Genomic DNA, 237,035 nt, shown 5'->3' on the forward strand with positions numbered 1-237,035 from the left:
ATTAGGAGGTGTCTAATGAAGACCATCAGCTGCCCAAGCTGGACTGCCAGCGGCTCAGCGAGCAGCTGTGCCCCGCACGGCTACAAGCTCTTCTGTGGGGCTAAACACTACAGTTTGGGGTCACAGTCGTCAGGAAAATGCTGCTCTGGGCAGCAGTTTTGCAGAGGAGCAAAACCAGCTTCGTTTAGGCTCAGGAGCGAGCCTGGGGATGTCCTTTCCGCAGCTGCTTTGATGCCTTAAGCGATCTGACTCCTTCCTCCCGGCCCAGCACCCACACAATAGCCAGCCCGGGCCGGGGCAGGCTTGCCGAGGAGAGGCTGCCCACGGAGAAAGCAAGAAGGGCACAGTCCTTGCCCCCGGGTGCAGAGGGCCCTGGCCGAGCTCTGCCGGGAAGGGGCTGGCTGGCAAGGCAGGGTTTGCAGGTTTTTATTAGTACAAGGGCGGGCGGCGCAGGGTCGGCCCCGGGGCGCAGGCAGCTGCGGGCCCCCGCCCGGGGCTGCTCCTCGCCGCCTCCCTCCAGAGCAGCCCCACGCTGCCGGGGGGAGCCCCACGGGGCCCCTGCCTGAGGCTGTGCCTCGGCTCTGCCGAGACCAACACGCTCCCGGCGTGCCCCAAAGCCTCCTTCCTCCCTCCGGGCCCCTCGGCTCGGGGCGGCTCGCTGGGGGCAGGTCAGAACTCCTTATACCTGCGGGGAGAGAAGCGAGGGGGGGCTGAGCGGGGAGGGGGCTGAGCGTGCAGGGTGCTGAGCGTGGAGGGTGCCCTTTGGGATCAACGAGTGCCACGGTGCTGCTGGAGAGACGGAAAGGCTCTGCCAGGATACCCCAGCCCCATCTGCACCACAAGCCAGGAGGAGAAGCAGGCAGGAGGAGGAGGTGCAGCCACCATCTGCTGGCCAAAGCTGAAAGGACCCCAAAAACCCCCAGAGCATCTGAGCCTCCTCTCTGCCAGCTCCTCCACAGCTCCCCAGAGCCCTCTGAGGCATCAGAGACTCTCCACAAACGGAGCCAGCTGCTTCCCTCGGCTGGAATTTGGTGCAAACAGGGATGGTGCCAGCCCGGCCAGAACAGTCCTTGGCCCAACCAGCCCTGGCACAAGAGCAGAGCCCAGCAGCCCTCCACCGGCAGCCCGAGAAGCTTGGGCTGCACTTACCACAGCAGAGCCCAGACCATGGCTGTCACCTGCAAACAAGACACAAAGGACCAAACGTTTTCAGGGAGGGGAGTCTGGCACCCCCGTGACTGGACCAGCTGTAGCCCCTTGCCCCTTGTGCTCGTGGTGCAGCGTTGGTGGCAATCAGAGCGGGGCCAGGGCTGCACCCTGGATGCCATGCTGGGGGTTTGATCAGCCAGCCCTGGCGCTGTGCAATCGAAGCTCATTAGTGTGGGTGGGAGCCAGCCTGTGACTGTGGCATTTGGAGGGCACTAATTGACGCCAATCAATCTGGGCTAACGACGTGCTGCCCACCCGGCCTGGCTGCACTCCCGTCCCTGGCCACCGTGATTTGATCCTTCTGATTCCCACATCTTGATTTGAAGTGATCCTAGGCTGAGCCTGCCAAGTGAAACTCAGAATCAGGGCGAATCAGGCCTGGGGTGTGTTTAATCCTGAGGGGTACTCACACCGAGCTACTTCCCATCCAGCACTGACTCTGTTAGCTGCACGCTAGAGCTACAAGACACGAGGGCAGCCTCTCAGCACCGAGAGCCTGGGGAGGCAGCAGGGCCTCAAATGCCCTCATGGGGACACGTCTCCCTGTGCCCACAGCAGCCAGACACGGGGCAGAGGGCCTCCTGGAGCCTGCTGTGGTCAGCAGGGGATGACAAAGGTCCCTGCACAGGGGCAGCCGCACCGGGCCCTGGCGCAGGCTGGCACGGGGGGCGGTACATACCCTCTCTGCCGTGCCATGGGGCCGCACCACCCACGGAACTCTTTGACCACCACACGAGTGAGGAGCTGCAGGAGGAAAGATGGAGGATTGCCACGAGGCCAAGGGCTCTGCAGCCACCAGCCCCGGCCTGAGAGCTGTCACAAGAGAGGGATTTTCAGGCTCTTCCTCAGGAAGGTCACACAAAGTCCTCCTTGGGAGGAGGGAGGCCGTGGGGAGAGCCAAGTGGATGGAGGCAATGGTTTGGTGGAGTCAGCACAGGGCTTGGCACCCACCCTGTGCCCTCTGCCGGCCAGCAGGAAGCTAAAAAGGAGCCCTTGGATATCCAGGGTGGCAAAATGAGCCCCACCTGGGAGGCACCTACCAGGCAGGCCAAGACATCAGCTGCTATCAGCATGTAGAAGACATTGTTCCAGCCCGTGGGGGAGATGAGCCCTGCCAGCAGCGGCCCCAGCGCGGCACCTGCGGGGCACAGGAGCCACAGTAGCACAGAAGGCCGAGGGAGAGGGCACCAGGACCCACCCAACACCATGGCAGCAAGGGGAAATCGATGCTTGGCATCCCCAGCTGTACCTACCTATGGACCCTGTGCCATCAATGATGGCTGTGACAGTGGAGAGGGCCTTGGCGTTTCCTTTGAGAGACTCATGGGTTCCCTGGGGAAAGGAGGAGCAGGACATAAGCAGCACAACCAGCACTGGGCCTGAGCTGGCAAGCCCTGGGGCAGGCTGCTCACACGCTGGGCAGCAATTCCATGTGTTGGACCCAGGTGTGGATGGGAAAACCAAAGCTGGACACTGCCTGCAGCCAAAGCCCAGCACAACAGCAGGCAGCAACCCCAGGTGATTGCCCAGTGGATTTTGCCACCCTGTGCTTCGAGGGAGATGCAGTGGGGCCAGGGCAGAGCATGCAGCCAAGGTGGTAGAGCAGGAGAAAGCAGCAGGTGTGAGGCAGGTGATGGTCACAGCAGGAGGTGTGGCAGCCCTGCCCTCCTCTGCTGGGCTTCCAGGGGCTGAGGTGCCTGGGTGCCTGGCAAGGTCCCTTCCAACCCAAACCATTCTATGCACCCAGGAACTCCACCAGGCCTCAGGGACCAGGCAGCTCCCTGCTGTTGGCATCAGTGGGACCATGGGCCTGATCCAGCCACTCTGGGTGCTGGGTGTCAGAGCTCAGCAGCCACGAGCTGGGCAGGTTGGTTTTCATCAAGACAAAACCTTGTCTGAAATCTTTCTGATGCAAGAAGGAGGACAGGGAGAGCAAATCCCAGGTCAATCCCTGTTCTTCAGCACTGCCCCCTCCTCAGCACCATCCCTGGCTAGCATGGGGGGGTGTTCCCACGTTTGCTTGGGCTCTAGTGCAGGGCAAGGTGGGCAGGCTTGGGAAGAGGGATGCAATAAGGAGAGATTCTCTGGAAATATGGAGATTGTCTGGAAGTGTGAAGCCTGGCACAGGCTGCCCAGGGTGGTGACCGAGTTCCCATCCCTGGAGGTGCTTCAAAAGGGCAGAGCTGTGGTGCTGGTTTAGCCCCGGCCTTGGCAGAGTTAGAGAAGGGTTGGACTGGATGAGCTTCAAGGTCTTTTCCAAGGGAAAGGATTCCAGGATTCCAAAACCCCTCTGAGAAAGACAGAGCAGCCCGGGGGCACGGCAGGGCTGCCAGGCGTCTTACCAGGTCTGCCGACACGGCCGTGGTGATGAGAGCGTAGGGGCCGTTCACCAGCGCGCCGCAGACCACCAGCATCGCTGCCAGGAGCGGGGCAGAGGAAGCTCTCAGTGCCGGCAGCAGCAGGGCACCGATGCCATCGTCCCCAGCCAGCAGGAGGCAGAGCTGTGCCCCTGCCTGCCCAGCTCTGCCCGCTCCAGATCCACCCAGCACCACCCTCCCGCCCGGCCCCGAGGAGAGCCCAAAGCAGCTGAGGGCACAGCGCCCCCCACTGCCCCTGCAGCTGCCCGAGCCGAGGGGCTCCTCACCTATGGAGGTGCCGATGCCGTTCTGGCCGATGTGGTTGTACAGGAACAGCTGCAAAAGAGGCACAGAACAGCCCAGCTGTGGCCAGCCCGGCTGTGGCCAGCCCAGCTCCTTCCCCACCTGTGCACCCCGCAGCGGCACGGACAGGACCGAGGAGGTGAGGACCTGAGTTATGGCTGGCACCAAGCAGAGATTAGAGGAGAGGAGCAGCCAGGGTGGGGAGCTGAGCATGTCCTTGGCTCCCTGTCCTGCCAGCTGAGATCCCTGGTAGCTGGCACAGAGGTGCTGGCACACAGAGGTGCTGCCACGACTCACAGCCCCATGGGGCTTGCCCACCTCCTGCCAGCCAAGGCCAGCTGGTGATTTGCCCTCTCAGTGCTTGGGGGGGACCTGGACATGGCCTCCCTGTACCTCAGTGCACGCTGGCTTCGTCAGAGGGAAGAGGCTCACGACCCAGAGCTGGATCACAGCTAATTGGCCACACCAGGAGCCAGAGGAGCTCCGGGCAGGTGCTGGGAAGTGCCAGCAGAGCACAACATCTTTGGGGGTGCAAGGCAAGGAGACCAAAGTTGGACCTGCTCAGTGGGACCCTCAAGGCTTTGAGGCAGAGCAGATCACGGCAGGATGGAGGAAAACAAAACACCCAAGGGAGGTTTGGATCTGTCAGAGACTCTCCGATGCTCTCCCAGCCCCCACAGCTGGATGCCCTCCGCGTGACCGTCCCGGGCGCGGGGAGGGGAAGGAGGCAGTGACTCAGAGGAGCAGGAGCGGAGCACAGCCTTGTGAGCAGCCCTCCCCCCCCCGCGTGACGACTCACCATGGGAGCAGCGACCACCAGCATCAGGCAGCACGTGGTGGCCCTGCCGCCGGTGTAGTCGGAGATGAGGCCGGCGAAGATGCCTCCTGCAGGGGGCAGCCACAGGTATGGGTCACAGCGCCCCAGCAGCAAAGCCTGGCCCCCCCCGGGATGCGGCACCAGGATGCCTTCCGTCCCCCAGCCCCTCGCCAGCTAAGTGACAAACCTAAAATGCCCCCAGCGTCAAAGAGGGTCGACAGGTCCCCGGCTTCCTTGGCCCCAAAGTGAGCTGCAGGGGAGAGAAGAGTGGTGAGGAGATGCTCCCCGGGCCCAGCCCCCTCCTGGCTCCCCGGCCCCAAAACCTCACCAACGTTGACAATGTAGAGGGGCAGCCAGTAGAGGAAGGTGTAGCTCACCAGCTTGGCAAAGAGCAGGCACAGGGAGAACTCCACCACGCCCTGGGAGCAGAGAACACATCAGAGGAGCCTCCTTCTCCTACCCGGATGGAGGGATTCCCCCAGTCTCCAGCCCTGGGGAGCGAGCTCTGCCCCTGGGCTTTGCTCCCCACCACGGTGGAAGGGACATGCCATGACTCACAGGTATCCGGAGTGCCCCCAGGAAGCTGATGGCCTCAGGCTCCTCAGCTGGCTCCTTGGGGCTGTTGAGGTGATCTCTGCTGCTCTGGCCTGAGATGCTCAGCGGCCCCTCATTGGAGGTGATCCCTTCAGGATCCTTCTCGCTGCAGGTCACCCCTCCAGGATCCTCATCAGAGGCCATCTAAGAGCAAGCCAAAGGCAGGAGGTGAGGCTCTTGTTGCTGAAAGGGCTGAGACAGAGCTGGTGCTGCAGCATGAGCTGGTGCAGGCTGACAGCAGAGCAGCAGCCAGCGGCCCCCACCATGACTGAGCAGGGACTTACATGATGCAGAGGTGGACTGCAGCCAACGTCCTCAGGATCTGCCAGGAGAAAAGAGATTCCATGAGCCTGGAGCAGCCCTGCCCCAGCATCTCACACCACAGGGGAGAAACGTGGGACTGGGAAGCCCCTGGTGGGGCTGGGCTTCATCTCCAGGCTGAGAGGAGAGAGTGGCACATCCTGCCTGGATAATCCCAAAGGATGCTGACCAGTGGTGATCAGGTCCCCACCCCTGCTTGCCACAAGCTGGGAACAGGTATGTGGGGTTGCCAGAAACACTTAGGGATGGGTAAGGAGGAAAACTGTGTCCCTGCTGGTTTCAGTGTGGTGCCAGACACCTGCTGTGCCCCAGATGACAGCACTCACACTCCACGAGGAAGAAGAAGCAGATGATGCCCATAGCGGCGATGATGATGCCAGGCACGATGAAGGACAGGCCCCAGGCAGAGGACACCCAGACCCCAGCGATCAGAGACCCCAGGATGTTGCCCACAGAGGTGTGTGAGTTCCAGATGCCCATGATGAACCCTCTCCTGTGGGGACAGAGGGAGGGCAGGCACCGCTGGGGGGCTGCTGGGGCCAACAGGCAGCAGGACCGGGCTGGGACATGTCAGAGGATCACTCACTTGCCCTTCCCGAACCAGTTCCCAACGCAGGTCACGACAGAGGGCCAGCCAGTCGTCTGCACCAGCCCATTGCACACCTGGCAGGAGGTAAGCAGCACCACTGGGCAGCCAGCAAGCACCAGCTCAATCCAGGGAGCACCATTCCACCAAATCCCAGAACCCCAGCATGTACACTCCACAACCTCTCTGGGCAGCCTGCTCCAGGCCTCCAGCACCCTCCCAACAAACAACTTTCTCCTCCTCTTCCCCTCCAACCTCCTGGCCTCCACTCTCTGCCCACTGCCCCTTGGCCTGGCCCTGGCCACCACTCAGCAGAGCCTGGCCCCAGCCTCTTGCCCCCCAGGGGCCCTTCAGCTCTTGCTGAGCATTGCTGAGCATTGCTCTGGGGCTGCTCTTCTGCAGGCTCTCAGCCCCAGGCCTCTCAGCCTTTGCTCCTGCCACAGCTGCTCCAGGCCCCTCAGCAGCTTCCCAGCCTCCCCTGCACTCTCTCCAGCACTTCTCTGGCCCTCTGCAGCTGGGCAGCACACAACTGCCCCCAGGGCTCCAGAGGTGGCCTCAGCAGGGCAGGCCAGAGGGGCAGCACAACCTCCCTTGCCCTGCTGCTGCCCACACTCTTCTCCATGCCCCCAGCACAGCCTTGGCCTTCTTGGCCCCCAGGCCACCTTGCTGCTGCTGGCCAACTCCTTGTCCCCCAGCACTCCCAGCTGCTTCGGCTTGGAGCTGCTTGCCAGCAGCTTCCCCCTGCCCTGTGCTGCTGCAGGAGGTTGTTCCTCCCCAGGGCCAGGCCCCTGCCCTTGCCCTGCTTCACCTTCAGGAGCTTCCTCTGCAGCTGCACTCAGACATAGCCTCTCCCACCCCAAAGCTGTTGACAAAACTCTCGGTTTGGGTTTATTTTTTGCCTGCTGGGGCAGCCCTGGAGCCCTCTGCACCATTCCTGTGGCTCAACCGGGAGCAGCCGGAGCTGCCAAACCTGCCTCCCGCCCTGCCGCCTGCGCCAGGCCTGCCCTGGGGTTTCGGTGCCCACGCGTGGCCGAGTTCTGCGGGGAGTGGCTGTGCCTGGTGACCTCCTGCCCAGCCCCTGAGCCGCCCCCGGCAAGCACTGAGCTCAGGTGGGAGCAGGAGGGCGCGGGGCGGGGCCGCACCTGCACGACGATGAAGTACCAGAGGACGTGGATGCGCCAGAAGTAGCCGAGGCCGAAGAGCAGAGTGAAGAGGCCGCTCAGCACCATGCCCCCCGACAGGTAGTAGCGCAGGGGCAGGCGCTCCCCGAAGATGCCACTGTGGAGAGAGGGAAGAGCGGGCACAGAGCTGGCACAGAGCTGGCACAGCTCTGCCACCCGCGGCTGCTCTCTCCCCCAGCTGCTGCCTGAGCGCCAGGCAGTTCCCAGCACCCCGCTGCCCTCCCTTAGCACGACCCCAGCCTGCTGGGAACCAGCCCCCCGGCAGCCTGGTGCCGGCGCTGCGCGGCGGCCTGGGTACCTGATGAACATGCCGATGGCGTAGGCCACCAGGAAGGCATTGTCCAGCGCCCCGAAAAGCTCATTGTAGTTGTCCCCATCTGGAAAAGGAAAGGTGAGGGCCATGTCAGCCTGGCCCCATCTTGTCTGCCCTCCCTGTGGCCACCCTTGCCCCTTTGTCCCATCTCTAAATCCCTCCTCCTCATCTCAGGGACTCTTGGAGCGTGGCCAGTGCCACTGGCTGGGCCCTGCTCCCGTCCTGGCCCCAGCCACTTGGGTGCCCTTCGGTCTGGGGGCACTGGGCAGGCTCAAGCTGCTTAATTACCTCCGGCTGCGCCCTGCTCCCCTCCTGGCCCCCGCTCTGCCACTTGGGTGCCCTTCGGTCTGAGGGCACTGGGCAGGCTCAAGCTGCTTAATTACCTCTGGCTGCCTAGCAAATCACAGCCTGGCTCAGGGCAGGGGGGAGCCTGGCTTGGCTGCCGTGAGGGCAGCTTGTGGGGTGTCTGAGCCTTACCAAAGGGTGCCCAGCTGCACCACGTGCTGCTGTTGGAGTCATTGTAGGGGTTCGGGCCCAAGGCTGAGCAATTGGGGTGCAGTTGGCTCTGTGGGGTGAGAGAAAGGGTGAGATTTGGGTGCTCCAGCACATAGGGGTCCCCATGTCCCCTCTGGTTGTGGTTGGAGCTAACCTTGACAATGCTGATTGGCTTTCTGGAGAGGTGGTAGCTGGTGTAGGAGAGGAAGGTCAGCACCAGCGTCAGCCCTCGGTACCTGTGGGATCAAGCCAGGACAGGGCTGGTGGGACAAGGATGGAAACAGGGATAGGTGGTTTGTCACCATCCCAGCTGGCACACCCCAGCCCAGTGGGGATCACAATATCCTAGAATGGGTTGGGTTGGAAGGCATCATCCAGTTCCAACCCCCTGCCATGGGCAGGGACACCTCCCACCAGCCCAGGTTGCTCAAAGTCTCATCCAGCCTGGCCTTGGACACCTCCAGGGATAAGGTCCACAGCTTCCCTGGGCAACCTGTGCCAGAGTCTCAGCACCCTCACAGCAAAGAGCTTCTTCCTAATGTGCCACCTAAACCTCCCCTGATGCCCTGGGCATCTCCAGCCTTGCTGTTAGCTGTGCTCTTCCCCACCCCCCAAAATTCCTGCTTCTTGGAGGAAAATATCCAGAATGGGAGGATAAAAGGCAGCACCCAGCCAGGCTGAATCCACTTGGGATGCACACAGGCAGCTCTGGTGCCGTTTGACCTGCAGGGTCTTAGAGGGGAAAGAATCAAACCCGGGGTCACTGCTCCCACCGAATAGGACTCTTCTGCCACAGGGCTGAGCTGGACCTGCCCCCCCAGACAGGCACTGCTGTGGCTCAGAAAGTGCAGCTGAGGTCGGGGGGGTGGGCAGACAAATCAGTTTTTCCCCTCCTTGAAGCACCATCCCAGCAGACCGCGGTGTGAGCAAGAGCCCTCCCGGCGTCACGGGTGCCAAGGGGCAGGAGGCGGCGGCTGAGTCACCATTCCTGGGGTTAATTTGGGACAAGCTGGAAGAAAAGGGGCGGGGGGAGATGCCCTGAGCAGGACCTGCCCCGAGTGCACCACCAAACCCTGGTTTCACCCCTTCTGCTTGAACCAAATGAGGGGGGGAAAAGCGGTCTGGGCTCTGGGATGAGGATGCTGCTCCCAGCACAGGCGGTGGATGAAGCCTGGAATCCCAGCTAGGGTCCAGCACCCTGTGGAGCAGGGTGAGCACCACCAAGGGGCTCCGTCCCGCGTTCGGGGAGGGGTTTAGGGCAGCAGCAGAAGCTGCGAGCAGTGAGGGGCGGCCGCGGCAGGGAGGGGTCACAGGGCCGCTCCGAGCGCCGCAAGCCCCAAAGCAAAGCCTTTTTTTGGCAGTCTCAGTCCTCTTCCCAGTTTCACTTCCTCATGGAACAGCAGCGATTAGACACCCTGCAAATCCAGGGCAGCTCCCAGCCGCAGGCTCTGAGACACAGCAGCTGAGAAATTCTTGGTTCTCACCCCCAAAACACAACAACCCCAAAAAAAATCACTGCGGGGCTGAGCGGAGAGGAGAGACTGCAGCAGGGAAGGGGAAGAGAAATTTCCCGTGCAGTTATTTGGGTTTGGTGTTACCCAACAGGATGTGGCAGGGAAAAATGTCAGCACGAGGGTCGGCCTGGCCACAGGCTGCCGAAAAAACAACTCCGTTAGACCCGCTGGAGCCGGGGGCGAGCTCAGCACCCTGCCAGCAGGGAGGACAACCGACAGCATCCCTGTGCTTGCCACATCCCACCGCACTCTGAGGGTGAGGTTGGCCACATCCCATCAGATTTCGCGGGCGAGGGCCTTGCACATCTCGGGGTCTCCCTGCACCCTCCCTGCCCGACCCTACAGTGCCAAGAGTGTCTTGGTGCCCTCTGGCCCCGGGATGGGTCGTGGCCAAACCCCTGGCCGCGGGACCCGTGCTGTGCTGGAGCCATGCTGACTGCGGACCCAGTGCCCCAGGAGCGATGCTGGTCCCCAGGCCAGTGACCTTTGGCGGGTGCTAGTCCCCAGGCAAGTGACCACAGGTCCGGGGCTGGTCCCCAGGCAAGCGATCCCCAGTTTGAGGCTGATCCCTGTCCTGATGCCAGTCCCTATCCTGGTGCTGGTCCTCTGGCCAGTGACCACCATTCCACGGCCAGTCCCCAGCTCAGGGTCGGTTCCCGGGCAAGCGACCCCCGGCCCAGGCCCATTCCGCCGTTGTCGGCCCCTGTGCGGGTGTCGCCTGATCCCGAGCCTGTCCCAGTCCCAGGGCCGGTCCCGATCCCGGTGCCAGTCCCAGGCAAGTGACGCCCGGTGCAGGGTCGGTCCCTGTCCCGCTGCCGGGTCGGTCCCTGTCCCGCTGCCGGTCCCTGGGCAAGTGACCTCCGGTCCGGGGCCGTTCCCTCTCCCCTCTGCCGATCCCCCCAGCCCGTCTCCCCGCGGTGCCCCGTTCGGCGCTCACCGGCTGTCCCGGGGCAGGGCACGGAGCAGGCGGACACCGGGGGCGAGCGGTGCCCTCATGGCGGGCGGCGGCGGAGCTGCCGGGGCCCCCCCGCGGCCCCTTATCACCGCCCCGCGGGGCCGCCGCTCCCCGCCCCGCCCGGGCCCGGCCCCGCCCCGGCGCCCCGCCGAGCCCCGCGCCCCGCTCCCGGCTCCGCACCGCGACCCAGCGCCCAAGGGAGGAGCGGGGAGCAGCCCCAGGGGTGGGCGCCCACACCGCCGCCCCCTCCGCGGCTCCGGGAGCTGCTCCGCGGCTCCGCGCTCTTCCCCAGCTGCTGTTCCCTTTGCCGGTGCCGGTTCCGCTTCGCCATCAGCAGCCACCGCTCCCGAAGGGGAAAAGCCTTGGGGCCCCGGTTTTGGCTGACCTGACCCAGCCACGCTCCGGGGGCAATTGGTGGGGATTTGGGCTTATTTGCAGGGATTTGTGGCTATGTGTCAGGATTTGGGGCTATTTATAGGGATTTGGAATTACTCACAAGGATTTGGGGTTATTTGCAGGGATTTTGGGTTATCTGTAGGGATTTAGGGTTATTTGTAGGGATCTGGGTTATTCACAGGGAGCTGGGGAGTGAGGGGGTGAGGGAGCAGCCGTGACTCCACTTAGCCATCATCATTCCTTTGGAATGCTCCTTCCTTAAACGTTCCTTGATCAGCATTCCCCAACCAGCCGCCGGGAGCTGCCGCGGCCCGTCCGGAGAGCTGGAAATGGGGAGCCCGGGGCCGGAGCACGGCCTTGGGGACCTGCCAAGGAATCACTTGTCCCCAGCTGCCCCAGCCCAGAAACCAGTTAGGAAACACGTTTGGCCCTTTGCTTCCCTGTAAAAACCTCGCGGGTCGGATCCTGCCCATCCCCGCAGCAAGGCTGGGTGCGGGGCGCCTGCCCCTGACGCAAGCGGCGGTTAATGAACAGCGGCCGGCAGCGGCTGGCGACCAGCGGCGGCACTGCGCCGCTGCCGGTGAATGATTGCCCAGCGGCAGCCGCGGAGCATCCCCCGGCCCCGGGGTCGCGGCTGTGCTCAGTGCCCAGCGGGATGCGAAGGGAGGGAGCGGGGATCATCGGGCACGCTCGGCCGCCCGCCCTTCCTGCCGCGGTTAATATTGGTGGTGGGAGGGTGAGAGAGGTGAGCAGGGGGCAGCCACCGCCCAGGCGCAGCGACCGGGGCTGCTGGAGCTCCTGGGCCAGGCAGCCCTGCGGAGCGGGGGAGGGAACTCGCCCCGAGATTACCATCCAGGGTTTTCCCAATAAAAAAAGCTCCCTCCCAGAGCAGAGGAAGGCTGCGGGAGCAGGGGCCAGGGGCAGAGCTGGGTGGATGCTACTGGAGGAGAAGTCCTCACCCAGGAGAAAGTGAAGGAGTAATAAAAACCTGGCTCCGGGTCGTGACTCGAAAGAAGGGAGGGGGAAGGAAGAGGTTCAAACCCTCTAACTATTGACCCTGAGCACCTCATCCCTCCTCCTCTCACACTCCAGATGACACAAACAGCCCTGGAAAAGTTTATTCCTCAGCTCAGCACCCAAAGCCCAGCTGCCTGCCTGCCACCAGCCCCGCAGAGCAAAGGGCTCCTCCCCCCCGAGCACAGGCACGGAGCAGGAGCAGGAGCGGTGCAGCTCGGAGCTGAGCAGCAAGGGGATGATCCTGCAGGATGGAGGGAGGCCAGGCAGGAGCAGACAGGACACGGCCCGGCCCTGCTCCCCCCTTACACCAACGGCTGAGGTAGAGGAGGGGAGGAGGGCAGGCGGCCAGCCCCTCCCGGACGCTTCCCGCAGGCAGCAGCCAGGTCCCGCAGCAGCAGCTGGGCACAGGAGCTCCTCCCCTGGGGCTCGCAGGAGGAGAGGAGGGAGCGCAGGGCACGGCGGTAGGCTGGGCAGGAGGGGACACGGATGGGGCATTAGGGGCATGAGTGTCACTGAGGGCCCCGAACTGGGGCTGGGTTCAATGGTTTAGTGTAAAGCAGGGAGAGAGGAGGGAGGCTTCAGGGCACAGAGAGGTGCTGGTGGACTCCCACCTGCTTGTCCAAAGGTCTGCTATAAAGCCCCCCACGAGCTGTTGTCTTCCCCTGAAAGCTGACTCGCAGGAGTTGAGCCAAGCTGTGCTCAGGACAGAGCACTCCACCACCCAACAAGGACCATTCCCACCCCCCTCATGGGGCCTGCCAGCAGCATGATGGAATCACTCAGGCTGGAAAAGACCAGACCTGAGAGAAGATTCAGTATTTCTGTGCCCCTAAGGAGCCTGTTTCAGACTCCTGGGATAATTTGGGCTGGGAAAGACCTTTAAGATGCATCAAGCCCAACCCTCTCCTCAGGGCTCTCCACCACTGCCTTAAGACACTCTCCAGGCTGCTGCTTTGCCACGAAGCCACCAGAAGGGCCAGAGGGAGAGGCTGGGCGAGCAACAAGCAGAGGAGCTCCTGACTTGTTGTTGGAATGTCTCAGCACAGTGGTCCAGGGCCATGGGGACATCTCCTCAGGTTTGCTTCCTCCCTGTCCAAGCAGGGACCCAGCCCCAGGTGCCTCCCCTGCAGCAGCTCCTACCTTTGTGGTTCCTGTAGAAGATGCAGTTGTTGGCACAGGAGTCTGGGTGGGAGTCCCAGAAGCTGGAGCCACAGGAGCACAGGGGGGGCAGGTCAATGTGACACAGTTTGATCTTCTCCCTCAGCTGGGCTCTCAGAGCTTCAAGGTACCTGGGAGGGAGAAGCTGTTCAGCTCTGCCACCAAGGGCTGGCCCTGCAGAGGGGGAGGGGGCGAGGCTGTACCTCAGGCGCTCTTTGTGCCGCTGCTCCTTCCCCTCAGCCTTCTCCACTCTCCTCTCCTCCAGTTCAAGCTGGGCCAAGCTTTCAGAGGCCTCACCTGGGGACAGCTCTCTCTGCTCAGCCATCTCCATCAGCCTCTGCTCCTCCATCCAGCGCTGCTTCTCCCTCTTGCTCTTAATCCTGTGGGCACAGAGATGCTTGGAGGAGCTTCACCACCCCAGGCTGTAGGCTGAGGCCAAGGGGATCCAGATGCTGCTGCTTCACCCAAAGGCTGCCACCAGCTGCTCACCACAGCATCAATTTTCTTGCAGACTGAAGCATGAAATGGACAAAAATGCTTCCCAAACCTCCTTCCTTTCCCCTGTATGCAGCCACCAGCCTGTGAAGGTTCTCCTGCCCTCAGCCTCCACTCTCCTCACTCCTGTGGCCCTCACCATCCACTTCCCTCCCACATCACAGTCAGACACGCTCCTGGTAGGAAGTGCACCCACAGGAGCTGCTCCTCTGCCCTTCCAAGACCAAGGGTGGTCCCTGAGCTCTTTCAGATCCAACAGCAAAGCTCAGCAGCTCAGCTTCCCCACTCCTGACTTCTGGTTATGGCAGCTGCAGGATGGGGAGAGGAACCTGGCTGGAGCACGGCAGAAAAGCTCCAAGGATCCCACAGCTACTTCACAATAAACTTTGAGAGGCATCTGGAACCAAATCTCCCTTGGCTGCATAGAACTGTAAAGGTCTTCTCCAACTGAAATTATTCTGAGATCAAGTCCAACCCTTCTGTAACCTCCCAAGGCTGAGGCTGAGCCATGGCCTCAGCACCACAGCTCTGCCCCTTGGCAACACCTCCAGGGATGGAGACTCCACCTCTGCCCTGGGCAGCCTGGGCCAGGCCTGGACAACTCTCAAGGGGAAAAAAGTTCTTCCTCATGTCCAACCTGAACCTCCCCTGGGGCAGCCTGAGGCCATTGCCTCTTCTCCTGTCCCTTGGTACCTGGCAGCAGAGCCCAACCCCACCTGGCTCCAGCCTCCTTGCAGGGAGCTGCAGAGAGCAAGGAGGTCTCCCTCAGCCTCCTCTCCTCCAGCCTCACCACCCCCAGCTCCCTCAGCTGCTCCTCCCCAGCCCTCTTCTCCACACCCTTCCCCAGCTTCCTTGCCCTTCCCTGGCCCTGCTGCAGCCTCTCCAGCTCCTGCTGGCAGCCAGGAGCCCAGAGCTGAAGGCAGCACTCCAGGGCTGGCCTCAGCAGTGCCCAGCCCAGGGGCACAATCCCTGCCCTGCTCCTGCTGCCCACACCATTGCTGCTCCAGCCCAGGCTGCTGGTGGCCTTCTTGCCCAGCTGGGCACCCCCTGGCTCCTCTCCAGCTGCTGCCACCCAGCCCCCCCAGGGCCTTTCCTGCTGGGCACTTTGCAGCCCCTCTGCCCCAGCCTGGAGCCTTGCTGGGGTGGTTGTGAGCCAAGGGCAGGACCCAGCCCTTGGCCTTGTTGAACCTCATCCCCTTGGCCTTGGCTCACCCCTGCAGCCTGCCCAGGTCCCTCTGCAGAGCCTCCAACCCTCCAGCAGCTCAACACAGCCACCCAGCTTGGTGCCACCTTTCCTCAAGGTTCCCAGGTGTCCCTTCAGTGGTGTCTGGGCTGTGTCACACCCCAGGCCCCTTGTGTCCCCTTGGCCAACAGCTGCTGACTCGCAGTGGGCTGATGGCTGCCAAGAGGCACTTGGAAACCACAACATCAAACCAAGGCTGGGTGGAAACCAGGAGGAGAAAGCATCCTCAAAGAGGACATTTTGGATGTGGCTCCTTTGAGGAGATCAAACCCCAGAGGGAGCCAAGCTGCTCCCCTCAGCTTCTGCCCTCCAGAGGTATTTTCAGTGGAGTGGCCCAGGAGCCTTTAACAACCCCACCATAAACCCTGGGCTATAGAAACCAGGACAAGGCTTTTACACCAAGTAATTACCAACCAGCCCTTCTCCTGCCTCTGCTCCCAGGCACCAGCAGCTCCAGCAGCACCCTGGCAGCTGGGGATAACATAAACATGCAATAAAGGGATGGTGCAGCAGCTCAGCAGTCCCTGGGGCCTCGCCAGCGCTGGCAGGGCAGGGAAAGGTCTCCAGGGCTCCTGAGTGCCAAGTTAAATGTCAGGACTGGGGCTTGGAGCAGCTCCCCTTCAGTCTGGGCAACTTCTCTCCCCACAGCAGCCATGAAAATCCTGCCTGAGCTGTTCCCACCAGGATGGTGCTGGAGCTCCATCACTTTGTCTCCAAGCAGGGCAGAGAGGAAAATAATCCAAAGCCTCTTTCCCATCTTGGGGAGAAGTGGCAGAGCTCCTCCAGAACCCCCTGACAGGCAGGAGGTGAGAACAGCAAGAACTCATTTTACACATTTATACATTTACAGCTTCCAGGGTGAAGGGTTTGATATCAAAAAGCCCAGAGATAAGATCAGTTTAGTGACAAGGACAATGTGACCTCTCACCCAAGTTTCCAAACCAGTAGCACAGGAGCTTGGATGGCTTCCAGGAGCCACTTCGCTCCCAGGGCTCCGGCTCCCAGCTCCTGCCCAGGCTGCACAAGGGCTCAAGGTAGGGCAGGGAAGCAGCTCTGAAGGCTGTGACGTGTCCCAAGGGTTCCTCCTGGGGGGTTGGTTGAACAAATCCCCCCCCAGGGTGAGCAGACTGGGCACTGAGCCCCACAGGTACTCACTGAGTGACTCTCCTCTGCCTCTGCTGCTGCCTCTGCTGCTGCCTCACCTGCTGCCGCTCGATGCTCATCAGGAGGCTGCGGTGCCGCAGCTGCTGGCGCCGGCACTGCGGGCAAGAGGAGGCAGCCCTCAGAGGCAGCTGGGACTGGCACCCTGGCTGATCTCTACAGACATCCCTCCTTCCCCAGGAGATGCTCAAACACCTCCTGCTCACATCCCCCAGGGCTGGGAAGCTGGAGATGGTTTGCCAGGAGAGGAGGACCAAGACACCTCAAAGCTGAAGAGCAGCACTCCTCAGCTGGACTGAGTCACAGCTTGGGCTGGGCTGGAGAGGACCTCCACAGCTCACCCAGCCCAGCCCCTGCAGGCAGCAGGGACATCCCCCCTGCAGCAGGCTGCCCAGAGCCCTCTCCAGCCTCACCTGCAATAGCTCCAGGCCTGGAGCCTCAACCACCTCCCTGGGCAGCCTGCTGCAGCCTTCCAGCAGCCTCCTGCTGCAGAACTTGTTCCTCACCTCCAATCTCAATCTGCTCTGCTCTCAGCCCAAACCATTGCCTCTGCTCCTGTCCCTGCAGGCCTTTGGGGACAGCCTTCCCCATGGATGGAAGCTCTGCCCCCTGGCAAACTCCTGACTCCTGCTTTCCTGGTGGTAAAAAAGCTGCTTCCTACCTCAGCCCACAGTGCCCTACAAGTTCCACCTAGGGACTGGTGCTTCACTGGACCCTGGATCTGCCAAAGCAAATGGAGCTACAAGACCAAGCTGGCCCCAGCAACATGCAGGACAACCACAGAGGTGGGAAAACCATGGCTGGGGCAAACCCCAGAGCCCTGCAGGGAACAAGTCCCACACCTGAAGAGGCTGAGTGTCTGGGCTTGGGCTCAACTCCACCACTGCAGCAAGAGTGAGGAAACCTCCTGAGCCAAGCTGCCCCCCGAAGCTGCCATCTGTGTGGCACCAGTCTGCACACAGCCAGGCAGAGGGCTGCAGGTGTAGCTCTGTCCTCACCAACACCAAGAGCTCTGGGGCTGAGTTTGGCCACCTTGGCCAGAGCAGCTACAGGAGCAGGAGAGATCACCCAGGCTGAAAGCAGGGTGGAAAAAACCCATGAGGAAGAAGGAGCTGTAAAGTGTTATCTGGGGTGGATCAGAGCCAAGGAGATAAAACCTGAGGGACACAGGGGAAGTGCCAAGGGAAAGAGCAGGCTGAGGAGCCCCAGCTGCCTGTCACACTGTCCAGGAACTGCTCTGATCAGCCTGATGGAAAAGTGCACAGCAGCAATTCCCTGCAAACCCTGGGGCTCAGCACTGGGAGCTGCAGGAAAGCTGAGCACAAGGGAGGTGCTCACCTGCCCAGCATCCCCCTGGATCAGCCTGAGCCTGGGGAATCAGGCACTCAGCAGCAGGCCTGGAAGGCACCCTCCTGGGAGCTGCTGCCAGGGTGGGACCTTTACATCCCCAGCCTCACATGCAGTAGGTTTTGCTCCTCTGTCTGAAGCATTCCTGGCAGCCTCTCCCTGCACTGCAGCAGTCAGGGCCTTGTTGTGCCAGGCAAAGGGGAGCCTGCTCCTCCTCCAGCCCTCACTCACACCCCAGGGCTTGAGGAAGGAGCCCAGGATGGTTGCACTTACAGTCATGATGGACTTCCAAAGAGCCTGAGACACCACCAAACAGCTCACTTCACAGCTGCTTCGTGCATGAGAGCTGCTAGTGAGGCTCCTTAGCAGCAGCATCCCCTCCTGCAGGAGGGGGAGCAGTGAGGGCTTGGCTCCAGTGGACAAACCTGCTTCTTGGATTCCTCTTGGTCTACACCAGCCCAGAGCACAAGAGGAGTGTGGCAATGGGTGTGGGGCTTCTGGGGGGGTTCAGGTGAGCTGGAGTCCCTCACTGAGCCATCACACAACTGGAAGAGAAGGCCAGAGGGTGGCATCAGCATCGTCGTGGGCAGGGTTCTAACCTCCCCTCATCTAAAGACTCCTTGCTGCAGGAGAGGCCTCTGCACAGGATCCCTGGGGTCCTCCACATGGGATCCTCCACATTCTGGCTGCAGACAGCACAGACACAAGTGACATCTCCACTCATGAACCTGGGCACCAGAGCTTTGCCAAACCACTTCTAAAGACCCCCCTGGAGGAGCTTTGGGGCTGCTTTGAGCAGGGATTCCTACCCCCCCCTCCCCAGAGCTCCCACCAGGAAGGTCCTGAAGCAGGAGAACACCAAACAATGATGCAAACAGCAATGCAAACGCCAAGAGCATCCAGGGAGCTCCCAGCCAAAGCCTCAGAGCAGACCTCTCCACCTCCCTGCCCCTGCTGCGGGGCTGCCGAGCAGGTTTGCTGCTCCGGGCTGGGCTCAGCCGAGGCTGGGCAGAGGCTGCCGCCGCGGCCAAGTGTTTGCTAACTGCAGGCAATCAGGGACGGTCCCACCCCCCGAGGCGGCCTGCAAACAAAAGCGGGATCGATAAACTCATCAGCTGGGTGCTGCCAGGCTCTGGGACCCGTGAGCCATCAGCTGGGTGCTGCCAGGCAGAAGGATCCCCCTGCCTCCAAGGGAGGTGTTCCAGCAGCCTGAGCCTTGGGAGTGCCACAGCCAGAGGCAGCAGAGTTTGGAGGAGGTCTGCAGCTGATTTGATCAAAGAATCAAACAACTGTTTGGGTGGAAGCCCTCTCAGATCACCCAGGCCAGCCCTTCTCCAACTCTGCCAAGACTGCCCCTCAGCACCACAGCTCCAGGGCTCTGGAACCCCTCCAGGGCTGGGGACTGCACCTCTGCCCTGGGCAGCCTGGGCCAGGCCAAGACAACTCTTCAAGAGAAGAAATTGTTCCTCATGGCCAACCTAAACCTCCCCTGGGGCAACCTGAGGCCATTTCCTCCTGTCACAGGATCATAGAATCAACAAGGTTAGAAAAGACCTCAAAGATCATCAAGTCCAAGCTGTCACCCAACACCTCCTGACAGCCAAACCATGCTCCAAGGGCCACATCCAATCCCCTCCTGAACCCCTCCAGGGACAGGGACTCCACCACCTCCCTGGGCAGCACATCCCAAAGGCCAATTCCTCTTCTCCTGTCCCTTGTTCCCTGGGAGCAGAGCCCAAGCCCCACCTGGCTCCAGCCTCCTTGCAGGGAGCTGCAGAGGGCAAGGAGGTCTCCCTCAGCCTCCTCTCCTCCAGCCTCACCACCCCCAGCTCCCTCAGCTGCTCCTCCCCAGCCCTCTTCTCCACACCCTTCCCCAGCTTCCTTGCCCTTCCCTGGCCCTGCTCAGCCTCTCCAGCTCCTGCTGGCAGCCAGGAGCCCAGAGCTGAAGGCAGCACTCCAGGGCTGGCCTCAGCAGTGCCCAGCCCAGGGATCAATCACCTCCCTACAGCTCTGTCCCCTGGCTGCAGGCAGGGCAGTGGGCACAGGCTGTGGAGCTGCCCAGCTCTCAGGTTTCAGCCAGGGGGTCACAAGGCAGGCACAAATAAATCCTCTCCTGCAGCCCCAGCTGCAAGGGCAGAGCAGCAGAGGGGGAGCTGCCAATCTGCTCTGGGATGCTGCTCTCCAGCCGCTCACAGCAGTGACCAAGGCTGGGGGCAGCTGCCCTGCACCACCAGCAGCCCAGAGCCCAACCTCCTGCAGCCCTGGGCAGCAGCTGCCCAGCCCTGTGCCAAGCTCACCTTTAGAAACTCGACTTTGATGTAGAAGTCATCCTCTGGCTCGGCCCCAGGCAGGGCTGGGCCCTGCTCCTGCAGCTCAGCTGGGGGATCCTGGTGGCCTGCCAGAAGCAGCTCCTTGCCCTCACCTTCTGCAGGGGTCTCACAAGGCTCTGGGCTCTGCAGAAGGGTGGAGAAGTGGAACTCAAACAGGGCTGCTCAGGTGCCAAGGGCAAATCCAGGCTCCTTGGACCCCAGGGGGCTTCCTCCATCAAGCCAGCTGAGATCTGCTGAGCAGCACCACAGTGACAGGGGTTGGAAGAGACCTCTGGGGATCATCCAGGTGGGTTTTGACTGACAGCACAGAAGGACACTCCACAACCTCTCTGGGCAGCCTGCTCCAGGCCTCCAGCACCCTCCCAACAAACAACTTTCTCCTCCTCTTCCCCTCCAACCTCCTGGCCTCCACTCTCTGCCCACTGCCCGTGGGCCTGGCCCTGGCCACCACTCAGCAGAGCCTGGCCCCAGCCTCTTGCCCCCCAGGGGCCCTTCAGCTCTTGCTGAGCATTGCTGAGCATTGCTCTGGGGCTGCTCTTCTGCAGCCTCTCAGCCCCAGGCCTCTCAGCCTTTGCTCCTGCCAGAGCTGCTCCAGGCCCCTCAGCAGCTTCCCAGCCTCCCCTGCACTCTCTCCAGCACTTCTCTGGCCCTCTGCAGCTGGGCAGCACACAACTGCCCCCAGGGCTCCAGAGGTGGCCTCAGCAGGGCAGGCCAGAGGGGCAGCACAACCTCCCTTGCCCTGCTGCTGCCCACACTCTTCTCCATGCCCCCAGCACAGCCTTGGCCTTCTTGGCCCCCAGGCCACCTTGCTGCTGCTGGGCAACTCCTTGGCCCCCAGCACTGCCAGCTGCTTCTGCTTGGAGCTGCTTGCCAGCAGCTTCCCCCTGCCCTGTGCTGCTGCATGTGGCACAGGAATCAGGACACCCAAATTCAGGTCACTCCTGAGCACATCCTGGCAGTGGGACAGAGGTGGTGGAGGGGGGGAAGGGAAGGGAAGGAGAAGACCTCTCCAGGAGCTGCTTTGCAGGGAGGGGGAGCTGGGGGTGGTGGATCCCTGGCAGGCTCCCCAGAGCCAGTGAGCAATGTTGTGAGAGGCAGCAGATTGTTTCCTACAAACTGGAAGCTCCAAGTGCCAGAAGCAAGCCCAGAGCCAGGAGTTTTTCCCCTTGCTGTCCCCTGAGCAGGCTGGGAAGGGAAAAGGAGCACTGCTGGCAGAGGATGGATCAGCAGGAGGACAGAGGGGTAGGCCAGGGATCCCTCAAGGGGCTGGAAGGATGGAGGGTAGCAGAGCTGGTCTGAACATGGACTTGTTTGAGAAGCACTGGAATGATTCCATCTGCCTGCTGTGGCAGCTACCCAGCAAGGGAGAGCTGCTGTGGTGCCCCAAGGGATGCTGGGCAGAGCTGCTGCTGCTCTCCAGGGTTGCTCTGAAGGCCTGGAGGGAGAAGGAAAAGAAGCTGCAGAATAAACCCCAGCAGCTCTGGGGAGAAGATTGTGGGTGCTGCCCTCCTGGGGCCATGCTGCTGGGTGAGGAAGGTCACCTGGCAGAGCAGGGAGGTGATGGAGAGACATTGGTTGGTTGGAAAAGATCTTGGAGATCATGGAGCCCAACCATGAGCCCAGCACCACCATGGCACAGCCCTCAGCACCAGCTTTGAGACCCCTCCAGGATGGGGACTCCACCTCTGCCCTGGGCAGCCTGGGCCAGGCCTTGAGAACCCTCCAGGGGAAGAAATTGTTCCTCCTGGCCAAGCTGAACCTCCCCTGGGGCAACCTGAGGCCATTGCCTCTTCTCCTGTCCCTTGTTCCCTGGGAGCAGAGCCCAAGCCCCACCTGGCTCCAGCCTCCTTGCAGGGAGCTGCAGAGAGCAAGGAGGTCTCCCTCAGCCTCCTCTCCTCCAGCCTCACCACCCCCAGCTCCCTCAGCTGCTCCTCCCCAGCCCTCTTCTCCACACCCTTCCCCAGCTTCCTTGCCCTTCCCTGGCCCTGCTGCAGCCTCTCCAGCTCCTGCTGGCAGCCAGGAGCCCAGAGCTGAAGGCAGCACTCCAGGGCTGGCCTCAGCAGTGCCCAGCCCAGGGGCACAATCCCTGCCCTGCTCCTGCTGCCCACACCATTGCTGCTCCAGGCCAGGCTGCTGGTGGCCTTCCTGCCCAGCTGGGCACCCCCTGGCTCCTCTCCAGCCACCTATCAACTCTCATTCCCATGTGATACCATCTCAGTATCTGCTTGGAGAGAAACTCTTTGGATGTTTCTGACCTGAAAAGCAGTGCCTGGGAGAGAGGAGGAGCAGGGACCATGGATCCCTGCTCAGGGAATGCAGCTCCAGAGGAGGAGGGGAAAAAGAAGCAAACTGCAGACAAGAGGCCTGAGTTAGCAGCTTGGAGTGGGGCAGCCCCAGCCAGGCCCCAAGCTCTCCCTGTGCCCACAGCCCTGCCTGGGGGAGGTGGAGCAGGGTCAGATTGCAAAGGAGCTCTGCAGGAGACAAGAGGAGCACAAGGGACAGAAAAAAGCCAGCACCCAAGTGCCAGGAGGACCACAGGAGGTCAGGGTCAGGCTTTAGCACCAGGGGCAGACCCCAAGAAGGGCTCTTTGCTTCTGGGCATCAATGCTCAGGATGCTGTGAGCCAACAGAAGCAGAACCTTGGGAAGGAGTAGGAGTAGTGCCAGGAGCTGAGGGCTTTCAGCAGGCAGGACCTGCCTTAGGCTCCTGCCAGGAGCTGGAGCTGCTAGCAGCCATCTCCAGGAACGTGGGGGGGTTGAGACTGTCAGGAAAGGGCCCAAAGGAGGGAGAAAGGAGATCCTGAAGACTCAGCCCCAAGAGCTGCTTAACTGTCTGACTTGGGGCAAAGAAGAGGAAATCAGCTTGCAAAGTGCCCTTCAGCTGATAAACAGCAACCAGCAGCAACCTGCCAAGAGCAAGTCCTGTTTGGCTGGGCTGAGTGCCTCCTGCAACAGAAGAGAGAGGCCTCAGGCCAAGTGCAGCAGCAGACACCTTGGTTCCACAGGGCCTCATCCAGGCTTGGGCAAGCAAAGAGCTGCTAGAGGACAGCTGGGACCCAACCCAGGCTGAGGAGCTCCCCACACAGAAGCAGAAGCAGAAGCAGGTGGGCTCTGCTTGCCAGCTCACTACCAACCTGCTGCTGGAAGAAGGAAGGGTCTGGATTACCTCTGCCCACCCAGCAGGCTGTGGAGAGCAGGGGCCAGGCCTGAGGCAACAGAGAGAGCAGAGCACCCCAGCAAGATGTTCCTCCTGGAATCAAGTGCCAGGGGAAGCTGTGAAATCCTGCATCCCACAGAGCTGCTGCAAAGCTCAGGTGGGAGCATGGCTCTGATCCTTCCCAGCTCCCTGCCAGCCTTGTTTCTCACTGCTCCCACGCAGCCCTGGCTGTTTCCTGTGGCCCCCTGGCTCGCAGGGGCAGTGGCTGCATCAATCATGCCCAGGCCTTTGTGCTGCTAGGAGCCATGGGGTGAACCACTCCACCTTGCTCTGAGCACTGGAGGACTCCCACGAAGGTGCTGGAGCACAGGAGAGGGACAAAGAGGAGGCTGAGGCTGTGAGTGCAGCCTCTCTGCAAGCCCTGCTGGCTGAGCTGACTTCCTGGAGCATAAATCAGGCGGCAGGCGCAGGAGGAAGCGCAGGAGCAGCCCCTCTGAGAAAGGTATGCTCCAGGGAGCAGCCAGACCTGCCTCACCCTTCAGGAACCCCAGAGAGAGATGGGAATGAAGAGCTGCAAGACAGGCAGGAACCTGGCTCTGGGAGAGGAAAATCAAACCACCAGGCTGGGCTGCTGCTGGTGCTCTCCAGCATGGCCCCAGCACCTCAGCTGAAGCAGGGTGCTGGCAAAGCAAGCAGCAGGGAGCTGCCACACAAACTGCTCCTGAAAGCCAGGGTGACAACAGCAGCACAGAATGCAGCAGCACCAGAGGGGGCACCGGGGCTGACCTCCTGAGGGGGCTCCTTCCAGACAGAGTGCCAACAATTCTCCGCCAGAAGCCAGCCTTGGGGGAGGGAAACTCTCCAGATCTTTGCCACCCACCCAAGCCCAGGGCTGCTGGAAGGGAAGGAGCTGCTGAAGGCACCTGAGGGGAGGGCTGCTCTTTGTGCTCCTCCCCAGCACCCAGATACCAACCTCAGCCTTGAAGTCTTTGGTCAATCCTCGTCCCCTGCTCTGGGTCTGAACACAGAGCTCTCTGCACCCACTGAATCCTGCTGCCTGCTCCAAAAGGCAGCAAGAACAGAGGGGCAGAGCCCTTGGGCCACCAAAATCATTGTGCACTGCCAGGTCAGCACTGAACCATGGCCCTCAGCTCCCCTGGCACACTGCCAGCCTCCTTCCTGGCACCATGGAATCGTCTGCTTGGAAAAGACCTTGGTGGTTGGACTCAATGACCCTCATCTACCTCTGCCAGTCTGGTGCTAAACCATGGCCTCAGCACCACAGCCCCAGGGCTTCCACACCCCTCCAGGGATGGGCACTGCACCTCTGCCCTGGGCAGCCTGGGCCAGGCCTGGACAACCCTCAAGGGAAAGGAATTGTTCCTCATGGCCAACCTGAACCTCCCCTGGGGCAGCTTGGGGCCATCTCTTGTCCTATCACTGTCCAACCATTTTGGGTCATGAGAGCCCAGGTTTGTTTCTCTTTGGGTTTGCTAACTGGAAGCAGAAGTTGAAGAGTGTGCAGGTCACTGCTACGACCCTCCCCCAGGCACCCCCAGCTCACCTCTTGCCTCCAGACACCACCAGGCAGCCTGGGGGGACGCAGTCCTGGGGGCATGGCTCTGCAGGAGGCCAGCCTGAGCCGGGCTTGCTTCATGGTTCTGCTGAGCTGCCACAGAGGGAGGACAAAGCCAAGGCAGGAGGTCAGTGGCTGCTCTCCTGAGGGCTATGCACAGAGGGTGAGCTGCACAGATGCCATCTCCTAATGTGGCTTCCTCTCAGGAGTGTGACTCAACACCAAGAGCTATAAAGCCACCTGCACCCCGGGAGCCTTTCCAAACTGCCCCCAGGCACTCAAATCCCAGCCCAGGCACAGCGAAGGGCTCGGCTGCAGCTTGCTCCCAGACCACAAGCCCCACGCCCTGCCTGCCCTGCCCAGGCTCCGGCCAGCAAGGACTCTCCAGCCCGAGGCAGACTCCAGCTGGGTCCCTGCAGCCCCGGGTGGAGAGCCCTGCTTTGGAGCAGGCCAAAGGCGGAGCAGCACCGCCCTGGAGAGCAGCTCCAGGCAGTCCCTAAGGCTGCGGCGCCCCTGCGCGGCAGGACACCAGCTGCGAGGAGCCAGCGCCACCTAGCGGCCCCTCGCCAGCGCCACCTAGCGGCCCCTCGCCAGCGCCACCCAGCGGCCCCTCACCAGCGGCACCCAGCGGTCCCTCACCACCGCCACCTAGCGGTCCCAGCGCCACCCAGCGGTCCCTCACCAGCGCCACCCAGCGGCCCATCACCAGCGCCACCTAGCGGCCCCGAGCCAGCGCCACCTAGCGGACCCTCACCAGCGCCACCTAGCGGCCCCTCACCAGCGCCACCCAGCGGCCCCTCACCAGCGCCACCTAGCGGACCCTCACCAGCGCCACCTAGCGGCCCATCACCAGCGCCACCTAGCGGTCCATCACCAGCGCCACCCAGCGGCCCCTCACCAGCGCCACCTAGCGGCCCCGAGCCAGCGCCACCTAGCGGTCCATCACCAGCGGCACCCAGCGGCCCCTCGCCAGCGCCACCCAGCGGCCCCTCACCAGCGCCACCTAGCGGTCCATCACCAGCGCCACCCAGCGGCCCCTCGCCAGCGCCACCTAGCGGCCCCTCGCCAGCGCCACCCAGCGGCCCCTCACCAGCGCCACCTAGCGGTCCATCACCAGCGCCACCCAGCGGCCCCTCGCCAGCGCCACCCAGCGGCCCCTCACCAGCGCCACCTAGCGGTCCATCACCAGCGCCACCCAGCGGCCCCTCGCCAGCGTCACCTAGCGGTCCCTCACCAGCGGTACCCAGCGGTCCCTCACCAGCGGTACCCAGCGGCCCCTCGCCAGCGCCACCTAGCGGTCCCTCACCAGCGGTACCCAGCGGCCCCATCACCAGCGCCACCCAGCGGCCCCTCACCAGCGCCACCCAGCGGCCCATCACCAGCGCCACCTAGCGGTCCCAGCGCCACCCAGCGGCCCCTGCTCTGTAATTCCAAGCGTGGGGCAAGCCCGACCCCAGGGGCACAGAATGGTCGGGGTTGGAAGAGACCTGAAAGATCATCCAGGACCAACCCCCTGCACGGGCAGGGTTAGCTCAGGCTATTTCCTGCTCCCTGTGAGGGTCTGATGAGAGCTGGGGAGGAGTGGGAATATAGGGAATGATAGAGACAGGTTTGAGTGGGAAGGGACCCCCAAAGCTCATCCAGTGCAGCCCCCTGCAACCCCCAGGGACATCCCCAGCCACAGCAGGCTGCTCCCAGCCCCAACCAACCTGCCCTGCCCTGCTGCCAGCCATGGGGCAGCTCCACCTCTCTGGGCAGCCTGGGCCAGGCTCTCCCCAGCCTCAGCACCAACCATTTCTCCTTCTCTCCACTCTCAAGCTCCCTCTTGGCCTTCCAAACCATCCCCCCTTGGCCTGGCCCAACAGGCCCTGCTCCAAGCTCTGGCCCCAGCTTGCTTCAGGTGCTGGGAGGCCAGCAGAAGGTGTCCCTGGAGCCTTCTCCTCTGCAGGCTGCCCAAGGCCAACTCTCTCAGCCTGGCTCCCAGCAGAGGGCTTCCAGCCCTGCCAGCACTGCTGTGGCCTCCTCTGGCCCTGCTGCCCCAGCTCCCTGCCTGTGCTGTGCTGAGGGCTCCAGAGCTGCCCCAGCCCTGCAGGGGGGGTGAGCAGAGCAGAGCAGAGGGGCAGAATCCCCTCCCTGCCCCTGCTGCCCACCCTGCTGGAGCTCAGCCCAGGCCAGGCTGGGGCTGGGCTGGCAGCGCTGGGTGCCGGCTCCTGGCCAGCTCTGCACCCCCAGCACCCCCAAGGCCTTCTCCTCAGCCCCAGCCTGGGCTGGCACTGGGGTTGTCCTGAGCCAGCTGCAGGACCTTGCCCTTGGCCTTGTTGAAGCTCAGGAGGGTCACACAGCTCCACCTCTCCAGGTGGATGGATGGATCCTGTCCCTCAGGTACCTCAGCCATGCTACACAACTTGGTGTCGCCTGAACACTGGGGGTCACTCAATCCCAGTGGCCATGTTAATGAAGACATTAACCAGCACTGGTCTCAGTGTGGGCCCCTGAGGGACACCTTAGGGTTGTGTTTGAGTCAGCACTAAAGAAATCATCAGGGATGTGTGGTGGAAGACAAACCTTGGCTCTCCTCCACTGCAGACCATGGCTGAACAAGCAGGGATGGGAACTTCTCACCTCAGCAGCTTGCTGTTGGAAAGGCTCACTCTGCATCTTCTCCTGATGCTGTGCCTGGGTGGTGCAGGCACCAGGACCACAGATGAGGGCTGCAGGATGGCTCTGGCACAGGCAGGGTCCCCTCCTGGCAGCCAGGCACAGTGTGGAGCCTGGGTACTGCATGGCCACAGTGCTCTCCCTCTCTGCCTGCCAGACACAGGGTGAAAAAGCCATGGATCCCTGAACCCCAGCATGGAGGGGGTGGGAAGGGACCCCCAGAGCTCCCCCAGGCCAGGCCCTGCCCCAGCAGGGCACCCCCAGCAGCTTGCCCAGGGGCACAGTGCCCAGGGGGGGTTGGAAGCTCTCCACACCAGGACACTCCACAACCTCTCTGGGCAGCCTGCTCCAGGCCTCCAGCAGCCTCCCAACAAACAACTTTCTCCTCCTCTTCCCCTCCAACCTCCTGGCCTCCACTCTCTGCCCACTGCCCCTTGGCCTGGCCCTGGCCACCACTCAGCAGAGCCTGGCCCCAGCCTCTTGCCCCCCAGGGGCCCTTCAGCTCTTGCTGAGCATTGCTGAGCATTGCTCTGGGGCTGCTCTTCTGCAGGCTCTCAGCCCCAGGCCTCTCAGCCTTTGCTCCTGCCACAGCTGCTCCAGGCCCCTCAGCAGCTTCCCAGCCTCCCCTGCACTCTCTCCAGCACTTCTCTGGCCCTCTGCAGCTGGGCAGCACACAACTGCCCCCAGGGCTCCAGAGGTGGCCTCAGCAGGGCAGGCCAGAGGGGCAGCACAACCTCCCTTGCCCTGCTGCTGCCCACACTCTTCTCCATGCCCCCAGCACAGCCTTGGCCTTCTTGGCCCCCAGGCCACCTTGCTGCTGCTGGGCAACTCCTTGTCCCCCAGCACTCCCAGCTCCTGCTGCTTGCACTGCTCCCTAACCATCACTCAGTGCTGCTCTGGCTCAGCTTGGTGGCAATTCCTTGGGCTGAGAGGGGCACAAGGAGCTGATGGCATCCATGGAGTGATGTTGTCAGAGTTCTGTGAGGGCATCCCCAGTTCCCACCCTTCCAAGCTCTGGAACCAGCCCAGCACCTTCCCTTCTGACCTCCCCAGATGCTGTTTGATCTGTTCAGTGTTTGCAGGACAAAGGGGAAGGAGCACACAGGGTGAGGTGAGTGTGGAGACAACCTGGCTTGGGACTGTGCTGGACAGGGGACAGCAGACCTGAGCAGCTTTGCTTCCCCATGGGGACACCAACATCACTCTCAGCTGCTCTTCAACTCCAGGCAGCCCTCCAGAAGCCACCAGGACTCTGCTCTGTTGCTGCCCAGGGACCTCTCCATAAGGAGGCAAAGGGCTGGAAACGCCTTCAGCAGCAGAGTGAGCCAGGGGCACACAGGGGACACCTGCAGCCAGGGGTCTGCTGGGACCAGGAGCTTCCCTTTTCCCTTCTCAACCTTCCCCTCAGCTCAGCTGGGTGTGGAGGAGCTCCTCCCACAGGGCTCCTGATGCAGCAGGGACTTACTGCCTCACAGAACTCCTGCAGCTGCTGCTTCCTTCTCTCCCAGAGCTGCTGCCTCACCCTCTGCTGCACCTGGCCCTGGAAGCGTCTCAGCCTGGCTGCCCTCTGCTGCTGCTGCTCCTTCAGCTCCTGCTCCACACGGGAGGCTGCAGCCTGCAGAGAGGGAAGCAGATTTCACAGGGCTTCTGTTCTTGTTCCATCCTCCCTTCCCACACCTGCACCTAAGAGCCAGGCAAGCAGCACCCACAGAGAGTTGGGAGTGAGCATTGATCTGCAGAGGGACCTGGGCAGGCTGCAGGGGTGAGCCAAGGCCAAGGGGATGAGGTTCAACAAGGCCAAGGGCTGGGTCCTGCCCTTGGCTCACAACCACCCCAGCAAGGCTCCAGGCTGGGGCAGAGGGGCTGCAAAGTGCCCTGCAGGAAAGGCCCTGGGGGTGCTGGGTGGCAGCAGCTGGAGAGGAGCCAGGGGGTGCCCAGCTGGGCAAGAAGGCCACCAGCAGCCTGGCCTGGAGCAGCAATGGTGTGGGCAGCAGGAGCAGGGCAGGGATTGTGCCCCTGGGCTGGGCACTGCTGAGGCCAGCCCTGGAGTGCTGCCTTCAGCTCTGGGCTCCTGGCTGCCAGCAGGAGCTGGAGAGGCTGCAGCAGGGCCAGGGAAGGGCAAGGGAGCTGGGGAAGGGTGTGGAGAAGAGGGCTGGGGAGGAGCAGCTGAGGGAGCTGGGGGTGGTGAGGCTGGAGGAGAGGAGGCTGAGGGAGACCTCCTTGCTCTCTGCAGCTCCCTGCAAGGAGGCTGGAGCCAGGTGGGGCTTGGGCTCTGCTGCCAGGGAACAAGGGACAGGAGAAGAGGCAATGGCCTCAGGCTGCCCCTGGGGAGGTTCAGCTTGGCCATGAAGAATTTCTTCCCCTGGAGGGTTCTCCAGGCCTGGCCCAGGCTGCCCAGGGCAGTGGTGGAGTCTCCATCTGTGGAGGGATTTCAAAGCTGTGAGGATGTGGTGCTGAGGGACCTGGCTGAGCAGCAGCCAGAGGCAGATGATGATTGGACTGAGTGAGCCTCCAGGTCTTTCCCAAGCAAACAGCTCCACGGCTCCAGGCTGGCTGCCTGGCAGGGGGCAGCCTGCAGAGCAGGGCTCCAGCCCTGGGCATGTTTTTACCATCTGAGGTAAAAGATTCAGAGCAGTGACCTAAAAATAACCAGAGGGTGTTTGGCTCTGAAGGGCAGCACAAGGCAGCAGGGCAGAGCTGGGGAGAAAGCTGCATGGGGGAGGATGAAACCGAGCCAGAGCCCCAGGGAACAGCAGCAGCCAGAGCCTGGCACACTCCCCTCCAGCTCCTCATCAGCAATTCTGGGGCAGGATGCACTCAGATGTTGATTCAGTGCCAGACCCTGGCATGGCCAAGCAGATTCAAGCAGCTCTGCTGGCTTCACACCCCTCCAGCCACACCTGAGAGCTCCTCTGCCAGTGAAGGAGGACCCAGAGCAGCCAGGCTGCCCCCCAAGAGCTCAGCTCCCACAGGCTCAGAGGAGGTCAGGGGCTGGAAGGGACCTCTGGAGATCTTTGAGTCCCCCCTGCTGCCACAGCAGGAGCACAGAACCCAGCCCAGGGCACACAGAACACATCCAGGCAGGGCTGGGAAGGCTCCAGGGAAGGAGACTCCACAACCTCTCTGGGCAGCCTGCTCCAGGCCTCTGGGAGCCTCCCAGGGCAGAAGTTCCTCCTCCTGCTGAGCTGCAACCTCCTGGGCTGCACTTTTCATCCCTTGCTCCTTGGCCTAGCCCAGGGTGCAGCTGAGCAGAGCCTGGCCCTGTCCCCTCCCTCCTGACCCCCAGCCCTCAGCTCTTGAGAGACATTGCTCAGATCCCTCTCAGCCTTCTCCTCTGCAGCCTGCACAGCCCCAGGGCTCTCAGCCTCTCCTCCCCAGGCAGTGCTGCAGTCCCTTCAGCAGCCTTGCAGCCCTGCCTTGGCCTCTCTGCAGCAGATCCCTGTCCCTCCTGAGCTGGGCAGCCCAGAGCTGGATGCAACCTTGCAGGGGAGATCTCAGCAGGGCAGAGCAGAGGGGGAGGAGAAGCTCCCTGGGTCCTCTGAATGCTCCCCAGGACCCCCTTGGCCTTCCTGGCCCCCAGGGCACATTGCTGCCCCAGGCAGACCTTGCTGCCCCCCAGCACTCCCAGGGTCACTCTCCAGCCCCCAGCTGTGTGGATATGGAGATTCACTCCCATGGATTATCCCAGGGTTCAACTGACAACATGGAATGAGACAGCTCAGGAGGCCAGGAGCTCCTGCTGCCCTCAAGGAGTTCACTGGGGCCTGAACTCATCCCCCAGTATCTGAGGTCCTCCCAGCACAGCCCTCAAAGCAGAGATCCCTGAGATAAAGCAGCAGCAAAGATCTGCTCCGGGCACCTAACAAAGTGCAGCAGAGTCAGGCTCTGGACCAGTCCTGGAGCTCCAAACCTGCTGTGGAGAAAACCAAGGAGAGGCCTGGAACAGGAGGGAAAGCTCAGGTGGGGGCAGGAGGCTGCTCACCTCCCCTGCCTGCTGGCTTCCTCCCAGGCAGCCTGAGGGGAATCAGTTCAGGGCTTTGCCAAGGGGACATCAGGGTCTGAGGCCACCATGGTGGCTTCTGACCATACTAAACCCCATCAAAATCCTGAAGAGGCTGTGGGTGGGAAGGGACCTCTTAAACTCCTCCAGTGCAGCCCCCTGCAGCCCCCAGGGACATCCCCAGCCACAGCAGGCTGCTCCCAGCCCCAAGCAACCTGCCCTGCCCTGCTGCCAGCCATGGGGCAGCTCCACCTCTCTGGGCAGCCTGGGCCAGGCTCTCCCCAGCCTCAGCACCAACCATTTCTCCTTCTCTCCACTCTCAAGCTCCCTCTTGGCCTTCCAAACCATCCCCCCTTGGCCTGGCCCAACAGGCCCTGCTCCAAGCTCTGGCCCCAGCTTTCTGATCAGCCCTTTAAGTGGGGTCCTCACTCCCAGGACACTGAGAGGCTGGGGAAGGGTGTGGAGAAGAGGGCTGGGGAGGAGCAGCTGAGGGAGCTGGGGGTGGTGAGGCTGGAGGAGAGGAGGCTGAGGGAGACCTCCTTGCTCTCTGCAGCTCCCTGCAAGGAGCCAGGGGGGGCTTGGGCTCTGCTGCCAGGTACCAAGGGACAGGAGCAGAGGAAACAGCTTCAAGTTGCACCAGGCTGGAAATGAGAAGAAACTTCTTACTGAAAGAGGTCTCAAGGCCTGGCCCAGGCTGCCCTGGGAGGGGGCTGAGTCCCCAGCCCCGGAGGTGATTGCAAGAGGCAGAGCTGTGGTGCTGAGACATGGTTTAGCTTCCAGCCCTGCCAGCACTGCTGTGGCCTCCTCTGGCCCTGCTGCCCCAGCTCCCTGCCTGTGCTGTGCTGAGGGCTCCAGAGCTGCCCCAGCCCTGCAGGGGGGGTGAGCAGAGCAGAGCAGAGGGGCAGAATCCCCTCCCTGCCCCTGCTGCCCACCCTGCTGGGGCTCAGCCCAGGCCAGGGCCCCACAGGCTCTCCCAAAGCTGCCATCCTCACCAGCTCAACCTCACTGCAGTGCTGGCTGCTGTGCCCCAAGCTCCCCTCCTGCACCCCCCAGCAGCTGAGCTGTGCTGGCTTGGGCTGGGAGTGTGGAACCAGAGAAATTCTTCTCAGCAGCAGTGCCCCTGGCTGCCTGTGGCCCAGCAGCTCATTCCCAGCTCCCCTGGGCTTTGCTGGCACAGCTGGGGGCTAAGGCCACCCTGGCACGACCCTCGAGCCCAGCAGGCCCCCAGGACCCCCCAGCAGCACTCACAAAGGCCAAGCTCTGCTCCAGCTCCCCTGAGCCTCTCTCCACCCAGACACCCACTGGGGCCATGCTCAGGCTCCTCTCAGCCAGCTCCTGGCAGCTGTGCCGCGGGGCCCTGCCCCCATGGCCCCCGGGGAGCTCCTTGGGAGGGGGCAGCACCCAGTGCACCATGGCAGAGCCCTAGGCATGGGGCAGAGGTGAGTGTCACCCCCCTACCCCCTGACCAGCACTCCTCCCCCAGTCACCCCCCAGGCACCCTGACCAGCACCCCCCCAGGCACTCCCCAGGCACCCTGACCAGCACCCCCCCAGACACCCCCCAGGCACCCTGACCAGCACCCCCCCAGACACCCCCCAGGCACCCTGACCAGCACCCCCCCAGACACCCCCCAGGCACCCTGACCAGCACCCCCCAGGCACCCTGACCAGCACCCCCCCAGACACCCCCCAGGCACCCTGACCAGCACCCCCCCAGGCACCCCCCAGGCGCCCTGACCAGCACCCCCCCAGGCACCCTGACCAGCACCCCCCCAGACACCCTCCCCAGGCACCCTGACCAGCACCTCCCCAGGCACCCTGACCAGCCCCCACACCCCTGCTGTCCCAGGCCCAGCTCTCCTCCCAGTTGCAGTTAGCCCAACCCAGGGGTGCCCAGGGCAGGCCTGCAGGCAGGCCCCACGCTGGTGGACTCCCCATATGCATGGCAGACTACCCCCCAGACCCCCTCTGCACCCCCATTTCACCTTCCCTACCAGCAGCCCCCCGCTGCCTCCCCTGCTCAGAGCCCCCCAGCTCACTGCTCACACTCTGCTCACCCTCTGCAGCCCCAGGAGGCCTCTGACCCCAAACCCCTCCAACCCCTCCCCCCTCGCTGAAGCCCAAAGGCCCCCCCTCACCCCACCCCCATCCCCCCCACACCCCATCCCCCCTGCACCCCCGTCCCCCCCCTGTACCCCCGACTCCCTGCACCCTCATCCTCCCTGCACCCCCATCCCCCTGCACCCCCATCCCCCCTGCACCCCCATCCCCCCGCACCCCTATCCCCCCTGCACCCCATCCTTCCCCTGCACCCCGTCCTCCCGTGCACCCCATCCCCCCGCACCCCCACCCCCCCCTGCACCCCCATCCCACTGCACCCCCATCCCCCTGCACCCCATCCCCCCCTGCACCCCAGCCCCCTGCACCCCCATCCCCTGCACCCCAATCCTCCCCTGCACCCCATCCCCCCTGCAGCCCCACCCCCTGCACCACCGTCCCCCTGCACCCCCACCCCCCCTGCACCCCCGTCCCCCCCCTGCACCCCATCCCCCCGCACCCCCACCCCCCCCTGCACCCCCATCCCCCTGCACCCCAATCCTCCCCTGCACCCCCATCCCCCCTGCACCCCCATCCCCCTTGCACCCCTATCCCCCCCTGCAGCCCCATCCCCCCCGCACCCCATCCCTCCCCTGCACCCCCGTACCCCCGACCCCCTGCACTCTCATACCCCTGCACCCCAATCCTCCCCTGCACCCCCATACCCCTTGCACCCCATCCCCCCTGCAGCCCCACCCCTGCACCCCCATCCCCCCGCACCCCTATCCCCCCTGCACCCCATCCTTCCCCTGCACCCCGTCCTCCCGTGCACCCCATCCCCCCGCACCCCCACTCCCCCTGCACCCCCATCCCACTGCACCCCCATCCCCCCGCACCCCCATCCCCCCCTGCACCCCCATCCCACTGCACCCCCATCCCCCCGCACCCCCATCCCCCTGCACCCCCACCCCCCCTGCACCCCATCCCCCTGCACCCCCATCCCCCTGCACCCCCACCCCCCCTGCACCCCAGCCCCCTGCACCCCCATCCCCTGCACCCCAATCCTCCCCTGCACCCCATCCCCCCTGCAGCCCCACCCCCTGCACCACCGTCCCCCTGCACCCCCACCCCCCCTGCACCCCCGTCCCCCCCTGCACCCCATCCCCCCGCACCCCCACCCCCCCTGCACCCCCATCCCCCTGCACCCCAATCCTCCCCTGCACCCCCATCCCCCCTGCACCCCCATCCCCCTTGCACCCCTATCCCCCCCTGCAGCCCCATCCCCCCCGCACCCCATCCCTCCCCTGCACCCCCGTACCCCCGACCCCCTGCACTCTCATACCCCTGCACCCCAATCCTCCCCTGCACCCCCATACCCCTTGCACCCCATCCCCCCTGCAGCCCCACCCCTGCACCCCCATCCCCCCGCACCCCTATCCCCCCTGCACCCCATCCTTCCTCTGCACCCCGTCCTCCCGTGCACCCCATCCCCCCGCACCCCCACCCCCCCTGCACCCTTGTCCCCCCCGCACTCCCATACCCCCCTGCACCCCCATCCCCGCCCCGCACCCCCTCCCCTCGCCCCTGGGCCCCCCCTGCCCTTCCCCCCGCCCCCGGCCCCACCAACCGCCGCTCCCGCCCGCAGCCGCCGCCTTCAACCCCGGCGCCACTTCCGGCGCATGCCCCGCCCCCGCCCCACCGCCCGCCCCCACGAGGCTCTGAGATCGAGGGTTCGAGTCCCAAGGTGGGCAGGTGGGGGGAGGGGGGGTGTGACTGCCCCATGTTCCCACCTAAACATCCCAAATGTAGCCCCCCGAGCACCCTTGAGTCACCCCCCGAGCACCCCTGAATCAACCCCCTGAGAATCCCTAGAATTCCCTCGAGTATCCCCAAAACACTGAGAACCCCTGAATTATCCCGACAGCCCCCCCAAATGCCTCTGTAGTGTCCCCCAAAACATCCCTGACCCCCTAAAGTATCTTCTCTAACATCTCCCCACAGCGTCCCCCCATAACACCTCCCCTATAGCACCCCCCAACCCCCCCCTCAACATCCCCCTTATATCATCTCCCTACAACATCCTCCCAAAACACCCTCCAGCAGCACCCCCCCCGTAACACCCCACCCCAAAAGCCACCCCCAAACCATCTCCACCATGCTGGGTTCAGATATTTGGGGTCCTCAGTCCCCTTTGGGGGGCTTTGGAGCCTCCCTGGTGGGGGGCTTGGGGGTGGCTCACTGGGGTGATGAGTTTGGAGGAGCTCAGAGGGGGGTTGGAAGCCGCCCCGGGCATCCTGCCCCGCACCCTGCTGCCCTATTCAGCGGTGCCCGGGGAACCGGCACTAATTGGCACCGGAGCTGGAATGAAGCCTGGATGCGATCACAGCCTCGCATTAAAGCCGGGGAAGCAAACAGAAAAAGGGGGAAAGCTCCACCTGGGGGGGTGGGAGGGGGTGTCCAGCTTCCCGGATCCCCCCTCCGCAAGATACCCTCAACTTCATGTGATGCTCAGAGCCCTAAATCCCACGGGACTGTGCACAGAGAGGGTGGAAAACCTCACCCAGGCTTGATGGGGTGATGCCCCCGACCTCTAGCATCACCCTAGGGTGGGGAAAACATGGGAAAGGTGGCTGCGAAGAGGGGAGGGAAATAGCAAATTTAGTGTTTTTGCCCCAAATAAATGTCAGCTCGAGGCCGCTGGGAAGGCGAAAGCCGCCGGGACACAGAGTTCTATTGAGAGAGGACAAAAAAAAGAGGGAATAAACTCAATGGGCCGGGCGGAACGCCAAGCCGGGAGCGCCGAGGGACGTGCCCGGAGTAGGGAAGCGAAGGGATTCGGGGGGCGAGCCTGCCCGAAATGTGGGGAGCGCTGGGCGCCCCGCGGGGCCACCCCGTTCCCCCCTGCTTGCTGCCGGTGACCTGGCTCCTGGCGCTGCACGCAGGTAGGGCGAGTTCCCAGCTTTCCGCCGGCTTTCCCTTTCCCCGTGGGCTTCCCCATTTCCCTCTGGGGTTCTCCCATTTTCTCCTGGGGTCTCAGGGCGGGGGGGATCCGGATGGAGGATGGTGGGAGGGGGCCGAGCAGGGTGGTGGGACCCGGCGATGGGAGGGTTTGGGAGGGGGGTTGCTGCGCCGTCGAGCATCCCCCTCCGCCTGGGAGAGGGGGAAATAGGGGGAAATCGGGAATCAATCCAGGCAAAAGCAGCTGCCTCCCGGAGCCGAGCGGCTGCTGCCCGAGGGTGAATCCATCACTCCCCTCTCCAGCTTTCTGCCTTTCCCCAAACCCCCTTGTTGCTCATTTTTCAGCTCCCCCAAAACTCCTTACTCATCCTTCAGCTTTCCCAAAGCCCCTGGGTTTCATCCCATTCCTTGGTTCGCTTCTGTCTGTCGCACCCTGCTGCACCCCCCCCCCACACGTTCCTCTCCTGCACCCCCACACTCCGGGGGTTCAACAGGCCCCAGACTGCCTGAGCCCAGACCCAGCCACGCCGGACAACCACCTGCAGCCTTTTGGCACCGGTTTCTCCACCTTGGCACCCCCCAAACCCAGCCCCACAGAGGCCCTGATTGCCTCAGGATGCAAACCAAAGCTGATGGACTTGCACAATGCCCCCCGACCACACCTGGGGCACCCCAAACCCTCTGCTCTGCTTTTGCCTAAAGAAAACAGCACTTCCCCCCCTCCCCAATGGCTGAAAGATGAGGATTTTGGTAGGGGATTTTTAACCAAAAGCAAGCAGGAGGGGTGGGAGATCTCCAGCCCTACACCTGGAACGCTGCCCCAGGCATTTAACTGACCTCAGCTTTCTCATGGAGTGGAGGAGAAAAATGCACAGTTGGGTTAAAAAAAGCAAAGAAACGGTTGAGCAGCAATTCGGGGGCGCACAGGTGGCCCTTAAAGCTGCACCGGGGCTGCCTCCCCCATGGGGATCACCTCAGTTTTGGGGCTGGGGGGCTCTGGGGGCTGAGCTGGGAGGGCAGACGGCCGGAGCCGGCACGGCCGCTGCATACCAATAGGTCTCATGACTCCTCTGGGCTTGTTTGGAGCCTTTCTTGTGCCCTCCCCAGCTGCTTTTCCCACTCTCCTCCCCCCGTCAATATGTGGTTTGTTCACCACCCGATGACGGCACCCAGCGGGGGGGCACGGCTGAGACCCCCAGGGCAGTGAGGGGGGGGGGGTGTAAGACGATGGCATTTTGGTGGTTTGGGCTGTACCCCCCAAAAAATATCTCCCCCCCCCCCCCCCCCCATTTTTAAAGTTCTTTTGGGGGCTCAAAAGCAGCAGTGGTTGTGTGCCCACCCTCCAGATGCAGCTTTGCATCAGGGCAGGGGGCATCTGGCTGCATCAGGGCATCCAATGGGGTTGGGGAGGGGGTGCAATAATCCCCCTCCCCCGCAATTTTTGGGGTGTTTCATGCATCTTTGCTAAAGGTTGCACTGAGCTGGCTGCAGGAGGGCTCCCAAGCCCTCCTTGGGGGCGATGCACAGAATGAGTCATGGAACAGCTTGGGTAGGAAGGGACCTCAAAGATCACTGCCAGGAGTGCAGAGGGCTGCAGCAGCCTGGCTGCAGGAGACCACACACAGCCTGCAGCTGTTGGGGGGAAGGTAGGGGTCTTTGCACAGGGTTGGTTGCATCGACCCAGCAACAGGAGGTCTCCCATCTTCCATGCAGCTTTTGGGGGTGATGCAAAGGGCTGCACTGACACCCCCCCCCCCCTTCATCCTAGGCCTGATGCACTTGTTGACCCCGGGGGAGGGTCTCCCATGCACACCTGGGGGCATGGTTCAAGCATTTTTGCAGGGCATTGCATCATGCCCCTGCTCCTCCGCTGATGCGAGTCTTGGGCTGATGCATGCACCTTGCATCAACATGGCTGCAGGAGTGCTCCTACGCCCCACCCCCCCTGCAGTTTTGGGGTGATGCAGGCATCTCTGCAGAGAGTTGGTTGCACCAGACCAGGAAGAGGAGGTATCCCACCTCTCATGATTTTGGGGGTCATGCATCTTTGCAAAGGGTGGCATTGACACCCCCTCACCCCGGGCTCCAAGTGCTTTTGGGGGTGAGGCAGGCATTTAGCTTTTGTTGCAGCAGCCTGGCTGCAGGACAGCTCCCAGCCCCATGCAGGTCTGGGGATGATGGATGCATCATGGCAGAGGGTCACATCAGCTCAGCTGCAAGACACTTCCTGTCCCACTCCCCCACCATTTTTAGGGCTAGATGCAAAAGGGTTGGTTGCCTCAGCCTGGACACAGGAGTGCCCCCACCCCGATGCGGTTTTGGGGCTGATTCCTGCTTCTGTGCAAAGGGCTGCATTGAGCTGGCTGCCTGCAGCCAGGGTTCCCACAGCCCAGTGCAGTTTTGGGGGTGATGCAGAGAGTGAGTCAGAGAATGTCTTGGGGTGGGAGGAACCTTAAAGATCATCAGATTCCAGCCCACTCTGCCATGGGCAGGGACCCCTCCCACCAGCCCAGGTTGCTCAAGGCCTCATCCAGCCTGGCCTTGAACACCTCCAGGGAGGAGGCAGCCACAGCTTCCCTGGGCAACCTGTGCCAGTGTCTCCCCACCCTCACGCTCAAGAATTTCTTCCTGATCTCCAGTTTCAACCTCCCCTGCTCCAGTTTCAAACCATTGCCCCTCATCCTGTCACCCCAGGCCCTTCTAAACAGCCCCTTCCCAGCTCTCCCGCAGCCCCCTTCCACTCCTGGAAGGCCACAAAGAGTTGCACAGATCCCCTCCATGCCCGGTGCCCTTTCTGGGGTGACGTGGACATCTTCACAAGGAGCTGGCACTGCAGTCAGTACCCCACTGCCAGGATACATTTTGGGGGTGCTCAGCACTTCCCATTGCTGCTTACCCTCTGGCCCATGGGAGGGGGCAGCCCAGCCGGCATCCACGCCCCACTGTCTGTCCCTCTCTCCCGCACCCCACGCCCAGGTCTGCTGGCAGGGGTGAACATCACCAGCCCCACGCCGCTGGTGCGGGGCACGGCGGGCAAGGCGGCGCTGCTCTCGGTGCGCTACGCCAGCGCCAGCGCCGACAAGCCGGTGGTGAAGTGGCAGCTGAAGAGGGACAAGCCTGTGACCGTCGTGCAGTCCATCGGCACCGAGATCATCGGCAACCTGCGGCCCGACTACCGCGACCGCATCCGGGTGCTGGAGAACGGCTCCCTGCTGATCAGCCCCCTGCAGCTGGCCGACGAGGGCGCCTACGAGGTGGAGGTCTCCATCACCGACGACACCTTCACGGGCGAGAAGACCATCAACCTCACTGTGGACAGTAAGGGCCAGAGGCTGGCTGGTGGAGGTTGGGTTCTCCAAGGGATGCCTTCCCTCACCACTCTTCGGGAGGGGTTTCTCCAGACGGGAGATGGGTTTGGGGGTTCAACCACCCCACGCGGTCAAATTCCACTCCCGGCGCCGTGTCCCTTCTCACCCCCGCTGGGTTCACCTACCCCCTGGCACTAAACATCACCGAGACTCTCCTGCTTGCCCACAGTCCCCATCTCGAAGCCACAGGTGCTGGTGGCCTCCTCAACAGTGCTGGAGCTCAGCGAGTTCTTCACGCTCAACTGCTCGCACGAGAACGGCACCAAGCCCACCTACACCTGGCTGAAGGACGGGCGGCCGCTGAGCAACGACTCGCGCCTGCTCCTCTCGCCCGACCAGAAGATCCTCACCATCACCCGTGTCCTCATGGCCGACGACGACGTCTACAGCTGCCTGGTGGAGAACCCCATCAGCCACGGCCGCAGCGTCCCCGTCAAGCTCACCGTCTACCGTAAGCCACTCGCCGTCCCCTCCGCGCCTGCGGGGCTTGGCTGTCCCTGGCAGATGCTCCCAGATACAGTTCTGGGGGGGTTGTCCCTCCTCGTTCTTTTCCTCCAGGTCGGAGCTCCCTCTACATCATCCTCTCCACTGGGGGCATCTTTCTCCTTGTCACCCTGGTGACTGTTTGTGCCTGCTGGAAACCCTCCAAGAAGTATGTCTGGGGAGGATGCTGGAGCTAGATAGAGTTCCTCATGTCCCATCTTGTCCTATCCTGTCCCATCCCATCTCTTCCTATTCTGTCTTGTCCTGTCACATCACATCGCACCTCAGCCATCCAACCTCAACAATTCTGTCAGTGGTGGGCTTGGCAGTGTCAGGTTTATGGTTGGACTTGATGACCTTAAAGGTCTTTTCCAACCTATATGATTGAGTGATTCTACAATCCCATTCCATCCCATCTTGTCCTTTCTTATCTCCTTTATTTCCATCCCATTTCATCTTGACCTAATCCATCCCATCCCATCCCATCTTGACCCACCATGATCCATCCCATCTCATCTCATCCATCCCACCTCTCCCTCACCGCATCCCTGTACCCTTAGCTGAGCCATGGGCAGTCCCCCTGCCACTCCACTGCATTGCCTCCCCATGTCCCCTCCCTCCCCCAGGGACAAGCGGCAGGCAGAGACCCAACCAGCCTCGGAGTACACGGAGCAGGACGAGGAGCGCCTGAAGCATGAGAGTGAGTCCCAGCCCCATGGCGGTGGCAGGTTGGCCAAGGCCAAGGATACCAACATGGTGACCATGCCCTTGCCTCCTCCCCACAGCTGAGGGCATCCCACGGAGCGGAGAGCACGAGCGCAAGAACCCAGTAGCCTTGTACATCCTGAAGGACAAGGTGAGAGGCCAGCAGCAGGCAGCAGCAGGCCAGCAGGCAGCAGCGGCCAGCAGGCAGCGCCAGGCCAGCAGCAGCAGGCACCAGCAGCCAGCAGCAGGCAGCAGTGGCAGCCAGAAGGTAGCAGCAGCAGGCGGTACCAGCAGCAGGCAGTAGCAGGCCAGCAGGCAGCGGCAGCGGCAGTAGTAGCAGCAGGCAGCAGCGGCAGGCAGCAGCGGGCCCCGCACGCTTCCCACGCTCTGCTCTCTTGCAGGACTCGCCGGAGGCAGAGGAGGACTCCCCGCCGGAGCCCCGCGGCACCGTGGAACCGGCTTACAGCAGCACGCCGGTACCGGCGGCCGGTCGCTCGCCGGGGCCGGTCGGGCGCTCGACTCGGCGCTACCATCGCTCCCCGGCTCGCTCCCCGGCCTCGGCGCGGCCGCACAGGTCCCCGCCAGGCTCCCCGGCGCGGGCGCGTGGGGCCCCGCGGCTGCTGCGGACTGCCGGCGTCCACATCATCCGGGAGCAGGAGGAGGCCAACGCCGTGGAGATCAGCGCCTGAGCAGGGCGGACGTGTGCGCCCCGGCGGCGAGCGAGAGCGGGCGGGCGGGAGGGACACCGGCGCGGCTCCGCTCCCGCCCCCGGGCATCGCGCGGCTCGGCGTAAAGTCACTAATTTGCTATTGATCCCACCCGGAGCTCCCCTCTTCCGTCCCTGTCTTCCCGGGGTGCCACTTCCATGGTTTGCTCGCCGGGACGAGCGTGCGGGGAGCGCGCGTGGGCTGCGAGCGAGCGAGTGTGCCATGCACAGAGAGCCTGCAGAGAGGGCACCGAGCGTGCAGAGTGTGCACAGAGAGCCTGCAGAGCGGGCACCGAGCGTGCAGAGTGTGCACAGGGCATGCAGAGAGGGCACCGAGCGTGCAGAGTGTGCACAGAGAGCCTGCAGAGAGGGCACCGAGCGTGCAGAGTGTGCGCAGGGCATGCAGAGAGGGCACCGAGTGTGCAGTGTGCACAGAGAGCCTGCAGAGAGGGCACCGAGCGTGCAGAGTGTGCACAGAGAGCCTGCAGAGAGGGCACCGAGCGTGCAAAGTGTGCACAGAGAGCCTGCAGAGCGGGCACCGAGCGTGCAGAGTGTGCACAGAGAGCCTGCAGAGAGGGCACCGAGCGGGCAGAGTGTGCACAGAGAGCCTGCAGAGAGGGCACCGAGCGTGCACAGAGAGCCTGCAGAGAGGGCACCGAGCGTGCAGTGTGCACACAGGGCATGCAGAGAGGGCACCGAGCGTGCAGAGTGTGCACAGGGCATGCAGAGAGGGCACCGAGCGTGCAGAGTGTGCACAGGGCATGCAGAGAGGGCACCAAGCGTGCAGAGTGTGCACAGGGCATGCAGAGAGGGCACCGAGCGTGCAGAGTGTGCGCGGCATGCAGAGAGGGCACAGGGCATGCAGAGAGGGCACAGGGTGTGCAGAGTGTGCATGGAGCATGCAGAGTGTGCACGGAGCATGCAGAGGGCACACACAGTGTGAAGGAGGGAGCACAGGGCATGCAGAGTCTGCCTGCAGCATACAGAGAGTGAGCTCATGCACCGTGCAGAGCGAGCAGGCACTGAGAGTGCAGAAAGAGTATGCAAGCAGCATGAGGAGAAAGCATGCATGGAGCGTGCAAGGCAGAATACACGGAGCATGCAAAGAGAAAGTGTGTAGAGGGAGCATGCAGAGAGAACATGCACACCCTGAGCAGAGAGAGCAGTCACGGAGCACGCAGCAAGCGTGTGTGCACTGCACGAGAGAGAGTGTGCATGGAGTGTGCAGGAGGGAATGCACAGAGTGAGTGGAGAGAGCATGCAGGCACTGAGCAGAGAGGAAACAGAGCATGCCAGAAGGCATGTGTGAGGTGTGCAGAGGGAGCATGCATGGAGCATGCAAGAAGGTGTGCAGAGTGTTAAGCGTGTGCATGGAGTGTGCAAAAGGGCATGTGGAGAAAATGTCCACACAGCAGGCAGAGAGCATGCACAGAGCATACAGATGGATGTGTAGAGCATGCAGAAAGACTGCATGGAACATGCAAGAGGGTGTGTACAAGGCATGCAGAGAGAGCATGCTCACACAGAGAGCCCATCTCAGAGCCTGTGGAAGGACATGCATGGAGTGTGCAGAGAAAGCACACAGAGCATGCAAAGGGACATGTATGAAGTGTGGACATGTATGAAGTGTGCAGAATGCAGGCAGAGAGAGCAGACGTGCACAGGGATCAGTCAGAGCATGCAGCAAGAGCATGCAGAGAGAGCAGGCACAGTGCACAGAGAGCAATCATGGAGCATGCAGAGTGCATGTGGAGAACGTGGAGAGAGTGTGCAGCTGAGGCTGCATGGATTGTGTGGAGAGTGTGGAGAAAGCATGCACAGAGTGTGCAGAGCTTGCCTGGAGACTGCAGGAGTGAAAGCATGCAGAAAGCCTGCAGAGCATACACAGAGCATGCAGGGAGGAGCATGAGAGCATAGCACAGAGGAAGCTTGCAGCAGAACATTCAGAGTGTGCAGCATTGGCTTAGGGCATGCATGGGTGGTGCAGTGAGCATGTGTGGAGCACACAGTGAGCGTGCAGGGTGCAGGCACAGAGCTTGCATGCAGCGCACAGAAGGGAAGCACACAACGAGCATGCAGCTGCGACTGCACACAGCATGCAGAGGTGCGCAGGGAGCACACACAGCACACCCAGTGCCTCACACACGTGTGCCAGGGCGCCAAGCCCCCCGGCACAGCACCCGGTGCTGGGGGAGCGCTCCGCCTGCCGGCTCACCCCAGCACACAGGCAACCTGCCTGGGGGGACTCCCTTCCTCCCCGCAGCCCTGCCCTGGCTGCACCGTCCCCTGCACAGAGGCCTGAAGCCCAGGTGAACCAGAGAGCACCGGCCAAGCGAGCTGAGCCCCACAGCTTGTTCACTCAGGTCCCCACTGATGGCATCCCCAGCCCAGAGCTTGTTCGCTCTGGTCCCCACTGATGGCGTCCCCAGCCCAGAGCTTGTTCACTCTGGTCCCTGCTGGTGGTGTCCCCAGCCCAGAGCTTGTTCACTCTGGTCCCTGCTGGTGGTGTCCCCAGCCCAGAGCTCATTCACTCTGGTCCCTGCTGGTGGTGTCCCCAGCCCAGAGCTCGTTCACTCTGGTCCCTGCTGGTGGTGTCCCCAGCCCAGAGCTTGTGGTGTCCCCAGCCCAGAGCTTGTGGTGTCCCCAGCCCAGAGCTTGTTCACTCTGGTGCCTGCTGGTGGTGTCCCCAGCCCAGAGCTTGTTCACTCTGGTCCCTGCTGGTGGTGTCCCCAGCCCAGAGCTTGTTCACTCTGGTCCCTGCTGGTGGTGTCCCCAGCCCAGAGCTCATTCACTCTGGTCCCTGCTGGTGGTGTCCCCAGCCCAGAGCTCGTTCACTCTGGTCCCTGCTGGTGGTGCCCCCAGCCCAGAGCTTGTTCACTCTGGTCCCTGCTGGTGGTGTCCCCAGCCCAGAGCTCGTTCACTCTGGTCCCTGCTGGTGGTGTCCCCAGCCCAGAGCTCATTCACTCTGGTGCCTGCTGGTGGTGTCCCCAGCCCAGAGCTTGTTCACTCTGGTCCCTGCTGGTGGTGTCCCCAGCCCAGAGCTCATTCACTCTGGTCCCTGCTGGTGGTGTCCCCAGCCCAGAGCTCGTTCACTCTGGTCCCTGCTGGTGGTGTCCCCAGCCCAGAGCTCATTCACTCTGGTCCCTGCTGGTGGGGGGGAATTAATTTCTTTGGATTAATTAAAGTCATTAACCACTGGTGTCCCCAACCCCACCTCCTCTGGGTGCCGCTCACCGCTGTGGCTGGCCCCAGCTCTTTGTGTGTCCATCGCGGTCCATCCCCCCCCATCACTTCCCGGCTCCCGTGTCCGGCTATTGTCCCCCCCCATCCGGAGCTGGATCCGGCTCCGGTGCTGGTGCAGGGCAGGAAGGCTCCCAGGGCCGGCATGGCAGGCGGCTGGGCCGCGGCGCTGGCCTTGGGGCTCTGCCTCACTGCAACGCGCCGGGGAGGTGAGTACGGCCCCCGAGGCTGAGGGGGAACCCCCAACCCCAAAACTTCCTCCACCCACCCCAAAACCCCACCAGGGTTGTGCCTGCTTGGTGCACCCACCACTGCCATGTCACCACCCCACAGGCTGCCACCCCCCTGGCACAGCCACGGCCCCCCAGAGCACAGCTGGTAAGGACACCTCGGGGGGTGGGGGGACCCCAAAAATCCTGTGTTGTCCCCACCCCACGTCCCTTCCCATCCTGTGGTGTGTGCATGTCCCCCATGGCATCCCCTCCTCACCCATATCCTGTGGTCCTCTACTGTGGTGTCCCCTCTCCACTCTTGGTGTCACCCCCTCCACCTATGGTGTTTCCCCCACCCATGATGTTCCCCTCCACATCCACGGTGTCTCCATACCCATGGTGTCCTCCCACCCAGGGCATCCTCTCCCCACTTACGCTGTCCCCATCCCCACGGCATATTTGCCTCACCAGTTATGTCCCCTCCCCGCCCGTGGTCTGTATCCCCCACCATGGTGTCCCCTCCCTACCCATGGTTTCCCTACCCCACCCCAGCTGTCCCTACCTCTTCATGGTGTCCCCTTCCTAACCACGGTGTGCCTCCCCACACCCATTACCCTCCCCTCACCATGTATGGTGTCCCCTCACCCACTGTGTCCCCTCCTCACCCATCGTGTCCCCTCCTCACCCATCGTGTCCCCTCCTCACCCATCATGTCCCCTCCTCACCCATCGTGTCCCCTCCTCACCCACTGTGTCCCCTCCTCACCCATCGTGTCCCCACCCATTCTGTTTGTGCTGCTTCCAAGATGTCTCCTCCCCACCCATGGTGTCACCCTACAATCCGTGGTGTTTCCCGACCCATGGTGCCCCCTCCCCACCCCTGATGCCCCCAGTCATGATGTGCCCTCCCCACGCCAGTGCTGCGGGACAACTTCCGCCTGCAGCCGGGTGATTTGGTGGCCACGGCCGGCCAAGTGCTGGAGCTGGACTGTGTGCCCCCCTCGGGCCACCCCGAGCCCCGGGTCACCTGGAAGAAGGATGGGGTGAGCTTGGACCTGGCGGGTGGCCGCTACGTGGTCACCAAGGGGAAGCTGAAGGTGGCCCCGGCGCGACGCAGCGACTCGGGGCTCTACGTCTGCGTGGCAGCCAACGCAGCGGGCGAGAGGCAGAGCCGTGGTGCCCGTGTCTCTGTCCTGGGTAAGCCAAGGGTCCTCTGTGGGTGGTGGATGTCAGGCCCGACCTTGGTGCCATGTTCCTGATGTCACCCAACAGAGAAGCCGACCATTGTACGGCGCCCGAGTGACACCGTGGTGGCGGCTGGCAGCACCGTGGAGCTGGGCTGCGGCGCCCAAGGTGATCCGATGCCGCGGGTACAGTGGCACAAGGAGCGTGGGGACCTCCCCTGGGGCAGGTAGGTGGTGGTAGGGTGGAGGTGGCCCATCCCCAGGGGTGAAGAGGGTGCTGATGGACAGCTGGTGACCCACAGGCACGAGGTGGACCAGGAGAACACGCTGCGCCTGCACGCCGTGGTGCCCGCCGACGCCGGCACCTACGTGTGCACGGCCCAGAGCCAGCTGGGCACCGCCGCCGCCACCGCTCGCCTCCGTGTCGAGGGTCAGTCCTGGCACCTCCAGGGCCTTCACCGCCTTCTGGGAGTCTATGTGGGGGGAGCTGTCTGACAGCGTCCATCTCATGGGGTTCATCCAAGCGTAGTCTATCCAAAGAGGGGTCCAGCCGAGAAGGTCAGCCAAGGGGTACCCCAGAGGGGACCATCCAAGGAGGTCTAACTATGGGGAGTCCATCCAGAGGCATCCATCCAAAGGGGTCCATCAAGAAGGAGTCCACCCAGCTGAGTCATCTAAGGGGGTCCGTTCCAGGAAGGTCCATTGCAGGGAGCACTTCTGAAAGGGGATTGGGACCCACCTCAGGAGGTCCATCTGAAAGCATCCATCCAACCAGACCCATCTAAGGGCTCCACCCAAACATGGAAGGGGGTCCATCCAAGGCAGTCCAGTCAGCTGGGGGTACATCCAAGAGGATCTGTTCAGGACGGTCCTTCTAAAGGGGATTCATCCAAGGGGGTTCCCCCAAGAGGATGCATTTAGGGCATCTGAGTGAGTGAGGGATCTGTTAAAGGGGAATCCAGCAACAGGTACCTGTCCAAGGGGTCCATCTGAGAGGGATGCATCAGTGAAAGTCTATCATGGGGTCCATCAAAGGAGGCCCATCCAAGAGGGGTCCATCAAGGTTGTCTGTCCAAGGGTGTCCATCCAAGAGGAGACCATCCAAAGGGTCCATTTGAGCAGGTCCAGCTGGGCAGACATCAGGGTCTGCATGCATGGGGAGACATCAGGGTCTGCATGCATGGGGAGACATCAGGGTCTGCATGCATGGCTCTCAGGAGTGGGTGCATGGGCAGGCACTGCAGGACCTTGCTCTGGCCCGGTGCTGCTGGTAGCCTCCCTCTGCCTCACAGGCCGGCGGGAGGCAGCACCGAGAGACCTTCTGGCCATGAGGCCTCACCTGGACAACGTCACCATGCTGCCCCCTGCTGCCGTCCAGCTGCGCTGGCAGGTTGGTGTGGTGCTGGCATGGCCACTCCAGAGCGCTGCAGTGGGGCACAGGGATGAGGCTGAGGCTCCATCCCCAAGTCCCACCTGGTCCCACCACGCCTCGTAACCCCTCCCATCTTCTCCAGATGTTGCCACCAGTGCCAGCACTGGTGAGCTTCATGGTGCTGTACCGCTCCCTGCTCCCCACCAGCACCTCCTGGGTCCAACATGATGCTGGCAAGTTGCTCAGCACCATCATCCCCCAGCTCCGCAGGGGCCACCAGTACGAGTTCAAGGTCCGACCCTACGCCGGTGGGACCCAAGGCTTGGACAGCAACAGTAGGCACCTCTGGATACCTGAGGAAGGTGGGTTGGGGGCCTCAGGGATGCCCAGGTGGAGGATGGGAGTTCACCTGGAGGGTCCCAGCGGTCTCAGCACCCTGTCCCGGCAGTGCCGAGCGCCGCGCCCCAGCGTGTCACCGTGGGCCGGGCTGAGGCGGGGAACGGCACCGTGGTCGTCAGCTGGGAGCCTCCTCCTCCTGAGGCCCACAATGGCATCATCCAGGGCTACAAGGTTTGGGGTGACGTGGGGGGCAGGTGGGGCAGTGGGACCCCTAGCCTAGGAAGGTCCATCCAAGGGGTCTGTTGAAGGAGGGCCATGAAAGGAGGGAGCCCATCAAAGGTGGGGATCTACCCAGGGGTGGCTCCCCAGGGAGTGCCTGTCCAAGGGGGATGCATCCAAGAGGGATCTTGACAAAAAGGTTCACCCAAAGGGGCTAACCAAGGGGAGGGTCCATCCCAGGAGATCCATCCAAGGGGTCAGTGTAAAGAAGGGGTTCATCCAAGTGGATCTAACCCAAGGAGGTCCTTTCACGAGGGTTCAGCCAAGGGAATCCATCCGGAGAGGTCATCCAAGGCATCTGTCCATCTGTTGATGGAGGTCATCTAAGGGACCCATCCAAGAGACATTCATCCTAGGGGGTCCATCTCAGGGGCTTCATCCAAGAAGGCCATGCAAGGGGGCCAGTCCTGTTGGGATCCATCAATGGGGGCCCATCAAGGGGATTCATCTAAGGGGGTCCATCCAGGGGGGTCTGTGCAAGGGATGTTGACCTGAGGGGGTCTATGCAAAGGGATCTATCTCCGGGGGATCCATCGATGGGGGTCCACCAAGAGGATTCACCTGAGGGCCACCATGCAGAGAGCTCAGCCCTGTTGGGGCCCATCAAGGGGATCCACCCGAGGGCACTCATCCTCTCGGTGCCTGCCAGGTGTGGTCAATGGGCGAGGGCTGGCAGCGCCCCACCAACAGGACGGTGGACGGAGGCACATGCCGGGTGGAGGCTCTGCTCCCCAGCCCTGCCGCCGAGTTCTGCGTCCAGGTGGCAGCCTTCAACAGCGCGGGGCTGGGGGTGCCCAGCAATGCCACCTGCAGCGTCCTGGGTAGGGGACGGGGAGGGAGCAGGGTGGAGGGGGGCAAAGTGGTGGCACTGTGTGACTCTGGTGGGACCCTGGCAGGGCTGCCGGCTGGGAGCGGCGGCGTGGGGGGGCTGCTGCGGCAGCCTGCGGTCATCGCGGCCGCCGGCTCGCTGCTCTGGTTGGCCCTGCTCGCCCTCCTCCTCCTCCTCTGCCAGCGTCGAGCCAGCCAGGACGCCGCAGCTCGTCACAGGTGAGCAGTGATGGGTCGGGGGAGACATGGCAGGAGGTTCCCCGACGTGGTGGGGATGGGACAACCTGATGGCACCTCTTGGCCGGCAGGCTGGTGGCTGGTGACTCACCGTGGCTTGGTGGCCCCTGGAAGCCTGGTTGTGCCCCCGGGAACCTCAGCAGCAGCAGCAGCCTCAGCAGCCGGCTGCTGGGCAGCGATGGACGGGACCCCCACCCCTCCAGTGAGCTCCGGGTCTTGGACCCGCTCCTAGTGCCATGGGACCCCCTCCTAGTGCCATGGGACCCCCACCCCTCCAGTGAGCTCTGGGTCTTGGACCCCCTCCTAGTGCCATGGGACCCCCTCCCAGTGCCATGGGACCCCCACCCCTCCAGTGAGCTCTGGGTCTTGGACCCCCTCCTAGTGCCATGGGACCCCCACCCAGTGCCATGGGACCCCCACCCCTCCTGTGAGCTCCGGGGCTCAGACCCTCTCCCACTGCCGTGGGACCCTCATCCCTTCAGTGAGCCTTGTGGAGGCTGGGACCCACACTCCTCCCAGTGACCACCCCCGGGACTCCCACTCACTCCCTAGGATCCTCACAAGGTGCTATGGGACCAATGCAGGCTGCCCAGTATCCCTCACCCCATGCCTGGGACGCCCCCACCATGGGACCCCCACCTGGGTGTTGCATCTCTGCAGTTGACAGGGACGTGGGGACAGACAGAGCCGAGGGCAAAAGGGACGAGGGACAGCACCCATGGGTGCCCTGACCTTTCTTGTCCTTCCAGCCCTGTCCTTGGAGCCAAGCCTGGGTCCTCCAACACCCTCCACCCGCAGCAGCCTCCGCGGGGGCCACCCCGGGCCCCTCGGGGACACAGGGCACCCCGGGGTGCGTGCCTCACCCAGCACCCCCGGCCCGGCACCCTGGGAGCGCCTCCGCAAGCGAGGTGGGTATGGGGGACAGCGGCCGTGAGGGGACAGGGGGCCGTGAGGGGACAGGGGGCCGCGAGGGGACAGGGGGCCGCGGGGAGGTGGCTCACGGCTCCGTGTCCCCCACCCCGCAGAGCTGCAGCAGGTACACAGCACCCCCCTGCCCACGGGCGGCCCCGGCCGTGGCCCCGGCACAGGCAGCGCAGCAGGTGAGTGGGGGCCGGATCTGGGGCTGGCAGCTGGGTGGCCCCCGCGAAGGGGCCCCGAGGGTGACAGCGGCACCGCCGTGGCGGCTGGAGAGGACCCGTGGCGGCTGCCGGCCTTCAGCTCCCCCAAGCCGCGGCGAGGCAGCGTGTCCCTGGCCACCAGTGTCACCGCGTCACCGGCGACACCCCCGAGACCCCCCCACGCGCGGCACCCGCCGGTGACACGGTGAGTCTGAGTGTCCCCACCCTGGGGGTGCAGAGGGGCACCCCATGCTGCAAAAGCCACCCTGTCCCTTGTGCCTGCAGGTCCCCGGCCACCGGCTGCCCCAGGGACACATCCCCAGTCACCAGGTGCCCCAAGGACAGGTCCCCAGTCCCCAGGGTCCCCAGGGACAGGTCTCCAGCCACCCAGCGCCCCAAGGACACATCCCTGGTCACTGAGAGCCCCGGGGATGTGTCCCTGGTCACCAGGAACCCTGGGGAGGTGTCCCTGGCCAGCAGGCACCCCAAGGATGCATCACCGGTAACCAGGCTCCTCAGGGACATGTCACCAGCCACCAGCCACCAGAGGGACACAACCCCAGCCACCAGGCAGCCTGAGCACACGTCCCTGGTGACCAGGCACCCCAGGGACACACCACCAGTGACCAAGCACCAGAGGGACATGTCACCAGTCAGCAGGCACCCCGAAAACAAGTCCCCAGACAGTGGCCACCCAAGGGACACATCCCCAGCCACCAGGCTCCCCAAGGAGAAGTCCCCAGCCACTGGGCACTGCAGGGACAAGTTCTTGGCCACCAGGTACTGCAAGGACAAGTCTCTGGCCACCAGGCTTGCCAGGGCCCCATCACCAGTGGCCAGGCACCCGAGAGACACCTTCCTGTCCAGCAGGTACCCTGAGGACGTGTCACCAGCCACTGGCCATGCCAAGGACACATCTCCAGCCATGGGACGCCCAAGGGACATGTCCTCAGTCACCAAGAACCCTGAGAAGATGTCCCCAGGCCCTGGGCACCACAGGGACAAGTTCTTGGGCAGGAGGTACCCCAAGGACATGTCCCCAGGCAGCAGCCACCACAGGAGCCCAGCCCCAGCCAGCAGTCACCAAAGAGAGACACCACCAGCGATCAGGCAGCCTAAGGGGATGTCTCCAGTGCCTGCTCACCTCAAGGACACATCCTCGGGCAGGTACCCCAGGGACTTGTCCTTAGCTAGCAGGTGCCCCAGGAGCCCATGACCAGGCACCCAAGGGACACCTTCCTGTCCAGCAGGTACCCTGAGAACATGTCACCGCCCATGAGGCTCCCCAAGGACACATCCCCAGGCTCCAGGCACCCCGAAGAGACATCTCCAGTTGCTGGTCACCGGAGGGACACGCTCTTGGGCACCAACTACCCCCAGGACGTGTCCCTGGCCAGCAGGCACCCGAGGGACAGGTCCCTGGTCACTGGGCGCATCTCACCGGCTTCCAGCGATGGAGTCCTCACACCACAGCAGGTGGCTGAGGACCTAGAGATGGAGCAGGACACCACCTACCCCAGGTACCCCTCGTCCCCCTGGGCCACCACCACGGTGGCAGCGTCTCCTGGTGCCAGCTGTGTCCCCACCCTGTCCCTCACAGCCCTCCAGCACCCCCCACCCCACGCTCCTTCTCGCCGCTGCACACCTACGGCTACATCTACGGCCCCCCAGCCTCCGAGCTGGGCGAGGACGAGGAGGAGGAGGAAGAGGAGGAGGAAGAGCAGCCAGCAACAAGAGGCTCTCCGGAGGGGTCGCTGCTGAACGGCTGGGGGTCTGTCTCAGAGGACAACTGGGCCAGCGCCCGCTGCAGCCTGGTGAGCTCCTGCGACGGCTCCTTCCTGCTGGACGCCAGCTTCGCGCGGGCGCTGGCCGTGGCTGTCGACAGCCTCTGCCTCGGCCTCGACGACGCCGACGGAGGCTGCGGGGGTGAGCCGAGGGACCCTGCACCCCCTCTGCACCCAAGCACTACCACCCCCCCCCGGGAGGTGGCCCCATCGTGACACCATGGTGGCGACAGCATCTCCTGCCTTGTCCCCGACAGGCCTCTCGCTGCCGCCATCACCCCTGGAGAGGATCTTCTCGCCTGGGGTCCCCACCTGGGACTGGGGGGCAGCACTGGGGGTCCCCCAAAGAGCTGGGACAGAGGCAGCCATGGGCAGCCCACAGCATGGTGAGCAGTGCCCTGACGGCAGAGAGATGGGCACCAGGGGCTGGGGGGGGGTCGCCTGTTGGGGGGGTGCTGGAAGATGTCCCCTTTGCTTTGCAGGTGGCCAGGGGACAGGGAGTGGCAGCCCCTGCTCCAGGGCAGGCGGGGAGCTGGGGACAGAAGGGACAGGAGCATGGCGGTCCCCAGGGCGTCAGACATGGCGAGGCCAGGGTCCCCTTGGCTCAGCTAAATTCCAGCTTTATTAAGTGGTTCCCCCAAAAGGGGCTCTGCTAGCAAAAGTCACCCACAAAGGGTAGGTGGCACCAACGTGGGTGGCTGTCCTCCCGGTGTCCCTGTCCTCCCAGGTGCCCTCTTCCTTCCCATGCCCTCCTTCCCAAGTATCCTCATGCCCCCAGTCACCCTCATCCAGCCCAAGTGCCATTGCCCATCCCAAGTGTCCTCATCCTTCCCCAGTGTCCCCATCCTTGTCCTCCCCAAGTGGCACCATCCCTCCCCATGGGCCTCATCCCTCCCCAACATCCTCACTCTCCCCTGGTGTCCTTTTCCTCCAGGATCCTCATCCCCAACCACCCTCATCCAGCCCAGGTACCACTGACCATCACAGCTGTCCCCACCCTTGTCCTCCCCAGTGTCTTCCACCTTCCCCAGTATCCTCATCCCCCCAGCCATCCTCATCCAATGTCCCAAGTGTCCTTGTCCTTCCCCAGGGTCACTTCCTCCTGACCATCCTCCAATGACGACTCTGTCCTTGTCCTTCCTGTCTTCATCCTTCCTCAGCATCCTTGTCCCATCTTGATCATCCTTGGCCCTTTCAGCTGTGCTCATTCCTCCCAAGCCACCTTGTCCTTCACGAATGTCCTGAACACTCCTCCAAGTGTCCTCATCCCTCCCTTGTCACTCCCCAGGGTCCTCAACCCCTTGTGCCTGCTCTTGGCTTCCTCAGGCATCTTCATGCTCTCAGGGTCCTTGCCTGTCCTGAGCATCCTCCTCCCTCCCTGGTGTCCTTATCACTAGTGACAGTCCTTGGCCTCCCCAAGCATCCTCAACCATCCTTGTCCCTCCTAACTGTCCTTGTCTCCAGCATCCTCATCCCTCACAACTTTCCTTATCCCCAGGGTCCTCATCCCACCCAAGGATCCTTGTCCCTCCCCAGTGTCTTTGTCTCTCTCCAGTGTCCTTGTCCCAGGGTCTTCATCCTTTCTGAGCATCCTCATCCCTCCCCATTGACCTCATCCCTAGTGACTGTCCTTGGCCTTCCCAAGCATCCTCAGTCATCCTTGTCCATCTTTGTGCCCAGGGTCCTCATCCTTCCTGAGCATCCTCACCCCTCCCCAACATTCTCTTCCCTCTCAACTTTCCTTGTCCCTAGAGTCATCATCCTTCTCAAGCATCCCTGTCTGTCCCACTATCCTCATCCCTCCCAACTGCCCTTGTGCCCAGGGTCACCCTTCCCAAGCATCCTTGTCCCTCCCCAGCATCTTTGTCCCTCCCAACTGCCTTTGTCTCCAGAGCCCTCAACCCTCCCTGCGCATCCTGGTCCCTCCCAGCTGTCCCTGTCCCACCCTGAGCCTGTCCCTCCTCGCTCTGCCGCTGGCTCTGTGCAGCCTTATTTCCGTTGTGCCACTCCAAAATTAAAGACCATCCCACTCGTCCCCTCCACGTCCCCATCCCCGTGTCCCCGACCCTGCCACCACGTCGCCCTCCTCCTCATCGCTCCTCCTGCGTCGGACAGGGAAATGAGGGCCCCGGGCGGCGGCGATGTCCGGTCCCTTGGCCGCGGTCCGCCGGCGTCCGACTGCGCCCCGAGCCGTGCCCGCGGGAGCTGCCGGAGCCGCGGGAGGAGACGCTGCCCGTGGTGGAGCAGCTGCCGGACACCTGCCCTCGGGGCAGGCCGGAGGGTTTGACGTAGGGGATGACGTCATCTGCGAGGGAAGGGGACAAGGATGGGGTCCGGAGGTGACACCCCAGAAGGGTGCCCGGCGGTCGGTAGCTTCGGCCTTACCGCCGCGGGGGGGCTGCTGCGGGGGCACCTTGCGCTCGGCCCCGCTCGGCTCCGGCTCCGGCACCGGAGTCTGGCCCGGCGGTGGCAGCGGTGGCGGCGGCAGGTCTGCGGTTGGAGGGGGGAGGAGAAGGTTGAGCCCCACCATGCGCCACCCCCTGGACCCCCATGGTGACTCCACCTCACCTCCTTGCGGCTTTTCCCGGCGGTAGCGGCTTCGGGGCTTCGGGCGGCTCCGGGGCGGCTCCCGACGGCTTTTCCCTGCGGGGTGGCGGCGGCGTCAGGACCTCCCCGGGGCCGGTGTCCCCACCGAAAAAACCTGACCCCACCGGGGCTCACCTGTGCCAGGGGCGCGGCGGGATCGGGGCGGGTGGCCCTCGCTGGCATCAGGACTCGACGGGGGGCTGGGTGCTCGCGGGGGGGTGGCGGTGCCCGGGGGGAGTCTCCTGGCAAAGAGGGGCAGGGGGTGAGGCTGGGGCGGGGTGCCAGGAGCGGGGGTTGGTGGGCACCAAACCAGTGCCAGGGAAAGCCAGAGCGACACAGCTGGAGGGGAATGGTACAGATGGGCTGGAGAGCCACAGCTGGATGGCAGCTGCATGGCAGGGTTTGTGACGGGCAGCTGGGTGAGGGCGGTGGCACAGCGGGGTGGCAAGACCACAACTGGATCACAACTACAGGGAGCAGGGGTGTGATGGCACAGCTGGATCTCGATTGCACATCTGGAGGCCAGCTGGATTGCAGCAGCACAGCTGCACTGCAACCACAGAACTGGATTACAGGTGTTGAGCTGGCTCGCAGCACAGCTGGACTGCAGTCACACAGCTGGATTGCATGGCTGAGTCCCAGCAGAGCTGGACTGCAGCTGCACAGCCTGATTGCAAACACACATCTGGATCACAGCACAGCTGGACTGCAGCAGCACAGCTGCATTGTAATAGAGTTGGACCAAAATGCAGCTGGATTTCAGTGCACATCTGGATTGTAACCACACAGCTGGATCTCGGTGGCATGCCAGCAGTGTGATGGCACAGCTGGATCATGGCAGAGCCAGGTGGTGACTGCACAGCTGGATGACACCGTCCCAGCCAGCTTGTGACAGTGCATCTGCAGCATGGCGGCACAGCTGGATTGTCACACCATGAGCATGACAGCACAGCTGGAGCACAGCCAGCCAGCAGGGCTGGATGGTGACAGTGAGGACAGATCACAAAGGGCTATCTGGACAGTGGTGACACATCCAGATCCCACTGGCACCATCCAGACTGCAATGGCACCCTGATGGCACAGCTGGGCCAGGGCAGCACAGCTGGGTTGTGACGGGACATGCAGCCCCCAGTGGGACATCTGGACTCCAGTGACACAGCCAGATCATGGGGGCAGGGCAAGACTGGGTGCTGACACCATGGATGGATCACAGCAGGACACCCAGGGTGTGGGGGGACATCCGGACCCCACTGGGGCATCTGGAGCTCAGGGATGGGTGGTGACAACATGGCTGCATTGCAATGGGACAGCAGGACCCCGGGGACATTTGGACTCCAATGGCACAGCTGGACCATGATGATCCTGTAGGGCCCAGTTATGACAACATGAGTGGATCATGATGGGACACCCAGACCCCAGGGGGACATCTGGGCCCTAATGGGGCACCCGGACCCCAGTGGCACAGCTGGAGCAAGATGCTACGGCAGGGCTGGTGGTGACAACATGGATGGATCGCGGTGGGACACCTGGACCGCGGTGGGACATCTGGATGCCAATAGCACATCCAGAGCCTGGTGGGACATCAGACCCTCGACATGGCCAGCCCCAGCAGGGCACATCTCCTACCAGGGCAGGCGGGGGCTCTCGGGGCCGCGCGGGCGGGGGGCGTCCTCGGGGGCGCGGGGGGACGGCGTCAGCGTGGCCGTGGAGCGGCAGCCGGAGGAGGCAGTGGGAGACGACGCAGCGGTGGCACAGGGAACATCCTCACCAGGGTACCACTGCCCTGTGCCCAACCTGTGAGGCGGGGGTCGCAGGGTGGATGCTGGGGCCAGCATGTCCTGGGCACCCCAGGCTGCCACACTTACCCTTGGGCTGCCTCTTCCTCTTCCTCCTCCTCCTCCTCCTGAGTGCACTGGCTGAGCTCGCTGGCCGAGGGCGGGGGGGGCAGCAGCTCTGTCCAGCTCACCACTGGGGGTTTCACTGCCTGCCCCAACCTCTTCCCCTTGGGCCCTGTGGAAGGATTATGGAACATTAGAATCATGGAGTTGTCTGGGTTGGAAAAGACCTTTCAGATCATGGAGTCCAATCCTTAACTGCCCCTGCCCACAGCCAGGGCACCACCAAACCAGGTCCCTCAGCACCACAGCTCCAGGGCTCTGAAAAACCTCCAGGGATGGGGAATCTACCACTGGGCAGCCTGGGCCAGGCCTGGACAACCCTCAAGGAGAAGAAATTGTTCCTCATGGCCAACCTGAACCTCCCCTGGGGCAGCCTGAGGCCATTGCCTCTTCTCCTGTCCCTTGTTCCCTGGGAGCAGAGCCCAAGCCCCACCTGGCTCCAGCCTCCTTGCAGGGAGCTGCAGAGAGCAAGGAGGTCTCCCTCAGCCTCCTCTCCTCCAGCCTCCCCACCCCCAGCTCCCTCAGCTGCTCCTCCCCAGCCCTCTTCTCCACACCCTTCCCCAGCTTCCTTGCCCTTCCCTGGCCCTGCTGCAGCCTCTCCAGCTCCTGCTGGCAGCCAGCAGCCCAGAGCTGAAGGCAGCACTCCAGGGCTGGCCTCAGCAGTGCCCAGCCCAGGGGCACAATCCCTGCCCTGCTCCTGCTGCCCACACCATTGCTGCTCCAGCCCAGGCTGCTGGTGGCCTTCCTGCCCAGCTGGGCACCCCCTGGTTCAGTGAATCCCAGGGCAGGGGGCTGCATGGAAGAGACAGTGCCGAGAGAGTGCCACCAGCACCTGCATGTCCCTCCCACCTGTCCTACCTTGCTCAGTCCAGCCTCGGGGTGCCTGTGGGGTTGGGACATCCATCGGCTGGGGACCCCCCCCGGGGTAGGGTGTCCCATGGTGTGAGAAGGGCCGGGGGAAGCTGTGGAGCTCCTCAGCACCCACCTCGATGGTGCTGTACACCGGCCCCTCGGCGGCCCCTGCCCCAAACTGCTCGGTCTGGGCGATGTATCTGCTGATGCCAGCATCTGCACCAGGCAACCGCAACAGTCAGCGCTGACCACGGCCCCCCCCAAGCCACCCACCCCGTGACGACCTCTCACCATTGTAGTATCTTTCGGTGGCGCCCAAGCAAGCGGTGGCTGCAACACCACTGCCAGCACCACTGCCAGCACCACTGCCAGCACCACGCCAGGTGTCCGCCAGCCATGGGTAACCAGCACTGGCAGCCGCCCTGCAAGGAGACAGGGTGAAGGGGTGCTGGTGGTCGGCACCGGGGGTCTTGGGGAGGTTGAGGGATACTGGGAGGGGGTACCTGGGGCTGCCGCGCGCCGGAGCCGGGAAGGCAACTGTGGAAAGAGGTGAGGGTGAGGGTGAGGAAGGGCCGCGCCGCGTCCCCGCGGCACCTAGGGGCTTACCGGTGGGCGTATAGGCGAAGGACGCTGCAAAGAGAGGGGCGGTGGGCAGATGGAGGGGTGAAGGGTGCCAGGGGTACGGGGGAGGTCCCACGGGTAGCGCCCCCCAGTACCGGTGAAGTGGCTGAGCTCCTTCTTCCTCCGGCGTCGGCCGTAGAGCCAGGCGGCGAAGGCGGCGAGCAGCAGCCAGCAGGCGCCGCCGACGCCGGCGATGAAGGCTGGGCGCGTGGCCAGCTCCGCCCAGCGCTCCGCCAGCCGGCGGCCGCGCCCCGGGCCCGCGTCCCGCTCCGACGGCGCCGCTGCGGGGACAGTGCGCACGGGCACGCGCCGGTGGGGGTGCCCGGCGGCCGACCCCCAGCACCGGGGCGGCCTCTGTCGGCCCCGGCCCGCGGCGGCGGTTGTGCTGAGGGACTCACCGATGCGGATGGGGACGGGAGCGCTGCGGATGCCCACGCCGGCACCGGTGGCGGCAGCGACTTCGGCACGGTAAGGGACGCCGGGGACCAGGCCCCGCAGCACTGTCGCCAGCACCGTCCCCTCCACGCTCTGGTTGATGTGGAAGCGACTCTCGTTGCCCAGGCACCAAATCTGGGGAGCAGGAAGAGTGATGGGAGACACCCATGGGGGCACCACGGCATGGTGTCATAGGGGGCACTCATGTGGGCACCACGGCATGGTGTCATAGGAGGCACTCATGGGGACATGGCATCACAGAATGGCTCACACTGGACCTCAGAGCTCATCTCCTACAACCTCCCGCCATGCCCAGGGGCACTTCTCAGCCAGACTCAGCTGCTCAAGGCTTCATCCAGCCTGGCCTTGAACACCAGGCTGACACAGGGGACACGTGATGGAGGTGGGACCCACAGAGACACCGTAACATGGCATCACGGAGGGATCATCCCTGAGGACATCATCACAGGGTGCCATGGGGCACAGCTTGACATGGGGTCATGGTGGGGCACCCACGGAACGTCACCCCGAGGTGTCACATGGAGGACACCCATGAGGACACCATGACCTGGTGTCATGGGGAGGACAATGCCACACGTGGCAGTACTGCGGCACAGTCTGAAGGAGGGCAGAGGAGCCCTGCCAGGTGCCCACCGCCGCTGCCCTTACCCGGTAGTCCCGGATGACGCCGTTCTGCTCGGCCGGCGGCGGCGGCTGCCAGGAGATGCGGACGCTGGTGCCGTTCCCGGCCACGCTGACAGCCCTCGGGGGGGCGCTGGGAGCTGCCCGGGGACACAGGTGGGATGTGCTGCAGGGGGAGTCCCCACAGACCCCAACACTCCTCACCCCCCACCCACTCCCCACAGGGGAAAGCAGGGCACGCACGGTGCTGTCAGGGCTGTGCACACAGCTCCATGTGTGCACACACACAACACACACAGCTCCATACACAACACAGACAGCTCCATGTGTGCACACACAACACACACAGCTCCAGGCAGACACACAACACACACAGTTCCGTGTGTGCACACACAACACACACAGCTCCATGTGTGCACACACATGGAGCTCCATGTTCACACACATTCACCACACACAGCTCCATGTGTGCACACAAAACACACACAGCTCCATGCACACACACAGCTCCATGTATGCACACACAACACATACACAGCTCCGTGTGTGCACACACACAACACACACAGCTCCATGTGTGTGCACACATGCATACGTGCACACCCATGCACACCTATGACATTCATGCACACACATGCACTCCCATGCACACCCAGCTCCATGTGTGCACACACATGCACTCCCATGCACACCCCGCTCCATGTGTGCACACACATGCACACAGCTCTATGCACACATGCACACACATGCACTCCCATGCACACCCAGCTCCATGTGTGCACACACATGCACACAGCTCTATGCACACACATGCACACCCAGCTCCATGTGTGCACACATGCACACAGCTCTATGCACACACGCACACACATGCACACCCAGCTCTGTGCACACCTCCCCTCGCCCACACTCACCCGCCTCGGGGGTGCGCAGGGCGCGCACGGCGCTGTCGGGCCCCTGGAGGTGCCTGAAGTAGGCTCTGACCTTCACCTCGTAGTCCTGGCCGCGGCGCAGCTCGGTGAGCAGCACTCCGCGCTCCGCCGGCTCCCGCCCCGCCCGCGCCTCCTCCCAGCGCCCGCCGCGCCGCCGGCACAGCACCCGGAAGCCCTGGAGGAAGGCTGCTTGGTGCTCCACCTGAGGACCCGAGAGGAGGGTGGGTGGGGTGGCAGCAGATGGGCACCGGGGGACCTGCACCGGTGGCGGGGTGGAGCACTCACGGTCCAGGAGAGGCGGACGGTGCCCAGTGGCAGCACCACGGGCTCCTGGAGGTGCACGGTCACTTGTGCCAGCTCCTGTTGGATCTGATCGAGGTCCAGCTCTTGCTGTGTGGGGCTTGCTTCTGCCCAAAATATGAGAGGGTGGTGGGTCCGTGGGCACCTCCACTGATGTCAGCAAGTGGGAATGCCGCGGGGACACCATATTCCTGTGGTGGATCCGTGGACGTATGCATCGGCATCATTGGGTGGAGATGCCCCCAAGGGTGCTGTGTGCACTGGCACCTCCGGCAGCATCAGCAGGAGACAGAGCCAAAGGCGGCTGGTGCTGCACACCTCCACTCATGTCACCAGCTGAGGATGCACCCAAAGTGATGGATGCAAAAGCATCCCTGCCTCGGTGTCAGCAAGGGGAGCTGGACCCGAGGGTGGTGGGTGCGTGGGCACCTCCATCAGCACCACCAGGCAGGGCTGCACACAAGCATGGTGGCTCCACGGCACCTCCACTGCTGTCACCAAGCAGGGGTGCACTCAGGGGCAGTGGCTCCATGGCACCTCCACTGCTGTCACCAAGCAGGGGTGCACTCAGGAGCAGTGGCTCCATGGCACCTCCACTGCTGTCGCCAAGCAGGGGTGCACTCAGGGGCAGTGGCTCCATGGCACCTCCACCGCTGTCACCAAGCAGGGGTGCACTCAGGGGCAGTGGTTCCAATTCACCTCCACTGCTGTCACCAAGCAGGGGTGCACTCAGGGGCAGTGGTTCCATGGCACCTCCACTGCTGTCGCCAAGCAGGGGTGCACTCAGGAGCAGTGGCTCCATGGCACCTCCACTGCTGTCGCCAAGCAGGGGTGCACTCAGGGGCAGTGGCTCCATGGCACCTCCACTGCTGTCACCAAGCAGGGGTGCACTCAGGGGCAGTGGCTCCATGGCACCTTCACTGCTGTCCCCAAGCAGGGGTGCACTCAGGAGCAGTGGCTCCATGGCACCTCCACTGCTGTCGCCAAGCAGGGGTGCACTCAGGGGCAGTGGCTCCATGGCACCTCCACTGCTGTCGCCAAGCAGGGGTGCACTCAGGGGCAGTGGCTCCATGGCACCTCCACTGCTGTCACCAAGCAGGGGTGCACTCAGGAGCAGTGGGTCCATGGCACCTCCACCGCTGTCACCAAGCAGGGGTGCACTCAGGGGCAGTGGCTCCATGGGCACTCACCAGTGCCACCTGGGGTCTCACCTCGGGTCTGCACAGGCTCCGAGGCATCGCTGGGGTCGCTGAGCCCATAGGCATTGGCTGCCCTCACCATGAAGAGGTAGACAGTGCCAGGGGCCAGGCCGCTCACCGTGTAGGTCTCACCCTCTATGCCAGCTGCCACCGTCTGCCATGGGCCACCCACTGCCTGGCTGTTGGAGCACAGAGGTGACCCATGGCGGGGTGGCACCAGGCCACCACGTCACACGCCTGGAGCCAGGCTTGTGTGGTACCTGAAAGCCTCCACTACGTAGGAGGTGACCGCAGCGCCGCCGCTGTCCTCATTCCCTTTCCAGCTCAGGGTGACGCTGCTTTGGGTGACGTTGGTGACCACAGGGGGGGAGGGTGGCCCCGGGAGGACACTGGGCTTAGGAGAAGGTGGGAAGAGCTCGGGTCTGTCACCTGTGGGGTGATACATGGAGACCTGGGGTGGCTTTGTCCCCAGAGCCATGGTGTCCCCTGTCCTGTGATGTCCCTGTCACCTGTCACCCACCTTGCACCTCCAGGGTGCTGCCCCAGCGTGTCTCACCCACAGAGCTGGAGGCCACGCACTCGTAGTGCCCGGAGTCTGTCACCTGCAAGGGGAACAGCTCCTGCCCCATCACCCTGGCACCTTGGCACCCACCACACCTTGGCCCCACCACCCCTTGCACCCCCTCTTAGAGTACACACCACCCTGAGTATCCCCACCCTTAGTCCCCAACTTCCTTTGTGCCCACTACCCCTTGCACCCACCATCCCTTGCACCCATCACCCCTTGCACCCACCATCCCTTGTACCCACCACCCTTTGCACCCACCACCCTTTGCACCCACCACCCTTTGCACCCATCACCCCTTGCACCCACCATCCCTTGCACCCACCACCCTTTGCACCCACCACCCTTTGCACCCATCACCCCTTGCACCCATCACCCTTTGCACCCACCACCCCTTGCACCCACCACCCTTTGCACCCACCACCCTTTGCACCCATCACCCCTTGCACCCACCATCCCTTGCACCCATCACCCCTTGCACCCACCACCCTTTGCACCCACCACCCCTTGCACCCATCACCCCTTGCACCCACCATCCCTTGCACCCATCACCCCTTGCACCCACCACCCTTTGCACCCACCACCCTTTGCACCCATCACCCCTTGCACCCACCACCCTTTGCACCCATCACCCCTTGCACCCACCACCCTTTGCACCCATCACGCCTTGCACCCACCATCCCTTGTACCCACCACCCTTTGCACCCACCACCCCTTGCACCCACCATCCCTTGCACCCACCATCCCTTGCACCCTCCACCCCTTGCACCCACCATCCCTTGTACCCATCACCCCTTGCACCCATCGCCCCTTGCACCCATTGCCCCTTGCACCCATTGCCCCTTGTACCTATCATCCCTTGCCCTCACCATCCCTTGCACCCATCACGCCTTGCACCCACCACCCTTTGCACCCACCACCCTTTGCACCCATCACCCCTTGTACCCACCACCCTTTGCACCCACCATCCCTCACACCCACCACCCTTTGCACCCACCACCCTTTGCACCCACCACCCCTTGCACCCATCACCCCTTCTACCCACCACCCCTTGCACCCATCACCCCTTGCACCCACCATCCCTTGTACCCACCACCCTTTGCACCCATCATCCCTTGCACCCATCACCCCTTGCACCCACCACCCCTTGTACCCACCACCCTGTGCACCTACTCCCTTGAGCACCCAGCCCACTTTGCACCCACATCCCTGAACCCTGCACTCCTGCCCCCCAGGTGCCCGCGGTGGGTGGGTGCCCTGAGCCCCTGCTCCGGGCCGGCTCACCCGGAGCTCGCTGATCTCCAGAGTGCCATTCTCCAGCAGGTTGATGCGGGGTTCAGCACCCACCAGGACGCTTCCATCCTTCAGCCACCCCACGCTGCCCGGGGGGTCCCCGTCACCCACCCGACACGGCAGCCACGCCGTCGTCCCCACAGGCAGCACCGTCCGGTTGGCGAGATCACGGTGGTCCGGCGGCGGGAAGTGCTCGGCCGAAGCTGCGGTGAAGAGGAGCTGCGTGGGACGCAGCGTTCGGTGCCGAGCTGTGCCCGTTCGCTGCCGAGCTGTGCCCGTTCGCTGCCGAGCTGTGCCCGTTCGCTGCCGAGCTGTGCCCGTTCGCTGCCGGCACCGGCACTCACCAGCTGCCACCCGCAGCCGAGCCTTGGCCAGGACGCTGCCGGCCACGCTGATGGCCTGGCACTGGTACGAGCCGGCGTCGGAGGGCTGTACCTCGGTGATGGTGATGGCACCCCCCGGGCTGACCGAAACCCGGCTCGGGGCGGGCGAGGGCTGGCCCGGGAACAGCAGCGTCTGGGGAGGGACCGGGATGAGTGAGGAAGGTCGTCTGGGAACAGGAATGGGATGAGGATGGGCACTGGAATGAGGATATGGATGGGGATAGAAAGGGGAATGGAGATGTGAACAGGGACAAAGATAGGGATGTGAACAAACATAGGGACAGGAACAGGGATGAAGACACAGGGATGGGGATAGAGACAGGAATGGGGACAAGGATGGGATGAGAGTGGGATTGGACAGGGACAGGAATAGGAATGAAGATACAGACAGGGATGGGGATGGAGATGGGAACTGGGCTGGACACAGAGACAGGAGCAGGGATGGGACAGAGATGAGATGGGGATGAGGATGGGATGGAGACAGGGATGGAGTTTGAGATGGGGACAGGGATCAGGAGGGGATGGAAATGGGGATGGGATGAAGATGAGAAAAGCATGGAGACAGAGCTGGGATGGGGATGGGGACAAGAATAGGGTTGGAGATAAGGATGTGAACAGGGAAAGTGACAGAAATGAGGGTGATGATGATGCAGGCAGGGGTGGGGACAGTGGCAGGGACAGACCTGGCTGCCCTCCTTCTGCCAGAAGACGGCGGGTGGTGGGTTGCCCTTGCTCTGGCACTGGAAGGTGACGCTCTGGCCGGGGCTGACTGTCTGGTCGCGGGGCCCTGTGATGAGCTGGGGGGGCACTGGGGCAGCGTTGGGGAGAGAAGGCTCACCTGGCTGTCACCAGCACCCAGGGGTGCTCCCCACAGGGATCACCTCCTTACCGTGTACGGTGAGGGTGCCCGACGCCTCCGACCTGCCCACGCTGTTGTCGGCCACGCAGGTGTAGGTGCCCTCATCCTCCGGGCGCAGGCGGCGCAGCCGCAGGGTGTTGTCCGGCAGCACCTCCCACCTGCAACGCCGGGGGGCAGGGGGCGGATGTGGGACGGGGGTGTGGCGGGGATGCGGGATGGGATGGGCCTGTGGAATGGGATGGGGAATCGGGATGTGACCGGGATATGGGGTGAGGGCATGGGGTGTGCTGGAGCATGGCGTGGGGAATTGGGTTGTGGTGGGGATGGGAAGCGGGAATGTGGGATGGGGATGTGGGATGTGGTTGGGATGTGGGATGTGATGGGGGTGTTGGTGTGATGGGGGGGCGGGGGGGGATGGGGGGGGTTATGAGGAGGACACAAGATGTGATGGAGGTGTGGGATGAAGATGGGACGTGGGACATGATAGGGATGTGGGATGTGAAGATGATGTGGGATGTGATGAGGTTGGAGAATCCCACGGGGATGTGGGGTGCAGTGCAGATACCTGATGGCACGGGGATGCAGGGGGGGCTGCAAGACACTCTGAGCACTCCAGCCTGGCTCTGGCACCCACCACACCAGCCCCAGCACCCACCACTCACCTTCCTGGTGGCATCTCGCCGTCCTCCTTGCGCCAGCGAGCCGCCGGCCGGGGGTCCCCCAGCACCTCGCAGGGAAACTCTGCCGTCCCCTCCACCAGCACTGCCTGGTTGAGTGGCCTCTTGCCAAATGCTGGGCGCTCTGCGGGGCGGCCGTCAGTCCTACTGGGGTGGCACCCAGCTCCCTGTGACACCCCCGAAGTGACATCCCCCACTCACCAAAGACCACCAGCTCAGCCGGCTCGCTGTCCCTCTCGCCCACCACGTTGGTGGCTACGCAGACGTAGACCCCAGCGTCGCTCTTGCGGGTGCTGGCCAGCATCAGCTTCCCACCACGGATCTACCGAGCAGCTCGGGTGAGCCAGGGCAAGGGGGAGAGACCTTCCCCAACCCCTACCCGTGGGGTCACCCCCGTGCCCCTCACCGTCAGGCGCTCGTCCTTGTCGCTGAGGCGGGCACCATCCTTCTTCCAGGAGACACTGGGCTCGGGGTGGCCCCGCGGAGGGACGCACTCCAGGACTGCGGGCTCCCCTGCCGCCACCACCACGTCCCCTGGGGGCTGTCGGAAGTCGTCGCGGAGCACTGGGGACAGGGTGGGTGACACCATCAGCCCCGCTGCAGGCTCCCCACCCCTGGTGCAGGGCATCTCCCAGCTCCCAGCATGGAGGGGGCTCAGGGATGGTGGCCCAGGGCTGTGCCCTCCCCAATCCAGCCCCAGTCCCCCTGAAAACACCCAACGGTGACAGCAGGGGAGGCCGGAGGGGGACACCTGGCACACAAATTTCAGGGGATGTGACTTGGGTTAGATAAATTTTAACTGATTTTCAACGATTTTTCACCCATTTTCCTGTGTTTTCAGTCGATTTTCCTTGACTTTCATCTCTTTCTCACTGTTTTCATTGCTCTCTGGTCACTTCCATTCCCCCCCTGGGTTTCATTCTTTCCGTTTATTTTCACTTCACTTCAGTTATTCCCTTTTGCTTTCCCCGATTTCCACTTATTTTCCAATTCTTTTCACCGATTTCTGCTTCTCTTCTATTTACTTCCTTTTCCTTCCACTTCTTTCGAATTATTTTGACTCATTTTCCTTTCCATCATTTCCAAGCATTCTCTCTCTCTCTTTTTAATTCATTTCCGCTTATTTTCACTACTTCCCTTTGAGTTTCAATCAATTTTCACATCATTTACGTTCAAATATTTTAACTTATTGCCACTTATTTTCATTTCTTTCCCCTTCTATTTATTTTTTCACTTCTTTTGCCTCATTTCCCGTTATTTTCACTCCTTTTCGGTTTTCTTTCCTTGCCACGACATAGTGGCTGTTACTGAAACTTGGTGGGATGAATCCCATGACTGGGATGTAGGCATAGATGGGTATAAACTCTTTAGGAAGGATAGGCAGGGAAGGAGAGGAGGAGGTGTTGCCCTCTATGTCAATAGCCAGTTGGAATCAGTGGAGCTCCAACTGGGGAGGGATGATAAGCTAGTTGAGAGTGTATGGGTCAAAATTAAAGGCAGGACAGGGGAAGAAGATATTACTGTGGGAGTCTCCTACAGGCCACCTGACCAGCAGATCCAAGCAGATGAGGCCCTCCATAGGCAAATAGAAGCAGCTTCCAGGTCACAAGCCCTGGTCCTCATGGGTGATTTCAACCACCCGGACATCTGCTGGAGGGACAACACAGCAAGGCACCAGCAATCCAGGATGTTCCTGGACTGCATAGAAGACAACTTCCTCCTCCAAATGGTGGAGGAACCAACAAGAAATGGTGCTATGCTGGACCTTGTTCTCACCAACAGGGAAGGGCTGGTAAGCAATGTGAGGCTCATAGACGGCCTAGGCTGCAGTGACCATGAAGCAGTTGAATTTAACATCCTCAGGGCAATCAGGAGGAAGTATTCCAAGCTCACGACCCTAGACTTTAGGCATGCAGATTTTGATCGCTTCAGGGATCTGCTAGCCAAAGTGTCATGGGACAAAGCCCTGGAGGGAAGAGGGACCCAGGACAGCTGGTCAGTATTCAAGGACCACCTCCTCTGTGTCCAGGAGCTCTGTGTACCAACAAAGAGAAAAGCAGGTAAGAATGCTAGGAGGCCTGCCTGGATGGGCAAGGAGCTACTGGACACACTATTACTTAAAAGGAAACTCTACAGGAAGTGGAGGGAAGGACAGGTAGAACAGGGGGAATACAAGGAAGCTGCCCGAGCAGCAAGAGTCCTGGTCAGGAAAGCCAAAGCAGAGTTTGAGTTGAATCTAGCCAGGGAGATTAAAGGGAATACTAAGAACTTTTACAGGTATATTAATGGGAAGAAGAAGACTAGGGAAGGTGTGGGCCCCCTCAGAAAAGAAAATGGTGACATGGTCACCTGTGATGAGGAAAAGGCTGAGGTACTTAATAACTTCTTTACCTCAGTCTTCACTGCAAGGGCCTCTAGCCACACTCCTGATGTTATGGAAGTCAAAGCCAGGGACAGGGAGGAAGAACTGCCCATTGTAAGTGCAGATCAGGTTCGTGATCATCTGAAGAACCTGAAAGTGTTCAAGTCCATGGGACCCGACGGGTTACACCCACGGGTGCTGAGAGAACTGGCAGATGAGGTTGCTAAACCCCTCTCTATTATATTTCAAAAGTCCTGGCAGTCTGGTGAAGTCCCCACAGACTGGAAAAGGGGAAACATTGCCCCCATCTTCAAAAAGGGCAAGAAGGAGGAACCAGGGAACTACAGGCCAGTCAGTCTCACCTCTGTGCCTGGAAAGATCATGGAACAGATCCTCCTGGAGTCACTACTCGCTCAAAAGAATAGTGAAGAGGTGATTGGGAACAGTCAGCATGGCTTTGCCAAGGGCAAATCCTGCCTGACCAACCTGGTGGCCTTCTATGAGCAGGTGACAAAATTAATAGATGAGGGGCGAGCAACTGATGTCGTTTACCTGGACCTGAGCAAAGCCTTCGACACTGTCCCGCACCACATCCTGGTCTCCAAACTGGTGACACATGGGTGTGATGGGTGGACCACTAGATGGATAAGGAACTGGCTTGATGGTCGCACCCAAAGAGTGGCTGTCAATGGCTCCATGTCCCAGTGGAGGCCAGTGACAAGTGGAGTCCCTCAGGGATCAGTCCTGGGACCTATCTTATTCAACATCTTTGTGGGGGACATGGACAGTGGCATTGAGTGCACCCTCAGCAAGTTTGCTGATGACACCAAGCTGTGTGGTGCAGCAGACACGCTGGAGGGAAGGGATCCATCCAGAGGGACCTTGACAGGCTGGAGAGGTGGGCACAGGCCAACCTCATGAAGTTCAATAAGAGCAAGTGCAGGGTCCTGCATCTGGGTCGAGGCAATCCCAGGCACAAATACAGGCTGGGCAGTGACTGGCTGGAAAGCAGCCCTGAGGAGAGAGACTTGGGGGTGCTGGTGGACAAAAAGCTCAACATGAGCTCTCAGTGTGCACTTGCAGCCCGCAAAGCCAATCAGATCCTGGGCTGCATCAGGAGAAGTGTGGCCAGCAGGTCGAGGGAGGTGATCCTCCCCCTCTACTCAGCCCTGGTGAGACCCCACCTGGAGTACTGTGTCCAGTTCTGGAGCCCCTATTACAAGAGGGATGTGGAGGTGCTGGAACGTGTCCAGAGAAGGGCCACGAGGATGATCAGAGGGCTGGAGCACCTCTCCTATGAGGACAGACTGAAGGAGTTGGGGCTGTACAGTCTGCAGAAGAGAAGGCTCCGAGGTGACCTAATTGTCGCCTTCCAGTATCTGAAGGGGGCCTACAGGAAGGCTGGGGAAGGACTGCTCAGGATCTCAGGTAGTGATAGGACTAGGGGGAATGGAATGAAGCTGGAGGTGGGGAGATTCAGGCTGGATGTGAGGAGGAGGTTCTTCACCATGAGAGTGGTGAAGCCCTGGAATGGGTTGTCCAGGGAGGTGGTCGAGGCCCCGTCCCTGGGGGTGTTTAAGAGCAGGCTGGATGAGGCTCTGTCCAGCCTGATCTAGTGTGGGGTGTCCCTGCCCGTGGCAGGGGGGTTGGAACTAGATGATCCTTGTGGTCCCTTCCAACCCTGAATGAAACTATGAAACTATGAAACTATTTCTAAGCTTTTATCTTCGTTTCTTTGCATTTCTTTTCACTGCTTTGCATTTCTTTGTTTCGCTTATTTCCAGTTGTTTTCACTTATTTTTAGATATTTTCCCTTATTTTCACGTCTTTTGCCATATTTTCTCTTATTTTCAGCCCTTTTTACTTTTCTTTCCACTTCTTTTAATTTCCTTTCCCTTATTGTCCAGCGGGTTTACTTGTGTTCATTTATTTTCATTTATCTTCATTTATTTTCCCGCGTTTTCGCTTATTTTCAGTTATATTGACTATTTTCATTTTATTTTCACTTCTTTTCGCTTTCCTGTTCTTTCTTTCCACTCTATTTTACCCGTTTCCCACCCCACGGAGCCGCTGTCAGCCCCTGCACCGCCCCCAGCCCCTCACCGGCCACCTCCAGCGACGCGTTCCTGCTGGTGGCCTCCCCCAGGTAGTTCCTGGCCACGCAGACGTAGACCCCCTCGTCGGGTTTGCCTCGCCGCCCGTGGAGGATGCGGAGGAAGAAGAGCGACCCCCCCGGCAGGAGGGTGCGGTGGGAGCGGGGGTCCTCCCGGTCCGTCTCCACCCGCTCGCCGTCCTTGTACCACTCCACGGCGGGTGAGGGGCGACCTTCGGCCTTGCAGCTCAGCGTGGCCGGTTCCCCCTTGGAGACCAGGAGATCCGTGGGGTGCTCCACGATGCGGGGCGCTGTGTCCTCCAGCGGCGGGTAGGACTCTGCCGAGAAGAGAAGGGGAGGTGGTCCTGAAAGCCCTCCTAGGGAGGTGCTTGTGGGGGGAGTCTGAGCATCCTCCACCAGCTCCTACAGCTCTCTCCTGGATCCAGAGGCTGCTTGGCTCGGTGAGGAGGAGGTGAGATGAGGTGAGGCCAGGTCTCAGACCACTTTATTCTCCTCCGGGAAATGAGATGACCACTGGGTGAGAAGTGGTGCAGCCAGATCTCAGCCCAGTGGATTCCCCACACCCAGGAGATGAGATGAAGTGGGGCCAGGTCTTGGCCCAGTGTTTCCCCCACCATGGTGAGTCCTGGTGTGGTGGGAGCAGGACCAGGAGGAGCCTGTTAGACCTCAGACATATCGGAACAAGGACGGGGGACAGAGCAGCTGCCCTCCCAGAGACATCCCTTTTCCTCCCAGATTCCAGATGGGTGTCCTTGGGGGAAAAGTGAGGCTAAGGGGCATGAGGCTAAAGGGGGATGAGGCTAAAGGGGGATGAGACTAAAGGGGGATGAGGCTAAAGGGGGTGAGGCTAAAGGGGGTGAGGCTCAGGGGATTGAGGCTAAAGGGATTGAGGCTCAGGGGGTTGAGGCTAAAGGGGTTGAGGCTAAAGGGGGTTGAGGCTTAGGGGGTTGAGGCTCAGGGGGATGAGGCTAAAGGGATTGAGGCTCGGGGGGATGAGGCTAAAGGGATTGAGGTTCAGGGGGTTGAGGCTAAAGGGATTGAAGCTCAGGGGGTTGAGGATCAGGGGTTCAGGCACAGGTGTTCAGGTTCAGGGGGTTCAGGCTCAGGGGGTTCAGGTTCAGGGGGTTCAGGCCAGGGGTTCAGGCTCAGGGGTTCAGGATCAGGGGTTCAGGGTCAGGGGGTTCAGGCTCAGGGGGTTCAGGCCAGGGGTCCAGGTTCAGGGGTTCAGGCTCAGGGGATTCAGGTTCAGGGGTTCCAGATCAGGGGGTTGAGGCTCAGGGGTTCAGGCTCAGGGGTGCAGGTTCAGGGGGTTCAGGTTCAGGGGGTTTAGGTTCAGGGGGTTCAGGCTCAGGGGTGCAGGCTCAGGGGTCCAGGTTCAGGGGGTTCAGGTTCAGGGGGTTTAGGTTCAGGGGGTTCAGGCTCAGGGGTGCAGGTTCAGGGGGTTCAGGCTCAGCGGTTCAGGCTCAGGGTGTTCAGGCTCAGGGGGCTCAGGTTCAGGGGTTCAGGCTCAGGGGGTTCAGGCTCAGGCTTTGGGGCTAAATTCCTGCAGATTTTTCCCCCTGCTCAGCTGCTGATTTTCTGTAGCTGTGACACCAGGTTGCAGAAAACTCTTACTTTGGGGTTAAAGTGCCCCAGACTGGGGCTGTGTGGCTGCCACACGCAAGTGGGAATTAACAAACGCTCATTAATTAAGGCTGGGGTAATTAATTAGTGCTCGTTACTGCTGGGGTCCGGCTGGCTGGGCCCAGCTGTGCCCCCAGCGCCACCGCGGCTGGCCCTGCAGCTCAGGCTGCGCTCCCTGCGTGTCACTGCAGGCACACGGCAGGCGTGTGCACGGGCACGGGGCGCACGCAGCAGCCCGCTGACACACACAGGGACGTGCACACACCCCCAGGCGTGCATCTGCACACATCTGCACACATCTGCACACACACATCCTGGTGGGGTGCAGCAGCCAGTGCCTAACCACGTCCCTGAGCAGCCACACACAGGCACTTGTGCACACACAGCTTCACACATGTGCACACTGCTCCATGCACACACATGCACACAGGGCATGCATGCTCACACACGTGCACACTGCTCCATGCACACACAGGCACAAAGCACCATGCATGCTCACACACGTGCACACTGCTCCATGCACACTGCTCCATGCACACACAGACACTTGTGCACACACAACTTCACACACGTGCACACAGCTCCATGCACACACATGCACACAGCTCCATGCATGCTCACACACGTGCACACTGCTCCATGCACACACATGCACACAGCTCCATGCATGCTCACACACGTGCACACTGCTCCATGCACACTGCTCCATGCACACACAGACACTTGTGCACACACTTCACACACGTGCACACAGCTCCATGCACACACATGCACACAGCTCCATGCATGCTCACACACGTGCACACTGCTCCATGCACACTGCTCCATGCACACTGCTCCATGCACACACATGCACACAGCACCATGCATGCTCACACACATGCACACTGCTCCATGCACACACATGCACACAGCTCCATGCATGCTCACACACATGCACACAGCACCATGCATGCTCACACACATGCACACTGCTCCACGCACACACATGCACACAGCTCCATGCATGCTCACACACATGCACACTGCTCCATGCACACACATGCACACAGCTCCATGCATGCTCACACACATGCACACTGCTCCATGCACACACATGCACACAGCTCCATGCATGCTCACACACGTGCACACTGCTCCATGCACACACATGCACACAGCTCCATGCATGCTCACACACATGCACACTGCTCCATGCACACACATGCACACAGCTCCATGCATGCTCACACACATGCACACGGTGCCATGCATGCTCACACACATGCACACTGCTCCATGCACACACATGCACACGGTGCCATGCATGCTCACACACGTGCACACTGCTCCATGCACACACATGCATACAGCTCCATGCATGCTCACACACATGCACACTGCTCCATGCACACACATGCACACAGCTCCATGCATGCTCACACACATGCACACTGCTCCATGCACACACATGCACACAGCTCCATGCATGCTCACACACGTGCACACTGCTCCATGCACACACATGCACACTGCTCCATGCATGCTCACACACATGCACACAGCTCCATGCATGCTCACACACGTGCACACTGCTCCATGCACACACATGCACACAGCTCCATGCATGCTCACACACATGCACACTGCTCCATGCACACACATGCACACAGCTCCATGCATGCTCACACACATGCACACTGCTCCATGCACACACATGCACACAGTGCCATGCATGCTCACACACGTGCACACTGCTCCATGCACACACATGCACACGGTGCCATGCATGCTCACACACATGCACACTGCTCCATGCACACACATGCACACAGTGCCATGCATGCTCACACACATGCACACTGCTCCATGCACACACATGCACACAGTGCCATGCATGCTCACACACGTGCACACTGCTCCATGCACACACATGCACACGGTGCCATGCATGCTCACACACATGCACACTGCTCCATGCACACACATGCACACAGTGCCATGCATGCTCACACACGTGCACACTGCTCCATGCACACACATGCACACAGTGCCATGCATGCTCACACACGTGCACACTGCTCCATGCACACACATGCACACAGCTCCATGCATGCTCACACACATGCACATGGTGCCATGCATGCTCATACATGCCCCACTCCCATGTTTCCACACCTGCCCACAGCTCCCCACACACGTGTGTCCCACCCCTTGCCCCCCTTTTGCTCCAGGGGGGTTCAGGCCGCGTTTGGCCCCCCCCCCGGGCGCGGGGCTGCGTTGCCATGGGGATGGGATGCGGCTGCCATGGGGACCGGGCAGGATACTGCGGGGCACCGGGCACCCCGTGGCGTGACAGCAGGGTGGGGGGGGCACAGCGGGGGCCGAGGGGGCCGCAGCTGGCCCGGTGGCTAATTGGGCTGAGGAGGGGGTTGAGGCCAGGTCCCCTCCTGCGCTCTGCCAGCTGTGCCAGGACAATGGGGGTCCCGCAGGCGTTTGGGGACACCTCTCCCACTGCCATCGGCCACCCAGAGCCAGCTGGAGGGGGTCATGGGATCAAAATCAGGGAGGAAGCTCCAAAAGGGCTTAAAATTCAGGTGGACACCTCCCCCATCACCCACCCCCCATCACCCACCCCCCATCACCCACCCCCCATCACCCACCCCCCATCACCTACCCCCCATCACCCACCCCCCCGCCGCAGTATCCACAGCTGGCTCGGGGATGCGGCATCGGTTTGGGGGCATGGAGATGGTTTGGGGACACAGTGTCTCAATCAGCTCAGGGGCTGAGGCTTGGTTTGGGACACAGGGACACTTTGGGTGCACTCAAGTTCCTCCTGCCCCAGGGACATGAGGCTGCTTTGGAGATATGGGACTGGTCCCAGCTCAGGGTCTGGGGGTGGCCTGGGGACAGGAGGGCAGTCTGGGGATGTTGGGGTCCCTGCTGGCTCAGGGCCCCAGGGATCTTTTGGAGTCACAGGACTGGGCTGGGAACACAGGGACGGTCTGGGGACACGTGGCTGGCTTGGAAACCTGGGGTCTCTCCTGGCTCAGGGTCTGGGAGTTGATTTGTAGACAGTTCGACAATTTAAGGACAGCTGGGTCCTTCTGGCTCAGGGACACAGAGCTGCTCTGGGGACAGGAGGATGATCCCCAGCTCGGGGGCTGAGGGGTGGGCACATGGGGCTGTTGTGGGGACACTGAGTTACTCCTGTCTCGGTGTCTAGGGATTGGTTTGGGCACTGGGGGTTGAGTTCCATTCCAGGGTGTGGGAATCAGTTTAGGGACACAGAAGTGGTGAGGGGGCACGGGGGATGGTCTGGCGACACAGAGCTTCTCCCAGCTCCAAGTCAGGGGAAGGGTGTGAGGACACGGGGACAGTTTGGGTACGTGGGGCTGCCCTTAGTTCGGGGTCTGTGGGCAGATCACGGACTTGAAGTCAGTCCCAGTGCACAGTCTGGGGGTCGGTGTGCGAGCATGGGGCTAGTTTGGGAAGAGGGGGCGGCTCCTGCTTTGGGATTTGGGGACACGAGGCTGGTTTGGGGACATTGGGTCTGTCTCATTTTGAGGTCTAGAGGTCGATTTGGGAACATAGAGTTGTTCCCGATCTGGGGACCCGGGGTTGGTCCTGTCTTGAGTCACAGGGACTGCCCGGGGACGCAGAATCACTCCCGGTTCTCAGCCCAGGGACACCAAGCCGGTGACACTGATTTGGGGCTGGTTTGGGGACACTGGGGCAGTCTCAGTTTGGGGACGTAGAGCTGGTCCTGGTGTGGGGCACTGGGTCACTCACTGACTGAGAACAGGGGACAGCCTGTGTGGGAACACGGGGCTGATCCGGGGACAGCGAGTCAATCCCGATTTGGGACACGGAGCAGCTCTCAGAGTGGGGCCAGGGGGCAGTTTGGCGACCAGGGACCGGTTCCAGTGTGGTCCCGGCCGGGGCTGGGGTGCTACAGGCTAGTTCCAGCATCACCAGTGGGAACGGGGACCCTGGGACAGCAGGACAGGGGGACAGGGGGACAGGGGGACATGGGGACACGGGGATAGCAGAACAGAGGGATACGGAGGCACAGGGATAGCGGGACAGAGGGAGCGGGGGACAGCAGGGCAGGGGCACAGGGGGCTGCAGGGACAGGTGACGTACCGTTGCCGGAGGGCAGCCCGAGCGCGGCGATGGAGCGGTTGATGCCGAGCAGGAGCTGGGAGGAGTTGGAGCCCTCGGTCCCCAGCGAGTCGGCGAAAAGGTTCATCTGCAGCAACGTCTTCAGCAGGTACCGCAGCATCCCGGCTCGGCTCGGCTCGGCTCAGTCCGCTCCGACCCGGCACAGCCCAGCTGAGCTCGGCTCTGCACGATCCGGCTCGGCTCAGTCCGACCCAGCCCGACTGAACTCGGCTCTGCTGAGCTCGTTCCGATCCAGCGAAGCTCAGTTCAGCTCGGCTTGGTTCGGCTCGGCTCGGTTGAGCTCAGCACGGCTCGAATTGGCTCGGCTTGGTTCAGCTCGTCTGAGCTCAACTCGGCTCAGCTTGGCTCTGTCCGGCTCGGGTCGACTGAGCTCGTTTAGGCTCGTCTCGGTCCGGCTAAGGTCGGCCGAACTTGTTTAGTCTCGGGTCGGCTGAACTCGGTTAGACTGAGCTTGTTTAGCCTCGGCTCATCCGAGCTTGCTAAAGCTTGGCTCCGTTTGGGTCGGCTCTGCACGACCCTGCTCGGCACGGTCCTACCCGGCTCGGCTGAGCTCGGCTCGGCTGAGCTCAGCTCGGCTCCGCACGACTGGGCTCGGCCCAGCCCCAGCACCGCCCCCGGGTCCGGCGGGAGAGCGGGGGCGCGGCCAGCGCGCTGGGGGGTGGTGGGGCGGAGATGGGGGTGTCCCTGTGGCCCCCGTTTTGGGGAGGGGGGGACAGAAGGGACCCATATGGGGGGGAAGCTCCATGAGGGAGGGCAGAGGGGAACTGGGGTGACCTTCGGGGAGGGGAGCGGGGAGGGGAGCTCGAACTTGGGGGGTTGGCAAACGTTGGCGGCTGGTGCCTTTGAATTGCTAATTAGCAATTAGGCACTTAATTAATGAGTGTGTGAAGCAATGTGCGGCCCCCCAGCCAGGCGCACAGTGTGGGGGAGAGAGTGGGGGGGGCGTTATCTGGGGTCATTATGGAGGGGTTGGTTGTGGGGGGGTTGTTGAGGGAGGCTCATTGAGGTGCCGCTAACGACTGCTAAGGAGCAGGGCAGGTGGGCGCCAAAAGGGGGTTCCGGGGTGGGGGCAGGGCATGGCGGGGGGGGATGGGGAAGGGCGATGGGGCAGGGGTTTTGGGGGGGGAACATGCTCGTGAACAGCTGGATTGGGTGAGCAGAAGGGGGCTCGAGAGGGGGGTTCTTTCCACATCTGCATTGCATCCCAAGATGGGGGGGATGACACATCTGGAGGGCCTTTGTGGCACAGCTGGGCAGAGGGAGAAGGGTTTCATGCACATCTGGGGCGCCAAGATCCTCACATCCCAGGGAGGTTGGCTGGCCTGGAGGGTGAGGTGGGGATAAACATCTGGAGGGCTTGGGTCACTGCCCGCTGACACAGCTGGGTACGCACCTGTAGGCAGGTGAGTGCACATCTGCTTCCACAGCTGGGGAGAGAATGTGGTTGAGTGCACATCTGGGGGTAGGCAAGCACACATCTGGGCACATGCTTGAAGGTGCAAGCTAGGTGAGATCACGTCTGAGTGCACATCTGGAGGCAGGAGTTGGGGCGTTGTGCGCATCTGGAGATAGCTGAGCGCACATCTGCCGGCAGGAGGTGGATGAGTGTACACCCGGGTACACATCTGGAGGTAGGAGACATTGAGTACACATCTGGCAAGATTAAAAGGGCATGCTCCCCCACTCTGAGCTGCCCTGAGGTCACAGCCAGGTGCGCATCTGGCCCTGCGGCACACATCTGGCCTCGCTCAGTCTCTCCAGCACCCCCCCGGGCTCCCCGAGTCCTGTCAGAGGTGCCGGCTCCCGGTGCGGGGGGGGGGGTCTCGGGGGCGATGCATTATTCATCACCCCCCCCTTCTTCCAGCGCCCGCAGCCTGGAAATGAATATTCATCTCATCGTCCCACAAAAGCTTTCCCGGGAATGCGCCAGCCCGGCGGAATTCCCGGTAGGATCCACACAAACCCAAGGAGAAATGAATTATCTGTTGAGTAGGAGACTGAGCCAACTCTTGCCCAAATCATTCCCCGGGATGGGAATTTAGGCCGATGTTGGAATACGAAACGCTGCAGGATTGCCTCCTGTTTGTGTGTCCCTGGAATGCCAAACCGGCGGCGTGAGGCAGCTCCGGCCGGGGAATATGGGAAGCCGATCCCTGGCTTGCTTTGGGACTAGGTTTGGGAGTTGCTTTGGGAGCACCAAGGGTTCAGGGGCTCTGCTAATCCCAGTGCCAGGCCGGAGGCCGCGGCGTTGGGCTCGGGATGGGGAAAGGAGACAAAGGATCCGCATCCTGACGGATAATCCATCTCGCCCCCTCCCCTTCCAAGCTTCATCCCAGCTAATCAGCTGGGCAAACAGGGAGCGCGGGGGCATCGCCTGCTCGTTAGCGGCTTTATTCCCGCTGCCGGCGCCGTTAATTGCGCTTTGATTCGGCGATTAGCAGCTGTTTGCGCAGGATTTGCCCAAATCTTGCTTCGCTGCCGCCTCAAATCGCTGCCCCCCCCCCCCCCCCCCCGCCCCGAAAGTTTAGGGTGGGGTGAGCCTCCCCTCCCAAAAATCCTGCTCTGTCCTCCCGCTTATTCCTCCTCGTTTTCATTAAATCCTCGTTTTCCCCATCGGGTTGGGGAAACTGAGGCAGGAGGGGTGCGGAGCGACAGGATATTTGTACAGGCAAATGAGCGGCGCTGCCGGGGGCGGGATTATTAACATCCCCCCTGGGACCCCCAACTCCGAGGGGCCGGAAAATGCTGCTCTTGAATATTGATAGAGGTTGAGGCAGCGCACATGGGGCTGGGGGGGCTGTAAGTGACGGCACTGGGATGCTGTAGGGACGGCACTGGGATGCTGTAGGGATGGCACTGGGGTGTTGTAGGGATGGCACTGGGATGTTGTAGGGATGGCACTGGGATGTTGTAGGGATGGCACTGGGATGCTGTGGGGAAGGCACTGGGATGCTGTAGGGATGGCACTGGGATGCTGTGGGGAAGGCACTGGGATGCTGTAGGGAAGGCACTGGGATGCTGTAGGGACGGCACTGGGATGTTGTAGGGATGGCACTGGGATGCTGCGGGGAAGGCACTGGGATGCTGTAGGGAAGGCACTGGGATGCTGTAGGGACTACACTGGGATGTTGTAGGGATGGCACTGGGATGCTGCGGGGAAGGCACTGGGATGCTGTAGGGACGGCAGTGGGATGTTGTAGGGACTACACTGGGATGTTGTAGGGATGGCACTGGGATGCTGTAAGGATGGCACTGGGATGCTGTAGGGATGGCACTGGGGTGTTGTAGGGATGGCACTGGGATGCTGTAGGGATGGCACTGGGATGTTGTAAGGATGGCACTGGGATGCTGTGGGGATGGCATTAGGATGCTGTAGGGACTACACTGGGATGCTGTAGGGATGGCACTGGGATGCTGTGGGGACTACACTGGGATGCTGTGGGGACGGCACTGGGATGTTGTAGGGATGGTCTTGGGATGCTGTAGGGATGGCACTGGGATGCTGTGGGGATGGCACTGGGACGCTGTCGGGACTGCACTGGGATGCTGTGGGGACTACACTGGGATGCTGTGGGGACTACACTGGGATGCCGTAGGGACTGGGATGCTGTGGGGAAGGCACTGGGATGTTGTAGGGACTACACTGGGATGCTGTAGGATATTGTACTGGGATGCTGTGGGGCTGATGCAGCAGAGCTTTAGAGGATGATACTGGGGTGCTGTAGGGGATGATACTGAGATGTTGTAGGGGATGGTACTGAGATCCTTTAAGGGATAACACTAGGATGCTTTAGGGGATGACACTGGAATGCTGTAGAGAATGACGCTGGGATGTATTAGAGGATAATGCTGGGAAGATCATGCTGGCATAATGTAGGGGATGAGAGCAAAATCCTTATGGGATGGTTCTTGGGTGTGCTAAAGGATAATTCTGGGATGTTTAATGGGAGCACATGGATGTGTTGGGGAAGCTTTAAGGACTGATGCTGGGATGCACCAAGGGATAACGCCGAGATGCTTTAGGGGAGCACACACTGGTATGCTTTAGGGGAGCACACTGGTATGCTGTAGGGGCTGACAGGAGATGCTTTGGAGGCTGATATGAAATGCAAATGCTTTAGGAGAGCAGATTGCGATGCTGTCGGGGCAGCCTGGGGCAGCTCCGCGGGGCGGTGTGTTGGGGTGCCCCAAAGGAGGGGTGTCAGCCTGTCTGTCCTCCGTGCCTGGCAGACGCAGGAGGCCGGTGGCTCAAAGTCTGCTCGCGGGGTGTCCCAGCCCGCCTCATTACCACCGGCCTCGGGAAGCGGGAGCCCATGTGTTCTGGAGGCGAGCGACTCCGGGGTGTATTAACATCCCATTTCCACCTCTTTAATATCGAGTTTGTGGAGCTCATTTATCAGCCGAGCCGGGGGGGGACACGCCGGGCAGGGCTTGGCAGCTGGGTCACGGCGAGAGGCGAGGGCCGCTCGTCCCCGAAGGAAGGCGGCCGCGGGTCTAACAGGTAGTGGCTCATGTGCGAATCGCCAGTCTGGGACCGTCACATCATTGGGAAAGGCTCTATCAAAGCTGGGCTTAATTGGGTGGAAGGCTTGTTTGCCTGGCCCTTAATGGGGGATCAGAGGGCCGGGGACCCAGCGCTGACGGCCCTACAAAGGCAGGCAATTACTTGCTTGTCTGCATTATGTATTAACCCATCTGGGGCCGGGATATTGGCTTTGAAAGGGAGACAAAGGCGGAGGCGGGACGCGCCTCCCCGCGCCGAATTAGCCCGCCTGGGTCCCCTTTGTGCGCCTGGAAGCGGGATGCAGGCTCCGAGGATGATCCGTGGGTACCAGGGCGTGGCGGCTCAGCACCCTGCATCCTCCAAGATGAGCTGCTCCTCACCCTGCAGCGGGCACCACGGGTTCCTGCCCGTGGCCCTGGCTAGGAGTAACGATGAAATTCGGGTTTAATTAGCTGCCGCAGCCCTTGCTAAGTGTGTGTCTGGTTTTGACCGCGTGTTTTGGGTCAGTACATTGCAGTGAACACAGGGCCTGGCTGGTCCGAGTGGCTTTTGGGCTAACGGCTCGTTGTTAGTGGGGAGGGTGGCTCAAGTGAGGAGAGCAGGGCACACACACGCAGAGGATGCTGCCTGAAGAGGCTTGTCCTGCTGCCCACACGCTCACGGGGAGCTGAGGACGGCCACAATTCAAGTGCAGGGGTGAGCCCTGGCTGAGAGCAGGCACAGCTCATGGCTTGGGTGAGCCCTGGCTGAGAGCAGGCACAGCTCATGGCTTGGGTGAGCCCTGGCTGAGAGCAGGCACAGCTCATGGCTTGGGTGAGCCCTGGCTGAGAGCAGGCACAGCTCGTTGCTTGGGTGAGCCCTGGCTGAGAGCAGGCACAGCTCATTGTATGGGTGAGCCCTGGCTGAGAGCAGGCACAGCTCGTTGCTTGGGTGAGCCCTGGCTGAGAGCAGGCACAACTCATTGTATGGGTGAGCCCTGGCTGAGAGCAGGCACAACTCATTGCACAAGTGAGTCCCACTGAGAACAGCTACAATTCAGTGCATGTATGGGCCCTGGCTGAGAACAGCTACAACTCATCGTGCAGAGTGATCCTGGAGGAGAAAAGCCTCAGCTCATAGCACAGGTCAGCCCCGACCAGGAATCCGCTGCATAGTGAGCTCCCACTGAGCACAGGCACAGCTCATCACAGAGATGAGCCCTGGCTGAGAACAGCCCCAACGCAGTGCCTGAGTGAGTCTTGGCTGAGAACAGGCACAAGTCATTGTCTGGGTGAAGCTCACTGAGCACAGCCCCAGCTCACGGCACAGATGAGCCCCACTGCAGGCACCCAGCTCTGCTCAGGAATGACCTGGGCAGCATTTAGTGGGTTGGGGGCCCCCAGCGCCCCCCCTTCTCGGCCGGGACATTAGCAAGGGGTCGAAGGGCCCTGCAGGGAGTGGGGCTGCATCGCAATCAGCTGCTCAAGCCCTAATTAACCTCATTTGCATCCCTCCACCAGCCCCCTCCAATTTGGATCTGATTAGATCGAGGGCAGCGGGGAAGGGGAGGGGGGCGGCGCACGGTGGGTAAGGGCACAGCGAGGGTGGGGCTTGGGGACGTGGGGACAGTCGGCAGGGGTGGCAGTGGATGCATCCCGTAGGCAGCTCGCGTTGGGAAAAACACCACGGGGATGGGACAGCAGCGGGGACAAACCTCTGGGGGCGTGGCACAGAGGTGGCAGCAGGGACATCCCTCTGGGCACAGGGTGGCACTGGGTGCATCGCTTTAGGGACGCAACGCAGGGCTGGCAGCAGGGACATCCCTCTGGGCACAGGGTGGCACTGGGTGCATCGCTTTAGGGACGCAACGCAGGGCTGGCAGCAGGGACATCGCTTTGGGGACACATCAGCAGAGGGGACATCCCTTTGGGCCCCCTGTTTTGGGGACACATGGTGAGGCTGGTGGTGGATGCAGCCCTCTAGGGACACGACATAGAGGTGGCAGTGGGGACATCTCCTTGGGGCCATGGTGGCAGTGGGTACGTTCCTTTGGGGACACACTGCAAGGCTGTCAGAGGGGACCTCCCTCTGCAGACACATCAGGAGGGAGCCCAGGTTGGGGACGCGGTGGCAGGGAAGACATCCTCACGGGTAAATGACACAGGGGGGGCAGCAGGAACAACGCAGCGAGGGTGGGTTTCGAGGACACGGGGACAGTCGGCAGGGGTGGCAGCGGGTACGTCCCTGCAGGCACCTGGGGTTGGGGACAGCACCACGGCGATGGGCCAGCAGCGGGGACTGCCCTTTGGGGCCGTGGCACAGCCGGGACAGCCCTCTGGGGGACACGGTGACCGCGGAGGCATCCCTTTGGGGACATTCGCAGGGCCGGCACTGGGGACACACCTCGGGGACAGGCAGCCGGTGACAAAGACCCTGCTGCCCCCCGGCTCGGGAAGGAGGAGTTAATGTCCTCAAGTCCCCCAGCCCCGCGCCGCTGCCAGCCCCTGATCCCCGCAATTAGCGGGGGATAGTTAACGCACCCTGACCCTCGCCAGCGGCTCTGCCGGATGTGCTGGAGCGGGCAGGGGACAGGCAGGGGACAGGCAGGGGACAGGCAGGGGAGGACAGGCACAGGCAGGCGGCGCTGGGGCGCAGCTGGGGTGCGGGTCCGTCCGTCTGTGTGTCCCCGCTGTTCGCCGCCCCCCGGCTCATGAATCAGAGCGGGAACACACTGGGGGCGGGCCCGGGGTCAGAGACGTGTCTCTGGATCCCCCAAAGAGGGACTCCTGATATGGGGGTGCCAAGCCCCAGTCTTTGAGGGTGCTTGGCCCCAGTATATAAGGGACACTCGTCCCTAATGTTTGGGGTGCTCAGCTCCGATGTTTGGGGGTGCTGAGCCTCAGTACGTGGGGACGCTCAGCCCGGGGCCGGGCATTCTGAGTCTCACATCTGGGGGTACTCAGCCCCAGTGTTTGGGGTGCTCAGCCTCAAAAATTGGGCTCGCTCTGCTCCAGGGTTGGGGGGTGCTCAGCCTTGGTATTTGGAGGTGCTCAGCCCCAGGGCAGGGCGTTCTCAGCCTCGCATTTGGGGATGCTCAACCCCACATTCAGGAGACACTTGGCCCCCACGCTTGAGGCATGCTCGGAACTGATGTTTGGGGTGCTCAGGCCAAGTGAAGGGGGGGTGCTCAGCTCAGTATTTGGGAGTGCTCAGCCCCAGTGCTTGGAGGCGCTCAGCCTCGGTGTTTGGAGATGCTCAGTACAAAAATGGGGGGGGAGGGGAGTTCGGTTCCGGGGGCAGGGGCGCTCAGCCCAACCTCTGGGGGGTGCTCGACGCTGGGGTGGGAAGTGCTAAGCCCCGAGGTTGGCCCCTTCGTGCCTGTGGGGTGGGGTGGGAGTCCCGGTGGGGATCCGTGGGGTGTTTGCCCAGGCTGGTCTATGGGGGGCTGATCCTACGGGGACGCTGCCTGGGAGGGGCCTGGAGCCCCCCCGAGCCCGCAGCCCGGCCCGCGGTGCCCACCCCCAGCCAGCGCCGGAGCCCCGGCCCCGCGCCCCGACCACGCCCCCCGTGCCACGCCCTGCCATTAACCCCGCCCACCCCAGCGAGGCCCCCGCCTCTTCTGACCCCGCACCGGTGACCCCGCCCCCTCCGCGCCTAACCACGCCCCCCCGCCCCCGCCCCCCCCCGCGGCGGGCGCGCGGCGCCGCCTGGCGGCTGCCGGAAGTCCCTCCCGCCGGGGCGGGCTGGCGTCACTTCCGCCCGCTCGGTCCGGCAGCTCCAATATGGCGGCGTCCTGCGGCTCCTCGCAGCTCCCGGCCGCCGAGCCGCCGCTGAAGATCCCCAAGATGGAGGTGCTGTCGCCGGGCTCGCCGGGGGCGCTGAGCGACGGCAACCCCAGCCTCTCCGACCCCTCCACGCCCAGCGGCGCCTCCCCGCTCGGCTCGGGGCCGGGGCCGGCGGCCGGCGGGGCCGGGCTGGGGGGCGGCGGCGGCGGCGGGGCCGGGGGCCGCGGCGGGGCTTCGCCTTCCGTCTCCTTCTCGCCGGGCGGTGCCGCCGCCGCCGCCGCCGCCGCCGCTTGCCGAGGCATGTCCTGGACGCCGGCGGAGACCAACGCGCTGATCGCCGTCTGGGGCAACGAGCGGCTGGTGGAGGCGCGGGTACCAGCAGCTGGAGGGCGCCGGGACCGTCTTCGGCAGCAAAGCGCCCGGGCCCGCCATGTACGAGCGAGTCTCCCGCGCCCTGGCGGAGCTGGGCTACGAGCGCACCCCCTCGCAGTGCCGGGAGCGCATCAAGGTACCCCGCGGGGCGCGGGCGGGCGGCGGGGGGGCGGCCCCGGGCGCCTGCCGCGGGTGGCTCCTGGCCCGGGGGGGGGTCGTGGGGTCGCCTCCGGAGCATCCTGCGGCGCTGGAGGCAGAGGCGCCGCCTCCGCTGGGCTCTGGCTCTGGTCCTGCCCTCCCGAGCAGCCTCTGCCCGCGGCTGCGGCTCCCCGGGGCTCGGCGCTGCCCCCGCGGGTGCTGCCCCCGGCGCCTGCTCTCGGCGCCCTCTGCTCGCCTTGGCTCTGGCCCCCGGGGTGCTGTGTGCCCGGTCGCAGCCCCTCAGCAGCGCAGCCTCTCAGCTCAGTCCCTGCGGGGTCCCCCCTGGAGCTTGCTCTGCCCTGGCTGTGGCACCCCCGGGCTCAGCCCAGCCTCTGGTCCCGGCTTTGGCAGCACCCCGGGGCTCAGCCCAGCCTCTGGCCCCGGCTTTGGCAGCACCCCGGGGCTCAGCCCAGCCTCTGGCCCCGGCTTTGGCAGCACCCTGGGGCTCAGCCCAGCCTCTGGCCCCGGCTTTGGCAGCACCCTGGGGCTCAGCCCAGCCTCTGGCCCCGGCTTTGGCAGCACCCTGGGGCTCAGCCCAGCCTCTGGCCCCGGCTTTGGCAGCACCCTGGGGCTCAGCCCAGCCTCTGGCCCCGGCTTTGGCAGCACCCTGGGGCTCAGCCCAGCCTCTGGCCCCGGCTTTGGCAGCACCCTGGGGCTCAGCCCAGCCTCTGGCCCCGGCTTTGGCAGCACCCTGGGGCTCAGCCCAGCCTCTGGCCCCGGCTTTGGCAGCACCCTGGGGCTCAGCCCAGCCTCTGGCCCTGGCTTTGGCAGCACCCTGGCCCCTGGGCTCAGCCCCTTGGAGTCTCTCCCTGCTGGCAGTTTCCTCAAGCACCCTTTGCATCCCCCGGGGTCCCTCCCAGGGTCTCCCCATGCAGGCAGCTTCCCAGAGCATCCTTTGGCCCTGGCTGTGGCACCCCCTGGGCTCAGCCCAGCCTTTGGCCCTGGGGGGGGCACCCTGCCCCCTGAGCTCAGCCCTTTTGCTTTCTCTGGGTGCTGGCAGCTTCCCAGAGCATCCCTTGGTGCTGGCTGGGGAGCCCTGGGCTCGCTCTGGAGGGATGGCCTCACACAGTCACTTCCAGAGCCTCCTTTGGCCCTGGCTGTCCCTGTCCCCTGGGGCCCCCCCAGCACCCAGGAGGCATCTCCTGGCCTGGAGCAGGCTGAGCTCCATGGCCAGCAGCAGCTCCCTGGACCTCCCCTTGAGGTTCAGCCAGGCTGGGCTGGGGGGCTCTGAGTGCTGGGGGGGCCCTGGCCCTGCAGGTGGAGTCCACAGCATCCTCCTCCCTGCTGGGCTCTGGGGCACCACCTTCCTCCCCTGGCCCCAGCTGTGGGGGCATCGTGGCCCTGCCTGGCTCCCTCTGCCCCTGGGGGTGGCCCTGGCTGCCCTCTGAAGCCCTCCTGGGAAGAGGAGGCTCCCAGGGGCTGCAGGGGCTGTGGTCACCTCCTTGCCCCTGTGGTTCTCTCTCACCCTGGGCTTGCTTTGGCTCCCCCAGGGCATGCTGCAGGCCCAGAACCCTCTGTCACACCTGGAGGGTCTTTGCTGCCTCGTTCCTGGGGCCCAGGGCTGGGCTGGGTGGGTGTCCAGCCAGGGAGCTGCAGCCCAGGGGCCTGGGTGGGAGCTGCTGTGGGCTTGCAGTTTGTGAACTGCCTGAAGCTCAGGAGGCAGAATGAGGCCCTGGGGGAGGCCTCCTGGTGCCCCTCTCCAGGGCTGCTGCTCAGGGCTGCTGTGCTGTGGGGGCAGCAGTGGGGCTCTGCCTCAGGACCTCTCTCAGACCTCTGTTTCCCCCTGCTGGAGTTCTGCTTCCACCAAACCTTGGCCTGGAGCCTGCTGGGGAAGCCTCTCCAGGGGGGTTGGCTGTGCCCCCAAGGCTCTGCCCTGGGCTGTGGGGACCCTGCCTGGGGCTGCCCCCTGGCTGCTGTGGGGCTGCTGAGCTGTGCCAGGGCAGCCCAGAGCCAGCAGCTTGGCTGAGCTGCTGTGGGAGCTGGAGCTGGTTGTGGCTGCTGGCAGCTCCCATCCTGCTGGCAGACTCTGCTGCTTGCAGGGGAAGTTTCTCCTTCTCTCCTCAAGAGGTGAACCTTCTCTGCCCCCAGGGGACTGCAGCTTGGGAGGGCTCCCTGTGGCAGCAGCCCCCTGCCCAGCACTGCCTGCAGCCCTCCCTGCAGGCTTTCTGCTGCCTCCAACCCCTGCAGGGCAGAGCTGGTTGTGTCCTACCCCAGGGGCTGCTCCATGGCCTGGAGCCCTCCCTCAGGGTCTCCCTCACCTGGGGGCACAGAAATGAAGCTGCTGAGGCCCTGGGGCTGGGCACTGAGGGCACTGAGGGGAGCTGGAGCTTGGCTCAGGAGCCAGGGAGGGAATTAGCAGAGGGATTGTGGAGGTCATTGTGGAGGCTGCTGCTGAGCAGAGCTGCAGGGCTCCAGGAGGGGCTGCTGGTGCCTGCCTTGTGCCCTGGGGCTGCAGGGAGCTGAGCTGTGCAGGTGACATGGAGAGAGTGTGGGCAGCATCAGGGCAAGGGAGGTTGTGCTGCCCCTCTGGCCTGCCCTGCTGAGGCCACCTCTGGAGCCCTGGGGGCAGTTGTGTGCTGCCCAGCTGCAGAGGGCCAGAGAAGTGCTGGAGAGAGTGCAGGGGAGGCTGGGAAGCTGCTGAGGGGCCTGGAGCAGCTCTGGCAGGAGCAAAGGCTGAGAGGCCTGGGGCTGAGAGGCTGCAGAAGAGCAGCCCCAGAGCAATGCTCAGCAATGCTCAGCAAGAGCTGAAGGGCCCCTGGGGGGCAAGAGGCTGGGGCCAGGCTCTGCTGAGTGGTGGCCAGGGCCAGGCCAAGGGGCAGTGGGCAGAGAGTGGAGGCCAGGAGGTTGGAGGGGAAGAGGAGGAGCAAGTTGTTTGTTGGGAGGGTGCTGGAGGCCTGGAGCAGGCTGCCCAGAGAGGTTGTGGAGTGTCCTGGTGTGGAGAGCTTCCAACCCCCCCTGGGCACTGTGCCCCTGGGCAAGCTGCTGGGGGTGCCCTGCTGGGGCAGGGCCTGGGCTGGGGGAGCTCTGGGGGTCCCTTCCCACTCCCATGCTGGGCTCTGGGGTTCTGTGGCCTGAAGGCACTGCTGGAGCAAGGGAAGGCTGCAGGCCCTTAGCAGTCCTGAGAGCAGACCTGGTCTGGAGGTGAAGGAGCTGCAGCCCCCCAGGGCTCTCTGCCTTCCTCCCTTCCTTTCTGGGCTGCTTTCACTCAGGGCTCACAGGGGAGGGTTTGCCTCTGTGCTGTGAGTTGTGCTTCAGACACAGCAGATCCAACTTCTCTCCTGCCTGCAGCTTGGAGCAGCCCTGGGTGCTGCCAGACCCTGCCCTGGGCTGGGCCAGAACACAGAACCCAGCAAGGCTCAGGCTGGAAGGGAGCTCAGAGCTCAGCTCCAACCTCCTGCCATGCCCAGGGACACCTCTCAGCTGCTCTCAGCTGCTCAGGGCCTCATCCAGCCTGGCCCTGAACACCCCCAGGCAGGAGGCAGCCACAGCCTCCCTGGGCAGCCTGGGCCAGAGTCTCAGCTCCCTCCTGCTGAACAACTTCTGCCTCAGCTCCACTCTAACCCTGCTCTGCCTCAGCTCAAACCATTCCTCCTTGGCCTGTCTCAGACCCCCTCATGAATTCCCTCTGCAGGATCCCTTCAGGTCCTGGCAGCAGCTCTGAGGTGCCCCTGGAGCCTTCTCCTCTGCAGGCTGCACAGCCCCAGCTCCTCATGGCAGAGCTCCTGCAGCCCTGAGGGGTTGGAATGAGCTGGGAGGCAGAACCCAGCTGCCTGGGAGGGAGCTTTCCACCTGTGCTGCTGTGGTGCACTCTGCCCTGGCTCCAGCAGGCTGCTGCTGAGGCTCCTGCTGCCCACAGGGGCTGAGCTGTGCTGCCACTGCCAGCACTGGGCCTGGGCAGGGGCTCAGCCAGAGCCCTCCCAGCAGCTTCCTGCCCTGGAAGGAGGCCTGGGGTCCCCTGAGTGCCTCTCAGCTTGGTGGTTTGGGGCTGCTGGGAGCTTGGAGCACCTCAGATGTCTGCCACAGCATCCTGGAAGCTGAAGTGAGGCAGTGTGGGCTGGGGGCAGGGAGTGAGGTGGATGGGAGCTGGTTGGAGGCCTGGGTCCAGTGGAGGCCCTCAGAGGTTGGTGCTGGGAGCAGAGCTGTGCAGGATCTTCATCAGAGACCTGGCTGAGGGCACAGAGGGCACTGCCAGGCAGCTTGCTGGTGACACCAAACTGGGAGCAGTGGTGACAGCCCTCAGGCTGTGCTGCCATTCAGCCAGGCCTGGACAGGCTGCAGAGCTGGGGGGGAGAAAGGGAATGGAATCCAACAAGGGCAGGGCAGAGTCTGGCAGCTGGGGAAGGACAACCACATGGAGCAGGAGAGGTTGGGGACTGAGCTGCTGGAGAGCAGGGCAGGGCAAAGGTGGCCAGAGGGATGCCCCTGAGCCAGCAGTGTGCCCTGCTGGGCAAGAATTGGCCTTCCTGGCAGCCTGGGCTGCATGAGAAGGGCTGTGGGGAGTGGGGCAGAGAGGTTCTCCTGCCCCTCTGCTCTGCCCTGCTGAGGCCACAGCTGGAGTCTTGTGTCCAGCTCTGGGCCCCTCAGCTCCAGCAGGACCTCAGGGAAGTGCCTGAGAGAGGCCAGGCCAGAGGCACAGAGCTGCTGCAGGCAGTGGAACATCTCCTGTGAGCACAGCTGAGGCAGCTGGGGCTGGGAGCTGGGAGCAGAGCAGCCTGAGGGCTGCCCTCAGTGCTGGGGGTAAAGCTGTGCAGGGCTGGAGCCAGGCTCTGCTCAGGGGTGGCCAAGCCCAGCACAAGGGGCACTGGGGGCAAGCTGGAGCTGAGGAGGTGCCAGGGGAGCAGGAGGGGAAACTTTGTCCCTGTGAGGCTGCCAGAGCCTGGGGCAGGCTGCCCAGAGAGGTTGTGGAGTCTGCTCTGGAGCCTTTCCAACCCCCTGGATGTGTTCTGGGTGCCCTGCCCTGGGTGCCCTGCTCTGGCAGGGCTTGGGCTGGGGGAGCTCCAGAGGTCCCTTCCAGCCTCTCCCATTCTGTGACTCTGATTTCTGCCTGGGGGGCTCCAGGAGAAGCTCTTTGGTGCTCCACAGTTCCCTCACCCTGCAGTGTCCCTGCTCCAGGCTGGCTCAGTGATGTCTTTGGGGTGTCCTAGCTGTGGAGCTCTCTGCCCACTGAAGCCTTTCACCCAACCCTCATTGCCTCAGGGTCTCCATGGGGGACTGAGCCTGCTTTGGAATGCTCTGGGCTGGAGGGGACCCCCAGAGCTCACCCAGCCCAACCCCTGCAGGCAGCAGGGACATCCCCCCTGCAGCAGGCTGCCCAGAGCCCTCTCCAGCCTCACCTGCAATAGCTCCAGGCCTGGAGCCTCAGCCACCTCCCTGGGCAGCCTGCTGCAGCCTCCCAGCAGCCTCCTGCTGCAGAACTTGTTCCTCACCTCCAATCTCAATCTGCTCTGCTCTCAGCCCAAACCATTGCCTCTGCTCCTGTCCCTGCAGGCCTTTGGGGGCAGTCCCTCTGCAGCCTCCTTGCAGCCCTTCAGGCACTGGGAGGTTGCACTGAGCTCTCCCTGGAGCCTTCTCCTCTCCAGGCTGCACAGCCCCAGCTCCCTCAGCCTGTCCCCACAGCAGAGCTGCTCCAAGCCCTGAGCATTCTCCTGGCCTCCTCTGGAGCCTCTCCCTCAGCTCCAGGCCCTTTCTGTGCTGAGGGCTCCAGAGCTGCACACAGTGCTCCAGCTGAGGACTCCCCAGAGCAGAGCACAGAGGCAGAATCTCCTCCCTGGGTCTCTGGCAGTGCTGCTTTGGCTGCAGCCCAGGCTGGGGTTTGCCTCCTGTGCTGCAGTCTCACCCTGCCTGCTCCTGGCCAGCTGCTCCCCCCCAGCACCCCCAAGTCCCTCTCCTCAGGGCTGCTTTCTCTGCCCTGCTCCCCCAGCCTGTGCTGGCAGTGAGGATTGGTCCAGCCCAGGGGCAGGACCTGCCCTGGCTCTGGCTGAGCCTCAGGAGGTTCCCCTGGGGCCATCTCTGCAGCCTGCCCAGGTCCCTCTAGATGCCCTCCTGGCCCTCTGGGGTCTCAGCACCACTCAGCCTGGTGCCCCCTGCACACTGCTGCTGCTTCTGCAGCCTCACTCCGTGTCAGTGATGCAAACATGACCCAGCACAGAGCCCTGGGGGACACCACTGCCCCTGCTCTCCAGCTGCACGTTGAGCCCCTGAGCAGCAGCCTCTGGCTGTGAGCACCCAGCCAGCTCCTCACCCACTGCACAGCCACCCAGCAAGCTCTCCAGCCTGGCCAGCAGGGTGCTGTGGGCACTGCCAGCAGGGTGCTGTGGGCACTGCCAGCAGCCTTGCAGCAGCCCAGGGGATCCCCTCCAGGGGGGGTCCCTTATCCACTGTCACAGGAGGCCACAAGGGTGCTGGGGCAGAACCTGCCCCTGGCACAGCCCTGCTGGCTCCCTGAGTGCCCTCCCTGCCCCTTGGCCCCAGCTTGCAGCCAGGAGGATCTGCTCCAGGCCTGCCCAGCACAGAGCTGGGGCTGGCAGCTTGGCAGCTCCCAGAGGCCTCCTTCCTGCCCCTGGCACCACTGGCTCTGATGCTTCCTTGCTTCAGTCCCTGGGTTGCTCAGCTGGCTGCCAGCTTCCTGTGCCCCCAGCTCATCCCAGCCCCACAGCAGAGCCTCCAGGGCTTGGTGAGGCAGGGAGGGAGCATCTGGCACAGCCCTGGGGGCTCTGTGCCCTCCCCCTGCTGACACTTCAGCCAGAGCAGGAGAAGGAGCCACAGGTTCATGCTCTGAAGGCTGAGGATCTGACCCAGAGAGTGCTGGGGATGGAGCTAAATCCAGCTGGGGGCTGCCCACAGGGCTCAGGGCTGGGTCCAGGGCTCCCCAAGGTCTCCATCAATAGCCTGGGGGAGGGCATGGAGGCTGCCTCAGGCAGGCTGCAGGGGCACCAAGCTGGGTGGCTGTGTTGAGCTGCTGGAGGTTTGGAGGCTCTGCAGAGGGACCTGGGCAGGCTGCAGGGGTGAGCCAAGGCCAAGGGGATGAGGTTCAACAAGGCCAAGGGCTGGGTCCTGCCCTTGGCTCACAACCACCCCAGCAAGGCTCCAGGCTGGGGCAGAGGGGCTGCAAAGTGCCCAGCAGGAAAGGCCCTGGGGGTGCTGGGTGGCAGCAGCTGGAGAGGAGCCAGGGGGTGCCCAGCTGGGCAAGAAGGCCACCAGCAGCCTGGGCTGGAGCAGCAATGGTGTGGGCAGCAGGAGCAGGGCAGGGATTGTGCCCCTGGGCTGGGCACTGCTGAGGCCAGCCCTGGAGTGCTGCCTTCAGCTCTGGGCTCCTGGCTGCCAGCAGGAGCTGGAGAGGCTGCAGCAGGGCCAGGGAAGGGCAAGGAAGCTGGGGAAGGGTGTGGAGAAGAGGGCTGGGGAGGAGCAGCTGAGGGAGCTGGGGGTGGTGAGGCTGGAGGAGAGGAGGCTGAGGGAGACCTCCTTGCTCTCTGCAGCTCCCTGCAAGGAGGCTGGAGCCAGGTGGGGCTTGGGCTCTGCTCCCAGGGAACAAGGGACAGGAGAAGAGGCAATGGCCTCAGGCTGCCCCAGGGGAGGTTTAGGTTGGCCAGGGGAAGAAACTTTTTGCCTTAAAGGGTTCTCCAGGCCTGGCCCAGGCTGCCCAGGGCAGAGATTGAATCCCCACCCCTGGAGGTATTGCCAAGGGGCAGAACTGTGGTGCTGAGGGCCATGGCTCAGCCCCAGCCTTGGGAGGGTTAGGGAAGGGTTGGACTGGATGAGCTTCAAGGTCTCCATCATGTTTCCACCAGTGGAAGAGTTTCTGCCCTCCTGCCCTTTGCCCACAGGAGCTGGAGCCCAGGCTGGCTCTGCTGGCAGCTCCTGGCTCTGCTGGCAGCTCCTGGCTCTGCCTGCAGGAGCTCCCAGGGGCAATCCTGTGCTGGGTTCTGTGTCCCCAGCCTGGGGAGGGCTGCAGGGGGCTGCAGGCTGTGCTTGGCCACCTGGGGGAGGCTTCAGAGGGAGACTGAGCTTGAAGGCAGCTGGGGAAGGTGGCCCCCAGGGGGAGAAGCAAACCCACCTCAGAGAGGGAAGGACTGAGGAATGGCTTCCAGCCCTCAGCTGCTGCTGGCCCCTGCTGCAGGCAGGGCTGTGCTGGGCACTCACTTGGGAGCCCCCTGGGCACAACCTGGTTGGACCTCCTGTGGGAGCCAGGAGGGTGGATTGCAGCTGAGTGCTGCTGCTGGGTGCAAGCAGGCTGAGCAGAGCAGTTGGCTTCTGGTGTGAGGCCCTCAGGGGGCAGGGAGGGCACAGCTTGGAGCAGCTACCCTCTGCCCTCCTGCCTCTGCCTCCTCCTTCCTCTCTGCCTTTGGTCTTTGCTTTGTTACCTCAGGCCCAGCTCCTCTCCCAGGAGCTGCTCCTGCTCTGCTGTGGCCAGCTGGTGTTGAGGCTGCTCCTGATCTTCCTTTGGCTTTCATAGCTTCAGGGATGGAGAGGAACATCCTGGAGCTGCAGCAGGGCAAGGGCAGGGGCCTGGCCCCGGGGAGGAAGAACCTCCTGCAGCAGCACAGGGCAGGGGGAAGCTGCTGGCAAGCAGCTCCAAGCAGAAGCAGCTGGGAGTGCTGGGGGCCAAGGAGTTGCCCAGCAGCAGCAAGGTGGCCTGGGGGCCAAGAAGGCCAAGGCTGTGCTGGGGGCATGGAGCAGAGTGTGGGCAGCAGCAGGGCAAGGGAGGTTGTGCTGCCCCTCTGGCCTGCCCTGCTGAGGCCACCTCTGGAGCCCTGGGGGCAGTTGTGTGCTGCCCAGCTGCAGAGGGCCAGAGAAGTGCTGGAGAGAGTGCAGGGGAGGCTGGGAAGCTGCTGAGGGGCCTGGAGCAGCTCTGGCAGGAGCAGAGGCTGAGAGGCCTGGGGCTGAGAGCCTGCAGAAGAGCAGCCCCAGAGCAATGCTCAGCAATGCTCAGCAAGAGCTGAAGGGCCCCTGGGGGGCAAGAGGCTGGGGCCAGGCTCTGCTGAGTGGTGGCCAGGGCCAGGCCAAGGGGCAGCAAAGGGCAGAGAGTGGAGGCCAGGAGGTTGGAGGGGAAGAGGAGGAGCAAGTTGTTTGTTGGGAGGGTGCTGGAGGCCTGGAGCAGGCTGCCCAGAGAGGTTGTGGAGTGTCCTGGTGTGGAGAGCTTCCAACCCCCCCTGGGCACTGTGCCCCTGGGCAAGCTGCTGGGGGTGCCCTGCTGGGGCAGGGCCTGGCCTGGGGGAGCTCCAGAGCTCCATGTTTGGGTTCAGAGTCTTCCAGGGTGGATAATCTCTTTCCCTTTGAACCCCCTCCAGAGGTTGGTGGATCTCAGGTCCCCTGTAGGTGACAGCAGCTTTCTGTTGGCATTTAAGGGATGGGAAAGCAAAGTGCCCAGTGCCAGGGAGCAGCTTGGTTTGCTTTCCTCCTTGGGTGTCCTGGGAGGCTGCAGCAGAGGAACCTCTCCCATGGAGCAAACCCTTCCTCCTGCTCTGCTCAGCTGCAGCTCCTCTGCCTGCAGCAGTCTGGCAGCCAGCTCCTGTGTCTAGGAGGCTCTGCTGTGGTCGTTTGGGCATCTCTGGCTCATCCTTGGGTGCAGAACCATTCCAGAGGGAGCTGGGAGGTTATGGGGAGCCAGAGACAGGGCCTGGCCAGGAGCTCACTGCAGAGAGACAGACTCACAGTCCCACAGCATCACCAAGGCTGGAAGAGACCTCAAGGATCATCAAGTCCAAGCTGGCACCACAGACCTCCTGACCAAACCATGGCTCCAAGTGCCACATCCAATCCCCTCTGGAACACCTCCAGGCTCAGGGACTCCACCACCTCCCTGGGCAGCACATCCCAAGGGCCAATCTCTCTTGCTGGGAAGAACTTTCTCCTCACCTCCAGCCTAAACCTCCCCTGGCACAGCTTGAGACTGTGTCCTCTTGTTCTGCTGCTGGGAGAAGAGCCCAACCCCCAGCTGGCTCCAACCTCCCTGCAGGGAGTTGCAGAGAGCAAGAAGGTCTCCCCTGAGCCTCCTCTTCTCCAGGCTAAGCAACCCCAGCTCCCTCAGCCTCTCCTCACAGGGCTGTGCTCCAGACCCCTCCCCAGCCTCCTTGCCCTTCTCTGGACACCTTCAAGTCTCTCAATCTCCTTCTTGACCTCAGGAGCCCAGAGCTGGACACAGGACTCCAGGGGTGGCCTCAGCAGTGCTGAGCACAGGGCACAAGGACTTCCCTGCTCCTGCTGGCCACACTCTGCCTGCTGCAGGCCAGGATGCCCTTGGCCTTCTTGGCCCCCTGGGCACACTGCTGGCTCCTGTTCAGCTGCTCTCCACCACTCCCCCCAGGTCCCTCTCTGCCTGGCTGCTCTCAGCCACTCTGCCCCCAGCCTGTAGCTCTGCCTGGGGTTGCTGTGGCCAAAGTGCAGCCCCTGGCACTTGGACTTGTTCAATGCCATCCTGTTGGCCTCTGCCCATCTGTGCAGCCTGGCCAGGTCCCTCTGCAGAGCTCTGCTGCCCTCTAACAGCTCAACTCCTGCCCCCAGCTTGGTGTCCTCTGCACATTCACTGCTGATGGACTCCATCCCCTCCTCCAGATCATCAATGAAGATATTGATCAGGCTTGGGGCCCAGCACTGCTCCCTGGGGCACAGCACTGGTGCCTGGCTGCCAGCTGGCTGTGGCACCATTCACCACCACTCTCTGGGCTCAGCCTCCAGCCAGCTCCTAACCCAGCTCAGAGAGCTGCTGTCCCAGCCAGGGGCTGACAGCTTGGCCAGGAGTTGGCTGTGGGGGATGGTGTCAAAGGCCTTGCTGCAGTCCAGGCAGAGTTCATCCACAGCCTGCCCCACACCCACCAGGCAGTCACCTGATCATAGAAGGAGATCAGGTTGGAGAGGCAGGACCTGCCCTTCCTAACTCCATGCTGGCTGGGCCTGAGCCCTTGGCCATCCTTCAGGTGCAGTTATTGCCCCCAGGATAATCTGCTCCATCACTTTCCCTGGCACTGAGCTCAGGCTGCCAGGCCTGGAGCTTCCAGGTTCCTCCATCCGACCCTTCCTGTGGCTGGGGACCACCTTGGCCAGTTTCAGTCACCTGGGACCTCTCCAGTGAGCCAGGACTGGAGGAAGATGATGGAGAGCACTTGGCAGCTCATCTGCCAGCTCTCTCAGCACCCTAGGATGGATCCCATCCGGTCCCATGGACTTGTGAGTGTCCAAGTGGCTCAGCAGGTCCCAAACCAATTGCCCATGGATTGCCAGGGCATTGCACTGCTCCCTGACCCTGTCACCCAGCTCTGGAGGCCACTCCTCCTGAGCTCCTCCTGCCTGGCTGTTAAACACTGAGGCAAAGAAGGTGTTCAGGACCTCAGCCTTTGCCTCCTCTTCAGTCACAGTGCTCCCCTCCAGCTCCCATAAGCAGTGCAGGTTCCTCTGGCCCTCTTTGTAGTGGTGATGTATTTGTAGCAGTGCTGTTTGGTGCCTTTCACAGAGGTGTTCAGCTCCAGTTCCAGCTGGGCCTTTGCCTCTCTGGTTTTTCTCCTACATAATCTCACAGCTTCCTTAAACATCCCTGGAGAAGCCTTCCCCTCCTCCCCAAGGTGATACAGCCTCTTGTTTCCCCTTCCACCCTCCAGGAGCTGCTTGCTCATCCAGGCCCAGAGCCTCCCCCTGGGCTCATCTTTCAGCCCATGGGAACTGCCAGTCCCTCTGCCTTCCAGAGCTCCTCTCTGAAGCAGCTCCAACCCCCCTGGACCCCTTGGTTCCTGAGGGCTGCTGCCCAGGAGACTTTGCAAATAGGCTTCTTAAACAGGCTGCAGGTTGCAGCCCCTGGGACAGCAGGGCTCAGCCTGGTGGAGACCTCAGCTCAGCTTGGGAGCAGAGATTGTCCCTGTCCTGCTCTTTGGCCGTGGGAAGGTGCTGGAACCCTCTCAGGCAGCACCCATGGCCTGCTGGACATCTTGGGCATCCCCCAGCTCTGCTCTGGGGTCAGGAGGGAGCTGCAGCAGGAGGTGTTGGGTGGTGTGGGGCTGCCTTTGCTCTCCTTGCTCTTCCCAGTTGCTCTGCATCCCCCTGAGAGTGTGAACCTCTGCAGAGGTCTCCCCAGGCTGAGCCTTGCTCCTGGGGGCAGCTGGAGTGGGAGACACCTTTGGCATTGCCTTTGTCCCCTGAGGGAGAGCCAGCAGGGATCTGTCCTGGCTGGCTGAGAGCACAGAGCTGACCCTCTGGCTGCACCTGGTCCTGGCTGCTGCAGTTTGGGCTTTCCTTGGAGGCTCCTGGCTGGCATGGAGGCGTTGCTCCTGATCACAGGGGGGCCAGGAGCCCTCAAGCTTGCTCTGCAAGGCAAGATCAGCTCACCCTGGTGGCCTCGGGCAGGGGGAGCAGCAGCCTGAGCTCTGCAGCAGAGGCCTGAGCTGTGGTGGGCACAGGCACAGCAGAGCTCCCTGCTTGGCCTTCTCAAGCTCTGCTCCTCACTCTTCCTCCAAAGCAGGAGCTGGAGGTGCCCAGCCCCTTCTGCAGCTGGCTCTGCAGAGCTGCTTGGTGTTCAGGAGGGGATTGGAAGTGGCCCTTGGAGCCATGGCTTGGTTGTCAGGAGGTGCTGGGTGACAGCTTGGACTTGCTGAGCTCTGAGGTCTCTTCCAACCTTACTGATTGTGTGATTCTCTCTTGGTGTCCAGCCCCAGCAGCATCAAATCCCTGAGGAGGAGCTTTATCCTCAGCTCTCAAACAGCAGCAGCTGATGGAGATCTCCACAGCTGAGAGACCTGAGGTGTAGCTCCCACTGCTGCAGGGAGGTTCAGCATGGGCTGGTCCCTGCCTGGCCCTGAGCCTCTGCTCCCTGCTGCCCAGCCCTGAGCCTCTGCTCCCTGCCCAGCCCTGAGCCTCTGCTCCCTGCTGCCCAGCCCTGAGCCTCTGCTCCCTGCTGCCCAGCCCTGAGCCTCTGCTCCCTGCTCCTGCCCGGCCCTGAGCCTCTGCTCCCTGCTGCGCAGCCCTGAGCCTCTGCTCCCTGCTGCCCAGCCCTGAGCCTCTGCTCCCTGCTGCCCAGCCCTGAGCCTCTGCTCCCTGCTGCCCAGCCCTGAGCCTCTGCTCCCTGCTGCCCAGCCCTGAGCCTCTGCTCCCTGCTGCCCAGCCCTGAGCCTCTGCTCCCTGCCCAGCCCTGAGCCTCTGCTCCCTGCTGCCCAGCCCTGAGCCTCTGCTCCCTGCCCAGCCCTGAGCCTCTGCTCCCTGCTGCCCAGCCCTGAGCCTCTGCTCCCTGCCCAGCCCTGAGCCTCTGCTCCCTGCTGCCCAGCCCTGAGCCTCTGCTCCCTGCCCAGCCCTGAGCCTCTGCTCCCTGCCCAGCCCTGAGCCTCTGCTCCCTGCTGCCCAGCCCTGAGCCTCTGCTCCCTGCTGCCCAGCCCTGAGCCTCTGCTCCCTGCCCCCCAGCCCTGAGCCTCTGCTCCCTGCCCGGCCCTGAGCCTCTGCTCCCTGCTGCCCAGCCCTGAGCCTCTGCTCCCTGCCCAGCCCTGAGCCTCTGCTCCCTGCCCAGCCCTGAGCCTCTGCTCCCTGCTGCCCAGCCCTGAGCCTCTGCTCCCTGCTGCCCAGCCCTGAGCCTCTGCTCCCTGCTGCCCAGCCCTGAGCCTCTGCTCCCTGCCCAGCCCTGAGCCTCTGCTCCCTGCCCAGCCCTGAGCCTCTGCTCCCTGCTGCCCAGCCCTGAGCCTCTGCTCCCTGCTGCCCAGCCCTGAGCCTCTGCTCCCTGCTGCCCAGCCCTGAGCCTCTGCTCCCTGCTGCCCAGCCCTGAGCCTCTGCTCCCTGCTGCCCAGCCCTGAGCCTCTGCTCCCTGCTGCCCAGCCCTGAGCCTCTGCTCCCTGCTGCCCAGCCCTGAGCCTCTGCTCCCTGCCCAGCCCTGAGCCTCTGCTCCCTGCCCAGCCCTGAGCCTCTGCTCCCTGCTGCCCAGCCCTGAGCCTCTGCTCCCTGCCCAGCCCTGAGCCTCTGCTCCCTGCCCAGCCCTGAGCCTCTGCTCCCTGCCCAGCCCTGAGCCTCTGCTCCCTGCCCAGCCCTGAGCCTCTGCTCCCTGCTGCCCAGCCCTGAGCCTCTGCTCCCTGCCCGGCCCTGAGCCTCTGCTCCCTGCTGCCCAGCCCTGAGCCTCTGCTCCCTGCTGCCCAGCCCTGAGCCTCTGCTCCCTGCCTGGCTCTGAGCCTCTGCTCCCTGCTGCCCAGCCCTGAGCCTCTGCTCCCTGCTGCCCAGCCCTGAGCCTCTGCTCCCTGCTGCCCAGCCCTGAGCCTCTGCTCCCTGCCCAGCCCTGAGCCTCTGCTCCCTGCCCAGCCCTGAGCCTCTGCTCCCTGCTGCCCAGCCCTGAGCCTCTGCTCCCTGCAGCCCAGCCCTGAGCCTCTGCTCCCTGCCTGGCCCTGAGCCTCTGCTCCCTGCCCAGCCCTGAGCCTCTGCTCCCTGCCCAGCCCTGAGCCTCTGCTCCCTGCCCGGCCCTGAGCCTCTGCTCCCTGCCCGGCCCTGAGCCTCTGCTCCCTGCTGCCCAGCCCTGAGCCTCTGCTCCCTGTCCAGCCCTGAGCCTCTGCTCCCTGCTGCCCAGCCCTGAGCCTCTGCTCCCTGCTGCCCAGCCCTGAGCCTCTGCTCCCTGCCTGGCCCTGAGCCTCTGCTCCCTGCCTGGCCCTGAGCCTCTGCTCCCTGCTCCTGCCTGGCCCTGAGCCTCTGCTCCCTGCCCTGAGCCTCTGCTCCCTGCCCAGCCCTGAGCCTCTGCTCCCTGCCCAGCCCTGAGCCTCTGCTCCCTGCTGCCCAGCCCTGAGCCTCTGCTCCCTGCTGCCCAGCCCTGAGCCTCTGCTCCCTGCTGCCCAGCCCTGAGCCTCTGCTCCCTGCCTGGCCCTGAGCCTCTGCTCCCTGCCCAGCCCTGAGCCTCTGCTCCCTGCCCAGCCCTGAGCCTCTGCTCCCTGCTGCCCAGCCCTGAGCCTCTGCTCCCTGCCCGGCCCTGAGCCTCTGCTCCCTGCTGCCCAGCCCTGAGCCTCTGCTCCCTGCTGCCCAGCCCTGAGCCTCTGCTCCCTGCCTGGCCCTGAGCCTCTGCTCCCTGCCCGGCCCTGAGCCTCTGCTCCCTGCCCGGCCCTGAGCCTCTGCTCCCTGCTGTCCAGCCCTGAGCCTCTGCTCCCTGCTGTCCAGCCCTGAGCCTCTGCTCCCTGCTGCCCGGCCCTGAGCCTCTGCTCCCTGCTGCCCAGCCCTGAGCCTCTGCTCCCTGCTGCCCAGCCCTGAGCCTCTGCTCCCTGCCCAGCCCTGAGCCTCTGCTCCCTGCCCGGCCCTGAGCCTCTGCTCCCTGCCTGGCCCTGAGCCTCTGCTGCCTGCTGCCCAGCCCCAAGCTGCTGCTCCCTGCCCTGGGCTCTGGGGGCTGCTTGTAGCTGCCTGTGCAAGGCCTCACTGACTGCTTCCTGCATCAGCTGCCCAGAGCAGCATCCCCCAGCAGCCTTCCCCTGTGTTCTGCAGCTGCTTCTTCACCCCCCTGGGGAGAGCTCCCCCCTGTCCAGCTGCTGTCACAGGAGGAGCAGCTCCAGCAGCTTGCCCTGCTGGGCTCCTCTGAAGCAGTCCTGAGCTCTGGTCATGAGAGTCCTGTGCTGAAACTTCTTCACCTCCATTGCTTTGTGCTCCCACCACAGGATCCCAAACTGCTCTGGGTGGGAAGGGACTCCCAAAGCTCATTCCTGCAGCCCCCAGGGACATCCCCAGCCACAGCAGGCTGCTCCCAGCCCCAAGCAACCTGCCCTGCCCTGCTGCCAGCCATGGGGCAGCTCCACCTCTCTGGGCAGCCTGGGCCAGGCTCTCCCCAGCCTCAGCACCAACCATTTCTCCTTCTCTCCCCTCTCAAGCTCCCTCTTGGCCTTCCAAACCATCCCCCCTTGGCCTGGCCCAACAGGCCCTGCTCCAAGCTCTGGCCCCAGCTTGCTTCAGGTGCTGGGAGGCCAGCAGAAGGTGTCCCTGGAGCCTTCTCCTCTGCAGGCTGCCCAAGGCCAACTCTCTCAGCCTGGCTCCCAGCAGAGGGCTTCCAGCCCTGCCAGCACTGCTGTGGCCTCCTCTGGCCCTGCTGCCCCAGCTCCCTGCCTGTGCTGTGCTGAGGGCTCCAGAGCTGCCCCAGCCCTGCAGGGGGGGTGAGCAGAGCAGAGCAGAGGGGCAGAATCCCCTCCCTCCATCTCCATCCACCCTGGCAGTGAGGATCTCAGGACCTCTCCCTGGGCCTTCCCTGCCTGCCCTACAGCCACTCCAGGCCCCAGCAGCAGCTTAGCTTCTCTTCTCTTCTCCTTCTCTTCTCTTCTCTTCTCTTCTCTTCTCTTCTCTTCTCTTCTCTTCTCTTCTCTTCTCTTCTCTTCTCTTCTCTTCTCTTCTCTTCTCTTCTCTTCTCTTCTCTTCTCTTCTCTTCTCTTCTCTTCTCTTCTCTTCTCTTCTCTTCTCTTCTCTTCTCTTCTCTTCTCTTCTCTTCCTCTTCTCTTCCTCTTCTCTTCCTCTTCTCTTCCTCTTCTCTTCCTCTTCTCTTCCTCTTCTCTTCCTCTTCTCTTCCTCTTCTCTTCCTCTTCTCTTCCTCTTCTCTTCCTCTTCTCTTCCTCTTCTCTTCCTCTTCTCTTCCTCTTCTCTTCCTCTTCTCTTCCTCTTCTCTTCCTCTTCTCTTCCTCTTCTCTTCCTCTTCTCTTCCTCTTCTCTTCCTCTTCTCTTCCTCTTCTCTTCCTCTTCTCTTCCTCTTCTCTTCCTCTTCTCTTCCTCTTCTCTTCCTCTTCTCTTCCTCTTCTCTTCCTCTTCTCTTCCTCTTCTCTTCCTCTTCTCTTCCTCTTCTCTTCCTCTTCTCTTCCTCTTCTCTTCCTCTTCTCTTCCTCTTCTCTTCCTCTTCTCTTCCTCTTCTCTTCCTCTTCTCTTCCTCTTCTCTTCCTCTTCTCTTCCTCTTCTCTTCCTCTTCTCTTCCTCTTCTCTTCCTCTTCTCTTCTCCCCCTGGTGTTTCATCTCATGTTGGCTGTGAGCGCCTTGGCAGGCTGAGGGTAGGAGCTGTTGGCTGCTGCTGATCCAGAGGTGAAGCCAAGAGCTCCTCTCTGCTGAGCAGCTCAAGAGCATCCTCAGAGCTGCCTGTGGTGCTAAGTGGTGCTCTGGGCCACGGGGACCTCGCATTTAATCAACCTAAAGAGCTTGCTGTGGAGATGTCTGCAGCCTCCACCTGCCCTGTGGAGCCCCTAGCATCAGGCCTGGAGGTTCTTGTGGTGGGCCCCTGGGGGCCCTGCTGTGGTTCTCCTTACCTGATCTTGGGCTGTGCCTGCAGCAGTCACCTCCTGAAGCTGCAGCTCCTGCAGAGGGAGTGGTTCTGTGGGGAGCTCAGAGGGGAGATGAGGAGCTGGGAGGTGGAGAGGCTGAGGAGCTCCACGCTGAGCCCTCGGACTTGTGCCCTGTGGTTGGAGTGGGGATGTTGTGCCCTGGGCTTGCAGGCAGGGCAGTGGGCAGAGGGCCTCAGTCTCTCCCAGCCTGGGCCATTGCCAGGTCTCTTTCCAGGTGCTTGTCCTAAGCTGATGGTTTCTTGCCTGCCAAGCTGAGCAGCTGGGGAGCCATGGAGCAGGAGGTGAGCTGGAGCCCAGCAGGAGTAGAGGAGGTGCAGGAGAGCAGAGTAGGCCTTCAGGCTGGGCCCTCAGAGTCACCTGGGGGAGAGAGATATCTGAAGCCTTTGGCTGCTCACCATGGCCAGGGGAGCTTTGTGAAGTCCAAGGCCATGGCCACTCCTTCAGGCCTTTCCCAAGCCTCTGGCAGTGCCTCCAAGAGGGAGGAGCTGGCAGGGAGCTCAGTCCTCCAGGGGGTGAGACCAGAGAGCCACCAGCTGCCTGGCCATGGCCTGCTGCTGCCTTTGGAAGCACCAGGCTGGAGCTGCTGCTGGAGCTTGAGGTGCTCCCACCCACATGTGAGGTGCTCAGGGTGCTCCCACCCACATGTGAGGTGCTCAGGGTGCTCCCACCCACATGTGAGGTGCTCAGGGTGCTCCCACCCACATGTGAGGTGCTCAGGGTGCTCCCACCCACATGTGAGGTGCTCAGGGTGCTGTTACCCACATGTGAGGTGCTCAGGGTGCTGTCACCCACATGTGAGGTGCTCAGGGTGCCCTCACCCACATGTGAGGTGCTCAGGGTGCTGTCACTCACATGTGAGGTGCTCAGGGTGCTCCCACCCACATGTGAGGTGCTCAAGGTGCTGTCACCCACATGTGAGGTGCTCAGGGTGCTCCCACCCACATGTGAGGTGCTCAAGGTGCTCCCACCCACATGTGAGGTGCTCAGGGTGCCCTCACCCACATGTGAGGTGCTCAGGGTGCTCCCACCCACATGTGAGGTGCTCAGGGTGCTGTCACCCACATGTGAGGTGCTCAGGGTGCTCCCACCCACATGTGAGGTGCTCAGGGTGCTGTCACCCACGTGTGAGGTGCTCAGGGTGCTGTCACCCACATGTGAGGTGCTCAGGGTGCTGTCACCCACGTGTGAGGTGCTCAGGGTGCTCCCACCCACGTGTGAGGTGCTCAGGGTGCTGTCACCCACATGTGAGGTGCTCAGGGTGCTGTCACCCACATGTGAGGTGCTCAAGGTGCCCTCACCCACATGTGAGGTGCTCAGGGTGCCCTCACCCACATGTGAGGTGCTCAGGGTGCTGTCACTCACATGTGAGGTGCTCAGGGTTCTGTCACTCACATGTGAGGTGCTCAGGGTGCTGTCACCCACATGTGAGGTGCTCAGGGTGCTCCCACCCACATGTGAGGTGCTCAGGGTGCTGTCACCCACATGTGAGGTGCTCAGGGTGCTGTCACCCACATGTGAGGTGCTCAAGGTGCCCTCACCCACATGTGAGGTGCTCAAGGTGCCCTCACCCACATGTGAGGTGCTCAGGGTGCTGTCACTCACATGTGAGGTGCTCAGGGTTCTGTCACTCACATGTGAGGTGCTCAGGGTGCTGTCACCCACATGTGAGGTGCTCAGGGTGCTCCCACCCACATGTGAGGTGCTCAGGGTGCTGTCACCCACATGTGAGGTGCTCAGGGTGCTGTCACCCACATGTGAGGTGCTCAAGGTGCCCCCACCCACATGTGAGGTGCTCAAGCTGAAGTTTGAGCTGCCCTCACCCACATGTGAGGTGCTCAGGGTGCTCCCACCCACATGTGAGGTGCTCAGGGTGCTGTCACCCACATGTGAGGTGCTCAGGGTGCTGTCACCCACATGTGAGGTGCTCAAGCTCAAGTTTGAGCTGCCCTCACCCACATGTGAGGTGCTCAAGCTGAAGTTTGAGGTGCTCTCACCCACATGTGAGGTGCTCAAGCTGAAGTTTGAGGTGCCCTCACCCACATGTGAGGTGCTCAAGCTGAAGTTTGAGGTGCTCTCACCCACATGTGAGGTGCTCAAGCTGAAGTTTGAGGTGCCCTCACCCACATGTGAGGTGCTCAAGCTGAAGTTTGAGGTGCCCTCACCCACATGTGAGGTGCTCAAGCTGAAGTTTGAGGTGCTCTCACCCACCTGAGGTGCTCAAGCTGAAGTTTGAGGTGCTCTCAGCCAAGACTGAGGTTCTCCTGCTGGAGTCTGAGCTGCTTCCACCCAAGTCAGAGGCTCTCCTGCTGGCATTTGACCTGCTCTCACCCAAGAGTGAGGCTCTCCTGCTGGGGCTGGAAGTGCTCTCACCCAGACTCCAAGGTGCTCTCAGTGCCATGTGAGGCTGGCCAGCAGCAGAGGCTGATGCCAGCAGCAGAGGCTGATGCCAGCAGGTCCAGCTGGGCAGCAAGCTCCAAAGTGCTCTTGGCTCTCAGGAGTAACAAGCAAGGAGCTCACTGCTTTTCCCCTCCTCTAATCCTTCTCCTGTCCTCCTCTGGCGTGGTGCTGAGCTCTTGGCATGGGAGAACGAGGTGCTCTGCAGCCTGAGTGAAGCCTTGGGTCACTCCCAGGCCACAGCCTGCTGTGGAGCCCAAGAGTAGGGAGAGAAGGTGAAGCACAGAGCCAAAGGCTGCAGGTGTTGAACATTGCCAGGGGGGCTTGGCTAGCAGGGCTGCAGGGTTTGGTGTGGCTGGCTGCAGAGCTGCTGGGAGGTGGAGCTGGAGGCTCTCAGTCTGTGGCTAAAGCAGGGCAGGTGTCACAGGTGGGATCTGGGCTCTGCTTTCTGGGGAGTCTGGGGGGGAAACAAGAGTTTGCCCATGTGGATGTGGGCTGAAAGGAGAGAAAGGGGAGTGGAAGGCTGAGGTTGAGCCCCCAGGTGGATCTGTGCCCCCAGGTGGATCTGAGCCCCCAGATGGATCTCTGAGCCCCCAGGTGGATCTGAGCCCCCAGATGGAACTGAGCCCCCAGGTGTATCTCTGAGCCCCCAGGTGGATCTGAGCCCCCAGGTGTATCTCTGAGCCCCCAGATGGATCTCTGAGCCCCCAGATGGATCTGAGCCCCCAGATGGAACTGAGCCCCCAGGTGGATCTCTGAGCCCCCAGATGGAACTGAGCCCCCAGATGGATCTCTGAGCCCCCAGATGGATCTCTGAGCCCCCAGGTGGATCTGTGCCCCCAGGTGGATCTCTGAGCCCCCAGGTGGATCTCAGCCCCCAGGTGGATCTGAGCCCCCAGCTGTATCTCTGAGCCCCCAGATGGATCTGAGCCCCCAGGTGTATCTCTGAGCCCCCAGATAGATCTGAGCCCCCAGGTGGATCTGAGCCCCCAGATAGTTCTGAGCCCCCAGGTGGATCTCAGCCCCCAGATGGATCTCTGAGCCCCCAGGTGGATCTCTGAGCCCCCAGGTGTATCTCTGAGCCCCCAGATGGATCTGAGCCCCCAGGTGTATCTCTGAGCCCCCAGATGGATCTGAGCCCCCAGGTGTATCTCTGAGCCCCCAGATGGATCTCTGAGCCCCCAGATGGATCTGAGCCCCCAGATGGATCTCTGAGCCCCCAGGTGGATCTGAGCCCCCAGGTGGATCTCTGAGCCCCCAGATGGATCTGAGCCCCCAGCTGTATCTCTGAGCCCCCAGATGGATCTGAGCCCCCAGGTGTATCTCTGAGCCCCCAGATAGATCTGAGCCCCCAGGTGGATCTGAGCCCCCAGATAGTTCTGAGCCCCCAGGTGGATCTCAGCCCCCAGATGGATCTCTGAGCCCCCAGGTGGATCTCTGAGCCCCCAGGTGTATCTCTGAGCCCCCAGATGGATCTGAGCCCCCAGGTGTATCTCTGAGCCCCCAGATGGATCTGAGCCCCCAGGTGTATCTCTGAGCCCCCAGATGGATCTCTGAGCCCCCAGATGGATCTGAGCCCCCAGATGGATCTCTGAGCCCCCAGGTGGATCTGAGCCCCCAGGTGGATCTCTGAGCCCCCAGATGGATCTGAGCCCCCAGGTGTATCTCTGAGCCCCCAGGTGGATCTGAGCCCCCAGGTGGATCTCTGAGCCCCCAGATGGATCTGAGCCCCCAGATGGATCTGAGCCCCCAGATGGATCTCTGTGTCCCCAGGTGGATCTGAGCCCCCAGGTGTCTCTCTGAGCCCCCAGATGGATCTGAGCCCCCAGGTGGATCTCTGAGCCCCCAGGTGTATCTCTGAGCCCCCAGATGGATCTCTGAGCCCCCAGATGGATCTGAGCCCCCAGATGGATCTCTGAGCCCCCAGGTGGATCTCTGAGCCCCCAGGTGGATCTGAGCCCCCAGATGTATCTCTGAGCCCCCAGGTGTATCTCTGAGCCCTCAGGTGGATCTCTGAGCCCCCAGATGGATCTCAGCCCCAGGTGGATCTCAGCCCCCAGGTGGATCTCTGAGCCCCCAGATGGATCTCAGCCCCCAGATAGATCTGAGCCCCCAGATGTCTCTCTGAGCCCCCAGATGGATCTGAGCCCCCAGATGGATCTCTGTGTCCCCAGGTGGATCTGAGCCCCCAGGTGGATCTCTGAGCCCCCAGATGGATCTGAGCCCCCAGGTGTCTCTCTGAGCCCCCAGATGGATCTGAGCCCCCAGATGGATCTCAGCCCCCAGATGGATCTCAGCCCCCAGATAGATCTGAGTCCCCAGATGGCTCTCTGAGCCCCCAGATGGATCTGAGCCCCCAGGTGTATCTCTGAGCCCCCAGATGGATCTCAGCCCCCAGGTGTCTCTCTGAGCCCCCAGGTGGATCTCAGCCCCCAGGTGGATCTCAGCCCCCAGGTGGATCTCTGTGTCCCCAGCCTGCAGCCAGGGAGTGCTGGGAGGTTTCTTGGCCAGGTCTTTGGTGCCAGCTTGAGGCAGCTGGTTGGTTTCCACCTCCTCTCCCGTTTCCTGGAGTCTCAGAGTGGCCTGGGTTGGAAGGGAGCTCTGGAGGCCCCCTGGCTGTGCCCCCCCCAGAGGCTGCAGTCCGGAAGGGGCTCTCCGGCCGCCTGGGAGCCGCTCCGGGGCTGCCTGCTGCCTGGAGGCTTTTCTGGGGGTTCTCATTCTTCTGTTCTTTTTGTGTGTGTTTTCTTGACACAGCAGGGTAAAAACTGAGCTGCTGCTGCTTGGCAGTTTTGCTTCTTGCCCCCCACCAGGGCTCTGAGTGCCCCGAGGAGACTGGTGAGGAGGTAACTGCTCTGCCGCCGCCGCTGTTAAACCAGGGTGTGAGGAGCATTAGGTAGGTCTGAGCCATCTGGAGGTGGCAAAGTTGTTCTTTTGGGGGGAAAAAAGACCCCAAGCCCAAGCAGTTGTGGCATTGTGTGCTTCCAAGAATCCTGCTGCAGAGAGCAAAGTGCTGGGGCTGGGCAGATGCCTGCCCCGGAGGGGCTGTGCAGCCTCGGCAGCGGCGCTGAGGGCAGGGTGCAGGCCCCAGCCCCGCAGGGGAGGCTCAGGGGTGACCTGGCAGTGCTGGCTGAATGCTTGGGTGATCTGAAAGGTCTCCTCCAACCCAAGCAATTCCAACTTAATTCCCAGCTTAAGGCCTCTTTGGAGCTTCACCATTCAAGCCACAGCCTGAGCAGTCTGATCCAGATCAGGTGGGTGGGAGGGGGAGAGAGAGAGAGAGTGAGAGCTGTTCCTAGCCCTCCACCAACCCAAACCCCACCCAGATGCAGCCAGCCTGGGGCACAGCAGCTTGTGGCTGAGGGATGCCCACGGAGATTGCTCCCCCTGGGCACTAAGGAGGAAGCCTGGATGGCAATCCTGGGCTGGTGGCTTTGCCTCACTGCCACCCTCAGCACAGGCACCACGAGCAGGCCAGGCTGGTGGAGCTCTGTGCGGGAGGCTGCCCCCAAGGCTGCTCTGAGCATGCAGAGCCATGGCAGTGCTGGCACCCTGGGCAGTGCTGGCATCCTGGGCAGTGCTGCCACCCTGTGCAGTGCTGGCATCCTGTGCAGTGCTGCCACCCTGTGCAGTGCTGCTCCAGAGGGCTGGAGCTCCTCTCCTATGGGGGCAGCCTGAGAGAGTTGGGGTTGTGCAGGCTGGAGAGGAGAAGGCTCCCAGGGGACCTCATTGTGGCCTTCCAGGATCTGCAGGGGGCTCCAAGCAAGCTGGGGAGGGACTTTTGGGGGTGTCAGGGAGGAATAGGACTGGGGGGGATGGATCCAAGCTAGAGGAGGGGAGATTGAGATTGGCTGTGAGGAAGAAGTTGTTGCCCAGGAGGGTGGTGAGAGCCTGGCCCAGGCTGCCCAGGGAGGTGGTGGAAGCCTCCTGCCTGGAGGTGTTTGCAGCCAGGCTGGAGGTGGCTGTGAGCAAGCTGCTGTGGTGTGAGGTGTCCCTGCCCATGGCTGAGCCTTGAGGTCCCTTCCAAGCCAGCCCATCCTGTGATGCTCTGTGCAGTGCAGCCCCAGAGCCTTTGCAGTGTTATTGATTTGACCTCTTTTAAATTTCAGCAGCTTCTCAAGAGGCAGAGTTAGGAATGCAGACTGTGTAAGTAACACCCTCCCCAGCCCAGGCACACACACTGTGCCTCCTGTCTCCTGAGCAGAGAAGGAAGGTTGGACCATCTGTGCTTTGGGGGAGCTCTCCTTTCTCTTCTCCTTCCTCTCTCCTCCCTCTTTCTCCTCCTCCATGCTGTGGGCACCACACCAGCTCTGCTTCCCCTCCCCCTCCTTGGAGGTGTGCATTCTTGCCTGGTTGGGGGCTCTCCCTGGGGGGCTCTTGGGATGTGTGTGCTCTTTGTTGGTGTTACCCTGCCCCTGGCTTCCACTGAGCTGGTGCTGGGGGCTGAGGCTGGCTCTGGTGGAGCTGAGGCTGCTGCCCTCTGTGCTGTCGGTGTCTGCTTCGTGCTGCAGGGCTGGGGACAGCCAATGCTTCCTGCCAGGGATAGCTTCGTTCAGGAGGATGTAGCTCGTGAGTGTGGGGCAGAAATCCCTCAGCAGAAGTCAAACCAAGCCTCTAGAGCCAGCAGAGCAGCCAAGCAGGAGCCTGCAGGTGGCTGAGCCCTGCTGCTGGCAGTAACCTGCTGCTGCCTCTCTCTCAGACCCTCCGCAGGTGCTACAGCCGGGTGAAGGAGCACGGCGTGGGCAAGAGGAAAAGCAGCTACACCTTTGAGCAGCTGGAGCAGGTGTTTGGGCAGGGGGGATGGGACTCACAGCCCTGCCAGCCTGTCCTCATCAACAGCAGTGGCCTCTACCAGGAGCTGGAGTCGGATGGCAGCACCATGGAGGAGTACTCCCAGGAGGACTGGGGGAACCACAGCCAGGAGCTCCACTGCTACCAGACTGGAGAGCAGGAGCTGGGTAAGAAACCCTGACTGCACCATCCTGAGCCACACACCCTGCCAGGCTGAGAGCTGGGCACAGCAACCTCCTGGAGCTGCAGCAGGGCAAGGGCAGGGGCCTGGCCCCGGGGAGGAACAACCTCCTGCAGCAGCACAGGGCAGGGGGAAGCTGCTGGCAAGCAGCTCCAAGCAGAAGCAGCTGGGAGTGCTGGGGGCCAAGGAGTTGGCCAGCAGCAGCAAGGTGGCCTGGGGGCCAAGAAGGCCAAGGCTGTGCTGGGGGCATGGAGCAGAGTGTGGGCAGCAGCAGGGCAAGGGAGGTTGTGCTGCCCCTCTGGCCTGCCCTGCTGAGGCCACCTCTGGAGCCCTGGGGGCAGTTGTGTGCTGCCCAGCTGCAGAGGGCCAGAGAAGTGCTGGAGAGAGTGCAGGGGAGGCTGGGAAGCTGCTGAGGGGCCTGGAGCAGCTGTGGCAGGAGCAAAGGCTGAGAGGCCTGGGGCTGAGAGCCTGCAGAAGAGCAGCCCCAGAGCAATGCTCAGCAATGCTCAGCAAGAGCTGAAGGGCCCCTGGGGGGCAAGAGGCTGGGGCCAGGCTCTGCTGAGTGGTGGCCAGGGCCAGGCCAAGGGGCAGCAAAGGGCAGAGAGTGGAGGCCAGGAGGTTGGAGGGGAAGAGGAGGAGAAAGTTGTTTGTTGGGAGGGTGCTGGAGGCCTGGAGCAGGCTGCCCAGAGAGGTTGTGGAGTGTCCTGGTGTGGAGAGCTTCCAACCCCCCCTGGGCACTGTGCCCCTGGGCAAGCTGCTGGGGGTGCCCTGCTGGGGCAGGGCTTGGGCTGGGGCAGCTCTGGGGGTCCCTTCCACCCCCACCACACTGTCTTTCCTGTTCTCAAGGTGCAGCCACTTGCTGTTCTGGGAGAGCAGAGGAAGCAATTCCTCAGCTCCTCAGCAGAAGCAGAAATTAGTTCCCAAAGTGGTTTAGGAGCAGGAGCTGAGCTGAGGGCCTGGCAGGGGGAGGGCAGTGCTGCCTGGCCAGCAGTGCCTGGGGAGGGGGTGGCACATGCTCTGGGCTCCCCCTGCTCAGTCTCACTCCTCCCTGCAGCACTGGGATGGTGTTTGCCCTTTCTGCTCCCTTGGGGTCCTTGGGCACCCCCTGAGCCTGAGCAGAGCTGCAGACTGCTGCTGGGACCTGTGCCTCCTGCCTGCAGCCCCTGGGCTCTGCTGCACATCTGGAAATGTGCACAGGCCAGATGTGTGGCCTGCTCTAAGTGATAAAGGGAGCAGGCAAGTGGAGGCTGAGGGCTGGAGAGAGCTCCTCCTGCTTGCCTGAGGGAGGGAAGCCTGCAGCAGAAGGGGTGAATGAGCTCGGCTGGGCCCTGCTCACTGCTTGTGGCTCCCTGAGCTGGGAGCAAGGCAGCAAAGCTTCACAGCTCCTGAGCTGAGCAGGCTGCTGAAGCAGGAGGGTTCTGTAAGCTTAGAGCCATAGAATTGGTTTGGGTGGAAGAGAGCTTTAAGATCACAGAATCCAACCAGGAGCCAGCACTGCCCCAGGGCACCTCCAGAGCATGGCCTCAGCCCCACAGCTCTGAAACCCCTCCAGGGATGGAGACTGCACCACTGCCCTGGGCAGCCTGGGCCAGGCCTGGAGAACCCTTTCAGGCACAAAGTTTCTTCTCCTGGCCAACCTGAATCTGAACCTGGGGCAGCCTGAGGCCATTGCCTCTTCTCCTGTCCCTTGGGAGCAGAGCCCAAGCCCCACCTGGCTGCAGCCTCCTTGCAGGGAGCTGCAGAGAGCAAGGAGGTCTCCCTCAGCCTCCTCTCCTCCAGCCTCACCACCCCCAGCTCCCTCAGCTGCTCCTCCCCAGCCCTCTTCTCCACACCCTTCCCCAGCTTCCTTGCCCTTCCCTGGCCCTGCTGCAGCCTCTCCAGCTCCTGCTGGCAGCCAGGAGCCCAGAGCTGAAGGCAGCACTCCAGGGCTGGCCTCAGCAGCGCCCAGCCCAGGGGCACAATCCCTGCCCTGCTCCTGCTGCCCACACCATTGCTGCTCCAGGCCAGGCTGCTGGTGGCCTTCTTGCCCAGCTGGGCACCCCCTGGCTCCTCTCCAGCTGCTGCCACCCAGCCCCCCAGGGCCTTTCCTGCTGGGCACTTTGCAGCCCCTCTGCCCCAGCCTGGAGCCTTGCTGGGGTGGTTGTGAGCCAAGGGCAGGACCCAGCCCTTGGCCTTGTTGAACCTCATCCCCTTGGCCTTGGCTCATCCCTGCAGCCTGCCCAGGTCCCTCTGCAGAGCCTCCAACCCTCCAGCAGCTCAGCACAGCCACCCAGCTTGGTGCCCCTGCAGCCTGCCTGAGGCAGCCTCCATGCCCTCCCCCAGGCCATTGATGGAGACCTTGGGGAGCCCTGGGCCCAGCCCTGAGCCCTGTGGGCAGCCCCCAGCTGGATTTAGCTCCATCCCCAGCACTCCTGGGCCCAGTTGTTACCCAGGGCAGCACCCAGCTCTCCCAGCCCTCAGCAGCAGCTTCTCCAGGGGGATGCTGTGGGACACAAGGCCAAAGCTTTGCTGCAGTGCAGCTGGACACACCCAGAGCCTGCCTGACCCGCTGGGCACACTGCTGGCTCCTGAGGAGCAACCTCAGAGCTGCCTCTTCCTCCTTGCCATGGGAGTCACTGTCCCAGTGGTGAGCTGGGCCCAGCTCTTGGTGCAAGGAGGAGTTTTCTCCCCTCAGGGTTTACAGTGAAGAAGGAAAAGGAGACAGAGTCCCCAGGCTGTGCAGAGCCCTGTGGGGAGCCAGGGCCTTGGGGAGAGCTTTGGTCCCAGTTTAACCTTTGTGCTGTGGTTGGTAACTGCATCCCAGTCCTTCCCCAGGGGGGTTAAGAGTCAGGGACAGGAGGCTGAGGAGCAGTGAGGAGAAGCTGGTCTGATGCTGGCAAACAGCTGGATGGGGCTGATCCTGCCCAGGCTGGCTCCTGGGGAGTCAGACCCTGCTGCCTGCTTTGGCACCATCTCTGTGGCTGCATGGCTGCAGGAGCTGTGCCCAGCAGCTCCATGCCCAGCTGCAGGGCAGTGCCCACTGCAGCTCCTCAGGGCTCTGTCCTGGGCCCAGTGCTCTTCAGCATCTTTGGGCACTGAGTGCACCCTCAGCAGGGCTGCAGCTGGCACCAGGCTGGGTGGTGCTGGACTCACTGGAGGGCAGGGATGGCAGCCAGAAGGCTCCTGACAGGCTGCAGAAGTGTCCCAGTGCCAGCTGCAAGAGGTTCACCAAGTGCCAGGGCAAGGTCCTGCAGCTGGCATGGGCCAGCCCCAGGCACAATCCAGGCTGGGGGCAGTGGGATGAGAGCAGCCCTGAAGGAGCCTTGGGGGTGCTGGGTGCTGAGCAGCTCCCCAGGAGCCAGCAGTGCCTCCTGCAGCCCTCAGGCAGCTGTGTGCTGGCTGCAGCCAGAGCAGGGTGGGCAGAGGGCAGGAGAGGAGATTCTGCCCCTGGGCTCTGCTCTGCTCAGCCCTCAGCTCCAATCCTGCCTCCAGCTCTGCTGTCCCCAGCAGCAGAAGGACTCAGAGCTGCTGGAGAGAGGCCAGAGGAGGCCACAAAGATGCTCCCAGGGCTGGAGCAGCTCTGCTGTGAGCACAGGCTGAGGGAGCTGGGGCTGTGCAGCCTGCAGAGGAGAAGGCTCCAGGGGCACCTCAGAGCTGCTGCCAGGAGCTGAAGGGATCCTGCAGGAAGGCTGCAGAGGAACTGCTCCTGAGGGTGTCTGAGACAGGCCAAGGAGGAATGGTTTGAGCTGAGGCAGAGCAGGGTTAGAGTGGAGCTGAGGCAGAAGTTGTTCAGCAGGAGGGAGCTGAGACTCTGGCCCAGGCTGCCCAGGGAGGCTGTGGCTGCCTCCTGCCTGGGGGTGTTCAGGGCCAGGCTGGCTGAGGCCCTGAGCAGCTGAGAGCAGCTGAGAGGTGTCCCTGGGCCTGGCAGGAGGTTGGAGCTGAGCTCTGAGCTCCCTTCCAGCCTGAGCCTTGCTGGGTTCTGTGTTCTGGCCCAGCCCAGGGCAGGGTCTGGCAGCACCCAGGGCTGCTCCAAGCTGCAGGCAGGAGAGAGGTTGGATCTGCTGTGTCTGAAGCACAACTCACAGCACAGAGGCAAACCCTCCCCTGTGAGCCCTGAGTGGCTGGGCAGGGCAGGGCAGGGCAGGGCAGGGCAGGGCAGGGCAGGGCAGGGCAGAGCAGGGCAGAGCAGGGCAGGGCAGGGCAGGGCAGAGCAGGGCAGGGCAGGGCAGAGCAGGGCAGGGCAGGGCTGAGCAGGGCAGGGCAGGGCAGAGCAGGGCAGGGCTGAGCAGGGCAGGGCTGAGCAGGGCAGGGCAGAGCAGGGCAGGGCAGGGCAGAGCAGGGCAGGGCAGGGCTGAGCAGGGCAGGGCAGGGCAGAGCAGGGCAGGGCAGGGCTGAGCAGGGCAGGGCAGGGCAGAGCAGGGCAGGGCTGAGCAGGGCAGGGCTGAGCAGGGCAGGGCAGAGCAGGGCAGGGCAGGGCAGAGCAGGGCAGGGCAGGGCAGGGCTGAGCAGGGCAGGGCAGGGCAGGGCAGGGCAGGGCAGGGCAGGGTAGGGCAGAGCAGGGCAGGGCAGGGCAGAGCAGGGCAGGGCAGGGCAGGGAAGGGCAGGGCAGAGCAGGGCAGGGCAGAGCAGGGCAGGGCAGGGCTGAGCAGGGCAGGGCAGGGCAGAGCAGGGCAGGGCTGAGCAGGGCAGGGCTGAGCAGGGCAGGGCAGAGCAGGGCAGGGCAGGGCAGAGCAGGGCAGGGCAGGGCAGGGCTGAGCAGGGCAGGGCAGGGCAGGGCAGGGCAGGGCAGAGCAGGGCAGGGCAGGGCAGAGCAGGGCAGGGCAGGGCAGGGCAGGGCTGAGCAGGGCAGGGCAGGGCAGGGCAGGGCAGAGCAGGGCAGGGCTGAGCAGGGCAGGGCAGGGCAGGGCAGGGCAGGGCAGGGCAGGGCAGGGCAGAGCAGGGCAGGGCAGGGCAGAGCAGGGCAGGGCAGGGCAGGGCAGGGCAGGGCAGGGCAGGGCAGGGAAGGGCAGGGCAGAGCAGGGCAGGGCAGAGCAGGGCAGGGCAGGGCTGAGCAGGGCAGGGCAGGGCAGAGCAGGGCAGGGCTGAGCAGGGCAGGGCAGAGCAGGGCAGGGCAGGGCAGAGCAGGGCAGGGCAGGGCAGGGCTGAGCAGGGCAGGGCAGGGCAGGGCAGGGCAGGGCAGAGCAGGGCAGGGCAGGGCAGGGCAGGGCAGGGCAGGGCAGAGCAGGGCAGGGCTGAGCAGGGCAGGGCAGGGCAGGGCAGAGCAGGGCAGGGCAGGGCAGAGCAGGGCAGGGCAGGGCAGAGCTGGGCAGGGCAGGGCAGAGCTGGGCAAGGCAGGGCAGAGCTGGGCAGGGCAGAGCAGGGCAGGGCAGGGCAGAGCAGGGCAGGGCAGAGCAGGGCAGGGCAGGGCAGAGCTGGGCAAGGCAGGGCAGAGCTGGGCAGGGCAGAGCAGGGCAGGGCAGAGCAGGGCAGGGCAGGGCAGGGCTGAGCAGAGCAGGGCAGGACAGGGCAGAGCAGGGCAGAGCAGGGCAGGGCAGAGTAGGGCAGGGCAGAGCAGGGCAGGGCTGAGCAGAGCAGGGCAGGGCAGAGCAGGGCAGGGCAGAGTAGGACAGGGCAGGGCAGAGCAGGGCAGGGCAGAGCTGGGCAGGGCAGAGCAGGGCAGGGCAGGGCAGAGCAGGGCAGAGCAGGGCAGGGCAGAGTAGGGCAGGGCAGAGCAGGGCAGGGCAGGGCAGAGCTGGGCAAGGCAGGGCAGGGCAGGGCTGGGCAGGGCAGGGCAGAGCAGGGCAGGGCAGGGCAGAGCTGGGCAGGGCAGAGCAGGGCAGGGCAGGGCAGAGCAGGGCAGAGCAGGGCAGAGTAGGGCAGGGCAGGGCAGGGCTGAGCAGAGCAGGGCAGGACAGGGCAGAGCAGGGCAGGGCAGAGTAGGGCAGGGCAGGGCTGAGCAGGGCAGGGCAGAGCAGAGCAGGGCAGAGCAGGGCAGGGCAGGGCAGAGTAGGACAGGGTAGGGCAGGGCAGGGCAGAGCAGGGCAGGGCAGAGCAGGGCAGGGCTGAGCAGGGCAGGGCAGGGCAGGGCAGGGCAGGGCAGGGCAGAGCAGGGCAGGGCTGAGCAGGGCAGGGCAGGGCAGGGCAGGGCAGGGCAGGGCAGAGCAGGGCAGGGCTGAGCAGGGCTGGGCAGAGCAGGGCAGATGGCTTTGTGCTGCTGCTTGCTTTCCAAATGCCCTCCCCAAAGCCTTCTCTCCTCCCTCCCTCCCTCCCTCCCTCCCTCAGTGCAGGTACATTGATTTGTGACTGCACAGCCAGCAGGCCTCTCTTGTCCTCATGTCCTGGAGGGGTTTGTCCTCCCAGAGCTGGTTCAGATCTGAACTGCCCACAGCTCTGTGGAAGTCCCACTCACTTGTGGAGGGCTGAGGAGCTGTGAGGACCTGCAGGCTCAGGAAGCAGCTCTGGGTTGATTTTACTTTCTGGTGCCAGCCTCGAGTCAAGCAGGGCCTGGGGAGGTCGCTTCCTCTCTGACACTCTGCTGCCTTCTCTCCCTTGCAGATGAGATGCCCACCCCGAAAAGAACACTAAAGATCAAACAGGAGTCTTCAGAAGACAGCCAGTAAGTCACTCCTGGGTGTTTCACCCTGCTCCCTCCCCCAGGGGGTGCAGGGGGAGGGTGGTTGGAGCTCCTGAGTGTGGTTAGAGCAAGATGCCTGCAGCTGGGGCTGCCCCCAGCTCCCTCCCAGCAGCTGCACAGCTCCACAGCTCTGCTCCAGGGGCTCACTGCAGGCTGAAGCAGGGACAGAGCACACCTGGGCTGTGTGTGGGGAGGCTGCAGGCCCTTGGACCTCTTGGGCTGCATTCTCCATCTGTCTGAAGTCTGTCCCTGTGGAGGTGAGGAGTGTGAGGGAGGTTGGTGCCTGCCCCTCCTGGGTGGGCAGCCAGGCTGTCGTGGTTTGGGATGAAGGCTCAGCCTTCTCCCCCCATAAAGTGAAGGGAGAAATGACCACAGCCAACCACAGCTGGATCTTGGTCCCCCTGGGACCTTGGTCATCTGGCTAGCTTTCCAGGGCTGAGCTGTAGCCTTGTGAGCAGTTGAAGCAGTGGCAAATAGCCCTCAGAATGCTCTGAGCACACAAACCACCAGCACCAAGCAGGCAGAGGAATGAACCCCAGCAAGGCTCAGGCTGGAAGGGAGCTCAGAGCTCAGCTCCAACCTCCTGCCATGCCCAGGGACACCTCTCAGCTGCACTCAGCTGCTCAGGGCCTCATCCAGCCTGGCCCTGAACACCCCCAGGCAGGAGGCAGCCACAGCCTCCCTGGGCAGCCTGGGCCAGAGTCTCAGCTCCCTCCTGCTGAACAACTTCTGCCTCAGCTCCACTCTAACCCTGCTCTGCCTCAGCTCAAACCATTCCTCCTTGGCCTGTCTCCAGGAGAAGTCTCTCTGCAGCTTCCTGCAGGATCCCTTCAGCTCCTGGCAGCAGCTCTGAGGTGCCCCTGGAGCCTTACAGACTTAACCAAGTTGGAAAAGACTTTTGAGATCATCAGGTGGAGAGGAGGAGGCTCAGGGGAGACCTCACTGCTGTCTACAGCTCCCTGCAGGGAGGTTGGAGCCAGCTGGGGGTTGGGCTCTGCTCCCAGGCAGGCAGCCAGCACCAGAACAAGAGGACACAGTCTCAGGCTGTGCCAGGGGAGGTTCAGGCTGGAGGTGAGGAGAAAGTTCTTCCCAGCAAGAGGAATTTGCCATTGGGCTGTGCTGCCCAGGGAGGTGGTGGAGTCCCTGTGCCTGGAGGTGTTCCAGAGGGGATTGGATGTGGCACTTGGAGCCAGGGTTTGGTTGCCAGGAGGTGTTGGGGATTAGGTCATAGCTTGCACTTGCTGAGCTCTGAGGTCTTTCCCAACCTGATTGATTCTCTGATTCAAAGCCATTGTTCCTCTCCTGTCCCTCCCAGCCCTTGCCCAGAGTCCCTCCCCAGCTCTCCTGGAGCCCTTCAGGCACTGCAAGGCTGCTCTGAGGTCTCCCTGGAGCCTTCTGCAGGCTACACAGCCCCAGCTCCCCCAGCCTGGCCCCACAGGGGAGCTTCTCAGCCCTCTGCTCATCTCTGTGGCCTCCTCTGGAGCCTCTCCAGCAGCTCCAGGTCCCTGTGCTGGGGCCCCAGAGCTGGAGGCAGTGCTGCAGGTGGGGGCTGAGCAGAGCAGAGCAGAGGGGGCCATCCCCTCTCTCCATCCTGCTGCTCTCCTCTCAGGCTGTTTCACCCTCCAAGGAGTGTTCTGGGGAGCTGCACTGGGAATGATGCTGACTTCCCTGAGGCAGAAGCTGGGAGTGCCTGGCTCCTGCAGGCCTTGCTGTGCAGGATGCTTGGGGCAGGTCTGCTGGATTCAGACCTCTCAGAACTCTCTGGCCGTGTTTTTTCCCCTTGAATTCCTCTCTCAGTGCACAGAGCCCTCTGCAGTCTCAGGCACTTGCTGAAGCCTGCAGCTGCTCAGCCCCAGGTATGTGCTCAGGGGAAGCACAAAACATCTCCCAGCTGCTGAACTGCCTTTGTTTCCCCCAGCAGGAGGGCAGAGAGCTCTGCAGCTCTGACCTGGTAGATCAGAAGCAGTCAGGAGAAACAGGGAAGTTGGTACTGAGATAGAGAGCCCCAGCATGGGGGTGGAAGGGACCCCCAGAGCTCCCCCAGCCCAGCCCCTGCTCCAGCAGGGCACCCCCAGCAGCTTGCCCAGGGGCACAGTGCCCAGGGGGGGTTGGAAGCTCTCCACACCAGGACACTCCACAACCTCTCTGGGCAGCCTGCTCCAGGCCTCCAGCACCCTCCCAACAAACAACTTGCTCCTCCTCTTCCCCTCCAACCTCCTGGCCTCCACTCTCTGCCCACTGCCCCTTGGCCTGGCCCTGGCCACCACTCAGCAGAGCCTGGCCCCAGCCTCTTGCCCCCCAGGGGCCCTTCAGCTCTTGCTGAGCATTGCTGAGCATTGCTCTGGGGCTGCTCTTCTGCAGGCTCTCAGCCCCAGGCCTCTCAGCCTTTGCTCCTGCCACAGCTGCTCCAGGCCCCTCAGCAGCTTCCCAGCCTCCCCTGCACTCTCTCCAGGGCCTCAGGGCCTGTGCAGGTGTCCAGCAGAGAGCAGCTCAGCAGGATCAGAAGAGCAGCAGCAGCAGCACCTTCAGCCCCCAGGCTGCCTCCTGCAGTGCTGAATGTTGTGGCTTTGCCTCCTCCTCTCCTTCCCTTGGAAGGGATTTTGGAGCTTGCAGCAATCTGGGCAGCAGACCTGCACCCTTAGCAGAGAGGGTCAGAGAGTGCTGCCAAGATCCTTGCTGTGGGCAGCTGAGCCTTTGGGTGCTGGGCTGGATCCTCCTCCTCCTGCTGCAGCACACAAGGTTGGGGCTGCTGCTGCCTTCAGCTGGCCACAAACTGCAGGACCTGGGCCCTCACCTCCCTGCTGCTGCCTGTGAGGAGTTCAGCTGCTCCTGCCAGCCCTGGAGCTCATTCTGCACCCCCAGCCCAATGTGTCCCATCTCAGGCTGACAGGCTCAGAGGAGGGCAGGGGCTGGAAGGGACCACTGGAGATCTTTGAGTCCCCCCTGCTGCCACAGCAGGAGCACAGAACCCAGCCCAGGGCACACAGAACACATCCAGACAGGGCTGGGAAGGCTCCAGGGAAGGAGACTCCACAACCTCTCTGGGCAGCCTGCTCCAGGCCTCTGGGAGCCTCCCAGGGCAGAAGTTCCTCCTCCTGCTGAGCTGCAACCTCCTGGGCTGCACTTTCCATCCCTTGCTCCTTGGCCTAGCCCAGGGTGCAGCTGAGCAGAGCCTGGCCCTGTCCCCTCCCTCCTGACCCCCAGCCCTCAGCTCTTGAGAGACATTGCTCAGATCCCTCTCAGCCTTCTCCTCTGCAGCCTGAGCAGCCCCAGGGCTCTCAGCCTCTCCTCCCCAGGCAGTGCTGCAGTCCCTTCAGCAGCCTTGCAGCCCTCCCTTGGCCTCTCTGCAGCAGCTCCCTGTCCCTCCCCCCCACGGCTCCTCAGCAGGGCCAGCACTGCCTCTCAGCTGCAGGGCCAGGAGCTGACCTCCCACACCTCAGGGCTTCCTCTGCTTCCTGCATTGCCTTGGTTTTGGCAGGGAAGGCAGTGAGGAGCAGCAGCTGAGCTGTGTGCAGCTCCTGGGCTCCATCAGCTGGGGCTGGACTCTCCTCCCCCAGCAGAGCCTCTGCTGCTGCCTCCTCTCAGCCTGCCCCCAGAGAAGTGCTTTGAGGAGCAGAGTGTCACTGCAGACTCCTTCCTGCTGGGTCAGCCTCTTTGAGGAGCACTTTGCAGGCTGGGGGGGATAGAATAGAATAGAATAGAATAGAATAGAATAGAATAGAATAGAATAGAATAGAATAGACCAGACCAGGTTGGAAGAGACCTTGGAGATCATCAAGTCCAACCTATCATCCAACACCACCTAAACAACTAACCCTTGGCACCAAGCACCTTATCAAGTCTCCTCCTGAACACCTCCAGGGATGGGGACTCCACCACCTCCCTGGGCAGCACATCCCAATGGGCAATCTCTCTCTCTGTGTAGAACTTCCTCCTCACCTCCAGCCTGAACCTCCCCTGGCACAGCCTGAGACTGTGTCCTCTTGTTCTGCTGCTGGCTGCCTGGGAGAAGAGCCCAACCCCCACCTGGCTCCAACCTCCCTTCAGGCAGTTGCAGAGAGCAAGAAGGTCTCCCCTGAGCCTCCTCTTCTCCAGGCTAAGCAACCCCAGCTCCCTCAGCCTCTCCTCACAGGGCTGTGCTCCAGACCCCTCCCCAGCCTCCTTGCCCTTCTCTGGACACCTTCCAGCAGCTCAACCTCCTTCCTAACCTGAGGGGCCTAGAACTGGACACAGGACTCAAGGTGTGGCCTCAGCAGTGCAGTGTCCAGGGGCAGAATGACCTCCCTGCTCCTGCTGGCCACACTCTGCCTGCTGCAGGCCAGGATGCCCTTGGCCCTCCTGGCTGCCTGGGCACACTGCAGGCTCCTGTTCAGCCTACCATCAACCAGCACCCCCAGGTCCCTCTCTGCCTGGCTGCTCTCAGCCACTCTGCCCCCAGCCTGCAGCACTGCCTGGGGTTGCTGTGGCCAATGTGCAGCCCCTGGCACTTGGCTGTGTTCAATCTCCTGCCCTTGGCCTCTGCCCATCTGTGAAGGTGCTCCAGGAGCCAGGCCCTCCCCTCAGAGAGCTGCTTGAGCCTCTTTGAAGTCAGCTCCTGGTAGGAAACCAAACAAATCTCCACCAAACCTTCTCTCCCCTCCCTCTCATCTGAACTGCAAAAGCTTCCAAGGAGGAGGAGGTGCAGCTGGGGCAGGCTGCAGCTGGGGGAGGGCTGCAGTGCAGCTCCAGGGCACCCTCTGCAGCTGGAAAAGGAGATGGCCTGGTGGCACAGGGAGGGGAAACCCTCTGCTGGCTGGGCTCTTCCTGGGCAAAACTAACCAGCAGTGGCAGTGGCAGCGGCACCAGGGCTGCTTGGCCAAGCCTTGGAGGTGCTGGAGAGAGCCTGGGGCAGTGGAGCTCAGCAGGATGGTTGCTGAGTGCTGGAGAAAGAGGAGATGTGGAAACCAAAGAGCAGAGCTGCTGGCAATGGCTCTTCCCAGCTGCTTCCTCTGTGCTGGGAGTGAGGAATTCCCTGTGGGGAAAGCACTTCCCTGCCCCAGAGAGGTGTGGGCTCTGCAGCTCTGCTCAGGCTCAGGGGGTGCCCAAGGACCCCAAGGGAGCAGAAAGGGCAAATACCATCCCAGTGCTGCAGGGAGGAGTGAGACTGAGCAGGGGGAGCCCAGAGCATGTGCCCCCCCCTCCCCAGGCACTGCTGGCCAGGCAGCACTGCCCTCCCCCTGCCAGGCCCTCAGCTCAGCTCCTGCTCCTAAACCACTTTGGGAACTACATTCTGCTTCTGCTGAGGAGCTGAGGAATTGCTTCCTCTGCTCTCCCAGAACAGCAAGTGGCTGCACCTTGAGAAGAGGAAAGGTGGCAGCCAGGTAGTGACAGTGTGGTGGGGGTGGAAGGGACCCCCAGAGCTCCCCCAGCCCAGCAGGGCACCCCCAGCAGCTTGCCCAGGGGCACAGTGCCCAGGGGGGTTTGGAAGCTCTCCACACCAGGACACTCCACAACCTCTCTGGGCAGCCTGCTCCAGGCCTCCAGCACCCTCCCAACAAACAACTTGCTCCTCCTCTTCCCCTCCAACCTCCTGGCCTCCACTCTCTGCCCACTGCCCCTTGGCCTGGCCCTGGCCACCACTCAGCAGAGCCTGGCCCCAGCCTCTTGCCCCCCAGGGGCCCTTCAGCTCTTGCTGAGCATTGCTGAGCATTGCTCTGGGGCTGCTCTTCTGCAGGCTCTCAGCCCCTGGCCTCTCAGCCTTTGCTCCTGCCACAGCTGCTCCAGGCCCCTCAGCAGCTTCCCAGCCTCCCCTGCACTCTCTCCAGCACTTCTCTGGCCCTCTGCAGCTGGGCAGCACACAACTGCCCCCAGGGCTCCAGAGGTGGCCTCAGCAGGGCAGGCCAGAGGGGCAGCACAACCTCCCTTGCCCTGCTGCTGCCCACACTCTGCTCCATGCCCCCAGCACAGCCTTGGCCTTCTTGGCCCCCAGGCCACCTTGCTGCTGCTGGGCAACTCCTTGGCCCCCAGCACTCCCAGCTGCTTCTGCTTGGAGCTGCTTGCCAGCAGCTTCCCCCTGCCCTGTGCTGCTGCAGGAGGTTGTTCCTCCCCAGGGCCAGGCCCCTGCCCTTGCCCTGCTGCAGCTCCAGGAGGTGCTGCTGGTGCAGCAGTTCCCCAGACAGCAGCAGTTTGATGAGTGGGAAATTTCCTTCCAGCAGCTCTTCAGCTCTGGTTTGTGCAGAGCTGAGCCTGGCAGGGTATTTATGGAGCACTTCCTGAAGGTGTGGGCTCTGCTTTGCTCTTTGGTGCTTAGCTCTGCTCCTCTGCTGAATGAAACCTGCCCACACTGCTGCCTCTGCCTCTGCCTCTGGATGGGCCTCATGTGCCTGAAGTGCAGCTCAGCAGCTGCCTGCTGCCCTCCCCTGCCTGCTGCCCTCCCTGCCTGCTGCCCTCCCTGCCCTCTGCCCTCCCTGCCCTCTGCCCTCCCTGCTCTCTGCTCTCCCTGCCCTCTGCCCTCCCTTCCCTCTGCCCTCCCTGCCCTCTGCCCTCCCTGCCCTCTGCCCTCCCTTCCCTCTGCCCTCCCTGCCCTCTGCTCTCCCTGCTCTCTGCCCCCCCCGCCTGCTGCCCTCCCTGCCCTCTGCTCTCCCTACCCTCTGCCCTCCCTCCACTCTGCCCCCCCTGCCTGCTGCCCTCCCTGCCCTCTGCCCTCCCTACCCTCTGCCCTCCCTGCCCTCTGCCCTCCCTGCCCTCTGCCCTCCCCTGCCTGCTGCCCTCCCTGCTCTCTGCCCTCCCTGCCCCCTGCCCTCCCCTGCCCCCTGCCCTCCCTGCCCTCTGCCCTCCCTACCCTCTGCTCTCCCTGCCCTCTGCCCTCCCTGCTCTCTGCTCTCCCTGCCCTCTGCCCTCTCTGCCCTCTGCCCTCCCTGCTCTCTGCCCTCCCTGCCTGCTGCCCTCCCCTGCCCTCTGCCCTCCTTGCTCTCTGCCCTCCCTGCCCTCTCTGCCTGCTGCCCAGAAGGTTTCCACTTTGCATTTGCAATGATTATGGTGGAGATGGTCTTGAGCATTGCCTTGAAGGGCACTCCAGGAGCCTTCCTGATGTGCTGCTGGACTCTCAAGCCAGTTGGGCTGTTTGGCCAAGGGCTGGGTCCTGCCCTTGGCTCACAACCACCCCAGCAAGGCTCCAGGCTGGGGCAGAGGGGCTGCAAAGTGCCCAGCAGGAAAGGCCCTGGGGGGGCTGGGTGGCAGCAGCTGGAGAGGAGCCAGGGGGTGCCCAGCTGGGCAAGAAGGCCACCAGCAGCCTGGCCTGGAGCAGCAATGGTGTGGGCAGCAGGAGCAGGGCAGGGATTGTGCCCCTGGGCTGGGCACTGCTGAGGCCAGCCCTGGAGTGCTGCCTTCAGCTCTGGGCTCCTGGCTGCCAGCAGGAGCTGGAGAGGCTGCAGCAGGGCCAGGGAAGGGCAAGGAAGCTGGGGAAGGGTCTGGAGAAGAGGGCTGGGGAGGAGCAGCTGAGGGAGCTGGGGGTGGTGAGGCTGGAGGAGAGGAGGCTGAGGGAGACCTCCTTGCTCTCTGCAGCTCCCTGCAAGGAGGCTGGAGCCAGGTGGGGCTTGGGCTCTGCTCCCAGGGAACAAGGGACAGGACAAGAGGTCTGAAGTTGTGCCAGGGGAGGGTTGGGTTGGAGATGAGGATCAATTTCCTCCCCAAAAGGGCTGTCAGAGGCTGCCCAGGGCAGTGGTGGAGTTCTCCTCCCTGGAGGTTTTTCAGAGCTGTGCAGTTGTGGTGCTGAGGCCATGCTCTGGTGGTGCCCTGGCAGTGCTGGGGAGGGTTGGACTCCAGGATCTTTGAGGTCTCTTCCACCCCAAACTGTTCCATGGCTCTGTGAACCTCTGGGTGTCCAGCTGCTTGGTGCAGAGCTCTGTGGTCTGCAGCTCAGTACCTCTGGGAGGCAGCAGCTCCCTGAAGGCCAAGCAGCCCCGGGAGAGCCTTCCCCAGGCAGTGCCTGCTGCTGACTCCTGCGGGAGCAGGGCTGAGAGGAGAGGCTGCGGGGCTGGAGCCCTCCAGCGCTGTGGGAAGGGCTGCAGCTCCCAAACCCTTCCTGGTCCACACAGCAGAGAGCTGCAGCTGCCAGGGGCTCAGCCCCAGGTGGGTTCATAGTATCATAGTATCACAGCATCAGTCAGGGTTGGAAGGGAGCACAAGGATCAGCCAGTCCCAAGCCCCCTGCCATGGGCAGGGACACCCCACACTAGATCAGCCTGGCCACAGCCTCAGCCAGCCTGGGCTTAAACACCTCCAGGGACAGGGCCCCAACCACCTCCCTGCACAACCCATTCCAGGGCTTCACCACTCTCATGGGGAAGAACTTCCTCCTCCCCTCCAGCCTCAATCTCCCCACCTCCAGCTTCATTCCATTCCCCCTAGTCCTAGCACTGCCTGAGATCCTGAGCAGTCCCTCCCCAGCCCTCTTGGAGCCCCCTGCAGATCCTGGAAGGCCACAATGAGGTCACCTGGGAGCCTTCTCTTCTCCAGACTGAACAGCCCCAACTCCTTCAGTCTGTCCTCACAGCAGAGCAGCTCCAGCCCTCTGCTCATCCTCCTGGCCCTGCTCTGGACACCTTCCAGCACCTCCAGATCCCTCTTGCCATAGGGGCTCCAGAACTGGAGGCAGTACTCCAGGTGGGGTCTCCCCAGAGCTGAGCAGAGGGGGAGAATCACCTCCCTTGCCCTGCTGGCCACACTTCTCCTGCTGCAGCCCAGGCTCTGCTTGGCTTTCTGGGCTGCAAGTGCAGACTGAGAGCTCCTGGTGAGCTTCTCCTCCCCCAGCAACCCCAAGTCTCTCTCCTCAGGGCTGCTTTCCAGCCAGTCCCTGCCCAGCCTGCATTTGTGCCTGGGATTGCCTCCACCCAGCTGCACGACCCTGCCCTTGCTCTTGTTGAACCTCCTGAGGTTGGCTTGTGCCCACCTCTCCAGCCTGTCCAGGTCCCTCTGGATGGATCCCTTCCCTCCAGCTGTCTGCTGCCCCACACAGCTTGGTGCCATCAGCAACCCTGCTGAGGGTGCACTCAGTGCCACTGTCCATGGCACCCACATGTGTGAGACCAGCGTGTCCCCAGCAGTGCCTTGCTCCCCTCTGTGGGTGGCTGTGGGAGGAAGCTGATTTGAGGGAGCTGAAGGCATTGCTAGGAAGGCACAAAGGAGCTCACAGGAGGAGGGAACTCTGTGCCCCAGAGAAGTCTGCTGTCACCTGGGGGCAGTGCAGATGCAGCAGGTTCTCCTGGTGGGACATGGGAGGAGGAGCAGCAACCCTCCTGGGGCTCACAGCAGATACAAGGGAGGGGAGCTGCCTGGAGGGAGCTTTGAATTCCCCTTTGTTGGCCCTCCGGAGCTTTCTCCGTTGCCAAACGAGTCAGCTCGTCTTCCCCCCGCGCTGATTAGAGGACAATAACTCCTGCAATTAGTGGTTCTCCTCACGAGCTAATTACACCCCCAGTGTCTCATCCATTCAGCCTGGAGGAAGCTGCTCCTGCTTGCCTCAGGCACTCTGCTGGTGCTGGAAGCTGAGAGATGTGGTTCCTGGCTATCCAGAGGGCTTCTGCTGCCCATCCCACAGCGGCTTCTGCCTGGCCGAGGGGCATCTGCAGCAGGGGCTCAGTCCCAGGAGCCATGGACCCCATCCAGCGCTGGGGCTGAGCCTTTGGGAGCAGCTGGGTCCTTGCTTTGTGGCCTTTCTAACAGCAGCCCTGTGCTCCTGGTAATGAGGGTGAGCCTCCTGAGGGCCAACAGGCAAGGTCCTGCCCCTGGGTCAGGGCAGCCTCCTGTATCGATCCAGGCTGGAGAGCAGCCCTGGGGAGAAGGACTTGGGGGTGCTGGGGTGGGGAAAGCAGAGCATGAGCAGGCACTGAGTGCTGCCAGCCCAGAGCCAGCTGTGTCTGATCCCCAGCAGTGGTGGAGTCCCCACTCCTGGGGGGGTTTCAAAGCCAGGGAGGTGCTGTGCTGAGGGCCCTGGCTCAGTGGTGACCTGGCAGGTCTGGCTTAAGGGCTGGATTCAGTGATCTGAAAAGTCCTAATCCAACCAAAATGACTTCATGATCCTCAGGGCCTCATCCAGCCACAGTGATTCCTGTGTGACCTACCCTAGGTGATCCTGCTGGGGGGCTGGACTTGATGATCTGAGGCTGTTTAGCCTTGAGGGGAGAAGGCTGAGAGAGCCTCTTAGCAGTGTCTGTAAATACCTGAGGGGTGGCTGCCAGGCTTGTTTGGGTGGTGCCCAGCCACAGGACCAGGAGCATCAGGTACCAGCTGACCCCAGGAGGTACCAGCTGACCCCAGGAGGTTCCACATGAAGAGGAGGGGAAACTTGTTTGATTTCAGGGTGCTGGAGGCCTGGAGCAGGCTGCCCAGAGAGGTTGTGGAGTCTCCTTCTGTGGAGGCTTTCAAAACCCACCTGGATGTGTTCCTGTGTGCCCTGCCCTGGGTGCCCTGCTGTGGCAGGGCTTGGGCTGGGGGAGCTCCAGACCCCTAATGTTGTGTGATTCTGTGATCCTGGGAGGTCCCTTCCAACCCCTACCATTCTGTCATTCCATATAAGCCATAAGCCCACCCAGAATCCCAGAGTCCATGCAGCTGGCAGAGCCCTGCAGCTCCCCCAGCCCAGCCCCCTGCCCAGCACTGCAGGCTCAGCACCAAACCCTGTCCCTCAGCACCAGCTCCACACGGGGCTGCAACACCCCCAGGGAGGGAGACTCCAGCACTGCCCTGGGCAGCCACTTCCAAGCTTTGGGAACCCTCCCAGGGCAGAAAGGTTTCCTGAGAGCCAGCCTGGCAGAGCTCAGGTAGCCGGGGGGCCGGGGGCAGGCCCGGGGGGGGTGGTCTGCCGCCCTGCCGCTGCCTTCAGCCCTGTCTGGCCGCTGTCCCCCGGCAGGAAGCGCGACGCGATGCAGAACATCATGCAGATCCTGGAGTCGGTGCAGCTCAAGTGGGAGCTGTTCCAGAGCTGGACGGACTTCTCGCGGCTGCACCTCTCCAACAAGCTGGCGATCTTCGGCATCGGCTACAACACGCGCTGGAAGGAGGACATTCGCTACCACTACGCCGAGATCAGCTCGCAGGTGCCGCTGGGCAAGCGCCTGCGCGAGTACTTCAACTCGGAGAAGCCGGAGGGCAGGGTGATCATGACCCGCGTGCAGAAGATGAACTGGAAGAACGTTTACTACAAGTTCCTGGAGATCACCATCAGCGAGGCGCGCTGCCTGGAGCTGCACATGGAGATCGACTGGATCCCCATCGCCCACTCCAAGCCCACCGGCGGCAACGTGGTGCAGTACCTGCTGCCGGGGGGCATCCCCAAGAGCCCCGGCCTCTACGCCATCGGCTACGAGGAGTGCCACGAGAAGCCGCCCTCGCCCCTGGCCGAGCACCGGGGGGCGGAGCCCCTCACCGAGACTCAGGGCGAGCTGGAGGCGCCCTCGCCCCAGGCCTCCCTGCGGGTGGAGATGGAGGCCGCCCGCATCGTCTACTGCTACCTCGGCATCGCCGAGGTGCGGACTCTGCAGCAGTGCCTGTTCCTACACTTCCAGGCCAACACCAAAACCTTCAGCAAGGATTGGCTGGGCATCAACGCCTTCCTGTCCCAGAACTGCGTGGTGGAGCCTGGCGTCTCCCCCAAATCCATCTACATCAAATTTGTGGAAGTGGAGAGGGATTTTCTCTCGGCCGGCTCGCTGGTAGAGTGCCTGGAAAAAGCCATCGGATACCCCTTAAAGTTCAACAACTGAGGCTCCTCCTTCATAAGGATCAAGGGCTTCCTGCGCCCGCCGTTTCCGTCGCGGCCGGGCCCTCCCCGCCTGGGAATGGGAATTTGCCGGGGATGAAAGCCCCCCCGCGGAGGGCCCTTCCCGGCGGCTCATCCCCGGCGGCCGGGCAGCGCCGCGCAGCTCCCCGCGCCCCGGCGAGGAGAAGCCCTCACTTTAGGTACATTCCACACGGGACAAGAGCGGGGGTGGGGGGGGGTGGGGAGGGAGGACACGTTTTTCGGACAAAAAGTTGGGGTTTGGGGTTTGTTTTTTTTTTTTCGGTTTTCCCTTTCTTCCGCCGTGTCTGTGGGACGCATCCCTCGGGTCAGTGTTACTGCGGCTCTGCGGCACTAAGCAATAGCCAGCGGCGAGCCAGGCCCGGGCTCAGCCCGCGGGGGACTCCTCCGGAGCCATCCTCACCAAACGCTTCCTGTACAGACTTCGAGCCTGGCTCTGCCCGCGCCCGGCCGGGGCCGCTCCGCGCTCCGCGCAGCGCTGCCTGCAAAGAGACTTCGACTTCCCAGGCTGCGTCCCACCTGTTCCTGACAGCGTTGCCATATCCACTTGGATCTCCTCGGGGGGGGCGGGCTGGGGGTGGGGTTTGTTTGGGGTTTTTTTATTTACCATTAAAACAATTCCTGACCCTTTTCCCTTTCCCTTTTCTTTGCTCTCCCTTTTTTTTTTCCCTCCACAGGTTGTTTCTGTTCTTTGATTTTGGGCTTTGGTTGGGTCGAAGGCGGTTTGGGGCTTTATTTCCCCTCCCCTCCCCCAGCTCTCTGTTTGTTGGTTTGGGACCTTTGGGGGGGGGGCGCCTTGGTTTTGTTCCTCTTCGTTTGGGGGTTTGTGTCGTTTGCTTTGGGTTCCCTCGGTTTGGGGCTTCTCCGTTTTGGTTTCTTTTTGGTTTGGGGATTTATTTTTATCCTTTTTTTTTTGATCCTTTTTTTTATCCTTTTTTTTATCTTTTTTTTTTATTACTTATTTTTTTTAGGGTCTTTTTTTTGGGGGGTGAGTTTAAGGGGTTCAATATTTGTTATACTTGGGGGGGGGGCTCGTTTAAATTAGTTTCTTTCTAAGGGCTTTGGTTTTTTGCTTCAGTTTTTCAGGCTTTGGTTCCTTCCTTTTGGCTTCTTCTGGGTTTAATCCTTTTTATTTTAAGGTCTTTTTTTCCCCTTCTGCTTTTGTTTCAGGGTTGGAATTTTTTTACCTTGGGGAATTAATTAGTTTGGGGATGATTTAGTTTGGGGTTTTGTTTGCCTGGTTGGTTTTGAGCTCTCTTTTAGTTTGGGTTTTCGTTTTGTTTGGGTTTTGTGGTTTATTTTGGTTGGGTTTTCATTTTTTTGCAGTTGTTTTAAAAATTTGGGTTTACTTTTAAGGTTTTTGGTTGGTTGGTTTTCCTTATTTTTTATTTACTTTATTTTACTTTATTTTACTTTACTTTATTTTACTTTAGTTTATTTTATTTTACTTTATTTCCTTTTACTTTATTTTATTTTATTTGGGTGGTTCTTTCTTTGTGGTTTTGTTTTTTTTTTTCAGACTTATTTTAAACATTTGTTTATTTTTAAGGTTTTATTTGGGGTTTTTTCCTTATTTTTTATTCTATTTTATTTTACTTTCTTTTATTTGCTTTATTTACTTTCTTTTACTTCGTTTATTTTACTTTATTTCATTTATTTTATTTTACTTTATTTTATTTGCTTTATTTACTTTCTTTTACTTCGTTTATTTTACTTTATTTCATTGATTTTATTTTATTTATTTATTTTTGCTTTTTTTTACTTTATTTTATTTCGAATTTTTCAGTTTTATTTTAAACATTTGTTTAAGATTTTATTTGGTTTTTCCTTATTTTTTATTCTACTTAATTTTATTTTACTTTATTAACTTTATTTTACTTCATTTATTTTACTTCATTTATTTTACTTCATTTATTTTACTTCATTTATTTTACTTTATTTCATTTATTTTATTTTATTTATTTTACTTTATTTTATTTATTTTATTTATTTTATTTATTTTTTACTTTTTTTTAACTTAATTTTATTTTATTTCGATTTTTTTCAGTTTTATTTTAAACATTTGTTTATTTTTAAGGTTTTATTTGTTTTTTCCTTATTTTTTATTCTATATAATTTTATTTTACCTTATTTTATTTTATTTTTTACTTTATTTTATTTTCCTATTTTATTTTATTTTATTTATCTTACTTTATTTTATTTTCCTTTATTTTCCTTTATTTTATCTTATTTTCCTTTATTATATTTTCCTTTATCTTTATCTTATTTTCCTTTATTATATTTTCCTTTATTTTATTTTATTTTCCTTTATTTTCCTTTATTTTATCTTATTTTCCTTTATTCTATTTATTTTCTTTTCCTTTATATTATTTTCCTTTATCATATTTTCCTTTATTTTATTTTACTTTATTTTACTTTATTCTATTTAATTTATTTTATTTTCCTTTATTTTCCTTTATTTTATTTATTTGATTTTATTTTCCTTTATTTTATTTTCCTTTATTTTATTTATTTGATTTTATTTTCCTTTATTTTATTTTAGTTTTTTTTCCATTTTGGTGGTTTTTTCCAGTTCTATTTTCAGCATTTCTTTATTGTTAAGGTTCGATTTGGTTTTTTCCTTATTTTTTATTTTATTTAAACTTTTTTCCTTTTTTTTCTCAGTCTTTTTTGTTTGATTTTTCTCCCCTCCCCCCCCCCTTTTTTTTCTTTCTGTTCGCGTTGTTTCCATTTTCATTTGGTTTCATTGTTGGTTTGGGTTTGGTTGGTTGGGGTTTGGGTTGGGTTTTTTGGTTTTGCTTGGGGGTTGGGGGGGTTTATTTCTTTATTTGTTTTGGGGTTTGTACTTTGGTTTGGGTTTTTTGTTGTTGTTTTTGGTTGTTTTCCCCTTTGTTTTGTTTCTGGTCGGTCTCTCCCTTCCTGGCAGCCAGGAGCTCTCGGTTCGGTTTGCACCACGCTTAGGGAATACAATCAAAGCTGTGAGAATGGGGGGGGGGGAGGGAAAGGGGAGGGGGAGGGTTAGGGGTGGGGGGCGGGGGGGAGGACGCATTTACTGCCTTTTTCAGACGTGTTCTGTATCAGCCCCGTTCCCTGCTGGCTGGCGCCGGCCCTTCCCCGTGGGTTTTCTATCCCTGGAGCTCATCGATCGGTGGCGTTGTGGCATACGATGAATGTGTCGGTCCTAATAAAATCAAGCAAGCGCAGAGCAGCTTTGCCAAATCTCTTTCTCCTCCTCCCCACGGGGAAATGTGGAGGGGGCAGGGAGCTGCTGTCCTGGGGAGGTTTCCCCCCGAGGCTCCGCTAGCGCCAGGTGTCATTAATTGGTCTATTGAGCGCCGCTGGAGCTGGCTTCGTCCTCATGGAGATGGCCAACGGGGAGGGGGAGGTGGGTGCGGGGGGGAAGCTGGAGGCTGGCGCTGCCCAATAGGAGGTTGGCCTGAAATAGGGTGAATTGGCCTCAAAACAGGATGAAGCTGGCCCAGGTAGGGTGAAACAGGCTGCTTGCCTCAAAACAGGGAAAAACTGGCCCAAAGTGGGGTAAGCTGACCCCAAAATAGGGTGAATCCCTTCAAAATAGTGTGGATTGCCCCAGAGAGGGTGAGTCTGGCATGAAATAGGCTGCTTGCCTCAAAACAGGGAAAAACTGGCCCAAAGTGGGGTAAATTGACCCCAAAATAGGGTGAATCCCTTCAAAGTAGCGTGGATTGCCCCAGAGAGGGCGAGTCTGGCATGAAGTAGGCTGCTTGCCTCAAAACTGGGAAAATTTGGCCCAAAGTAGGGTGAATTGCTTCAAAATAGAGTGGATTGCCCCAAATTAGAGGGAATCATCCCCAAATAGGGTGAGTTTAGCCCCAAATAGGGTGTTTGGCTCAAAATGAGGAACGCTTGCCCCCAAACAGATAAATTAGCCCCAAAATAGGCTGCACTGCCCTGAAATAAAGTGAATCGCCTCAAAATCGGCTGAAACACTTCAGAAGAGGATGAATTGCCCCAAAGTAAAGTGAGTCATCATCAGTAGGGTGAATTTGGCCCCCCCAAAGGGGAAATTTAGCCTCAAGCAGGGTGAATTTGCCTCAGAGGGGGGAAATTCTGGCCCCAAATAGGATGAATTTACCCCAAAAGAAGGTGAATCACTCCAAAATGGGGAGAATTGCCCTGAAACAGAGAAAAATGCCCCAAATAGGACAAACCTGGCCTGAAATTGGGGGTCAATTACCCTGAAATAGGGTGGATTGCCCCCAAATAAGGTGAATTTGGCCCAAAATAGGGGGAATCAACCCCAAGATAGGTGAATCACCCTGAAATTAAGTGATTTTGCCCTACAGTAGGCTGATTTCACCCCCAAATAGGGTGAATTTGCCCCCAAAATAGGTTTGCCTCAAAATGTGAGTTGCCCTGAAATGGGATACATTTGCTCCCAAAAAAGGGAAGTTTGCCTGAAAAAGGAGGAGAATTTGGCCCGGGCTAGGGGGAATTTGCTCCAGAATAGGATGAATTTACCCCCAAATCGAGAGCATTTGGCCCGAGACAGAGTTGATCACCCTGAAACTGAGGTAATTTCGCCCGAAATAGGGTAAATGGCTCCGACTCAGAGCGAATTTGTCTCCAGACTGGGTGAATTTACCCCGAAATCGTGCGAACGAGGCTCTCCCGGGAGCCGGGACTGCCGGCCGGGGGACGGTGGGATCCCGTAGGATCCATCGGGGTCGGTCCCCCTACACCCTCCGAGGGCAGATCCCGCGGCCCCGGCGGCCGTGCTGGATTTGCGGGGGGCAGCCGAGGGCGAGCGGGGATTAACACGCACACACCCCCCCCCCGCGCCTTCCTCCTCCTCCTTCTTCGCCTAATCCCTTCCCGCTGGCGCTCCGGGGGCTGACCCTGGACGCAGGAACCGGGATAACCTCGGCCGAGCCGGGAGGGATCCGCCCGAGAGCCCCAGAATGGCCTTCTGGGGGCATTTTGCCCACTTACGTGTAAGGATTTCATGTGGGAGGAAGGCGAAGGGCGGGGGAGGGGGAAGGGGGTTCTGGGGGCCCCTTTGCTACCCCCCTGTAGGGTGAGGAGTCCCCGCGGTGCCGCATTCCCCCATCCCTAATATCAATTAATCAGAGCCCTAGTAATTAATTAATCGCCTCAGACTTGGCTGCTGTTTGGGGGTGGGGGGCGCTGCCTTGGGGCTGGGACACCCCGCGGGGTGGGGCGAAACCACGCCCACGAGAAGCCACGCCCACAAACAACGCCCATCAACAGAGGCCACGCCTCCACCTGCGGGGGGGGGGTGTCGAAGGGGATGGGGGGCGGGGGGGGCCGCTCCCGGTCCGCCCCCCCCGTCGCTACCGGCACCTGCTGCGGCCATGGGCGCGCTGAGCCGGGCGGCGCTGGCGCTCGCTGCGCTGCTGGGTGAGCACCGCGGGGGCACCGGGAGCAGGGCACCGCGGGGTGGCATCGGGGAGAGTGCGGGGCGCCATCGGGGAGAGTGCGGGGCGCCGGGGGACGGACATTGGGTAGGGTGCGGGGTGCTGCAGGGGCACTGGGGGTACCGGGGGAGCAGCGGGCCGGACACGGGGGGCACCGGGAAGGATGCGCGGAGACCGGGGGAGCACCGGGCAGGACACGGCGCTACTGGGAACGCACAGGTAGGACCGCGGGGGGCACCGGGCAGGACGGGGGACGGCAGGATCCAGAGGTACAGGGAGGGCACTGGGCTTACAAGGGGGCACGGGGAGAGCACCGAGCAGAACTTGGGGGGCACCGAGAAGGATTCGAGAGGACTTGGGGAACACCGGGCAGGAGCCGGGGGGTACTGGGGGACACTAGGCAGGACATGGGGGTGCACTGGTCAGGATCCGTAGGTACAGGGCCCTCCGGGAGGGGGTACAGGGCTACCAGGTGCAGCATCCAGAGGTACCGGGCTACCGGGAGAGGACACGGACCAGGATGTGCGGGAACCGGGAGTGCACCGGGGGTCCCAGGGAGACATGGAGCAAGGCGTTGGGATACCGCGGGAGGGGCGTGGAGCAGATCCTGACGGCACCGGGGGGACACGGGGGACACTTAGGCAGGCCTGGGCTGGGGGTGCCGGGCAGGTGTCACGTTCAGACGACAGGATATGGATGGGGTGAGGTGGGGGCTGCGGGGCAGGATGCTGGGCAGCGCTGGGGACACCAATCAGGATCCAGCAGGACCCGGGGGCATCGGGCAGGGTTTGGGGGTACTGGGGAGGGCACTCAGCGAGGAGCAGAACTGGGACACACCAGGCAGGGTGTGGAGGAGCTTTGGCAGGGGGGTGTTGGATAGGACCCGGGGTACCCCTCTCTAAGCCCCTCAAGTCCTCCCTTCCCAGCAGGCAGGTAGGGGCTGAGGGGGGGCTCAATCCCTCCCCATCCCTCATTGGGGTTCTCTGAGAGAGGAGACTCTGGGAGAAGCCTCTTGGCTCCTTGGAGCTGCCGGGCAGCACCTTCCAGCAACCCCAAACCGAAAGCCACCCTGCAGCGGGGGGCAGCCTGGGGGCCCTGCTGTGTCGGAGCTGAGAATTCAGCTCCCTGCACGGTGCCAGGGAGGGCAAAAATCCATTTCCCTGCTCTTCCCTGGACAAAATCCTCCCTTCTCCCTCGTCTCCCAATTTCAAGTCCACTCCAGCTGCTTTTGGGGTTCCAGGTCTCATCCTTTTCTGCCTGTGTGGCTTTCCCCCCCCCTCTAAATTGCAGCCTGGTTTGGATGTTGTTTGGAAAAAGCATGGCTGCTCCAAAGGGAAATATCCCTTGGCATTCCCAGCCAGAAGGAGAGGCCTTTGGGGAGAGGAAATGGCCCCAGAAACAATGGCAGCGCCGCTTCCGCGCCGGCGGGCCGCTGGGTGGGGGTCCTGCAGCTGCAGTGTTCTGCTCCTTGAAGGTTTGTTTGCCGGGACAGAAGTCTCTCAGGGATGTTGGGATGCGGCCTGGGGGTCGCTCCGGCCTCACCTCCCCCAGGATGCTCTTCTGCTTTTGGGCCCCCAATGGGAGTGGTTCCTCCCAGACAGCTGCTTCCCACCCTGCAGAGTCCATCCAGGATCATGATAGGGAGAAGGAGAAGGAAGGATTATGCTCTGCATCCCTCTCCCCATCCCCATCTCATCCTGGTCATAATCCCATCCCCAATCCAATCCCATCCCAGATCTATCCTTGTGCCCAAGCCCATCCCCATCCTCATCTTGTTTTCATCCCCATCCTCATCCCATACTAATCAAATCCTATCCCATCCCCATTCTCATCTCAATCCCAACCCCATCCCATCCTTATTCCCCTATCAATCCTCATCACCATTCCAGTCCCTTCCCATCCAATCCCAAATCCCATCCCCATTCTCATCCTATTCCCCTCCTCATCCTCATCTCCAATCCCATCCCATCCCCACCTGATTCCCATCCCCATTCCATTCACAACCCAATCCCATCCCTTTCCTATCCCTACTCTCATTCCCATCCCTATTCTCATTCCCATCCCCATTCCCAAGCCATCCTCATCTCCATCCCATCCCCTTCCCCAACCCATTCCCACCTCTATCCTCATCCCCATCCTCACCTTCACCCCACGCCGTCCCCAGTCCCATCTCACCCCGCTCCAGCCCCCAGCCCCCAGCCTGTTCTGCTCTCCCAGCCCGGCGCTCCCGGCGCTTTGCCTGGGCCTGGTCACGTCTCCTCCTTAGTATTATTTTATTTTATTGCTTTTTTCCCAAATTTGGCTTCTCTGGAGGCCTCGGCCCCTCCCGACCCCCCCCCCACTGCTGCCACCCCGGGGTCATGAGAAAAGGCTCCGTGGATTTTCCCAAGGGACACTGCTCTGCAGCCCGGAGTCTCCTATCTGCCCTGATATAAATAGTCAGAGCGAAGGGGAGGAAGGAGCAAGAATCCCTGGAAAATGGCAGAGGGAGGCCTGGAGGCTTCCTCAGCCTGCCCCGGCGCCCAGGCAGCATCTTCCGCTCGGGCTCCAGCTGGATCCGTTGGGATTTAATTTGGGGCTGGGTTTCACATGGCTCTGGAGCCTTAATCCCATCGAGCTGGGTCATCAAACCTCCCCCCCTTAATTCCCTCCTGGGTAATAGGGTCGAGTCTGGAGGGGGTGGGGGGGAGGATGGATTCTGGGGGGGAAATGATGGCTTTGGGGTATTCCATCTGTGCTGTGAGCAGGGAATTGGCTTTGGGGGCCGAAACGATTGGAGCTGAGGTGCGAGCGAGGGGCTGAGCGCAGGCACAGGGCTTCAGGAGGAGGGGGGTGGAGGGGGGGGGTGTGTGTTAGAGGGATTGTTTTCCATGGGGAAAAGCCAGGAAGGTGGATTGGAAGGAGAGGGTTTGGATTTTTCTGTAGGGAAAATAATTTAAAGGGAGAATTTTCTGATGGGGAGAGAAAATGCTGGAGGGAAGCTGAACTGGAAGGAGGATTTTCCTTAGGGACTAAGTGTAAGGACACCTCAAAAGGCTGGGGGCTTCCCGTGGGGGAGAGCGGAAGGTTAGCTGGGAAAGTGGAATCGAAATTGCTGCCTTCTGTTCCCAAGGGGAAGGGAAAACTGAGGCTCTGCTGAGAGGTGAATTTACAGGGATTCTATTTTCCCACAGGGAATCATCCTGAGGATATTTCTCTGAGGGCTTTGTGCCGTGAGGATAAAAATCAAAGCTTATGTTTGAAAGGTAAATTTGGAAGGGAGTCAACTTCAGGAGCTTTTCCAGTCCAGTTTCTCCCAGGGGGCAAATGTTGAGCTGAAGGAAGATTTTAAAGGGTTTCTTTCTTTTTCCTCCCTGGGGGAAAAGGATTCAGCTTGGGAAGGAAATGGAGAAGGATTTTCCTCCCCAGGGAAGGAATTTCAGGATAATCTAAAAGGATTTTTAAGGATTTTCTTTCCCCTCCCCCCCCCCCCCCCCAGGCAGTGAAGGGAAGGAGATTTGGAACAGGAATTTGGAAGGGATTTCCTTTCCCAGAGGGAACAAATCTGCAGGTGCTTGGTGAGGTGAAGCTGAAGGAGTTTGGCCTTTAGGGAACAGGAAAACAAGGGAAATATTAGGGGGGGAGGGGAAGGGAAATTGTTCCTCAGGGAAGAAAACCAAAGGGGGTTTGTAAAGGATCTGTTTGTTCTTAATATAGAATAGAATGGAATGGAATAGAATAGAATAGAATGAATGGAATGGAATGGAATGGAATGGAATGGAATAGAATGAATGGAATGGAATGGAATGGAATGGAATAGAAGGAATGGAATGGAATGGAATGGAATGGAATGGAATGGAATGGAATGGAATGGAATGGAAGGAATGGAATGGAATGGAATAGAATGAATTGAATGGAATGGAATGGAATGGAATGGAATGGAATGGAATAGAATGAATGGAATGGAATGGAATGGAATGGAATGGAATGGAATGGAATGGAATGGAATGGAATAGAATAGAATGAATGGAATGGAATGGAATGGAATGGAATGGAATGGAATGGAAGAATAGAATAGACCAGGTTGGTTCTTCCCATAGGGAAGCAATGCCAGGAGGTATGGAAAGGCAAATCTGAAGTTATTTATCCCCAGGGGGTGGAAAGCTCAGGATAGAGTAAGAGGCAAAGGGAAGGGAATTATTTTCCACATGGAAAAATCAATTAGGAGGAGATCTGAAGTTTGTCTTTGGTTTGGGGAAAAATCTTCCAGGTCAGTCCAAAGGGATTTGATTTCCACCTGGAAGCTTCTAAGCTAAATTCCAAAGGGATTTGATTCCCAGAGGGGAAATGTTAAGGTAAATTCCAAAGGGATTTGATTCCTACAGGGGAAATGTTAATGTCAATTCCAAAGGGATTTGATTTCCAGAGGGGAAATGTTAAGGTAAATTCCAAAGGGATTTGATTCCCACAGGGGAAATGTTAAGGTCAATTCCAAAGGGATTTGATTTCCAGAGGGAAAGTTTGGTACCCAACTTGTAAGGGGTTTGGTTTCCACCTGGGCAATGTTCAGCTCTCTCTAAAGGGATTTTTCCTTCCCCCTCCCCCTTCCTTCCACAGGGAATCAATCTGAGGCTGTAAAGAGCTGTTGGTTGGTTTTGGTGGTTTGGTTTCCCCCCCGGGGAGAACCTTCAGGGGATTTGGGAAGTTCGATTTCATTTCATTTTTTGTTTCCCTAAGGGAAAAAATAATAACAATAAGAAGAAAAGCAATGAAGGGATTTTGAAAGGTGAATAATCCAAAGGGATCTGGGGTTGGCCATAGGGAATAAACCCAAAGGTACCTTTAGGGATGATTTTTCTCCCCCCCCCTCCCCCCCCCCCCCCCCCCCCTTAGGAAAACCTTTAGGAGCGTGAAAAAAAGACCTTTTGAGTGGAAAGGTAGAGCTGCCCCCGGGGAGAGCCCTGGCAGATGGGCTGGAGCGGAGGGAAGGCCCCGGGGGCAGGTGCTTAGCTGGAGGCAGCTGGCTCCCCAGCCAGGGTTTTTCAGCCCAAAGAGCAGCAGGGAGGTGCCCAGGTCCCGGCGGTGCTGCCCCCGCCCTGCTCCGCGGAGGAGCGCTGCGAGCGGCTTAATTTTTCCGATCTGGTTAAGGCATTAGAGGATTGGGAGCGCCGAGGTGGCTAAAGCCGGGGCTGGTGCCAACAGGTCCCATCCCCAGCAGCGCTCCCAGCCCTGCCCTAGGGCCCAAGGCGTCCCAGGTGAGCACTTTTGGGATCAAATCCACAGGAAGAAGGGTTTGGCTTTCATGCAGCGAGCATCGTCTGGAGCCGAGTCCAGCCCCAGCTGCCTCTCCTGGAGGAGGAGGAGGTCACCACATCCTCTCACCACGGGCTGGGGGGCACAGAGCCAAGCTGCAGCCACGGTGCGCTGTGGACCCTGCCGTCATTAGGTTTCAGAGTTAACACACCCAGGGCGCCGCAGCCCTGGGGCTCCTCTCATGCCTTGGCACACAGCAGGCAGCCCCCAGCCAGGGCTGGAGCAGCCTTCCCCCATCCAGAGCCTGGATTTCACCCAGGCCCTGGCACAGCCTCTCTGTGTGCCCCCACAGTGGGGCTGATGGAAAATGGCATCTGCTGGGACCTGGGGGTGCCAGGGGGGCTTAGGAGCTGAGGGGGCATCGAAGATGCCAACTGCACCATGACTGAGCTGTAGTGGTGCTACTGGCAGCATTGCTATTAGTGTTATTCATGTCAGTGTTTGGGTTATTAGTGGTACTATTAGAGTTATTAGTGGTATCATTACCATTATTAGTGGTATTATTAGCATTATTAGGGCTACTATTTGAGTTATTAGCATTATTATTAGCATTATTAGGGTTACTAGTGTTACTGTTAGCATTACTAGTGATGGTCTCAAAGTTACTAGCATCATTGTTAGGGTTATCAGTGTTGTTATTAGCATTATTAGTGGAACTATTAGAGTTATTGATGTCATTATTGTCATTATTATTAGCACTCTAAGGGTTATTAGTTGTTATTAGCACTCCTAGTGTTGCCATGAGAGTTGTCAGTGTCATTATTGGCACCACGGGCAGCACTGCCCTCACTCTTATCACTGCTGTCAGCACTGTCCTGACAGAAACTGTCACCTGCTGACGGTGCTCAGCTGCCCTCTGCCCCGGGGGCCTCTCACTGCCAGGAGCACAGCACAGCCTTTGCTGGCCCCCTCCTTCCATCCACATTATCCCAAAGGAATGCAGAGGGACCTGGACTGACTGCACAGATGGGCAGAATCCAATGGGATGGCATTCAACAAGTCCAAGTGCCAGGTGCTGCACTTTGGCCATGGCAACCCCAGGCAGAGCTACAGGCTGGGGGCAGAGTGGCTGAGAGCTCCCAAACGGAGAGGGACCTGGGGGTGCTGATTGACAGCTGCCTAAACATGAGCCAGCAGTGTGCCCAGGTGGCCAAGAGGGCCAATGGCATCCTGGCCTGCAGCAGGCAGAGTGTGGCCAGCAGGAGCAGGGAGGTCATTGTGCCCTGTACTCTGCATTGCTTAGGCCACACCTTGAGTCCTGTGTCCAGTTCTGGGCCCCTCAGTTTAAGAAGGAGATTGAGAGACTTGAAGGTGTCCAGAGAAGGGCAAGGAGGCTGGGGAGGGGTCTGGAGCACAGCCCTGTGAGGAGAGGCTGAGGGAGCTGGGGTTGCTTAGCCTGGAGAAGAGGAGGCTCAGGGGTGACCTCATTGCCCTCTACAACTACCTGAAGGGAGGTTGGAGCCAGGAAGGGGTTGGTCTCTTCTCCCAGGCACCCAGCAGCAGAACAAGAGGACACAGTCTCAAGCTGTGCCAGGGGAGGTTTAGGCTGGAGGTGAGGACAAAGTTCTTCACCGAGCGAGTCATTCGTCATTGGGATGTGCTGCCCAGGGAGGTGGTGGAGTCCCCATCCCTGGAGGCATTCAAGAGGGGATTGGATGTGGCACTTGGTGCCATGGTCTGGTCATGGGGTCTGTGTTGATAGGTTGGACTTGATGATCCTCGAGGTCTCTTCCAACCTTGGTGATACTGTGAGACTGTGAGACTGTGAATGGGAGCTGCAGTGCTGCGGGAGCCAGGCTGCCAGCCCCGGGGCTTGCCAGGGTTCAGAGGCTATTGGGAGGCTTAGGAGCTGTGGGGGGTCACTGGGGGAAGGAACAGCTCCAGGCACCAGGATGGACTGGGGATGGACCTGCTGGAGAGCAGTGAAGGTGAAAGGGACCTGGGGGATGGAAGGATGACCACGAGCAGCAATGTGCTCTGGTGGCCAGGAAGGGCATCCTGGGGTGGATTTGAAGGGCTGTGACCAGTGGGTGGAGAGAGGTTCTCCTGCCCCTCTGCTCTGCACTGGGAGGCTGCATCTGGAGTCTTGTGTCCAGTTCTGGGCCCCTCAGCTCAGGAAAGACAGAGAGCTGCTTGAGAGAGTCCAGGACAGAGCCAGGAGGGTGATGAAGGCAGTGGAACATCTTCCTCACCAGGAGAGCCTGAGGCAGCTGAGGGCTCTGGAGCTTGGAGAGGAGGAGCCTGAGGGTGACCTCACTGCTGGTGCTAAAGCTGTGCAGGGTGATGCCCAGAGGCTGGAGCCAGGCTCTGCTGGGGGATGCCCAGTGCCAGCCCCAGGGGCAGTGGTGGAAGCTGAGGCAGAGCAAGTCAGGAGGGAAAGACAGAGGCCTGGAGCAGGCTGCCCAGGGGGGCTGTGGAGTCTCCTCTGGAGATACTCCAAACTCACCTGGATGTGCTCCTGTGTGACCTGCCCTGGGTGCTCCTGCTCTGGCAGGGGTTGGGCTGGATGAGCTTTGGAGGTCCCTTCCAGCCCCTCACATTCTGTGACTCTGCATCATCAATGAACTGTATGATTATTGTTAGCATTATCAGAATCCCTGCCATCAGCACTGTTCATGTCATCTCAGGATTACTCCCTTTGTTATTATTGCTTTCATTATTAATTATAATGAGTATTACCACTATTATCATTATCATTATTACCTTGAGTCATTATCACAGAATCAGAGAACCACAGAACTCTCAGGGCTGGAAGGGAGCTCAAGGCTCAGCCATCCCAACCCTCTGCCATGGGCAGGGACACCTCACACCACAGCAGGTTGCTCACAGCCACCTCCAGCCTGGCTGCAAACTCCTCCAGGCAGGAGGCTTCCACCTGGGCAGCCTGGGCCAGGCTCTCACCACCCTCCTGGGCAACAACTTCTTCCTCACATCCAATCTCAACCTCCCCACTTCCAGTTCTGCTCCATCCCCCCCAGTCCTATCCCTCCCTGACACCCTCAGAAGTCCCTCCCCAGCTTTCATCCTTATCATTGTAATGATCATTGATATGAGTGCTGTCATCATTAATGCAATTATTAGTGATAGTTATTGCCTTTGTTATCAGCACTGCCATCCCACAGTCACAACCACCATGATCAATCCTCCTGTTCACTAGAATTGATCTGAGCACTTCTGTCACGACTGTTAGAAGCAGCCTTAGTGTCACTGTGGTTATCTATCACTATTATTAGCAATAGCCTTAATATCAGCATTAATTACCTCATCAGCATCACTGCTATCATGATATGCATTATCACTAATTAGAGTTATTGTCATGACTGTCCTCATTAATAATCAAAAGCTCATTGTTGTGATGATTATTATTGTTAGCAGCATTATTGTGACCCTCATTAAGGTCACTGTGATATTAACACCAATACTAATACTAGTTAGTAGCAGCAGCAGCAGCAGCAGCAGCATTATGGCCTTCATTAAGGTCACTATTATGATAATTATGATTACTATTATTATTATCATCATCATTGTCATCATTATCACCAGGCCAAGAAGGCCAAGGGCATCCTGGCCTGCAGCAGGCAGAGTGTGGCCAGCAGGAGCAGGGAAGTCCTTGTGCCCTGTGCTCAGCACTGCTGAGGCCACCCCTGGAGTCCTGTGTCCAGCTCTGGGCTCCTCAGGTCAAGAAGGAGATTGAGAGACTTGAAGGTGTCCAGAGAAGGGCAAGGAGGCTGGGGAGGGGTCTGGAGCACAGCCCTGTGAGGAGAGGCTGAGGGAGCTGGGGTTGCTTAGCCTGGAGAAGAGGAGGCTCAGGGGAGACCTCATTGCTCTCTGCAACTCCCTGCAGGGAGGTTGGAGCCAGCTGGGGGTTGGGCTCTTCTCCAGGCACCCAGCAGCAGAACAAGAGGACACAGTCTCAAGCTGTGCCAGGGGAGGTTCAGGCTGGAGGTGAGGAGAAAGTTCTTCCCTGAGAGAGTTGTTAGCCATTGGGATGTGCTGCCCAGGGAGGTGGTGGAGTCCCTGAGCCTGGAGGTGTTCAGGAGGGGATTGGATGTGGCACTTGGAGCCATGGTTTGGTCAGGAGGTCTGTGGTGCCAGCTTGGACTCAATGATCCTTGAGGTCTCTTCCAACCTCGGTGATTCTGTGATCATCATCATTATTAATCACCATAATCATGATTATCCTGCTTATCCCAGCCATGAGCTCTAATATCCCAATCACATCCCCACTGCTATCACTCCTCTCACTAATTCCCGCCCCCCCAACCCATCCCTGTGGCATCACAGTTATTAGCTATTACCTATTTTATTATCCCAATCACCATTTAGTTATCCAATCCACTTTGGCATTCCCTGACTTCTGGAGCACTCCAGCACAATCCCACTGCAGTCCCCCATCCCTTCTCCACGCTCTCACCTCCAGCTCGTCAATAGCACTAATAGCTCCAATTAATAACGCTGATAATACCAATTAATAGCACTAAGACCAGCAATTAATGACGCTAATGAAGCCTATCCTCCCCCTGATCCCCCCTCTCGGGGGTTCCCGCTGCTGCCTCCGGCGCTTTTCCCTCCCCAGGCCGGGATTTAGGGATTTAAGTTCTTAGCCTGGCTGAGCTATTTTCTGCGCATCCTCCTCGCAGGAGGTTGGAGCAGGGCTGGCTTCTCCTTTTCCTTTTTGTTATGCCTGAGGAAGGGGAGTTAATTAATTAATTAATGAACTGATTGTTCCGACCCTGGGAAGACTTTATCAGCCCCGAGCAGAGTTTCCTGCCAGGAGCTTGGAAGGCTCCGTCCGGAAGCTGCACCAGGACTGGGAACGGATGCGAGGAGGAGGCTAAAAATACCTCCTCCAGCGCCTTGCTTCCTTCTTCCCGCCCTGGAAAAATCTGCTCCAGGCCTCCCAATCCACAGGGAAAAGGCTGAGGCCACCAGAGCGCTCCCCAAACCCCCCCCCCCCCCAGCCCCAGGAGAGCTCCCAGCTGGCAGCAGGGGCCTGGGGTGGTTTGGTGACACCGCTCAGGCCCCACAAGCAGAGCATCCCCGGGGCGCTGGCGGGAGCGGGGCCAGCTGGGGACACGGATCGATGGGTGGGATGCGGGGATGGAGCCGCTGGCAGGCAGGGATGGAGCTGCTGGCATGCAGGGATGGAGAAGATGCTGGGATGTGGCTCCTCGGTGGCATTCCCCTGGGGAAAAGCCCTCCAGGCTCAGCCTCGCCCGAGCTGATTAATTTCCTGTCTGAGCCTGAGGGCAAAGCCAGGGAATAATCTTCCCTGGGAGCCGAGCATGCTTCAGGCCATGCAACACACTCCCATCCCTGTGGGGCCCAGGATCCAGGGACAGGGAGGATAGGGTGCTTGGGATGGGACATGGAGTCTGCAGAAGCCATCCATGAGTTATCCCAGTTCTGTGGCAGCAGCAGAAAGAGGGAGTGCTGGGATGCAGGGGAGAGAGGGATGGGGTGTTGGGATGGAGCATTTGGGGTGGCATGGGATGAGGTGGGCTGGGAATTTGGGATAGGAGGTCAGGAGAAGCCACCCATGAATAATCCCAGTTTAGCACTGGTAGCAAAAAGGAGGGATGCTGGGATGCAGGAGATTGGGGATGGGATGGGATGGGATGGGATGGGATGGGATGGGATGGGATGGGATGGGATGGGATGGGGTGGGATGAGATGGGATGGGATGGGATGAGATGGGATGGGATGGGATGGGTGGGATGGGGTGGGGTGGGATGGGATGGGTGAGATGGGTAGGATGGGATGGGTGGGATGGGATAGGTGGGATGGGATAGGTGGGATGGGTAGGATGGGATGGGTGGGATGGGATGGGTGGAATGGGTGGGATGGGTAGGATGGGATGGGTGGGATGGGATGGGTGGGATGGGAGGGATGGGATGGGTTGGATGGGATGGGATGGGTGGGATGGAATGGGATGGGATGGGTTGGATGGGATGGGATGGGATGGGTGGGATGGGATGGGTGGGATGGTCAGGAGAAGCCACCTAAGAATAATCCCAGTTTCCTGCTGGCAGCATCGGTGGGGGAGATGGGATGAGGGTGACCTGGGGGTAGGGTGTTTTGGATGGGATGAGATAGCCTGGGATAGGGTTGGGATGGGATAGGGTTGGGATGGGATAGGGTTGGGATGGGATAGGGTTGGGATGGGATGGAGTGGGGAAGGGATGGGATGAGGATGGAAAGAGCCAGGAGAAGCCACCCACTATTAATCCCAGTGTAGATCTGGTGCCATCACGAGGGGGCTGCTGAGAAGCTGGGGAGGGCTTTGGGCTGCCCCCTCCCGCAATAAACCCCACAGGCTGGAAGCCCGGGAAGGGGCTGAAATTCCAGGGGGAACAGGGCTGGGGGGAGCATCATTGTCCTGCATCCTGTGGGGCAGCCAGGAAGCCCTTCCCGTGGCGGAGGAGCAGGAACTCCTGGTGGCTTCCCGGGACTGTTGGGTGTTCCCCTGGGAACGGGCAGGCTCCCCCGCAGCCGCTGGGGCTCCATGGGGACAGCGCAGCTGAGGCTGGGTCCCCTCCTGTTCCCTGCCCTCCGCAGGGCTCTCCTCGGCCGTGCTGGAGGTCCACGTGGGCACGGACTCGGTGCTGTCGGTGGAGGGGCAGCAGGTGGTGCTGCCCGCCTGGTACACCAGCCACTCCCGGAAGAAGCCCTACGTCACCTGGCTGCTGAACAAGGACGATGCTGACCCCTTCCAGGTGACAGGGCGTGGGACAGGCCAGCAGCTGGCCGCAGCTCAGAGGGCGCTCCTGGGGTCCACCATAAGGAGGAGGCTGTGATGGGGGGAAGCTTAGGGTGCCCATGAGGGGGAGGTGCCCATGATGGAGAGGTGCCCATGATGGAGAGGTGCCCATGAGGGAGGAGATGCCCATGAGGGAGAGGTGGCCATGAGGGAGAGGTGTCCATGAGGGGGAGGTGGCCATGAGGGGGAGGTGGCCATGAGGGGCAGGTGTCCATGATGGAGAGGTGTCCATGATGGAGAGGTGCCCATGAGGAAGAGGTGTCCATGAGGGTGAGGTGCCCATGAGGGGGAGGTGGCCATGAGGGTAAGGTATCCATGAGGAAGAGGTGTCCATGAGGGTGGGGTGTCCATGAGGGGGAGGTGTCCATGAGGGGGAGGTGTCCATGAGGGGCAGGTGTCCATGAGGAAGAGGTGGCCATGAGGGAGAGGTGCCCATGAGGGGGAGGTGGCCATGAGGGAGAGGTGGCCATGAGGAGGAGGTGGCCATGAGGAAGAGGTGCCCATGAGGGGGAGGTGGCCATGAGGAAGAGGTGCCCATGAGGAGGAGGTGGCCGTGAGGAAGAGGTGCCCATGAGGGGGAGGTGGCCATGGGGGGGAGGTGGCCATGAGGGGGAGGTGGCCATGAGGGGGAGGTGGCCATGGGGGGGAGGTGGCCATGAGGGGGAGGTGGCCATGGGGGGGAGGTGGCCATGGGGGAGGGATGCTCGTGGTGGGAAGGTGACTACAGTGGGGTGGAGCTCATGATGGGGAGGAATTCCTGGTGGCCACAAAGGGGAGGTGTCTGTGGTGGGGAGGTGTCCACAGTGGGGAAGTGTCCCCAGTGGGGAGGTGTTCATGGGGGGGAGGTGACCCTGATGGGGAAGTGTCCACCATGGGAAAGTGCCCATGATGGGGCCAGGCCTGTGGTGCCTGCAATGAGGAGGTGCTTGTGGTGCCCATGGTGGGGTGGTGATAGTGGGATGCTCATGGTGCCCATGAGGAAGCAGTGCCCACGGCAGGGTGAAGCTCTTGGCATCTACCATAGGGAGGTGACTGTTGTGGGGTGGTGCCCATGATAAGGAGAACTTCATGGTGTCCACAAAGGGAAGCCCTGTGGTGGGGTTGATGTCCACCATGGGGAGGTGCCCACGATGCCTGCGGTGCCTGCTATGAGGAGGTGCTTGTGGTGCCCATGGTGGGGAGTTGCCCATGGTGGGCAGGTGCCTGTGATGGAGAGATGCTTGTGGTGCCCGTGGTGAGGAGCTGTCCACCACGGGGAAGTGCTCAGGCTGGGGGCTTGCATGTGGCACCTGCAATGGAGAGGCAGTTGTGGTGCCCATGGAGGGGGAATGGTTGTGGTGCCCATGGTGGGGAAGTGCCCATGGTGGGGAGATGCTCATGGTGCCTGTGATGAGGCAGTGCCCATGGTGGGGAGATGCTCATGGTGCCTGTGATGGGGCAGTGCCCATGGTGGGGAGATGCTCATGGTGCCTGTGATGGGGCAGTGCCCATGGTGGGGAGATGCTCATGGTGCCTGTGATGAGGCAGTGCCCATGGTGGGGAGATGCTCATGGTGCCTGTGATGGGGCAGTGCCCATGGTGGGGAGATGCTCATGGTGCCTGTGATGGGGCAGTGCCCATGGTGGGGAGATGCTCATGGTGCCTGTGATGGGGCAGTGCCCATGATGGGGAGATGCTCATGGTGCCTGTGATGGGGCAGTGCCCATGGTGGGGAGATGCTCATGGTGCCTGTGATGGGGCAGTGCCCATGGTGGGGAGATGCTCATGGTGCCTGTGATGGGGCAGTGCCCATGGTGGGGAGATGCTCATGGTGCCTGTGATGGGGCAGTGCCCATGGTGGGGAGATGCTCATGGTGCCTGTGATGGGGCAGTGCCCATGATGGGGAGATGCTCATGGTGCCTGTGATGGGGCAGTGCCCATGATGGGGAGATGCTCATGGTGCCTGTGATGGGGCAGTGCCCATGGTGGTGAGATGCTCATGGTGCCTGTGATGGGGCAGTGCCCATGGTAGGGGGTTACTTGCTGCCCATGGTGGGGAGATGCTCATGGTGCCTGTGATGGGGCAGTGCCCATGATGGTGAGATGCTCATGGTGCCTGTGATGGGGCAGTGCCCATGGTGGGGAGATGCTCATGGTGCCTGTGATGGGGCAGTGCCCATGGTGGTGAGATGCTCATGGTGCCTGTGATGGGGCAGTGCCCATGGTAGGGGGTTACTTGCTGCCCATGGTGGGGAGATGCTCATGAGGAGGGGGTTGCTCAAGGTGCCCATGACAGGAGGGTACTTGTAGTGCCCATGGTGGGGAGATGCCCCTGATGGGAGCATGTCTGTGGTACCTGCAATGAGGAGGTGTCTGCGGTGCCCACAGTGGGGGGGACGCTAGTAGTGCCCACGAGGGGGAGGTGCAATGATGAGGTGAGGATCATGGTACCCAGCACGGGGAGATGCCCATGAGGCAGAGGATGCTCTTGGTGCCCGCGATGGGGAGGTGCCCACGTTCCCGTGCTGTGGGCAGGTGAGGGTGGAGGAGGCTCCTCCACAAAGCCTGGGATCCGAGGAGGGTTCCTCTGGCACAGCCTCACCAGAGGTTTGTTCCCCCCTCCCCCCCGCAGATCCTGAGCTACCTGGACGGGATGGTGAAGGTGGAGGAGACGGAGCTGCGGCCCCGCGTGGGGTTCCTGTACCCGGTGGTCACGCACAACATCTCGGTGCTGATCAACGGCTCTCGGGAGCGCGACTCCGGCAGTTACATGGTCACCGTCAACGTGCCGGACGAGGCGGCCGGCGTCGGCATCATCCGGCTCAACGTGCAGGGTAAGGCCCCCCCCGCCCCCCGCCTCCCCCACCCCCCTCCCCCGCCACGGCCCCGGCGGCTAACGCTGTGCCCGCAGTGCCCCCGGCCGCCCCCAGCTGCCAGCTGCACGGGGACCCTGCCGTGGGGGCCAACGTCACCCTGAGCTGCACCTCCAGGAAGGGGAAGCCCTCCCCCAGCTACCAGTGGCAGCGCACAGCTCCCAGCCTGCAGTTCTACTTCCCACCGGCCCAGGGTAAGGTGGGGCCTGGGGGGGGGGGGGGGGCGCTGGGAAATCCTGGGAGGCTTCTGCTGGGGAACGATTTTGGCTTCGTTCCATAGCTCTGCCCATCCCCTGTCCCTGCCCGGCGGCTCCTGGAGCCTGTGCACAAGGGAAACCTGTGGCCATGGGGAGAGCTCCTGGTGTGGTCTCCCTGGGCTCTCACATGGAGCTCCACAGGCTTCTGTCATGGTCCCTCCAAAATCTTCTCTCTGAGCTGGAGAAAGGTGGAGGGGGTGGGTGGGCACGGACATGGCTGGCTGGTGATGGGCAGAGAGCAGTGGGCAGCATCTCAACATCCAGCTGGAGACTGGTGATGAGTGGTCACTCAGGGGGTGGACTGGGAGCAGTGCTGGCTAACACCATCAGTGGTATAGACAGCAGGATTGAGTGACCCTCAGCAAGGCTGGAGATGACACCAAGCTGAGTGGTGCAGGTGACACTCCCAAGAGATGGGATCCAGCCAGAGGGACCTGGATGGGCTGGAGAGGTGGAGCTGTGTGACCCTCCTGAGCTTCAACAAGGCCAAGGTCCTGCAGCTGGCTCAGGACATCCCCAGTGCCAGCCCAGGCTGGGGCTGAGGAGAAGGCCTTGGGGGTGCTGGGGGTGCAGAGCTGGCCAGGAGCCGGCACCCAGCGCTGCCAGCCCAGCCCCAGCCTGGCCTGGGCTGAGCCCCAGCAGGGTGGGCAGCAGGGGCAGGGAGGGGATTCTGCCCCTCTGCTCTGCTCTGCTCACCCCCCCTGCAGGGCTGGGGCAGCTCTGGAGCCCTCAGCACAGCACAGGCAGGCAGCTGGGGCAGCAGGGCCAGAGGAGGCCGCAGCAGTGCTGGCAGGGCTGGAAGCCCTCTGCTGGGAGCCAGGCTGAGAGAGTTGGCCTTGGGCAGCCTGCAGAGGAGAAGGCTCCAGGGACACCTTCTGCTGGCCTCCCAGCACCTGAAGCAAGCTGGGGCCAGAGCTTGGAGCAGGGCCTGTTGGGCCAGGCCAAGGGGGGATGGTTTGGAAGGCCAAGAGGGAGCTTGAGAGTGGAGAGAAGGAGAAATGGTTGGTGCTGAGGCTGGGGAGAGCCTGGCCCAGGCTGCCCAGAGAGGTGGAGCTGCCCCATGGCTGGCAGCAGGGCAGGGCAGGTTGGTTGGGGCTGGGAGCAGCCTGCTGTGGCTGGGGATGTCCCTGGGGGCTGCAGGGGGCTGCACTGGAGGAGCTTTGGGGGTCCCTTCCCACCCCCAGCAGTCTGTGACTAACTCTGCCCGTGGTTGGGGGGGCCACATGGGGGGTGACCATGGGTCAACACCTGAATTTCTGACCTGCAGACCATGCCAGGGGCACCCTCAAGCTGACCAACCTGTCCCTGGAGATGTCAGGAGTCTACCTCTGCGTGGCTGAGAACCGAGCGGGTTCGGCCAACTGCAGCATCGCCCTGGAGGTGCACTCCGGTGAGTAGCGCTCAGCCTGGGGGCCATGGGGCCTGCGAGCTCCCCGGGGGGGGCCCTGTGGGAATGGGGGGCGGTCACCCAGCCTCACCACCGCCTCTTGCTCTCTCCCCAACAGCCAGCACCAAGGCTGTGATCGCGGGCGCCGTGCTGGGCTCGCTCGGCGCTCTGGCCATCGTTGCCTTCTTCACCCAGTGGCTGATCGGCTACCGCCGGAGCAAACGCTACAGCCAGGAGGAGGCAGCCAACGAGATCAAGTGAGGCCACCCCTCCCTCCCTCCCTGCCCCGCAGGAGGGTCGCGTTGTCAGCGCTAGGCTTCAGGGCTAGCAGGGCAGGAGGAGGTTTCCATCTCTGGGCAGCCGCAGCTGGCTTTCAGGTTAGCAGAGCAGGAGGTTTGCACCGTGCCCAGCGCTGCTTGGTTTCAGGGCTAACAGGGCAAGGGAGAGGCTTCCATCGGTGCCTGGTCGTTGCCTCACGCAGGTTTCAGAGGAGACAGGAGCAGGGGAGGAAGCTTTGATCTCAGCCCAGCCATCATTAGGCTTCAGAGTTATCAGGAGGAGGCTTCCACTCAGGGCAATCATCCTTAGGGTTGAGAGTTAAGGCGGTGGGCAGGAGGTCTCCTCCCCGCCAGCCCTCGCTAGGTTTCAGAGCGAACAGTGGCATTTTCCCCTCTGCCTCCCCCACTTCTGGGGCCCAGCAGCTCCGTGCAACCCCAGGGCTCCCCTTCCTTTGAAGGGGAGGCCCCAGGGAGGGGAGCAGGGGGGGTTCCCCGGTGACACCTCCCCCTCCTCCCGGCAGGGAAGACGCCGTGGCCCCCAAAACGCCGTCGTGGGCGCGGAGAGCAGCCTCGGACACCATCTCCAAGACCAGCACCTTGTCCTCCCTGGGCGGCGCCCGCGACCGGCCCTACGGCCCCAGCCCCCCCTCCGACACCGCCTCCGTCCTCACCGCCGCCACCAGCTACCGGGGAGCCCCGCCCCGGCCGGGGGGGCGAGCCCCAAACTTCTCCCCCCCGGCCTCTAACGGGACCGCCCCCCGCCGGGACGCTCCCCCCGGCCCGGCCTCGCTGCCCCCCTCCAGCCTGGCACGGTCGGGAGCCGTCCCTGTCATGGTGCCAGCGCAGAGCCGAGCCGGCTCCTTGGTGTGACCCCCCCGCAAAGGGGTGCAACCCACTCCCCCCATTTGGGGGGAGTTAGTCCCTGGGGGGGGTCGTTTCTTTCTCAAAGACGCCTGGAGCAGCTGGACTCAGCGGGGGGAGTGTAATGGGGAGGGGGTTGGGGGGAGGGCAGATCTCCCCAGAGCAGACCCCCGCCCCCCGGCCCCCCCAAAATAGCCCCAGCCCCCCCCCCCCCCCCCCGAGCTGGGGGGAACTCCTTTGGTGTTTTTTGTATGGATACTGGAGTTGGAACGGGGGAGTTTGGGTAACAGCGTTAAAAGCAAGGGGGGGGGACACAGAAGTGGGGGGGGACAGGGGCCGGGGGGGGACACAAAGCACCCGGGGGGGGACACAAAGCACCCGGGGGGGGGGGGGAAGCTTTTTGTGGGTTGTTTTTTTTTTCTCTGATTAAAAGGAGGCCTCAGAGCCCAGCCCTGGCCCCGGCCCCAGCTCCGTCCGTGGGGACCTGGGGACTTGGTAGGACTCTGGGGGATGTCACAGCGGCTGTGCGACGTCACTGCAGCTCTGTGATGTCACCATGCCCCTGGGTGATGTCACCATGCCCCTGGGTGATGTCACACTATGCCAGCCAGGTCCTTGGGCTGGCACCCCAGGGTCAGTGTTGTCACACCCCAGGCCCTGGCTGCCACTGTGACGTCACAGCCTGGCTCAGTGTGACATCATGACAAGGGCGTGGCTGTGACATCACACTGGCTGCCACGGGGCCACTGGTGATGTCACGTAGGCCTGAGTGATGTCACAGCCCTGAGCATGTGCAGCAGGGATGTCACAGCTCCTGCTGGGACCTGCCACCCCTCCAGCAGTGACGTCACAGCCCCAGAGCCCTGCCGGTGCCCTCAGCCCACACCACACACCCAGGCGTGACACACTGCCAGCCCTGGCTGCCTGTGCTGAGGTCACAGCCCCTGCACGGTGTCACAGCCCCTGCACGATGTCACACACGCTCTGGTGTCACACTCTCTGAGGTCACACCCCCTGGATGACATCACACACTATCTGAGGTCACACCCCCTGGATGATGTCACACACTCTCTGAGGTCACACGTCCTGGATGACATCACACACTCTCTGAGGTCACACGTCCTGGATGATGTCACACCCCCTGGATGATGTCACAGCCCCTGGATGATGTCACACACACTCTGGTGTCACACTCTCTGAGGTCACACTCCCTGGATGACATCACACACTCTCTGGTGTCGCACCCCCTGGATGATGTCACACATATTCTGATGTCACACACTCCTGATGTCACCCTGTATGACATCACACTCTCTGATGTCACCACACCCCTGGATGACGTCACGCACTCTGACGTCACAGCTGTGCAGGCTGTGCCTCCGGCTGCCGCCTGCCCGGGCTGAGGTCACTCTGTGCCAGCCCTGCCGGCCAGCACCTGCCCAGCTCTGCGCCGCCTCCAGCTCGCCGCCCCGGGGGTGCCGCCGAAAGGTGCCAAGGACAGCAGGGCCTCTGGCAGGGACCTTTATTGGGGTGGGCAGGGGCTGGGGTCGGGGGGTGGGAGGCCCCGGCGGGGGAGGGGCCCCGGGGGCAGCATGCGGGGGGCAGCGGTGGGGAGAAGCAGAGGGTCCTGGGCCTCGGCGGGCGCCAGCGGAGGTCCGGGGAGCGCCTGGGCAGCCCTGCAAGCAAGGAGAGAGAGTCAGCACTGTGCACCCTGCCTGCAGCCTGCACCCTGCCTGAGCCCTGCCTGTGCCCTGCCCGTGTCTTGCCTGTACCCTGTGACCTCAGGCAGGCTGCAGGGGCACCAAGCTGGGTGGCTGTGTTGAGCTGCTGGAGGGTTGGAGGCTCTGCAGAGGGACCTGGGCAGGCTGCAGGGATGAGCCAAGGCCAAGGGGATGAGGTTCAACAAGGCCAAGGCTGGGTCCTGCCCTTGGCTCACAACCACCCCAGCAAGGCTCCAGGCTGGGGCAGAGGGGCTGCAAAGTGCCCAGCAGGAAAGGCCCTGGGGGTGCTGGGTGGCAGCAGCTGGAGAGGAGCCAGGGGGTGCCCAGCTGGGCAGGAAGGCCACCAGCAGCCTGGCCTGGAGCAGCAATGGTGTGGGCAGCAGGAGCAGGGCAGGGATTGTGCCCCTGGGCGGGGCACTGCTGAGGCCAGCCCTGGAGTGCTGCCTTCAGCTCTGGGCTCCTGGCTGCCAGCAGGAGCTGGAGAGGCTGCAGCAGGGCCAGGGAAGGGCAAGGAAGCTGGGGAAGGGTGTGGAGAAGAGGGCTGGGGAGGAGCAGCTGAGGGAGCTGGGGGTGGTGAGGCTGGAGGAGAGGAGGCTGAGGGAGACCTCCTTGCTCTCTGCAGCTCCCTGCAAGGAGGCTGGAGCCAGGTGGGGCTTGGGCTCTGCTCCCAGGGAACAAGGGACAGGAGAAGAGGCAATGGCCTCAGGCTGCCCCAGGGGAAGTTTAGGTTGGCCAGGAGAAGAAACTTTTTGCCTGAAAGGGTTGTCAAGGCCTGGCACAGGCTGCCCAGGGCAGAGATTGAATCCCCACCCCTGGAGGTGTTGCCAAGGGGCAGAGCTGTGCTGCTGAGGGCCATGGCTCAGCCCCAGCCTTGGGAGGGTTAGGAAAGGGTTGGACTGGATGAGCTTCAAGGTCTCCATCATGTTTCCACCAGTGGAAGAGTTTCTGCCCTCCTGCCCTTTGCCCACAGGAGCTGGAGCCCAGGCTGGCTCTGCTGGCAGCTCCTGGCTCTGCCCTGCCTCTGGGTGCTGGGAGCTCCCCAGCCATGCCTGCAGCTCAGGAGCTCTCCTGGAGCAGAGAGCAATCCTTCTGCAAAGCCACCCTGCAGCCCCTGGCACTTCTGTGGCACTCCATGGAGCTGCAAGAGGAGCAGCTCCAGCACCCAGCTCTGGCTGCAGGAATTTGCCACAGGGGAGGGTTGGGTTGGAGATGAGGAACAACTTCTTTGCTGCAGGAGTGGTCAGGGCCTGGCACAGGCTGCCCAGGGAGGTGGTGGAGCCCTGGAGCTGTTCAAGCAACCTGTGGCCATGGCACCTGGGGCCATGGTGGTCTTGGGCTGACGTTGGACTGGATGAGCTTAGGCAGCTTTTGCAGCCCCAAGAATCCTGATTCTATGACCTGCCTGCACCCTGCCTGCACCCTACTCCTGTCCCCTGCCACCGCACCCCACTCTTGCAGTCTGCACCCTTTGATCCAGCTGCAGTCTGCCTGCACCCTGCCTGCACCCTGCCTGCACTGTGCCTGCACCCTGCCTGCACCCCGCTCCTGCATCTTGCCTGCAACCTGCTCTGGCATCCTGTGCTCTGCCTCCATCCTGTTCCTGCACATTCTTCTTGCATCTTTCACCCTGCTCCTGCACCCTGCTCCTGCACTCTGCTCCTGCACCCTGCTCCTGCACCCTGCTCCTGCACTCTGCTCCTGCACCCTGCTCCTGCACTCTGCTCCTGCACCCTGCTCCTGCACCCTGCTCCTGCATTCTGCTCCTGCACCCTGCTCCTGCACCCTGCTCCTGCACCCTGCTCCTGCACTCTGCTCCTGCACCCTGCTCCTGCACCCTGCTCCTGCACTCTGCTCCTGCACTCTGCTCCTGCACCCTGCTCCTGCACTCTGCTCCTGCACCCTGCTCCTGCACCCTGCTCCTGCACTCTGCTCCTGCACCCTGCTCCTGCACCCTGCTCCTGCATTCTGCTCCTGCACCCTGCTCCTGCACTCTGCTCCTGCACTCTGCTCCTGCACCCTGCTCCTGCACTCTGCTCCTGCACTCTGCTCCTGCACCCTGCTCCTGCACCCTGCTCCTGCACTCTGCTCCTGCACCCTGCTCCTGCACCCTGCTCCTGCACTCTGCTCCTGCACTCTGCTCCTGCACCCTGCTCCTGCACTCTGCTCCTGCACCCTGCTCCTGCACCCTGCTCCTGCACTCTGCTCCTGCACCCTGCTCCTGCACCCTGCATGCACACTGTGCCCTGCCCATGCTCTGCCTACATCCTGCTGCTGCTATCTGCACCCTGTGCCAACATCCTGTGCTCTTCCTGCACCCTGCTCTTACACCCTGCCTGTACCCTGCTCCTGCACCCTGCTCCTGCACTCTGCCTGCACCCTGCCCCTGCCCTCTTTGCACCCTGCCCACGCCTGCTCCTGCAGCTTGCACCCTCTCTGTGCCCTCCCCCTGCCCACACCCTGCCTGCATCCTGCTCCTGCCCTACTTGCAGCCCACCCACACCCTGCCTGCACCCTCTCCCTGGCCTGCTTCTGCACCCTTGTCTTGCCTCCCACTGCTGCCTGAGCCCTGCCTGCACCTGGGGGGAGGGGGACAGGGCACCCCCCCAGGGTTCAAACCTCAGCAATCTAATGAGGCAGCTCTAACGACCTGCTGGCCCTAATGAGTGGCACAGGCTCTGCACTTGGCAGCTGCTGCCCCACTGCAGCCCCACTGAAGCCCCACTGCAGCCCCAGTGCATCCTCACTGCAGGTCCTGCCTCTCCATTGCATCCCCACTGCCTCCTCAGTTCCTTCCCACTTGATCCCCAATGAATCTACTTCATCCCTACTGCATCTTTACTGGATTCCCACTGCAGCCCCACTGAATCCTCCCTGCATCCTCAGTTCCTTCCCACTGAATCCCCACTGGATCCCCATTGCATCTTCAGTTCTTCCTTGTTGCATCCCAACTTCATCCCCACTGCATCCTCAGTTCCTTCCCAGTGTATTTCCACTGTGCCTCCATTCTGTCCTGCTGTATCCCCACTCTATCCCACTGCATCCTCAGCTACTTCCCACTGCTTCCTCAGTTCATCCCCACTGCATCTTCAATTCCTCCCCTCTGCATCCCCTCTGCACCCTTAGTTCCTTCCCATTGTGTCTTTACTGTATCTCCCCTGTATTCCACTGCATCCTTAATTCCTTCCCACTTCATCCCCACTGCATCCCCATTGCTACCCCACTGTATCCTCAATTCACCCATGATGCATCCCTGATGCATCCTCAATTCCTCCCCACTGCATCCTCAGTTCTTCCCCACTACATCCCCATTACTTCCTCATCCTTGTTGCTTCCCCACTGCACCCTCAGCTCATCCCCACTGCTTCCTCACTGCTTCCCCACTGCACCCTCAGCTCATCCCCACTGCTTCCTCACTGCTTCCCCACTGCACCCTCAGCTCATCCCCACTGCTCCCTCACTGCTTCCCCACTGCACCCTCACTGCATCCCCACTGCTCCCTCACTGCTTCCCCACTGCATCCTCACTGCATCCCCATTACTTCCTCAATTCATCCTTTTTGCATCCCTGCTGCATCCTTAGTTTCTTTGCACTGCATCCTCTGTTCCTTCCCACTGCACCCTCAGCTCATCCCCACTGCATCCTCACTGCTTCCCCACTGCACCCTCAGCTCATCCCCACTGCATCCTCCCTGCTTCCCCACTGCCCTCTCAGCTCATCCCCACTGCATCCTCCCTGCTTCCCCACTGCCCCCTCAGCTCATCCCCACTGCATCCTCACTGCTTCCCCACTGCCCCCTCAGCTCATCCCCACTGCATCCTCACTGCTTCCCCACTGCACCCTCAGCTCATCCCTGCTGCCTCCCCCTTACTTCCTCAATTCATCCTTGTTCCATCCCTGCTGCACCCTCAGCTCATCCCCACTGCTCCCTCACTGCTTCCCCACTGCACCCTCAGCTCATCCCCACTGCTCCCTCACTGCTTCCCCACTGCATCCTCACTGCATCCCCATTACTTCCTCAATTCATCCTTTTTGCATCCCTGCTGCATCCTTAGTTTCTTTGCACTGCATCCTCTGTTCCTTCCCACTGCCCCCTCAGCTCATCCCCACTGCATCCTCCCTGCTTCCCCACTGCCCCCTTAGCTCATCCGCACTGCATCCTCAGCTCATCCCCACTGCATCCTCCCTGCTTCCCCACTGCCCCCTTAGCTCATCCCCACTGCATCCTCAGCTCATCCCCACTGCATTCTCACTGCTTCCCCACTGCCCCCTCAGCTCATCCCTGATGCCTCAACCTTACTTCCTCAATTCATCCTTGTTCCATCCCTGCTGCATCCTTAGTTCCTTTCCACTGCATCCTCGCTGCTTCCCCACTGCACCCTCAGCTCATCCCCACTGCATCCTCACTGCATCCTCACTGCATCCTCACTGCTTCCCCACTGCACCCTCAGCTCATCCCCACTGCATCCTCACTGCATCCTCGCTGCTTCCCCCCTTGCCCCCTCAGCTCATCCCCACTGCATCCTCACTGCATCCTCACTGCATCCTCCCTGTTTCCCCACTGCACCCTCAGCTCATCCCCACTGCATCCTCACTGCATCCTCACTGCATCCTCACTGCATCCTCACTGCATCCTCACTGCTTCCCCACTGCACCCTCAGCTCATCCCCACTGCATCCTCACTGCATCCTCACTGCATCCTCGCTGCTTCCCCCCTTGCTCCCTCAGCTCATCCCCACTGCATCCTCACTGCATCCTCACTGCATCCTCACTGCATCCTCACTGCATCCTCACTGCATCCTCGCTGCTTCCCCCCTTGCTCCCTCAGCTCATCCCCACTGCATCCTCACTGCATCCTCACTGCATCCTCACTGCATCTTCACTGCATCCTCACTGCATCCTCACTGCATCCTCGCTGCTTCCCCCCTTGCTCCCTCAGCTCATCCCCACTGCATCCTCACTGCATCCTCTCTGCTTCCCCCCTTGCCCCCTCAGCTCATCCCCACTGCACGCCCCCTGCCCCCTCATTTCCTTCCTCCCCATCCCCATCCCCACCCCTCCCAGCAGCCACACCGCCCCCAACCCTCCCCAACCCCCATCCCGATCCCGGGTGTGTGTGTGTAGGGGTGGGGGGGATGGAAGGACCTTTCACCCCGGCCGCAACCACAGGGCGCAACCCCCGCCCCGCGCCCCCCACCCCCGGCGGTGCCAACGCTGCCGGGCGGCCTCGGGCCCCGTGGGCGCTCCTTTAAATTTACCTTTTCCTGCCAGGAGACTGTGACACAGGCTTTTAAAAATAGCCTGCGCTGAGGCGAGGCGCTCGGGGTGGTGTTGCTAAGGGAGAAACCGAATCCAAATCTAGGACTTCGCCTCCTTCTTTCCCCCCCCCCCGGCTCACTACTACGGAGCGCTCCCAAAATTAGGGCAGGCAGCCCGCGGGCTTCCACCTCCTGGGATCCAAACCCCTTTCTCCGGCACGGGGAGGGGCGACCCGGCGTGAGGAACGACCCCGTTCGGGGTCGTTCCTCACGCCGGGTCGCCCCCCACCCCGTGCCCAGGGGTGGGATTTGGGGTCCTACCTAATCGCCGTTGCGGAGGTCACCCCCGCGGGTGCTGTTGGCGCACTCGGCGTCCTTGGTTTTCCGATCGATCTCTCCCCCTTTGATCTTCTTGCGAGTCATGTGGCCGCGGAAACTCGCCTGGATCTTGGCCGCCGCCGCGTTGGCGTCGGGGTCGTCCAAAGGGATGTCCAGGATGTCCTCGTCCAGCTTCGTGCAGGCGCCCTCCTGCTGGAAAGGACAAGCAAAAAACCCCCCGCCGCCCCCGGCGGGGGAGGGGGAAGGGGTTAGGGGTGGTGAAAGGGCTGAAGGATGTCCCCCTGGCTGTGGTTGAAGCATTCAAGGAGGGCCTGGGTTAGCTCTCCTCTTGCTGAAGAGGAGAGGTCTTCACCCAGAGCTGGAGGGGGGGGGGGGGTTGAGGAGTATGAGAGGGTCTTCACCTAAAATTGGGGTAAACTGATGAATGTGAGAGGTCTTTGCCCAAAATTGGGGTAAATTGATGAATGTGAGAGGTCTCCAACCAAAATTGAGGTTGATTGATGAATGTGAGAGGTCTTTGCCTAAAATTGGGGTAAATTGATGAATGTGAGAGGTCTTCAACCAAAATTGGGGTTGATCAATGAATGTGAGAGGTCTTCAACCAAAACTGAGGTTGAGTGATGAATGTGAGAGGTCTTTGCCCAGATTTGGGGTTGGTTGGTGAATATGAGAGGTCTTCAACCAAAATTGGGGTTGATCAATGAATGTGAGAGGTCTTCAACCAAAATTGAGGTTGATTGATGAATGTGAGAGGTCTTTGCCTAAAATTTGGGGTTCATTGACGAATATGAGAGGTCTTTGCCCAAAATTGGGTTCATTGATGAATGTGAGAGGTCTTTGCCCAGATTTGGGGTTGGTTGATGAATATGAGAGGTCTTCACCCCAAATTGAGGTTGACTGAGGAATATTAGAAGTCTTCAACCAAAATTTGGGGTTGGTTGGTGAATATGAGAGGTCTTCAACCAAAATTGAGGTTGATTGATGAATGTGAGAGGTCTTTGCCCAGATTTGGGGTTGGTTGATGAATATGAGAGGTCTTCACCCCAAATTGAGGTTGACTGAGGAATATCAGAAGCCTTCAACCAAAATTTGGGGCTGGTTGATGAATGTGAGAGGTCCTTGCCCCAAATTTGGGTTCCTTGGTGAATATGAGAGGTCTTTGCCCAAACTGGAGGTTGCTTGAGGATTATGAGAGGTCTTCAACCAAAATTTTGGGGTTGAATGATGAATGTGAGAGGTCCCTGCCCACAACTGGGCTTCGTTGATGGATGTGAGGAGCCCTCACCAAAAATTGGGGTTGGCTGATGAATGTGAGAGATCTTCACCCAAATTTGGGGTTAATCTATGAATATGAGAGATCTTCACCCAAATCTGGGGTTAATTTATGAATATGAGAGATCTTCACTCAAGATTTGGGTTAGTTGATAAGTACCAGGGAGGTTTAGTTGCTAAAAATGAGGATTCAAGAGAGCTCACTCTCTGCTACAGGGGAAGGTGAGTGGCTAAGTGTTTTGGGGGCTTTCTTCACCAAAGCTGAGGGTTCTGTGCTAAAAAACGAGGACAGCTGGATAGAAATGAAGATTCTTTGCCAAAGCCCAAGGTTCTTTGTTAATGAGGGATGTCTGATAAACACTCAGGGTCTTTCTCTGCCCCAAAGGAGGGTCCTTTGCCCAAATGAGGCTCCTGAGCTAAGAAGAAAAGGTTCTTTGCTACAAAGTGAGGAATCCTTCCTAAACCCCAGGATTATTGGCTAAAAATGAGGGTTCTTTGCTAACTGTTCGAGTACTTTGCTGCAAACTCGGCTCAGCTGGTAAATGAGAGCTCTTCCTCTCCCAGAAATGAGGGTTCCTTGCAAAAAAAAAACCAAGGTTCTTTACTTAAAATCAAAGTTCTTGGCTTAAGACCTGGGGAGCAGTGCTAAAAACGAGAGCTCCTTGCTGAGCATTAGGGTCCCGAGTTCCAAGGGACCCTCGCAGTCAGAGCTCTTCGCTAAAGGTTGGGGTCCTTGGATGAAAGTTGGGGTCCCCTGCTGCCAGTTAGGGCTCTTCCTTTGCTAGAAAGGAGATTTGTTTCCCCCAAACCCAGGTTCTTGGCTAAAACCACTAAAGGGGGGTCCTAAAAATCCTTCGGGGGTCTCCTGGGGCCTTTGGAGCTGAAAGTGCATCGTGGAAGATGTTTCACCCCCTGCTCATCCCTAACTCTGCCCCCCCCCCCCCCAACCCCTTGGCTGCAGGAAACCAGACCCCAGGAACCCAAATCCTGCTCCCTGAGGGGTGGGATAGAGGGAGAGGAGCACCCACAGGAGCAGGGGGTGGGATTTGGGGAGCAGGGCTGGGGTGGGTCATGCCAAGCTGGCTGTGCCTCAGTTTCCCCTTCCCTGGCATCCTGCTGCATCCTCTTGCATCCCTCGTTGGGGCTTCAGACAGAAACAGCAGGAAACTGGGGAAGAGGGAAATGCCAGAGGGGAGGAAAAGGATTGCCCCCAACCCCACCAAATAAAAGGGTAAATCACTGCAGGCCACTGCCCTCCTGCAGCATCCCCCCGGAGCAGGAGGACCTGGTGCTGAAGGCCGGGGGGGGAACCCCACGGGGCTATGGGAACGAGCTGGTGCTGGATGCTCTGCTGCCAACAGCGGTGCGGGGGGGGTGGGGAGGGGGGGGGAGGGGGTATTTGTGAAGTGCAGAGCTGGGGGGCAGGGCTGGGTGTGATGCCTCTCCCATGGGAGCACGCCGTGGCTCCGGGAAGTTGCTTGGGTTGTTTTCCTGGCGGGAAAGGTGAAGGGAGAGAAGGAGCAGCAGCAGCAGGGGCAGCAGAGTGACAGCTCTGAGGTGGAGATGATCCACCCGGGGTGGAGATGTCACAGCCAGGGCTGGAAACTCTGCAGCCAGGGCTGGAAACTCTGCAGCCAGGGCTGGAAATCCTATCTAAGGGGCAGAGAGCCCTATATGCAAAGCAGAAATCCTATAGCCAGGAGAGAAATCCTATAGCCAGGGGAAGGAAATCCTATATGCAGGGGGGGGAAACCTATAGAGGAGGAGGAATATCTTGTATCCAGAGGAGAAACCTTATATCCAGAGGAGAAATCCTATAGCCAAGAGAGAAATTGTATCTCCTGAAGGTGAAAACCTATATCCAGGGCTGGAAATCCTATGGATGGCTGAGGGAAACCTACACACAGGGAAGAAAACCTGTATGCTGGGGGGGGTGGGGTGTATCCTATATCCAGGGGGAAAATCCTGTGTCAAGGCAAGAAAACCTACATGCTGGGGAGAAATCCTACATCAAGAGAGACACAAACCTATATCCAGGGGAGAAATCCTATATCCAAGGGGAGGAAATCCTATACCTAGGAGAGAAATCCAATATTCAGGGGAGAAATCCTACATCCAGGGGGTGGAAACTTACAACCAGGTGGAGGAAACCTATGCAGGGGGACAGATCCCATATCCAGGGGGATAGATCCCACATCCAGGGGGATAGATCCCATATCCAAGGGGATAGATCCCATATCCAGGGGAGAAATCCTGTATTCAGGGGCAGAAATCCTATAGACTTATGGGTGAATCATATATCCAGGAGAGAAATCCTTTATCCAGGGGAGAAATCCTACATCCAACTGGGGGGAAACCTACATCCAGAGGGGCATATCCTATAGGCAGGGGACAAATCCTGCATCCAGGGTGGGGGAAATCTAAATCCAAGGGGAGAAATCCTACATCCAGGGGGAGGAATCCTACAAGCAGAGCATAAAAGCCTGTAACCAGGGGAGAAATCCTAGATCCAGGGGAGGCAAACCCTATATCCAGGGGAGAAATCCTACATCCAGGGGAGGCAAACCCTATATCCAGGGGAGAAATCCTACATCCAGGGGAGGAAAAACCTACATCCAGAGGGAGAAATCCCATATCCAGAGGGAGAAACCCTTTACCCAGGGGATGAAAACTTATATCCAGGAGAGAAATCCTACATCCAGAGGGAGAAATCCTATGAGCAGGGGCTGAAAAGCTGTATCCAGGGAGAAAATCCTACATCCAAGAAAGCTACATCCAGAGGGAGAAATCCTGTGCCCGAGAGGAGAAATCCTATATCCAGAGGGAGGAATCCTATGGGGGGGATCCTGTACCCCAGGGGGATAAATCCTCTCTCCAGGGTGGGTTTTGCCTCTCGGCAGGTGCCCAGGAGGGCAGAGAGGTGCTGCTCCCCCTGCTTTCCCGGCTGAGCAGGAGGGGAAAAGAGGAAAAAGGGGGGAAACGGAGGGGAAAAAGGGGAAAGAAAGGAAAAAAGGGAAGGAAGGGGGGGGGGGGAAAGGGGGTGCAAGGAGCAAAAGAAAGGGGAAGGAAAAGGAGCAAAGGAGGAATAGGCTGCGGTGTGGTGTTGGCTCAGCCCCCGGAGCCGACTGCCGGCCGGGCAGAGAGGAGGCTCGCCCCGCGGAGCGGAGGGCTGGGTGCAGCCCCAGTGCCCCCCAGGTCATCCCTTGATCCGTAAGGATCCCCCAGTCCCATCTGGAAAGTAATTTGGGGGCGGGGGGTGGTGAGAGAAGCAGAGCCCCGCGTCTGGCCGCCGGGCTTGGGGGCACTTCGCCGATGGGATGCTGGCTGCGAACTGGTGTGGAAGGGGAGGGAAAGGGGCTCGGGGGGGATGAGGGGGTGGGATGTGGGTCTGTCGGGGGTGTGTGTGTGGGGGGGATGTCCACAGCAGCGCTTGGGTGAGGGCGGGTTGAGCCTTTCGGGTGCAGCACCCACACCCCCACCCCCTCCATCCCCACCCCGAACCCCCTCCGCCGCCCCCGTACCCAAGCCAAGCAGCGGGGAAGGGGAAACTGAGAAGGCAACGAAGCGACATTGCGGAGGGGTTGCGGGGGGATGGGGGGATGGGAGGGGGGTGCAGGGCAGAAGAAGGGCGAGGGGGCACCTACGTTGCAGCAGTCCATGGTGGGTGGGTGGGCAGCGATGGGCTCGGGGCTGCGGTGGGCTCGGCTCTCCCCGGCAGCTCTCCGGCGCGGGTGGCAAGTTGAGCGGAGCCGCTTGCCTACGTAAGGGCTGCTCCGCCGGGCAGCCTATCGCGGCCCGCAGCCGCCGCTGCCAGCCTGCCGCGGGGGGTGGGCTCTGGGGGGTGGGCTCTGGGGGGTGGGCTCTGGGGGGGGGGCTGCTGGGGGGGGGTGTTAATTTCTTTATTTTTTCCCCTTCTTCCTCTTTTTTAATTGCGGGGGGGCGGGGGGTGGGGGGAGTGGGGGGCGGCAATCTCCTTTCTTTCCTTTCTTTCCCCCTCCTCCCAATTTTCTTCCTGCTGCTTTGCCTGAGCTCTAGGAGCCGGCAGCTGGCACTGGAGTTTGGGAGAGCTGGGGGACAGCAGGTGGCTAAATCTGGAAGAGGGCTTCGTGGGGACCAAGGCTGATGCCTTCTCATCTTGGGGGAGCAGAAGGGTCTTCATTTGGGAGGACAAAAGGGGTAGTCTGGGGCACTTCAGGTGGCAAAGAGGCATTTGGGGGGAGCAAAAGAACCATTTGGGGCCAAAGAGGTAATGTGGGGGGCAAGGAGGTAATTCGAGGGGCAAAGAGGAGTTTGGGGGAGCAAAGGGGCATTTGTTGGGGGTAGGGGAGTGCTTGGCATGAAGAGGAGGTGGGGTTGCCCCTGCTTGGGTTTGTTGGCATGGGGAGGGAAAAGCTTTGTGACCTACTTAGGGGCTGGCCCTGAGGGAGGGTGAGGAGAGGGAGAGTGGCAGGAGTGAGGAGGGTGAGGATGAGGATGGCAGGGTGAGGGTGGTGAGGATGAAGATGGCAGGGTGAGGGTGGTGAGGATGAGGGTGGGACATGAGGGTGGTGAAGTGAGGAAGGGGAGAGTGGTGAGAATGAGGGTGGTGAGGATGAGAATGGCAAAGGTAAAGATGAGGAGGGTGAGGATGAGAGTGGTCAGGATGAGGATGAAGAAGGTGGGAATGGTAAGGATGAGGATAAGAAGGAGGAGAGTGGGGAGGGTGAAAATAAGGAGGGTAAGGGTAAGGAGGGTGAGGATGGCAGGTTGAGAGTGGTGAGGATGAGGATAGCGAGGATGAGGGTGAGGATGGTGAGGCTGAAGCTGGTGAGGATGAGAATGGTAAATGTGAGGATGTCGAGGGTGAGGCTGAAGATGGTAAGGGTGGTCAAGGAAGGAGAGTGAGGATGAAGATGGTAAGGAGGGTGCAGTGAGGAAGGTGAGGATGGCAAAGATGAGGGTGGTGAAGATGAGGGTGGCGAGATTGAGGACGGTGAGGGTGAAGATGTCAGGGATGAGGATGGCAAGGATGAAGATGATGAGGATGAGGATGGTGAGGATGGTGAGGATGAGGACAAGGATGAGGATGGGGAAGACAGGTAGGCAGGCAGGGCACTGAGTCCCACCAAGCACCTGCTGCAGCCCAGGAGTGATGTGGGCTCCACACAGAGGAGGGGGCTCCGCCGCGGGGCTCTGGGGGTCCCTTCCCTTCCTGGCCTCCCCAAATCCGGGGCCTTACCAGCCAGACCTGCAGGCCCAGCCCCTGGCAGTGCCACTGACCCTGCTTTCACCTGCCCTCAGCCCGTGCTGAGGCGACTTGGGGAGACCCCCAGGAAATTTGTGGGGACCCCCTGGCGCGGGGGGGGATGCAGCCCCCAGCCCCCCGCCTCGCCTGCCTCGCTCGCCTCTAATCCTGGTTTGGGGGTTGCTAAGCAACCGCAGAAGTCGCCCGTGGGCTCCGCTCGCCGATGCCGGCTCTGGCTGGCCCCCAAAACGTGTCCTGGCCCCCCCAGGGTGGGCCACCAGCACCCCCTGGCTCACCAGCACAGCCAGGCCTTGCTGTGTCTCCTCACCCTGGCTTGGGGGCCTGGTGGCAGTAACCTCTCCCTTTGCCAGCAGCGGCATCACCACCGTCCCCGTGAGCAGCCCTGTCCCATTGGCATCACCGGCCCTGCTCCTGCCACTGTCCCCACTGCCACCAACAGCCCCAGCCCCGGCCCCACCACCTCCAGCACCAGCCCTGCTGCCACCTCCACATCCAGCACCATCCCTGCTTTCATCCCTGTCTCATCCCTGCCACCTCCACCACCATTCCCTCTCCACTTCCACCACTGTCCCTTACCCCATCCCTGTTCTCATCCCTGTCACCATCACTCTCCCAGCCTCCCTGGCCCCATCCCTGCCCTCATTCCCATCACCTCCAGCACCATCCCCATCACTGTTCCTGCCCCCATTCCCATCATGATTCTCAGTCCCCATTCCTGTCCCCATCCTGGTTCCCATCCTTGTCCCCATCCACATCCCCACCCCAGTTTCAACCCCATCATCTCTGTCCTCATCCCTGTTCCCATGCCTCTGCTATCCCCAACCTCAGCCTCATACTCATCCTTGTCCCCACCCCTGTCCTCATCCTCATCACCATTCCTGCCCCCATCCCCACCATCCTCCCTGTCCCCATCTTCATCATCATTGTCTTCCCTGGTCCCACCTCCACCCCTGTTCTCATCCCCATCGAGTCCACTGCCAGCCCTGTCCCCATCCTCCTCCTCATTCTTGTCCCCATGCCATCATCCCCTTCCCTGTCCCTATCCCCATCCTCATCCTCATGATTCCTATCCTCATTCCTGTCTTCATCCCCATCCCCTTCCCTATCCTCATGCTCACCTTCAGCCCCATCATCTCTGTCCCCATTCCTGTCCCTGCCACCATCCTCATCATCACCCTCATCCTTGTCCCCATCTCTGTCCCCTTTCCTATCCTCATCCCTGTCATGATCCACATGCCCATTCCTGTCCCTATTCCCAATTTCAACCCCACCACCTCTGTCCCCATCCTTGTCCCTGCCACCATTCCCACCATCACTCTCATCCCTGTCCCTGTCTCTGTGTTCCTATCTCCATCTCTGCCCCTGAGGCCACTCAGTTGGGGTGCAGGCAGTGGCACCCCCAGCTCTCCAGGGCACCCTGCTCCTTATCCCACTCCATCCCATCCCAGGCACAAGGAGGTCGCCACCCACTTCAACCACTTCAGCCACACTTCACCACCTGATGGGGGTCAGCCACCCTGCCAGCAGCACCCAGCCACCCGGGCTCCCCCCCCAGCAAGATGAGTGCTCCCCGAGCAGCCCTGGATTCCCTGTTGGCACCCAGCTCATCCCACCAGAGCTGCTTTGCCACCACCTCCTCTTCCCACCAGCGCGGCATGAGGGGAGGTGGAAGAAAACTCTGCTCCAGCAAACCTGGCTCCAGCTTCCAGCAGAAGCCTTGGCTGCTGGGCTGGGATTTTTTTAGGCGGGAACAGGATCCCTTTCCCTCATTTTTTACCTCCTCTGGATCCATCCCTGCCTGCTCCAGACAGAGAAGAGAGGATGTCTTGTGGGGAGAGGAGCAGAAAAGCTTTTAGGGCTGACTCCTGCACTCAGGATCTGGGGGAAACACACTGGCAGGATCATCCTGCTGCCACAAATCCCTGAAATGCACAAAACCAGGGAGCTGGGGGATGCAGGGGTGGGCGACACCCCATTTTCCCCAGCGTCACTCAGCCCCCTCCATCTCTAAATCCCGCTCCGGCCGCGTCCCCCCGGTCCTGGCAGAGCCAGCGAGCTCCGGCGGCTCCCTCCGGCTGCGGCTGCGGCTGCGGAGGAGGGATGTGAAATGCCAGAACATTTCTGATCATTAACGGCAGGGTTTGAGCCCGTTCCAGGCTCCACGTTATTCCCAGGAAAACAACCCGATCCGGGCGCAGCGGCGCCGGGGCGATGCTGTTCCAAGCGACTCCAGAAACCCCAAATCCTCATCAAACAGCCTGGATTCGGGAGGGTGCCAGCAGGCACGCGGAGCGCTGGGACCTGTTGGCATCCTCCTGCCGTGGGGGTTTGGGGTGGTGGCAGAAAATCCTTAAAGCCTTGAACAAACAGGGAATTTGGGTGCTGGAAAAGCGCCCTGGGTGGTGTTGGCAGCACAGCGGCAGGCGGCAGGCGGCGAGGCGCTGCCGGGGCTCGGGGGGGGGTCACTTGGCACTGGCCCCGGCGCGGGGTCCCTGCCTGCTTGGGTTTGTTCCCCCAATTCCATCCTTCCTGTTTTTTATTCCCAGGAGAGCCGCCGGCGGGTCCGTGTGCCGTGGGCGAGTGGAGCATATGGCCAGGAAAAAACAGGGACTGGGGCGGGGGGAGAGGGAGGTGAAAGTCAGGGTGAGGATGGGTGAGGGGGTCCAGCCCCCAGGAATGCTGAGCAGTGCTTGGGGCGCAGGTCCCGGCTGGGATGCCACAGCCGCTCCGATGGGAAAATCCCCACTGGGATTGGTTGGGATGGGGCCAGGGGGCTGCAGCGCGCCTGGGGGCGCGGGGGGTAGCCGAGGAGCAATGTCACATCCCGGGGACGTCCTCAACGCTCCGCTTTGCCCCCGGGACGCCGGAGCCGGCACGGCCAGGCCAGAAATAGCGGCGGCGGCAGCTCAGCCTGGCCCCTCACGCCTGCTTTTGGAGGGAAACCCTCCCGGGACTGCTGCTAATAACGGCGAGGCCTCGTTAGTAACGATCCTCATTAACAAATGAGCCCCCTGGGGGTGGGGAAATGAGGTTTGGGGCGGGGGAGTGAGGTGTGGCAGCTCGTTTTGGGTTGGGATGGTTGGGAATGGGGGATGCGGGGTCAGCCCCCTTGGGGGGTGTCCCTTTTACTTCCATAGGGGGGGAGAGAAAGCATTGGATGGGGTAAAACAGGGGCTGATGTTGGGAATAATCAATAACAAAGATCATTTGTAGGGTAATATGCATATAGTTATAGGGAATCATCAGTAACAAAGATAATTTCTAGGGTAATACGTATATTGATAGGCTATAATCAATAATAAAGAGAATTGATGGGGTAATACATCTATATTGATAGGCTATAATCAATAATAAAGAGAACTGATGGGGTAATAAATATATATTGATAGGCTATAATCAGTAATAAAGAGAACTGATGGGGTAATACATCTATATTGATAGGCTATAATCAATAATAAAGAGAATTGATGGGGTAACAAATCTATATTGATAGGCTATAATCAATAATAAAGAGAATTGATGGGGTAATACATCTATATTGATAGGCTATAGTCAATAATAAAGAGAATTTACAGGGTAATACATCTATATTGATAGGCTATAGTCAATAATAAAGAGACTTGATGGGGTAATAAATCTATACTGATAGGCTATAATCAATAGTAAAGAGAATTGATGGGGTAATACATCTATATTGATAGGCTATAATCAATAATAAAGATAATTTACAGGGTAATACATCTATATTGATAGGCTATAGTCAATATTAAAGAGACTTGATGGGACAATACATCTATATTGATAGGCTATAACCAATAATAAAGAGAATTGATGGGGTAATACATCTATATTGATAGGCTATAATCAATAATAAAGAGATTGATGGGGTAATACATCTATATTGATAGGCTATAATCAATAATAAAGATAATTTACAGGGTAATACATCTATATTGATAGGCTATAGTCAATAATAAAGAGACTTGATGGGACAATACATCCATATTGATAGGCTATAATCAATAATAAAGAGAATTAATGGGGTAACAAATCTATATTGATAGGCTATAACCAATAATAAAGAGAATTGATGGGGTAATACATCTATATTGATAGGCTATAATCAATAATAAAGAGAATTGATGGGGTAATACATCTATATTGATAGGCTATAGTCAATAATAAAGAGAATTGATGGGGTAATAAATCTATACTGATAGGCTATAATCAATAATAAAGAGAATTGATGGGGTAAAACATCTATATTGATAGGCTATAGCCAATAATAAAGAGAATTGATGGGGTAATACATCTATATTGATAGGCTATAATCAGTAATAAAGAGAATTGATGGGGTAATACATCTATATTGATAGGCTATAATCAGTAATAAAGAGAATTGATGGGGTAATACATCTATATTGATAGGCTATAATCAGTAATAAAGAGAATTGATGGGGTAATATGTATATATTGATAGGGTATAATCAACAATAAAGAGAATTGATAGGGTAATATGTATATATTGATAGGGTATAATCAATAATAAAGAGAATTGATAGGGTGAATATATAGATTTCAAGGCTGTTTGCCTACAAATGGGGAAGGTATTTAAATGCTGTGTATTGATACATGGATGGATATATAGATCATATCTACATGGGGTGAAACAAAGAGGGTAGGATCAATACCAAAGAGCACTTGCAGGGCAAGAGGGATACACTGAAGGGGTATTTGCCTGCACAAACAATGCATGCATTGATTTTCAATGTATTAATACACATCAGTGTGTGGAGCAGACATTTATGAGGCAAAATTAAGAGGGTGTGGTCAGCCAGGAAGGCAATTTGTGGTGCAAAAACATATCCAATATATCCATATCCAATATATCCATATCCAATATATCCATATCCAATATATCCATATCTATGCCCTGCACAAGTGTTGTATTTCATGCTCTATTTATAGACTGATGATAGCTATGATCTTTAATAGCTATTGTATCTATTCCATGGGTTATTATTCCCTGTTAATATATAGAATAGGTGTTCACAGGGTAAAGTGCAGAGGGTGCAGTCAATGATGAGCAGAATTTACAGGGTAGAAGTTGGTATTTCGAGGGTGTTTGCCTGCAAACAGATAACACAAATCCAGGCTGGGCAGGGACTGGCTGGAAAGCAGCCCTGAGGAGAGGGACTTGGGGCTGCTGGGGGAGGAGAAGCTCACCAGGAGCTCTCAGTCTGCACTTGCAGCCCAGAAAGTCAAGCAGAGCCTGGGCTGCAGCAGAAGTATCATAGCATCATAGTATCATAGTATCAGTCAGGGTTGGAAGGGACTACAAGGATCAGCCAGTCCCAACCCCCCTGCCATGGGCAGGGACACCCCACACTAGATCAGCCTGGCCACAGCCTCAGCCAGCCTGGCCTTAAACACCTCCAGGGACAGGGCCCCAACCACCTCCCTGCACAACCCATTCCAGGGCTTCACCACTCTCATGGGGAAGAACTTCCTCCTCCCCTCCAGCCTCAATCTCCCCACCTCCAGCTTCATTCCATTCCCCCTAGTCCTAGCACTGCCTGAGATCCTGAGCAGTCCCTCCCCAGCCTTCCTGGAGCCCCCTTCAGATCCTGGAAGGCCACAATGAGGTCACCTGGGAGCCTTCTCTTCTCCAGACTGAACAGCCCCAACTCCTTCAGTCTGCCCTCAGTAGCACCTCTAGATCAAGGCCCATAAACCCCAAGCTGCCAGAGCAGCTCAACCAACAGTGGTTTAGTGTGGCCAGCAGGGCAAGGGAGGTGATTCTCCCCCTCTGCTCAGCTCTGGGGAGACCCCACCTGGAGTCCTGCCTCCAGTTCTGGAGCCCCTGTGGCAAGAGGGATCTGGAGGTGCTGGAAGGTGTCCAGAGCAGGGCCAGGAGGATGAGCAGAGGGCTGGAGCACCTCTGGGCTGGGCTTTTCCTGCTTTTCCCTCAGAGGCCAAAGGAGGACGAGGAGAAGGAGGCCAAGGGCAAGGAGGAGCAGCAGGCTGGGCTGGGCTTGAGCACCTCTGCTACGAGGACAGACTGAAGGAGTTGGGGCTGTTCAGTCTGGAGAAGAGAAGGCTCCCAGGTGACCTCATTGTGGCCTTCCAGGATCTGAAGGGGGCTGGGGAGGGACTGCTCAGGATCTCAGGCAGTGCTAGGACTAGGGGGAATGGAATGAAGCTGGAGGTGGGGAGATTGAGGCTGGAGGGGAGGAGGAAGTTCTTCCCCATGAGAGTGGTGAAGCCCTGGAATGGGTTGTGCAGGGAGGTGGTTGAGGCCCCAGCCCTGGAGGTGTTTGCAGCCAGGCTGGCTGAGGCTGTGGCCAGGCTGATCTAGTGTGGGGTGTCCCTGCCCATGGCAGGGGGGTTGGAACTAGATGATCCTTGTGGTCCCTTCCAACCCTGACTGATACTGTGAGACTATGATAACCTAATTAACTTTTATTACTACTGAAGTGTGCTGCACACTGACAGAGGGAAAAGCTCTGCCTGGAGGCTACAGGCAGTGGCTGTGTGTTAAGACAGACAATTCATAGGCCAACAGATACTCATTGGGTCTGTCCCTGGGGCTCTCTCAACATACATCACTGCAGAACCCAGCATGGGACCAGCAGTTCTGTGTGCCAGCACCTACAGGGTGCGATGCTGTGCCCCGGGCAGGCTCTGGGGGTGCTGGTGCTGCCCGCGGCTGCTCTGGGCGCTGCTGGCTGCGGGCACTGTGTCCCTTACCGTGTGAGCTGCCTCGCTGCCTGCCTGCTGCTCCTCCTTGCCCTTGGCCTCCTTCTCCTCGTCCTCCTTTGGCCTCTGAGGGAAAAGCAGGAAAAGCTCAGATCTAGGTGGGGTGGCACAAGGGCAGAGGAGCCGGCGGGGGGCTGCGGGGTGCCAACCCTTTGCCCCAGGTACCCCAAAGTCAGCAGGCACGTGTGCAGGGAGGGTAGGGCAAGTGTCTTACCTGGCACAGAGGCTGCTCCTCCATCGGGGCTCCCTGTGCCACAGGGTCAACTGAGACACCTGGTGAAGAAGGGGAAGGCTTGATGCCATGGGTTGGTGGCATGAGGGAAGGGCAAGGGGTGATGGACACAAGGGACTAGTGAGGTGCCCTGGGTGATGGGCACAGGGGCAGGCCTGACACCATGGGCAATGAGCTCAAGAGGAAGGCCTGAGTCCTGGGAGATGGGCACAGGAGGGTAGCTCTGATGTCCTGGTGATGAACACATAGGACAGGCACGATGCCCTGGGCATCATGGGGCAGGTGGGCGAATGGGCACATGGGGCAAGTGCAATGCCCTGGATGATGGGCACTGGTGAAGGCCTACCTTGTATGATGGGCATATTGGGCAGGGTTAGCCTGCCCCAAGCAATAAGCACAAGGGGCAGGCACAGCATCCTGAGTGATGGGCACACAAGGGAGGTGCAATGCCCTGGGTGATGGGCATATGGGCCAGGCCTGATGCCCTGGATGGTGGGCACACATGGAGCAGACTTGACACCCTGGTGAGAGTACCTATGGAAAAGAGCTGATGCCATGGGCAAAGGGGCACAAGGAGCAGATCTGATGCCATGGGCAAAGGGGCACAAGGAGCAGATCTGATGCCATGGGCAAAGGGGCACAAGGAGCAGAGCTGATGCCATGGGCAAAGGGGCACAAGGAGCAGATCTGATGCCATGGGCCCAAGGGCAGGACTGACGCCATGGGCAAAGGGGCACACGGGCAGGTCTGATGCCCATGGGGTGATGGGCACAAAGGCAAAGCCTGACACGATGGGTGATGGGCACACGGAGCAGGCCTGTGCCCTGACTGGTGGCACACAAGGCAAGCCTGACACCCTGGTGACAGACAGAGGAGGAAGGCCTGGTGCCCTGGGTGATGGGCACATGGGCAGGCAGGATGCCACAGAGGGCGGGCAGGTGGTGCAGGGGGGGCACTGCCACTCACCCTCTCTCTGCTGCAGCAGCTGCTGGAAGTGCTGAGCAGCAAAGGTCACCACGTCGAGGGGCTGTGCCCGCAGCACCTCCAGTGCCAGCCCCTCCAACAGGTTCAGGAAGCCCGGCGGCAGCCGCAGGACCTTGCAGGAGGGGATGGACATGGCCGCCTCGTCCATCTTCCCCTGCAGCAGGCACAACGGGGGGCACTTAACAGCCAGCACCACGCCGCGCCGGGACGCGAACTCGCAGCCCCAGGGGTGGGCGGAGCGCGGCGGGAGGCAGCAGCGCCGCTAGGGGCCGCGGCCCTGTCAGCCCTGCCGCGCCTGCGCACTGCCCCGCCCGCTGCCCCGCCCACTGCGCCTGCGCGGAGCCGGCCGGGCCGGGCCGCTCGGAGCCGTCCTGCACCGCGGCTCCCCGGGGTGCCCTCTGTGCCGCGCTCTCCTCAGTCCCTCCCGGTGCCTTCCGCTCCCAGACACCCCGGCCCCGAGCCCCCGCCCTCAGCCCAGACCCCTTCCGCGGGCCCCGACCCAGCTTCGGCGCCGCCTCTGGTCGGGACGCGGTCGCTTGGCAACGCAGAGCCTGCCCTCGGGGGCGGGGCCTGCTCTCGGGGGCGGGGCCTGGGCTCGGGGGCGGGGCCTGGCCGACACCGGGTGCCCCACGGTGTGACCCCCCCAGGATGGCGGCGTGGGTGCTGCTGGCGCTGGCTCCGGTGGCCGCAGGTAATGTGCTGGGGGGGGCTGGGTCCCTGACCCCAGCCCTGACGGGCACCCTCTGAGCCCTGCCTCGGGGCCCTTGGCGCCCCCCAAGACTTGCTCCAGGGTCCTGGGCACCCCCTCCCGAGAGCTGCTGTGAAGCCCTTGGCCCCCCCGGGAGCTGCTGTGCACCGCTGCAGCCCTGCTCTGAGGCCCTTGGCACCCCCCGTGCTTGTGACAGGCTCTTGGCACTACCAGAGCCCTGCTCGGAGGCCCTTGGCACTCCCCTGACCTCTGCTTTGGTGCCCTTGTTCCCCACCAGGCCTTGCCGGGGGGGTCTGGGCACCCCCGAGACCTTCTCGATGCTCTTGGCAGCGACCCCCGCAGCCCTGCTTCCAGACTTTTCTCGCCCCCCAAGAGCTGTTTGATGCACTCCCAGAGCCCTGCGCTGGGGCCCTTGGCACCCTCCAGGACCCACTGTGAAGCCCTTGGTGTTCCCCCCGGCCCCATCTCAGTACCCTTGGCACCTCTGGAACCCCACTTTGGGGCCCTTTGCCGCCCCTGAGCCCCACTGCCATGCCTGTGGTGCCCCCTCCCAGCCCCACTTTGAGAACACTGGCACCCCCAGCACCCCACTTCCACACTCTGCTCCCCTGAGCCACTCCTCAGTGCCCTTTGCATCCCCCCAGCACCGGTTTGACACTTGCCTCACCCCTCTAAATGCTGCTTTGATGCCCTTGGTACCCCCCACCCCCAATGCTTCACTGCCTTTAGCACCACCCAGAGCCTCACTGCGATGTCCTTGGCCTCTCCCCAGCCCCACTCTGGGGCTCTTTGCAACCCTCTGAGCTCAGCTTTAGGGCTCGTGGCACCCCCTGAGCCCTGCTTTGATGCCCTTTGCACCCCCCCCCCAGTCTTGTTTTGGTCTCTCACCCTTCTGAGGCCCTCCCAGCCCTCTTTGCCGCCTGTTACACTTCACAGGCCCCTCTGATGTCCTCTGCACGCTCCCAGCCCCTTCTCTGACACCCCTTACATCCCCCCAGCCCCTCTTCCTCATGCACTTTACACCCCTCAGCCCCTCCTCAATGCCCTTTGCTTCCCTCCAGTCCCTCTCTGACACTCTGCACCCCCAGAGCCCCTCTTCAAGCCCCTTTGCATCCCCTAGCCCCTCTTGAATGCTCCCACAGCCCCTCCTCAGTGCCCTTTCCACCCCACACCTCTCTCTCCACATCCTTTACACCCTTCCAGTCCCTCTTCAACACCCTTTGCATCCCTCCAGCCTCTCTTTGCCATCCTCCAGCCTCTCTTTGCCATCGTCCAGCCTCTCTTTGCCACCTTCCAGCCTCTCTTTGCCACCTTCCAGCCTCTCTTTGCCACCCTCCAGCCTCTCTTTGCCACCCTCCAGCCTCTCTTTGCCACCCTCCAGCCCCTCTGTGCCACCCTCCAGCCTCTCTTTGCCACCCTCCAGCCTCTCTTTGCATCCCTCCAGCCCTCTTTGCCACCCTCCAGCCTCTCTTTGCCACCTTCCAGCCTCTCTTTGCCACCCTCCAGCCCCTCTGTGCCGCCCTCCAGCCCCTCTGTGCCGCCCTCCAGCCCCTCTGTGCCACCCTCCAGCCCCTCTGTGCCACCCTCCAGCCCCTCTGTGCCACCCTCCAGCCTCTCTTTGCCGCCCTCCAGCCCCTCTGTGCCACCCTCCAGCCCCTCTTTGCCACCCTCCAGCCCCTCTGTGCCACCTTCCAGCCCCTCTGTGCCACCTTCCAGCCCCTCTTTGCACCCTCCAGCCCCTCTTTGCCACCCTCCAGCCCCTCTGTGCCACCCTCCAGCCTCTCTTTGCCGCCCTCCAGCCTCTCTTTGCCACCCTCCAGCCCCTCTTTGCCACCCTCCAGCATCTCTTTGCCACCCTCCAGCCCCTCTTTGCCACCTTCCAGCCCCTCTGTGCCACCCTCCAGCCTTTCTTTGCCACCCTCCAGCCTCTCTTTGCACCCTCCAGCCTCTCTTTGCACCCTCCAGCCCCTCTTTGCCACCCTCCAGCCCCTCTTTGCCGCCCTCCAGCCCCTCTTTGCCACCCTCCAGCCCCTCTGTGCTACCCTCCAGCCCCTCTGTGCCACCCTCCAGCCCCTCTTTGCCACCCTCCAGCCCCTCTGTGCTACCCTCCAGCCTCTCTTTGCCGCCCTCCAGCCCCTCTTTGCCACCCTCCAGCCCCTCTGTGCTACCCTCCAGCCCCTCTGTGCTACCCTCCAGCCCCTCTGTGCCACCCTCCAGCCCCTCTGTGCTACCCTCCAGCCCCTCTGTGCTACCCTCCAGCCCCTCTGTGCCACCCTCCAGCCCCTCTGTGCTACCCTCCAGCCCCTCTTTGCCACCCTCCAGCCCCTCTGTGCCACCCTCCAGCCCCTCTGTGCCACCCTCCAGCCCCTCTTTGCTACCCTCCAGCCCCTCTGTGCCACCCTCCAGCCCCTCTTTGCCACCCTCCAGCCTCTCTTTGCCACCCTCCAGCCCCTCTTTGCCACCCTCCAGCCCCTCTTTGCCACCCTCCAGCCCCTCTTTGCCACCCTCCAGCCTCTCTTTGCTACCCTCCAGCCTCTCTTTGCTACCCTCCAGCCCCTCTTTGCCACCCTCCAGCCTCTCTTTGCCACCTTCCAGCCTCTCTTTGCCACCCTCCAGCCTCTCTTTGCACCCTCCAGCCCCTCTTTGCCGCCCTCCAGCCCCTCTGTGCCACCCTCCAGCTCCTCTTTGCCACCCTCCAGCCTCTCTTTGCACCCTCCAGCCCCTCTGTGCCACCCTCCAGCCCCTCTTTGCCACCCTCCAGCCCCTCTTTGCCACCCTCCAGCCCCTCTGTGCCACCCTCCAGCCTCTCTTTGCCGCCCTCCAGCCTCTCTTTGCCACCCTCCAGCCCCTCTTTGCCACCCTCCAGCATCTCTTTGCCACCCTCCAGCCCCTCTTTGCCACCTTCCAGCCCCTCTGTGCCACCCTCCAGCCTTTCTTTGCCACCCTCCAGCCTCTCTTTGCACCCTCCAGCCTCTCTTTGCACCCTCCAGCCCCTCTTTGCCACCCTCCAGCCCCTCTTTGCCGCCCTCCAGCCCCTCTTTGCCACCCTCCAGCCCCTCTGTGCTACCCTCCAGCCCCTCTGTGCCACCCTCCAGCCCCTCTTTGCCACCCTCCAGCCCCTCTGTGCTACCCTCCAGCCCCTCTTTGCCGCCCTCCAGCCCCTCTTTGCCACCCTCCAGCCCCTCTGTGCTACCCTCCAGCCCCTCTGTGCTACCCTCCAGCCCCTCTGTGCCACCCTCCAGCCCCTCTGTGCTACCCTCCAGCCCCTCTGTGCCACCCTCCAGCCCCTCTTTGCCACCCTCCAGCCCCTCTGTGCTACCCTCCAGCCCCTCTTTGCCACCCTCCAGCCCCTCTTTGCCACCCTCCAGCCCCTCTGTGCCACCCTCCAGCCCCTCTGTGCTACCCTCCAGCCCCTCTGTGCTACCCTCCAGCCCCTCTTTGCCACCCTCCAGCCCCTCTGTGCCACCCTCCAGCCTCTCTTTGCCACCCTCCAGCCTCTCTTTGCTACCCTCCAGCCCCTCTGTGCCACCCTCCAGCCCCTCTGTGCCACCCTCCAGCCCCTCTTTGCTACCCTCCAGCCCCTCTTTGCCACCCTCCAGCCTCTCTTTGCCACCCTCCAGCCCCTCTTTGCCACCCTCCAGCCCCTCTTTGCCACCCTCCAGCCCCTCTTTGCCACCCTCCAGCCTCTCTTTGCTACCCTCCAGCCTCTCTTTGCTACCCTCCAGCCCCTCTTTGCCACCCTCCAGCCCCTCTTTGCACCCTCCAGCCCCTCTTTGCCACCCTCCAGCCCCTCTTTGCCGTCCTCCAGCCTCTCTTTGCCACCCTCCAGCCTCTCTTTGCCACCCTTCAGCCCCTCTTTGCCACCCTCCAGCCTCTCTTTGCCACCCTCCAGCCCCTCTTTGCCACCCTCCAGCCCCTCTTTGCCACCCTCCAGCCCCTCTTTGCACCCTCCAGCCCCTCTTTGCCACCCTCCAGCTCCTCTTTGCCACCCTCCAGCCCCTCTTTGCCACCCTCTAGCTCCTCTTTGCCACCCTCCAGCCCCTCTTTGCCACCCTCCAGCTCCTCTTTGCTACCCTCCAGCCCCTCTTTGCTACCCTCCAGCCCCTCTTTGCCACCCTCCAGCCTCTCTTTGCCACCCTCCAGCCTCTCTTTGCCACCCTCCAGCCTCTCTTTGCCACCCTCCAGCCCCTCTTTGCCACCCTCCAGCCCCTCTTTGCCACTTCCAGCCCCTCTTTGCCACCTCCAGCCCTCTTTGCCATCCTCCAGCCCTCTTTGCCATCCTCCAGCCCCTCTTTGCCACCTCCAGCCCCTCTTTGCCACCTCCAGCCCCTCTTTGCCACCCTCCAGCCTCTCTTTGCAGCCTCCAGCCCCTCTGTGCCACCCTCCAGCCCCTCTGTGCCACCCTCCAGCCCCTCTTTGCCACCCTCCAGCCCCTCTGTGCCACCCTCCAGCCCCTCTGTGCCACCCTCCAGCCTCTCTTTGCACCCTCCAGCCCCTCTGTGCCGCCCTCCAGCCCCTCTTTGCCACCCTCCAGCCCCTCTTTGCCACCCTCCAGCCCCTCTTTGCCACCCTCCAGCCCCTCTTTGCACCCTCCAGCCCCTCTTTGCCACCCTCCAGCCCCTCTTTGCCACCCTCTAGCTCCTCTTTGCCACCCTCCAGCCCCTCTTTGCCACCCTCCAGCTCCTCTTTGCTACCCTCCAGCCCCTCTTTGCTACCCTCCAGCCCCTCTTTGCCACCCTCCAGCCCCTCTTTGCCACCCTCCAGCCTCTCTTTGCCACCCTCCAGCCCCTCTTTGCCACCCTCCAGCCTCTCTGTGCCACCCTCCAGCCTCTCTTTGCACCCTCCAGCCCCTCTGTGCCACCCTGTACACGGCTCCAGCCGCTTGTTGACAATCCTCAGCCCCTCTCTGTCACCCTTAGCACCCCCAGAGCCCCTCTTCAACACCCTCCCAGCCCCTCCTGCCCCCCCTGCAGGGCGCTGCCGCCGTGGGCCGGTGCTTTACGTAAGGTGGGAGCCGCATGTGGCTCCCCAGCAGCCTCTCCTCCCTCTCCTCTCTCTCTCCTCTCCTCGGGTCCCTCCTCCCAGCTGCTTTTTATAGCCTGCAGGCTCTTCCCCGGCGTCTCAGGTTTGGTGTGGTGTTTTTTTCCCCTCTTCTCTTCTCTCCTCCGACTCAGTGTTTTATGTAACTCATCCTCCCCGGAGCCTTGCTGCATGGGGTGGTGGGACAGGAGCTGAGCCTGAGCTCAGAGGCTCCTTTCCCCCTTTAAATCCAGCCTGGGATGAGCTGTGGAGGATCCTTACAACAGGGATCATCACCTGAATCACCTCCCCCTGCCCTGCAGCCCCTGCCCTGACCCCCTTCCGAGCATGGTTTGATTCCCACAGCCCCACAGTGAGGCTTTTTGGAGGTGCCAGGGCTGAGCTCTCTGCTTCCTTCCCTGCTGAAGGCCTCCTGCCTGATGGTTCCCATCCCACTGCTCACCAAACTCGGTTTGCAAGGGGGAGAAATAGGTCACAGCCGACTGCTTGCAGGGCTGGGCTGGCAGGGAGGGTCCCCTCCCATTACTGGAAGAATTGTAACCAGAATCTGTGCCCAAACTCCCTCTGGCACAGGCTGCTGGGCTTTGGGCTGGGCTCCCCTGGGCACCTCAACTCCTGCCCCAGCCTCAGCTCTGAGGAGCTTTTAAAGCAGGACTGGAGGAGGCTGGAAGTGGAAGCAGGACCTGAAGCCCTCTGCATGGAAGAGGGAGTTGGGAGGATTTCTCTCCTTGCTCTGTGCCCCTTGGAGCTGCCATTTGTGCTGTGTGATGCCAGGGGCAGTGCTGAGCTTCGCCTCCTACTACGGTGACCACATGGTGCTGCAGCAGGCGCCGGCCGGCGCCGTGGTGTGGGGCTACGGCGAGCCGGGGGCCACGCTGAGCCTGGCTCTCTCCAGGGACGCTGGCATCGTCGTCATGAAGAAGCTGGTGACAGTTAAAGGTCAGTCTGGGCCCCCCACCAAAGCTGGTGACAGTTAAAGGTCAGTCTGGGCCCCCCACCAAAGCTGGTGACAGTTAAAGGTCAGTCTGGGCCCCCCACCAAAGCTGGTGACTGTTAAAGGTCAGTCTGGGACCCCCACCAAAGCTGGTGACAGTTAAAGGTCAGTCTGGGCCCCCCACCAAAGCTGGTGACTGTTAAAGGTCAGTCTGAGACCCCCACCAAAGCTGGTGACAGTTAAAGGTCAGTCTGAGACCCCCACCAAAGCTGGTGACAGTTAAAGGTCCATCTGGGACCCCCACCAAAGCTGGTGACAGTTAAAGGTCCATCTGGGACCCCCACCAAAGCTGGTGACAGTTAAAGGTCAGTCTGGGACCCCCACCAAAGCTGGTGACTGTTAAAGGTCAGTCTGAGACCCCCACCAAAGCTGGTGACTGTTAAAGGTCCATCTGGGACCCCCACCAAAGCTGGTGACTGTTAAAGGTCAGTCTGGGCCCCCCACCAAAGCTGGTGACAGTTAAAGGTCAGTCTGGGACCCCCACCAAAGCTGGTGACTGTTAAAGGTCCATCTGGGACCCCCACCAAAGCTGGTGACTGTTAAAGGTCCATCTGGGACCCCCACCAAAGCTGGTGACTGTTAAAGGTCCATCTGGGACCCCCACCAAAGCTGGTGACTGTTAAAGGTCCATCTGGGACCCCCACCAAAGCTGGTGACAGTTAAAGGTCAGTCTGGGACCCCCACCAAAGCTGGTGACTGTTAAAGGTCAGTCTGGGCCCCCCACCAAAGCTGGTGACAGTTAAAGGTCAGTCTGGGACCCCCACCAAAGCTGGTGACTGTTAAAGGTCCATCTGGGACCCCCACCAAAGCTGGTGACTGTTAAAGGTCAGTCTGGGACCCCCACCAAAGCTGGTGACAGTTCAAGGTCAGTCTGAGCCCCCCACCAAAGCTGGTGACAGTTCAAGGTCAGTCTGAGCCCCCCACCAAAGCTGGTGACTGTTAAAGGTCAGTCTGGGACCCCCACCAAAGCTGGTGACAGCTAAAGGTCCATCTGGGACCCCCACCAAAGCTGGTGACAGTTCAAGGTCAGTCTGAGCCCCCCACCAAAGCTGGTGACTGTTAAAGGTCAGTCTGGGACCCCCACCAAAGCTGGTGACAGTTAAAGGTCAGTCTGGGACCCCCACCAAAGCTGGTGACTGTTAAAGGTCAGTCTGGGACCCCCACCAAAGCTGGTGACTGTTAAAGGTCCATCTGGGACCCCCACCAAAGCTGGTGACAGTTAAAGGTCCATCTGGGACCCCCACCAAAGCTGGTGACAGTTAAAGGTCCATCTGGGACCCCCACCAAAGCTGGTGACTGTTAAAGGTCCATCTGGGACCCCCACCAAAGCTGGTGACTGTTAAAGGTCAGTCTGGGCCCCCCACCAAAGCTGGTGACAGTTAAAGGTCAGTCTGGGACCCCCACCAAAGCTGGTGACTGTTAAAGGTCCATCTGGGCCCCCCACCAAAGCTGGTGACAGTTAAAGGTCCATCTGGGACCCCCACCAAAGCTGGTGACTGTTAAAGGTCAGTCTGGGCCCCCCACCAAAGCTGGTGACTGTTAAAGGTCAGTCTGGGACCCCCACCAAAGCTGGTGACTGTTAAAGGTCAGTCTGGGACCCCACCAAAGCTGGTGACTGTTAAAGGTCCATCTGGGACCCCCACCAAAGCTGGTGACTGTTAAAGGTCAGTCTGGGCCCCCCACCAAAGCTGGTGACAGTTAAAGGTCCATCTGGGACCCCCACCAAAGCTGGTGACAGTTAAAGGTCAGTCTGGGACCCCCACCAAAGCTGGTGACAGTTAAAGGTCCATCTGGGACCCCCACCAAAGCTGGTGACAGTTAAAGGTAGGTCTGGGACCCCCCACCAAAGCTGGTGACTGTTAAAGGTCAGTCTGGGCCCCCCACCAAAGCTGGTGAGAGTTAAAGGTCAGTCTGGGACCCCCACCAAAGCTGGTGACTGTTAAAGGTCGGTCTGGGACCCCCACCAAAGCTGGTGACTGTTAAAGGTCAGTCTGGGCCCCCCACCAAAGCTGGTGACAGTTAAAGGTCCATCTGGGACCCCCACCAAAGCTGGTGACTGTTAAAGGTCCATCTGGGACCCCCACCAAAGCTGGTGACTGTTAAAGGTCAGTCTGGGACCCCCACCAAAGCTGGTGACTGTTAAAGGTCCATCTGGGACCCCCACCAAAGCTGGTGACTGTTAAAGGTCCATCTGGGCCCCCCCACCAAAGCTGGTGACTGTTAAAGGTCCATCTGGGACCCCCACCAAAGCTGGTGACTGTTAAAGGTCCATCTGAGCCCCCCACCAAAGCTGGTGACAGTTAAAGGTCAGTCTGAGACCCCCACCAAAGCTGGTGACAGTTAAAGGTCAGTCTGGGACCCCCACCAAAGCTGGTGACAGTTAAAGGTCGGTCTGGGACCCCCACCAAAGCTGGTGACAGTTAAAGGTCAGTCTGAGACCCCCACCAAAGCTGGTGACAGTTAAAGGTCAGTCTGGGACCCCCACCAAAGCTGGTGACAGTTAAAGGTCGGTCTGGGACCCCCACCAGCCAGCTGCCTGGTGGCTGAGGAGCACCCAAATGGGTGCTGGGGTCTGTCCCACGGCTGCCCTGGGGTCGTGGAGGTGGCAGTGACATCCTGTGCTCCCCTAGGGCTGCGCTTTCCCCTCCTGCAGGAGATCCAAGGGGGGTTCCAGCCATCCCTGTCCCTGCCAGCAGCAGCCTTTGCTCACTTCGCTTTCCCAGCAGCCGGAGCCTGGAGTGGGAGGCACGGCGTAGGCCTGAGCCCGGCGCTGAGGCTGCAGGGGGGAGCTGGGGGTGGATTTCTCTCTTCTCCCTGTCAAAACCATTGCAGGGGAAATCTCCAGAGCTGCTTTTTTTGGGTGCACACCCCCCCCCCCCCGACAGAGGATCCTGCTGGGGATCTCTCAGCCCTGAGGGACGTCACCTTTGCAGGTAGAACCTTCCTGGAGGGCTCGCAGGTATCTCGGTGCGATCTGTGGGGCTGCTCATCACCCTCTGGGGGTGAAACTGGTGCCCAAAGGGCTCCTCCACAAACTGGAGAGCCTGGAGGCGTCTTGTGAGAGAGCAGAGATCTGCTGCTGCCAGGAGATCTGCAGGATCCGGGCCCAGCCAGGCTCAAATCCACACTGAGCTCCAGCAGAATATCTTTGCGCCTCGGCTCCGCGCCTCTAAAATTAGCCGGAGACATCTCAGTGTCACACATGCACACACCAAGCTGCTCCTGCAGGCCCCTGCCTCCCTGCAGCTTCTGCTCTGACACACATTTGCCTTCCAGATTTTCTTTGTAACCCCTCAGTTGCTGCAGGAGAAGCAACCTTCAGGAGGAGGAAAGGCCTTCAGGAGGAGGAAAGGCCTTCTGATGTGGAGAGCTTCCCAACTCCACATCCCCAGCCTGGCTCCATGGTGGGGAAGCTTCCCTTCCAAAATCCATGTGCCTGGCCTGGCTCCATGGTGGGGAAGCTTCCCTTCCAAACTCCACATCCCCAGCCTGGCTCCATGGTGGGGAAGCTTCCCTTCCCAACTCCACATCCCCAGCCTGGCTCCATGGTGGGGAAGCTTCCCCTCATGGTGTCTGTCCCTGCTGGTCAGCAGCCACTCATCAAACCTCTTCACAAAGGTCTTGAGGTCTTCATTGGGGTTGTGGAAAGGCAAGCATCATCTTCTTCTTCCAGGACCTTCTGGGACGTGGATGACTGTCCTGGACCCCATGGATCATGGTGGTCCCTATGAGCTGACAGCCACACAGGGCCTGGAGAACGTGACACTGGAGGACATCTACTTCGGGGATGTGTGGCTGTGCAGTGGGCAGAGCAACATGGCCATGACTGTGCTGCAGGTAGGCAGCTGCAGGGTCAGAGCCTCCCAGCCGAGGGATCAGGCTGGGCAGCTCCTGGGGTGCTCCCAACTCTTCCCCAGGTCGCCAATGCCAGCCAGGAGCTGGCCGCTGCCGCTCGCTACCCCCTGGTGCGGCTGCTGGCCGTGGCTCCTGCCCGCTCCGACGTGGAGCTGCAGGACCTGCAGCGCCTGGACCTGCCCTGGGCCGTCCCCACAGCCGGTGAGCACCTCCCAGAGGCGCTGCAGGTGGCCTCTTCTCCCTCCTCTGCCTGCCCTGTGTGACCCCCTGGCTCTCCCGCAGCAAACCTGGGCCATGGGAACTTCAGCTACTTCTCGGCCGTCTGCTGGCTGCTGGGCCGTGCCCTGTACGACGCCCGGCAGTACCCTGTGGGGCTGGTGGAGGCTGCCTGGGGGGGGACCCCCATCGAGGCCTGGTCCTCCCCGAGGGCTCTGCGGGCCTGTGGGCTCCTGGAGGACACGGGGAGGTGAGAGGCAGTGGGAACAACTCCTGCCCTGTGCCATGCTGCTTTTGCAGCTAATGACTCAGGGGGCATCCTGCATCACTTCCCCTCCCATCTCCTCTCCCAGGGCTTCCCTGCTCTCACCTCCAGGCATTGCCTGGCTGCTGTGGCTAAAATCCCCTCTGGGTAAATGGGGTGAGGGAGGAAGAGGACCCCAGGGCTCCCCTTTGCATGGTGCCTGCTTTACCTACACCAAGCCCCCTGTGTTTTGCCTCCCCCTTGAGCCCAACTTTGCCTTTCAGAGTGCCCCCCGGGCAGCCTGTGGGGGGCCCACAGACACCCTCGGTGCTGTGGAACGCCATGATCCACCCCCTGCTCCGCATGGCGCTGCGCGGCCTCGCCTGGTACCAAGGCAAGCCCAGATCGGGAGAGGTGGGGGGCGGAGGGGGGAGTCCCCTTCCCGAGGTGGGAGCAGCCCCACGGCTGTCCCCCCAGGCTCTCACCAGCCTGGCTCTGGGGGCAGGCGAGGCCAATGCCTTCCTGCACAGGGAGCAGTACAGCTGCAGCTTCCCGGCGCTGATCGCTGACTGGCGCCGTGCCGCCCACGCCGCCTCCGCCGGGCAGAGCCAGCCCCTGCTGCCCTTCGGCTTCGTGCAGGTGAGAGGGCAGCGAGGGGCAGCACCGGGGCACAGCAGCAGCAAGGACTCCTCGCTCCCAGCAGCACCTGGAGAGGCTGCAGCAGGGCCAGGGAAGGGCAAGGAAGCTGGGGAAGGGTGTGGAGAAGAGGGCTGGGGAGGAGCAGCTGAGGGAGCTGGGGGTGGGGAGGCTGGAGGAGAGGAGGCTGAGGGAGACCTCCTTGCCCTCTGCAGCTCCCTGCAAAGAGGCTGGAGCCAGGTGGGGCTTGGGCTCTGCTCCCAGGGAACAAGGGACAGGAGAAGAGGCAGTGGCCTCAGGCTGCCCCAGGGGAGGATCAGCTTGGCCATGAAGAATTTCTTCCCCTGGAGGGTTCTCAAGGCCTGGCCCAGGCTGCCCAGGGCAGTCCCTACCCCTGGAGGGGTTTGGAAGCCCTGGAGTTGTGGTGCTGAGGGTTCTGGTCTGGTGGTGTCCTGGCAGTGGGTAAGGGTTGGCCTCAGTGCTCTTAGAGGTCTCTTCCAACCAAACCAACTCTCCACCCCTCTCCTGGGGGCAGTGCTGTGGTGCTCAGGGAAGTGTCGCCCATCCCTTCCCCCCCAGCAGCTGGCGGGGGGAGGATGCAGCAAGCAGCTGGATTATTCCTGCCGGGGTGCTGGGTCCCGGCAGGTGGCTGAGCCGCACCCCCAGCTGCCCCTTGCCCCGCAGCTGTCCACCTACCGCCGGCAGAGCCCCGACGACAGCTTCGCGCGGCTGCGCTGGCACCAAACGGCCGATCTGGGCGTGGTGCCCAACGCCAGGATGCCAAACACCTTCATGGCCGTGGCCATGGACCTGGGCGATGAGCACTCGCCCTACGGCAGGCGAGTCCGGGCGGCGGGGCCCGGGGCGCGGCGGTGGAGCTCTCGGTGACCCGGAGCCTCCCTCCCTTTCCCCGACAGCATCCACCCCCGGGACAAGCAGACCGTGGCGCACCGGCTGCAGCTGGGCGCCAGGGCCGTGGCTTACGGGGAGAAGGCTGTGGTGTTCCAGGGGCCGTACCCCACCCGTGCCCTCCTGGACGTGACCGCGGGGCTGCTGAACCTCACCTACAGCCAGGAGCTGGTCTGGCGGCGCAGGGACATCCCGGCATTCGAGGTGAGGGCGGGGGAAGGCTCCTGGCCCGGCTGGCACAGGGCAGCCCACACTGATGGAGTGCTCTCCCCCTGCAGGTGTGCTGCGCCCGCCGCCGCGGGTGGGTGCCGGCGCCGCTGCTGGCGGTGGGGTCCCGCAGGGTGACGCTGGCGCTGGCAGGCTGCGGGCTGGTGCTGGGCCTGCGCTACGCCTGGGCAGAGTGGCCCTGCGAGTACCAGGCCTGTGCCCTCTACAACAGCCAGGGGCTGCCCGCACCTCCCTTCCTCCTGAACACCTCGAGGGAGGCCCCGGGGACAGCCCAAGCGGCCGGGATCAAGGAGCTGCTTCTCCTCCCCAGCTCCTGAACTCCTGGGGGGCTTTAGGTGAGGAGAGGCTGGGGCAGCTCCGACCCAGCTGGGGCAGCTCCGACCCGGCTGGGGCAGCTCAGACCCTGCTGGGGCAGCTCCGACCCTGCTGGGGCAGCTCAGACCCGCCTGGGGCTGGTGGCACTGTGACTCTCCCAGCTGCAGGTGGCTGCCTTGTGTCCTACTTTCCAGCTTTGGTTCCTGAAGTCAAGGCTGGGGGGCGGGGGGGGGGGCAGCCAATTTAACCAAAACTCATCAAACTGAGGTGAAGACAAGCAGCAGGACACAGAGGTGGGGGCTGAACCCCTTCACTGCTGCTCCTCCCTGTCCTCAGATATGGTCCTGATGGCCCCCAGGGACACCTCAACCTCTTGGGCACAGAGTGTGGACCCACAAAGCAGAGGGCTGGGAGGAGCTGGGGGGCTGGAGGTGAGGGGGGAGGGGAGAGGAGCTCTGTCAAAAGCATTCCACGGCAGGACACTGAGGCTGGCAGCTGCTCAGGGCATGCTGGAGTGTGGCAGCTGAGAGCCCTCCACCTCCCTCTGCTAATAAACAGCTAACAAAGAGGTAATGAACTGAAGTGCCTTGGTTTATCCTTGGATCCTTTTTGCCCCTCGCAGGAGCATCCTTTAGGTCTCCAGTTAATGCTTGGATTCTTAAAAGGTCTTTTCCAACCCAAACCATTCCATGATTCCCAGCTTCCTGCCCTAAAGGCAGGGAAATTGGTGTGGGAGAGGCACAAGGTGGCACCCAGCTCAGGGTGAGGCAGCCCAGAGGGTCTCTGCTCCCCAGCATCGGATGTTTAACTCTTTTCTTGCTGCATAAACCTAAGGAGAGGCCCTTCCCCCCCCCCCCCCCCCCCCCCGAGGCAGCTCGGGCTGGATCCAAACTGGTTTAATGCACTGGAGCAAGGAACAGATCCAGCTGGATCCCCGGGATCCTGCCTGCTCCTGGAGGGGTCAGGCAGAGCCGAATGAGTCCCGGGAGGCTTTTCCCAGCGCTTCCACTCCAGGCTTCACTTCTAGGCAAAGAGAGGAAGAGGAGGTCAGCAAAGTGGGCGAAGTGCAGCAGCCCAGGGGCGGTTGCCAGGCCAACGGAGCTGCTGCTGCCAGCTCGGCTCTGCTGTTCCTTACAGCTGCAGCATGGGATGAGGAAAGGAGCCTGGGAACCTGGATCCAGCCCTGCCCAGGATGAGCTGCTGGCAGGGCCTTGGCATCACTGCTGTGGGGGTTAGGGCTTGAAAAGGGGGACGAAAGGCTCCCCAACTCCTCAGAAGTGGCAGAGGGATGAGGCTCAGCCTTGGAGACCCAGCTCCAGCTCCCCACCAGGAGAAGGGGGGAGGAATGGCACCTTTGGCATCAGCTCCCCAGGAGTTCAAAGCACCTGATCCTGCTGGGTGTGGGCCCAGGAGGCTCCTTCCCAAAAATGGGGACCCCTCCAGCACCCTCCCAGTTTTGCCCAGAGCTTGGATCAAAGCCTCAAGCTCCACTTTCTGTTCCTATAGCAACTCCTTCCCACACGCCGGCGTCGCATCCCAGCTCCTGGAATCCAGCCCCAGCAGTACCCAGAGCTGGTGACCTCTGGCAGCTCCCCAAAACTCTGCAAGTCCTGGCTACAGTGGATGGATCCCAATCCCTCCCTGCTGGGACTGGGGAGCCCGAGGGCTGGGACTGGGGAGCCGAGAGGAGCAGGAGGAAGCCATCTCTACCGCACAAGCTCACCTCGAGCCCCGCCGTTGCAGAGGGCAGCACTGCCTTCGGCCTCAGGGTGCTTGGGTTTGGTGGTCTCCAGCCCAGCCAGCAGTGTCATGAAGTCCACCACGGTGTCGATGTCCTCCTTGTTGGCAGTGGCTTCCCTCAGGGCGCTGACGGCGTTGAGGCGGCTGAAGGAGGTGAGGTGAGAGATGTTGGCGCGGAGGAAGAGGAGGATGACGTTGAGGTCGTTGACAGGGCAGGTCAGCATCTTGCGGCTGAGCAGGTCGAAGGCAGGCAGCATCTCGTAGACAGAGAGCAGCCCTTTGTCCCACTGGCACAGCTGCAGGGCCCCGTAGAGCACGACGGGGATGAGCAGGACGTAGACGCAGCCGAGCGAGACGCTGGTGAGCTGGAAGATGGAGTAGAAGGGCAGCTTGCAGGGGATGAGGGGGGGGACGTGGGGCTCCGCCTGGAGCAGCCCCGTTCTGATGGAGCAGCTGAATTCATCCTGGAAGAAGATGTTGAGGTGGAGGAAGACCAAATAGAGGCAGGTGGCAGCCAGGAAGAGGAGCAGGAGGAGGTTCCTCAGGAGGTAGATGCAGACCAAGGAGTGGGAGTGCTGCTTGCAGCCCAGGTAGCGCTCCAGCAGCGGGAACTCGAAGTACCGCTCCCGGCGAGCCCTGCGGGACAGCGAGTCAGAGCCGCCCGCCCCAGGCCGCCCCACGTCCCCAGCACCCACCCGAGCGTGGAGGCACTTCAGAGGGCTGTGGTGACCAGGTGACCGCTGGCCTCACCTCTCATACTCCTCCCAGAAGGCCTCGGGCTCGGCGCTGGCCTGCTGCACCTTCCTCATGTGCTGCACCAGGCGCACGGAGCGGTTGTAGGACCTGTCCAGCTCGCCCATGATGAAGAGCAGGTCGCAGTGCAGGGCGGGGGGCGGCGGCGCAGCGCCACAGCAGGCAGGGCAGGTACATCAGCACCGCCACCAGCAGCAGCGAGTAGGGGAAGGCCTGGGGAAGGAGGCCAGCGCACGTCAAAGGGGGAGCCGGCTGGGAGCCGAGGGCACCGAGGCCTGGGCTGGGGCCGTACCTTGAGCGCCCAGAGGGACTTGGTGAAGGGCTGCCCCTCGGCGTCGGAGCCGTGGTGGAGCAGGGAGTCCCAGCAGGCAGTGTCGACGTAGGCAGCCTGCTTCCCGGTGAAGTTGGTGGGAGGGAAGCAGCTGATCTGGGAGCCTGCAGGTGGGGAGCAGAAGGGTGACCCTCAGCCACGGGGCACAGGCTGGGCCAAGGGGCTACAGGAGAGCGATGACATCTGACTGACAAAAAGCCTCTGTGTGCTCAGCCTGGGGCTGTGCTGCCCCAGCCAGGACTTCTCCATCCCTTCCTGGACACAAACCCTTTGAACGTGGTGGAGGGAACTGGAGAGCAGCCAGGAACCAGAGTCAGACCAAATCCCCACAGGGAAGTTGGCCAAGGCCAGGCTGAGCCTGAGGGCACAACACACCATCAATGCCACCCTCTGTGCTGCCTGACCAACCCCTGCCAGCACCTTCCTCCTCCTCCTCAGAGACACCCCCTGGCACCCAAAGGTGCTGGGAGCAAGCACCTGCGGGAGGAGCATCGATTCACCTTCCTAGCACCAATAATCTATCGAGCCCAATCACTAAACACCTCTGGAGACAAACCAGCTCCCAGACCAGGCTGCTCCACCTTGGATTGAGACCACCAGGGTTCTGCAGTGAGCAAACCACCACCAGCAACCGCTGGAGACTCAAAGACTCCCAAAGCCCCTGGAAGATTCCCAAAGCCCCTTGAAGACCCCCAAAGCCCCCAGCTCACCGGCAGAGAACTCGCGGGCGAAGGCCAAGGAGACGAGGCAGAGCGGCAGCCCCACGGTGACGAACTTGAGCAGGCGGTCGCTGGGCAGCTCCAGCCGCAGCCGCTGGGTGCGGGGCCCGCCCGGCTCCGGCAGCAGCGCATCCGACAGCATGAACTCGGCGGCCGTGTGGGACAGCGACATGCTGGCGGCCAGGAGCGGGAGCCTGCTGCTGCTGCTGTGCTGCTGGTGCTGCTGCTGCTGTGCTGCTGCCTGCTGCTGCTGCTGCTGCTGTGCTGCTGCCTGCTGCTGCTGGGGGCTTCTGCTGTCTGAGAGACTTTGCAGGACTGGAGCTCCGAAGTGGGCTGTTAAGTGAGAGCTTGAGCCAAGGGTAATGACAGGGGGACCTAGCTGGAAATAGCCTCCTCCAAAATAGCTAAAAGGCAGCCCTGTCCCTCCCTGGCCACAGCCACTCCCCAGCTCCTGGTGGTTTTAGGTCCCTCTCTCATAAATGATGTATTTTTGGTGGCATGTTCAAGGGCTGTGAGGCTCCCCAGCTACTTTCACCTCATCTTCAGAAGCAGAGAGCTGGGACACAGGGAACTGCCCTACCAAGAAGCCAGGTCGACAGTGGGGCACAAATGGCCTTTTCCAGCACCCAAACCAGCCAAGGGGGCTGGAGGAAGTCCCAGTGCCCACCTTTGGGGCCAGGCCACGAGACCCCAAATGCTGCTGGCCGCCATGTTGAGGCCGGCCAGCTTTTCAGCCTCACCACTCTCCTTCCCTCATGCCCTGAGGAGGCACCTGGCTCCACAGTAAGTTCCTGAGGGAGAAGGATCCTGATACCAGGATCTAGAAACAAGCAGTGAGCAAATCAGAAGAGGTGGTGGGACAGGAAAGATCCTCCTGAAGCAGAGCTGCTCCCAGAATCCTGTGCCAACGCCCCTGGCAGCACAGAGCAGAGGGAGTCCCAGAACTGCCCAGCCAAGGGGAGGAAATCCTCTGGGCACAGCCAAACAGCCCCTAGGAGCTGCCAAACTGAGCTTTCCAGGGGCTTGGGAGAGAGAGAGTCTCCAAAGCCAAGTGTGGAGTGTCTGGGGTGGGAGGAGAAGCTGCTAATGGCTCTGGACAGCCCTCAAAGCAGGAGGGCCAGCGGCCGGCGACCGAGACGCACCAGGCTGAGCACACAGACACGACCCCAGCAGGACTCAGCACCTTTATTGCTCACAAAGCTCAAACCAGGGACTGGAGCAAAGCCAGTCTCTGCCCAGCCTCGTTTCCCCAGACAAGAGGCTTTCCAGCCACGCAGCAGGGCCAGCAGCACAGGCAGGTACCTGGTCTGAGGCCACCAACACCACCACCAGGACAGGAGGTCTCTGGCAAGCAGCAGACTGCAGACTCCACGGCACTGCTGGGTCCAGGGAGGCTGCCCAGGGGCTGGAGGTGAGGAGATGGAGGGCAGCACTCCTCAGTCCTTGCTGATGTCCAGGTGCAGCTTCTCCAGCGTCCTCAGGAAGAAGGGGGGGGGCTTGCAGACCAGCTCCAGGCGCTGGCCCAGCGGCAGGCAGAGGCGCCGGGCGTGGAGGTGCAGGGGCAGGTGCCGAGCCTTGCTCTGCCGCAGCTTCAGCCTCCGCAGGGTGACCTCAGGGAGCTTCTGTGGGGGGGGACACGACACAGCCCTGCCACAACCTCCTCTCTGCAGCTGGCAGCGGAAGTCCCCGGCCTGGGAGCAGCTGGGGGCACAAAGGGATGGATGCAGCCCCAGGAGCTGCCTCACCTGCGGTGCCAGCTTGCTCCAGTGGGAGTATTTGTGATCCCCCAGGATGGGGCAGCCCAAGCCATAGGCCAGGTGGACTCGGATCTGGTGCTTCACCCCTGAAAGGAGGAGAAACACTGAACACTGGAGCAGGTTGCCAGAGATAGGGTGCAGGCCCCACCCCTGGAGTCACTGAGGGTCAGATTTGATGGGGCCCTGAGCAACCTGAGCTGGGTGGGGATGTCCCTGCTCAGTGCAGGAGAGTTGGACAAGATCATAGCATCACTGAGGGGTTTGGGTTGGGAGGGGCCTGAAAGATCATCCAGTTCCAATCTCCCTGCCATGGGTTAGTGCAGGGTTGCCAGCCCAGGCTGTTCAAGGCCTCATCCAGCCTGGCCTTGCACACCTCCAGGGAGGGGGCAGCCACAACCTCCCTGGGAACCTGTGCCAGTGTCTCCCCACCCTCAGTAGGAAGAATTCCTTCCTGAAGGGACCTTCCAGCTCACTGACTCTGTGATTCTGTGCCAGGCCTCAGCTCCCACCTCCCCCCACGGCTATTCCCAAGCCCCAGTCACCAGAGAGCTGCACAGCTGCAGACCCCAGCCCGGGGGTGCTGCATCCCCAGAGCTGAACCCAAAAGCGCTTTCACGTCTCCAGAGCTGCAGGGGCAGGGGCTGGCCGCGGGGGGAGGGGGTGAGGGGGGGGCTGGCTGCAGGGTGGGGCTAGCCGAGGGGAGGAGGGGCAGCTGGCCGCGAAAGGGGGGAGGGGGTGAGGGGGGGGCTGGCTGCAGGGTGGGGCTAGCCGCGGGGGGGAGGGGCGGCTGGCCGCGAAAGGGGGAGGGGGTGAGGGGGGGGCTGGCTGCAGGGTGGGGCTAGCCGCGGGGGGGGAGGGGCGGCTGGCCGCGAAAGGGGGAGGGGGAGAGGGGGTCTGGCCGCCAGGGGGGGAGGGAGAGATAGAAGAGGGGGAGAGGGGGGGGACTGGCCACGGGGGTGGGGGGTAGGGGGGGCTGGCCTGGGGGGAGGGGGTCTGGCCGCGGGGGTGGGGGGTAGGGGGGGCTGGCCGGGGGGGAGGGGGTCTGGCCGCGGGGGTGGGGGGTAGGGGGGGCTGGCCTGGGGGGAGGGGGTCTGGCCGCGGGGGTGGGGGGTAGGGGGGGCTGGCCGGGGGGGAGGGGGTCTGGCCGCGGGGGTGGGGGGTAGGGGGGGCTGGCCGGGGGGGAGGGGGGCTGGCCGCGGGGGTGAGGGGTAGGGGGGGCTGGCCGCGGGGGTGGGGGTAGGGGGGGCTGGCTGCGGGGGTTTGGGGGGCCGGCCGCGGGGGTGGGGGTAGGGGGGGCTGACCGGGGGGGAGGGGGTCTGGCCGCGGGGGTGAGGGGTAGGGGGGGCTGACCGGGGGGGAGGGGGTCTGGCCGCGGGGGTGAGGGGTAGGGGGTGCTGGCCGGGGGGTAGGGGGGGCTGGCCGCGGGGGTGGGGGGTAGGGGGCGTGTGTCGGGGGCGCCGGGGAGCCTCACCCGTGACGGGCTGCAGCTCCAGCAGCGAGCAGGCGGTGGCGCTGGCGAGGCGCCGGTACCGTGTGACTGCGCTCTCGGCACCGCGCTGCCGCCGCGTCCGCACCGGCTGCCCGCCCGCCTCGCACAGGCGGTAGTTGGGCGCCAGAGTCATCTGCAGGGGGCAGAGAGGGTGAGCGGGGGCAGGGGCACGGGGCTCGGGCAGCGGTGCCCAGCAGGCCGGCCCTGGCTCACCTTGTAGTGCGACTGGTGGCTCTGCACTGCCTTCTCCACGATGGGGATCTCCACGATGCCCTCGGCAGGGTCGGGCTCCCCCAGGGTGATTGCCCTGGGGAGGGAAGGCAGAAGTCCGGGGTGGGGGATGGGGGTTACACCAGCGGGAGGGGAACCCTCCCTAGATCCTTCTTCTCATGAGCCAGTCCCAAAAACGAGGCTTGAGGGGAGATAAAGACAGACAGAGAGCCTCACACCCTGCTGCCCCTTCAGCCCTCCTTCCAACCCTCCACAGCTGCTCGATTATCCCTTTAGCCCTCCCTCAGACCCTTCAAACCCTCCCCAGCCCCTTCTGACAGGCCCCCCAGCCGCTCCTCAAGCCCTCCTTTAACCTTTTGAAGCCATTTCTCCACCCAGCCCTTTCCTACCAGTAGGTCTTCTCCACCTGCCGGGTCTTGAAGAGGAGCCTGACCCTGTCTGCCACCTCCTTGCTCCGTGCCAGCACCATCACGCCTGTGGTCTCTTTGTCCAGCCGGTGGCAGAGGTGCAGGGGTTCAGCTCTCATGTTCCCCAGCATCTTAGCCAGGATGGGCAGCACGTCAGCGATGCAGTTCCTGACCCCGGGGCCTCCTGCAGAACCCACGAAGGCATCAGGGGAGAGGTTCACCTCGGAACAGAAGATGGAGGCAGGGACAGGGAGGGGACAAAACCTCCACGTCCCTCCCCAGGAAGGAAAGCTCAGCCTGGGGAGGATGGGGACAGAGGATGCCGCAGCTCAGCCGCGTGGCCTCGGCACAGCCGCGTGGTCTCAGCACAGCCTGCGTGGCCTCGGCACAGCCGCGTGGCCCTGACCATGGCTGCGTGGCCTCGGCACAGTCGCGTCGCCCTGGCATGGCCGCGTGGCCCTCACCACAGCCACATGGCCTCAGCACAGCCTACATGGCCTTGGCACGGCCCCGTGGCCTCGGCACAGCCTGCGTGGCCTCGGCATGGCCTACGTGGCCCTGGAACGACCACATGACCCTCAGCACAGCCGCGTGGCCTCGACCACAGCCGCGTGGTCACCACACAGCCGCGTGGCCCTTGGCACAGCCACATGGCCTCGGCACGGCCCCGTGGCCCTCACCACAGCCTGCGGGGCCTTGGCACAGCTGCGTGGCCTCGACCACAGCCACATGGCCCTTAGCACAGCCGCGTGGCCTCCGCACAGCCGCGTGGTCACCGCACAGCCGCGTGGCCTCGGCACAGCCGCGTGGTCACCGCACAGCCGTGTGGCCTCGGCACAGCCGCATGGTCACTGCACAGCTGTGTGGCCTCAGCACAGCTGCGTGGTCACCGCACAGCCGCGTGGCCTCAGCACAGCTGCGTGGTCACCGCACAGCTGTGTGGCCTTGGCACAGCCGCGTGGTCACCGCACAGCTGTGTGGCCTCAGCACAGCCGCGTGGCCTCAGCACAGCCTACGTGGCCCTGGCACAGCCTGCGTGGCCTCGGCACAGCCGCGGGGCCTCACCGTGCACGGGCAGGCCGTAGGGTTTGTTGATCACCACGACCTCCTCGTTCTGGAACAGGGTTCCCTCCTTGAGGATCTTGGCCAGCACGTTGGGGTGGAGCTGCTGCAGCCGCCTGCTCAGCCTGGCCAGCTGCCGCACCCGCCTCTGCGCTGGGTCGCTGGGCACCTGAGGGGAGCAGGGGCAGCCCTCAGGGGAGGCTGAGCAGCTCCTGGCTTTCACACAGAGCTCCTCTATGACCTTCCCCTGCTCCCCATCTGCTCCCACTCCTCGCTCCCCAGCAGTGCTGCGAGGTGCAGGGCAAGAATCACAGAACCGTTGTGGGTGGAGGAGTCAGACCCCGGAGCCCAGCCCTGAGCCCAGCACTGCCAGGGCACCACCACACCACAGCCCTCAGCACCACATCCACACAGCTCTCAAACCCCTCCAGGGATGGGGACTGCACCACTGCCCTGGGCAGCTCCTCAAGAGGCTGAAATTGTTCCTCAAGCCCAACCCAAACCTGCCCTGGTGCAACTTGAGGCCATTCCCTCTTGTGCTGTCCCCTGGTACCTGGGAGCAGAGCCCAAGCCCCACATCAGCCCAAGCTCCATTCACAGCAGAGAGCCAGAAAGTCTTCCCTCAGCCTGCTTTTATCACAGCATCACAGCATCAGTCAGGGTTGGAAGGGACCACAAGGCTCAGCCAGTCCCAACCCCCCTGCCATGGGCAGGGACACCCCACACTAGATCAGCCTGGCCACAGCCTCAGCCAGCCTGGCTGCAAACACCTCCAGGGCTGGGGCCCCAACCACCTCCCTGCACAACCCATTCCAGGGCTTCACCACTCTCATGGGGAAGAACTTCCTCCTCCCCTCCAGCCTCAATCTCCCCACCTCCAGCTTCATTCCATTCCCCCTAGTCCTAGCACTGCCTGAGATCCTGAGCAGTCCCTCCCCAGCCTTCCTGGAGCCCCCTGCAGATCCTGGAAGGCCACAATGAGGTCACCTGGGAGCCTTCTCTTCTCCAGACTGAACAGCCCCAACTCCTTCAGTCTGTCCTCACAGCAGAGCAGCTCCAGCCCTCTGCTCATCCTCCTGGCCCTGCTCTGGACACTTCCAGCCCCTCCACATCCCTCTTGCCATAGGGGCTCCAGAACTGGAGGCAGGACTCCAGGTGGGGTCTCCCCAGAGCTGAGCAGAGGGGGAGAATCACCTCCCTTGCCCTGCTGGCCACACTTCTGCTGCAGCCCAGGCTCTGGTTGGCTTTCTGGGCTGCAAGTGCATGATGAACAACCCTAGGCTCCTCAGCTGCTTTTCAGGAGTTCTCCAGACCTTTCTTCTTGCTCTCCAGACCCTTCCCCAGCTTCCTTGCCCTTCCCTGGCCCTGCTGCAGCCTCTCCAGCTCCTGCTGGCAGCCAGGAGCCCAGAGCTGAAGGCAGCACTCCAGGGCTGGCCTCAGCAGTGCCCAGCCCAGGGGCACAATCCCTGCCCTGCTCCTGCTGCCCACACCATTGCTGCTCCAGGCCAGGCTGCTGGTGGCCTTCCTGCCCAGCTGGGCACCCCCTGGCTCCTCTCCAGCTGCTGCCAACCAACATCCTCCACGGGGCAGCTTGCAGCCACCCTGCCTCCAGCCTGGAGCGTTCCTGGGGGTGCTCGGCCCCGCGGATCCGCACCGCAGCGCGGCCGGGCGTGCAGCCTGCGGGGCAGGCCGGAGCTGTACTCCCGGAGCCGCTCCCCTCCGGGCCCGCCCGGGCCGCACGTGTCGCTCCCCGCTCACCTCTGGCTTCTCCTCCTCCTTTTTTTGCGCTCGCAGCCGCTCCGCCAGCTTCTCCGCGCGCGGAGCCTCCGCCGCCGCCGCCCGCCCGGCACCGCCGGCGGCACTGCTGGCAGCCCGCACGGCCTGGCCCATGCCGGCCGTAAGCCGCCGCCACAGCCCGCGGCCGCCGCTGGCCGCCGCCATCTTCCTGCCGCTTTCCCCTCCTCCCCCTTCCGGCCAATGGCAGCGTCGCGAAGGCGGGGCGAAGGCCCCCTCGCCCAATCGGAAGGGTGGGGGGGCTACCGGCTGAGCGACACCCGCGCTGCCCAATGGAGTCGCAGCGACGGCGCCCGTCCGGCGGTTTAAATGCCGGCGACGGTTGGCGGTGGCCTCGGTAACAATCGCGGCCGGGAGGAGGGCAGCGGCGGCAGCAGGAGGGCAGCGGCGGCGTCCTGCCAGGTACGGCGGGGTGCGGCCTGCGAGCGGGAACCCGAGCAGGTGGGGTGGGCCTCAGCAAGGTCCCCAGAGTGGGGGGCGGTCTCGTGGAATCCATAAACACTGCGCTCAGAAGCTGCAGCCTGGGCTCAGCCAGGAGTCAGAGCAGGGCGAGAGGCTCTGGTGGGACTGCGGGACCCCTGCTCCCCGCCCAGGCTCCCCCCTTACACCCCACGGACAGCAGCACTGCACGCACTGTCCTGGGACCTATGGAGTTAGCACCAGAAAAGTGCCTTTTTCTTTGGCCGGTTAAGAAAGCTGAAGAAGGCTGAGCTCCCCCCAGTCCCTCCACCCCCCAGGCACAGCAGCATGCCGCAGGTGTCCTTGCCATGGAGCCCTGGCAAGCTGCACTCCTTGGTCACTCCACGAAGAGGGGGAGAGAGGGGGGAGGAACAGCCCCCCCCCCCCCCCGGGCACAGCAGCGCTGCACAGACTTTCCTGCCCCCGATAAAATCAGCACTGTGTAAATGCTTTGTGTGGTCAGCTAAGAAAACCAGAGGGGGCTGAGGCAGCCCCCAGCCCCCAGACACAGCAGCACTCTGCAAGACTTCATGACATTTATAAAAAGAGCCCTGAAAAAAAAAGCCTCTTTCTGCCCCGACCCCCCCCGGGCACCCTGCTGCCCCCCGGCACCCTCACTCCACCTCCACGCAGAGCCTTTTGGCAGGCTGCTCTGTGCCGCCGCCGCCGCTCTCCAGGGCGGCTCCCTGCTGACTCCTCTTGGCCTCGGGGGGCTGCTGCTCCTCCTCCCCGGCCGGGGGCAGCCCGGGGGGGCTCTCGATGCGGCCCCTGCGCACGAAGTGCCGGATCCTGGCCTCCAGCCCCTCGCACTTGGGCCGCGCCAGCAGCGGTTTGTAGGTGCGGGCTCGGACGCCTTCCATGAAGCTGCTGGTCTGGCTGTGCAGGGCAGGCTTCAGCTCTCCCCACGGGATGGTTGTGCTGCTCCCTGGGCCTGTAATGGGATTAGAAGAGCAGCAGTTGTTTGCATAATCTGCTTCATTGCCCCTTGGTAGCCCAGGCTGCCCAGGGAGGTGGTGGAAGACTCCTGCCTGGAGGTGTTTGCAGCCAGGCTGGAGGTGGCTGTGAGCAACCTGCTGCGGTGTGAGGTGTCCCTGCCCATGGCAGGGGGCTTGGAACTTGAGCTCCCTTCCAGCACTGACAGTTCTGTGATTCTATGATTTCTACAACCTGTTCCCCACCCTGCTGTCATTCCAAGTTCTTTGCCTGCAGTCCTGATCACAGAGGCAGGGGAAAAGTGGGAAAGAGATGTAGAGACCCAAGAGTGAAGTCATAAACCTGCTGTGTGGGTGCTGTTTTTCTCTGCTTCTAATCAAGTGATGTCCACACCAAGTGGTTTCTTTGTTTTCTACTGGGAGAACATTTAGGGCTAAGAAGCTGCTGAGGTGCATGGAGCAGCTCTGGTAGGAGCAAAGGCTGAGAGGCCTGGGGCTGAGAGCCTGCAGAAGAGCAGCCCCAGAGCAATGCTCAGCAATGCTCAGCAAGAGCTGAAGGGCCCCTGGGGGGCAAGAGGCTGGGGCCAGGCTCTGCTGAGTGGTGGCCAGGGCCAGGCCAAGGGGCAGTGGGCAGAGAGTGGAGGCCAGGAGGTTGGAGGGGAAGAGGAGGAGAAAGTTGTTTGTTGGGAGGGTGCTGGAGGCCTGGAGCAGGCTGCCCAGAGAGGTTGTGGAGTGTCCTGGTGTGGAGAGCTTCCAACCCCCCCTGGGCACTGTGCCCCTGGGCAAGCTGCTGGGGGTGCCCTGCTGGAGCAGGGCCTGGGCTGGGGGAGCTCCAGGGGTCACTTCCACCCCATCCATGCTGGAGCTCTGTGGTTTCTGTGCATTGGGGTATGAGTTAGAGGTAAGTTGGTGTGCATGTGAGCTTGCCCTTCGCTGGAGCTCTGTAAATTCTGTTTCTTTTACTGTCTTGGGTGAACACTTCAGCTCTGATATAGACTCAGTTGAACTCAATCTTGTCATCCAGACAAGCTGGAGAAGTGGAACTGGTGACCCTCCTGACATTCACCAAGGCCAAGGGCAAGGTCCTGCAGCTGGCACAGGACAACCCCAGTGCCAGCCCAGGCTGGGGCTGAGGAGAAGGCCTTGGGGGTGCTGGGGGTGCAGAGCTGGCCAGGAGCCGGCACCCAGCGCTGCCAGCCCAGCCCCAGCCTGGCCTGGGCTGAGCCCCAGCAGGGTGGGCAGCAGGGGCAGGGAGGGGATTCTGCCCCTCTGCTCTGCTCTGCTCACCCCCCCTGCAGGGCTGGGGCAGCTCTGGAGCCCTCAGCACAGCACAGGCAGGGAGCTGGGGCAGCAGGGCCAGAGGAGGCCACAGCAGTGCTGGCAGGGCTGGAAGCCCTCTGCTGGGAGCCAGGCTGAGAGAGTTGGCCTTGGGCAGCCTGCAGAGGAGAAGGCTCCAGGGACACCTTCTGCTGGCCTCCCAGCACCTGAAGCAAGCTGGGGCCAGAGCTTGGAGCAGGGCCTGTTGGGCCAGGCCAAGGGGGGATGGTTTGGAAGGCCAAGAGGGAGCTTGAGAGGGGAGAGAAGGAGAAATGGTTGGTGCTGAGGCTGGGGAGAGCCTGGCCCAGGCTGCCCAGAGAGGTGGAGCTGCCCCATGGCTGGCAGCAGGGCAGGGCAGGTTGGTTGGGGCTGGGAGCAGCCTGCTGTGGCTGGGGATGTCCCTGGGGGCTGCACTGGATGAGCTTTGGGGATCCCTTCCCACCCAAACCATTCCACACTTCCTCTCAGAGGATGTTTCCAACCTTACATGACCCTGTCCCCTCAAGCCCCTCCCTTACTGTTGTCAGCTGGCACGGGGGCAGCCTCCAGCCCCTGTAACATGTCCCTCAGCACCTGAGTCTTGACAGCCTGGCTGGCCCACAGCTGCTGCAGGTGGGTGACGTTGAACTCCTGCACGTCGCGGTCGTAGAGCCACTGCAGGTTCTCAAACTCACAGTTGTAGAGGACCAGGGGAAACTCCACAGCCATGCTGGGGGGAGAGAGAGAGAGAGAGCAGGTGTCAGCTGCTGCTGTGAGCAAGCCTCCCATCAGCCTCTGCTCCCTGCCACGCTCATCGCCTTCTCCTCTGGGAACGGAACAGTCCCAACAAGGATCCCAGGGATCGGAGCCCTCAGAAGCTTGTCTGGGGGGAGGAGCCCCAGGGCCTGTCTGGACAGCTCCTGCAGAGGCCCGTGGGGCGCGGCGGCAGCGCGGTGCAGCCCGCAGGGGCCGCGCCCTGCGCCCCTACCTGTACTGCGGCTTCCGGGGGTTCTTCTCCACGTCCAGCAGCTCGTCGATGACCTCCGGGCTCTCCGCGCCCTGGCCGACGAGGAAGAGGATGGCCATCATGCAGCGCACCTGGTGGTAGAGGAAGGCCTGCCCGGTCACCTCGAACTGGCAGAGGCCGAAGGGGTCGGGGGGCTCGGCGGGCGGCAGGCGGGTGACGGCGGCGCGCAGCACGGTGCGGCGGAAGGCCAGGACGCCGTTGGCCACGTCCATCTTGCAGAGGTTGCGGAAGTCGTGGGTGCCCACGAAGCGCTGCGCCGCCGCGTGCATGCGCCCCACGTCCAGCCCGCCGCGCGGGAAGAAGTAGCGGTAGGTCCTGCGCAGGCAGCTGAAGCGGGCGCTGAAGTCGGGGCCCACCGGCGCCCAGGCCAGCACCCGGATGTCGGCCGGCAGCACCCTGTTGAGCATGTGCGTGTAGCGCAGCTCCTGCTGCCCCCCGCCGCCCTGCGGCTGCCCCGGCCCCGAGAGGCTGGAGCGCAGGTCCAGGGAGATCACCTGTGGGGCGAGGGACACCAGGGTTAGCTCACGGCTGTGCCGCCGGGCACCGTGCCGCCACCGCCGCCGCCGGCCTCTGCCCGCTCCCCCGCAGAAGCGATTCAGGATCTCCTCCAGAGGAAGGTGTCTGAAACGGGCATCTCGCCGCCCCTGCCTGTGGGTGCCTCTGCAGCGCTGCTGCCAGATGCCTCCCCTTCCTTTCATAAACCAGAGCGCTGCAGGCTGCCTACGGAGGGAGCCTGGGCTGGAAGCGGCTTCAGCTTCAGGCAGACTTCAGGATCTCAGCTGATTCTGTGCCCTCTTTTTATTGCTGGAGGAGATGCTGAAGGCAGGAGCAGCCCTGGCTGGCTGGGAAACCTGGTGTGGGGACGACGACACCGGTGCCAGCATGCGTCAAGGCTGACCCAGAGCTTGCTTTGCGTGACTCAGCTCCTGAAGGAGAGCAGACAGCGCAAACCTGAGCCCCAGCCGGGCCAGTGGGGCACAGCTGAGGGCAGCTCTGAGCCCCAGCCAGGCCGGTGGGGCACAAGTGGGGCACAGCTGAGGGCAGCTCTGAGCCCCAGCCAGGCCGGTGGGGCACAAGTGGGGCACAGCTGAGGGCAGCTCTGAGCCCCAGCCAGGCCGGTGGGGCACAAGTGGGGCACAGCTGAGGGCAGCTCTGAGCCCCAGCCAGGCCGGTGGGGCACAGCTGAGGGCAGCTCTGAGCCCCAACCAGGCCGGTGGGGCACAAGTGGGGCACAGCTGGGGGCAGCTCTGAGCCTCAGCCAGGCCAGTGGGGCACAGCTGGGGGCAGCTCCGAGCCCCAGCCAGGCCAGTGGGGCACAGCTGAGGGCAGCTCTGAGCCCCAACCAGGCCAGTGGGGCACAGCTGAGGGCAGCTCTGAGCCTCAGCCTGGCCGGTGGGGCACAAGTGGGGCACAGCTGAGGGCAGCTCTGAGCCCCAGCCAGGCCGGTGGGGCACAGCTGAGGGCAGCTCCGAGCTCCAGCCAGGCCAGTGGGGCACAGCTGAGGGCAGCTCTGAGCCTCAGCCAGGCCGGTGGGGCCTGGCCGTGCTGGCTCTGAGCCCACACCACCCCAGTAAGGAGAACTGGAGCCAGCTCCAAGCCCAAACTACTCCAGCAAGGCAAATGTGAGCCAGCTCCGAGGCAAAGCTGAGCCAGCTCCAGCTCCCAGGCTGGGCCAGCCTGGCCTGGGCACGAGGCTGTGGCTGTGGCTGTGCCTGCTCCCATGGCTCAGTGCCTCCCTTCCCTCCAGATCCTGCTCCCACGCTCCCTTCTGCTGGCTGTGCCTCCCCTCAGCCCCTTGCAGGCAGGAATTCAGCTGCAGGAAGCCAGCCAGGAACTGGATTTTGGGGGGGCTGTGGAACTGGCAGGAGAGCATCTCCCGAGGAAGGGACATCTCCCTGTGCTGCCCTGGGGAAGCTGAAACCTAAACCCCGTTTTGTCATCCCAAAAAAGGCCCCTGGGGGAAAAATGGTATCAGGGTGGGGGAAAAGTAGGGCTGGGATGGAAAACTGGGATAAGTATAAGGAATACTGGTGCTGAGAGGGGGAAATCAGGCACCAATGTGGAAAAAACCTGGCACTGGGATGGAAAACTAGGACTAATATCAAAAATGAGGACTAAGATGGGGAAAATTGGCTCAAGTATGGATAAAAATGGGCACTGTGTGGGAATAGTGGCACTGGCGTGGAAAATGGGGAGAAATGTGGGGAAAAAACGGACAGGCTGCAGAGCTGTGCTGAGGAGAACCTCAGGAGGGTCAATAAGGCCAAGGGCAAGGTCCTGCCCCTGGGTCAGGGCAGCCCTGGGTAGCAGCCCAGGCTGGGGGTGAGGAGAGTGAGGGCAGCCCTGCAGGGAAGGCCTTGGGGGTGCTGGGGGGGAGCAGCTGGGCAGGAGCCAGCAATGGGCACTGGCAGCACAGGAGGCCAAGGGCAGCCTGGGCTGCAGCCAAAGCAGTGTGGCCAGAGCTGGAGAGAGGATCCTGCCCCTCTGCTCTGCTCTGGGGAGACCTCAGCGGCAGGGCTGGGGCCAGCTCTGGAGCCCTCAACACCAGAGGGACCTGGAGCTGCTGGAGAGGCTCCAGAGGAGGCTGCGGATGAGGCCCTGAGCAGCCTGCTCTAGTTGGAGGTGTCCCTGCTGCCTGCAGGGGGGTTGGACAAAGATGACCTTGGAGGTTCCCTTTCAAGACAATGCAATCTCTGAAGCAGTAATATGGAAAGCTGGGGCTGTTGATGGAGAAAACTGGCACCAAGAGGGGGGAAAACGAGGACTAATGTGGCAAAGAGTGGTGCCGAGCTGGAGAGAAGTGGCACCAGCGAGGGAACCGTGGCACAGGTGTGGCAACTGGCAGAGCTCTGGCACTGCTGAGGCTCTGCAGCCATCACCCCGCTGCAGCAGCTCATCACCAGCCCCATCTTCAAAGCTGATGGCTTTCAAAGCCCACCCCCTGCTGCTCGGTGGAGAGCACCTCCAGTGGCCCTGCCTCCCCGCTGGCAGCTGACCTGTCCGAAGGCGCTGACCCCCTTGTCGGTGCGGCCGCAGCGGTGGTAGTTGGAGCTCTGCCTGCTGTCCACCAGCCGTGTCTTCGTCAAGGCCTCGAAGAGCTTCTCCTCCACGGTGTTGCTGGTGTTCTCCTGGCTGGCAAAGCCCTGGTAGCCCCAGCCCAGGTAGGCAATCTTCAGTGCCACGCGCCTGCGGCCATGGGCGCCGAAGTCAAAAGGCCTCTGCTGCTGTTTCCTGCCCCTGCCGGGGCCTGCAGGAGCCTCCCCTCTGCTGCTGTCCTCCTGGAGCTTCTCCCGCAGCCGCTTCACCTCCTCTTCCAGCTCCTGCACCCTCCTCAGGAGCTGCTCTGGATCGGGAGCTGTGTTCCCCTCTGCCATGGAGCCTGAAGGAGTCGCTGGCAGCAGCCTGGGCTCTGCAGGGGAAGGAACTGCAGGATGTCAGCGCTTGGAATCACAGCAGCAGCCCGCTGGGGAAAGACCTCAGAGATCACCAAGTCCAACCTAATCCCCAGCACCTCCTGACAACCAAACCCTGGCTCCCAGTGCCACATCCAAGCCTTTTTGAACACCTCCAGGGATGGGGACTCCACCACCTCCCTGGGCAGCACATCCCAAGGGCCAATCTCTCTTGCTGGGAAGAGCTTTATCCTCACCTCCAGCCTGATCCTCCTTGGTGCAGTTTGCAGCCCCTCTGCCCCAGCCTGGAGCCTTGCTGGGGCGGTGGTGAACCAAGGGCAGGACCCAGCCCTTGGCTTTGTTGAACCTCATCCTTGCAGCCTGCCCAGGTCCCTCTGCAGAGCCTCCAACCCTCCAGCAGCTCAACACAGCCACCCAGCTTGGTGCCCCCTGCAGCCTGCCCGAGGGTGAAGGAGCCTTCTGCTGGCAGCAGGAGCTTGAGCAGCACAGCCCAGATCCCCCAACCTAAACCAACCTCCCTGAACTCTAGAGTTTGAGCGTTAGAGCTTCCCTGATGGCTTTATCCAGCTCCAACCTGACACAAATTAACTCTAGCATATTTTCTTGCAGCTTGGTGGCAATCATGGAGGAGCTGACAGGACTGCAGGGGCTTGGCCAGGTCCCCCCAGAGGATGAGGAGCAGCTGGCAGCCAGGCTGGCCCTGTATGCCCAGCAAGAAGACAGTGAGGAGTGGACACAGCCCTCTGAGGACCCCTACTCCGAGGCCTCTCTCTCCTTGGAGGTGCAGCCAGCCCTGCCCGAGGAGCAGAGGGGCACCAGGAGGTTGGTGATGAAGAGGAAGGTGCTGAGGCACAGACCCGACGGAAGAGTGGAGGTTACTGATGAGTCAGAGTACAACCCCAAGGTGTGGAGACTGAGGGAGGGAATGCTTCAGCCCAGGGCTGAAGACAGCATCTCCGAGGGGCAGCCAGCATCTCTGAGCCCGGGCAGCACCTCCGAGGGGCAGCCAGCATCTCTGAGCCCGGGCAGCACCTCCGAGGGGCAGCCAGCATCTCTGAGCCCGGGCAGCATCTCTGAGGGGCAGCCAGCATCTCTGAGCCCGGGCAGCATCTCTGAGGGGCAGCCAGCATCTCTGAGCCCGGGCAGCATCTCTGAGGGGCAGCCAGCATCTCTGAGCCCGGGCAGCATCTCTGAGGGGCAGCCAGCATCTCTGAGCCCGGGCAGCATCTCTGAGGGGCAGCCAGCATCTCTGAGCCCGGGCAGCATCTCTGAGGGGCAGCCAGCATCTCTGAGCCCGGGCAGCATCTCTGAGGGGCAGCCAGCATCTCTGAGCCCGGGCAGCATCTCTGAGGGGCAGCCAGCATCTCTGAGCCCGGGCAGCATCTCTGAGGGGCAGATGGAGACCAGCAGCTCCAGCTTCCCCCACGAGTCCGCCGGGGACAGTCCCCTCTTCATCCTCAGGGACTTGCCGAGCCGCAGCTCTCGCGCTTCCCAGTGCAGCACCGTACCCAAATCCTTCATGCCCCCTCGGCTGGAGCCGCTGGGACAGCCCCGAGTCAAGACCGACTGCGTGGCCAAGTACCTGGAGTACAAGCGGGAGTGGGAGAGGCTGGGGATCCCGGGGGAGGCGCCGCGGGAGGAGCTGCGCAGGGCCGTCCGGGAGCAGATGCGCTGCCCGCCCGCGCTGCCCGCCAAGCCGCGGCGCCCCCTGGCGCCCAGCAGCTACACGGCGCCCGGCGAGAAGCCGCGGGCGGCGCTGCGCTGGGAGGTGCGCTGGCACCTGGCCAACGGCCTGCTGCCCTGCAGCGCCGCCCGCCGGCCCTCCAACGCCCACAGCTGTTAGCCCCTCGGGCAGCGGGGTCCTCCCCGGCGCCCCCCCCGGCGAGGCTCGGCTCATCTGTGGCAGCTGGGGGGTAGCTCCGGGTGAATAAAAGCTGGGGAGAGTTTGGGAGGGTGCTGCGGGTTATTTATTCTCCACCTCTCCCTTCCCCCCCTACATCTTGCCTCCTCTTGCCTCATTTTACCTCCTTTGGATAATAAATTACTTTTAGGGTGGCATAAAGGTAAAAGTATTTTCCTCCCGGAGGATGCCCTGAAGGGACGGGTGGGGGGGGAAGGGGGCAGTTACTCAGCCATGCAGAAAGGGTCCCTGAAACAGGGGTGGAAGGGCTGCAGGACAGGGAGTTGGTGAGGGGCTCCCCCCAGACCTCTGGAGGGGAGCAGATGATTGACCCTGTGTGGGAGCTTCACCCCAGCTTGGCACCTTGCTTGCCACCCAAACTGGGAGGGGGCTGGCACCCCAGGGGTCGTGTGGGATAGGGGTGTCCTGATTCTCCATCCAGCTGTGAGGGAGGCATTGTCCTCCAGGATCCCAGGTAACCCCCCCAAAACCCCACAGGGAGCAGTTCTGGCACCCTCGGGGGTCTCTGCTCCTCTACCACGCCAGGAAAGCATGGCCTATGAGGAGCATCCCAGGGAGCTGGGGGGGTTGAGGCTGGAGCAGAGGAGGCTGAGGGAGAGCTCCTTGCTCTCTGCAGCTCCCTGCAGGGAGGTTGGGGCGAGGAGGGGGCAGCCTCTGCTCCTTGGTGCCAAGGGCCAGGAGCAGAGGCAATGGTTGCAAGCTGCAGCAGGGGAGGCTGAGGCTGGCTCTCAGGAAACCTTTCTGCCCTGGGAGGGTTCCCAAAGCTTGGAAGTGGCTGCCCAGGGCAGTGCTGGAGTCTCCCTCCCTGGGGGTGGTGCTGAGGTCCAGGGTTTGGTGCTGAGCCTGCAGTGCTGGGGGAGCTGCAGGGCTCTGCCAGCTGCATGGGTTCTGTGATTCCAATGTCCTTCCGCTTCGTTCCGTGGTGTCCTTGGCCCCAACCTCCGAGGCGAGGCTCTCTGCCTGCCCGAGGGCCAGCACCAGCACGCTGCGGGGTCCCAGCTCTTCCGCTCCCCCAGAGACCCTCCCCCAACCCCGGCAGGGTCGCTGCTCCTCCACCACCCCTCCCATGGCCACTGTCCCCTGCACACCCCACCCCGCCCTGTGGGCAGGGCCCTGTCGCCGCCGCACCTTGAGGACCACCCGGACCCCTGCGGGCCCGGCGCCGGCACCGTACCGGGGCAGGGCCCCTCCGTGCCCTCCGGGATCCCTGTCTCCAGCGACCCCCTACAGCCTCCCGGGGGACAGCACCGGCAGCCTGCGCGCTCCCGCCTCTCCCGTCCTGCCGGGATACCCCACCCGGGACCCCCTCCGGCGCGGAACGACCCAGACCAGCCCTACCTGCGGGTCAGTGCCGGTGCCGGTGCCGCGGAGCTGCCGCCCCATCAGTCACGCTTCCGCTGCCACTTCCGGTGCCGCCGCTGCCGGCCGCCAGGGGCGCTGCGCCGCCTGCTGCCGGCCGCCAGGGGCGCTGCGCCGCCTGCTGCCGGCCGCCAGGGGCGCTGCGCCGCCTGCTCTCTGCTGCCAGGGGCGCTGCGCCGCCTGCTCTCTGCTGCCAGGGGCGCTGCGCCGCCTGCTCCCTGCCGCCAGGGGCGCTGCGCCGCCTGCTGCCGGCCGCCAGGGGCGCTGCGCCGCCTGCCCCTCGCCGATCGCGGCCGGCGCCATGGCGGGGGAGGGCGCCCGGGCCGAGCCGGTGGGCGCGGGGCTGGGCCTCCCCCGCCCCCTCCCGGGGCCTCGCCCCCGGTTCCCCCTGTGTGACCCCCGGTAACCGCCCCTCTCCCCCGCAGCTCCGCCGGCCGGGCCTGCCGCCGCCCCGCCGCGCCGCCGCCAGCCGCAGGGGTAAGGGCCGGGGAGGCCTCGGGCCCTGCCTCGCTGCGGGGGAGCAGCCCCGGCCCCAAATGCCTCCTGGTTTGTCCTCCCTCTGCAGGCCCCGGCGAGGAGGAGGAGGAGGAGGAAGAGGAGAAGGAGGAGAGAGGTGGGGCCTCGAGCCCCCTCGGGGCCTTCCGTGCAGCAGCAGAGGGAAGCCTGCGGCGGGGCCGGGGCCTGGCTGCTGCGGCCGGGGGGGGCCGAGCCGGGACCGCGAGCGCCCTCTGCGGCGGCAGGAGGGGAGGAGAGCGCTTGGCAGAAGTAGCTCTGGGCTGAGAGAGAGCCTGGGAGGCTTCCTGGCTCTGCAGCTGGGCAAGAAGGCCACCAGCAGCCTGGCCTGGAGCAGCAGTGCTGTGGGCAGCAGGAGCAGGGCAGGGATTGTGCCCCTGGGCTGGGCACTGCTGAGGCCAGCCCTGGAGTGCTGCCTTCAGCTCTGGGCTCCTGGCTGCCAGCAGGAGCTGGAGAGGCTGCAGCAGGGCCAGGGAAGGGCAAGGAAGCTGGGGAAGGGTGTGGAGAAGAGGGCTGGGGAGGAGCAGCTGAGGGAGCTGGGGGTGGGGAGGCTGGAGGAGAGGAGGCTGAGGGAGACCTCCTTGCTCTCTGCAGCTCCCTGCAAGGAGGCTGGAGCCAGGTGGGGCTTGGGCTCTGCTCCCAAGGAGCAAGTGGCTGCACAAGAGGCAATGGCCTCAGGCTGCCCCAGGGGAGGTTCAGGTTGGCCCTGAGGAACAATTCCATCCCCCTGGGGAGGTGCCCAGGGCAGAGGTGCAGTCCCCATCCCTGGAGGGGTTTGGAAGCCCTGCAGCTGTGGTGCTGAGGGTCAGGATGCAGTGGTGCCCTGGCGGTGCTGGGTGCCTGGTTGTGGTCTCCTCCAAGCAAAGCAGTGCCAGGAGTGTGGCTGTGAAGAGCTTCCCCTTTGCAGTGAGCCTGGCTGAGGTCTCCCTGCTCAACAAGCTGCTCCACACCTCCCTGGTGGAGTCCAGCCACGAGGTGGAGGTCCTGCAGCAGGACCCTCGCTCCCCACTCTTCTCCGTCAAGACCTTTGAAGAGCTGTCCCTGTGAGTCCCTGTGCCCCCCAGCCTGCCAGGGGCCCCCCGGGGGCTCAGCAGGCCCTCTGTGACTGCTGCTTGTTGCAGGAAGAAGGAGCTGCTGCAGGGCATCTACGCCATGGGCTTCAACCGGCCCTCCAAGATCCAGGGCACCGCTCTGCCCATCATGCTGGCCTACCCGTGAGTGGCACAGCCCCCCCCGTGCCCACCCCCGCGCCACAGGCACCCCCACCCCCTCCTGCCTCCTCTCAGCAGCTTCTGCCTTGCAGGCCCCAAAATCTGATAGCCCAGAGCCAGTCAGGGACAGGGAAAACAGCAGCGTTCGTGCTGGCCATGCTGAGCAGGGTCAACGCCGCCGAGAAGCACCCCCAGGTGAGGCAGCAGGGGCAGGGCAGGGGCAGGGCTCAGGCAGGGCTCAGGCTGGGCTCAGGCAGGGCTCAGGCAGGAGGGGCAGGGCTCAGACAGGGCTCAGGCTGGGCTCAGGCAGGGCTCAGGCAGGGGAGGCAGGGCTCAGGCAGGGGAGGCAGGGCTCAGGCAGGGCTCAGGCAGGGGAGGCAGGGCTCAGGCAGGGGAGACAGGGCTCAGGCAGGGCTCAGGCAGGGCTCAGGCAGGAGGGGCTGGGCTCAGGCAGGGGAGGCAGGGCTCAGGCAGGGCTCAGGCAGGGGAGGCAGGGCTCAGGCAGGGGAGGCAGGGCGCAGGCAGGGCTCAGGCAGGGCTCAGGCAGGAGAGGCAGGGCTCAGGCAGGGCTCAGGCAGGGGAGGCAGGGCGCAGGCAGGGCTCAGGCTGGGCTCAGGCGGGAGGCAGGGCTCAGGCAGGAGGGGCTGGGCTCAGGCAGGGGAGGCAGGGCTCAGGCAGGAGGGGCTGGGCTCAGGCAGGGGAGGCAGGGCTCAGGCAGGGGAGGCAGGGCTCAGGCAGGGGAGGCAGGGCTCAGGCTGGGCTCAGGCAGGGCTCAGGCAGGAGGGGCAGGGCTCAGGCAGGGGAGGCAGGGCTCAGGCAGGAGGGGCAGGGCTCAGGCAGGGGAGGCAGGGCTCAGGCAGGGCTCAGGCTGGGCTCAGGCAGGGCTCAGGCAGGGGAGGCAGGGCTCAGGCAGGAGGGGCAGGGCTCAGGCAGGGGAGGCAGGGCTCAGGCAGGGCTCAGGCTGGGCTCAGGCAGGGCTCAGGCAGGAGGGGCAGGGCTCAGGCAGGGGAGGCAGGGCTCAGGCAGGAGGGGCAGGGCTCAGGCAGGGGAGGCAGGGCTCAGGGAGGGGAGGCAGGGCTCAGGCAGGGGAGGCAGGGCTCAGGCAGGGGAGGCAGGGCTCAGGCAGGAGAGGCAGGGCTCAGGCTGGGCTCAGGCAGGAGAGGCAGGGCTCAGGCAGGGGAGGCAGGGCTCAGGCAGGGGAGGCAGGGCTCAGGGAGGGGAGGCAGGGCTCAGGCAGGAGGGGCAGGGCTCAGGCAGGGGAGGCAGGGCTCAGGGAGGGGAGGCAGGGCTCAGGCAGGGGAGGCAGGGCTCAGGCAGGGGAGGCAGGGCTCAGGCTGGAGAGGCAGGGCTCAGGCAGGAGAGGCAGGGCTCAGGCAGGGCTCAGGCAGGGGAGGCAGGGCTCAGGCAGGAGAGGCAGGGCTCAGGCTGGGCTCAGGCTGGGCTCAGGCAGGAGAGGCAGGGCTCAGGCAGGGCTCAGGCAGGGGAGGCAGGGCTCAGGCAGGAGAGGCAGGGCTCAGGGCTCAGGCAGGGCTCAGGCAGGGGAGGCAGGGCTCAGGCAGGAGAGGCAGGGCTCAGGGCTCAGGCAGGGCTCAGGCAGGGGAGGCAGGGCTCAGGCAGGAGAGGCAGGGCTCAGGGCTCAGGCAGGGCTCAGGCAGGGGAGGCAGGGCTCAGGCTGGGCTCAGGCAGGAGGGGCAGGGCTCAGGCAGGGCTCAGGCAGGGCTCAGGCAGGGCTCAGGCAGGAGGGGCAGGGCTCAGGCAGGGCTCAGGCAGGGGAGGCAGGGCTCAGGCAGGAGAGGCAGGGCTCAGGCTGGGCTCAGGCTGGGCTCAGGCAGGAGAGGCAGGGCTCAGGCAGGGCTCAGGCAGGGGAGGCAGGGCTCAGGCAGGAGAGGCAGGGCTCAGGGCTCAGGCAGGGCTCAGGCAGGGGAGGCAGGGCTCAGGCAGGAGAGGCAGGGCTCAGGGCTCAGGCAGGGCTCAGGCAGGGGAGGCAGGGCTCAGGCAGGAGAGGCAGGGCTCAGGGCTCAGGCAGGGCTCAGGCAGGGGAGGCAGGGCTCAGGCTGGGCTCAGGCAGGAGAGGCTGGGCTCAGGCAGGGCTCAGGCAGGGCTCAGGCAGGGCTCAGGCAGGAGGGGCAGGGCTCAGGCAGGGCTCAGGCAGGGCTCAGGCAGGGCAGGCAGGGCTCAGGCTGGGCTCAGGCTGGACTCAGGCAGGGCTCAGGCAGGGCTCAGGCAGGGCTCAGGCAGGGCAGGCAGGGCTCAGGCTGGGCTCAGGCTGGACTCAGGCAGGGCTCAGGCAGGGGAGGCAGGGCTCAGGCTGGGCTCAGGCAGGGGAGGCAGGGCTCAGGCTGGAGAGGCAGGGCTCAGGCTGGGCTCAGGCTGGACTCAGGCAGGGCTCAGGCAGGGCACAGGCAGGGCTCAGGCAGGAGAGGCAGGGCACAGGCAGGGCTCAGGCTGGAGAGGCAGGGCTCAGGCAGGGCTCAGGCTGGAGAGGCAGGGCTCAGGCTGGGCTCAGGCAGGAGAGGCTGGGCTGAGGCAGGGCTCAGGCAGGAGAGGCAGGGCTCAGGCAGGGCTCAGGCAGCAGGGGCAGGGCTCAGGCAGGAGAGGCAGGGCTCAGGCTGGGCTCAGGCAGCAGGGGCTGGGCTCAGGCAGGAGAGGCAGGGCTCAGGCTGGGCTCAGGCAGGGGAGGCAGGGCTCAGGCTGGGCTCAGGCAGGGCTCAGGCAGGAGAGGCAGGGCTCAGGCTGGGCTCAGGCAGGAGAGGCAGGGCTCAGGCTGGGCTCAGGCAGCAGGGGCTGGGCTCAGGCAGGAGAGGCAGGGCTCAGGCTGGGCTCAGGCAGGGGAGGCAGGGCTCAGGCTGGGCTCAGGCAGGGCTCAGGCAGGAGAGGCAGGGCTCAGGCTGGGCTCAGGCAGGAGAGGCAGGGCTCAGGCTGGGCTCAGGCAGGAGAGGCAGGGCTCAGGCTGGGCTCAGGCAGGGCTCAGGCAGGAGAGGCAGGGCTCAGGCTGGGCTCAGGCAGGAGAGGCAGGGCTCAGGCTGGGCTCAGGCAGGAGAGGCAGGGCTCAGGCTGGGCTCAGGCAGGAGAGGCTGGGCTGAGGCAGGGCTCAGGCAGGAGAGGCAGGGCTCAGGCAGGAGAGGCAGGGCTCAGGCTGGGCTCAGGCAGGAGAGGCTGGGCTGAGGCAGGGCTCAGGCAGGAGAGGCAGGGCTCAGGCAGGAGAGGCAGGGCTCAGGCAGGGCTCAGGCAGGAGAGGCTGGGCTGAGGCAGGGCTCAGGCAGGAGAGGCAGGGCTCAGGCAGGAGAGGCAGGGCTCAGGCTGGGCTCAGGCAGGGCTCAGGCTGGGCTCAGGCAGGGCTCAGGCAGGGGAGGCAGGGCTCAGGCTGGGCTGAGGCAGGGCTCAGGCAGGAGAGGCAGGGCTCAGGCAGGGCTCAGGCAGGGCTCAGGCAGGAGGGGCAGGGCTCAGGCAGGGGAGGCAGGGCTCAGGCAGGGGAGGCAGGGCTCAGGAGGGGCAGGGCTCAGGCAGGGCAGACTGGGCTCAGGCTGGGTTCAGGCAGGAGAGGCTGGGCTGAGGCAGGGCTCAGGCAGGGCTCAGGCAGGAGAGGCTGGGCTGAGGCAGGGCTCAGGCAGGAGAGGCAGGGCTGAGGCAGGGCTGAGGCAGTGCTCAGGCAGCAGGGCCCTGCCCAGGCCTCCCACACCCTCCTTGGAACAGAGCTCTGGGTCTGGGCCCACCTGGGTGTGATTTTAACCTCAAAGAGGATGAGCAAGGCCCAGCAGCAGGTAGGGAGAGCCTGGTGCCTGCTCTGGGAGGCTCTGGCAGTGCACTGAGCTGGGCTGCAGCTATCCTGGGGGTTAAGCCTGGAGCAGCTGCTGGGTGTGGGGTGGCTGAGCTCCCCCCAGGAGCCACAGGCTGCTCTCTGTGTGCAGTCAGCTTTGTCAGCTGGCTGCTGTGACCCAGAGCCTCTCCTCTGGGCCCTGTGGGGTGATTTAAGCCAGCCCTTTGAAGCCAGGCCCAGGAGCCACCAGCAGCAGCTCCAGGAGGTGAATTGCTGCTCCAGCAGCTGCTCTCTGCCTGCACCCCTCCAGCTCTGCTGTGTCCCAGGCGTCCTCACTGCGAACCTGGCCAGCTCCTGACCCTGCAGGGAGCCTGGGGCCTGCCCTGCGCTGGATCCCAGCCCCGGGGGCACCCTGGGCTCTCAGCTGGGACACTTCTGCTCTCACCACTGCCTCCTCTGCCCCCCCAGTGCCTCTGCCTGGCCCCCACCTACGAGCTGGCCCTGCAGATCGGGCAGGTGATCGAGAAGCTTGGGCAGTACTGCACCGACACCAGGGTGACCTACGCCGTGCGCGGCAACCGCGGTGAGCTCAGCTGGGGGCAGCTGGGGTGAGATGGGGTGAGATGGGGTGAGATGGGGTGAGATGGGGCACAGCTGGGGCTGAGATGGGGTGAGCTGGGGTCAGCTGGGGCACAGCTGGGGTGAGCTGGGGTGAGCTGGGGCACAGCTGGGGTGAGCTGGGGTCAGCTGGGGTCAGCTGGGCTGAGCTGGGCTGAGATGGGGCACAGCTGGGGCTGAGCTGGGCTGAGCTGGGGTGAGCTGGGGCACAGCTGGGGTGAGCTGGGGTGAGCTGGGGCACAGCTGGGGCACAGCTGGGGTGAGATGGGGTGAGCTGGGGCACAGCTGGGGTGAGATGGGGCACAGCTGGGGTCAGCTGGGGTCAGCTGGGGCTGAGATGGGGCACAGCTGGGGCACAGCTGGGGTCAGCTGGGGTGAGATGGGGCACAGCTGGGGTGAGATGGGGCTGAGCTGGGGTGAGCTGGGCTGAGATGGGGCACAGCTGGGGCACAGCTGGGGCACAGCTGAGCCTGAGCTGTGCCTGAGCTGGGGCTGAGCTGTGCCTGAGCTGGGGCTGAGCTGTGCCTGAGCTGAGCCTGAGCTGGGGCTGAGCTGTGCCTGAGCTGAGCCTGAGCTGGGGCTGAGCTGTGCCTGAGCTGTGCCTGAGCTGTGCCTGAGCTGGGGCTGAGCTGAGCCTGAGCTGTGCCTGAGCTGGGGCTGAGCTGGGGCTGAGCTGAGCCTGAGCTGGGGCTGAGCTGTGCCTGAGCTGGGGCTGAGCTGGGGCTGAGCTGAGCCTGAGCTGGGGCTGAGCTGTGCCTGAGCTGGGGCTGAGCTGGGGCTGAGCTGAGCCTGAGCTGAGCCTGAGCTGTGCCTGAGCTGGGGCTGAGCTGTGCCTGAGCTGAGCCTGAGCTGTGCCTGAGCTGGGGCTGAGCTGTGCCTGAGCTGGGGCTGAGCTGGGGCTGAGCTGAGCCTGAGCTGGGGCTGAGCTGAGCCTGAGCTGGGGCTGAGCTGGGGCTGAGCTGTGCCTGAGCTGTGCCTGCAGCCTCTCCTTCAGCCTGGGGCTGCCTGGAGCCACACACCTCCTGGGAAGTGGGGACTGGAGGTAGCTCCAGCTGGTGGCCAACCAAAAGTGTGTCCCCAGGGCTCAGTGCTGGGCCCAGGGCTCCCCAAGGTCTCCATCAATGGCCTGGGGGAGGGCATGGAGGCTGCCTCAGGCAGGCTGCAGGGGCACCAAGCTGGGTGGCTGTGTTGAGCTGCTGGAGGGTTGGAGGCTCTGCAGAGGGACCTGGGCAGGCTGCAGGGGTGAGCCAAGGCCAAGGGGATGAGGTTCAACAAGGCCAAGGGCTGGGTCCTGCCCTTGGCTCACAACCACCCCAGCAAGGCTCCAGGCTGGGGCAGAGGGGCTGCAAAGTGCCCAGCAGGAAAGGCCCTGGGGGGGCTGGGTGGCAGCAGCTGGAGAGGAGCCAGGGGGTGCCCAGCTGGGCAAGAAGGCCACCAGCAGCCTGGCCTGGAGCAGCAATGGTGTGGGCAGCAGGAGCAGGGCAGGGATTGTGCCCCTGGGCTGGGCACTGCTGAGGCCAGCCCTGGAGTGCTGCCTTCAGCTCTGGGCTCCTGGCTGCCAGCAGGAGCTGGAGAGGCTGCAGCAGGGCCAGGGAAGGGCAAGGAAGCTGGGGAAGGGTGTGGAGAAGAGGGCTGGGGAGGAGCAGCTGAGGGAGCTGGGGGTGGTGAGGCTGGAGGAGAGGAGGCTGAGGGAGACCTCCTTGCTCTCTGCAGCTCCCTGCAAGGAGGCTGGAGCCAGGTGGGGCTTGGGCTCTGCTCCCAGGTACAGGACAAGAGGCAATGGCCTCAGGCTGCCCCAGGGGAGGTTCAGCTTGGCTCTGAGGAACAATTTCTAACCCTTGAGAGTTGTCCAGGCCTGGCCCAGGCTGCCCAGGGCAGTCTCTATCCCTGGAGGGGTTTGGAAGCCCTGGAGCTGTGGTGCTGAGGCCATGGCCTGGTGGTGCCAAGGGGCAGTGCTGGGCTCAGGGCTGGGCTGCAGGGTCTGGGAGGTCTCTCCCAGGAGCCTCTGAAGCTCCTGGAAGGGTTTCTGCTGATCCTCCCCTTGGAGGCTTTTTGCTGCCTGCTGGCTGCTCCCAGGCTGCTTCCCCCCAGGGGGCTGTGGGGCAGCCTCAGCCCCAGCCCCACTGCAGCTCTGCTCTGGAGCTCCAGGAGGGGCAGCGCGGGGCAGGCTGCGGGGCGGGGCCTGCGGCGGGGCACGGTGCCAGCGGTGCTCTGGCAGTCTGGCAGGGCTCGGTGCCCGTGGCAGGGCTCGGTGCCAGTGGCAGGGCTCGGTGCCAGCGCACTCTGGCAGTCCAGCAGGGCACAGTGCCCATGGCAGGCCTGGTGCCCATGGGAGGGCTCGGTGCCCATGGCAGGCCTGGTGCCCATGGGAGGGCTCGGTGCCCATGGCAGGCCTGGTGCCCGTGGCAGGCTCGGTGCCCATGGGAGGGCTCGGTGCCCATGGCAGGCCTGGTGCCCGTGGCAGGCTCGGTGCCCATGGGAGGGCTCAGTGCCCATGGCAGGCTCGGTGCCCATGGCAGGGCTCGGTGCCCATGGCAGGCTCGGTGCCCATGGGAGGGCTCAGTGCCCATGGCAGGCTCGGTGCCCATGGCAGGGCTCGGTGCCCATGGCAGGCTCGGTGCCCATGGGAGGGCTCAGTGCCCATGGCAGGCTCGGTGCCCATGGCAGGGCTCGGTGCCCATGGCAGGCTCGGTGCCCATGGCAGGGCTCAGTGCCCATGGCAGGCTCGGTGCCCATGGCAGGGCTCGGTGCCCATGGCAGCCCCGGTGCCAGCAGCGCTCTGGCAGTCCGGCAGGGCTTGGTGCCCGCGGCAGCCCCAGTGCCAGCAGCGCTCTGGCAGTCCGGCAGGGCTCGGTGCCCGTGGCAGGGCTCGGTGCCCGCGGCAGCCCCGGTGCCAGCAGCGCTGTGGCAGTCCGGCAGGGCTCGGTGTGCAGGGAGCAGCTGGTGGTGGGCACGCCGGGCACGGTGCTGGACTGGTGCTTCAAGCTGCGGCTGCTGGACCTGCGGCGCCTGCGGCTCTTCGTGCTGGACGAGGCTGACATCATGATCGACACCCAGGGGCTGTCCAGCCAGAGCATCCGCATCCAGAGGTGTCTGCCTGCCCCCTGCTGCCCCCTGCTGCCCCCTGCTGCCCCCTGCTGCCCCCTGCCCGCCCCTGCTGCCCCCTGCTGCCCCCTGCTGCCCCCTGCCTGTCCCCTGCTGCCCCCTGCCCGCCCCCTGCCTGCCCCCTGCCTGCTCCCTGCTGCCCCCTGCCTGTCCCCTGCTGCCCCCTGCCCGCCCCCTGCCTGCCCCCTGCCTGCTCCCTGCTGCCCCCTGCCTGCCCCCTGCTGCCCCCTGCTGCCCCCTGCTGCCCCCTGCCCGCCCCTGCTGCCCCCTGCTGCCCCCTGCCCGCCCCCTGCCTGTCCCCTGCTGCCCCCTGCCCGCCCCCTGCCTGCCCCCTGCCTGCTCCCTGCTGCCCCCTGCCTGCCCCCTGCTGCCCCCTGCCTGCCCCTGCCTGCCCCTGATTGTCCCCTGCCTGCCCCCTGCCCGCCCCTGCCTGCCCCCGCCTGCCCCCTGCTGCCCCTTACCTGCCCCCTGCCTGCCCCTTACCTGCCCACTGTCAGCCCCCTGCCAGCCCCTGCCTGCCCCCTGCCTGCCCCTGCCCCCTGCCAGCCCCTTCCAGCCCCTGCCTGCCCCCTGCTGCCCCCTGTTGCCCCCTGCCTGCCCCTGCCCCCTGCCAGCTTTGGCTTTGAGGGAATCCTCCTCCAAATGAGCTGAATCTGCAGCAGAAGTCTCCTGGCTGGGGGCCAGCAGGGAGCTGGAAGGTGTCCAGAGCAGGGCCAGGAGGAGGAGCAGAGGGCTGGAGCTGCTCTGCTCTGCAGACAGCCTGAGAGAGTTGGGCTTGTGCAGGCTGCAGAGGAGAAGGCTCCAGGAAGACCTCATTGTGGCCTTCCAGGATCTGCAGGGGGCTGCAGGAAAGCTGGGGAGGGACTTTGGAGGGTGTGAGGGAGGGATAGGAGTGGGGGGGATGGAGCAGAAGTAGAAGTGGGGAGCTTGAGATTGGCTGTGAGGAAGAAGTTGTTGCCCAGGAGGGTGGTGAGAGCCTGGCCCAGGCTGCCCAGGGAGGTGGTGGAAGCCTCCTGCCTGGAGGTGTTTGCAGCCAGGCTGGAGGTGGCTGTGAGCAACCTGCTGTGGTGTGAGGTGTCCCTGCCCATGGCAGGGGGTTGGGGCTGGCTGAGCCTTGAGCTCCACTCCTGGCAGCTCTGTGGCTCTGCACTGTCAGCCCGGGAAGCAGCCCCAGCCTGAGGGCAGAGCTCTGCCTCGCTCAGCCGTGAGGGGCTGCAGCCTCTCCGAGCCAAGCTCAGCCTGAGGCCACTCCCGGGAGGCAGCAGGTTGCTGTGCTGGGCTCAGAGGTCTGCCTGTCCCCGGCAGGGCTCTGCCCAAGAGCTGCCAGATGCTGCTGTTCTCGGCCACCTTCCGGGCGCGGGTGCGCGCCTTCGCGCAGCAGATGGTCTGCAGCCCCATCCTGATCACGCTGCGCGAGGAGGAGCTCAGCCTGGCCAACATCCGCCAGTACTTCATGGTCTGCCAGGGCCGGCAGCACAAGTACAGAGCCCTCTGCAACATCTATGGCAGCATCACCATCGGCCAGGCCATGATCTTCTGCCAGGTGCAGCTCCCCAGCCTGCCGGCAGGCAGCCCCTGGGGCTGGGGGTGGCCACCTCGGCCCCGGCCGGGCGCTGGGCAGGGTCTCCCTCACAGCCCAGCAGGGGAGGGGCAGGAGGGGTGGGTTGGATGAGGTGGGTTCAGGCCTGCCTGAAGGACACAGCTCAGAGGGTTGTGGGCAGTGGGGCAGGGGCTGGTTGGAGGCCTGCAGCTCCTGGTGTGCCCCAGGGCTCAGGGCTGGCTCCAGTCCTGCTCAGCATCTTCATCACTGACCTGGCTGAAGGCTCAGGGTGGAGGCTCAGGCAGGTTGCTGCTGGCACAGAGCTGGGAGCAGTGGCTGAGAGCCCTCAGGCTGTGCTGGCAGCCAGGGAGCCCTGGGCAGGCTGAGAGCTGGGGGAGAGCAACCTCCTGAAGGTGAAGCAGGGCAAGGGCAGGGGCCTGGCCCTGGGGAGGAACAACCTCCTGCAGCAGCACAGGGCAGGGGGAAGCTGCTGGCAAGCAGCTCCAAGCAGAAGCAGCTGGGAGTGCTGGGGGCCAAGGAGTTGCCCAGCAGCAGCAAAGTGGCCTGGGGGCCAAGAAGGCCAAGGCTGTGCTGGGGGCATGGAGAAGAGTGTGGGCAGCAGCAGGGCAAGGGAGGTTGTGCTGCCCCTCTGGCCTGCCCTGCTGAGGCCACCTCTGGAGCCCTGGGGGCAGTTGTGTGCTGCCCAGCTGCAGAGGGCCAGAGAAGTGCTGGAGAGAGTGCAGGGGAGGCTGGGAAGCTGCTGAGGGGCCTGGAGCAGCTGTGGCAGGAGCAAAGGCTGAGAGGCCTGGGGCTGAGAGCCTGCAGAAGAGCAGCCCCAGAGCAATGCTCAGCAATGCTCAGCAAGAGCTGAAGGGCCCCTGGGGGGCAAGAGGCTGGGGCCAGGCTCTGCTGAGTGGTGGCCAGGGCCAGGCCAAGGGGCAGTGGGCAGAGAGTGGAGGCCAGGAGGTTGGAGGGGAAGAGGAGGAGAAAGTTGTTTGTTGGGAGGGTGCTGGAGGCCTGGAGCAGGCTGCCCAGAGAGGTTGTGGAGTGTCCTGGTGTGGAGAGCTTCCAACCCCCCCTGGGCACTGTGCCCCTGGGCAGTGCCAATGAAGAATCCTCCTGCTGCCTGCCCCCAGACCCGCAGGAGCACAGAGTGGCTGGCAGCAGAGATGTGCCACGATGGGCACCAGGTGGGCATCCTGACAGCAGACCTGACGGTGGCCCAGCGAGCCAACACCATCCAGCGCTTCCGCGAGGGGAAGGAGAAAGTTCTCATCGCCACCAACATCTGCGCCAGAGGTGAGCTGCCGCCGGGGGGCGCCGCGCTGCAGGAGCGGCCCCAGGCCGCCCCGGGGGCCGGCGGGGGGCAGTGCAGAGCCGTTCTGTCGGCAGGCATCGACGTGCAGCAGGTGACCGTGGTGGTGAACTTCAGCCTGCCCATGGACGGCAAGAAGGAGCTGGAGCTGGAGACCTACCTGCACCGCATCGGCCGCACCGGCCGCTTCGGCAAGCGCGGCATCGCCTTCAGCATGGTGGAGAGCCACAGCCTCTGGGTCATCGAGGTGATAGAGAAGCACTTCCGTGAGTGCCCCCTGCCGGCCCTGCCCTGCAGCTGCCGCTGCTCACCCCCCCCCGGCCTGGCCTCCCACCTGCAGTGCCCCTGCTTGGGCTGCACGGCCCCTGGGGCTCAGTGTGCTGCAGCCACAGACTGCTGGGGGGTGGGGAGGGGACTGGAGAGCTGCCCCAGAGGCTGGGGAGGAGAGCAGCCAGGCCTGGGGGGCACTGGGGACTTACAAGGGGCTTAGTGCAGGAGGCAGTGGGAACTGGAGGCTGTTTCCCCATCTTTGTTTCACCTTCTAGGGCTGGAGGTGATGCAGAGGGGAGCTGTGCCCTGTGCCACCCTCAGCTATCAGACATGGAAGGGTTTGGGTGGAAAGGGACCCCCAAAGCTCCTCCAGTGCAGCCCCCTGCAGCCCCCAGGGACATCCCCAGCCACAGCAGGCTGCTCCCAGCCCCAACCAACCTGCCCTGCCCTGCTGCCAGCCATGGGGCAGCTCCACCTCTCTGGGCAGCCTGGGCCAGGCTCTCCCCAGCCTCAGCACCAACCATTTCTCCTTCTCTCCACTCTCAAGCTCCCTCTTGGCCTTCCAAACCATCCCCCCTTGGCCTGGCCCAACAGGCCCTGCTCCAAGCTCTGGCCCCAGCTTGCTTCAGGTGCTGGGAGGCCAGCAGAAGGTGTCCCTGGAGCCTTCTCCTCTGCAGGCTGCCCAAGGCCAACTCTCTCAGCCTGGCTCCCAGCAGAGGGCTTCCAGCCCTGCCAGCACTGCTGTGGCCTCCTCTGGCCCTGCTGCCCCAGCTCCCTGCCTGTGCTGTGCTGAGGGCTCCAGAGCTGCCCCAGCCCTGCAGGGGGGGTGAGCAGAGCAGAGCAGAGGGGCAGAATCCCCTCCCTGCCCCTGCTGCCCACCCTGCTGGGGCTCAGCCCAGGCCAGGCTGGGGCTGGGCTGGCAGCGCTGGGTGCCGGCTCCTGGCCAGCTCTGCACCCCCAGCACCCCCAAGGCCTTCTCCTCAGCCCCAGCCTAGGCTGCCCCTGGGGTTGTCCTGAGCCAGCTGCAGGACCTTGCCATTTTACCTCCTCTTACCCTGGGGATCCCTGTCCCAGGGGTGCTGGTGCCCCAGCAATGCTCAGCCCTGGCCACAGGCCCTTCCTGAGGGCAAATTGATTGTTGGTCCTGAGCATCAGGACTGCCATGGAGTCTGCACAGTGCCAGGGCTGCCCTGGTGGATTCCAGACCATGGTGCCTGTTTTCATGGAACCATGAAGTCATTTCAGTTGGAAGAGCCCTTTCAGATCATGGAGTCCAACCATGAGCCCAGCACTGCCAGGGCACCACCAAACCTCAGCACCACATCCTGGAAGCCCTCCAGGGTTGGAGACTCCATCTGACTCCACCCTGAGCAGCCTGGGCCAGGCCAAGACAACCCCCAAGGGGAAGAAATTGTTCCTCAGGGCCAACCTGAACCTCCCCTGGGGCAACCTGGGGACATTGCCTCTTCTCCTGTCCCTTGTTCCCTGGAAGCAGAGCCCAAGCCCCACCTGGCTCCAGCCTCCTTGCAGGGAGCTGCAGAGAGCAAGGAGGTCTCCCTCAGCCTCCTCTCCTCCAGCCTCACCACCCCCAGCTCCCTCAGCTGCTCCTCCCCAGCCCTCTTCTCCACACCCTTCCCCAGCTTCCTTGCCCTTCCCTGGCCCTGCTGCAGCCTCTCCAGCTCCTGCTGGCAGCCAGGAGCCCAGAGCTGAAGGCAGCGCTCCAGGGCTGGCCTCAGCAGTGCCCAGCCCAGGGGCACAATCCCTGCCCTGCTCCTGCTGCCCACACCATTGCTGCTCCAGGCCAGGCTGCTGGTGGCCTTCCTGCCCCCCCGGGCACCCCCTGGTTCAGTGCTGTCTCTCCTACAGGCATCAAGATCAAGCAGCTGGACCCAGACAACATGGAGGAGCTGGAGGAGCTGGAAAACTGAGTGAGGAGCTGGGATGTGTTCCCAGGATTCCACTTTGCTGCAGGATGTAAGGAGAAGCTCCCAGAGCCATCTCCCAGTTCTCTTTGGTTGAGTTTTTGGGCTGTTTGGTTTTGTTCTGATGTTGTAGAAGGTTAGGAGGGAGACGACCCCAAAGCCACCAGTTGTTGTCCTTGGCTTTGTTCTTGGTTCTCTCTCTGAGGGTTTGGGGCTTGAGGGGGTTCAGGTGGGGTCACACTGCGCCAGGCTGGGTGGAGCCATCACAAAGCGGGAGGGGAGCCCCGAGCGCAGGCCCCGACAGCGGGCAGCTGCCTGCCGGTGGGACCGGGGCTGGGGCGAGCTCCCCTGCCGCAGCGCCGGGAGGCAGCAGCCAGCGGCGGCCGCTAGGTGGCAGCACGGGGCCGCCGCTGCCCGCACAGAGCCTCCCCAGCGCCTCCCAAGCGCTGTGCGAGCCTGGAGCCCGCCTGGGCCACTGCTCCCCAGCCCTGCGGAGCCTTTGTCCCCCGGGGCTTCATCCCTTGGCTGGCGCCGAGAAAAGTCTCCAATAAAAAGGATTTCTTTAGTTCCTGGCTCCTTGTGGCTCCTCTTTTCCTCCAGCCCTGGAAGAGCAGCTCTGGGGGCCCTGCCAGGAGGGCTCTGCCGAGGACCAACCTGTAGGTCACCATCTCCTGCTTCTCCCAGTCCCAACCTGCATGGGAGAGATCTCGATGGAGGCATCTGGCAGCAGCTTGAGGTGGGCAGCAAAGCCCCAGCCCAGCTCTGCCCTCTCCCCCCCCCCCCCCTCCACCCGTGCCTGAATTTAACTCATTTGGGGCATTTTGAGCCCAAAAAGGCTGTGCTGGGGGGGTGAAGGGGGACCCTGGATCTTAGTATCATAGTATCACAGTATCATAGTATAGTATCGTAGTATCATAGTATCACAGCATCAGTCAGGGTTGGAAGGGACCACAAGGATCATCCAGTCCCAACCCCCCTGCCATGGGCAGGGACACCCCACACTAGATCAGCCTGGCCACAGCCTCAGCCAGCCTGGCTGCAAACACCTCCAGGGATGGGGCCTCAACCACCTCCCTGCACAACCCAGTCCAGGGCTTCACCACTCTCATGGGGAAGAACTTCCTCCTCCCCTCCAGCCTCAATCTCCCCACCTCCAGCTTCATTCCATTCCCCCTAGTCCTAGCACTGCCTGAGATCCTGAGCAGTCCCTCCCCAGCCTTCCTGGAGCCCCCTGCAGATCCTGGAAGGCCACAATGAGGTCACCTGGGAGCCTTCTCTTCTCCAGACTGAACAGCCCCAACTCCTTCAGTCTGTCCTCACAGCAGAGCAGCTCCAGCCCTCTGCTCATCCTCCTGGCCCTGCTCTGGACACCTTCCAGCACCTCCAGATCCCTCTTGTCATAGGGGCTGCAGAACTGGAGGCAGGACTCCAGGTGGGGTCTCCCCAGAGCTGAGCAGAGGGGGAGAATCACCTCCTTTGCCCTGCTGGCCACACTTCTCCTGCTGCAGCCCAGGCTCTGGTTGGCTTTTTGGGCTGCAAGTGCAGACTGAGAGCTCCTGGTGAGCTTCTCCTCCCCCAGCACCCCCAAGGCTCTCTCCTCAGGGCTGCTTTCCAGCCAGTCCCTGCCCAGCCTGCATTTGTGCCTGGGATTGCCTCCACCCAGCTGCAGGACCCTGCCCTTGGTCTTGTTGAACCTCCTGAGGTTGGCTTGTGCCCAGCTCTGCAGCCTGTCCAGCTCCCTCTGGATGGATCCCTTCCCTCCAGCTGTCTGCTGCCCCACACAGCTTGGTGTCATCAGCAACCCTGCTGAGGCTGCACTCAGTGCCACTGTCCCTGGCACCCACAGAGATGTTGAACAAGCCTGGGCCCAGGGCTGATCCCTGAGGGACTCTGCTTGTCCCTGGCCTCCCCTGGGACATGGAGCCATGGACAGCCACTCTCTGGGTGCAGCCATCAAGCCAGTTCCTTATCCATCTGGTGCTCACCCATCACACCCATGTGTCACCAGCCTGCAGACCAGGATGTGGTGCAGGACAGTGCTGAAGGCTGTGCTCAGCTCCAGGCAAACATCAGCTGCTCTCCCCTCAGCTCTTGATGTTGTCACCTGCTCATGGAAGGCCACCAGGTTGGTCAGGCAGGATTTGCCCTTGGTGAAGCCCTGCTGACTGCTCCCAATCACCTCTTCACTATTCTTCTGAGCCAGCAGTGCCTCCAGGAGGATCTGCTCCATGATCTCTCCAGGCACAGCGGTGAGGCTGCCTGGCCTGGAGTTCCCTGGTTCCTCCTGCTTACCCTTTCTGCAGATGGGTGATGCTTCCCCTGTTCCAGTCTGTGGGGACTGCCCCAGACTGCCAGGACCTTTGGAATAGACTAGAGAGGGGTTTAGCAACCTCCTCTGCCAGTTCTCTCAGCACCCCTGGGTGTACCCCGTGGGGTCCCATGGACTTGAACACTTTCAGGTTCTTCAGGTGATCACCAACCTGATCTTCACTTCCCATGGGCAGTTCTTCCTCCCTGTCCCTGGCATTGCTTTCCATGACATCAGGAGTGTGGCTAGAGGCCCTGGCAGTGAAGACTGAGGTGAAGAAGTCATTGAGTACCTCAGCCTTTTCCTCATCACTTGTGACCATGTCACCAGTTTCCTTCCTGAGGGGGCCCACACCTTCCCTAGGCTGCTTCTTGCCATTCATATACCTGTAGAAGTTCTTAGTGTTCCCTTTAACCTCCCTGGCTAGGTTCAATTCCAACTCTGCTTTGGCTTTCCTAACCAGGATCCTGCTGCTGCTGGGGGGGTGGTGGTGAGGGAAGTTCTCAGTTCCCACCGAATTTGGGGTATTTGTGAGCCCCCAGCCCTCTGCTTGGGCAGTGCCAGGATCACCACTGACAGTGCAATTATCCATCACGAGCAATTCATTCTAATTAAGGGATTTTTTTCCCCCGGGGTGGGGGGAGGGGGGAGGTCGGGGGCAATCTTGCTGCTGTATCCTGCCTCCTCCTGCCTGCATTCGCTCTGGACAACCCCCCTGGGACGATCCCAGCTTTGAAGGTGGGATGCAGCAGCCTCTTGTGCCCCCCCTCCCCCGCCCCTGAACCATCCACACCCCAAAATCCCCCCTGGGGGTGCTCAGGCTCCCCCCGGGTTCCATTACAGCGTCGCTGCTCCCCCCATGAATGTTTGATGGGCTGGAGAGTGGGAGATGTAATATCAAACCCTGCCGGCCGCCGGCTTCCCCCGGCTCCCAAACGCCGCATCTGCACTCCGGGAGGGGGCAGCAGCCTCTTCCCCTCCCCCCGTTAGCCTCACAATTCATCTGGGGGGGGGAAACAGGCAGGAGGAATCCCACCTGCAGTGGTGGGGGTTAGGTGATGCCATTCCTGCACTGAGCACACCCAGCCTCAGCCCCGAGATTGCGGGGGCCCAGACGGGCGTGGTGTCAGGTTCTTGCCCCCCCACGACTGATCAATAATTAATAGTTAATCAGGGCTGGGCCTAATTACCCCGGGGTGGGGGGGAAACCGGAGAGCAGGTCTGGGCGCAGAGCGCAGCCCTGCTTCGAGCTGGCACCGGACATGGCATGGAGCGGGGCCGGGCAGCGTCGCCGCCTTGGAGGGCAGCCTGGATCCTCTGCCTGCTGCCGGCGCTGGCCGGGGGTGAGCGCAGACCCCAAACGTCCCCCGGGCTTCCTGGCGGGCGGCGGGACGGGAGGGCTTGGGCCAGCAGAGCGCTGACCGGGTCGCCACGCAGGCTTTGTGCCAGGCCAGCTGCTGGCCGGCGACGAGGCTGCCTACGAGGAGCGGACGGTGACCGGCGTGCGGGGCCGGGCGGTGGAGCTGAGCTGCGGCCGCCCGGCGGCGGCGCCTCCGGCCGTGGTCTTCTGGAGCTTCGCGGCGGCGGCAGGCTCGGGGCCCCCGCGGGCCGTGGCCGTGGGCTCGGGCTGGGAGGTGGCGGTGGCCCCCGGCGCGGGCAGCCTGGGCCGGGTGGCTCTGCGCAACGGGACGCTGGAGCTGCGGGAGCTGCGGGTGGCCGCCCGCGGGCGCTTCCTCTGCCAGGGGCTGTTCCCGGAGCGCGGCCGCCTCCGGGTCGGCTACGCTGCGGTGCTGCTGCGCGTCCTCGGTAAGCCACTGGCCGCCCCGCGGGCCCTGCTAGCCACCCACTGCCCAGCACTGTGCCGTCCTGCCCGGCTGTGGCACAGCCCTGCACACGCTGGCGCTGAAAGCCTCTGCTGTGCTGGCCACCAAGGGCACCGCTAGCCAATGGAGGGCACCACTAGCCCACAAAGGGTCCCACTAGACAATGGAGGGCACCACTAGCCAATGGAGGGTACCACTAGCCAATGGAGGGCACCACTAGCCAGTGAAGCAGGTCACTATCAGACACAGAGCCCCACTAGCCAAGGTAGTGTCATACTAGCCACCAGAACACCCCACTAGCCAGGAAGGTGCCAGGGGAGGGTCCGGCTGGGTGTTAGGAGGAAGCTCTTCACAGAGAGGTTTGCTGCTGGGATGTGCTGCCCAGGGAGGTGGTGGAGTCCCTGGGGGTGTTCAAGACAAGCCTGGATGAGGCACTCAGTGCCGTGGTCTGGGTGATTGGATCCAGCTGGGGGAGAGCCTGGCTGAGAGTCTCTCCCAGCCTGGCTGATTCTATGACAGGGCTCCACCAGCCACTGAAAGGCCTCACTAGCCAATAAAGTGTCCCACTAGCCAGAGCAAGGTTCCACTAGCCAATGAAGGGTCTCACTAGCCAACAAAGGGCCCCACTAGCCAGTGAAGGGCCCCACTAGCCAATGAAGCAGGTCACTATCAGACATAGAGCCCTACTAGCCAAGGTTGTGTTGTACTAGCCACTGGAGCACCTCACTAGCCAGCAAAGGGCTCCACCAGCCAACATAGAGCCCCACTAGCCAACACAGAGCCCCACTAGCTGCAACAGTGCCCCACTAGCCAAGGAAGCAGGCCAATAGCCAGCACAGAGCCTGACTAGCCAATGTAGAGCCCCCTGCTAGCCAATGCAGCAGGCCACTAGGCAGTGGAGAGCCACACTAGCCATGGTGGTGGCCCACCAGTCAGCCAAGCATGCCAGTAGCCAATGCAGAGCCCCACTAGTCAGCAAAGCACCCTGGTAGCCACGTGGCACCCTGCTAGCTGCTTACCACGAGCCAGCATAGCACTCAGCAGCCACTAAAGTGCCCCAGGAGCCAACACAGAGCCACAGGAGCCAACGTGGAGCCCTGCTAGCCATCAAAGCACCCCACTAGCCAATGAACCCCCCACCCCCAGCCAACATAGTGCCCCATTAGCCAACACAGGACCCCACTAGCCAGCTCAGGACCCCAGTAGCCATCCCCATCTCCTTAGCCTGGCCAAGCCCATATGCCATCAGCCTCATTGGCCCACGGTGGCCACTCCAGCAGTCCCTGTGCCCACAGTGCCCACAGTGCCCACAGCCCCTACTGCCCCTCACTGGCCCACAGCCGTTCTCACCACCCTCCTGCTAGCCAGGACAGGACCTCACTAGCCAGTGCATGGCCTGGGGGTGGCAGAGGAGGGGTCTGGGACTGCAGGACTGGGACCAGGGGACGGAGGCTTCAGGAGCCCCCACGGCTGCTCGCCCCCAGTGCCGGTCTCCAAGCCCTTCGTGCGGCCAACGGCGGCGGCGGCGCCAGAGGGGGCGGCGGTGGCCCTGACCTGCTCCGTGAGGGAGGGGACGGAGCCGCTGAGCTTCTCCTGGCAGCACCAGGAGCCCCGGGGCGGTGCCGCAGTGGCCCCCGAGGGGCTGGGGGGCGCCGGGGCTGAGCTGCGGCTGACGCCGGCCAACCGCAGCCACGCAGGCTGGTACGCGTGCACCGTGGGCAACCAGGTCAACAACCGCACCAGCGAGCCCGTGTTCCTGGACATCGTCTGTGAGTGCCGCGGGGGCACCGACCGCGGGGGGGACAATGCCCGCGGGGGGACAATGCCCGCGGGGGGACAATGCCCGCGGGGGGCACCGCCCACGGCGGGACACTGCCCAGTGGGGGGCACCGCCCACGGGGGGAAAATGCCCACGGCGGGACACTGCCCAGTGGGGGGCACCGCCCACGGGGGACACTGCCCACGGCGGGACACTGCCCAGTGGGGGGCGCCGCCCACGCGGGGCACCTCCCACGGGGGACACCACCTGCTGGGGGGACAATGCCCACGGGGGGCGCCGCCCACGGGGGGACACCACATCCGTGGCCACCATCCCCAGCCACCCTGCGGTGCCCTTCCTCAGGAGGCTTCAGAGCCTGGTGTGCCACCCGCGGGCAGGGTGCCCCGGGCAGGGCGGTGCCCCCGCGTGGGCCAGGCTGGTGGCACCGGGTCTGTGCCCCGCAGACGGCCCCGACCAGCCTGCCATCAGCGTGGAGCCCTTCTCCCCGGAGCAGGGAGGCTTCTCCGCGGGGGAGAGGGAGGACGTGGTGCTGAGCTGCCTGGCGCCCTCCAACCCCCCCAGCCGCTACGTCTGGCTGCACAACGGCTCCCAGGTGCACACCGGCCAGACCTACGTCATCTCTGGCATCGCCCGCGCCCAGGCGGGCACCTACACCTGCCTGGCAGAGAACAGCCACCTGCAGACCCGCACCCAGGCCACCATCGTCCTCACCGTCTACTGTGAGTAACGCCGGGGGGCAGGGGGAGGCCCCGCGGGTCCCCCGCTCCGGGGTGAGATGGACCAACACAGCTCCCTGGTGAGGACGTGGGCGTGAGGGGCACGCCGGGGGGGGGGCAGGTGGGCGCCTCCTTCGCCCCCACCCCCAGCGCTGATGGTCTCCCGCAGATCCACCAGCCGGGACCCCCAGCTGCTCCGCCCTGCCCACCGCCGACCTGCGGGACGTGGCCCTGCGCTGCCGCTGGCTGGGGGGGTTCCCCCCGGCACGGCTGCGCTGGGTGGGCCCCGGACCCTCCAGGGAGGAGGAGGAGGAGGAGGGGGTGATGGGGATGAGCTTTTCCATGGCCACCAGCATCCAGCCAGGGGCGGCCACCAGGAACGGGAGCTCCTTCTCCTGCCTGGCCTCCCACCCGGCGCTGCCGCAGGGGGCTGCGTGCGGGACCACCCTGTGTGAGTATGGATGGCTCTGTGCGTGCCCCCCCAGTGCCTGCCTGACCCCCTCCTTGGCACGGCAAGGCCATGGGGAACCCCACACCGCGAGGTGGGCTACCCCAAGGCGATGCCACCTTGGCTGGGACCTCCCCCAGTGCCAGCTTGGCCCCCAAATGGGCATCCCCATGGCACAGCTGGGGTGCAGAGCACTGAGGGGGGCGTCTCCTTGTTGCGGGGTGTGAGGGGGACGCTTGGGCACCGTACCCCACCCCGACACCTCCCCATCCCACAGGGGTCCCAGCCGGCAGCCCCTCCTGCACGGCGGCGGCCACCAAGGGTGACGAGTTCGTGATGCTGCGGTGCCAGTGGGAGGGGGGGATGCCACCAGTCAGCCTGCGCTGGCAGGACAGTGGGGGACAAGCGCTGGGGGACCCCTCGCCCTCCACCACTGTCCTGGTGCTGGGCGCCGACGGCAGCTTGCGGGGCCAGGACTTCATCTGCGCAGCCGCACACCCCCTGCAGGCCGCCAGCACCGAGTGCCACCTGCGGCTGGGTAAGCCCTGCCCCTGCCCCTGCCCCTGCCCCTGCCCCTGCCCCTGCCCCTGCCCCTGCCCTGCCCCTGCCCCTGCCCCTGCCCCTGCCCCTGCCCCTGCCCTGCCCCTGCCCCTGCCCCTGCCCCTGCCCCTGCCCTGCCCCTGCCCCTGCCCCTGCCCCTGCTCCTGCCCTGCCCCTGCCCCTGCCCCTGCCCTGCCGCCGGGGCGCTGCCGCCGTGCCGCAGGGGGCTCCATGCCCCCCCTGGGGTCCCTTCTCGCTGCGCAGATGTCCCCAAGCTGGAGGCGGAGAGGAGCGAGGTGGTGGTGCTGGAGGGCGGCGAGGCGCGGCTGGCGTGCCGGCGTCACGATGGTGGTGCCAGTCTTGGTGCCAGCATGGCTTGGTACGACCCCAAGCAGCAGGAGGTGACTCTGGGGTTGGCCAAGTACCAGCTGGAGCAGGGAGAAGCGTGGCTCAACCTCACAGTCCAGGATGCTGAGTGGCCAGGGGATGGTGGCACCTACCGCTGCGCCGCGGCCAACGCCGTGGGCACTGCCAGCCTCCCTGTCCGCCTCCACGTGGAGCGTGAGTCCTGGCAGGGCTCTGGGGGTCCTCGGGGTGGGGGTCATGGAATCATTTTGTTTGGAAAAGGCCTTGAAGCTCATCCAGTCCAAACCTTCTCTGACCCTCCCAAGGCTGAGGCTAAGCCACGGCCTCAGCACCACAGCTCTGCCCCTTGGCAACCCCTCCAGGGGTGGGGATTCAGCCACCTCCCTGGGCAGCCTGGGCCAGGCCTGGAGAACCCTTTCAGGGAAGAAGTTTCTTCTCCCCTGGGGCAACCTAAACCTCCCCTGGGGCGACCTGGGGACATTTCGTCTTGTCCTGTCCCTTGTTCCCCCCCTGGCTCCAGCCTCCTTGCAGGGAGCTGCAGAGAGCAAGGAGGTCTCCCTCAGCCTCCTCTCCTCCAGCCTCACCACCCCCAGCTCCCTCAGCTGCTCCTCCCCAGCCCTCTTCTCCACACCCTTCCCCAGCTTCCTTGCCCTTCCCTGGCCCTGCTGCAGCCTCTCCAGCTCCTGCTGGCAGCCAGGAGCCCAGAGCTGAAGGCAGCACTCCAGGGCTGGCCTCAGCAGTGCCCAGCCCAGGGGCACAATCCCTGCCCTGCTCCTGCTGCCCACACCATTGCTGCTCCAGGCCAGGCTGCTGGTGGCCTTCTTGCCCAGCTGGGCACCCCCTGGCTCCTCTCCAGCTGCTGCCACCCAGCCCCCCCCAGGGCCTTTCCTGCTGGGCACTTTGCAGCCCCTCTGCCCCAGCCTGGAGCCTTGCTGGGGTGGTTGTGAGCCAAGGGCAGGACCCAGCCCTTGGCCTTGTTGAACCTCACCCCCTTGGCCTTGGCTCACCCCTGCAGCCTGCCCAGGTCCCTCTGCAGAGCCTCCGACCCTCCAGCAGCTCAGCACAGCCACCCAGCTTGGTGCCCCTGCACCAACCCCTCCTGTCTCACCGCAGGGTACCCGGCGCCCCCCAACGTCACCATCAGCAGGCTGCGGTACACGCGGGCACGCACCGAGGTGCGGCTGGAGTGGCGCACGCAGGGCAGCGGCAACCTCACCGGCTTCGTGGTGCAGCGGCGCCGAGCCAAGAAGCCCTCCCGGCAGGCGCCGGGGCCCTGGGAAACCGCCGCCGGGGACATCGAGCCCCACACCCGCGACCGGCGCCTGGGGGGCTTGGACCCGGCCGTGGTCTACGCCTTCCGCGTCCTGGCCGTCAACCACCGCAGGGCCGGGCACCCCTCCGAGGTGCAGACCCCAGGTGAAGTGGGGCGGGGGCCGGGGGGCGCCGCGCCCAGCGGCCGGAGCAGGGCCGCGGGGCAGGAGGTGACCTTTGCGTCCCGCCGGAGCTGAGCCGAGCGTGCGGTGCCGTCAGTAGGTTCCAGAGTGAACAGGCAGAAGCTGCCAGCTCCCCGCCTGCCTTCGGGGGGGGGGGGCTGCTGCCTGCGCTGCCTCTGCTCTCGTCCCTGCGGGGGCTGCGCGGGGGCTGAGGCTGCTGCGCTGCTCTCTTCCAGCCGAGCCTCCCTTCGAGGCTTACCCGGCGGTGACGGCGGCGGCGGTGCTGGGGATGCTGGTGGCCACTGCTGCCTCGCTGCTGGCCGTGCGCTGGGTCGCCCGGCACCGGGACAGCCTCCCCCGTGAGTTCCGCGGCTGGGGGGGCACAGACCCCGCACAGCCCCCATCCCCCTCATGTCTGTCTGTCTGTCTGTCCCCAGGGCTGCACGACCTCCTCTTCCGCACGTGAGTGACCGAAGCGTCCCCAGCCCAGCGCCGCTGCCCCCCGGGGCTGGTCACCCCCCCACATCCCTGTGCCCCCCCGGGCTGGTCACCCCCACACATCCCTGTGCCCCCCCCCGGGGCTGGTCACCCCCACACATCCCTGTGCCCCCCAGTGCTGGTCACCCCCACACGTCCCTGTGCCCCCCCATTGCTGGTCACCCACACATGTGCCTGTGCCCCCCGGGTTGGTCACCCCCCACCCATCCCTGTCCCCCCCCAGTGATGGTCACCCCCCCACATCCCTGTGCCCCCCCGGGCTGGTCACCCCCCCCACATCCCTGTGCCCCCCCGGGCTGGTCACCCCCCCCACATCCCTGTGCCCCCCCAGGCTGGTCACCCCCACACATCCCTGAGCCCCCCCAGTGCTGGTCACCTCCCCACATCCCTGTGCCCCCCCGGGCTGGTCACCCCCACATCCCTGTGCCCCCCAGTGCTGGTCACCCCCACACATCCCTGTGCCCCCCAGGCTGGTCACCCCCACATCCCTGTGCCCCCCGGGCTGGTCACCCCCACACATCCCTGAGCCCCCCAGTGCTGGTCACCCCCACACATCCCTGTGCCCCCCCGGACTGGTCACCCCCACACATCCCTGTGCCCCCCAGGCTGGTCACCCCCACATGTCCCTGTGCCCCCCGGGCTGGTCACCCCCACACATCCCTGAGCCCCCCAGTGCTGGTCACCCCCCACCCATCCTTGTGCCCCCAGTGCTGGCCACCCCCCACAAGTCCCTGAGCCCCCCAGTGCTGGTCACCCCCCACATCCCTGTGCCCCCCCAGTGCTGGTCACCCCCACACATCCCTGAGTCCCCCCGAGCTGGTCACCCCCCCACATCCCTGTGCCCCCCCAGTGCTGGTCACCCCCACACATCCCTGAGTCCCCCCGAGCTGGTCACCCCCACCCATCCCTGTGCCCGCAGTGCTGGTCACCCCCCCCACATCCCTGTGCCCCCCCAGTGCTGGTCACCCCCACACGTCCCTGTGCCCCCCAGGGCCGGCCCCGGTGCCCCGGAGCCCATCGACACGCCGGAGGATGCCGAGACCGCCGCGGGCACGGAGGATGGAGCAGCGGCGGCAGCCAGGGCTGTGCCCGGCACAGCAGCAGGTAAGGGCACGCACGGGGTGGGCCCGGCGCCCCCGGAGCCCCAGCAGCCGCCCGGTGTCACCGGGGCTCTCCCCGCCGTGCAGAGCAGCTCTCGGCACCGCCGGACGCCGCCGAGGACGCGCCGGTGAGCGCCGGCGTCACCGTGACGGCCGCGCCGTGACCCTGCCAGCCCCGTGTGCCCTTTCCTTCCCCTTGCTTCCCTCTCCGGGTGGCAGCTCCGGGCTGTGCCCCGGCTCCCCCCGGGCCCTCACGGCAATAAAGCTGGGAAAGGGGCAGGCAGCTCCCAGCTCCTGGCTCCTGCGGCGCTGCCCAGGGCGAAGCAGCTGCTGGGAGACATCTCTGAGCCAGCAGCAGAATGAGGTCTGGGGGTGCAGGGGGCTGCTGCGGGGGGGAGTTTACAGGGGTGCTGGGAATTTGCCACTTTGCTCTGCCCTGCTGAGACCTCACCTGGAGCCCTGCATCCAGCCCTGGAGCCCTCAGCACACAAGGGAGCTGGAGCTGCTGGGGAGGCTCCAGAGGAGGCCACAGAGATGATTCAGAACCTCTGCTGTGGGGACAGGCTGAGGGAGCTGGGGCTGGAGGAGAAGGCTCCAGGCAGACCTCAGAGCAACCTCCCAGTACCTGAAGGGCTGCAAGGAGGCTGCAGAGGGACTGCCCCCAAAGGCCTGCAGGGACAGGAGCAGAGGCAATGGTTTGGGCTGAGAGCAGAGCAGATTGAGATTGGAGGTGAGGAACAAGTTCTGCAGCAGGAGGCTGCTGGAAGGCTGCAGCAGGCTGCCCAGGGAGGTGGCTGAGGCTCCAGGCCTGGAGCTATTGCAGGTGAGGCTGGAGAGGGCTCTGGGCAGCCTGCTGCAGGGGGGATGTCCCTGCTGGGTGCAGGGGTTGGGCTGGGTGAGCTCTGGGGGTCCCTTCCAGCTCAGACCATTCTGTGACTGTGAGCTGGGGGTCTCCTGGTGACAGCCCCCTGACAGCTCAGCCCTGGGACTTTGGTTGCTTTCTGGAGCCAATGTGAGCTGTGAGGTTAAAATTCAGCATTTTCTCACCACTGAGAGAAAAAAGCCAGGGGCTGAAGCTCTGCTCCCAGGGCTGGCTGAGGCTGTGGGTGCTGAGAAAGCAGAGCATCACCACCACCTCCTCTGTGGGGAGGTGGAACCAGCCCCATGGGGCACTGATCCACCTGCTCTGGCCATGAAGCACCATCAGTCTTCACCAAATCACCCCTAAAATACAAACCCCACCCCAACCCCCTTCCCTCATCCCAAACCATCACAATGCCACAGGAAGGTTACAGCTCCAGAGGAAAACAGAGTGTCCTGATGGGCCACAGCCATGGGGAAGGGGCTGCAGGGGCTGGGTCAAGGCAGTCATGGAAAAAACAGTGATGAAAGCTCAGGCTGTGAGGGAAACCAAGGCCAAGGCTGTGCTGGGGGCATGGAGAAGAGTGTGGGCAGCAGCAGGGCAAGGGAGGTTGTGCTGCCCCTCTGGCCTGCCCTGCTGAGGCCACCTCTGGAGCCCTGGGGGCAGTTGTGTGCTGCCCAGCTGCAGAGGGCCAGAGAAGTGCTGGAGAGAGTGCAGGGGAGGCTGGGAAGCTGCTGAGGGGCCTGGAGCAGCTGTGGCAGGAGCAAAGGCTGAGAGGCCTGGGGCTGAGAGCCTGCAGAAGAGCAGCCCCAGAGCAATGCTCAGCAATGCTCAGCAAGAGCTGAAGGGCCCCTGGGGGGCAAGAGGCTGGGGCCAGGCTCTGCTGAGTGGTGGCCAGGGCCAGGCCAAGGGGCAGTGGGCAGAGAGTGGAGGCCAGGAGGTTGGAGGGGAAGAGGAGGAGCAAGTTGTTTGTTGGGAGGGTGCTGGAGGCCTGGAGCAGGCTGCCCAGAGAGGTTGTGGAGTGTCCTGGTGTGGAGAGCTTCCAACCCCCCCCGGGCACTGTGCCCCTGGGCAGGCTGCTGGGGGTGCCCTGCTGGAGCAGGGCTTGGGCTGGAGGAGCTCTGGGGGTCCCTTCCCACTCCCATGCTGGGATCTGGGATCCATGGCTTGCCTGGGAAGGGAAGGTCCCAGCTGTGGCAGAGCTGCTCGGGAGAGGAGCTGAGGAGCTCTGGGTCCTGCAGCGGCCCCGGGGCAGGCAGCAGCCGCAGTGCTCAGGCTGCAGGGGGGGCTCGGGGGGGGTCAGCTCTGGCTGGGAACCCAGCAGATAACGGCAGCAAAGTGCAGAGACTGTGAAGGACAGAAGCAAAGCAGCGATGGAGCAGGGCAGAGCCTGGGACAGGAGAGCTGCTGCGGCCGGAGAGCTCAGCCCAGCGCCCGCCCAGGCTGCAGCCCCCTGGGGGAGATCCTTCCTCCTCTGGGGGGAGTCGCTCTGCGCTGGGGGACACTGCTGCCGGGGGGGGCACTCCTCTCGGGGGGCTGTGCCTCTTGGGGGGCTGTGCCTCTCGGGGGGCTGTGCCTCTCGGGGGTGCTCTGCTCTCCTCTCCTGGGCTGAGTTGCTCTCCTTCGGGGGGAGTTGCTGCTCTGCAGGGAGGTCACTCCCCTGGGGGGGGGAGAGGAGAAATCGCTGGGGGTGGGGGGGATGTGTGTGTGTGACATCCCTCTCCTTTGGGGCAAAATCGCTGATTTTGGGGGTAAATCACTCTCCTTTAGGGGAAATGTCCCCTTGGGGAGGCATTCCTCCCATTTTGGGGGAAATTGCTCTACTTGGCAGATGAGCTGCCAAGTGCTCTCCATCATCTTCCTCCAGTCCTGGCTCACTGGAGAGGTCCCAGGTGACTGAAACTGGCCAAGGTGGTCCCCATCCACAGGAAGGGTTGGATGGAGGAACCTGGAAGCTCCAGGCCTGGCAGCCTGAGCTCAGTGCCAGGGAAAGTGATGGAGCAGATTATCCTGGGGGCAATAACTGCACCTGAAGGATGGCCAAGGGCTCAGGTCCAGCCAGCATGGAGTTAGGAAGGGCAGATCCTGCCTCTCCAACCTGATCTCCTTCTATGATCAGGTGACTGCCTGCTGGATGTGGGGCAGGTTGTGGATGTGTTCTGCCTGGACTGCAGCAAGGCCTTTGACACCATCCCCCACAGCCAACTCCTGGCCAAGCTGTCAGCCCCTGGCTGGGACAGCAGCTCTCTGAGCTGGGTGAGGAACTGGCTGGAGGCTGAGCCCAGAGAGTGGTGGTGAATGGTGCCACAGCCAGCTGGCAGCCAGGCACCAGTGGTGTGCCCCAGGGAGCAGTGCTGGGCCCTGTGCTCTTTAACATCTTCATTGATGATCTGGAGGAGGGGATAGAGTCAGTCAGCAGCAAGTTTGCAGATGACAGCAAGCTGGGAGCAGATGTTGGTCAGTTAGAGGCCAGAAGGGCTCTGCAGAGGGACCTGGACTGACTGCACAGATGGGCAGAGGCCAACAGGATGGCATTGAACAAGTCCAAGTGCCAGGGCCTGCACTTTGGCCACACCAATCCCAGGCAGAGCTACAGGCTGGGGGCGGAGTGGCTGAGAGCTGCCAAACAGAGAGGGACCTGGGGGTGCTGATTGACAGCTGCCTGAACATGAGCCAGCAGTGTGCCCAGGGGGCCAAGAAGGCCAAGGGCATCCTGGCCTGCAGCAGGCAGAGTGTGGCCAGCAGGAGCAGGGAAGTCCTTGTGCCCTGTGCTCAGCACTGCTGAGGCCACCCCTGGAGTCCTGTGTCCAGCTCTGGGCTCCTGAGGTCAAGAAGGAGATTGAGAGACTTGAAGGTGTGCAGAGAAGGGCAAGGAGGCTGGGGAGGGGTCTGGAGCACAGCCCTGTGAGGAGAGGCTGAGGGAGCTGGGGTTGCTTAGCCTGGAGGAAAGGAGGCTCAGGGGAGACCTCATTGCCCTCTACAACTGCCTGCAGGGAGGTTGGAGCCAGGAAGGGGTTGGTCTCTTCTCCCAGGCAAGCAGCAGCAGAACAAGAGGACACAGTCTCAAGCTGTGCCAGGGGAGGTTTAGGCTCGAGGTGAGAAGAAAGTTCTTCACTGGGAGAGTCATTCATCATTGGGATGTGCTGCCCAGGGAGGTGGTGGAGTCCCTGTGCCTGGAGGTGTTCCAGAGGGGATTGGATGTGGCACTTGGAGCCATGGTTTGGTCATGAGGTCTGTGGTGCCAGCTTGGACTGGATGAGCTCTGAGGTCTCTTCCAACCTTGGTGTCACTGTGATCCTGTGACACTTGGGGGGAAATTCCTTCCAGTTTTGTTGAGATGGCTTTCATGGGGGGGGGGGGGGAATCTCTCCTCCTAGAAATAATTCCCCTGTGAGGGGAAATTGCTCTTTTCTGGGGTGAATCTCTCTCCTTTGGGGGGGAAATTCCTCCTCTTTGTGGGGGGGGAAGTCCTCTTTTGGAGGTTAATCCTCTTCTCTTGGGGGCAATGGCTCTCATTTGGGGGGAGACCTCTCCTCTCTTGGGGCACACCTCTGCTTTTTGGGGGGGGGGGGGGAACTGTTCTCCTTTGGGATCCCTTTGGGGGGGTCACTTCTTTTGGGAGGGAAATCTCTCTTGAGGGAAATCTCTTTTGGGGGAACTAATTCCCCTTGGGGGGGAAATTGCTCTTTTGGGGGCAAATCCCTCTCCTTTCAGGGGCAATCTCTCCCCTTTGGGCCAGGTTGCTCCTTTTGGGGCTCAGTCACTCTCCCCTGAGGGTCAGTCACTCTCCCCTGGGGGGGCCCTTGAGGGGGTCACTCCTGTTTGGGGGCAATTGCTCTCATCTGGGGGAAATCTCTCCCCTCTGGGGGGCAAGTTGTTCCTGTGGGGGTAAATCACTCTCCTGTGGTGGGAAACTGCTCACCTCTGGGGGGGGGGGGAATGGTCCCTTTGGGGGGAAATCCTCCAGTCTGGGGGGAAATTGTTCTCCTTTGGGGGCAATGGATCCTTCCTGGAAGTGTCACTCCTCCTGGGGGGGGAACCTCTCCTGTTGGTGGGGAAATAATTCCCCTTTGGGGGGAAATTGTTGTGTTTGGGGTAAATCACTCTCCCCTGGGGGGAAATCTCTCCCCTCTGGGGGCAGTTCATCCCCTCTGGGGGAAGCTGTTTGGCCTTTGGAGGAAATGGATCCCTCAGGGGGGGTCACTCCTCCTTTGAGGGAAATAATTCCCCTTTGGGGGAACTTGCTCTTTCTGGAGATGGAATCCCTCCCCCCTGGGGGCAGCCACTCCTCCTTAGGGAAGTCTCTCCCCTTTGGGGGCAGCTGCTCCTTTTTTGGGGTCAGTCTCTCACCTTTGGGGGTAACTGCTCCCTTCAGGGCAAATCTCTCTCTCCTGGGAAGAAAAATCTCTCCCTTTTTGGGGCAAATCATTCTCTCTTTGGCCAAGCAGCTCACTGCACCTCCAGCACCTGGCTGCAGCCTGCCCAGCATCACTTCCTCCCTTCCCAGCCCCACCAACAGCCTTGGCTAGGAAACAAAATCATCCCAGGGAGGAGGGGGCTGCAGATTTGTGCCCTGCAGGAGGCTCAAGCTGTGATTTATTCCCCTGGCTCCTGGGGGGGGGGTTCTGCTCTGCTGCTGTCCAAGCACCTCACCTGGTTTGCTTCATCTGAGTCAGCTGGGGAAGGCAAAAAGAAAGCCAAAGCAAAGCCCCAAACCCCTCACAAACTCCAGGCTGAAGGCTGCAGCACCTGCATGGTGTTTGTCCCCCAGGGGCAGAGCAGCTCTGGCAGTGTGGGGCTGCTGGGAGCTGCTCTGCTG

General features: G+C 62.4%; 14 protein-coding genes across 32 annotated transcripts; 8 read left to right on the forward strand and 6 right to left on the reverse strand.

Moving 5' to 3' along the window:
- Nucleotides 1–410: 410 nt before the first annotated feature.
- SLC37A2 (solute carrier family 37 member 2) lies at nt 411–10,721 on the reverse strand. Of its 5 annotated transcripts, XM_068167217.1 has the most exons (20): nt 10,628–10,721; nt 8,331–8,412; nt 8,159–8,246; nt 7,667–7,745; nt 7,330–7,465; nt 6,188–6,264; nt 5,928–6,094; nt 5,565–5,602; nt 5,245–5,424; nt 5,015–5,105; nt 4,874–4,936; nt 4,669–4,754; nt 3,854–3,902; nt 3,552–3,625; nt 2,463–2,541; nt 2,250–2,347; nt 1,889–1,953; nt 1,620–1,668; nt 1,150–1,178; nt 411–685 (listed from the first exon to the last, which is right to left on the reverse strand). In XM_068167217.1, exons 1-18 carry the CDS (start codon nt 10,684–10,686, stop codon nt 1,626–1,628), a joined length of 1,554 nt encoding a protein of 517 aa, XP_068023318.1. In that variant the 5' UTR covers nt 10,687–10,721; the 3' UTR covers nt 411–685; nt 1,150–1,178; nt 1,620–1,625. The 5 variants fall into 5 exon arrangements, with proteins under 5 accessions (XP_068023318.1, XP_068023321.1, XP_068023319.1 ...); XM_068167220.1 differs by lacking the exon at nt 1,620–1,668; XM_068167218.1 differs by lacking the exon at nt 1,150–1,178.
- A 1,424-nt stretch (nt 10,722–12,145) lies between these two features.
- CCDC15 (coiled-coil domain containing 15) lies at nt 12,146–34,901 on the reverse strand. Of its 4 annotated transcripts, none has more exons than XM_068167209.1 (11): nt 34,846–34,901; nt 32,431–32,604; nt 28,648–28,797; nt 27,147–27,332; nt 24,513–24,617; nt 19,760–19,915; nt 17,888–18,007; nt 16,110–16,213; nt 13,420–13,596; nt 13,199–13,347; nt 12,146–12,524 (listed from the first exon to the last, which is right to left on the reverse strand). In XM_068167209.1, the coding sequence occupies exons 2-11, from the start codon at nt 32,593–32,595 to the stop codon at nt 12,361–12,363; spliced, it is 1,476 nt and encodes a 491-aa protein (XP_068023310.1). In that variant the 5' UTR covers nt 32,596–32,604; nt 34,846–34,901; the 3' UTR covers nt 12,146–12,360. The 4 variants fall into 4 exon arrangements, with proteins under 4 accessions (XP_068023310.1, XP_068023309.1, XP_068023311.1 ...); XM_068167208.1 differs by having other exon boundaries at nt 27,090–27,332; XM_068167210.1 differs by lacking the exon at nt 17,888–18,007 and having other exon boundaries at nt 27,090–27,332.
- A 1,020-nt stretch (nt 34,902–35,921) lies between these two features.
- HEPACAM (hepatic and glial cell adhesion molecule) lies at nt 35,922–41,556 on the forward strand. Its single transcript, XM_068167254.1, is given in 8 exon segments — nt 35,922–36,037; nt 36,040–36,160; nt 39,153–39,494; nt 39,714–39,995; nt 40,103–40,196; nt 40,654–40,727; nt 40,813–40,883; nt 41,134–41,556. Coding segments are annotated over 8 exon segments (1,323 nt in total). The 5' UTR covers nt 35,922–35,986; the 3' UTR covers nt 41,422–41,556.
- Nucleotides 41,557–41,633: 77 nt separating this feature from the next.
- On the forward strand, nt 41,634–52,716 carry ROBO4 (roundabout guidance receptor 4). Of its 5 annotated transcripts, XM_068167250.1 has the most exons (20): nt 41,634–44,887; nt 45,012–45,056; nt 45,808–46,086; nt 46,162–46,300; nt 46,376–46,503; nt 47,366–47,463; nt 47,588–47,807; nt 47,894–48,015; nt 48,713–48,884; nt 48,960–49,110; nt 49,200–49,330; nt 49,878–50,036; nt 50,154–50,228; nt 50,319–50,451; nt 50,532–51,026; nt 51,114–51,413; nt 51,494–51,766; nt 51,847–52,172; nt 52,288–52,416; nt 52,513–52,716. In XM_068167250.1, the coding sequence occupies exons 1-20, from the start codon at nt 43,855–43,857 to the stop codon at nt 52,656–52,658; spliced, it is 4,554 nt and encodes a 1,517-aa protein (XP_068023351.1). In that variant the 5' UTR covers nt 41,634–43,854; the 3' UTR covers nt 52,659–52,716. The 5 variants fall into 5 exon arrangements, with proteins under 5 accessions (XP_068023351.1, XP_068023347.1, XP_068023350.1 ...); XM_068167246.1 differs by having other exon boundaries at nt 50,154–50,451; XM_068167249.1 differs by having other exon boundaries at nt 50,154–50,451; nt 51,847–52,060.
- Nucleotides 52,717–54,046: 1,330 nt separating this feature from the next.
- ROBO3 (roundabout guidance receptor 3) lies at nt 54,047–75,637 on the reverse strand. The gene is made up of 25 exons (XM_068167253.1): nt 75,499–75,637; nt 69,738–70,064; nt 65,679–65,836; nt 65,474–65,594; nt 65,258–65,396; nt 64,626–64,753; nt 64,420–64,544; nt 63,698–63,869; nt 63,345–63,556; nt 62,016–62,097; nt 61,756–61,924; nt 61,496–61,674; nt 60,282–60,400; nt 59,979–60,198; nt 59,092–59,204; nt 58,083–58,557; nt 57,870–57,996; nt 57,658–57,788; nt 57,373–57,582; nt 56,482–56,626; nt 56,243–56,410; nt 54,752–54,858; nt 54,599–54,673; nt 54,416–54,520; nt 54,047–54,335 (listed from the first exon to the last, which is right to left on the reverse strand). Exons 1-25 carry the CDS (start codon nt 75,635–75,637, stop codon nt 54,121–54,123), a joined length of 4,161 nt encoding a protein of 1,386 aa, XP_068023354.1. The 3' UTR covers nt 54,047–54,120.
- Nucleotides 75,638–83,792: 8,155 nt separating this feature from the next.
- MSANTD2 (Myb/SANT DNA binding domain containing 2) lies at nt 83,793–127,408 on the forward strand. Its single transcript, XM_068167214.1, is given in 5 exon segments — nt 83,793–84,177; nt 84,179–84,313; nt 108,703–108,961; nt 115,489–115,549; nt 126,456–127,408. Coding segments are annotated over 5 exon segments (1,683 nt in total). The 5' UTR covers nt 83,793–83,802; the 3' UTR covers nt 127,309–127,408.
- Nucleotides 127,409–132,650: 5,242 nt separating this feature from the next.
- LOC137456032 (endothelial cell-selective adhesion molecule-like) lies at nt 132,651–150,770 on the forward strand. Of its 3 annotated transcripts, none has more exons than XM_068167272.1 (8): nt 132,653–132,743; nt 135,934–136,005; nt 144,611–144,768; nt 147,425–147,626; nt 147,704–147,859; nt 149,190–149,312; nt 149,428–149,566; nt 150,109–150,770. In XM_068167272.1, exons 1-8 carry the CDS (start codon nt 132,698–132,700, stop codon nt 150,455–150,457), a joined length of 1,245 nt encoding a protein of 414 aa, XP_068023373.1. In that variant the 5' UTR covers nt 132,653–132,697; the 3' UTR covers nt 150,458–150,770. The 3 variants fall into 3 exon arrangements, with proteins under 3 accessions (XP_068023374.1, XP_068023373.1, XP_068023372.1); XM_068167271.1 differs by lacking the exon at nt 132,653–132,743 and adding an exon at nt 134,093–134,234; XM_068167273.1 differs by lacking the exon at nt 135,934–136,005 and having other exon boundaries at nt 132,651–132,743.
- A 1,185-nt stretch (nt 150,771–151,955) lies between these two features.
- LOC137456033 (sperm surface protein Sp17-like) lies at nt 151,956–178,003 on the reverse strand. Its single transcript, XM_068167275.1, has 6 exons — nt 177,967–178,003; nt 172,238–172,409; nt 171,254–171,312; nt 171,031–171,105; nt 157,746–157,955; nt 151,956–152,124 (listed from the first exon to the last, which is right to left on the reverse strand). Exons 1-5 carry the CDS (start codon nt 177,982–177,984, stop codon nt 157,746–157,748), a joined length of 534 nt encoding a protein of 177 aa, XP_068023376.1. The 5' UTR covers nt 177,985–178,003; the 3' UTR covers nt 151,956–152,124.
- Nucleotides 172,717–185,974, forward strand: SIAE (sialic acid acetylesterase). 2 transcript variants are annotated; one of them, XM_068167269.1, is made up of 10 exons: nt 172,718–172,946; nt 178,779–178,943; nt 182,672–182,835; nt 182,916–183,054; nt 183,136–183,319; nt 183,598–183,707; nt 183,819–183,952; nt 184,634–184,788; nt 184,867–185,062; nt 185,137–185,974. In XM_068167269.1, exons 1-10 carry the CDS (start codon nt 172,904–172,906, stop codon nt 185,401–185,403), a joined length of 1,557 nt encoding a protein of 518 aa, XP_068023370.1. In that variant the 5' UTR covers nt 172,718–172,903; the 3' UTR covers nt 185,404–185,974. The 2 variants fall into 2 exon arrangements, with proteins under 2 accessions (XP_068023371.1, XP_068023370.1); XM_068167270.1 differs by lacking the exon at nt 178,779–178,943 and having other exon boundaries at nt 172,717–172,946.
- Nucleotides 185,975–186,335: 361 nt separating this feature from the next.
- PANX3 (pannexin 3) lies at nt 186,336–189,116 on the reverse strand. The gene is given in 6 exon segments (XM_068167234.1): nt 186,336–186,424; nt 187,125–187,777; nt 187,892–188,031; nt 188,033–188,107; nt 188,187–188,329; nt 188,936–189,116. Coding segments are annotated over 6 exon segments (1,254 nt in total). The 3' UTR covers nt 186,336–186,362.
- Nucleotides 189,117–190,113: 997 nt separating this feature from the next.
- PUS3 (pseudouridine synthase 3) lies at nt 190,114–206,131 on the reverse strand. Of its 4 annotated transcripts, none has more exons than XM_068167282.1 (11): nt 206,071–206,131; nt 202,395–202,807; nt 199,360–199,469; nt 198,911–199,101; nt 196,767–197,074; nt 193,894–194,059; nt 192,811–193,012; nt 192,404–192,497; nt 192,173–192,323; nt 190,690–190,787; nt 190,114–190,566 (listed from the first exon to the last, which is right to left on the reverse strand). In XM_068167282.1, exons 2-11 carry the CDS (start codon nt 202,770–202,772, stop codon nt 190,381–190,383), a joined length of 1,884 nt encoding a protein of 627 aa, XP_068023383.1. In that variant the 5' UTR covers nt 202,773–202,807; nt 206,071–206,131; the 3' UTR covers nt 190,114–190,380. The 4 variants fall into 4 exon arrangements, with proteins under 4 accessions (XP_068023383.1, XP_068023382.1, XP_068023386.1 ...); XM_068167281.1 differs by having other exon boundaries at nt 199,360–199,892; XM_068167284.1 differs by lacking the exons at nt 190,114–190,566; nt 190,690–190,787; nt 192,173–192,323; nt 192,404–192,497 and adding an exon at nt 192,508–192,602 and having other exon boundaries at nt 199,360–199,892.
- HYLS1 (HYLS1 centriolar and ciliogenesis associated) lies at nt 195,981–204,862 on the forward strand. Its single transcript, XM_068167286.1, has 2 exons — nt 195,981–196,086; nt 203,421–204,862. Exon 2 carries the CDS (start codon nt 203,434–203,436, stop codon nt 204,652–204,654), a length of 1,221 nt encoding a protein of 406 aa, XP_068023387.1. The 5' UTR covers nt 195,981–196,086; nt 203,421–203,433; the 3' UTR covers nt 204,655–204,862.
- Nucleotides 206,132–206,354: 223 nt separating the features above from the next.
- On the forward strand, nt 206,355–220,894 carry DDX25 (DEAD-box helicase 25). Of its 2 annotated transcripts, XM_068167227.1 has the most exons (12): nt 206,355–206,422; nt 206,517–206,568; nt 206,657–206,704; nt 207,512–207,647; nt 207,726–207,818; nt 207,908–208,010; nt 212,041–212,155; nt 215,102–215,279; nt 216,601–216,838; nt 217,972–218,134; nt 218,228–218,416; nt 220,287–220,894. In XM_068167227.1, the coding sequence occupies exons 1-12, from the start codon at nt 206,393–206,395 to the stop codon at nt 220,346–220,348; spliced, it is 1,407 nt and encodes a 468-aa protein (XP_068023328.1). In that variant the 5' UTR covers nt 206,355–206,392; the 3' UTR covers nt 220,349–220,894. The 2 variants fall into 2 exon arrangements, with proteins under 2 accessions (XP_068023328.1, XP_068023329.1); XM_068167228.1 differs by lacking the exon at nt 207,512–207,647 and having other exon boundaries at nt 206,371–206,422.
- Nucleotides 220,895–223,917: 3,023 nt separating this feature from the next.
- Nucleotides 223,918–231,518, forward strand: VSIG10L2 (V-set and immunoglobulin domain containing 10 like 2). Its single transcript, XM_068167266.1, has 12 exons — nt 223,918–223,993; nt 224,100–224,456; nt 225,958–226,242; nt 226,697–226,972; nt 227,139–227,420; nt 227,695–227,955; nt 228,222–228,518; nt 229,437–229,739; nt 229,993–230,115; nt 230,194–230,218; nt 231,246–231,358; nt 231,442–231,518. Exons 1-12 carry the CDS (start codon nt 223,918–223,920, stop codon nt 231,516–231,518), a joined length of 2,475 nt encoding a protein of 824 aa, XP_068023367.1.
- The last annotated feature ends 5,517 nt before the right edge of the window (nt 231,519–237,035 follow it).

Source organism: Melanerpes formicivorus, unplaced genomic scaffold (genome assembly GCF_026170545.1).
Source record: "Melanerpes formicivorus ecotype bairdi unplaced genomic scaffold, bMelFor1.0.p_v2 SCAF_114, whole genome shotgun sequence".
Taxonomy (NCBI): Eukaryota; Metazoa; Chordata; class Aves; order Piciformes; family Picidae; genus Melanerpes; species Melanerpes formicivorus.

Bases quoted from the DNA above. Each gene is read 5' to 3' on its own strand.
- SLC37A2 (XM_068167216.1), bottom strand. From the start codon at position 10,686: ATGAGGGCACCGCTCGCCCCCGGTGTCCGCCTGCTCCGTGCCCTGCCC. The intron at 6,265-7,329 runs GTGCGGCCCCGC...ACCTCCTGCCAG, and splicing joins GGTACTTCATCGTCGTGCAG to GTGTGCAATGGGCTGGTGCA. The intron at 4,937-5,014 runs GTGAGGTTTTGG...TCTCCCCTGCAG, and splicing joins CCTCTACATTGTCAACGTTG to CTCACTTTGGGGCCAAGGAA.
- CCDC15 (XM_068167208.1), bottom strand. From the start codon at position 32,595: ATGGTGCACTGGGTGCTGCCCCCTCCCAAGGAGCTCCCCGGGGGCCAT. The intron at 19,916-24,512 runs GTGAGCTGGGGG...ACCCTTCTGCAG, and splicing joins GTGGTGTCTGGAGGCAAGAG to AGCCCAGAGCCTTGTGAGAC. The intron at 13,348-13,419 runs GTACAGCCTCGC...TCTCCCTCCCAG, and splicing joins CGGCACAAAGAGCGCCTGAG to GTACCTTGAAGCTCTGAGAG.
- ROBO4 (XM_068167246.1), top strand. From the start codon at position 43,855: ATGGCGTCCCCAGCCCAGAGCTTGTTCACTCTGGTCCCTGCTGGTGGT. The intron at 46,301-46,375 runs GTAGGTGGTGGT...GGTGACCCACAG, and splicing joins GGGGACCTCCCCTGGGGCAG to GCACGAGGTGGACCAGGAGA. The intron at 47,464-47,587 runs GTTGGTGTGGTG...CATCTTCTCCAG, and splicing joins CCGTCCAGCTGCGCTGGCAG to ATGTTGCCACCAGTGCCAGC.
- ROBO3 (XM_068167253.1), bottom strand. From the start codon at position 75,637: ATGCTGCGGTACCTGCTGAAGACGTTGCTGCAGATGAACCTTTTCGCC. The intron at 62,098-63,344 runs GTGAGCCGGCCC...TTCCCCTTGCAG, and splicing joins TGGAGATCAGCGAGCTCCGG to GTGACAGACTCCGGGCACTA. The intron at 54,336-54,415 runs GTAAGGCCGAAG...CTTCCCTCGCAG, and splicing joins GCAGCAGCCCCCCCGCGGCG to ATGACGTCATCCCCTACGTC.
- LOC137456032 (XM_068167271.1), top strand. From the start codon at position 134,147: ATGGCCCCAGAAACAATGGCAGCGCCGCTTCCGCGCCGGCGGGCCGCT. The intron at 134,235-135,933 runs GTTTGTTTGCCG...ATTTTCCCACAG, and splicing joins CAGTGTTCTGCTCCTTGAAG to GGAATCATCCTGAGGATATT. The intron at 149,313-149,427 runs GTGAGTAGCGCT...TCTCCCCAACAG, and splicing joins CGCCCTGGAGGTGCACTCCG to CCAGCACCAAGGCTGTGATC.
- SIAE (XM_068167269.1), top strand. From the start codon at position 172,904: ATGGCGGCGTGGGTGCTGCTGGCGCTGGCTCCGGTGGCCGCAG. The intron at 182,836-182,915 runs GTAGGCAGCTGC...ACTCTTCCCCAG, and splicing joins TGGCCATGACTGTGCTGCAG to GTCGCCAATGCCAGCCAGGA. The intron at 183,055-183,135 runs GTGAGCACCTCC...GCTCTCCCGCAG, and splicing joins CTGGGCCGTCCCCACAGCCG to CAAACCTGGGCCATGGGAAC.
- LOC137456033 (XM_068167275.1), bottom strand. The intron at 171,313-172,237 runs GTGAGTGGCAGT...CTTCTTCACCAG, and splicing joins GCTGCTGCAGCAGAGAGAGG to GTGTCTCAGTTGACCCTGTG. The intron at 171,106-171,253 runs GTAAGACACTTG...CTTTTCCCTCAG, and splicing joins AGGAGCAGCCTCTGTGCCAG to AGGCCAAAGGAGGACGAGGA.
- PUS3 (XM_068167281.1), bottom strand. From the start codon at position 202,772: ATGGCAGAGGGGAACACAGCTCCCGATCCAGAGCAGCTCCTGAGGAGG. The intron at 197,075-198,910 runs GTAAGGGAGGGG...ATCCCATTACAG, and splicing joins CCCCGTGCCAGCTGACAACA to GCCCAGGGAGCAGCACAACC. The intron at 194,060-196,766 runs GTGGAGTGAGGG...TGCTCCCCTCAG, and splicing joins CCAAAAGGCTCTGCGTGGAG to GTGCCCAGCGACCCAGCGCA.
- HYLS1 (XM_068167286.1), top strand. From the start codon at position 203,434: ATGGAGGAGCTGACAGGACTGCAGGGGCTTGGCCAGGTCCCCCCAGAG.
- DDX25 (XM_068167227.1), top strand. From the start codon at position 206,393: ATGGCGGGGGAGGGCGCCCGGGCCGAGCCG. The intron at 206,569-206,656 runs GTAAGGGCCGGG...CTCCCTCTGCAG, and splicing joins CGCCGCCGCCAGCCGCAGGG to GCCCCGGCGAGGAGGAGGAG. The intron at 206,705-207,511 runs GTGGGGCCTCGA...TCCCCTTTGCAG, and splicing joins AGAGGAGAAGGAGGAGAGAG to TGAGCCTGGCTGAGGTCTCC.
- VSIG10L2 (XM_068167266.1), top strand. From the start codon at position 223,918: ATGGAGCGGGGCCGGGCAGCGTCGCCGCCTTGGAGGGCAGCCTGGATC. The intron at 224,457-225,957 runs GTAAGCCACTGG...GCTCGCCCCCAG, and splicing joins GGTGCTGCTGCGCGTCCTCG to TGCCGGTCTCCAAGCCCTTC. The intron at 231,359-231,441 runs GTAAGGGCACGC...CCCGCCGTGCAG, and splicing joins TGTGCCCGGCACAGCAGCAG to AGCAGCTCTCGGCACCGCCG.